Here is a 288,358-nt window from a genome sequence, read left to right as displayed (position 1 = left end):
CCTGCCTTTGCACAAAGGCCCGGGGCTTCGCATCTGGCCAGGAGCCTCCCTTAGTCTGGCTTCATCTCAGAAGGGGTGCCTTTCATCTCATTCCCACAGAGGCACCCCATTAGCTGTTGCTGGTCCCATACCCGAGATTGACACATTTGAAAATTCAGCTTCACCTGTTACCCTGTAGCAGAGGCTGAAAAACTTCAATAAAAGTCATCTTCGCCTGTTAGGTAAGGACTTACCGGTTAAGTCGGGTTGCTCCTGGCCCGGGGCTGAGACGAGAAGCTGGTCAGGAGCAGAGGCAACAGCTGGAAGTGTTCCCCGGGGTCTCTTGAGCACGGCCACCCGGCATGGAGCTCCTCTTTGCCTCTCTGCTGACCAGATTTCTCAGTCTCGAATTGGAACAGATTCCTGGCCTTCACAGGTGCTTCTCCATCCACCTACTTACCAACACCAACCAGGCTGGCTGGCTCAGGTGGTAGAGCATATAGCTCCTGATCTCAGGGTCTTGAGTTCAAACCCCACTGGGTGTAGCGATTACTTAAAAACTAAATCTTTAAAAAGAAAAACAAAACAAAAAAACCACATCATGGCTTCTACCCAGCTTACATCAACCTTGCCTTTGCTTCCTTTTAGCTCTTGCCCTTCTGTTTACCTGGAAACATTTCTTCATATTTCTTAGCTCACATTTCCTGGAAGAGATCTATTGTTTGCAGCTACCTTTTCCTAGTAGGCCATAGGTCATAGGTCATAGAGAAACCTATGGATTGTCTGCCCTTGATTTCTTTTTTTAAGATTTTATTTATTTATTTGACAGAGAGAGAGAGAGATCACAAGTAGGCAGAGAGGCAGGGAGAGAGAGAGGAGGAAGCAGGCTCCCCGCTGAGCAGAGAGCCCGATGTGGGGCTCGATCCCAGGACCCTGAGATCATGACCTGAGCCAAAGGCAGAGGCTTTAACCCACTGAGCCACCCAGGTGCCCCTGTCCTTGATTTGATACCCACCCAAACTCAAACCAGCTGTGGCCTGGAGGTTGGGTCGTATGGTGCCAATATGGCCACTTAGAACTGAGCCTGGGCAGTTTTCATTCATTTACTCATTCACTCATTCATTCATTCATTTGGTATTTACTGAGGGCTACGATGTGCCAGACACTGTTCCAGGCACTGGATGTGAAGAGGTAAGCAGATATGTTGTTGTTGTTTAAGATTTTATTTCTTATTTTTGTATTTTATTTTTATTTCTATTTTATTTTATTTTATTTTATTTATATTCTTTGATCCAGAGAACACAGCAGGGAGGAGGAGCAAAGGGAGAGGGACAAGCAGACTCCCCACTGAGCAGGGAGCCCGGCCTGGGACTCAATTCCAGGATCCTGGGATCATGACCTAAACCAAAGGCAGATGCTTAACTGACTGAGCCACCCAGGGGCACAAGGCATGTGGTTTTGCAGTTTGGGGATAATACCGAGATCAGAGACCATTCAGATAGGGTGTGGCAGTCCCGGTACAAAAGCATGTGTGGTCATCTAAGCCATTGCCATTTGCCATAATTATGCTAAAAAAAAATGACATGATGATGATTTGTTCTGGTTTCCAGAGGATGCATGAAAAGCTAATTATACGCAAACTGGGCAAGCTCTAGTTTAGATCGGTAGGTAGTTCGCTGGTAGCATTGAGACTGACGGCAAAGCTGTGGCTTGATTTTGAGCTCTAACTACTGCAGGGGCTGCGCCAGGAGAGGGATCCTATCTTGATTTTTCATTTATTCATTAAATTAGCAAACAGCCAATGGCCAAACACAGGCTGCAAAGATATTCCGAAGGAATTCACAGTCCAGTGGGAGAGGGACAAGCAAATAAACCAACAGCTGCAGTGCAATAAGGTATGAGCTAAGACTCGGGCCCTGTCCCAGGCAGGGGAGTAGAACCCCGGAGGCTTAGCTGTATGGAATGGCTCCAGGCAGGGTAATCAGGAAAGACTTCCTGGAGGAGGTAAAACCTGTGCTGTCTCCATGCAAGAGGAGGAACTGGAAGATAGAGTAGGGTGAGGTGGCAGAGGAGTGTTTGGGGAGAGGAAACAGTATAAGCCGAAGCACCGAGGCCTGAAGCAACCCAGCGTGGTCAGAGAACACTCAGCAGTTTCTTTGGCTCTCCGTTGGGTTGCTGTGGGAGAAGGGACAGAAGGGAGACTGGGGGCTGGGCCAAGGCCACAGAATGAAAACATTCCTGTGTCTGAATGTTTCCAGGGAGACACAATTTAGGTGACATTTGTTAGGCATTTGCAAGCTTGATAGAGTGTATTGTTCTGAGTGTATTCTGACTGGGACAATGAGGGACAATGATGGAAGGAGCCCAGACAACTGAGATTTGAGACACAGAATCATGGTTGTTATCTGTGTGACCTTGGTTAACTTACTTCCCTTCCTTCTGCTTGGCTTCTTAATATCTGACCTGGAGAGGATAGGTAACAGGAACACCTAGCTCATGGTATTTTTATAAGGCTGAAACATGGAAAAACTCGAACTTGAAAGAGCCACGAAAATGCTGGCACTGTTTGCATACTTCGGTTATGGAACTTACTATGGCATATTAAAATTGTGCATTGATTTGTCTCCTTCCTCATACTGTACAGTCACTGAAAAGAGAAAGTGTGTTTTATTTATTTTTGCCTCCTGGGTGCCTAATACAGGGTCAAGTATATGCTAGGTGCTTACTAGATGTTTACAGAATTAATGCATGAATTCCCCAAAAGGCCATTCTTTGGACATCAAGTATCGCTACATTGAAAATTAGGCTAAATAAATAAACAAATAAAATTGAGCAATGAGTAGAAGCTCTGATGTCCAAAGGTTTTAAAACGAAAAAACAACAAAAAAAATGAACTAACCAGAGTTTTTGAGGAACTGCTCATGAGATAATTAGCCCTTCCTTGGGGGAATAATTGTGGAAACTTCCCCTTATAACATCCACAGAAGAAATTTGTGAAAGGGAAGTTGTGAATATCAGTCCAGCAAGGCCGGTGATGATGGAATCCACGGAACAGGGATTCCGCAGCCTCGCTGGGAGGCAGCTCGGCCAGTTGGATGCAAGTGGGCAGTCAGGTGGGCAGAGAAGGAAGTGAATCCTTCTTCCAATCCTTCTTCCAATCCTGCATTATTTACGCACACTATCCTATTTCATCTTCGTAGCAACCCTATGACATAGATCCACTTTTTAGATAAGGAACCCTGCTCAGGTCGAGTAACCCAGCCAAGTCCCACCGGTAGCAGAGTAGTCCAACCAATACTCAATCTCTCCAGTCTCAAGGCTCACGCTCTTTACTCCCGCACGCTTACCTGGGTGCGTGCCCATCGCCTCTCCGAGGAAACAACTCACACATACCCCCACTGACAGGGAGGAAATGCTATCACACATACTATTACATATTATATATATAGTAATATATAATATATATAATAATATATTCATGTATATATTATATAGTAATATATATTATATAACATACTATAATATATTACATATTGCACATATAATATATACTATATAATATGTGGTATAATACATTATAATAGTATATTGTATATTATATATAGTATATATATTATTATATACACATACTATTATGAGAGATCATCGTAATAAACATGTTTCTCCCCAAAATTCATTTTTTTAAAGATTTTATTTATTTATTTAACAGAGAGAGATCACAAGTAGGCAGAGAGGCAGGCAGAGAGAGGAAGAAACAGGCTCCCCATGGAGCAGGGAGCCCAATGTGGGGCTGGATCCCAGGACCCTGAGATCATGACCTGAGCAGAAGGCAGAGGCTTAACCCACTGAGCCACCCAGGTGCCCCCTCAAAAGTTCATTTTAAGGCTGCAGCCAACTATCTGCATATTTTAAAGTCTATCCAACACTTCCAATTTCTCATGTAAATAGTAAATTTGGATTAACGGGGACAGGATTCTGGGATCCCATATTTTCCCATATTTTCAATCATCAATTATCATTACTTAAATGCATTGTTTTCAACTAAAACCACTCAGTCTTGGAGTCATGTGTATAACTCATGCCCAAGAACCATATCTTGTCTCAAAGTACAAGTGTAGTTTCAGTTAACGGTGAAGCTCAGGGATAAAAAAAAAAACAGCAACACTGAAGCAGCGTTAGTGTTTTAAAAATACCGTACTGGGTGACTCACTATCTTTGATCACACTAGCTGAAATTTGCACAGAGAAGTAGGTTGCACCAGCCTGCCTTAGAAAGGGCTCTGAGATCTAGCTCCCTTTGTGACCTGTTGGCTCAGACTTGACATTTATATGTCTTACTTGGCAGTTTCTTGATGTCTCTGTGAAGGCTTGAGAAAAAGCAGCTACTGCTTATCCTTCATAACAGGAAGAAATCTGTGACCTAAAGAAAAGTACAGTATCTGTATCCAGAGCTCATGACTATGACCAGGAAAAGAATATCATAGGTGTGATGTTTCAATTTTGGATCAGCAACTGACATAGTTTAAGTCTGTAACAATTTATGGCCATGATTTATGTTATCAGTGTTGGTCGGTAATCTTGTTTTGTCTTCATGTATGTTTTAGCCTACCTGAATGTTGCCATGACTTCTTTTGAGGTCTAATTTCTATTAAATAATGATTAAATAGCTAAACATTGATAACAAACATACATTAACCCCTATTTTCTGACCTACTGGGTATTATAAATCTCTGGTTTCTGTTCCAGATGCCTGGATGAAGGTGATAGAAACGTGTGCCGATGATGAACAATGTGATTGATAGTAAAAAAAAAAAAAAAAAAAAAAAGTTATAGAACTTATGTCTTCAAACAAATGTTATGTTTTAAAGCATCATACTAGCGGCACCTGGGTGGCTCAGTGGGTTAAAGCCTCTGCCTTCGGCTCAAGACATGATCCCAGGGTCCTGAGATTGAGCCCCGTGTTGGGCTCTCTGCTCAGCGGGGAGCCTGCTTCCCTCTCTCTCTCTCTGCCTGCCTCTCTGCCTACTGATCTCTGTCTGTCAAATAAATAAATAAAATCTTTAAAAAAAAATAAGGCATCATACTAGAAGACTATATACTTATACCAATTATAATTTTTTTTATTTGTTTGACAGAGAGATAGAGTGCACAAGCAGAGGGAGAGGAAGAAGCAGACCCTGTCCAGAAACCCTGCTGAGCAGGGAGCCAGAGAGCCCAAAGCAGGGCTCGATCCCAGGACCCTGAGTTCACCTGAGCTGACGGCAGGTGCTTAACTGAGCCACCCAGGCACCCCTGCTTATTTCAAGTATGATGTTACCGTATAAAACAGTATTTAACAGAAGTTTTAGGGGCACTAAGCTAAACAGTGTTTAATAAAAGTTTAAGTGGCTGTCTTAGGGTCAGGTCATGATCTCAGGGTCCTGGGATCAAGCCCTGTAGTGGGCTCCCTGCTCAGCGGGGAGCCTGCTCAGCGGGAAGCCTGCCTCTCTCTCTCCCACCCCCCCTGCTTGTGCTCTCTGTCTCTGTGACAAAGACATTTTAAAATCTTAAAAAAAAAAAAAAAAAGGTTTTGATCATGAAATGTTTGATCCCTCATTTTAGCCACTTGCCCGGGTAACAGCACAATTGTAGCTCTTTCTAAAACTCATGTCTTTCTTTCAGAGACATAGTTTTATGTCAGTGGGGCAGATTTGAAAAGGCATTCTGGAAGTGGCTGGGATAGTGACCCCATTGTGGGATTACATTTATTGCCTCCCAGCATGATTACTTTGGTGGGAATAGCAATCATTTCAACATCTAAGTCATTCATGTTACTTTATGGGTAATACTTCCTACCCCAAAAATATACAGCCGTGTAAAGAAATGTGTGCTCGTAGGCAGGGTAGTTTGGATCGTCAGATTAGTGACTCTGAGATTAAGAAAGGAAAGAAGCCGACTGTGACATTTGAGGGGTGGGGGGAGGTACCTAGTAGGATGGGTATGAGGATTACCAATTGATAGCAAGGATTTGAACAAACAAAGACATTTTTGTAGCAGTAATGGAGATTGCCATGTCTGAGCAGAACAGAAGAGGTTCCTATTGATTAAGTAACTAATTAACTGATTAATTAATTAATTAAAAGTAAACTCTACGCTCAACGTGGGCCCTGAGACCCTGAGACCAAGAGCCAGCCAGGTACCTCTTATTATTATTAAAAGAATTTTTTTTAATAAAAAAATTGTATAAAAAATTTTTTTTATACAAGAACAGCCCCAAACCAGGAAGTAGAGCTGCATCTCATGAAGCCCAGACTCAGGAACTGATCAATTACCTGTGGCCAAGAAGGGTACTCTCTCTATTCCTCCTGCACTTTCCCTTTCTAGGGATCTATCTATCTCCTTCCATGCATCTCTGCTTCCATTCATCCTCGCCTACCAGATTTCTCTGCTGTTATGAACATGTTTACTGCAGAGTTCCCAAATTCACACATCTTCAGTTCCAGAGAGCAGACAGACTCCTCAGTGCCCTTGGATCCCAAGTCTAGACGCCCAACCAGGGCCAGGTAGCCATTTCTGTAACAAGCTATATCCATTATGCGGGACAAGTGAGGCTGCTGGCTTGTATCGTCATAGGTGTGTGGATCGTTCTTAGATAAGAGATGAGGGGTGATGGGCGAACACTTCTAAAGTTACGCTACCTCAGTGGACCAGAGGACCAGCAAGGTGAGGAATTCCTGAGCTTAGGGGAAGCTGAAGCGTAACTGAGAAAAGTCACATTTTTGCTAAGGTGAGAGAGAAGAGATGGGATAGAATACCAAAATTACATGGGTCAGGAAACATTTGTCTCTAATAAAGTGGGCTTTCAGTAGCACAGTGGGGTGTCTTGGACTGGTGGGGATGGGAGCGAGAAGGAGGGATTTTCCTGGGGAACAGTAAAGATGGCTGGGGTGCAGGATGGGAGCATGTTGGGGAGTGGGCCCCAGGAAGCAAGCAGAATAAAGAAGATGGGGGGAAAGACTGGGTCATGAAGACAGACATTCTTCTCTCTGTAATGGGATACCCGATGTCCCACCCTCCTGCAACAACCACCACACCCACTGTAGGGTAAACTGGCTGTCTGGACCCCTTTCATTAGTTTTTAGTTTTTTATTTTTTTATTAGCTTCAGAGGTAGAATTTAGTAATTCATCCCTTGCGTATAGCACCCAATGCGAATTCCATCAAGTGCCATCACACAGTTAGCCATCCCCCCACATCCCCTCCAGCAACCCTCAGTTTGTTTTCTAGAGTTCAGCATCTCTTATGGTTTGCCTCCTTCCCAATTTTCATCTTATTTTATTTTTCTTTCCTTTCCCTATGTTGATCTGTTCTATTTCTTAAATTCCACATCTGAGTGAAACCATATGGTATTTGTCTTTCTCTGAATTACTTATTTCATTAGCATAATACCCTCTAGTTCCATCCACATTGTTGCAAGTGGCACGATTTCAATTTTTGATAGCTGTGTAATATTCCATTGTAGATATACCCCCACATCTCATCTTTTTTATCCATTCATCAGTCAATGGACATTTGGGGTGCCTGTGCCCCTTTGAATCACTATGTTTGTATACTTTGGATATATACCTAGTTGTGCAATTACTGGGTCATAGGGTAGCTCTATTTTCAACTATTTGAGGAAACTCCATACTGTTTTCCAGAGTTGGGTCCCTTTTATTTCCATTTAGCCCTCCATGGTCATATGCACTAGACCTCCCCTTCCTTTGGGAACCTTAATAGTGGGTCTTACACAGAGGTTAGGCCTGTGCCTCTTTTCAAAATGCAATCCTGTGGTAGTGAGTTTGATTCAAATCCTGGCTCTCTGGGGATTACATTCTCTCAGATGGTAATCCTGGCTTCTGGAGCCTATCTGGGACATGGGATGGCATTCCTCTGGCTGCTTTGATTAAACATTTCTCAGCTTGGGTTTAGAGTTGGCCTTAGGTCACAAGCAATTTGTCCAGACCAGACTGATAGTTTTCACAGGGATGACAAATTCCCAGAGGGCTGGGATCTGAAAGAAGTCCATGGTCTCAGGGAAGGGCAAGATGGGAACGTTTGCTCAGGAACACACTGGAGGCACCAGCAGCTGATAAGCAACTGCAGAAGGAGAAAGAGGTGTTCTGAACTTTCTGGTGCTGAAAAATCTGCCTTGTCCATCAAAACCTGTGTGCACATGTTCCTGTGTCACTTCCTCCTTTGACTGCCTGGCTGTCACTCCTGCTTTTTCTGTATACACCTACTTTAACTGTTGCTCTTTAAGCCCTCTCCCTCCGAGACTTCCCTTGATGATCATTTTTGCAGGCCCTCACCTGTGCAAAAGTATTGCCATGGACTGGGGAAGGGGTGACTCGATATGACTCAGCTGGTCCCTGTGCCCCATCAAGGAAGCCCTTAATCCTGGGCTGTGGTTTTCAGCCATTATCACCTTGCTGCTTTGTTAAAAGTCAACAGGCAACAAAGGCATACCACAGAGGATGGAAAACTGAAGTCCTAATCAGCTACCCCAGAAGGCACCAAGTCTCCCATTTGCTTCTAGATGGGCATTGGGTGATGTCTGAATGCCTCAGTGGGCGACTCACATCAAGTGTAATGGCCTGTTGATCTCATCTGAGTTCCCGTCCAATTTAGGTGATAGAGTTATGTTACTGGATGTAGCCTTTCTCAAATGTTACTATGCTTATGAATCACCTGGGGAATCTTGTTGAAATTGAACAGGTTTGGGGTAGAGGTTGAGTTTCTGCATTTTCACACAGGCTTCTTAATTTTGCTGATGCTGCTGGCCAGTGCACCACACTAAGAGGAGTGTCCTCTCTGGATAGTGTTGACTGTTTTAAGGATGAATTTCTCATAACATTGATGCACCTCAAAATTCCATCCATGGAAACTTGCATCTCGCTTGAAAGTCTACTCTTGCTTTCCTCTTTGGAAAATCTTACTATATATTATTTATAATAGTTGGAAGCACTGAAAGACTTAGAGAGAGGGAGTGTTTAGGACTTACACTTATGTAGGATATTTTGCTTCAAGAGTGCCCATTTGAACCGGCTCTTTAAGACTTTTATTCACAAACCCTTTAGAGTCTTGTGTCTATAGGGTCAGTAGATGGTAGGAATAAGAGATAGAAGTCAAAGGGTGCCTGGCTGGCTCAGTTGGAAGAGCATGCAACTCTTGATCTCAGGGTTGTGAGCTTGAACCCCACATTGGGTGTAGAGATTACATTTAAATAAATCAATAAATAAGTAAATGAATAAACAAACAAACTTAAAAAAATAGAAGTAGATTTTTGGGGGGAGAATATAATTGCTATAACATTGTATCAGTTTCAGCTATACAACATAAATGATTTGGTAAATGTATATGTACAGCAAAATGATCACCACAATAAATTTAATTAATATCCACTACCACTCATAATTATAATTTGTCTTCTTGTGATGAGAACTTTTAAGATCTACTCTCTTGGCAATTTTCAGGTATATGGTACAGTATTGTTAACTGCTGTCACCAGATTATCAGACATTACATTCTCAGGATTTATTTATCTTATAACTTATAAAGTTTGTCTACCTTCACCTGGATTTTTTTTTAAAGATTAAAACATTCAGTGGAAATTCAAAACTCAAATCTCATTTTTTTCTTTTTTCCTTTTTTTTTTTAGATTTATTGATTTTATTTTACAAAGAGCGTGGGGCAGAGGGAGAGAGAGAGGAAGAGAACCTCGAGCAGACTCCCTGCTGCATGTGGAGCCTGACACAGGGCTCGATCTCACAACCCCGAGACTATGACCTGAGCTAAAACCAGGAGTGGGACACTTAACTGACTGAGCCACCCAGGCACCCCTCAAATCTGTTTCTTAAGATAGCACTACCTACAACATGAGAAGATAAGAGTGAAAAATGAATATACACTTTTGAAAAGTTTTATGTCTGTGGAGAATTTTTAGTTCTTCATTCCTCAGTGTCAGTGATACCTTTTGTAGAGCAGAAGGGGCAGAAGCTGAAGGAAAGGGGAGTTGAAGTTACTGATGCCCAGACATGGAAATCAGAAGGGACAGCTCAGGACCCGTTGCCGTGACAGACGGGGTGTGCACCTCCGTCTGAAGGACCCCCCCAAGCATCAGAGTGTTGGTGCTGCCCCGATAATTAGGAGAATGCTGGAAAATAGGCAGATTTGAGTATGTGATAAGAAGATACGTTAGTTTTGTCAACTGTGGTTAATGGTAGACTACCTGTGGAAAATACCCTGTAGATGTGAGAAATATAAGCATGACCAAGGCTACAGCTCTAAATGGAGAAGTTTGACTTACTGTGCCAGTCACGTGACACTTTATTATTGCCTTGGATATTACAAGAATGTTCCTACATCACCACTACATTCAACAAATTATTATTAAAGCAACCACTGTGCGGTAAACTTTAATTTTTTGTATGAATATACCCAGTCTTCCCTCTCTTTGAGCACAACATTTGAGTCCTGGACTTTTATAAACTCCACAGTGCCACACCCATAGAAGTTGCTTACAGAGCATTGGTTGGAAGTGACAGATTATATTGGGACTCTCTGTAGTCACCCAGAAATGGTGAGAAGCCACAGCTGGGGGAAAAAAAAAAAATTGAGAAGAGTAAGAGCATGTGGTGAGGGAGGTTAGCAGCACTCAGAGCACCTAAGAGAATCTCAAGAATAAACACTGAAAAGACATCATTGGATTACGTCCGAAGGAAGCTAGTAGGATTCACAGCCAAAACACTTTCAGTGAGGTTCTGGGGAGGAAACCCAGAGAGACGCTGGGGAGCTGGAGTTGAAGGGACATTTCAGGACTAGGACCACGGGTGGAAATGAAGCAGAGAGGAGGAAGTCACCGTCAACAGTAAGAGTCTTCTTGTGAAGCAAGTACTTTCCACACAGCAACTTTCAGTCATCTTCCACTTGCGTAGTATGCGTGCACATCCGTGGGTGATGCTAAGGATGTAGCAGACGGTGCTCCCAGGTTGAAAAACAAACTGAAGATCAGTTTTGAAAGACTGGCGTGATCTGTCCTGTTCAGCCCCTGTCACTTGCCAGGTATTCAAGGGGAGAAGTGAGCAATGATATTTCATCCAAAAGCTTAGAGGGAGAAGAGGGAAGAGTCCAGCATGAACTGAACCCCACTTTTGCTCTGTAAGGAGGTGACTGGAAGTTTAAAGGGAGAATGACGGAGAAAGGGAGTGGGGTGAGCAGGGGTTCAGTGGAGTCAGGGACGTGAAAAATCACAAGAATTGGGAAGTGGGAGTTGGTACATGGAAAACCATCTGGGTTTGTTAACTGTTGCTCGTGGAAGTTAGATGCCTACCATCCCACGGAGGCTGAGAAACAGGGGCCCTATCTTCAGGTGTCCTTGGAACAAACAGTAAATTCTTTCTGCAGCCTTGAGTTTTCTCCGGCAGACACTTTAAAAGTTGGGAGGGTGGCAGAGGTCCTCCTAGGATGTGACCTTGAGCTATTAGAAACCGTGTTAGTGTTTGTTTGTTCAAATATTTTTAGGCCAAGGTTGAGGCCTAGTCAAGAAGGGGGCTCAAAGAGGAACTGTCAGGGAGAGAATCTGTCAGTCGAGAGAGAGACAAGAGAGAAGATAAACAAAATACATGAGGAGTGTTAGATGGTGAGAATAAAGTTGGGGAGGAAGAAGGGAGTATTGGGATAGAGGGAACATTTGAGTAAAGCCCTGAGGGAAGTGATGGTGAGAGCCTTGGGGGTAGCTGAGGGAGGAGCCCTCCAGGCAGAGAGAAGAGCAAAGGCCAAGTCTGGAGGCAGGGGTGTTTCCTTTGTGGAAGAGAGGCCGGAAGGGTGGAGTGAACTGGGGAAGAGGGTAGGATGTGCACTCACATGGGGGACAGGAGGCCGTGGGCCCCTGAAGAACATTGTGACAATGCTGACTTTTTCTCTGAGATGGGCAGTCAGTGGAGAACCTTGGGCTGTGTGTGTCATGTTTGATGAAAAGGTGGAAAGCGAAGTTGGGGAGAGGACTGTTATCAGCCACGCGGTTATCAGCAGAAGAGTAAGTGCACATATATGACAGGACAATGGTGTCTGCCTCTTCTCTCCCACGTCCTTTAGTTAATGGACAGTAATTAGCAAATTAGTGGATCCTCTCAAGTTAACACTGTGGTGTGGCTAAGCTGTTGGACAACCTTCAGAAAGTCATCTCACCTCCAGCAATTTGCCTTGACGTTGAAGACCAAAGCACAACAATTCTCCACTTTTCCAGCCTCAGCAAACTCAGTTTAGATGTTCCCCATCATTAAAATAATACCTTTCTAATATAAAAAGTTCAACCCAGGGGCACCTGGCTGGTTCAGTCTATAGAGCGTGAGACTCCTGATCTCAGAGTCCTGAGTTCAAGGGCCACGCTGGGTGTAGAGATTAGTTAAATAAATAAACAACAAGAAGGTTCAACTGATACAGATATATATATATGTATATATAGATATAGATATTGATACAGATATAGATATAATAAAAGCACAATTCTTCTCACATTGAGCTTGTGTTCTTTCAGGCTACTTCTCTGGAAACAGGAATAATTTTTTTTTCCTCCTTCACAAATTTGTGATTATGCTGTGTGTACTTTATGCAAATTACATTTTTTTTATGGTGCCAAGTTTATTTTTTAAGATTTTATTTATTTATTTATTAGAGAGAGAGAGAGAGAAAGAGTGATTATGAGTCAGGGGGAAGGAGAGAGGGAGAAGGAGAAGCAGACTTCTGGCTGAGCAGGGAGCCCGATGTGGGGCTTGATCCCAGGACTCTGGGATCATAACCAGAGCTGAAGGCAGACAGTTAACCAACTGAGCCACCCAGGCCCCCCATGGTGATGATTTTAAATACCGTTTAAGACATTGCAATTACAATACAGTGGTTATAAAGTACAACATCATTTCCTTTACCGTGCCTGTATTCCATATTCAACTCTCAAGAATACCCAGTTTATTTACTAGAGAGCTCAGCTTTAGAATTGCCATGCAATTGCAAATTACATTTTCTACACAAAATTTCTTGAACATTCGTGCATGTCAATATACATGCACGAATTTATTCATTTTAAACATATTTAAAATGAATAAAATTTAAAATAAAATTTAAAAAAATAAAAATAAAATTTAAAAATTTATTCATTTTAAAGTTTGCAGAAAATGTTAGTGTATATGTGTATTTTGTGTAAGTACTTCACTGTTGATAAACATTACATTTTTTGCAGCTTTAAAAAAGATCACCTTTAGGGACACCTGTGTGGCTCAGTGGGTTAATCCTCTACCTTCGGCTCAGGTCATGATCTCAGGGTCCTGGGATCGAGCCCTGCGTTGGGCTCTCTGCTTGGCAGGGAGCTTGCTTCCCCCTCTCTCTCACTGCCAGCCTCTCTGCCTACTTGTTATTTCTGTCTGTCAAATAAACAAAATCTTAAAAAAAAAAATAAATAAAGAGTGGTCCAACTATATGCCACACTTAGATGTTCTTCAAAATATAGTTTAAAAAAAATCACCTTTATTCAGAATCATAAGGGTTTTTTAAAAATTCTTTCCGTTATGAAAGTTTTAAAAAATATCACTTTGTATAGTTAAGTACATTTAATTATTATTCACATAGAGCAGTTTCTTGCAGTTTACATGATTGAATTTAGCATGATCCAAACTCAAATATCCACTTCTTGTATCTTTCAGTGTCTGCAACAAATATTCTATTTTTCCCCTAATTTTTTTTAAAGATTTTATTTATTTATTTGATTTGACAGACAGAGATCACAAGTAGGCAGAGAGGCAGGCAGAGAGAGATGAGGAAGCAGGCTCCCTGCTGAGCAGAGAGGGCCCCCCCCCCCCAAAAGCTGACCAAAGCTGAAGGCAGAGGCTTTAACCCACTGAGCCACCCAGGCGCCCCTCCCCTAATGTTTTGATATTACAACCAATGTTCAGGGAACTTTGGACATATATGTCTCTCTGCATATGTGGAAATATTTCCATGAGAAGATTCAAAGGTTATTAGATTCTCCCTCCACCAGTTTTATTGAGATGTAATCAACATACGGCAGGTTGCCGGTTTTTAAGATCTAATAGGTACAGCTGCATTTCCCCCCAAAAGTCTACATGAATTCTTATTCACAGCAGAGTGTGAGGGCCGGTTTCCCCATACCCAGGCCAGGACTGGAAATTAATGAGCAGTTTTTGGCTTCTGCTGGTTTAGCAGGTATACATTGTCTTTAATTTTACATTTTTCTGATCGCTAGTGAACCTGGAGAGTATTTTATATTACTGGCCATTTGCAGTTTCCCCCCGGGGCGCACATCTTCTGCCCTTTTTCTGTTGCATCGCTTTCTCAGCTCCTGGTGTGTTAAGGGTCATGAGCCTTTGTTGTACCCTTGGAAGTATCATTTTCTGCTATTGAGTCACTTTCACTTTGCTCTTCTTGCCTTCAGTTGCTCAGGAACAATGCAGGTTTGATGTGTGAAGGTACGTGTTTATACACAGGATTTACAAATAGGCCATATATGTCTCTATTTGCTTTGAAATACCCTTTCAATAAAAGCCACTGGGGCTTCTGCGATGCTTATCTGCGCTTCTCGCGTGGGAGGGAGGCTTCCTGCTTTGCTCCTGCCTGCGCCTTTTGTGCGGGGCCTGCGTAACTGGGCATCACGGGGGCGGTGATTCAGAAGAGAATGTATTTACATTCAGGTCAGATTCCCGTGAACATCTGTGAATCCGGGGATCACTTCTCGGGGACCAGTTAAAATGTGGGGCACCACCCTGCCTGGAGCAAGTTGCTATTGTCGTTGCTGTGCAGATTGGAAGGTATCCCTTGGAGCCAAAAGCCTTCCCTGCTTTCGCACCAGCGCAGCGGCTACTGCTCCCTGCTTCCAGTCCCCGTCCCTGCGTTCCTTCAGGAACAATGACTGTCTCCCTCTGTGAGAACCTGTGCGGAACAAAGGACGGCCAAGGGGCGGGGAAAGGGGGGTGTGAGGCGTGGCTTTCTTGCGCCTTCTGTCCTCTTACTGTGATGGTCACCAACAGAGATGTTCTACATGCCCTTTATGGGTTTATTTTCTGCTTTTCCTCTTGCTCCAGTTTGCGTTCCTAAATTTCTGGCCACGGAGAGGCAAATAAAACGGACAGCCACCTCAGGGAGTGTCAGAATGTACTTGATCAGGTAGTACCCTGGCCACCTGTTTGAGTAATTTTTTCCCACTAATTATGTGAGTTGCCTTGTCGTCTTTCTGAAGTGTTGACTCGACCACCTATTCCCATCCCCCCCCCATTTCCATTTGTGGATAAAATCTAATTATCACCTCTGGATGGGTTCTTGCCATGCAGTATAATCACAAATACTGAAGAATTTAAGGCACATTTACATTTGTTTGTTTTCATTTTGTGTTTTTTTTTTTCTAGGCTATTTTTTTTTAAGATTTTATTTGAGAGTGAGTGAGAGAGAGAGAACATGACCATGAGTAGGGCCTAGGGGCAGTGGGAGAGGGGCAGAAGGAGAGGGGCAGAGGGAGAAGCAGGCTCCCCGCTTAGCAGGGATTTCCCTCCCCCAACCACCGCCTCCATCCCAGGACCTTGAGATCATGACTTGAGCCAAAGGCAGATGCTTAATGGACTGAGCCACCCAGGTGCCCTCCATTATTTATTTATTTATTTATTTATTTTACAGATTTTATTTATTTATTTGAGAAAGAATGAGTGAGAGAGAGCATGAGAGAGGAAAAGGTCAGAGGGAGAAGCAGACTCCCCAAGGAGCTGGGAGCCTGATGCGGGACTCGATCCTGGAAGTCCAGGATCATGACCTGAGCCAAAGGCAGTCGCTCAATCAACTGAGCCACCCAGGTGCCCTCCATTTTATATTTAAACTGATGTTTAGGGGCACCTGGGTGGCCCAGTTGGTTGAGCATCTGCCTTGGGCTCAGGTCATGATCCCAGGGTCCTGGGATGGAGCCCCCTGTTGGACTCCCTGCTCAGCCAGGAGCCTGCTTCTCCCTCTCCTTCTGCCCCTCCCCACCACTCATGCTTGCTCTCTCACTCTTTCTCTCAAATAAATGAATAAAATCTTGAAAGAAGAGAATGAGCAAAAGGAAGAAAGGAGGGAAGGAAGAAGGAAGAAACCAAAGTTTTTTTACTTTTAGTAATTAATCTATTTATAGTGTCACATTGGAGTTAGTAGTAGAAGGGACAGTGAAAACTCAAGATCTTTAAGAAATTGTTGAAGGAACATAATTCAGGGACCTCAGGGAGGTTTCTGTCCTTTGTAGCTGATTACCAAATTCTCCAGCTTGGATTAGAATTTTTCAACACAGAATTTTATGACATGATGTTCTATATGGTCTAATCCTTGGTTATTTTGGACTTTAGTCCTTAAATTGATTTATTTCAAGACATTAAATATGGACTTTCGTTCTGGGCATCTCCAATGCTCCTGGGTGCCAAGAGTTAATGGAAATGATGTCCAAAGACACAAAGGCAGATGTGCTACTTGCCTGTCTTCCTTCCTCTTAGAAACCACATTTGTCTTTGAAATAAAAATGAGGCCAGAAAAAAGGGCCTGACCAGCCCCAGTCTCACTTAAGGGCGGCGGGGGCGGGGGGTGGGGAGGAGAGGAACTGGCTGGACATTTCTCCACAGAGTTCACCAGTAAGAGATTCATTTGGTTTGACCAACTTTTCCTTTTAAAGAATAAATGTTACCTGCGAGATAAAGACCACTTTATGGTCCTTCACACTCCTATGTGTGTTAATTACTTTCTTCATCATCATCATCACTGTGGTATCATAGAGAACTCACTATTAACATTTTTGATCTTCGTAACTGCTTGCCTCCAGTTTGCCTCTTACTTACCCCTTTTCAAGGATGAGGGAAGTTAGAGGAACTTTCTAGCCTTGGGTCCTACAGCCAGTGAACGCCAAGCAGAACTCAGATCCAGGTCTTCTGATTCCACGTTTAGGGTTGCACATCAGTTATACTCTGGAATCTGTGGGAGCAAGCGCTTGGGTTGGGGGTTGGGAGAGGAAGAAAGAGAAGGGTATGGAAGAGTCAGAGGCTGGGTGGGCTACAACAGGTGTGGCCTAATGGGGAGAGAGCTCACTGCTGTCACTGCACAGGGTCTTGACGCCCCATGAACTGACCCCGCCATGTGGCCTAGTCCCGCGTCTGGAGACTCTGGCTGTTCTGCTTCGACCAACTGCTCCTTCCAGATGGTCTCTTCTCAGGCCTGGACACACTAATTCCTGGCAGTTTCCACTCCCGCCCCACCCTTTCCTGCCCCTCCCCTCACTCCCCTCCACCCCTCCATGCTCATTAGCATGTTGTGATCTTAAAAACACAGACATGTCATTTCTGTTGCCTGGATTCTGAAAGACACATAAAGGTGACACCTCTTGAGTGGGAACATAAGTTAAGCCATGTCCTTGAACCTGGCAAATTCAGGCCTGTGGTCCATGGAATAAGCTGGAACCATCTACCAGCCTTGAGCGCCATCTGTACATTCCTGCCAGACCACCCTTCCCAGGGCTGCTTTCATTTTCCTTATTCCTTCCTCAGATGTGCACTTGAAGGATGGATGTGATCCCTCGTGTCCTGTCCTGCCTCACCTATTTCAGGAGCCCACCAGCATGAGCCCTTTCCCCCGTCCAAGGGAACTCCCTTGGGTCCGTCCGCTGTACAGACTCTGCTTCTTCTTCGTTATCTCCTGCCCTGTGTCTTCATTTGTGCCCCAGATCAGGAATGAATTGGAAATAGAAAGAATTAAGAGAAGCATTATACGATTAAAAATGTCTGAGCTTTATTTGGATTCTTATTCAAACAAACTGTACAAAAAAGCAATACTGGATATTTGATATTAAGGAACTATTTGTTTTTAGGTGTGAAGTGATAATGTGGTAATGCCTTAAAAAAAAAAATGGTCTTGGGGCACCTGGGTGGCTCAGTCGATTAATTATCTGACTTCAGCTCAGGTCATGATCTCGGGGTTGTGGGATTGAGCCCTGCATCAGGCCACCTGCTCACTGGGGAGTCAGCTTCTCCTTCTCCCTTTGCCCCTCCCCCTGCTCGTGCTTGCTCGCTCACTCTCTCTCTCTCAAATAAAGAAATAAAATGTTTTAAAATTTAAGAAAAATGGTCTCCCTCTATTTATGTTTAACAGTATTATAGGGAGAAAGAAGTTATCTACTCTTTTTTCTCCAAAATGTTCAAATCTCCCTTACCTAGCTTCTTCCCTTCACTATATAAATGATCTTCAATCTGCATTAGAAAGCTTATATTTCTAAGTACACGTGTAGTAATCATGCTAGGTTTTTAAAAAATACGTTATGAGTGTCCCATCTATCATAAAGACCAAATTAAATTTTTCCATGTTCATTCATTTTCACTTGTTAGGACACATAGTAGAGAGACCAGGAAGCACACTATTTTCCTTATTCTTACCTCTATAATTCTTCTTAATATCTCGGGCAGAAGAAGGAGAAGAGGATACGTAAGTGAATTCTGCAGTGGCAAGGTAGATTTTTTTACGATGGAAAGAGGTAGAGAGGTCCTTTCACAAAACCAGGTAATGCTGTTTGTTTATGAACGGGCATTTGAGTAGACAGGTGTGTTTGGGTTTTCAGATTTTGAAGAGAATTTCAGGCCCTTGCTGCAAACTGCGGACCAAGAGGGGTGATCAGGTAGCTTGGTAATGCAGGAAGTCCTCTCTGATGATTGAGCAGCTGGAATGCGTGGGGGTGGCTTAGGCTTCTCCCTCCCTCAGTCCCTGGGAGGAAGGGAGGTCTGTTACAAAGCCCAGGGAAAGAAAAGGGGACGATTAGCAGGAGAAACAGGTCAGAGTGGTTTTCAGCCCCTCCCAGCCCCTCTTCGGCTTCTCCCACGTATGGGGTGAGTGGAGACTTGCTGGGCCGCATGAGGAATGACCTAATCTTTAATGGTCTGTGAAGATTTCCTGGAATGAGATCAAGGCTTTCCCCCACTATAATATATAGATGATTGTTCCAATTGAGCGGGTGTCCTTGTCCTCTACTTCTTCCGGGTAGCTTTGGATCTTAGCTGAAACATTCTCATTGCAGGCATCCACTTTTTATTTGCATCTAATCAAGCGGGTCAGCTCCAATCACATTTCCAGGGCCATGAATTCACAGCTAGAGTCCCTGGATCTAAGGTGAGACCGGCCTGTTTCGAAATTGTCACGGATCCTACAGAGCAAATGTCAAGAGAAGGGAAGGAGAGGGAGAAGGGGAAGACTTATGAGTTATTTATTAGTTTGTGATACTATGTATATCAGTGGTAACTCTGTCCTGACATCTCTCCTTTCTTCCACCCTTTGGTCTTCCTGGGTCTGAAGTAGGAAGAGACAATGGAGGAAGGAACTGAATATAATTCATTCATGAGCATGAAAGACAACGCCTTCTCTTCCCTCTCTTTGCTGTATAGCAAATGTTGCCAGTTATTTTCCAATAGTAAAAAAAAAATATGTGAGGAATTATGAGGATTGTTATGAAAACATTATCAAGATGTAGAGTTCTTGTATGAGAATTGTTTTAAGAAAGTAAATAAAACATCTTTTTAGTAAAAAATTATGTAGTATTATTTATTGAAATACAATTGTCTAGGTTTTAAAAAAAATTAAAATCAATCCTGTAATTAAATGACTGCACTCATGTTGAAAGATCCTGGAAAAAAGTATGTTGCAGAATTTCTTTTCTTTTTTCTTTTTTTTTAGGGGGAAAGAACGAGAGAGTGAGCTGGTGGGGGTAGTGTGCAGAGGGAGAAGGAGAGAGAGAATCCTAAGCAGGCTCCACACAGAACCAACGTGGGGCTCGATCTCACAACCCTGAGGTCATGACCTGAGCCAAAATCAACAGTTGGGCACTTAACCGACTGAGCCACCCAGGTGCCCCACACAATTTCTGTCTATATAAAAAGAGCCCTGCAGTTCTGATTTTTCAGATCGATGGACTGATTCATTAGGCACTGGAGCGAGTGTTTGGTTCTGCATCTTAAACTGGGCTAATTCATCTATGAACCATGGGACTAGTAGCCAATTAAAAATGACCGGAAATCTGACTCAGTTTTGGGCAACTGGCTTGAGCTGTCTTACTTAGATTCTGCCATTTACTCGTCTGTTCATTTGATCAACGCTGACAGAGAATCTACTATACAGAACGTGCCACAGGAAAAAGTGAATAAGACATCATTAGCCCCTGTACTTAGGATCTTTTTTCTGCAACACAAACAGACCTCTGACTAATTTCACTTCCGTTACCTTTCCACATAGTGTATTGTGGGCTACCCTAGGAGGAAGACCTGACCTGGACTGGAGCTGTCAAGAGGGGTCACCTAGGGGAGGTGATGGATACCTGTACTGAGTCAGGAAGGATTAAGTGGGCATTCACCAGGTGAGGGAGAAGAGATAGTTTCAGGCAAGGGGAGCAGTGTGGGTACGTGAATGGGAGGAAGTATAGGGACCATGGGAAAATGGTTGCAATGTAAAATGCAAGGGGTGTGTGTGTGTGTGTGCGCGTGCACGTGTGTGTGTGTGTGTGTGTGTGTGTGTGTGTGTGTGTGTGAGAGAGAGAGAGAGGTGGGAGGAGAGTGATGTCAAGAGTTGACAGGAGTTCCAGACTTAAGACCAGTCAGTACCCTAGGGAACTTTAAGTGATGATCTGGCCAGACTCCTGAGCCTGGCCGCCAGATTGGGTTAATCAGTCTTGGACCCAGTTTGGCTTAGTGAGTAGCCAGCCTGGCATAGGCCCAGCACATCCCCAACATAGGCAAGGACTGGAGGAGATGCAGCAGGACTGACCTCCTTCTGACCTTGGCATGACACACGTGCTGCTGGTGAGCTATTCTGCCCCACTCAGGAGGCTCTGGACCCCTGAGTATGGTTTCCCTTAGGGAGGCTGTGGCTTGTCAGTAATTGCGGGTCCCATTCCAGTACTGTTCAGTTAGCGTGTTTATATAATGCTTACCTTCTGTCTGAGCTTGGCCGATGTGACAACCCTCAGGTAGAGGTCCAGCACTGGTAGAGGTTGCTTGTGCATCCAGGAGACTATGAAGGCTGTACTCCCTGCTTCTTCGAGCTGATTATTCCACAATGGGGCCTTGCCCAAAAAGACTGGGTGAACTCACATCAGACATAGACCAGGTAGGAAGGAAAGAGTTGCCCTTGAAAAAGGACTAACCTAAAGTGTTTCCTTCAATTATTTACCTCTTACTGCTTTTATTATATATGGAGATAAAAATGAATGTGGAAAATTTTTTTAATTTAATTTGAATCTGAAATATGATAAATATGTAGCATGTCTTTTAAAAAAATACTAGGTACTATTTAGAAGGAGTTTCATAACTCTGTTCTGAGTTTAATTCTGTAATTCTGAGAAAGTAACATTTATAGACCATTCATACTGATAAAATGTTGAGTTGCTGTCAGTCTTCTCATGGTTTTTTTGTTTATTTGTTTGTTTTTGTATTATAATTTTTTTCATTTTATTTTATTTTATTTCTTTTCAGTGTTCCAGCATCCATTGTTTATGCACCATACCCAGTGCTCCATGCAATACGTGCCCTCCTTAATACCCACCACCAGGCTCACCCAACCCCCTCATCCCCCCTCCCCTCCAAAACCCTCAGTTTGTTTCTTAGAGTCCACAGTCTCTCATGGTTCCTCTCCCCCTCTGGTTTCCCCCAACTTACTTCTCTCCATCTCTGAATGTCGTCCATGTTATTCTTTATATGCCACAAGTAAGTGAAGCCATATGATAATTGACTCTCTCTGCTTGACTTATTTCACTCAGCATAATCTCCTCCAGTCTTGCCTATGTTGATACAAAAGTTGGGTATTCATCCTTTTCTGATGGAGGCATAATACTCCATTGTATATATGGGCCATATCTTCTTTATCCATTCGTCTGTTGAAGGACATCTTGGTTCTTTCCACAGTTTGGCGACTGTGGACATTGCTGCTATGAATATTGGGGTACAGGTGGCCCTTCTTTTCACTACATCTGTATCTTTGGAGTAAATACCCAGTAGTGCAATTGCAGGGTCATAGAGTAGCTGTATTTTTAATTTCTTAAGGAATCTCCACGCTGTTTTCCAAAGTGGCTGTACCAACTTGCATTCCCATCAACAGTGTAAGAGGGTTCCCCTTTCTCCACATCCTCTCCAACATTTGTTTACTGTCTTGTTATTTTGGCCATTCTAACTGGTGTAAGGTGGTATCTCAATGTGGCTTTGACTTGAATCTCCTTGATGGCTAATGATGATGAACATTTTTTCATGTGTGTCTGTTGGCCATTTGTATGTCTTCTTTGGAGAAGTGTCTGTTCATGTCTTCTGCCCATTTTTTGACGTGATTATCTGTTTTGTCCTCTCACGGTTTTTGTAGAGGTTCTGGTCAAAAGACAAAATCATGCACATGAAACAAGGCCATGTGTTGTGAGTTCGGGAGGGTGGCTGGTGAGAACACAGGGTTTCTGTTACCAGAGTGTCTTGGGGAAACGCCAGGGTTCTACCTCGGCTGAGCACCAGAGATCAGCTCCAGACCCCATCTCCCCAGGCCAGTCATTCACCACACATCGGTCATCATCCTCCCCCGCCCCCCACTCCTGTGTTGTTCCCCCCCACTTCATAATTCAGTTTCTCACCCCCTCAAATGATCTCTCTGTGTGTTGTTTGCATTCCCCTCCACACATACACAGACTAGAAAATAAGATAGTCTTCACGAGAACAGTGAAGTATCATCTTCTTTTGAATTCTGTCTTTTGTTAGAGTAATAGAATATTTGATAGTTAATATTTGTTGAAGGAATAACTGAATGGGAGAGGTTGTTGGAGAAGACTTTTCAGGAAGAAATTTTATGGTGGGCACCCATCAGGTCCCATGGTTTTTGTCTTAGCCCTTTGGAGAAAGGAGCTGTAAGGCTAAACTCCTGCACCATCCTGGGGTGCAGGAAACACGGCCAGAGTCCTGGTCTGATCAGTTCCAGCATACTGGCATAGTCAGGTGTTTGGGGAGCGCAGCCTCTGAGGGCCTCTGACACAGCATGCCCACAGCTGTAGTGGTGAGAGCCTCATCAAGGGACCTTGAAGGTGGTTACCTGAGGGAGTGGAAGACTGGGAATGGAGACTCCCAGGTTCATGGGACCACTTTGCTGGGGACCCAGATCCCTGCCTCAGGAGTGGGGCTGAAGTGTGGCAGTGAGGCAGGGAGAGCTGGGTTATTACCAGTCATGGGATCTCACCATGAACCACTGGCTCACAAAGTCTGAGGAAATTCAGTTCATTTTGAATGTTTACCTCCATCAAGACTATTGTGGGGGGTTTGCCTGGGGGGTTCGGTCGGTTGAACATCTGCCTTTGGCTCAGGTTGTGATCCCAGAGTCCCGCATTGGGCTCCCTGCTTAGCAGGAGACCTGCTTCTCCGCCTCCCTCTGCTTCTCCCCCCACTTATGCGCGCGCTCTCTCTCTCTCTCTCTGTGTGTCAAATAAATTAACAAAATCTTAAAAAAAAAAAAAAAAACTGTCATGGACGTGCAGGAGACTATTTTCTGATCGTGGTCTCTCAATTGTGTCCTGTTCTCTTTTCTCTCCATGTCTTGACATGTATGATTCCCTGTGCTTTGAAAGGCTCCTTTCTCTTCTTTCTCTGGTGGAGAGCTTGGAGTCATCCTTCAAAACCCTGGTCAGATGCTATTGCTTCACTGAAAACTTAATTTTAGCTCCTCTGGCCAGACTTACTTTCTCTCTTCACTGTGGTCTCATAGCCTATCACAGTCGTTCTGGAATAATCTGTTTACTTCACTGTCTCTCCCATGGGACTGTTAGTTTTCAAGGATAATAATCTTGTGTTAAAATTTGTATATTTATCTTCACCTCACCAAATCTTGTTGTGTAACATAAAAGTGAAATTAAGAAACATGTCCAAAGCACTCAAAACAGATAACTAAAAAAAAAAAAAAAAAAAAAAAAAAATCAACCCCATTTTTTTTCTAGAAGGTAGTGAGTAGCTGGATAAACAAAATATATGCATACAGTGGAATATTATCTGTTAAAAGGAATAAAATTCTGATAAATGCTACAACAGGGATGAACCTTGAAAATATTATACTAAATGAAATAAGCCAGACACAAAAAAGGCAAACACCATATGATTCCACTTCAATGAGATTCCTAGACTAGGCACATTCATAAAGACCAAAAGGAAATTAGAGTTTGCCAGGAGCTAGGAAGAAAATGAGTTATTGAACAAGTACAGAGTTTCTGCTTGAAATCAGAAGTTCTGGAAATACTGGTGCATGTACCAAATGCTACGGTTTGCATATATAAAAATGGTTGAAATAGTAAGTTTTATGTTATGTACATTTTACCACAATCAAAACAAAGGCAATGAGTAGAGAAGAAATAAATGAAAGAATTTTCAATAAAATGTAAAACACAGTAAAAATACAAAGGCAGCATAGTTCAAAAGTATGTAGACCAGTTACACGGAACCCAAGTGACTACGGATTCTAACAAAAAGACGAAAAACTGTTTTCTTTTTCTTGACACTTTTCAGGAAAGTCAGGAAGATTCTATCATATGCATTTAATCTTCTGCAACATATATCACTGGCAGCAAGTGGTTTTTCCCAACCTTGAATTAAACATCTGTGTCTAGGGACACGTGGGTGGCTCAGTCAGTTAAGCGTCTCTCTTTGCTCAGGTCATGTTCCCAGGGTCCTGGGATTGAGTCCGGGATCAGACTCCTTGCTCAGAGGGGAGCCTGCTTCTCCTTCTGCCCCTCCCCTGCTTTGTACTCTCTCTTTAACAAATAAATAAGTAAAATCTTTAAAAAAATTTAAAAATAAACTTCTCTGTGTAAAACTTGATTGCAAGAAGCTGAGATAACTGAAATTGGAGGTGTTGAAATGTCTCAGAAAAGATTTTTTTGAAATGCTTTAGAAAATTAATTTCCTTGGTTAATTTTAATTTTTAATCTATGTTTTAACATTATAGAGATCCAAGTAATACTCAAGAGTGAAAATTAAATAAACAGTTATAACATTATTACTGGTTTTACATATTTTCATTTTCCTGGGATTGGAGCCCTCTGTTATGTCAGATAAATCTTTGGCTTGGATTTTGTACTTTTAACTCTCATGCACATTTAACTCATTAGAAAGGGAAGCCCTCCATGAAAGAGTTGGAGAACAAGAGGTAAGTTGTGTGGGACACGGGGTAGCCCATCAGAGCTGATGACGAGCCCACGGCTGTGTTTTGCATCCTATAGAGGCACGACACTGGGAAAAGATGCCTGATGAGTGCCACGGACAGCAGTTCTCAGAAGGACTGCTGATCGGGAAGCAGAGTCTTTGGCAGAACCTAAATGGCCAAGTCACAAACCGTAACAAGCCCTAAAAATAACAAATGCAACCCCAGCAAAATGAAAGCCCTGATATGTGGGAAGTATAATGGGAAATGTATCGATTGGTATATTTGACCAGAAGCATGAATAGTGATCACAAGTAGAGATGGTCACCTTTTGTCCATCGGAGGGGGGTGTAAGACATCAATCACCATCAGCAGAGTCTTCCAGCAAGATTGACAACTCAGGTCAATAGAGGTGTATGAGTTTTCTGGTTGCAAGTGGCTGGACTGGAGCTAAAACTAGCTTTCATGTATTCCTTCTTTCATTCTACTTGTATTTACTGAGCAACTACTATATGCCAGGCATTCATTATTCTAGGTACTTGGAAGACATCAGTGAGCTAAATCAAGACCAAATTCTCTGCCTGCATGAAGCTTAGGTTCTAGCAAGGAAAGACAGAAAATAAGGAATAAACATGATGTATATATGCGTTTTATCGTACATTAGAAAATGGTTAAGTGTTACAGAAAAAGAAAGAAGAGAAAGAAAAGGAAACAGAGGCATGCCAATGGATGTATGCCTGGGGGCAGGTGGCTACAGTAGGGTGGTCAAGGGTAGACTTATGGCCACAGTGATGCATGGGCAAATGCTCAGAGCAGGGAGTAAACAGATAATTGGGAGACCAGCATTCCGGGCGAGGGGGGTTTGAAGACCTCAGGGCTAGAGCATGATGGTGGTTGCAAGGTGAGTGGGGGAGAATGACAGGAGAGAGCCAACGGGCTTTCACTTTGAATGGAAAGGGGAGCCCGTGCAAGTTCTGAGCAGAGGAGTGAGCTGACTTCATTAAGACTTTAAGAGGCTTCACTCTGGGGCGCCTGGGTGGCTCGGTGGGTTAAAGCCTCTGCCTTCAGCTCAGGTCATGATCCCAGGGTCCTGGGATCGAGCCCCACATCAGGCTCTCTGCTCTGCAGGGAGCCTGCTTCCCCCTCTCTCTCTGCCTGCCTCTCTGCCTACTTGTGATTTCTGTCTGTCAAATAAATAAGTAAAATCTTTAAAAAAAAAAAAAAAAAAGAGGCTTCACTCTGCCGCAGTGTTGACAGTAGACTGGAGGGCACGAGGGTGAAGCAGGACTTGGCAGAGTTTATTTGGCAGAGTTTATTTCCATGCTCCAGGGGAGACAGAGGGGTAGCTCGGGATGGGCTGGTGGCAATACAGTTTGTGCGGTGCCACAGAGTCCTGACCAGGATACATTTTGAAAGTGAAATTCGCGTGATTTTTGAAGGAGCTGATCTGGTCCGTGCGAGGAGCCTCAGACAACTCAGAGGTGTTGGCCCAAAGCGATGGAAGGATGTAGTTGCCATGGGTTGAAGGAGGGAGGGCTGGGTGTAGCAAGTGTGGGGAGAAGATGGGGAGTTCACTCTGGATCCATCGAGGAGGTGTCTGTGAGATGCCCAGAGACAGATGCTGAGTAGACAGTGGGTGTATTCATTTCCTGTACCTGCTGTAACAAATGACTACAGACCAAGTCACCTCAAACAACACAGATTTGTTAGCTTACGATTTTGGAAGTCAGAAGTCCTAAACATCAAGGTGTTGGCAGGGCTGTGCTCCCTCTGGAGGCTCTAGGGGAATCTGTTGCATTGCCTTTTCCAGCTTTCAGAGGCCACGTGGTCCTTGAGTGCCGTCTCCCATCCTCCCCCATCTTCAGAGGGCACCACGCCCACCTCCGCCTTCTCCTCACTGTTCCTTGCTCTGACCCTCTCGCCTTCCTCTCATCCGGACCCTTGTGATTATATTGGGCCCGCCTGGCTATCTGAGGGATTCTTCCCATCTCCAGATCCTTGAGTCAGTCACATCTGCAAAATTATTTGAGTCTGGAGTTCTGGTAAGAGACGTAGACTGCAGTAAACCTCTGGCATTTAAAACCCTTGTAGTGGCTCCCTATTTAGCAGGGAGCTTCGCATGGAAGTGGACACTGGATCCAGAGACTTGAAAACGTGCCATCCTCTCCTTTTATTCTCCTTCTCTTTCTCTCCCTTTTGTCCCCCTTCCCGTCCCGCCCCAGCCCAACTTTCTTAGTTCTGAGTGTCTGGGGTGGGTTTGTTTTCTCCTACTGTGGGATCAGGTATGGTCACCAGTAAGTAACTCCATGCCTCAATCATCTCAGTGAGAAATCCCAGAGAAAAGGCAGAGCTTCTCTCTCATGGAATTTACACATAAAAGCCCAAGGGCTCTGCTAAGGCCTGATTAAATCCTCTGGTATTACCCCTGTGGATGGTGGCTCTTGGTCCCAACACAACCAGATGGAATGGGAGGAGGGGCAGTTTCCTGAGTAAAGGAGGAAGTGGTTATGTCTAGAAAGGACAAAGGGATGCTAGTGAGACAAAAAATTGTAGCTACTAAAGAGGCCGCAGACTTCTGTTTTTAAGCTTATTTTTAATTTTTTTACTTATTTATTTATTTATTTTATTATTATATATATTTAATAGGCTCCATGTCCAACATGGGGCTTGAACTCACAACCCTGAAATCAAGACCTGATATCAGATGCTCCACCGATGGAGCCGCCCAGGTGCCCCTAAGCTTATTCTTTAGAAAAATTTAAACATAATCAAAAGTAGGTAGACTTGTCCTCTTGGGCCCATCACTTGCCCTTCAACAGTTACTCTTTGTCCAACTTGTTGTTCTGTGCACCTCTTCCCTTCCCCTCCCACAACTCAAAATATTTTAAATTCCAGGCATCATATAATTTTTCCCTTAAATATTTCAGTAACACTAAGAAATGACAACTCTTTTAAAAAACAAAACCACAATACATTATCACACTAAAAAAAAAATTTAACATTAATATCATTAACTATTCAGTCCGTGTCCAAATTTCCCCAGTTGTGTCCTAAGTGATGGCTTGAGTCAGGATCTAAATAGGGTTGATCTATCTGTTTGGCCAGAATTTCCTTTCGAAATGTATCTGCAGATTATCTATCTAAAGCTATTGGCAAAGAAACACTCGGTTCTGTGTCCCTCCCAATCCCCAGGTTATGCTCATGATTCTGTCTCTACCAGATCGGCTGCCTTTGTCTTGTCACTATGACACTTTCACATATTTAATTCATGGCCTCCACGTACCCAAGTGGCTTTAGTGTAGAAAATATTCTGAAGTCATTTTGAAAGCAATAGGTGTGGCTTACATGAGTCTGGTTTTTGCAAATAAATTTGAGTTGAGGTTTAAGGTAGGCTCTGGGTTGAGGGGGGTGGAGAGAAGGAAGGGGACTCAAAAAATGAACAAAGAAGCACTAAGTGTCAAATCTGACCTTTATCAAGGTGTCACCAGGGACCCTGGGTGGTACAGTCCGTCAAGGTTCTTGCTCAGGCCTGAGCTCAGGGTCAGGAGATGGGGCCCCACGCTGGGCCCCTCAGTCAGTACGGAGTCCACCTAGGACTCTCTCTCCCTCTGCCTTTCCTTCTGCCCCTCCCCCTGTGTTCTTTTTCTCTCTCCCTCTCTCAAATAAAAAATTCTTTTTTTTAAAGAAAGGTGTCAGCCATCCTCAGTGCTGTCTCCAAGCCATCTGAAGAATTTTGCTAGAGTCTGTTGGGCATCTTTTCATGTAATTGTGATCATATAAAATTTTACTCTTTTTTCATTCACTACAGTATCATAAACACTTCTTTTCTGTTCTTACATATTTTCCTTTGCCTCCATTTCTTAAACATCCATAATATCCAAGGAATTCTTCCTGGGGAGGATGTTGAATCTACTGGGTAGTAAAAAGGAATGCTTGAGTCGAGAGAACTATGTCCTGGGCCTGGCTTTGCCACTGAACTAGAAGTTCAGTGTTTGAAGGCCTACTTTCTAATTTTTCCAGGTTTTCTCCTCCATTCATTAAACATTTCTTGCTTCACAGGGTTGTTACAGAGATGAAATGAAATAATGAAGTGATAGGGCCTTTGTAAACTCTAAATAAATGTTCAGAAATAATGTGTTACTATCTCTGTTCAGAAGCAGTGAGCGAGGTTGTAGAAACTCGTTCTCCCCATTGATCACAGGCTGGACCTTGAGAGCAGAGCCTGAAGGTTAGGGAGACAGGAGTGACCCCCTTCCGACTGTGCCCCCGTAATTAGGTCAGAGTAGGGGCTCAGCAAATGGCTGCTGAGCTGTATTTTCTGGAAGTAGTGCTCTTCTCCACATTCCCTCCTTCCCCATATATAAGCAGTGGGGAATTCGTAAAGCATGGCTGAAGTGTTAAATCCAGAATGCAGTAAATACTGGAAGGATTGTTCCTCTGATTTCTTTATAAAGGGAGCTGAGGGCACCTGGGTGGCTCAGTCGGTTAAGCGCCAGACTCTTGGTATCATTGTGAGATGGGCCTGCGTAGGGCTCTGGGCTCAGTGGGGAGTCTGCTCCAGATTTTCTCTTCCTTTCCCTCTGCTCCCCCAACCTCGAAATAAATAAGTAAGTAAGTAAATCTATCTTTAAGAAAAATAAGTGGAGTTGAGAATCTCATATGTTTCTGATACTTTCATGATGATTTGCAAATCTCCTTCACATGTCATTTTGTTTTTATATTTAATATTTTATATAGATATATTTACATATATATAATATAGATAGATTTATATTTTAGATTTTTTATGTTTAGATTATATATATAGAGAGAGATTTATATTTTAGATTTATATATTTAGATTGCATGTGCTTAGAACTTAGTGTGTTTCCTGCACATTGTAGGAATCCAGGAGATGCATGTTGACCTGAATTAAGATATAAGCAGAAGATAATTATGCATGCAAATATGGTAATTATGTACACATCTCTTCCCATTGAAGAGGTGATGACAGCATTTCTGCAATCTAATAGGTCAATATGTGCATTTTGGATTTTATTAATCAGAAATGGTCTGAAAATACTTCTTATCCATTCGGTTCTCTGTCCTTGGCTCTTTCCTCTCTTTCTGTTCACAGATAAATTTCTCCCTAGAGATTGTTTCTTCTGGACTAGTCTCTTAATCTTCCCAAACCATATTTGGTGGGGACTTCTAGTGCTCACTCACGTCCATGAGAAGCAACTGCACTTTTGTGCCGCCCCTGCAGTTGGGGAAGGCTGTGTGATTAATCCCAGCCCGTGCAAAGATGAGGGAAAGATGTGTGTCACGAATGGACCAAGGCCATGAGAAGCTTGTGTGTAATTCTTTAGACTTTCTTTCCTCACCTTATCAACAGGGAGGCCGCAAATTCATGATGATGAAGTCTCCGTTGCCCTCAACCTTGAGTTACCACGTGAGGACAACCTCCTTGGAGAGTTACCTGGCCTTATGGTGGCCTTTGTGTGATTCAGAAATAAATTTTGCTGGTGTCATGCCAATGAGATCTGGGTATTTTTTGCTATTGGCACAATCTAGTCTCTCCTCACTACTGCACACTCCATCTCTAAATGGCCTCAACCTATTCTTTGATTTTTAAGTCTTTCCTGTATGTAGAGGGTAAATCCTTAAGAATTTGATATGCCCACATTTGTTTTAGATTCTATGGAAGTATTTTCCAAACTGTAGCATGCATACCACGAGTGGCATGTGAGATGATTTTATGTGGGATATAGATAGAACTTGTTTGTATTTTAGGTATTTATTTACATTTATGGTTTGTTTCTATTTATGGCAAGTGATTCTCCTTTTCCATTCATAGTGGTTACAGAAATAGTTCTTCTAAAACAGTTTTGGTGAAAATGAAGTGATTTAAAGAGAAATATGAAAGAGTTAAAAGTATAATTGGCATGCAGATAGGGCAAAAATCAGAGGCGGTATTCAAATGACTGAGGGGTTGGGAGACACTCTATCTGCTAAATTATTTGATGGAATGTCTATTAAAGAAGATCTCCACCAGACAGGGAGACTTTTATTTTTGACTCCCAGTGCTTAGCATTAAATTTAGTAAATGATTTTGAAGGAGTAGAGAGTATATATATATATATATATATATATATCCAGGAACTTAAAAGCTAAAAGCCCCAATCCAATCCTTTGAGGTTAGTTGGAATGTTTTCTTCATCCTTCTCTGTTCTTTAAGAGGTTCTGTTTGCCTTAAGTGTATTAGGCTCACAACAGATTTGACCAAAGATTAGCATTTGTGGTATCATGACATTTAAGAATTTAAAATGTTGTGGGCAGGGGTGCCTGACTCCCTCAGTCAGTAAAGCATGCAACTCTTGATCTCAGGGTTGTGGGTGCATACCCTATGTTGGGTATAGAGATTTCTTAAAAATAAAATCTTAGGGGGTGCCTGGGTGGCTCAGTTGTTAAACGTCTGCCTTCAGCTCGGGTCATGATCCCTTCGTCCTGGGATTGAGCCCCATATTGGGCTCCCTGCTGGGTGGGGAGCCTGCTTTTCCCTCTCCAGCTCCCCTGTGCTTGTGTTTCCTCTCTCGCTCTTTCTGTCATAAATAAATAAAATCTTTAAAAAAATTAATATTGTGGGCAGAGTTGACATTTTTAAAATGAAGATTTGTTGAGACTATATTCAGAAGGGATATTGCCATTGGTCTAAAGTCACAAGTGGAGCCCCACTGGCTCTGATTTTTTGCCATCTGTTGGGCCCTAATGACCAATGGCTTTGGGTTTATGGTCATACTGTCTAGTAGGAAACTACTCTCAGTATGCTGGACATTCAACTATGAGATGAGAAGTCACGTATTTATCAGCGATATAGGCAATGAACATGGTTCTTGTTTGGAAACATCCTATATTGCCTTTCAAATGTAGCCAAGAAGATGTTCTATCAATAGCTTTCAACTGATCGACACTTTTATGCTTTTTCAGCATAGCTCCCAGAGCTGTTCCTGGGGAGGTGATGGCATCCCTGAGCCTGTGTCTCTCCCTCTCCCTGCTTTGCTCCTCCTCCTCCCTAAGCCCCACATACTATTACAGAGATTAGCCTCTTGAGCTGCAGCTTTAGAGAGAACTACAATGGGCAACAGTCCACAAAATGGTAGCCAGAGAGAGGTATGTTTGCAGTTAGCAGAGCTGTTGGTAGATCCATCCACATGCTCTGGTAAGAGGATGACTGTGCTAACGGAGTGGGTGTCCTTGTGACTACTTCCAGCAGCTGCGAGTCAGCCTTACTGCTATGCTGGTGTCTTTCTGAGGCTTCTCGACCACAAAGCCCTCCCCAGGACTCCAGCTCTTACTCTAAAACACAGGTTGAGGACAACTGCCCTGACTTTTTAAAAAATTTTCATTCATTCTTTTTTTTTTTTTAAGATTTTTTTTTTGTTTGATGCCCTGATTTTCTTAACCTAAGTGATGAACGGCTCTGAAAGTGGTGATTGATATTTACTATAATGACCCTGAGGCCTGAAGAGACCAATTATGTTCATATTATTTTCATAAAACTAAAAAAAGAACAAAACCAGAAAACCAAATTAAATAAATTAAAACAATGTTAGCCACATTGAACTGTTGCAGCACTTGTAGTAGAGTTCCCGTATACTCCTTGCCTGGCCTCCCCAAACGATAACCTCTTGTAAAACCCTAGTACAGTTACTGAAACCAGGAAATGAACACTGCTCAGACACTACTAACTGACCTACAGACCTTACTCAAATTTAGCCGGTTATTCCATGGATGACCTTCAGTAATGTTTGCCTGCGGCAATTATCATTGTGCTGCTTGCCTTTTGATGATTTTCTATTTCGGGCATTCCTCCTCTATTTCTTAATTGGAATTCCACTGTAAGGAAGAGCTGTTTCTTCTGAGTTATTTATTATTCATTCAATTATTTATTTGTATCAGTAGGGACCATGGATATTTATTTAATCTATATGCTTTAATCCATTACTATCATTGCTCATTTTGTTGCCCAGATTGGTATGTATTTGGCTATCGAGTGCTCATTCGCTTGGCTCCTGGATCCTTCTGACTTTGCCCCATCATTTTTTAATTTTTTTAAAAGATTTTATTTATTTATTTGTTTAACAGAGAAGGAGAATGAGCAGGGAGGAGGGACGGAGGGAGGGAGAGAGAAGCAGACTCCCTGTGGAGCAGGGGGCACAATCCCAGGACCTGGAGATCATGACCTGAGTCAAAGGCAGATGCTTAACTGACTGAACCACCCCAGCGCCCCAATGCCATCACTTTTTAAAATCACTTCCTTATTTTGTGGCCCCACAGGATGTTCCAGGCTCATCTTGTTCCCTGTCCCCAACCTAGAACCAGCCAATTCTCCTAGGAGTGCTCATTTCAGTATTGTTTCAATCTTCTGTTTACAACATTCTATTCATATTCTTTGAAAATTAATTTTGCCTTGTGGGAGATATTTATGTAGGAGATGTAAGATGATTTCTTACCATCTATAGCACTGGATGAATTGTGAAACATTGGTCCATCAACATGTCAGATTATGAAAAGAATATTCTATATTGTTATGTATGGTTAAAAAAAAGTAAGGGGGGGTATGTGGAGGAATGACGCACAATTAGGGTCTTCACCAAAAGATCTACTATGCTCTCTCTTGGTTCTCTATTTCTTTTTGCACCTAACCACAAAGTCAATATCTTTTAGACTTTTCCTTGCTTTTAGATTTTGTTATTGCTAAAAATTATTTTCGCCCTCATAGGTTTTCTCTGGCATTCCTCTTCTGCCATTTAGCTCCACACTTGCCTAAATTCCTCTTTCCTCTCATGTTTTATCCTGATACCTTAGCTTTTTGCTGAACTCCTGGTGTAGCATCTCTTTCTCTGACCCTTGTGCCAACTTTCCATTCAATTCAATCAATAAATCCAAATCAACTTTGAAGTGGACTAACAAGTTTCTTGGCTAAAACCAGAGGGTCTAAATGCTTCCATCAAATGCATCCCAAATATATATTTTTCTAAGTAGAGTGTGTGTGTGTGTGTGTGTGTGTGTGTGTGTGTGTGTAGCAGAGAGAGACAGATTGATTTCAGGCTCAAAAACTAATGAAACAATAGTTTATTTTCTTTTGAAATTCACCAGTTTTACTACTACAGATATTTTTAAATTGTCCTATTTTAAAAACCCAATTTATTTAATCTGTGCAAGTTTGGCCTCCATCATATCTAGTCCACAATAAGAAATGAAATGCTTTTAACTTTCTAACTTGAAAGAGTGCCATCTTTGCAAAACTGTGGTGAAATTAGTACAGGGTGTCCTCCTATATCCTTCACTTGGGTTTATGTAGAATTCCTTTATACGTTGTATTTCAGTATATATTACTTCTGTGATTTTCCTCACTCAGAATTAGTAGGGCCCTATGGTCAACATTTGTTGGTCTCCACTTTAGTACTGATTTCCTTTGACTCCTACCAATTACCTACCAATTCCTTTGGGGAGACCATCTCTACGTGGCATTATCGAGCATGTGGCTTAGAGGGCATGATCCGTTGTTTGCTCCAGGTCTGGGCTCTAACTGACTTTGGAGAGTCAGTTTTGGCTGTGGAGCTTGGTTGAAGGGTGTGTTCAATATCCAACTCAGGTCAATGAGAAGCATAGGGACTTTCACTGGGGCTTATGAAATGGATGTATGGTATTCTGTAACCCCTGTGTTCCTATTTGTCAATGTGGGGGCAGCTTGCCCAAGTTTGAAAATGACGTGCTTAGGAGGCAAGAGCCTGGAGAATTTTGGAGCCTTGAGGATGGATGCATCTAAGCATGAGGCTAGCCCTACTTCTAGACTTTGGGAATCAATGAATTCCAACCCCCATCTTTTTCTTTTCCTTTTTTTTTTTTTTTCTTTTTTCCCTAAGTAGTTTTGATTTGGGTTTTCTGTAGCTTGAAAGATTTCTATTGATATGGACCCTTTTCCAGTCCTGTTACTTATATCTATGTTTGCATTTATTTTAGCTACTTTAATTATTTTAGTTACTTTAATGTTTTGTTATCATAGTTAATTACATGTCCATTTTTCCTCAGGTAGATTATGATGTCCTTGGAACTGTGCATTAAACCCTTATCTGCCTTTCTGATCTTTGTATAGGATATATAGTACATCCATTTAGCTATGTTCTGAGGACCTACTCTATACCAGACTCAGACCTGGGTCTAGTTTCACTAACCATAGAATTGTGAATTTTATTTAACATACTACCTGCATTTGTTTTCTATTGCTGCATAGCAAATTACCACAACATTAGCAGGTAAAACAAGTCACAATTTCCATGGGTCGGAAGCCTGGGCACAACTCAACTGGCTTTTCTGCTCAGGGTCTCACCAGGCTCCAATCAAGGTGGGAGCTGGACTGTGTTCTCATCTGGAGGCTCAAGTGGGGCTGAGTGGGCTTCCAAGCTCATTGGGCTTGTTGGCAGAATTCATTTCCTGGGGCTGGATCACTGAGGCCCCCAGCTTTTTGCTGGCCATTGATTGAAGGCTGCTTCCACTAGGCATCTTCAACATGGCTGCTCACTCCTTAAGCCACGAAGGAGAATCTCTTGCTCCAGTCTGCTAAAACAGATTCTTATATGGTATACTATATCACAAAGTGACATCCATCCACTTTGCCATTTTATGTTGGCTGAAAAACCATTCACAAGTTCCATTTGCACTCAAGGGTAGGGGACCACACAAAGGCATGGATATCAGGAGGCAGCAAATTATGTAGGTCACCTTAGGATCTGTTTCCTATGCTCCCTTAAATGCTCATGTGTAAAGTGTCTTCTTTTAGGTCCACAAGTGGGTTTTATACATCTCTACTAGCATCTGTAGAATTCAGTTAGGTTTTTAAAATTACAGCTGCATTTTCTTTTTCACCTCTGGGGAGATGTTGCATTTACCTGACATTTATTTTTATGATTACCTGCATTTTGTTTAGGTTGAATCATTTTACAAACACTCATAAAATATTTAAAGGCCATGTTTAAAATTTCAAAATAATTTCTGTTCTTTTAATGATGTTTAAAAAGCAGCAGCTCCTAGAGTTGGTTTCATTGGGGATTTGATGTAAATATTTTCCAAGCAAACCAGGACCTCCTCGATAGCAGTATTGAAAAGAACCCCCTGCAAAATGATACACTCTTTGTGATAGCATTTCAGTTCTAAATCTGAAAGCTGGCCTCCTGCCATTTTTCTAAAGGTCTTATTTATTTATTCGACACAGAGAGAGAGAGAGACAGAGAGAGCACAAGCAGGAGAGGGAGAAGCAGACTCCCCACTGAGCTGGGAGCCTCACGTGGGGCTTGATCCCAGGACCTGGAGGTCCTCACCATCTGAGCCACCCAGGAGCCCCTGTTTTTTTTTAATAATAGAATGATATTGAACATTAAAGAACTTTTCCAAATGTAAAAATTAGTGCTTTTAGTGGGGATCTGTATTATTTGGCCAAGTTCTTCTTTATCTTGCTGAAGAGCTAGATGTGACTGTCACATTAGATTTCTAAATATTTACTTGGCTAGTTAATTACAACAAAATATCCTCTTGAAATAGGAGCTATAATTGGACAAATACACGAATCATCATCAACAACTCTGAAAGTATTTCCAACCAGTAGTAAATTATTCTCTTGCATATATTTTCATATTTTTATGTTTGACTTTATATCTGCCAATTATTTCCCCCCATTCTGTTTGTACAGTCTATGAATGTCATGATTCCTAGCTACTGTTCAATGCACTTTCTCTTTTACAAGATCTTTAAAAAACTTAAAAAGTCTTTAAAAAATAACATTCACGTCTTTACCTGTGTTCAAAAGATTGTTTTATATAATTTGTATGATACTTTATAGGCATATTTTCTATATATTTTATAGGTCTTAATTTCCTCAACACACTGTGAAATGTTATAATGCTGAACAGTTTACATATAAACAACCTGTTTTTTATATTCTTTGTAACAAAGTTTTCCAAACACTAGTATGTGAAATGGCATTCAGAGAGGGGATTGCAATGGGCTTGCAGGGGAAAAGAACAAAACAAAACAAATCTCTCCTTAGCTGCTGTTTTCAGTTTAGACACCAGATGGAGTAGTGGTCATACTGATCAGCGAATGTTCGACACCAGAGACGCTATTTGTACTTCATAGCTACTCTTGTAAAGACAGATGTACCTATAAATGTGTTGTTTGAATTTTTTTTTGTAAAGTACAGTAGTCCCTGAGAAGCAATATTAGATGAGTTACTTTTTGTTCTTAACTGCTTAATGTTTATTTATCTTCCAATCTATTAAAACCATTAAACTAGACCGTTTTGTTAAATAAAAATCCAGTCCCTCTTAGGATAAATTGTTTTCAGAATACAATTGATTCTTAAGTACATTAAGTCTTCCTAAGTGAACATTTGTTTTCTCTTTAGAAAAAAACAATCTGTGTCCAGCCTGTGGACAATTGTTTAAAAAAAAATAGTAAGTTTTTAAGAGTTGCTGTTTTCAGCTAATAGGGCATAATCACATTTCTGGAATGAGATATGTCAGAGAAAGTGAATGCCCTTGGCTAAATTGATCTGTTTTGAATTGATGTCCAACAGAGCTAACATAGATGTTATCATCTTTATATCCAAAGGGTTTTTGCTTATGTGGGCTGGAAATTTGGAGGCTCTCCAAATTTGGTGTCTTCACATTAAATTACTCTGTGTATGATAGGATTGGAGGTCCAAGCCTGATTCTCTTACACACCTTTAAGTCCAGCCACACCCAGGGCCTGGCTAGAAGAGAGGCTGCTGTGTGACTCTCGGCTCTTACCGCCTGGCTTTGGTAGGTCTCTCTTCTCCTGTATTTTCTGGATTACATATTTGACAAGTCACAGGTCATTTCTATTCCTGGAAAAGAAATTTCGTGGAATTTTGTTCATTCAAGAAGGAGCCGTGCTTAAAAATGCAGGAAAATAAAACATTTAACAGACTTTACATTTATTAATTTTTAGAAATAGAGTTTATTACTACCCAAATGGCTTCAAGTGGAAGGTTTATTTCTAATATTTACCTTTCCAGTTATAAAACATAAACTGAAAGAGGTGGTATTTGTTCTTTTTAAATTTAATAACCTAATATTCCTTCAAGAAGACTAGATTTTCTATGACATAGCTTATATTGTAGGTATATTCTATGTAAAACTGTACTCCCCAAAATGAAAAGTTTCTATATCAAATTATATATTTTTATGTTCTTTGATTTTGGTAAGATGTACCTTTCAGGTTTGTGATTAAACTTTATAGTTAGATGATTTTTTTTTAGAAGTTGAATGGAATATAAAAATATATATATTTTTTTTAAATTTAAAAGTCATTTTTTAATTCACCAAAAATTTTGTTATGGTGGATCTTCAGGTAAAGGGAAAATCATCAATCATTTTGTTTGTTTTTGTGTAGAACTCTGTGCTAGGCAACGTTATAGGCACACAAAGGTAGACAACTTGCTCTGGTTCCTGCCCCGAGGATCTCACAGTTAAGTCAATATTTAAAATCAAATATTACATAACCTGGGGAAATTAAATTATGACCACAAACAATATAAAAGACAAGAAAAGGGCTGTAGGCGTTAAAGTCTTAGGAAAGGCTTCCAGAGAAAGGAAAAATTTAATGTTAATGTGTTAACCATTAGTATGTTAAAGGTTGTGTAAGATTTTGATTTAAAAAAAAAAGAAGAAGAAGAAGAAGGTTATGTAAAAAACCCCACCCAGAAGAATGGGGATGGGCGGAGGCGCGGGGATGAGAATTTTCAGTTTGTCGGGAATCACAGGCTACGGCATGAAGCCAGATGGATGTGTTGAGACTGTATGGTGCCGGGCCTTGAACCACAGGCTGACTTTGAACTCCGGCTTCTACTTAGTGGGGAGCAGGTGAAAATGTTTTGGTGTCAAAGAGATACCCTGAAAGTCACGTCTGAAAGGGGTTCATCTGATAATCTTGTAATAGGTGGGGAAGGAGAAGTGAGGGGGAGAGATGGAGGAAGAGCCGTAGAGCTTAAAGTACGAATCGGAAGAGCCTCAGCAATGGTTTAGGGAACGCAGCTAGAAGCAAGGGGTATGTATGAGGTCCAGTGAGGGAACTACGCGTAATGATATACTGTGCGGGTGAGATCTAATTATTTATCGTTCTAAATTATTCAGAATCTGCTCCACGGCACACCACGCTTGTTCATTCACCAGCACTGATGAGACTTCCAGAACCCCGCCTACTTGCCAGGCCATCTTCCCCTCTTGCGGGTTGTATCAGTAGTCCTACAGGCACAACAAGGGAAGGAGCCTCATTCTCTGCCCTTTGTGGCCACCATTACACTTGCTCCCTCACTGAACAGTGCAGTCTTGTGTGGGGCTCTGTGGCTTCTGGAGATGGGCCCACCCAAACCTGCCATTTCCACTGTAGCCAGATTTACCCATTCCCCGCCCCCCCCCCCGCCCTTTTCCAATGCGTAGCATCATCCTCCATATCCCCACATCATGGATAATCTAGTTTAATTCAACCCTTGCTGGTTCTCAACTTTCCTCAGGGAGGCAAGAACTCAAGAGAGCAATACCCAGCCCTAGGCTTTCCCTGGTAGAAGGATTGAGCAGGGTAACAATGTAAGGATGTGTAGGTTGTTTGTTGCACAAGAGCACTGGCCATGAGAGAGAACGTGGCTGGAAATCCAGCCTGTAAGGGTATGCCAAGCTGGGCAAGCTGCCAAGAGGAAAAAGACTCTTTAAAAATTTTTGCATAAAAGAGCCTTATTGGCTAAAGGAGGTCCTGGTTGAAGGAAGGAAAATATTTTCATTTGGGAGAAGGGTGAGTCATTAGTAGAAAATAACAACAAAAATCCAGCAAAAACACCAATTTCAGCAAATTACTCTGTTATGTGTATAGTTTTTAACTAGATTTTCATATTTAGGGTCTAAAGGAGGTGACAAGCTTGGTATCAGGGAAATACAAATCAAAACCACAATGAGATACCACCTCACACCGGTCAGAATGGCTAAAACTAACAAGTCAGGAAATGACAGATACTGGCCAGGATGTGCAGAAAGGGGAACCCTCTTTACCCAGTTGGTGGGAACGCAAGCTGGTGCAGCCACTCTGGAAAACAGCATGGAGGTTCCTCAAAAAGTTGAAAATAGAGCTACCCTACGACCCAGCAATCGCACTACTGGGTATTTACCCCAAAGATACAAATGTAGTGATCCAAAGGGACACCTGCACCCCAATGTTTATATCAGCAATGCCCATAATAGCCAAACTATGGAAAGAGCCCAGATGTCCAGCAACAGATGAATGGATAAAGAAGATGTATTGATATACAATGGAATACTACTCAACCATCAAAAAACCGAAATCTTGCCATTTGCAACAACATAGATGGAACTAGAGGGTATCATGCTAAGCATAGTAAGTCAATCAGAGAGAGACAATTATCATATGATCTCACTCATGTGGTATTTAAGAAACAAAACAGAGGATCAGAGGGGAAGAGAGGGAAAAATAAAACGATGAAATCAGAGAGGGAGACAAACAATAAGAGATTCTTACTCACAGGAAACAAACTGCCAGAGGGGAGGGGTGTGGGTATGGGGTAACTGGGTGATGGACATTAAGGAGGACATGTGATAAAATGAGCACTGGGTATTATATAAGACTGAAGAATCACTGAACTCTGCCCCCGAAACTAATAATACACTATATGTTAATTGAATTTAAATAAATAAATAGATAGATAGATAAAAGTTTATACTGCTACTTAAAAAAAATAAATAAAAATAAAACAGGTGATATAGTAATGCAAACCAACACTGAAGAAATTTTATGGACTCTCTCCAAGAACTTTTTTTAATATCCACTCATGATATATTCATTCACTATATTGTTATGAAGGGCCTTCTGTGTTCAAAGGATGATGGTAAGAGTTAAGCATAAAACAATGAACCAGATCAGCATAGCTTCTGTCTTCACACAGCTTACACCCTTGGGGCAAACAGGGATGAGGTAGGCTGTGAGTGGACAAGTGTGATGAGACGCCCATAGTCAGGCAAGGTCGTGGAGGAGGAGCTTATTTATGGGGAGACACAAGAAGACCTAGGAAGATGAGAAGGGAAGGGACCTCTTCCACAGGTAGTGGAGTCTACTTTAAACTAGAGGAGAGTTTCCTTTTTCATTGCAGCAAGAGGAATGGCAAGAAGGATGAGTGGGTGTGTCTATTCATTATTACAATGTAACAAATTACCCCACAATGTGATTGTTTAACACAATGCATTTATCATGCATTTATTCTGTGGGTCAGGAGTTCCCCAACCATATCTTCACTGGGAATTCTGACTCAGAATCTCTCACAGATTATATGACCAAGAAATGTCCTGGGTTGTAGTTATTTCCATACTCACCTGGGGAAAGAACGGCCTCCAAGCTCACTCACCAGTAGTTGGCAGGATTCCGGTTTCTGTGAGCTGTCAGACTGACCTCAGTTTTTCACTGGCAGTTGTCCAACAGGCTACCCTCAGTTTCTTGCCACATGGACCTCTCCATTGAGGGCAGCTCACAACATGGCAGAGTGAGCTAGAGAGGAAGCAAGAGAGGGAAGCAAAATGGAAGACAAAGTCTTTGTGTAACCTAATCTCAGAAGCGATAGGCTGTCACTTTTGCTGGACTCTTCATTAGGAGGGAGTCAATCCAGCCCACCTTCAAAGAGGGAGGGGATGACCCAGGAGTGTGAATACCAGGAAGTAGGCATCCTCAGGGACCAGCTGCCTACCACAGTGTAGTTAGTTAAGTTGAAATGTGGTGGTGGGAAAGGTGACATTCTCTTCTGATGGCTTCCATGTCTTCTGTGAGGTAGGACAGTTCTTCTGTTCAGGGCTATGGAGAATCACATTTTGCTGGAGAAGGTTTGAGCTGGTTGTTGTGTATCACAGAAGAGAGAATTCACCATGGATATTTACAAGAATCACTAAGCAGTTCGTTCTGTTTATGTATTTTAAGTAGGCTTCACACCCAATCTGGGACTTGAACTCATGACCCCAAGATCAAGAGTCACATGCACTACCAACTGAGCCAGCTGGGTCCCTGGAATCATGAAACTATTTAAAGCAACCAGATATAGAACTTGACTCTAAGTGGCATAGTCTGTATGGATTGTGTGGATTTTCCCAGCAGCGTGGAGAAAGGTGTGGAAAAGGCAGCCTGCTGGATCCACAGAGTTTGGGTGTTCTCTTCAGGCAGGTACAACTGAAGGGCAACGGGGGAACGTGTGTGGGTTGAGAGCTTCCCCTAGGATGTAAACGGGATGGGAAGGAAAGGGAAGTCTGCAGGGGATAGGTAAGGAGAGAGGAGGAGTTGAGGGTCTGGAAATATCAAAGAGGTAAATGAATAAGAGAATTGGAAATATAAGGGACAGTGGTCTAAGTTAAGATGATGGAATTAAAGTTCTGAAGGGGGTGCCACTAATGTGGTAGAAGAGGTCCATTATGTCAATAGCTGAGGAAGGTCACTAAAGATAAGAAGGTCATATAATGGAGAGGGTAAGATGTTGGATGGGTCCCACACATAATTATTGAAGTCATCCAGACGGTTAAGAGGCAATGGCTGGAGGTAAAACTAGGTGCTAACACTTCTGGGGAAGTGACAGGAGGTCTAGAGATTGCAACTGGGACCTCTTCTGGCAAAATGAGCACTAGATAGCCTGAAAAATGCTCCCACTACATAATATCTACAAATTGGAGAGTCAAAAGTAGATACAGCCCTTTAAATGTCTAGCTGAAATATCGTCTTTAAAAAATGTGGGAAAACCTTCAGGCCCAAAACTAGATGCGTTTGTACACTGGAGTGATGAACAGACACAGAAGCCACTGACAACAACTTTGATCAACAGTCTAGGGCCTTGGGTGAAGTTCTCTAGTCTGCAGGTGGACAGAGGACAAGGTCATCTGGTTCCCCTCTATTAATGATGGCATAAATCCTGTGGATATCTCTAATTGACTTAGAACAGAGGGGTGGGAGGTATGAAGATGAGTATAACAGGCCATTTTTTCCTCATCTGCCTAACCGCTGAGTCCCCTCCCATGAGTGCAGTTGTCCCTGCAATCAGACATGGAGATGGGGCAAGGCAGCCTGCTGGGCATGGGCACCAGGGCCTTGGGATTTAATGCTAGGTACATCACATCAACCCTGCATAAAGGGCTGCACCGTTATAAAAGGGAAAACTAGGTGGGGAAAAACTGCCATTAAAGAGACACCGGGAAACTTACCTATTTCCTCCTAAGCTATGGATGGAAAAAAAACCTCCCATAAAAATGTATAACCATAGTCCCACCCTCATGCAGTTACTTGTTTGGGCTTGTAAATGCCAAGCCAAACAAATAAAGTAATTCTGGACCAGAGCACCATGAGCTCCTGGTATGTACAATCTGGAGTCCTTTCTAGAAATGGAACCTCAGCCCAAGCTTCATGCCATTCGCACAAATGCTCAACTGAATAGGAGCTTACAAATCAAAATTACAAAATACAGTAGGAAACAAAGCACAGGGAGAGGGAATCAGAAGAATAATAAGGTAACAAAAAATCAGATTCCAAATTATCGCACAGACAGTGGATACCAGCAGAAGTGGAGACAGGTAATTTAATTCCATTAAATTATTGGCTGTTTACTCAAAAGCCTTAAAACCATTCATGCTCTTTTATTTAGCAATGTAATTCCTACAATTCTTTATTAAAGAATGATCAGATATGGACATAGAATGCTATTCATCATAGTGTTAAAATAGTAAAAAAAATCTTCTAAGACTAGGGCAGTGAATAAGTAAATGATAGAAATTGTATAGTATTATTTACATTTATGAACAGTTTTGTTGACATGAGGATGTGCTTCCAATATAATATTAGGGGATAAGAGCAAGATCAAAACCTGCCTGTTAAAATGGCAGTGTTCAGCTCTCCAAATTATTTAGCTATGCAAAAAATAATTTCATTCTGTTCAAATAGGTACTTGATGTATTCTTGAATACATCAAGACTTGGCACATTCTTGCCAAGATTTTGTTGGAGGATTCAGCTGTATTGAAAGAGAAATGTCTACAAAGAATTTAAGTATAAAATTGTATAAATAATAGTTTGCACAGATAGACTTTAATTTCAAATTTTGATGCACTTGAAAATGCAGTCAACATTCACCTACTTGAATTAGAAACACCATACTGAATATTTCTATTTTAGGTGTAAGAAGTTCTCAGGGAATTTTGGAGTTAGTAAATTTTTGTTCCTGTCTTTGGATGTAATTATGTATCAGCTATTTATGCCATTGGAGCCAGGATATGGGCCACATTTCACAGTAGCAATGAGAACATGCCTCCACAATCCTTCCATCTCTATGAATTGAGATGATGGGGTATTTTTTACTGAACAGTGGTTTGGTTAATGAAAGCACTTACCATACCACGTGGGGTTGAATTACAGGGGTATGTGCTAACTGCTGTCTCAGGTTGTCATCTGCAGAGAACCATCTACAAAGAAAACACAATCCCTGTCTCGCTTCCAGGGTTGGTAGAACATTGGTTTATACTCTGGAGGTTTATGCCAAAGTTGCCAAGTGACACGATGATATGTTTCACTTTGCTCCGGCACAGAGGCAGGAAATCTGGCAAGTACTTAGGAAAAGAGGTCTATAGAATATGAATACCATCAAATCGAGCAATAACAGAGCCATATGGCACTTGTGTCTTAATTGGAAGGCATGTAGTAATGGTGAGACCAAGGGCTAAAGTGTTTCCTTTCTGCCTGGACAACTTCATTCTTTCATTCAACAAGTGTTTCTTGGATCTGAAACTTCCTTCATTTCAAATACTCCCAAGTGCTATGGATACAGATTTTTATAAGACATTGTTCCTGACCTCAGCATCATGGATTATGTGGATTAAACTGAAGTCCTGGTCTGGGGGAAAGCATGATATTTAATCAGCAATTATGGCACAGTTGATTGGCAGGACAGGGCACAGCATGGAACCTGGACAGCAAGGAGAACCAGTGGCAGAGTCTTAATGATCTGCAGGGACAGATAGCGGGACGCAGCGGGGTGGGAACCGCCCCTGCACCAACATGACAGGGAATGTGGGGGAGGGAGGACACTGGAGACTCAGCTCAGCAGTCACAGTTAGGAGGCAGGTCTGTCCATTGCAGCAGGATTCCAGCTGCTAGGAAGGGGTGGAAGCTGACTTTGGGTCTTGGGGTAAGATTGATTGAACCAAGGCGACTCTCCATTCAGAGTGGAAACTGAGATACCAGACAGGGCAAGGACCACACATCAGCGCTTAGGGAAGCAGGTTCCCTGTTTTTTGTTTTTTGTTTTTTTAAGAGAGATAGAGAGCACAAGTAGGCAGAGTGGCAGGCTCTCCACGGAGCAGGGAGCCAGATGCGGAGCTCGATCCCAGGACCCTGGGACTACAGCCCAAGCCGAAGGCAGATGCTCAACCGACTGAGCCACCCAGGTGCCCCCAGGTTCCCTGTTAACCTAGAGCTGAAGAAGTAAGAAATTGGATTCAGAACCAGAGTTACCAGAGCTCCTAGCAAGGGGGATACCACAGGGGAGGCTCTGTAGTTCAGGGAGCAATATAGGAGGCTGATGGTGTCATTTTGGGAACACGGGCTTTTGAAAAGACCAAGGCAATTAGAGAGTCAGCTTCTCGAAGGGAGGGAACTTCCTGGTTGTCTCTGGGCTTGATACCTGATAAGTGTTCAAACAGTGTTCGTGGGTGAATGAACTACGAGTGACTCTGTTCTCAAAATGATGTGGATAATGGGATTTTTTTTTTTTTTAAAGATTTTATTTATTTATTTGTCAGAGAGAGAGAGAGTGAGCACAGGCAGACAGAGTGGCAGAGGGAGAAGCAGGCTCCCTGCAGAGCAAGGAGCCCGATGTGGGACTCGATCCCAGGACGCTGGGATCATGACCTGAGCCGAAGGCAGCCGCTCAACCAACTGAGCCACCCAGGCGTCCCGATAATGGGATTTTGAAAGGGATTTGTTTTGCAGTTAGATCTGGCTGGCAAATTAATGTTGTGCTGAAGGTTTAATAGGAGTGAGGGAACCCAGCAGCCAGAGATTTTAAGCAGGGGCTGCTAGCGATTCAGGGGAGGGACAGATTCCTTTTTCTTTAAAACAAAACATAAACCTCAGAAACACATTATCATATGCTTGGATGAGACCTGGGCCTTCTGTATGAAGAGAAGTTTCTATCTGGGGTAATTTTAAGGGTAAATAGTGCCAACTGTCCACACAGCTCGAAGGAAGCATGGTAAGTCTAATTGTGGTTAGACTTGACATGGGTCCATCATGCTGCATTAGCTGAAATGTGTCTTTCTCCAAAGTTCTGAAAGGATGCCCATATTCAAGGGTGTTAACACCATGTGTTACAACATTAAAGATTGTCTAACTCAGCAACTGAGATTTTTGCTATTATGGAGCCCCCTATTTTTTTCTGATAGTACTTAGCTAGTAGGTAACCTCATTACTGTACCTAGCTTGTGAAACCCACATCATCTACATGAAGACAGATAATTATCTGTTTGCCATGAAGGATAGACATGGTAATTATTCTAATTTTTAAACCTTATTTATTTATTTATTTATTTAAGTAATCTCTCCACCCAACTTGGGGCTCAAAATCCTGACCCTGAGATCAAGCATCCCATGCTCTTCCAACTGAGTCAGTCAGTTGTAATTATTCTGTAATTCTGTAATTATTCTGAATTATAAATCAAATTATTTATCTACAAGTATAAAGGTTGGGGGGAGTTGTAGCTAAGACTCAATCCTGGTCTATAGCATTTGAGTTTTTAATTTATTTTTCTAAGAAACCACACTTTAACTTTTGACAATGATATATGTTAAGACATTAAAGAAATATTTCTAGACTATCTATGCCAAATTGTATAGCTAAGTTCATAAATTATTTCTGTCCATGGAATCAAAGGCCCATATCAGATGAATTAATGTTATCCAGAGTTTTATATTAAAAAATACAATCTGACATTATTGTTTCTCCAATCTGACATTATTCTTAACTCATCTCTTAGTAACGTGAAATGGTTTATGGCGATGATCTATAATGGAATAATTGTACCAAAAGCCTGTTAGCAACTCATGGAAGATGAAATTAAAAAATTAAGTCTGGCGTCTGTTGACAAAAAAGCTGGGACACTTTTTCAGGGACATATGCAACAAATTAATGAGATATTTGAAAGCAAGAAAATTGTCTGCTTTGAAATTGAGAAACACTATTCTTTCATACTTCTGTAGGAACTCTACCTGAAGGGTTATTTAGAGTAAAAAAATTAGTCCAATACTCAGCACAAATTCTAAATATTACTGGCAGTGAAGGATCTTCTTAAACCTTTTATACTTAAGATCATCGATCTTATGTAAGTAGATAGAATTACAAAATCCCAGTTTAGAAGGGTTCTGGCATTGACAGATGTGGACAAATTTCCCCAGCTATAAATTGGTACTTCGTAACTCACTACGTTGTCAATAGAAATACAAATATCTGTAAGTACTAAAAGTTATGATATGGCAGAAACAGATCCCATTAGCCTAGTCCTTCTGAGGTCTTCAAATTTTTAAAAACATTTTTAGAGAATGAAACCATTTCTCTTCCGAAACTTTATGGAAGTCTCACGTGTAAAACTGACGAAAGCAGACGTGCTTTGATTAAAACAGCTAAGCTTTATCAGTGGGAATCAGGAAATCTCTGAGACACCACCAAAGAATATCCCAGGGTCTTGCTGAGCAGAATTTGAAAACCACTAATTGACACTAGATGTTCCAAATGTCAATCCTCAGAGTAAGGTTTTCTTGGAGTCAAACTAGAGAAAGCAGAAAGAAGGAAATAATAAAGATAAATGTAAGAATTAATGAAACAGAAAATAAATATGCAAGGATTAACAAGCCAAAAGTTGGTTCTATGAAAAGCCTAATGGAAATGACATATCTGGAAATATCCACAAGAGAGAGAAGAAAAGCACAAATAAACAGTATTAGAAATGGGAAAGGAACACACCTGTAGAGATTGCAGAGAGATTAAAAGATAGTTGGAAGATGTTATAGGCAAGCTGATATCTATAACCTTGAGAACAGAGTAAATGTACATGTTCCTCAAAAATTTAACTTTCCAAAACTGGTTCAAAAGGAAATAGAAAATTGGAAAGTCCTATAATTATTAACTAATTGAATCAATGATCAAAATGTTTCACCAAACCCTAAAGATTGTACTAATGAGTTCAACTCAGCATTCAAGGAACAAGTCATTTTAATTGTATTCATTTACATATGAGGCTACCAAAACAGAGCGCCACGGATTGGATGGCTTAACCAACAGAAATAAATGTATTTTCTCACAGTTCTGGAGAAGTCCAAGATCAAGGTGTTGGCAGGTTTGGTTTCTTCTAAGGCTTCTCCTCGGCTTGCAGAAGGCTGCTGTCCTGCTTTGTCTTTATGAGGTCTTTCCCCTATGCATGAACATCTCTGGAGTCTCTCTGTGGCTCCAAATTTCCTCATCTTACCATAGCACCAGTCAAATTGGATTAGAGCTTACCCTAAGGGCCTCATTTTAACCTAACTATCTCTAAAAGTCCTATCTCTGAATACAGTCATAATCCAAGGTTCTGGGAGTTTGAATATGAATTTGGGGGATACAGTTCAGCCCACAACACTACTCTTACACAAACTACTTCATATTACAGAAAATGAAGAAATACATCTCAGCTCGTTCTTTTTTTTTTTTTTTTAAGTTTTATTTATTTATTTGCCAGAGAGAAAGACAGAGGTCACAAGCAGGGGGGAGCAGCAGAGGGAGAGGGAGAAGTAGGCTCTCCACTAAGCAGGGAGCCAGTGTGGGGCTTGATTCCAGGACCCTGGAATCATGACCTGAGCTGAAGGCAGATGATCAACCGAGTGAACCACCCAAGTGTCCCTTTCCCAACTCATTCTAAGGCCAGAAGGGAAAATGACAAACTAATCTCACTCATAAGATCAGATGGAAAATTCCTAAACAAAATACTTATAACCTAACCCAACAATGTATTGAAAAATATATAATCACAAGTTTGGGTTTATTCCAGGATATTATAGTAACTAAAACTCTATGCTCAGTGATTACAATTCATGGTAACAAGAGTTTAAAATTGATTAGTTTGGGGCGCCTGGGTGGCTCCGTGGGTTAAAGCCTCTGCCTTCGGCTCAGATCATGATCCCAGGGTCCTGGGATCGAGCCCCACATCGGGCTCTCTGCTCCGTGGAGAGCCTGCTTCCTCCTCTCTCTCCCTGCCTGTCTCTCTTGCCTACTTGTAATCTGTCTGTCAAATAAATAAATAAAATCTTTAAAAAAAATAAAATAAAATAAAATAAAATTGATTAGTTTACCTGTACTTAGTGATTGAAGATAAGTACTTATTTGAAAGTGAATTGATTTACATAAGACGTGGAATTTTGGGTGGTCTTACTTTAAGTCTATAGGTCTTTTATAAAACTGATTTTTACTGAGATATCTTCCCCATATCTAGTCTTACATTCATTAGAACTTTCCATGTGCTCCCGATGCCTTTCAGGAACACCACCATGAAGGGAAAGGATCCACATTCATGAAAACATGCTAGTTTTCACACAAGTCCTAATGAGTTTCTGGGTTGAATTGTTCAGTGGAGAATGCCAGGCTCTGATTTAAAATGTACTCTTGTAGCAAATGTCTGTCAGCGTGTGGCTGCTTACATCTGTTATTTTAAGACACTAATCAAGAGGAACATAGCATTTCACCTCCCTTGTATTATTTGTGTGCCTTAATATAAAATCAGCATTGGAAAGCTAATTACGGTATTCTGGATTTTGCAATCAATAGGCATTTGCCATCATGAGTGGGTACTATTGAAAAAGAAAAATAAAGAAAATACTGTCAAACAAAGACTATTAAGGAAACTTTATAGTTTTAAATATCACTCCAGTTCAAAGACTTCCTATTTATTTACTAACTTATGTATTTCTTTCTAACAGGAGCAAGCTGTCTTATATGTTGTATCTAAAGATCTAAACAAGAGACGCCTTGTGTCTTATTAGCTGAGGTCACTGCGTTAAAAAAAATTCAGGTCGCAACAACAGTCTGTTATGATGTCCTCATGAAGATAGACTAATTTGCCCTGTTGCATGGCCTCATCCTTCTCACCCGATTCCAGATGGCCGTCTTCCCAGGCACGTGCTAGTCACAAGCTGCATTGGCTGACACCATGGATGAAGTAGAGCAAATCCATACCACTACCAGAAAAACTCACCATTTATATCCTGCGCTCAGTTGGTCAGTATAATTGTATTTATATAGGAAGCATAGCATTTCTCACCATAATTTTATCAGGGTTTTTGAGACAATATTTTGAGGTACTGACAAATTTTTTTCCTGTAATTCTTTGTGCCTTGTGACATTTCATTTTGTCCAGGCAGCGGGGCCTTCTGCACTCACTTCTTCTTCTGCACCAAGCCATAGGCAGAGACCAGTTAAGCCAGCTCTTGACTTTGGAGTTTTAGAAGCTGAGGCCTGGCATGGGGTCAAAGGCTAGAAAGGATTGCTTATAGATACTCAAGGAGGCAGAAGGACTCAGATCCATTGAGGACACTGTTGGAGTGACCTTACATCAAGTAGGCTGACAAAGAAAAAGAAACATCTGTGTGGCAGTCTAGGCAGGTTTCCTGAGAGTGCCATCACCTTCTGTCCTCTGGTGTGGCACGTGAGCCAAGATGGAGTTTGTGGGGCCAGGAGATCCATGAGGTTGCCTTCCCCAGCCCAGAGTTATGAGAGAGCAGCAGAATGTTCCCTCCCAAGCACCCAAGAAGAGCATGAATGTGGCACGGAAGAGGTCCTAGCCTGGAGGTGGCTGGAAAGTTTGGGAAGGAGGCAGGACATAACGGTGACAGCATGGATCTCTGACCTAAGGCCAGTGAAGGCCACATGGGATTAGGGACTTCTCAGAGGATGCCAATATAAACAGGCGATGGCCCCAGTGCCGCCCCTTGACTCAGGCACAAGGTTACCTTTGCTCTGGGTTTGGCCTCTTCCAGTTCCCCTTTACTCACATGCCAGGGAATGTGCCGCCTAGAGCCTGGACCCCCTTCCCTGGGCTATGCCTCGGTACCTGGGGGCCTAGAATTCCTGGTCCAAACAGCCCTCGGTTCACTTCCAGGCTTATCTGAGTTGCTTCCTTTGACCCATCTTTGTGAGGGTGAGTGTGGAGGGTGAGAGTGTACTGCTTGTGTTCGTACCCATAGGCCAGAAGGGGGGCCATTGGCAGGCCGTGCTGACAGAAAGTGCATATGTGGGTATGAGCGGAGCTCACCTCTCTTACAGAGCAGGACAGGCCTGGGGACAGCAGAGAACGGTGGACCTCAGGCAGGAAGTCAGCTCTCAGGGTGGCCACTTTTCAGGTCATTATGAAGGTATATTTGTTAAGGTGAGGATAGAACAACTTTTAATTAACAGTTTCTCCACTTGATTTATGATCTCAATGTTTAGACACATGGAATGTGGGTTTCCCTAGTACCTTTGTGGCTGTCTCATCTCCCTGCCCCGCTGTGACTTCTCAAGAGTGTCAGCCTTTCGCTCAGCTCCATGGCTGGCCGAGGATGGTGCTCAGGGAGTGCTGACTGAAAGAATGTGGAGAATAAGTGTGTTTTTGACAGCTGTTCACCTGAAAACCCATGAAAAGTTACCTACTGACATTTAGAGTCCATGGAAATATTCTGGCGGAATTTGGAAACAATACACAGGGGTTGGCGTGGGTCGAACACCGCTAATCCTCTTCTAAATGAAGATGGGGTGTCACCACTGCTTCTGAGGAAGTGGAGTAGGACATGCCCTTGACTTGATTATGGTCCAGAAAGCAAGCCCAGGCTTCTGCCTCAGTGCCGGCCTTGGCTAGACCCAGTTGGGGGCACATGGGCTTCCTCTAGAGTTTGCCATCCGTGGGTCTGGAGCCAACAGCCTGCGCTTCTAGGCAAGCAGGCCTTGACTCCTGCCTTGGGCTCGGAAATCGTGCTGGCGTCACTACAAAGTTCGTGGCCCCACTTTGCTCTAATTAACCAGGCTATTGGTGGGGGCGAACCGGGTTCGTGGTGATGTCTGACCCGCTTCTTCCAGTCAGCCGTTTCAGCAGAGGTCCTCTTCAGACGCCTCAGCTGAGGGAAGAGGATCTGAAATGAAGACGATTACATAATGATTTTATGAATAACACATAGCTTCCTAAAACAGGTCTTTTTCTATTACATTCTCAGATCAGGTTTTAGAAGCAAGCCAATTTTAGACTCTTGTAGTAAGAACAAATCTAGGAACCTTCATCAGGTGTGACGCATTTGATGCAAAATATAGATGGTCAAGGAACCATGTTGCTTGGTAATAAGTGCAATGATAAGATGCCCACTAAAATATATATGAGCTGAGGGATGTATGTCAAGTGACACACTAAAGGATAATGAGGTAAAGAAAGGAAGTAGCTATCCTAGTTTTATTCAGCATAAAACTGAAATGGAGGGCTTCATCCCACTAGTTGCGCGGGGGGTGGAGGGAGTTGTGCCACATTTACTGAGCTCTGGGGGAGTCTTTTGATCTATTAAAGCAGAGCTGACAGAGCCCAGGACATCTCCAGGGTCATGAGCATTCTCTGATGCTGACTGGGTTTGGAGCTTAATTATTTAAATGTTTCCAGACTCAAATGACTGATGAGCTAACATTTTTAATTCAGGCTTTCACAGAGCAAGCTGTAAGATGTGCCCAAAGCAAAAGCTGTAGAATGCCTTGCTAAACAGATACAAAGTGAAAATTCCAAGCCCTGGATCTGAGTTCGGTGTTCACATTTGAAATTACAAATTTAAAATATTATCCAAATTTCAGGGGAACAGAGCTTGACATCAGTCCTTGTCCTGAGGGAAGGCTTTTGTGAAGAGAGCTAAAGTTTGTTTTGTTGTTGTTTTTAAGGAGAGAAGAGAATGCTGTTAGAATAAAGAAAAAGAATGTTGCCAGAATGTTCTACTTAATTTAGCCCTCTAAAGATAAACACACTGGTGAATCATTGCTTGCTGATGTTACTATTTTAATGTTAATTCTGTAACCTTTTCCTACTGCTTCCTGTCTACTGAGTAGGTGGGTTATAGGTAGACTCACTTAGAGGAGAGTTTGTTCCTGTCAAACTCCTTTTAAGTTTTTCAGGGGCTCAAACTATTTCTGATATATGCAATCGCTACTGGGGGGCTCTTAAAATAGCACTTCAAAGAATAAGAGCATATTGGAAATTTATTCAGTTTCTAGAGATTCTATAAAGTTAAGACAGTTTTCTAGTCATCAAACTTAAGTAAGTAATTGTTCTCAAATGAATTGTAGATATTTTACAGCCCTATGCGGATGGCAACTGAACCTTGAGAGTCAATCTTGCAAAATTGGCAGTGGAAAATGCTTGCCCTGTCCCCAGCAAGCCAGATCTACCTATCACCCTGTTCCTTGCCTCCTCTGTCTTGACACTGTGTCTTTTTAGTGGACATTCCATTTTCCAAGTTGAGGGTAACTAACTAGACTGGCCATCTTTCTCAGATCCCTCTTGGTGGTTATGCTCGTGGCAGAGGTTCTCATCTACCTGAGCTTCATCAACAAACACACCATCTTATTTATGGTGGCGTCGGAGTACCAGTAATAAATGTTGACAGGAAACACTTGTGAATGGATACTATAACGGGTTTTCAGTAAGTGAATGGTTTTTAGCTATAGAAGTACCAATTCTCTGTAAGAATCATGGCATCCAACTATGGGGCTGTTTCTAGTGCTTTGCTACCCTTGAGGCAAGTCCTGTGAACTCACTCAGGCGCCCCTCCCCCCCCCACCTTCCCCCACCCCTCCTTCGGGTCCGCCCAGCATCCTGTCCTCACTGCTGTCTCCCTCCTTCCTTTGTTTTTCTTCCCATATCCAGACCACATCATCGTGCCCTATACTCTGGATCTTTCTTTCTACTCCTGGTGTATCTTTTCTCCTCCCATGTTCTTACTCTCCATCCTGTCGAAGAACCCATTCATTTTTATCTTGGGAAAACCCACTGTAGTCATTGGGAAAACCCAGTGAGTTCCAGGAACACAGTTACTCAGCCTAGTCTCCGAGAAATGGGATAAATGCTGCTTCTGAGCTGGTTGCTCTCCACTCCTTTAAGGAGTGCTGGGAAGGAGGGGAATTGTGTAGTTTCAGCTGTGCTCCTATTAAAAGATTTTTGAATTTTTAACCCAACATTGGCCTAAGCACTTTTGGTGTTAGCCTCAGGGGCATCCTGGACCGAGTTGTTTGAATGCCATGTACAGTTAGATTCTGGGAAGTCCCCCAAATCCATGGTATTGTAACAATTCTTTATAATCCCTCTACACCTTTCCACTCCCTGCTCAGATCCCGCTGTTGCTGTGGCCTTTTCTGGAACCGTCCCACCACCTACCGCACTTTCCACCTATTAGCCCCCATTTAAGACCTCGGGTGCACCTAGAGGAGAAGCGGGGGCAGGGGGGGGCATCTGGGCTGTCCTTCAGCATGATCCCAGAGAGAGGGAACTTTTAAAATGACTTGCTTGATGACTTGTAGTTTGTTAAGATAATGGTGATGTAGCAGGTTGAATAATGTCTCCCCCTCCTGCCCCCCAGGAGGTCTGCTTCCTAGTCTCCAGAACCTGTCAATATGTTACTTTACATGACAAGGGAACTTGGCAGATGTGATTAAGTTAAGGACCCTTGAATTGGGGGAAATTATCCTGGCTTATTTAATTGAGCTCAGTGTAATCACAAGAGTCCTTATAGAAGAAAGGCAAGGAGGTCAGAGAGGAAAAAGAAATATGACAGCAGAAATAGAGACTGGAGTAATATGGCCATAAGCCAAGGCTGGCAGCTTCTAGAAGCTGGAAGAGACAAGGAATGGATTCTCCTTTGAAGCCTCCAGAAGTAATTCAGCTCCGCCAATACCTTGATTTTAATCCCATAAGACTTATTTCAGATGTCTAACCTCCAGAACTGTAAGAATTAATCTAGGTTGTTATAAGCCACTAGATTCGTGGTGATTTATTTTGGTGGCAACAGGAAACTAATTAAGATGAAAACACAAAAACACACCATAAGAGACTTTTTTTAAAAGGTTTTATTTATTTATTTGAATGAGAGCACAGAGGGAGAGTGAGAGGGAGAAGCGGACTCCCGCTGAGCAGAGAGCTGGATGCAGGGTTTGATCCCAGGACCCCGAGATCATGTCCTAAGCCAAAGGCAGACGCTTAACTGACTGAACCACCCAGGGGCCCCAAGAAACTCTTAACTATAGGAAACAAAATGAGGGCTGCTGGAGGGAAGGTGGGGGAGGGGGTAATTGGGTGATGGGCATTAAGGAGGACACATGATATAATAAGCACTGTGCGTTATATCCAACGCATGAATGGCTGAGCTCTACATCTGAAACTAGTAATGCAGTATATGTTAACTAATTGTACTTCAATAAAATAATTTTTAAAAATATTTTTAAAATTTTTTTAAATTTTAAAAAGATGAAAAGGCAATGCAGAAAACAAATTGAAAGCAGAACTGTGAATCAAGGAGAGAAAGCACCATAGGACAGCTCATAGCTTCTTTAAGAGCAACCACACTGGCTCCCCATCTTGGCCTTTGTTCCCATCTTGGCCTCTGTCCCCTCTATAACCATTTAGACAGCTGGTGTGGATGCTCATTGTTATCTGTGCCAGATTTAGTGGTGGGAATCATGAGCACAAGATGAGACCCTAGTCATTAAACTTGGGATCTTATCCCTCATTTCCTTGGAACAATGGTCTTACTGGGAAATTTCTGAGACTTCAGCTTCCAGTTAATCAGCCAGGCAAGCTCACTGATACCTTCTACGTACTCAGCACTTAGCAAGCCCTCTGTGTCCTGCGTTGATACAAGAAATTTGGGTAGTCGACTCCTTCCTTCAGTGGGTGCCTGCACAAAGAGCTAAAAGCCACATGGTGAAAAAGAATCATTTCCCCAATTAATCTGAAGCCTAGGTAAGTAATAGTACTTACCATTTTTTACTAATGGATAGCAAAATGTACTTTTGTAAGAGGAAACTAAATTTTCAATGGGCTATTTAAAGAGATCAGGCAGAAATTGATGAATGAGTGAAAAAAAAAGTGACCAGTACTTTTTAGGTCTGATGGAATTCTCCTGTTGGTGAAATGTGAAAGGGCTGAAGTGAAGAATGGGCCCTGCCGGGACCACCGTGTTTGTGTATTTCTCTGTGCGTCACTTACCTAATCAGGTACTCATTCTCAAAACAATTGCTGAGCACTTAATAATATTCTCAGAGCTGTGAAGACTGACTAGATCCCTGCTCTCAGAGGGGCTATACATCATAGCGGAGCTAATCAGTACATATTTGATCAGGAATTATCCAAGGTAAGAAACACCGTGTTACTAAAAAAATGTTCAGCTGCTTAAGTTTAAGTGCCTCAGAACCCAGGATGCCTTGTTTGATGAATCCCAGAGAAGTAACCCATGAAAGAAGTCTTCTTGGTTGGAGAGTGGTTTTGTCCTTGCCATCCTGAAGGAAAAGCTCTTAAAGATCCTGCCTGGGAGTGCCTGCCTGTGTGACTCAGTCGGTTAAGCATCTTCCTTTGGCTCAGGGTCCTGGGGTTGAGCCCCACATGGGCTCCTTGCTCAGCCGGGAGTCTGCTTCTCCCTCTCACTCTGCCTGCTGCTCCCCCTGCTTATGCGGGGGGTAAATAAATAAATAAATAAATAAAATTTAGGTAAATAAATAAATAAAATCTTAAAAAAAAAAAAAGATCCAGCCTAAACCTTTTTCCTTCTCTATACTATACAGCTAATTAAAATATCCCACTAATATCCCATTAGCTATATATACTATACAGCTAATTAAAATATCCCACAATTTCTTTATAGAACTATGAGTCGGGAAGGGGTGTGAGGTCCCCAGTCCATGCTGCTGACTTGGGCACAAACACTTTCAGGACCCAGGCAGGTCACATAGGTGTGTGCAGCTCAGTGGAAGACAATAGGGAGTAGTGGGTATTTCAGCAAACTGAGAACATATGCCTTGCCGGAAGCGCTCAAGGTCTGGCCTTACCAATGTTCATGTTAGCAGGCCAGGTTTGGTTAGACGGCCAATTGGCAGCCCTTGATTGCTCTTCTCGGAGAACAGTACGCTGATCCTTTCTGAAAGCCTATTAGAGACGGTCATCTTTGAGTGTTCAGGTGACAGGCTGCTCTCAGTCAGGCCAGCGTGCACGTGCCAGCCATCTGTCTGTTGAGGGGGAGCTTGCTATCTGGTTGGGATGAGCATTGTCATGTTTTCACTGCATGATGGCTTATAGAGAGAACCTGTTCAGGTTGTATATTCCTGGAGAAGTCTCCATGAACCTGCTTTTTCCTCTGGTTGCTGGTTTTAACAGTAGACTCGTGCACAAAGCAGCTGTAACTGTCTTTTAAGCAACAGGCCACCCTTTTGGGTGATGGATGGAGTCAGGAGCTCTCTTTTGCCAATTACTCAGTACCAAATCAGACAGATGCCTTCCTCTACATTCCGGGGACCCGGCTGTATCGCTGCCGACTCAATAATTTTTTGAGCATTGGCCATCATAAAGCGTTTGTAAAATTCCTGAAAACTATTTTTAAAAATCCTTGAAGTGATAAATAAACTGATCTGGATAATGGTAAGCATATATCATTCTGCTTTGATTTATAGATTTATAATTTAGTCTCCCTTCAGAAATAATTTTTAAAGGCAGTTATCTCCTGGAATTTAGAAAGAGGCATATATCCCTTTACAGGCAGAAATTCTACCATGTTTCTTTTCATACCAATGCTGCCAAGTACTTTTTTTAAAATTAATTAATTTATTTTAATAAACATATAATGTATTTTTATCCCCAGGGGTACAAGTCTGTGAATTGCCAGGTTTACACATTTCACAGCACTCATCATAGCACATACCCCCCCCCATGTCCATTTCCCCACCACCCTCTCCCGTCCCCCCTCCCCCTAGCAACCCTCAGTCTGTTTTTTGAGATTGAGTCTTTTATGATTTGTCTCCCTCCCAATCCCATCTTCTTTCATTTTTTCTTTTCCTACCTGCCCCCAATCCCCCCACATTGCATCTCCACTTCCTCATATCAAAGAGATCATATGATAGTTGTCTTTCGCCGATTGATTTATTTCGCTAAGCATGATACCCTCTAGTTCCATCCACGTCGTCGCAAATGGCAAGATTTCATTTCTTTTGATGGCTGCATAGTATTCCATTATGTACATATACCACATCTTCTTTATCCATTCATCTGTTGATGGACATCTAGGTTCTTTCCATAGTTTGGCTATTGTGGACATTGCTATTATAAACATTTGGGTGCACGTGCCCCTTCGGAGCACCACGTTTGTATCTTTAGGATATATACCCAGTAGTGCAATCGCTGGGTCATAGGGTAGCTCTATTTTCAGTTTTTTGAGGAACCTCCAACTGCCAAGTACTTTTGAAGACTAAGAGTTTTTTTTTTTTTTGAAGGCACAGAAGATTAGCTTTACATGTTTTATTAGTAAAATTGAGACAGAGACTTGAAGCCTTAAAAGAAACTATTCTTTGTCATTAAAATTGGGAATGCAACCAAACCAGATTTTATAAAAAGCGGTTGGGTTTCTCCAGAGAGCCTCCCCGTTCCTGGTAAATACTGTAGCATCTAGACATTAGAGATGGAGACGCTACAGTAAAAATGACCTAAGTGTAAGTCCAGAGCTCTAATTTGTGCAACCTGAATCAAGCTCGTCTTAACCTCTCCAAGTCTTAATTGTTTCATTTACAAAATGGGAATAATGGTAATAGTACTGAACTCAATCTTATTGCTGGGCTTAAGTGAGATAATGCACAGGGAAAGAATTAGGCACAGTGCCTGGCCAATAGTCAGTGCTCAAAAATGTGATCTGCTCTCAGGGTGAGTAGCCTGTAACCTAGACTCAGGTATCAGTTCTGGGTTCCATATCTGGAAGAGAAAGAAGAAGCTGGTCAGTGGTCTCCTGCAGTCAGAATCATCTGGGGAAAGGCCCTCCTAGGGTTAAGTCGCTAGGCAATGCTTGATGAGATAGTTTTCACCGTAACAGCCCAAGGCTTCCTCTGAATGTTTGTGCCAAGCCAGGCCAATGCACAGGTCTGCCTTCAATTTCGTGTTGGGCTACAACCCCGGGGGCTGAGGCACACTAGCCTTACACCCAGGAAATCCCATTTGGATGCCAGGATTTACTTCTTGGGGCAACCCAGTCTTATTGGTTGTATGAAAAAACTAAATATATCTTACACATTGGGAAATCATCTCTCTGTGACTTTGTCATGTTTCACTTGGTTTCTTTCACTGAGATGGGCTGGTGGCTACTATTGGCTTTCTAGCCACCAGCGCATTTATTTTGAGAGTCACTGTCGAGTAAGATCTTCCAGTGAGCACTCCTTGGTCCAAAGGATCTTTTATTCCCTCTCATCCTTTTGTATCGTTACGGTAAGAGAAATGCATTCCTGGACTTCCATTTTTGTGACTAATAAGGGACTTCTGTGTTCAAGTGTACCTCCCTGAGCACACAGTTGGAAGCCTGTCTTTTGTCACACTATAGGAGCAGTAACCACAACCAACATGAAGTGCCAGAAAGGTTCAAGACAAAAATTATGGCTTAAATGCCTTTTTTTTTCTTTTTACTAGATTTTCCCAGACTATAGTCAGATAAACATGAGTTCTACTGGAGTTATAAGAGTTATACCATGAGGAGGTGAAATAAGTTTGGGAAACCTTGGTAGAGCATATTAAGAGGTAAGGTTCATGAAAGAAGAGTTCACCCCTCTGATCCTTCTTCCAAGAAGCGAGACATGGGATCTGCTGAGATTCAAGGGGAGTGAGATTGTACCTGAGAATTCAGTGACCAGCAGAGAGAAGGTGGATATGCAGACCCCTCTGTGGTAATAGCAGCGGGCCCTAAAAAAAGAAAAAAGAGACATAACAAAGAGTAGAATCAGAATCAGGGGATCACACGAAATTTTGATGGCGGGAGTTGGTGCTACAGATGGCTGGCAAGCAGAACACTGCAGTAATCTAAATCAGAAAAAATTAGCATGTTCTCTCGATACATGTATATTTATTAATTTAGAAATTATATACATGGACCGCTGTAATATTATATCATGTATATTATGTAGCAGAAAAACAAAACACTTTTAAGGTCAAGATCAAGGTGAAATAAACAATATTTCAAAAATAACAGGTTTGTTTTATTTTTTATTTTTATTTTTTTAAGATTTCATTTATTTATCTGACAGAGACAGCGAGAGAGGGAATACAAGCAGGGAGAGTGGGCGAGGGAGAAGCAGGCTTCCTGCTGATCAGGGAGCCTGATGCGGGGGGCTCCATCCCAGGACTCTGAGATCATGACCTGAGCTGAAGGCAGATGCTTAACGATTGAGCCATCCAGGCACCCTAGAAGTTTGTTTTATTAAGACTAAAGTCCTATGGGCAAAAATTACTAATTTTTTTAATGAGGCAAGATACAGTATGCATTATTAATTTTCAAATCTAGATTTAAGATCTTAAATCTTAAATCTTGTAAGAAACAGCAACCCCATGGTTTGGTCCTCTAGGAGTTTATCTTGATACATGGCTTTAATGACAATCAGAGTTAGAAAGAGGTCTTTTTGAAGGAGTGTACTTTTGAGCTTGCAAAATCGTAATTCATTGCCAGCAACCTTTCATCCAAATTCTTGGTTGCAATTCAGCTAGTAAATGGCTTTCTTGCCTATTGTCATTGGTTCTTCTTGAAAACTGATCAATATGTACTGCATCTTTGGATTTTAGCAAATGAGTTAAAAACTCACACACAAAAAGGAAAAGCAACAGAAAATTCACTGAAATTCTTCATTTTGAAGCTGTTCAAACTGGATAAAGAATTCAGCTTCCTAATCTATATTGATTCCACACAGTGGAACTATTTATGTTTTCAGTCTGGCATTTAGAGACGTGAAGCTGCCATGAAACTCTGTATATTAAATATTATTATAGCTTAATAATTTCTCTCTTATATAAATGTAAGTGTTAATAAAAGTTCTAATTATTTCTTCCCTCACAACAGTGGGTCACTTTGCACCCTCCTTGGTGTAAATATTCAATCCACTGTAGAGACTATTAGTGTAAGTAACCAAACTACTTCTATTCTTTTAGTGGTTATTCTTAAATAAATAAATATCCCAATTTATTTTATTTTATTTTTAGATTTTATTTATTTATTTGTCATAGAGAGAGAAAGAGAGGCAGACAGAGTCAGAAGCAGTCTCCCTATTGAGCAAGCAGCCTAATGCGAGAGTCGATCCCAGGAACCTGGGATCAGGACTCGAGATGAAGGCAGACGCTCAACCGACTGAGCCACCTAGGCATCCCTATATCTCCCAATTTAAAATCTAAAATTAGGGCGCCTGGGTGGCTCAGTGGGTTAAAGCGTCTGCCTTCAGCTCAGGTCATGATCTCAGGGTCCTGGGATCGAGGCCCGCATCGGGCTCTCTGCTCAGCAGGGAGCCTGCTTCCTCCTCTCTCTCTCTCTCTGCCTACTTGTGATCTCTGTCTGTCAAATAAATAAATAAAAATCTTTAAAAAAAAATAATAAAATCTAAAATTACTCATTATGTCTAAATCTAAATCTAAAACTATTCAATTTCTCTTCTCAATGTTTCTCTTCTCCTTTGACACCCAGAATTCTCATCGAACATCCCCCTCATATTTTGTCATGTTTTTCAGTTTGACCTCTGTTTGTCAGTGTTTTTGTTAATTTTGAAATTATTGTTTCACAATCATTAGTTATTTAAATATACTAATACATGTTATCAGCTTCTAGCTCACTGTTTTTCATCTTGTGCCTTCTCTCTAGGTTTACTTCTCATCTTGCTAAAGTGCATCCTTTAGTAATTTTTAGTCTCTGTATCTTTGTCTATGAAAGTGCCCATGTTCTGCTCATGGAAGGGAGTATAGCCTAACGTGAAATTCAAGGTTGACAGTTACTTTCTTTCAGCATCTTGCTTGCTGGCATCAGTGATTGCTAATGAGAAGTCTGTGTTGGTCTCAATGTCATGACTCTCTCTTTCATTTCCAAGATTTCCTGCGAGTTATCTTCCATATTCTTGTATTTTTGTCTTGGTTTTTGTTTTTTCTATTTGCTTTTGATGTCATGCTTTCACTTATCTCTTTGATAAACACAGTTATTAAAAAATCTTTATGAGACTCTTCCATAACCTTGAAATCATCAAGATTGAAATCATGTTTTATTGATTATTTTACTTACTTGCTTTGGAAATATTAACAATCTTAATTTGGAATTCAGCTCGCATGTTCATTTTGAGTGGAAGTTTTTGTCTTTTTTTTTTTTTTTTGCTTTTTTTGGTTTGATTTTGACTCTCTTTTTCTCCCTCTCTTTCATAGTTCTGTGGTTTGAAGTTGCCTCCACCTTGCCCTCTGCTCTTCCAGTCTGAAGTCGGCTCTTCCAATGACATCTTGGGGTTCCTGCATGATTTTGAGGGGGATATTACTGATATAGTATGGAGGGAACTATTATGAAGCTGATTTTGTTCCTGATTTTGAGGCTTTATCCTCCCCGTGCCCATTTAGGTTTGATAAAGTTATGGCTTCTAGAAATGGGTCAATAGTCATTTTTTTTTCCAACTTCCTTTCTTGATTCAGGGGACTTGGTTGGAGCAGAGCCTGGCTCTCACCCCACCCTTCTCACATGAAGCTCATGTGAAACCCATCACCACATAGGAGCCATGCTGGGCCTCTAGCCTCGTTTGAGCCTTGAGCACAGGAGCCTCAGCAGAAGCCTTAGTATTACTTTGAGCTTTCGGCTCCTCTGATTCATGGAAGTGGTTATCTAGCTTTTTAAGCCTGGCTGTCACCTATTTAATATTTTATCTGTCATTGCTCTGTGTGTGGAGCAGAAGGTGATGTCCAAGTATGGACTCACCAAACCACCTTGACCAAACATATCAGATGACCTTGTCTGATAGTTAGAGCTTCATTAAGGTCTAAATGCCAAGCCAAGTTTCAAGTATGCTGAAAAGTGTCATGGCTTCACATTAAGGTATTATTTAAGTCTGTGTGAAAAGAAGGATTTTTGTAAGGACTGTGTACAAGGGAAGAGAAGCAAATGTTAATAAGTAATGCCGGAGGCACCCCCTCCCACTTTATACCAGAAGAGAAATCTCAAAGGACAGTGGTTAGGAATAATGGAAAACATGGGCATGTCAAATAAGTATTCTCCTAAAGTCCAGATAATAGAACAGTAGATAAATGTCTAATTTTTTTTGCCCTGATCTTCCTGGAAATACTATCTGTTGTAAAACTTACTCCTGTGAACTTTTTTTTTTTTTTTTTTTTTTTTTTTTTGGATAGTGCAGGGATTTGGTTTAGGACTTAGGAGAGTTATAAATCCAAGCACTTTGCTCATTGTCACTGTCAATATACAATTAGCTGTTCTTGTAAAAGCAGTATCTGAAATCTTTTCAGAACAGATTTCCAGTAGAATATATTCCCCAAGGAACTGGGAGCAAGCTTGACTACTTCCCAATTGGTAGTCAATATCCTAGCACTTCTTTAATTCTTTGGGTGAATGAGAAAGGGAGGAGATCAAGAAGGCGGTTAGGGTGATCTCGGTATCTGAGGGATCTGCTGGGCCAAGCAATATAACTACGTGGACAATTCGTTCTCTTAATTTTTCCATTCCAAGGAACAAAGTCTAACTTTACAGAGAAGTATCCCACTTGGTCCCCTTAAAGCCAAACCATGACATTTTTAGCCTGTAATTCTGGAGTTGCTATGCCTCTTGGAAAAATGTGTCTGCTTCTTGGTCCCCACAGTAACCATTTGGACTGCTCTCAGGCTACCTGGGCTTGGCTTACAGTCAGAGGATAGGCAGGATAAGGGAGAGCATGATTCCACTTAGCTCCCTTCTGTGTCCCAACATATGAAAGCGTCTGGTAGGAAGGTTAAGAAATAATATGAAATAAGCAGAGCTTTTCTAGGAAGCTGCAACATTTTCTTCTTTGAAATTGAGAGAGAATTGCTAATAGAGGTATTATCAAAGAAAGATATGATAATGGCCAGTTTATCAGCAGGTGCGCATTTGAAAGCTCTGGATGCCCACTGGTAGTCTTGTAGGTCAGGTCTGGAATTGCAAACATCTTGCGACCAACCTCAGGCTTACAATTCTTTAAACACCCCCTTCCCCATGCCGGCTCTGTGACAGGTTATAACCTTCTTTCTGTAGGTGGGATGGCACTGGGGGTGTTTGGGACACAGGTGCTCCAAATTCACCACTGCCTCAATCATACTAGTCTGATTCAAAGAAAGCTAAGGAATATACATTTGGGAAAGTTAATAAACACAGGAACTAAGCTTATGTTTAATACATGCTCTAGAACTTTCGACTTATTGGTACTCCTGCTGGGCCACACAGCGTCTCTGGGACGATTAGAAAGGGCCTGGTAAACATTTCTTATGCAGGCGTCCCCCAACTAGAGCACGTTGACTATGGGTCTGAATGAAATCAAGAGAGGGAGTGGATTCTCCCTGGAGCTTGAGGAAAATGTTGCACTCATTGTGATTTTTCATTGTTACAGTGCCGTCTTCTGATGGCAGGTAGGAGGAGAAGAGGGCAACGGGGGCTGGTGACAAATGCTCAGGGACACAGAGCAGATGTGTCCGCAGCAACTTATGCTGATTGTAAAGAGCCTCATCCCCAATAGCTACTCGGCATTAGTTTCAGTATAGCCAGCCATCTTTCTTTGTTGCTCATGCCTTGTTTATCTCCTACGTCTTCCAAAGCAGCTGGAAAGGTTTGAGTAGGGTCCCCATCAGGGGAGGGAGGTAGCTAGAGCGTTCCTAATAAGGAAGGAGAGCCTGTGGCAAAACTGTATAAAGGATGATTTTCCACCCTTTTAAATTGCAGAAAAGGTACTGAAGGACCGTGTTCCCTCATCTGAAGCCCTTGGGGTCAGGTGTGCTTGAGAATTCAGAATTTTTGCATTTTAGGAAGGCAACATAATACATGTACAAAATATGGCGTATCATCCCCAGCAGGGTCGGAGCAGATTCTCGTAACAGTAACATTAAAATTCTTGTTGTAAACCATGGTATTTATTCAAAGTGAGATAAGCAAAGATCTTAAATAGTCTTCCATCCCTTTGAGTCATGTTGTGGCACAAATGTATTTTGGAGCCCTACTTAAAAAAAAAAAAAAACAAAGAACCTCAAGATTTTCAGAACTGGATTTGGAATTGTGTATACAAGATTATGGTCATTATATAAATCATGTCATGAGTTAAGCAGCATTTAATGGTCTGTCCTTGGAACCTAATCAGTATTTATGAGAACAAATGTTTTTTCAAATGACCGACAAAACAAACGTTTGGCATGCAATCCATTTATAATTTGGTGACTGAATTGTATTAATGAAAATAATCGAGAGTCTCATTTTGAACCATGTACAGAGCTAATACAAATGTATTCATAGGAGTCAATGTGTACTGTCAGGACATAATACTTCTTAGCTTCTGCTTACCAAAATATCAAACTTAATAAAATTTTGTCATTCCTTTTGTCATTCATATTTCCCTGTTAACTCCTAGCTCACTTGCCCTAGATTTCCACCAGTGACTCTCCGTCTGGGTGCTTGGCGGTCCTAATCAGGGCAAGCAGACGAGGTATGGAAGCCACAGTGATTGCAGTCTTACGGGATTCGGGCATTTAAAAAAGCCGATGTGAAGAATGGTTTTTTTTTTTAATTAATAGAGTGCTATGTCTTCAGAATTGTGACACAATTGAAATAAGGGGGATAAAGTCTCAGGGCAAAAATTCAACTTTTCTTTGAAGAAAATATTTTTGTACTAGTACGGATATCATGAATGGACTCTTTCGGTTAAACAATGAGGGAACCTCAAATCTATAGGGAAACTGGAAGTAATGGTAAAAACAAATACTTGGAAGCTGTGGAAATGGAAGACAAGATTATAAATAATTTGCAAGTGGTTTGTCACCAGGAATTCCAGTGGCATACAGAAATGTGAAATAAATGAATTGCTTTTCCAATGGAACAACCCTGAGGGTCTGATATCACCACCACCGTTTTTTAAAATCTTGTCAAATAAAAAAGCTGTAGACCCTTACTGTCCTGTAGATTCATTGTATCACAGATCAAATGAGGGCACTGTAAATGTTTTTACTGTATCTGAGAACATGCAGACATCAGAGTTGTGCTGTCCCCAGAACCGAGTGTCCTAACAGCCACAGGCTAAGACACAATTTCTTCAGCGCTCCGCCCAGCCTCATGCCTTGATATCCTAAGTAGTTTTAGGTGCCTTTGTGTCTTCGCATGGCCAAATTAAAGAAAAGAAATGTACTTTCCTGTGTTTGTAAATGCATTTTTCTTGATCCTCAGCTTTCTGTTCCTTAGGTGGCTACAGAGTGTAACATATGGAAAGGTCCCCTGATATCTTTTGACAATTCTTTCTAGTGTTATTGGTGACGGTTAGTGAAATTCCTTTGAATTTCTCTGTGAGGATAGGTGGGCAGAGATTCTGACCAGGAATAGGGACACCTCGTCATGATGAAAACATAACTACAACAGGACGACAATGCTCAGCTCCTTCGCATTTAATTAGTGCAGAAATGTGAAAGAGAGCCTTTATTTGAAAATGGTTTTTCTGTTCTTCCTTGCCCACCCCCAATGACAGTGACAAAACCACAAACACAAACTTTAAAATCCTAAATTGAAAAGTTGCCCAGTCATTCGGTGATGTCAGTGATAAAGGCTGGACCACATTTAGATCAACCCCAAAGAAAGGATAATTCATTATCGTTTTAAAGATTCCTTTTTACCTTTTAATTATCTATGCCTCTTGCTGCTCATGTTTGCTCGGGCATCTTTTGGAAAAGCACCGTGTTCTACATAGCACGTGCACTTCTTTTCTGAAATGTGCAGTACATTCAACATTGCAGTGATTTTTTTTTTCTTCTCCTTTGCTTGGAACAGAGGTGAAAACCCCAGTGGATTCAAGTATCCACTTGATAGGCTCAGTCTCTCTTAATCAGCCTGTAATGGAGCTAATGGCTGTTTGTCATCCTTGGAGGTATAAATTTCCTGGCGGTGTCTCCTGCAGACAGTGCATGAAGTATGCTCTGTGTGCTGCCAGCAAGGATTCATAATCAGCAGAAGGGCAGGGTGCTTCGTTAGCCAGGAGAGGAGCTGGGGCTCCCCGGCTGCCAGGCTTACAGAACCGCCTCGCCACTCCTGAGACATGGACAATGCCGGTAGGTAAAGCCAGCGTGAATTCTTCCCAGCCTCTGGGCTCGTTTGCAGGCTGCATTCTTTGCTGCAGAAGGTTTGCTGATTTGTTGGTCTTATTCTGCACTTAAGTGTTATAAGCCCGGGAGACATGGAATGTGCTAACCCTGCTGCATTGTCCCCTAGGCGATCAGTGTTTGCTTTGAAGTTCAGCGATTGGGAATGCAGATTCTAATTCCACATTCCCCTTTTTCCAGACTGCACTGTTATTTTCTTTAGGCTGCGTGAAGTGTGCTGTGCGATCCTTTTGTGCTCAGAACAGACGGTGAAAAATGCATACAATTGATGAAAAAACTATTATGAAGGGGTAGCAAAAGGTAGATGGGCTTAATGAGCGAAAGACAATTTTTTTTTCAGCGTTAAATCTGCCCAGTGTAATAGCAGATGAGTTCTTGGGTCTTAGGCTGCGTCTTCACATTAGGATGAAATGTAGACAATGTTTCAATATCCTCTGAGGTTTTAATTTCAGAGTGTAGACATGAGTGGCCCATCATGTATGGACCTTTTTAAAATGTGTTTGTTTTTAATATCTTTACTTGCCAGCTGGACAGATACAGCTGTTGAAATACTCTAATGCCAGTTACATGATGAGCATAAAATTATCTCTCATGCAGAACTTTTTTTTCTTTGCTGTATTGAACTTTTAGAAGGTTTCTGTTCCTCATTTCAATGTTATTGACACTAACTGCAGAATTCTCCCAAATGGGTTGTGGGTTCTCTGTCTCCTGAACCTCATTACTTCAGTTTCTCATAGTGATGCCCTCCAGTGCCTCGAGAGGCGGTCAGCCCTGCTGACCGGGTGCAGCGTTCAAAACACGCCCTCCTCCTCCTCAGAAAGACCACACATGTTTAGTAAAACACGATTGTTTGTGACATGTGGCTATTTCAGACCTTGGTTGCAGGTAGTAGCCTCGGCAAGCAGAAATTTTGAAGTCAAGGCAAGAAGAAATTTTGAGTTCTTTTATGAAGTAGTTTACCAGGAATAAAACTCTGTGACTAAAATAATTTTGTATTTGACGTTGAAGGCGTTGAAATAAATCAGAACTGTGAAATATTAGGGAGGAGAATTTCAGGGTTGTGGAGGAGACAAAACAAGTGTCAGGGAAGTGTGTGTGTGTGTGTGTGTGTGTGTGTGAGGGAGAGAGAGAGAGAGAACGTGTGAGTGTGTGTGTGTGTGTGTGTGTGTGTGTGTGTATAGTAGCAATAGTAGTAGTAGGAAGGATGCTGGATTGATGTAAATGCATATATGTGTGTGTATATATTATACCCCCCATTTTGGTCATTAAAAAAATATGCCATGAGGCTTGTCATAAGAGCATGCAGGTATGATAATCCATGACAAGGCACAATTTCAAGATCCACCAAAAACTTCTCTAATTATAGAGGTAGAGTGAGTAAAAAATAAATAAACTAGAATCCCTAATTTAGCCTCATTTAAAACTTCTGCCACCCACAATTAATTATACTGATGTCCTGGCAGAATTATCACTTTAATTCAAGTAAATGCCTTTCTTAACTGACTCATATATTTATTTAAAGGCCATTTAAGAAAAGGAAAGAAACTACTGTAACAGCCTTTTTATAGGTATAAAAAATACTGAGGGTTATGATTTACTCTTAGTCTAACTATAGCTTGGGGGGATAAGTGTTTTCTCAATTTGTACTTATATTTATTTATGCTCTCAAATGGCATTAATAAAATACCTCTGCCCCTGACACACTTAAGAATATTTATGCACTTTGGGGTGCCTGGGTGGCTCAGTTGGTTAAGCAACTGCCTTCAGCTCAGGTCATGGTCCCAGGGTCCTGGGATCGAGCCCCCCATTGGTCTCCCTGCTTAGTGGGGAACCTGCTGCTCCCTCTCCCTCTGCTGCTCTGCCTGTGTGCTCTCTTGCTGTCTCTGTCAAATAAATAAACAAAATCCTTTTAAAAAAAGAATATTTATGCACCTTGTCAAGTGACTTTTAAAGCAGCAATTTCTAGATCATTTCAAATTTTTGGTGAAACTTCCAATATAGGTATATATGCCTTTGAGTGGAATAACAGGCTTTTAAATGGCATTGTTTGAATACTTCAGAAATAACATCTTATAATGGCCAAGTAACTGTCAGTGATGACTTTTCATGGTAATTTTTTGATGACGTAAACAGCTTCTCTTATAGCAGGGAAATGTAGACATCCATCACACACATGCATTTCAATAAATTGTATTGACTATGGCAAGGCATTTAAGATTGTACTGGTAAGTGGCCAAAACAAAAACAAAATAAAAAAACAACAACCAACCAAACAAAAAATCCCTGGAAATACCTTCAGCATTAGACCAAGACCCCCTGTTAACTTGGAGCACTGCAGATTCTCCCATTTGATTTAAACAATCTGCCTAAACATGTCCAGTCAGCGATGGGTTCAGGCCCCGATGGCCAAGGCTGGCAGGTAGGAGCTGGACACAGTTCTCACTATTAAATCAGCAGCTTCAAGACCTTCTTCCGACAGGGCTTTCTGTTTTGGGGTTTGGATAATTGTGAGGCAGAAACGCAACTATGAATACACACACACACGCGCCCAGCATATCTCATGTATTGACATCACACACAACATTGCATTGGAGATATGTTCCCAGTTCCTGCCGTTAACACATAGGAAGAGTGTGCTGCCTGGGCCTCTGGCTCTTTACGCCTGTCTGTGCACAGTTCAGCAAGCATGTGAGTCTGTCCACCCTTTCCTTACAGAGAGCTGTCTTTGGCATGCCTACCATCTCTGAGAAGGAGACATCCCTCCCCCATAATTGCTGGCTTAGGTATTCCTTTAAAAGCTTTTCCTGGAATAACAATAAAATATTTATCAAACAGTGCGTGTGGAATACGTCAGGACAGTTTTAGCAATATCTAACCTTTTCTTCTTCTTTTTTATGTGACTGTTTCTTCTTATAAATTCTGTAACAACTCCAACGGTGGTCCTTTACCGATAACAGGTCTGTGACTACAGCCGCAGTCTAGGTTCTTCTGCCCCTGCTTTGGTGTCCCCTCACTGCTCCTCTCCCTCCCCTTCCTCAAGTGGTTCTCTTGAAGGAGTCTTGGAAGCGATGTTGCAGCAAAGTTGATTAGTAGTGTGTGATTGATGTCTGAAAAACCATGCTTTTGAAATGTTATTCCATATTCTATAGGGACAGAGTATTATCAAAAGTTCTGCAGCCTTGGTGGGGCAAATTTTTCATTGCTTGAGATCAGGGTGATTCCACTACCGAGCGTGGTCATAAGAGGCACCCTCGTTTGGAAGGGAGCTAGTGGCTGGGAGAATCACTGTGCACCGCATTCCCACCCCAACCCACCCCCTTACATCCCAGCCTCATGACTTCCAGGCTTTTGACCCTTGAGGCACAGTAAATGAATTTTAGAAATTCACAGTCTGCTAGTTCCTTGTAAAAAAAAGTCTGGGGGCAGGGCGCCTGGGTGGCTCAGTGGGTTAAAGCCTCTGCCTTCAGCTCAGGTCATGATCCTGGGGTCCTGGGATCGAGCCCACATCCGGCTCTCTGCTCTGCAGGGAGCCTGCTTCCTCCTTCTCTCTCTCTGCCTGCCTCTCTGCCTGCTTGTGATCTCTGTCAAATAAGTAAATAAAACTTAAAAAAAAAAAAAGTCTGGGGGGTTATTTGGGAACCAGATTGAGGGAAGGTTCATAAGGGAATGATCAAGAGTATCAGATGATCTGAGATGAACACTGGCTCTGCCACCGACCAACCCAGTGACCATGAGCAAGCTAGCTAAAGCCCATTCCTTTATTTTATCAATTTTGAGTGCCAACAATAACTGTATCCATCTCATAGGATTGTTGTGAAAAGAAAATAAGATACTACACATAAAATTTGGTACAGTGGCTGTTATATGGTCCTTCTCAATGCATGTTGGCTCTTTAAAGAACCATCCAAAAATTGAAGCAGGGTTGCTTTGTGAATAAATATGTCCTCTAGCAGGATGGCTCTCACGGTGTGTGGTGTGTGACGATGGTGTGGAAAGGTAAGCATTTCGAGACAGACACTAGTCATGTGGCTGTACCAAGAGCATAATTGGAACTTGAGGTCAATGGTGAAATGAGGGTAGGATTGAAGGGTGCATTGCATTAGGAGAGCCTGATGAGTAGATGAGGAGGCAGGGGGAAGGAGACCAATCAAAGCAGACTTTTGGGGTTTCTAGTGAGAATCTAAGATCATAATAATCCTATACTATGGGATACAGGGGAGTTTTAAGGGTAAAACAATGAGTTCTGTTTTGGGCTTGTTGAGTTTGAAATACCTCAATGTTACCCACTAGCCCCAATAGCTGTTCAGTGATGACTTACACACACACACACACACACACACACACACAGGTGCGCGTGCACATGAAATTCCTTACTAACCATGGATTTGGAATAATGCAGGTTTTTTTGTTTGTTACCTCCAATTTAAAATCTTGTCTATTTTTATCTGATTTGTTTAGTTCAGCCCAGTAAACCCAACAGCAGTTACTGCTTCCTTATCCCAGGCCCCCTAGGCTGTGGGGGATCCCATAGGTGATGTAGAGAAAAGAGACTTTCAGATGATTCTTGACAATCTTGTCAAAGCAGATGGAGATAAGACCAGGTCCAGAGAAATATGCCTCTAGGCGCTGAAATAATTTTGGTGAAGGCTAGGCTGTTATATAAGAAAATGTAAGCACAAACATTTTATTTCAAACTGGTTCAAAAAACTTTCCTAGGAGACTCTACCTTAGCAGCTCGGGCTGCCATCGCCAAGTTCCTGAACAGCTACAGATGGTGATTTGGGAGAAGGGTTATCTAATGGAGCAGACTTTCCTATGTGAATTAATTTGTTTTTGAAATGAATGCTTTCTAGGACATTTGACTATGTTTGAAAACTATATTTGGTACAATTTAAATTTTTTTCCTCTCATCCCTTACTTCCATGATATCTTGGTTTTAGTAGCTATAGTTTTGTTAACCGTGACACGTTTTAGAAATATAATGTTATATACACACATACATACATATACATACATTTGCATACATATAATGCATTTTATATATGTGCTTGTGTGTGCATTTTTCAGTTTGGGGTTAAAAGCTTCAATGTAGGAGAACGTAGTGTTGCTAGTTCTTTTAACATACTTAACAAAAATCTCGAACAGATTTTCTTTTCAATTAAAAAAAGGAATTGATTCTTATTTTTCGAAATGCCTCTTACATCATAAAAATGCTTATTATTGAATATTTTATTTGCTATAAAACAAGTAATTACAGTATTTTCCTTTGTGTTTACTATGAAGTCCATTGTGCTATTATAGCATTTTATAGTTCATCAAGTAAGTATTTCTTTTTTTTAAAGATTTTATCTATTTATTTATTTCTGAGAGAGATACAATGAGAAGCAGAGGAGGGACAGAGGGAGAGGGAGAGGCAGACTCCCGGCTGAGGGAGCCTGACGTGGGGCTCCATCCCAGGACCTTGGGATTATGACCTGAGTGAAAGCCAACATTTAACCAATGAAGCCACCCAGGTGCCTCCAAATAAGTATTTCTAAGAGCACCCCAGTTTCATGTAAAGCTATTTTTCTCAGGGAGAGATTAAAATTTAATAAAGAATTCTATTGTGTTTTGGAATGTCTATTTTCAAAGTGCCATTATTATTATAGAAATCACTGTCCTTTAAAACAAAGAAGTCAAAGGAAATATAGGTTCATGTACATAAAAGTACTTGAAAAGTGTACTAAATTTTCTTGGGTTTTTCTTTTTTTCGGAGTACAGCTGGCAAATAATGATACATTCGTTTCAGGTATACAACATAGTGATTCACCAAGTTTATACATTATTCTGTATTCAGCATAGTGTAGTTACCATCTGTTTCCATACAACGCTATTATAATATCATCGATATATTTCCTATGCTGTACCTTTTATTCCCGTGACTTCTTCATTCCATTACTGGAAGCCTGTGTCTCCTACTCCTCTTCACACATTTGACCATTTCCCCATCCCCACCCCTCTAGAAACCATCAGTTTGTACTTATAGGTCTGATTCTGAGTTTGTACTCTAATTCTGGGGGGCTTTGACCTCCTGAGAATAAACCAACAGTCTTGGCTTAAGAGTGTAGGGAAGAAGGACAAAGTCATTGTTTCGAAAACAAAATTTTGCATTTGGGGTTTCTCCCCCCAATTGTTAGAATTAGTTCTGAGTGGTTTTTTCCTTTGCAACCACTCATCTTTCCAAAGGCAAAAGGAATTTTCCTATATCCATAAAATAAAATAGGAATTCTTGTCAGGTAGCTTGCTTGGGTCAAGAAGAAACAATAGAAGAGATACGGAGAGTCCGCAAGGAAGAGTTTTGGTGGCAGAGTAGGGAAATCCGTAATCCAACATTTTCTAAACGATATGTCATTGCACGTGAACGCCATAGGATAGTAGTTAAATCTCACTCCTTTTTCACACACGCTAATAGAATTAACACAGAATTCCTTGCCTATGATAATATTTGTTGTGAAGTCCCACAATCTAGAATCTAGATTGCAGCTTTTCCCGGTCATATTAACCATGGGTTCTCTGGGGGATGCCTAGTAACAGGGTGTAGATCCCTTCGTTTTCATTTTTGCTTTTCATTTTCATCCTATTCTTCCTCTCCTGAATTCTCCATTTTCTGTTTCCTCATATAGAAGCCATTTTGGGAGAACTAGCAAACTATTCACTTGGATAAATACCAGAGCTTGCTTATTCTGAAATTAAATATCTGTGTCATTTATGTCCAGGATTTCTCCTTCCTTGTTTCTAGGCTTTGGGGCATTTCATTGCTCATTAACATCACCCTCAGATGCAGGGAAGAAGGAGAGGCAGCTAGACTTAGTCGGTTTGGGAAATGAATGGAATGCAATCATATCTTTGAAATTAGGAGTGATGTGCAGGTTTTATTGATCCGAACTAACATTTCATATGCATTGTTAAAAACGGATGTTAGGACATTTTATATGTAAAAAAGTTAATTTTGAAGTTCCAGTGTATAAGTCAGGCATCGAGAGCATATATAACAAAGGCAAGTCATATTTAACTGAATATTAAATGCCTTGAAGGGAAGAATGTTTACCTTTTTTGAAGGCCTATTATGCTCCAGACATCAACTTAAGTATTTTACACCTGTTACATCATTAATACTAGCAACCATTCTCTCTCTCTCTCTCTCTTTTTTTTTAAATACTTGCAATCTTTCGGTGAGTAAAGATTATTTTCCCCAAATCAAGCATGGGGAAATTGAGGCTAAGTACTAACTCACTCAATAAATGTGTGGGTGATTTATAAACTGGAATCCAGATCTTTTGATGATAGCAAAATTCAATCCAGCGTATTTTGTATTCTCACATTTCTTTGAGTCTAGAGATTCTTCATCTTATTTATATCTTCAGTGTCATCAAGTCCAGTGCCTGGGATGTAGGAAGCATATAAGAAATGCTTCAAAATTAAATCAAATTATGTCATTTCATTAATTCAGGGTAATTTTTCCAAAAGGAAATTCATTTTTAAATTTCAGTGTCAAACATGGTATTATCACGTATCTGAATAGTTTATTAGAGATCAGTACATGTGTAAGAAAAAAATGTAGTTGTGAAGTGTCTTTCGCAGCCATTCACAAAATAGAATACCTTTTGATAGAGTCCACCTATGAGATTTATTAGTGCTATAAAAAAAATTTTTCAAAAATTTCATTTGAAGCCAAGGCCATGGGGGCGCCTGGGTGGTGCAGTCAATTAAGCATCCAACTCAGCTCAGGTCGGATCTCGGGGTCCTAGGATAGAGCCCTGTGTTGGGCTTCATGCTCAGAGTGGAGTCTTCTTGAGTTTCTTTCTCCCTCTCCCCTGTCCCTTACCTCCACCCCCAACCCACTCTCTCTCTCTAAAATAAAAATAAATCTTTAAAAATTTCATTTGAAGGCTATTATAATATTAGGATCATTAATAGAAATTATGGAAAGAGGCATAGAAGCATTTTTAAGTGATAGTTTAATATTTAGACAAATTTTTCTGGAATATGGAAGAATTTTACTCTCTCATTTTCTTTCAGAAATATCATAGTTAAAGGAAGATCACAGAATAATGGGGATTTTGCTTTCACCACATCTGTGCATAACTAGATCCTTCCCCAGTAACCCTAACATGTTACATTGTACATTATCTCTTTTCAGACTCTCCATGACTCTGAACCACTACAAGATTGGAAGACATGCTGTGAAATAATACTCTCATTTATTCAAATTTCGACAGATAAGTCAAGAGAAGTCGTGGTTTCAGAGATAGGTTAACAGGTTTTCCTACTGTTTGACAGAAAGTATGTACAGACTTTTTCCATAAGTAACTCTGAATAATTCTTTTTTTTTTCATTTTATTTTATTTTTTCAGTGTTCCAAGATTCATTGTTTATGCACCACACCCAGTGCTCCATGCAATATGTGCCTTCGTTAATACCCACCACCAGGCTCACCTAAGTTCCCATCCCCCTCCCCTCCCAAACCCTCAGTTTGCTTCTCAATGTCCACAGCCTTTCATGGTAGAAGATGGACCCCGACATCTAGCTATCTGTTCCCCCAAATTACACTTTGAATTTCCTCACATAAACCACTTTTCCCCAAATATTTGATCTTCTAATTATGTATAGTGACTAAAATTATGCTCCATTATCTTCTGGATTTTAGAGACATGATTTCCTTTCTTAGACCCGAGTCATTTGGTCCTGGTGCAGTTTTCTTACACTTTAACAGATGTGAAGTTCTGACTTTCATTAGTAACAGCTATCAGTAACTATACATGACTTGCTCATACTTATTTCAGTTATAGCCCACGTATCTTCTGCTTCCACAGGTCTGGTCTTCTGTGTGTTCTCTACACACAAACACACGTACGTGTTCCACTCCCTTCTCTTTGTTCTTGTTTCTTCCCACCTACAATGCCATCCCCTCCTCACCATTCATTCTTTCATCCATATATCCAGCTGTTTCTCTGTTACAAACTCTGTGCCAGGCCACGGTGCTGGTAGCATGGACACCAAGGAATGAGTCAGACCTTGACATCATAGACGTTCCTTTTAGCAGGAAAAGCAAAACTTAATAATGAATAGACAAAATACTTGGGTCGTGATTAGAACTGTTAAGTTCATAAACTGGCATGTGGATAGGGAACGAGGTTGGGGTGGAGGGCTACTCTAGACTGGCTGGTCAAGGACGGCCTCGCTGAGAAGGTGACATGCAGCCCAAGACCTGAGGAGTGAAAGGGAATCAGTCCCTTGAGAGCCAGGGAAAAAGTGTCCCAAGCAGAGTGACCAGCAGATACAGAAGCCCCAAGGCAGGAAAGCGATTGGGACGTTTGAGGAACAAAAGCAAGATCATCTTGCTGGGGACTGGTAATGAGAAAGACCACCAGGCCAGTCATGGAGGGTCTGAGATTTGACATAGTTCTACGAGCTCTCAGGGACCTTTGAAGGGTTTGAGGCAGAGGCATGACCTGGTAGGATTAATGATTTCAAGGCATAAACATGGGAAGAACACAGAGGAGAGAAGCAAGATGGAAGCTCCCAAGACTGAAACCCTCTTAGAAGGTGCTTGGTTGGGGTGATGGCAGTGGGGATGGGAAGAGGGAACTTAATAAAATCTCAGCCCTCTTTCAAGACCCAGCACATACCCCATCTTTCCAACTGGCCTTGGAGCCCCGTCTTTTCTCAGGGCACTAAAAGAACCCATCACACAGTTTTGTACTTCACGGTACTCTGAGATTACTTTCTATTTGCATCTTTTTTTCCCCCAACCAGATTGTAGGCATCTTGAGGCCAGTTGGCACATCGGAGCCATCTGTTGTGTCCTCCAACGAATTAGAGTGGTTGCTCTCAAATCTGGCCGCCCATTAGAATCACCTAGAGAGCTTTTAACATATACCAGCCTCTGGACCTCACCCTGAACAAATTAAATCAGAGTCCCTGGAGAGGGCTCAGGTCATTGGTATTTGTTTAAAAGTTCCCCAGAATATTCAAATGGACAACCAGGGTGAGAATGACTAAGACCGACCCTCAGAAATAACTACCTTGTAGGAGTAAGAAGCCGACTTGCCTGTCCCCTCCCCCTCTCCCTGAGTATCAGGCCTATCTAGCTGAGGATTTGTGCCGGGGACTTCCCTCATGGCAGGTGGGACCAGAGGCTCTGACAGTGAGTGAAGTCTCCAAGGATACAGCTGAAAGAAAAAAAAGCAGAGGCAAGAGCATGCTTCTGGAAGACATATCAGGATAGGAATAAAGTAAACGGAATTCAAGCTTTCTGTAACCCGTCCTTCTGGAGTATGTGGACCTGATCAAAGAAGGCAGCTCTGGAGAGACTTAATCACCTACTTCCTAATCAGGAAGCGTGTTTTCTCCTCCAGTGTCTCCCAGGCAAATTAAATACTGAGTGAAGAGTCACCATGGTGGCAAAAACTATTATCCAGTGAGATTTTACATGTGAGTTTTAACTAATAAGAGATGTTAAACATCCCTTGTCAAGTTTTATATAACAGAAGAGGTACATTATTGGACCCCAAATAGCACTGCTATGATTTAATCGTCACTAACTGTGTATCTGTGCCGACTGGCTGGGTCAGAGCCACTATTAGACACCGATGCTATATTTGTTATATCATGTGACTCACCAGAGGCGTCCTGCTTTTTAGTGATAGAGAAATAGGTCCTGTTCCATCTCATACTTCTCCCCTCCAAACACACACACACACACACACACACCCATGCACGGACACACCTCAGAATGAGTTTAAGATCATTTTGAACTGATCTTAAATATTAAAGTGAGGGATGATTTGATAGCTTGTTTTCTGAGTATTTTGGTTGATAACTGGTGCTTTTTACACTAGGGCTTAATGAATACCTTTTAAGGGGCGCCTGGGTGGCTCAGTGGGTTAAAACCTCTGCCTTTGGCTCAGGTCATGATCCCAGGGTCCTGGTCCTGCTCTGCTCAGCAGGGAGCCTGCTTCCCTTCCTCTCTCTCTGCCTGCCTCTCTGCCTACTTGTGATCTCTCTGTGTCAAATAAATAAATAAAATCTTAAAAAAAGAGAATACCTTTTAATGAGAACAACAACATTCAGTAAAAACGTTTTTTGTATTATTTTACTTAACTATTTCATGTGGTTATGAGGATCGCTTGAAAAAGTGACAGAGGGTTTTTAACTCTAAATGTTTCTACAAATGAAGCATCCCCTTCTACCCCCGCCCAGAATAACAAAGGAAACTTCCAAGGGTCCAGCCCTCATCTTGGTCTGCCTGTAGCATCAGCCCCTGCCCTACAAGGGCACCTCATATCCCCATCTTAACGGCCCTTCTCCCCATCCCCCTCACCCACTTCTCAATACACCTTAGAAACACACGTAATTTAAACATGCTGATCCTTCTCTGTGGAAACCTCTGACTTCCCTGCATCCCTTCCTGCCACCTTGAAGAGCCTTCTCCTTTAGTAAGACCCAGCTCAAGTGTCCCTTCCTCTGTGGAATCTTCTGTAATTCTTCTGGGTAGAATTAGTGTTCTCCTACCTCTCCTCCCACAGAACACTCTCCTACCCACTAGCACATTAGCAGGTAAACTGTAATGCTACTTTACGTGTCTGCCTCTTTGACGAGGCCACGTGCTCCTCAAGGACAGGGGCATGTCTCCTTTGTGAACTCCTCACTTCACACCTGACAGAAACTACGTTTTCAAAAACTGGCTGAAATAAAGTCCAAGGTGCCTCTTTTATGGTGTGCTAGTACTTACAGAGAAAGTATGAATCAATTTTTTTTTTTTTAGTATGAATCAATTTTTATTAGCAGTTGAATGACGTGGCCATATACCACTTAAGAGAAGAGCAGTGGAGAGCCCATCAAAATCACTTGTAGAATTAAAATTTGTCTATCTACCTACCTACCTGTTTATGTATATCTATCTGTTTGTCTGCCTATTTACCTTCCTACATGTCATCTGTCTTCTTTCCTATATATTTATCCACCTCTCAGTCAATCATCATCCCAGCCCCACATCACACCTACTAATTCAGAATCTCCCATGGGGAGAAGGTGGCTGATTCAAAACAACAAGGAGAAGAGGATTTCACTGCGGATGCCACTGCACACCCCGTTAAGACCCATTGTCAGTCTAAGGGAGAGATATAAAGAAGCCGTTCAGACAAAGCAGGTTTCCTCTGCTTTGTGTCTTATTGAGAGAATTGATTGTTGGGATATAAAAGTACATAATTATTGGAAGCGTAAAGATCTTGTGTGTCATTTACAAAAATGCTGTGTCTGGCCTCCTGGAGGCCTTCGTCGACCTGGAAACAAAGCATCTCTCGGTGAGACTGCTGCCTGGGAGTGGTGGTGCATTTTGTATCCACTCAACGGTGGAGAGGCCCTCAGCTAAGCTCCCCACTGTTAATAGGGACCAGCTTAAAACCTTATCCACCCACATGCCTTTAATTTACCACCTGCTGGATGCCTCTTTGCATTTCGTATTACTTGGGTGTTACTTGCTCAGTAACAGAAATTTGGCAACCATTGTTTTTGTTTTTTTTAATAAACAGCTCCATTTAGGGCATTTTTAATAAGGGGATGAAAGGAAAGATGACCAATCATGACCTTACAGAACAGTCAGCGTTGTGGAAGAGTGAAAATATCTTGGGTTTCCTGCGTGAGACTTTGGTCCTCACAGAAACCCTCCTGCTCAGTCTGTGGCACTTACCCAGGAGACGTCAGTAGGTGGAGCCAACACGTTTGCTCAAACAATAAGCATTTTACATTCATTAACCTCAGAGTCACTTCTTTAAATGAAGCAAGTTTAGAGACGTTTGTTTAAATGATTGTGTGACTATGACTCTCATTGAAAAAAGCCAGAGAGTTGGAAATTAAACCCAACCTTGTCCTTAAAATCCAGATCTTGTGGAAACCCAGCAGCTCCCCTAGCATATATTTAGCCCAAAGTACCAACGTTAACTTTTACATTTCCTGGCTTGTGTCAGTTTTTGTCACAATCTCAAGGTTCTATAAACAGAGATGTCTCTTATACTAACACACATAGGCTTTGTCCCCAGTGGTTGCAACGCAGCTTTTTATGAAGCCTCAAAACTCAAAAAAACTTCTAATGTAATTTTGGATGCCTGGGTTATTTTAACACAAGTTTCACAAAACTACGTTATGAATGCAAGACTCGAGATAAGTGATTTATTTTTTTAGAATGCTGTTCATACCTCGATCATACCCCTTTCATCTTGAAAAATACCCACCGATATAGTTCATTTCTCACCGTGTGCCAGTGAATTGTGTAAACATTTCAAATGATCGGCTCTGCTTTTACAGATAGGAAACAAACAAACAAAAGTAGATTTATTTATTTATTATCAGAGAGTAGCCCCATACTCAGTCCAACTGCACATGGAAAACATCGCATTAACATACAAAATAGGGTTGAGTGTGTGCTTGGCCATTTGCCAACTCATGAGGAGGCATGGGCCATGCCAAATCTGATTCCCATTGACTTTTACACAGAAGGAAAAGCCGAACACAATTTATCCTTTTGGGTTGCATGCAATATTGTTTTTCAAGGGAATGGTTATATTTGTTCCGGCCACAAAGGCCGTCTCTGGGGAGGACAGCCAAATGGCTTTGGTCACAGTGTCCGTGAGACACAACTGTCCCAATCCATTATCCTGAAGCTGTCTGTGCTGGGATACGCCATCAGGTGATCAGGGACTGGAAATCAGCTGGAAATTCCAGTAGAGGCTCATTAGTTAGGGGACCAAGCATACAAAGGACATATGTTGATACGGAAGGTGGAGAGCAGATGGAGAGACAGTACAAAACCCGGGGGAAGGGACAAGAGTAGGAGGATTAGGGAAGCCCTGGCATTTTCCCACAGAGATTGAGTGTGGAGGCCTAGTTCCAGAGCAGGGACTGGAGTATCAGATTGGGGATTTGGACAAATTAGGTGGACTGAGGTAGATGCTAGTTTAGGAAAGGGTTGACAGAAGATGTTGGAAGGACTGCACGTGTTTTATTCTGATTTACTCTATTTGGTGTGAGTGGGCAATGAAGGAAACTCAGGAGACTAGGAATGAGCTCCCGGGCACCACAAGCCTGCTCAGCCCCCTAAGCCCAGAAGGGCAGCCGGTGATATAGTTCCAGCCCCTCTCTCTGGAACAGCCCAGGCAGCCAGCCGCTGTGAAGAAGCTCCCCCTTCACCACCAATGTGTAACTTTATATTTTGAGTGAGAATCATTCTTAAATTGCAGCTCTTGCTTATATTTTGCCGCCGCTCCCTGCCTTCTCAAATTGAACATACTCTAACATTTGCAGTCGCGCAAGGAAACTAGACTCCAAGTCGGAAAAGGAGGAACCGTTCCTGGCTGAGCCCCTTCCACATGTTGGCGCGGGGCCTTGGGCTGACTCACGGGCCCCGCTTTCCTCATCCAAGTAGACGGTTGATTTATACCCGGCCGGTAGAATAACATCACAATAAACTGGTTTCACACTTAAACATGCATTTTAAGTTGTTACCATCGTTAACTAATGGAATCCTCAGGTGGTCACAAGCCCCCGCCGTCCCCCTGCCCTGGCTGGCTCTCCGCATCCCACTCCCCCCCCCCCCATTCCCGTCTGCATCTTCCGACCCTCAGCTGTCCCTTTCTGTTGTGGTCTGGGCCCTCGCTTCTGGCAGCTCCCACCACCCTTCCCTCTCCCGAGCTGTTTCTTTTCTTCTCCTTTCTGTAGAACTGACACCCAGCACTGGCTCAGTTTCAAGCGCACAGCACAATGACTTGACTCACATACATGGTGGAATGATCACCACCGTCAGATTAGTTCCCATCCATCCGGTCCTTTAGACATGAAGACATGGATGGGTGCTGTTTCTTATCTTTTGTGGCCTGGGAAACCAGATAATCAAGATTGGTCTCTTCTGTCCGGGATAACAATGCACAGACCCTCCCCAATGAGGGCCAGGGTCCTTCTCCTGTGATTCACATTGTAGGGGCTGGAGGTCGTGAATTTTTTGCATTTACTTGGACGAAGTGGCCACTGCTCAGTGTATTTCCTAGTCCTGGACAAAATCTTCAAAGATCCTGCCCGTGCCCTCGGGATAAAATGAAAGGTCAAGATCTCACACAAAGCACTTGTCCACATGGCCACCCGCCTGGGTCACCAACATTCCGACCTGCCTCTAGTCACACGGCTGGGTCCCCGCACCCCAAACTCTTCATCTCATCCCCAACACTGTGTGTTCTCACTTCCCTGCTTTGCTGTGTGCTCCGTCCCTTCCCCGTATTTCATGTGCGGAATTCCTGCTTGTCTTTTGGACTTGTGCCTCCTGCGTCCATCCCCACAGGAAAGTCCTTCTGCACCCCACTCCCTGAGCTCTCCCCACCAGCCAGGGCCCTGCTCGAGGGCAGCGTCGCCTTCTTCATTTCCTCACATGCTATATAAATTCCTGCCGGCTGACTCCCTGCTCGGACCGTTGTCTCCAAGCTGCATAATGTTCTACGTAGCACACTGGCATGTGTGTACTTTCTCATTATACACATTTTTAAAAGTTTAAGGAGAAAAGGAGAGTCTGAAAGGAAAGCACTTGGATGCAAAAATGCAAAACACAGCTGCCTGCTTGATGATGTTGGTAAAGTCCTGACACAACCAGGAATAGTTCTTGGGAATCTTGATTTTTTTTTTTCTGTTTGACTGCCATTACACCAAATTTAGAATTTTAAACCGTATATTTTTGTAAGGATTCCTTGGAGGGGAAGATAGAACGTGTAAGAATTACAGTCACAAGTGTATTGAATTTGGTATTGCATGAAGAAGGAAGTACCATATACCTAGAAGAAAATTGTTTTGCCCAAGGAAGATTTGATTATACCAAAGGAATGAGGGAGGGAGTAAAAAGAAGCCAGTCCTCAATCTGAAAAACGGTCAGCCTAGCAATACTTTTTATCCATTTTCCTTAAACATGTCTAATTACCTTCTCTAGAAAGAGAAATTCGTTTTCAAAATACCTAAAATATATCAGTATCCTTTTAAAAAGAGATTTATTTATTTTTATTTGAGAGAGAGAACATGGGGCTGTGGGCAGGGGGGCGTGGGCAGAGGGAGGAGGTGAGAGAGAATCCCAAGCAGACTCCCTGCTGAGTGCAGAGCCCCACATGGGGCTGAAATCATGACCTGAGCCAAAATCAAGAGTCGGACGCTTAACCAACTGAGCCACCAACACACTCTAATATATCAGCATCCTTAAATTATCCCTTGTCCTCAATATGTGGAGGTGGGGTGAAACTTAGTAATACCTAGATGAGAGGGAAATAGTTCTGAACTATTGTTGAAAATAAGCAAATGTGATGAGGGCATGTAAAGCTTGTGAAAGTTATAGAATCTGTTTGTGCATGCATGAACCATGTCTGAACAGAACATAACCCAAGCTATTAGCAGTTCTTAATCCCTGGGAAATGAAAGAGGAAGTTTTATATTTTACTTCATATTTTTCTGTTTTGTTTGAGGGTTCTTTTTGGTTTTGCTTTTACAATAATCATGTACTGCTTTTATTTCAAAGGCAATAATTCTGTTTTACTCAGTTAACTGGAAGGCAGCACATCTTCGCATGAGCGTGGGGGGACGCGTTGTATCCTGTGTGCACCCCTGATGCTACCGACATAGGTCCAAACCCCACAGTCACTTGGGATGAATGGTTGGAAGACCCAGCCTCCCCACCCGTTCCCCACCATTCCCCACCCTGCCCCAACTGGTGCTGTTACTGAACTTGTTCTTTTATTAATCAGCAAAATCTTATTAGTTCTTAGGACCAAGACTCCTGGTGATTAACTTGCATACAATATTAGTGCATTGAGAACATTTTAATTGGATTTTCTTCTGTCTTCCTATGTCGAGAGTAGATTTGAGGTTTATGGGTAAAATAAGCAATTTGGGAATACATTTCCAGTCATTTTTTTTCAAGATTTTTTTTTTTTTTTAATTGACAGAGACCTTAAGTAGGCAGAGAGTCAAGCAGAGATAGAGGAGGAAGCAGGCTCCCTGCTGAGCAGAGAGCCTGATGCAGGGCTTGATCCCAGGATCCTGAGATCATGACCTGAGCTGAAGGCAGAGGCTTAAGCCACTGAGCCACCCAGGTGCCCCCATTTCCAGTCATTTTTAATGTTGGAGGAAGCAGCTTATTTTGGGGACCTGTGGTTGTGTTCAGATGGGTAAATACCCTGTGTCTCCTGTGTGGGGGCATTTGTTCAAACTGCCCTGGAGGGGCTCCAGGCCAGAAGGAAGGACCCCAAGGGTGAACTGGGTCAGGAGATGTGCTTCCTAAGGGAAGTTGAGCAGACGGTGTGTACAGGTGCAGCCCTGAGTTTGTCATTGAATCTAAGACTTGAGAACAACGATGGAAATGAGAGGTAGTGAACACAGTCAGGAACTGGAAAAAAGATCAGTGAACCAGCAGTCAAGGATCAGAGTGGAGCAGATCTAGGACTAATGCCCCAATCTCCTGTTAGGAGTATCTGCTGAGTGCATTGTTTATCTCATGGTAAAAACATGGTCACATATATAGAATAGAATGGGATCATTTCTATGTCAGAATTGTGTTTCTTTTGAGAGATAGCAAAGCTTTATTTGGTGACTCAGAATTTAAACTACACTGCCATCGGGCAGTTCATTCAAATCAGTTTCTGCTAGTAGGATACCTTATCAAATCAGTTTCTGCTACAAGTTGATTTGCACTTCACCTTCTGCAAGGAGCTACTGTTTTGTGTCTTCCCGTGTCTTGTATCAATGTGCCTCCAATAGATTTAGTTCCTTTCGTGAGTGTGGGAGTTTTGCAATTGTTAGTAATACCTGAGTGAAGCGTGAAAAACCTCTTTCTTCCCTCCTTGAATGATCACAATTTTAAAATAAAGCTTAGATAAAAGACATAGCCAGCAAATGCACACCGAGTACCTTCTGCGTTAGGTATTCTTCTAGCTGCAGAGGACATAGCAAGTCCGCGTTACTATGGGGTTCCCGTTTTGTTGGGGTAAACAGAAGATAAACATGTAAACAAATATCTGACAAAGGCCAGGCAGTGAGAAGGGCCATGAGGAAAAGGAAAGCAGAGCATGCTGTTTTGAGTAATGTGAATTTCATCCTGCTCAGTGGCCCTCTGCACAGGACCAAGTTACAAAGCCTGGGAGATTTGTAAGCATAGCTTCTTAAACTCTTGTATTAGTTTGCTGTAGTTTTGGGTGAACACTATTTTTTCTTATTTCAGTCTGCTTGAATCCTTTAAGTTTTGTGCTGTTTCAAGTTTCAAGAAGTGGTCCAAGGTCGAAGAAAAATGCTAAGAATGTCATCTTGTTTGTGTGACAACAGAACGAAGGCACATAATTACATGACTGTCCCCACCCCTGACAAACCTGCAGTGGCCCAGATTTGTTTGAAATTTAGCACAAAACTGCATTGTTATCAGAGGATGTTCCCATGAGATAAAGGAAGGCTGGCAGAATCGTGGTGGCAGCTTGATTACAAAAATATTAAAACATTTCTTCCTTAGTGACAAAGACCCGTTGTGTACCCTTATAGAGGACAAGTTAGCACATGCTTATTCCAAAAAAACTTTGGTCTTAAGAGCATCTGCCTGACTATGCCGTGCACCCATGTCCCCCCAGGCAGAATGTATAAGGCGTGTCAGTTAAAGGAGGACGGGATGGATTTTAGCAAAGACATGAGAATTTAAACAGCTGAAGAATGTTTCTTTCAAGAATTGCATTCATTGCAGAATGTTGATATTACTCAAAACAAATTTGGAATTCTAATTTTAGAATTGTCTTTGGAGCCCGTTCACAAGCCAGAACAAAACTTTATTCATTCGGTTTTTCATGAGTTCATTCATTCTGTCGTTGGACAAACATTTGCAAAGCCTTCTCTCTGCCAACATGGGGCTTCTGGTTAAGTGCATGTCAATAAATTAGAGCCGTTGCTTTCCTACGAGCTGACACCGTTCTGGGGAAGACAGAGAAGTTATAGAACTGGAAGTGGTTAGGTAGCTATGAACTGTTTAAGGTGGAAGACGCAGGAGGTAAGCTCCACTTGGCAGGGTAGGGGAAGCTCCAAGGGGAGGGCACATTTAAGCTGCAGTGTTTGAAAACCAAGTTCGCGCTTGCCAGGTGGGGGGAAATGGGTTTCTGACAGCAGTCTTTTACTTTGTAGTTACACTGAATTCTTTTCACAACTAAGATGGCATGAGTCCATTTGATAACCCATCTTATTCAGCGGACTGGGCCTGGAAGGATCTTGACTAGTTCCAAAAAATAAATTTACTTGCGGGGCATGAATATTTTCTACCATTCAATTTCATAAATATTTATTGAGCACCTAGCCAAAGCCAGCATGCTATGTCACTGGGGTAGATGCCGTGGAGAATTCAAGACAAGCTTTTTTCATCTTTAGAAAAAAAAAAACACCTGTTTTTTAATTGAGGTGAAATTCGCATAAAATTAGCCATTTTAAAGTGTGTACAATTCAGCAGGGGCCCGAGTGGTTCAGTCAGTTCGGCAGCTGGCTCTTGATCTCAGCTCAGCTCTTGATCTCAGAGCGGTGAGTTCAGGGCCCGTGCTGGGCTTCGCACTGGGCAAGGAGCCTACATTTAAAAAAAAAAAAAAAAAAGTGTACATTTCAGTGGTATTTAGTACACGCCCAGTCTTGTACAACTACTACTTCTGTCTAGTTCCAAAATCTTTTCATAACCCCAAAGAAAACTCTGCACCCATTATGCAATCATTCCTTATCTCTACCCCCTCACCCCCACCTCCCAAAAACACTAATCTGCTTTCTCTCTCTATGGATTCAGTTATTCTGGATATTTTCTATCAGTAGAATCATACAGTATATGACCTTTTCTTTCTTTTACTTAGTGTAACATTTTTGAGGCTCATCCTCACCGTAGTGTGTCTTAGTACTCCGTTTCTTTTTACGGCGGAATAATATTCCATGGTATGGACAGACCACGTTTTGTGTAGCCGTTCACCCACTGATAGACATCTGGTTGTTTCCACCCCTTAGCTGCTGTGAGTAGTGCTACTGTGAACGCTTATGTATGTGTATTTGTTTGAGGGCCTGTTTCCATTTTTTCGGGGTGTATACCTAGAAGCCTAGAAGTAGAATTGCTGGACCTCGTCATTACTCTGTTTAACTTTCTAAGGAACTACCAAACTGTTTACCACAGGGGTTGCACCATTGTACATTCCCATCAGCAACATATGAGGTTCTGATTTGTGCACATCCTCACCAACACTTGTTACTTTCTGGTTTTGGGGGTTTTTTTGTTTGTTTGTTTGGCTTTTTTAGCAATAGCCATCCCAGTGGATGTGAAATATTATCTTATTGCAGTTTGGATTTGGATTACCCAATGACTGATGATGTTGAGCTTTCTTTCTTGTGCTTCTTGGCCATTTGTACATCTTCTTTCCTTCATCTTTGATGGCAATTCCAAGTTAGAAAAATGTTCTGAGCCATAAGTGAAGCAGCTCACAATAGGACTGATTTTAGGCAGACAATATTCATTTGGGTCTGTAAATTATGGCATGATTGTTTAAAAACCAATCTTATTGGGGTGCCTTGGTGGCTCAGTGGGTTAAGTGTCTGACCCTTGGTTTCTTGTGGGGCTCAGCCCTTTACAGGGAGTCTGTTTCCCCTTTCTCTCTCCTTTTGCCCCTCTGCTCCAATAAATAAATAAATCTTAAAAAAAAAAAACAAAAAAGAATTGTAGGATCAAGTTTTTCTGTCCCTTGTGCTGGGAACCAGATCTAGCTTCTGGGTCTGTAGCATGTCTATATTCATTTCCTATTGTTGCTGTAACAAATTGCTACAAACTTAGTGGCTCAGGGCAACATAAATTTATTATCTTCAGGTTCTGGAGGCTAGAAGTTAGCTGTGTGGGCAGAGCTGCATTCCTTTGGAAGTTCTAGGGGAGAATCCATTCCTTGCCTTTAAAACTGGCCTGTAGAGGCCACTCACTGTCCTTGGCACGTGGCTCCTTTCTCCATCTTCAAAGCCAGCAGCTTCACATGCTGTCATCTCTGACACCTGCTCCAGTCCCTGCATCTTCTCCCTCCAACTCCAACCTTCTTGCCTCCCCCTTATAAATTAGATTGGGCCCACCCAGATTACCCAGGATATTCTCACCTCATCTAGGGATTAGGACGTGGATATCTGGGAGTGCAGGGCGTTGCTCATTCAGCCTATTAGAGTGGTCTTTCTTGCTGGAGCAGTCTGACTTTAGCAGTGCTAATGTCAACCCCACCACGCGGTATTTGGGTTATCCAGGTTTTTTCTCTTCCACTTCCTGGCCTATGGGAAAGGAGGTAAAAGTTTTGCTAGACTGCAAATCCTTTTGGGCAAAACTGGCCTCATTCATCTCTTTATGCCCAGTGCTTAACAGAGGTCAAAGCCCATGCTTAATCAATATAGAAGGTGGTGGTGATAGTTACATTATAAATATGGGAGGTGTAACTGTATAGTTTTCCTAAGGAAGCCCATAGAATAATAAGATTCTGTAATTCCAAGTATGAATATTGATCTATTATATGATCATACATCCTTTCCCCAGACATCTCTCTGGGAAAAAAAAAAAAAAAAGTTAGAAGGTGGCCATCCAGTTCTGCTAAGAGGGGCAAAATTCTACCATCTCAGAAAGAGTAGAACATATTTCTGGTACCCAGTCTAAATCTTCCTCCCAGTGGTATTTTTAAAAACAAATGGAGTTTTAGCATTTGAATTTATATCAAGTCCCACTTTTGGCAAGGAATCCGTTAAATATTAAATTAGGTAATTTGGGCTTTATTCCAAAGTAACCAGTACCTCTCTGTGATGGAGAAATACAGGTTGGCCTCATCATGGTGCCTCCACAGAATGTCCTTGAGTGTTGGCATGAAAGGTGATCCAAATTAGTGAGACCTGTGGGTATGAGGAGGCTGAAGATTTTACTAGTCACTTTATGGAGCATGAGTAGGCTCCCTTGTGTAGGTGGCCTTTAGCTTGAAGTGTTGTGTCACTGCACACAGAACTGTGGTGTTGTTTACTTGTTGAGTGTGCTGCCAAGGGGAAGAAAATATTCCAAGGAGACACTTATTGAAAGGGAGCCCAAAACAGAGCAGTGTGCTCTCCAGGACAAGAATTCTCAGGCCCGAGATAATGAAATTTAAATTAAAGGAGTGTTCAGGCTGCTGCTCAGATTCATCTAGAGTGTTCTCTGCAATGTGTTAGTCATCACTAGGAACAACCTGTAAAATGTGCCATCTGTAATCTGTGGCATCAGAGGCCTTGTGAGCAAGCGGACAGCGTGATACGAGCTGACCTCTGAAAAGCAGTCAACAGAAATTCTGCGGGCATATTTCCACCTTCCTGCAGTTTGCAGGTTCTGTTAAGGTGACCTCTGTGGTGAGAGGAAGATGCAGGTCTTGGGTATACGACCAAAATAACGTCAACAACAGGATCTGAGTCTTTCTTATGATATTAAGATAAATATTTACAAATATTTTTTAAGATTAAATAATTAAAGTCTTTATTTTACTACTGTTTAAAATGTTTCTTACTTTGTATGGGTGTAAACAATGAGAAAATGAAGTATAGCTAGGAAGCCACCCTCAAGCATATTAACTCTGCCTATCTTTTAGAGGAAATTTAAGAAATAATCCACTAATATACCAAATCTTTGATTTGGTGACATATAGAAATTAAGGGTCTCTGTAAATAGTGTATATCAAGTTCTAATTTTACCCAAAGTTTGTTACTAATCTGAGACATTTATTCCCTGATTATGACTTAACGCTAAGTTAAAAATCTTGTAATAACCATTTTATAATCCATAAACAGCTATCATTAACCCATAATGGGGTCTTTACATAGGTTACATGAGTTAATATTTGTAAATCGCCAGTCCTGACACATTACTTTTAAAATCAGTGAAGATCATAAGATTGAATTCCACATATACAACACTCTTAATAAGGCAAAGTAAATTCCTTTGTTGCATCGAAAGTCAATCATACTTACTTCACCTGGGGCAACAGTGAAGGGATCTTTTCAACCCTACCTCCCTTTCACAAGTTACTCATAGGTCGTCTTCACAACCAATGCCCACTCAAATCACATTTTCAAAGGTTGCAACAAGCTATAGCAATGAATCATACCACAGATCCTTTCTTCTTTCCCTCTGACCTAACCCTCTTGTTGAAAGTCATAAGTAGGGAAGCCTGGGTGGCTCAGTTAAGTGTTTGCCTTCTGCTGGGGTCCTGATCCCAGGGTCCTGGAATTGAGCCCTGCATCTGACTCCTTGCTTAGGGAGGAGCCTGCTTCTCCCTCTCCTGCTCCCCCTGCTTGTGCTTCTCTGTCAAATAAATAAAATCTTTTTTTAAAAAGTCATAAGGAGTTAAAGTACTTCACACAAAAGTTGAACCCCTGTATCCTATAGGATTTAATAAAAGGGGGGTTATGTAATATCTAACTCTCCATGCATGGTGTCACTTCAAGGAGATTTAAGCTTCTACAAGGAAAGTGGGTCTCTTCTCCTTCCTTACTCCATCCCTATCACCTATAGAAGCTTAAATCTCTTTGAGTGACACCATGCATGGAGAGTTAGATATTACATAACCCCCACCTGTTCCGTATGTACCAAATTGAAATGAAGATTTTCTCATTGTAATAGGGAAAAGACAAGACCATGAATCTAGCTGGGTTCTTGAACTATAATGTCCAGCTTCATTTCTAAATCCCACAAACTGGGTCTCATCAACAAAGACAAGTTTGCAGCCTGGTCCTTGGAACTCTTCGTACATCTTAGAAATGTTACGTTTCTCATAAAGGGCAGGCACACTACAAAACATTTTTAAGAGACAGAGTGAGTAGAAAAGGACAAAAATAATGAAAACTCTGAGAGTCTATATTCTGTAATGCCATTTTTTTTAAAGGATTTTATTTTTAAGTAATCTCTACACCCAACCTGGGGCTCGAACTTACAACCCTGAGGTCAAGAGTTGTGTGCGCTACCAACTGAGCCAGCCAGGCACCCCTGCAGTGCCATTTTTTAAAAAATCAAATCTCTTCCATTTCTAGGGTTATGAATCCATCTTTGTTATGGTAAAATGCCATTTATTCTGGAAAGTTGAAACTAATATGAGAAAATAAGTACTGATAGAACTAAGCCAGAAACAAATTGGCACAGATCGGCCTTTGAAGTCTGAGAAAGGGACTGAGATGACTCACATGGTCGGCCTCTCCCCACCCTAAACCCACCTCACCCTGACCCTGCCTTGACCTGATGCTAAGTCAATGCTCAATGTACGTTTTTCTAGAATTGGAGAAGCAAAAGTACACTAGCCACCAAAAGAAGAAACTTAAGCTGTTTCCTTTCCCCATTTTAAGCAACTGACTAAAACTCACCTAGAAAAGGCTGCTTTTTTGAGATCTGCATAATATTGTTCTTTAGACAGCTTCTATCAGGGGGACAATAAGCATGTTTTTAGAACTTATTCTGCGTACCTATAGTTTACCTAAGTATTTATTTCATATTTTAAAAATCTATTTAGACACCTGTCCGACTAGTAAAGGGTTAGCTGGAATTTATAAATATTGGCAAATAAGGAACTTTGAATGTTTGACTTCTTAAAATTCGTAATCCACTTTTTAGAGTGGTTTTGTGTTGACAGAAAAATTGAGCAGTCAGTACAAAGAGTTCCCATATGCCCCTGCCTCCACACACAGCTGTCCCTGCTGTTGACATCCCCCACCAGAGTGGCCCATTGGTTGCAATCGATGAACCTACTTTAACACATCATTATCACCTGAAATCTATAGTTTACATGGGGATTCACTCTTGCTGATGTTTTAACAGATGTGTAATGACATGTAGTCATCATGGCAATGTCATACAGAATAGTTTCACTGCCCCCAAAATCCTCTGTGCTCTGCCTGTTCATCCCCCCTCCCTTTTAACCCCAGCAACCACTAGTCTTTATACTCTCTCCATAGTTCTGCTTTTTCTAGAATGTCATATTTTCAGACTGCCTTCTTTAAATTAGTAATGTGCATTTAAGTTCCCTCTGTGTCTTTTCATGGCTTGAAAGCCCATTCTTTTTATTTTATTATTTTTTAAGTAGACTCCATGTAGGCTTGAACTCATGACCCTGAGATCAAGACCTGAGCTGAGGGTAAGAGAAAGAGTCGGATGCTCAACCGACTGAGCCACCCAGGCACTCCAGCCCGTTTCTTCTTCACACTGAATAATATTCCACTGTCTGAATGTCCCATAGTTAATGTATCCATTCACCTATTTTTTTTTTTAAGATTTTATTTGTTTATTTGACAGACAGAGATCACAAGTAGGCAGAGAGACAGGCAGAGAGAGGGGGGAAGCAGGCTCCCTGCTAAGCAGAGAGCCCAATATGGGGCTCGATCCCAGGACCTTTGGGATCATGACCTGAGCTGAAGGCAGAGGCTTTAACCCACTGAGCCACCCAGACGCCCCTCCATTCACCTATTGAAAGGCACCTTGGTTGCTTCCAAGTCTTGGCAATTATGAATAAAGCTGCCATGAACACTCATGCACAGGCTTCTGTATGCGCGTAACTTTTCAGTTTGTTTGGGTAAATACTAAGGAGCACAATTGTTGGCTTGTATGGTAGATTTTAATTGTTTTGTAAGACATTGTCAAACTGTCTTCCAAAGTGGCTATGTTATTTTGCCCCCCACCAGCAACGAAGGAGAGCTCCTCTTGTTCCCCATCCTCAAAAGTGCAGGGGCTCTTTTTGTTTTGTGTTGTGGCCGGTCTAAGGGGTATGTAGAGCATCTCGTTGTTTTAATTTGCAGTTTCCCAGTGATGTATGATGTGAAGCATCTCTTCATAGGCTTACTTGCCATCAGTATGTCTTCTTTGGAGAGGTGTCTGTTTAGATCTTTTGCCCATTTTTTAATCAGGTTGTTCATTTTCTTATTGTTGGGTTTTAAGAGTTCTTTGTATATTTTGGGTAGACTCATCTATCTGATGTGTCCTTTGCAAATATTTTCTCCCATCCTGTGGCTTGTATTCTCATTCCCTTGACATTGTCTTTCACAGAGCACAAATTTCATAGTTTTTTAAAGTTTTATTTATTAATTTTTAAAAGTTTATTTATTTAAGTGTATTATTTGTTTTATTTCTTTATTTCATCTCTACACCCGACATGGTGCTTGAACTCATAACCCTGAGATCAAGAGTCACATGCTTCACAGACTGAGCCAGACAGCTACCAGTCAACGAGCAAAAGTTTTTAATTTTAATGAAGTCTAACGTATCAGTTGTTTCTTTTGTGGGTCATACCTTTGGTGCTGTCTAAAAAATGATCACTGTACCCGAGGTCACCCTGATTTTCTCCTATATTATCTTCCAGGAGTTTTTATAGTTTTGTGTTTTACATTTAGGTCCATGATCCATTCTGAGTTAATTTTTGCCAATGGTGTAAGATCTGTACCTAAAGTCGTTTTTCCTTTTTTCTCTCTCTCTCTCTTTCTTTCTTCAAATAGATGTCCAGTTCTTCTACATCTCTTTTTTTTTTTTTTTTTTTTAAGAGAGGAAGAGAGAGAGGAGGCGGGGGAAAGGGCAGAGGGAGAGAGAGAGGGAATCTTAAGCAGGCTTCATGCCCAGCCCAGAGCCTGACATGGGGCTCAATCTCACAACCCTGAGATCATGACTTGAGCCGAAATCAAGAGCTGGACCCTTAACCGATGGAGCCAGCCAGGCGCCCCCCCTTCCGCCACGTTGTTCTTTTTAAGCTGAAATATAGGTTTGAGATTGAAGTAGAAAGAGTCTTGGTTTAAAAACAAAGGCAGTATCATGAAATGACTATGACCGTTGTATTTCATTCTACTTTTAGAAAACATTAGTGAGCACAAATGTGTCTATAGATCCCATTGTTTACTGTACTACAACTGGCTTGTTGTACACTGGGGAAGTAAGGTAATCTCATGCAGAAAATTTTAACAAGATTTCTTTTCTCCTTGCAAATAACCCAATAATAACATTATAATTCTTGAATTATAATTCTTTTTTTTTTAAGATTTTATTTATTTATTTGACAGACAGATCACAAGTAGGCAGAGAGAGAAGGGAGGAAGCAGGCTCCCTGCTGAGCAGAGAGACCGATGCGGGGCTCGATCCCAGGACACTGGGATCATGACCTGAGCCGAAGGCAGCGGCTTTTTTTTTTTTTTTTTTTAATTATTTATTTATTTGACAGAGAGACAGATCACAAGTAGGCAGAGAGGCAGGCAGAGAGAGGAGGGGGAAGCAGGCTCCCTGCCGAGCAGAGAGCCCGATGTGGGACTCGATCCCAGGACCCTGGGATCATGACCTGAGCCGAAGGCAGAGGCTTTAACCCACTGAGCCACCCAGGCGCCCCGAAGGCAGCGGCTTTAACCCACTGAGCCACCCAGGTGCCCCTTGAATTATAATTCTTGAATTAGAACCCCTTTCAAGAAACATCTTAATACGTTCTCTTCTAGAAAGTCGTCACCTAAGAATGTACAATTCTCTTCAAAGGCTGTAATTAAACAAATATATTCTCCGCTGTCTGATCTTGCTAGAATGAGAACACTTAGTCCTGTTCATGTGATGAGAGAGCAACTTTGCTGAAAATGAAACTTGCATGTTTTCACATCGCTATATGATAGTGCATATATTTGAAATGATGGTACTTATATACTTAGAGGCTATTGAAGAAGAGCTGGGTGGGTTTTTAAATTGAGGTCTTGGGGCCACTTGTGACTCATGCTGCTGATCAGTTTGTGTTCACTGTATGAGAAGTGCTCACAACCACGGAGTCTGATGATAGCCGGGCCGAGCCGGTTCAATGATTTATCTCTTGTCTATTCTATTGGAGAATGAGCCTTGGATTCATGCCAAAGATGATAAAGGCCAACAGCATCTGTGTTGTAAGGTGTCAAGCTGATGAGTGTGCGGCTGGGCATGTGCAGATCGCTGCAGGCAAATCCTGGGTGATTTGCATGCCACAAATATTTGCTCATCGGTTGTGGTTGGTAAAGAAAACAGATATTGCAGCAGATATAAAACATGGTCTTGTCCCCAGGGGATCTTATAGTCACAAATTAACAAGTCATTATAAATCTAAGGCATCACTATTTTAGGTCTTTTTCTCATTTTTTTTTAAAGATTTTATTTATTTATTTGACAGAGATCACAAGTAGGCAGAGAGGCAGGCAGAGAGAGAGGAGGAAGCAGGCTCCCTGCGGAGCAGAGAGCCAATGTGGGGCTCAATCCCAGGACCCTGAGATCATGACCTGAGCCGAAGGCAGAGGCTTTAACCCGCTGAGCCACCCAGGCACCCCCTTTTTCTCATTTTTTTAAAGGAAGAACAAACTGATTGAGATAACCGTAGGAATTAAAGTAATTTTTATGCACAGAACACTTATTTGCTATAAAGGAAATTGAACCTTCTCTAGGTTTACTGTTATCATTAAGGTGGTAGACAATTCTTCCTTCCTTCATTCAAATATGAATATATGTCAATATTCATACATGTGGCAGTTATCCTATTTACTTTCTTGTTATTCACAGATAGCAAATGTTATCCACTTACATATAGTGTGTGTGTGTATATATATATATACATATATATATATTAGCCCAAATTAGATTATACATATTGCTATATAACAGTAATTTTTTTAAAAAGATTTTATTCGTAAGTAAACTCTACACTCAACACAGGGCTCAAACTCACAACCCCAGGATCAAGAGTTACATGCTCTCCCAACTGAGCCATCCAGGCACCCCTTATGTAACAATTTTTAACTTAAAAACATCTGTTGGCTATCTATCCCTATAGGTATTATTATTATTATTATTATTATTATTTTAAGATTTTATTTATCCATTTGACAGACAGAGATCACAAGTACGCAGAGAGGCAGGCAGAGAAAGGGGGGAAGCAGGCTCCCTGCTGAGCAGAGAGCCCGATGCGGGGCTCGATCCCAGGACCCTGGGATCATGACCCGAGCGAGAGACAGAGGCTTTAACCCACTGAGCCACCCAGGCGCCCCAAGGTATTATTCACTTAAAATATTTTTTTTTGTTATTGAAATATAGCTGCTGTACAATGTTATATTAGTTTTAGGGGTACAACGTAGTGATTCAACAATTCTATACATTACACAGTGCTCACCATAATAAATATAATCACCATCTGTGATTAAAGGTTATTACGCCATACAAAGTTATTACAATATTATTGACTATATTTCCTATGCTGTACTTTTCATCTCCACAACTGATTTATTTTGTAACTGGAAGGGTATGGATATTTTAAATATGGTTCCATTACTGGGACATTCCCAAATGTATTTAACTAGTTCATTTTGGAGAGGGGGTGTTGGCATTTAGGATGTTTGTGTTTGTATGTTTGTGTTCTATTACAAAAATACTACACAAACCACACATAGTCAGAAATCTTCATTGACTTAAATTTGTCTATAGGACAAATTCTTCAAAGTGAAATTGTGAGATCAAAAGGTACATGCTCTTTAAAGTTTGACAGATACTGCCAAGTTGTCCTTCTAAATTAATTTATACTATCACAAACAATATATGAAAGTGTCCTTTCCCCCATCCTCAGCAACAATTAATATTATCAGATTTTTAATTTGACAATCCAGAGTTGAAAAATAATTTCTAATTATTGTTTTAACTTGTTTTTGTTTACTCCTGGTCACATGCACTTCTTTTCTGTGACCAATCCCTTCATTACTCATAACATTCACCCATTTTACTCTAGGGTTTTCTTCTTGATTTATGATGGTTCTTTATATTAAGGGTGTTATGCCTTTTCATAAATGGTGCAAATGCAGAACTTTTTAATTTCTTTAATAACCTTTATAAAGCTTTTAAAGTTTTCTGGGTTTTGTATCTCATTTAAAGGGTTTTTTTGTTTTGTTTTGTTTTGTTTTTTGACAGACAGAGATCACAGGTAGGCAGAGAGGCAGGCAGAGAGAGAGGAGGGGAAGCAGATTCCCCGCGGAGCAGAGAGCCTGATGCGGGACTGGATCCCAGGACCCTGTGATCATGACCCGAGCTGAAAACAGAGGCTTTAACCCACTGAGCCACACAGGCGCCCTTGTATCTCATTTAGAAAAGTTGCCCCATTCCTAATTTATTTTTTAAAAATTGAACCATGCTTTTCTCTATTGATTTTATCATTTCTCTTTTGTTACATATGAAATCTTCGATACGTTTTGCTATATATATGAAATGTTATATATATGAAATACATTTTTATGTAAGGAGTGATGTAAGGATCCTCATTTATTTTCTTTGCCAATGTATTTCTTCACATTGTTCATTAATTTTACGATTTGTTTAAACTATCACCTTTACTATATATTACTTGCCATATGTGCTGCAACCTATTTCTGAATGCTTTATGTCAGTGTTTCTCAAAGAGCAATCAGCCTATTACTTAAGGTCATTTGTGGTCCATCAGATGGTGTGTAGGTGGTTGGTTTGCAGGAAAAGTGTGATTATACCATTTGATTCACCAATTTAAAATATAAGATTAATTATGACTTTTACAGAAATCCCACCTCTTTCTTGATAATTGTCATGTCTTTATTTATTATTATTTTTAAGTAGGCTGCACACACATTGTGAAGCTTGAACTCACAACGCTAAGATCAAGAGTCACATGCTCTACTGACTAAGCCAGCCAGGCACCACAATTGTCATATTTTGAAACATTGCCCCTGTGTTAGTTCATCTTGGCTAACATGTGTTCAACATGGTGTATAGGCATACCTCAGAGATACTGAAGGTTGGGGTCCAGAGTGCCATAATGAAGTGAATATTGCAATAAAGCAAGTTAACTGAATTTTTTGGTCCCCAGTGCATATAAAATTTATGTTTAATTTATACTGTAGTCTATTAAGTATACAATAGCATCATGTCTAAAAAAAACAGTGTGCGTACTTTGATTAAAAATGCTAACCATCACCTGAGCTCTCAACGAGTTATATCTAGAGCACCTGAGTGCCTCAGTTGGTTAAGCGTCTGTCTTTGGCTCAGGTCATGATCCCAGGGTTCTGGGATCGAGTCCTGCATTGGGCCCCCGGTTGAGCAGGAAGTCTTCTCCTCCTTCTCCCTCTGCTCCTCACCTCCCTCCCCCCGACTTTTGTGCACACACACTCTCTCTCTCAAATAAATAAAATTTAAAAAAAAACTAGTTATAATCTTTTTGCTGGGGATGTTTCTTACCTTGATATTGATGGCTGCTGACTGGTCAGGGCGTGGTTGCTGAAGGTTGGCAATTTCTTAAAAGAAGACAACAGTGAAGTTTGCCACATCGGTTGACTCTTACTTTCACAAATGATTTCTCTCTAGCATGCGGTGCTATTTAATAGAACTTTACCCACAAAACTCCTTTCAAAATTGGAATCAGTCTTCTCAAACTTTGCTACTGCTTTCTCAACTAAGTTTATATAGTATTCTAGGTCCTTAATGTCATTTCAACAGTTTTCATGGCATCATCACCAGGAGTAGACTCCATGTCAAAAAACCACTGTCTTTGCTCATCCATAAGAAGCAACTTCTCATCCATTCCAAGTTTTATCATGAAATTACAGCAATTAGGTCACATATTCAAGATCCACTTCTAATTGTAGTTCTCTTGCTTTCTCCACTCCATCTGTGGTTACTTCCTCCACTGAAGTCCTAAACTTCCATCATTGTCCTCCACGAGGGTTGGAATCAACTTCTTCCACACTCTAGCTAATGTTCCTATTTTGACCTCTTTGCATGAATCACAGATGTTCTCAGTGGCATCTAGAACGGTGAATCCTTTCCTGAAAGTTTTCAATTTACTTTGCCCAGATCCCATCAGAGGAATCACAATCTATGGTAGCAGTAGCCTTTCAAAATATATTTCTTAAGGAATAAAACTTGAAAATAAAAATTACTCTCTGATCCATGAGCTGCAGAATGGATATTGTGTTAGCAGGCATGAAAACAACAGTAATCTCATTACACATCTCCAACAGAGCCCTTGGGTGACCAGGTATATTGCCAATGAGCAATAATATTTTGAAAAGAATTTCTTTTTCTGAGCAGTAGATCTCAACAGTGAATAAAATATTCAGTAACCCATGTTGTGAATAGATATGCTGTTATCCAGGCTCTGCTATTCCGTTTATAGAGCACAGTCAGGGTAGATGTAGCATAATTCGTAAAGGCCAGTGGATTTTCAGAATGGTAAATGAGCATTGGCTTCCACTTAAAGTCACCGTCCACATTAGTCCATAACAAGAAAGTTAGCCTGTCCTCTGAGGCTTCAAAGCCAGACATTGACTTCACCTCTCTAGATATGAAAGTCCTAGAAGGCATCTTCTTCCAATGTCAGGCTATTTTATTTACATTAAAAATCTGTTGCTTAGTGTAGCCACTGTCATGAATGATCTTAGCTGGATCTTCTGCAGAATTCGCAGCAGCTTTTCCATCGGCTTCACCTTGCACTTTTATGTTATGGGGCTGACTTCTTTCCTTAAACCTCATGAACCAATCTCTGCTAGCTTAGCACTATCTTCTGTAGCCTCCTTACTTCTTCCAGCCTTCATAAAATTGAAGAGTTAGAGCTTTCCTCTGGATTAGGCTTTGGCTTAAGGGAATGTTGTGGCTGGTTTGATCTTCTACCCAGACCATTGAAACTTTCTCTCTATCAACTCTAAGGCTGTTTTTGCTCTCTTGTTATTTGTATGTTCACTAGAGTAGCGCTTTTAATCTCCTCCAAGAGCATTTCCTATGCGTTCACAACTTGGCTAACTGTTTAGTGCAAGATGCCTAGCTTTTGGCCTGTCTCAACTGTCAACACGCCTTCTTCACTAAGCTTAATCATTTCTAGCTTTTGGTTTAAAGTGAGAGCCATGCAACTCTTCCTTTGACTTAAACAATTAGAGGCCGTTGTAGGGTTATTAACTAGCCTGATTTCAATATTGTAGAGTCTCAGGGAGTAGGGAGACCCAACAGGAGCAAAAGAGATGGGGCAATGGCCAATCAGTGAAGCAGCCAGAGCTGCTTTTATTAAGTTCAGTGTCTTATATGGGCCTAGTCCATGGCTCCCCAAAACAATCACAATAGTAAAATCAAAGATCACTGATCACAAATCACCATAACAAGTGTAAAAAGAGGGAAACAGTGTGAAATGTTGCAGGAATTACCAAAATGTGACACAGAGCCATGAAATGAACAAATACTGTTAGAAAAATGGGGTTTGATAGACTTGCTCAAAGCAGGGTTGCCACAAACCTTGAATTCATGAAAAACACAATTATCTGTGAAGTGCAATAAAGCAAAGCACAATAAATGAGGTACGCTTGTGTTTTGTCATAGACAATGAATTTGCAGGTCATTTGTGAATTATTATTTTCATTATGAAATTTACTTCTTTTTTAAAAAAAATATTTTATCTATTTATTTGGCAGAGAGACAGACAGTGAGAGAGGGAACACAAGCAGGGGGAGTGGGAGAGGGAGAAGCAGGCTCCCCACCGAGCAGGGAGCCGGATGCGGGGCTCGATGCCAGGACCCCAGGATCATGACCTGAGCCAAAGGCAGATGCTTAATGACTGAGCCACCCAGGCGCACCCTGAAATTTGCTTCTTATATCTTTTGAACCATGATATGTACTCAGTTCACACACACACACACACACACACACACAAAAGATGAATGGCTCCAGAGTAATTCATTAAAGTAGGAATTCAAGTCTTTTGAGCTGTCTCATACCTTAGTGACTGTCTTATTTGGGGGGACTAAATTCTAGCTGAGTGTGGATCAGGTACCCCATCTCTGGCAGTCAGTCATTGGGCATGTGACCTAGTTATCACCATCAGATGTACTTGCTCCAGGTTTTTAACTCTGAGAGTTATCATAAGGCAAAGTTTCCTTAGAGATTTTTCATGGTGGTTGAGACAGTTGAGCATCCAGTTGTGGGTAGGGAGGGTCCAGAGGCTGCGGGGTTCGGCAGCATGAAAGACCAGTGCTGTGTCCTGCAGTGGCATTACAAGGGGCAATGTCCAAAGCAGGTGGTTCTTCTGAGGGATCTTTACTGTGCCTTGTTCCCTTGTTCTTGCCCTAACCTTGATCCATAAACTGCCCAATATCCTTCCAATTAATTACTTTTTTATTGTTGTTTGCAACCATTATAGGGAACATAACAATGATGTTTAGATTGTCTTGGGCCGGCGGTCCATCTCTTTCTAGTCTTTCATATGTTCTCAGTGATATATTTTAGCACAATGGTAGTGTATTCATTTTTTATGTTGTATAACAAATAACCACAAATATAACAGCTTATAACAACACATGTTAATTATCTCAGTTTTCATGCATCTGGAGTCCAGCCACAACTTAGCTGGGTTCTCTACAAGGTTACAATCAAGGTGTCGTTGGCCAGGGCTGGTTGGCATCTAGAGGCTTAACTGGGGAAGGATCTGCTTCAGTCTCACCCTGGTTGTTGTCAGAATTCAGATATTTGCAGCTCTGGAACCCGTGGTGGTTTGCTTCTTCGGAGCCAGCAAGGAAAGCAAGACTCTAAAGCGGATCTACTGTCAAGGCAAAAGTCCTATAGAACGTAACATAATCATGGGAGAAACACCCCATCTCCTTTGACAACTCCTGTGACATAGCATAGTCCTGGGAGTGGTACCCAGTCATCTTTGCCATGTTCTAGTCATTAGAAGCAGGTCACGGATTCCACTCATACTCAAGGGAGGGGATTACACAAAGGTTTGAATACCAGGAGGCAGCCATCATGAGGACCCCACACCCTTATTACCTATCTGCCATAAGTGGTAGAAAGCCAGCAAAAGTTTCATGTCAATCTCAAAGACAATGACATTTCTAGGAAGACAATCAAATGTTTCCAGAATGAGGTCAAAATAATATTTTTAGTATATAGTTGATGAATTATTTCAGTAAAGATGGAGAAAAATATACAAGAACAGAGGCCCTCCTTGTCACAAAGAAAACATAGTTATAATATTTCTGAAAGCTTGGTAGCCAGTCACAACTTCAGTAATCACTGTTATGGTTTGCAAAGAAGCAGGGAAAAAATTCTAGAAATAATGACTTGTGCAAGGTTGGTTAAATAAAAAGGGCCATTAAAGAAATAATGAACATTTACATGATAAAATATGAAAAACAGAAAAAAGTATTTAAAAATTCCTTTATCAAAATTGTTGAGTGACGAGTGCTTTGTTAAGGAGGTTGAAATCTCAAAATTCCTGTCTCCATCTTTGCTTTTAAGATTTCCTGCCACCGGGGTGCCTGGGTGGCTCAGTGGGTTAAGCCTCTACCTTCAGCTCAGGTCATGATGTCAGGGTCCTGAGATCGAGCCCCGCATAGGTCTCTCTGCTCGGCAGGGAGCCTGCTTCCCCCGCTCTCTCTGCCTGCCTCTCTGCCTACTTATGATCTCTGTCTGTCAAATAAATAAATAAAATCTTTAAAAAAAAAAAAGATTTCCTGCCACCTGGCAGAGGCATGAAAGACTTGCTGTAATTCCCAGTGACTTATATTTGTGAGCTTGAGTTTGCAAACCAAGTAGAACCAGACATAAAGGAAACCGCTGAATGTGTAACCTGACCAATTGCTCAACTATTTCAATCTAGTTATACTGATCAAGGTGAAAAATGGTAAAAAGATCATTGCCGTCAATAAAGACAGTGATGATAATCATGGTGATTTATTAAAGAGCGTTCCGGCTAGAGAGGATAGCAATTGAAAAGTCTCTGAGTGAAGAATGTGTTCTTTGACAAACAGCAAAGAGGCCTTTGAGACTGGAGCAGAGATCTGGGGATGGGAGTAAAAGATGGAGGAGGGTTCATGTAAGGCTTTGTAGGTGTTTGGCTTTTACTCTGAGTAGGCTGGGAAGTCAATGCTAGGTTTTGATGAGGAGCTTCTATAAGAGTTCTGATGATAAAAAGTGACAGAAATTTAAAAAGGACTCCCAGAGTGTAGTGTACCTTTATAATAGATTCTTACGTAAAACTAACAGAGTAGAATATGCACCAGAGCATCTGAGATGCATATACACATATGATACTCTTGTCTCTATCTCAAATGCTAGAAGTAAACCTATGATTAAGATAGTTATACCAATTCTGAGTTAAGTTTTCAATGATATTAAGTGGTCCTCTCAAATATGTATTAGCTTACCCAAAAATACAAAATACAAACTTAAAAAAAAAAACAACAGACAAGTTAGAAAATGAATGCTTACTTAGAAGGCTGAACTGCCACACTTTTCCTTCGAACATATTAAGAATACCCAATCCACAGACAATGTTTTTGCATATGGGAGTGCAAATATCATTGCATTGTTCTTTCTAGTCACTTGGATAAATCTCTTTCTATTTATTTATTTCTGTATTATTTATTTCTATTTATTTCTATAAATCTCTATTTTCTAGTTCTATTTCAGATTTGTCCTTAATAATCAGTAGTTTATTCTGTTTATGCTGTTCCAACTTGTAACTTAGATAGTTTGTAGCTTCCCCAACAACTATGGTTGGTATTATCTTTCTCATTATAATATTCTCATTGCCTAGGTGTAAAAAAAGTAAAATTATTCTTTTTTTTTTAAAGACTTTATTTATTTATTTGACAGAGAGAGAGAGATATCACAAGTAGGCAGAGAGGCAGGCAGAGGGGGGGGGGAAGCAGGCTCCCTGCTGAGCAGAGAGCCCGATGCGGGGCTCGATCCCAGGACCCTGGGATCATGACCTGAGCTGAAGGCAGAGGCTTTAACCCACTGAGCCACCCAGGTGCCCCAAAAAAGTAAAACTATTCTGTATATCAAAGCCTCAGCCAAGGCTTGATACACTCTGTTGAATCTACATAATAATGAATGGCTTTTTAAACAGTGCCCACTGTTTAACTGAACACTTTTTGAGTCATTGTATCTTTCTGCATTTATGAGCCATCAGTGACGTGCCTCATCATACAACTATTGCTGAAAAAGGACTCGGAAGTACTGTCTTTCTAAATCAAATTAATGGATGAGATCTGCCTATAGCAATGTTACATTGTCAAACAAACATAACAGAACATTATATAGCCAAAAGAGCTTTAATATTTAGCTTCATCACATTGGGAGTTTATACCAACAATGTTAGCATTGCTCAAAACATCTAAAAAACTACTAAGTAAAAATGTATTCAGTGTCACTTTATAAGTGTTACAAGGAAAAGAGAATTACTTTGAATTCGCCCTTTGTTTTATGCCCATGTAGATCACCTATTTTCACTTTTGATATCTCAATGGGCCCTTGATATCTAAATTAGGGCCCTTCTGAAAGGATTGATCATTCTGGGGAAAAAGTCTGTGTTTTGGGGTGATAAAACCTGAATCTTAGTGAGAGCTGTTACTACATCTCCAGCTAATGATGGTTGCAGAACACTCCTACATGAGTGAAGATAGAGATGAGTTGAGTAACATGATTGACAAGCTTCAACTAATCGATCAAATATATATATTGCATACATATTATAAATATGTATTCCTTTTAAGCACGCACGGAACATATGCAAACATTGACATTTTACTACATCACAAAAGAAGTGTCCAGAACTTTAGAGAATCACTTGGAGGCAGTTAATATTCTCTGACTACAATGCAGTTAGCTTAGATGTCAGCATGGTGATCATTATGATAATATGTTCTGCTTCCTAGACAGGATGACAACTTGTTATTAATATCCGCATTTTGCTCCACTGATTCTAATATTATCTCTGCCTGTATGGGTCTGCTAGTACATGGTGCCATGAATTCCTGTAGAAAAAGCATCTAACACAGATGTGTTGGGTCAGAACACTCCTAGAAACATGGCTCTTGAGCTGAAACCCAGAGGACGGACAGATGAGCAAGGTTAACCAGGAGACTCAGAGTCTAACAGAACAGAATAAGACCCTTAGGCTAAAGCCCAGATGAGAGACAAAGCAGAGCAACTTGCTGTTTAGCTGAAGTGTAGAAATGGAAGAGAGACGAGCCAATAGATGTGTCTGGAAGGTAAAAGTGCCCAGTTTGTGGCACTTTGTTATAGTGGCCCAAGGAAACTCATACAGTTTGTCTGGTCCCTATGAATTTGCTGGAGAATTTTTCAGGGGCACCAAGATGGTTCATGACAATAGAAAAGAAAAGACTAAATTATTCTAAATTATTTTAGAATTAACATTAGCAACATTACATGTTGCATATATAATAATGAATTGAATGCATCATCATTTTACAGACATCACTGGTGAGCAAATTATAAAAATTTCTGCTCAAAAAGGTCTTTTTTTAGGGCCACTATTTCATAAATCATTTTCCCACTGGATCCTTGATTGGCTTCAGAATTGTATTGGAATAAATATAACTTCAAACCAAATTTAACATCGCATATATATATTTGGAGAATGTTCTGGTGGTCCAATTCAGAAGTAGTTCAAAAAATCAACAGGTTGTGTCACATTGTGAATAGATTCCTTGGGAAAACTTGTTGACTGATATTCCAAAAATAATTAACATTGGGTTTAGCTCAATTTGGAATTTAGTGATGTTTCATACCATCCCATTGTGAAGTCAGGCTATCGGTTATAACAATCTTCTGTCAATTGATTATAATAAATTGTTATATTCATCTATGTCTAACTCATAGATAATGTACCTTCCATGAATTTGGAAATTTAGTCCCACAAAGGAGTGATATCACTAGAGATAAACAGAGGCAAGAGTATATAGCTCAGAATGGATGGGGCTCATAAATGTTCAGGTCTAGATAATGATATTTAATTTCCACCTTTGTTTACCATTTAAAGTCAGACCACTAGGTATCTTTAATCCAGCTCTTTAGAATGTTAAATGTTTTACTTGAAATGCACATTCAGTTTACAAGCAGCAATTTAGTGTTCTGTTTCCATGAAGTATTGCTATTAAAGCGCTGGAAAGAAGTCATCTATTCAATGTGTTTCTCCTTTGTGCAAGCCACTATTCTCACCTCATGCCATGTTGCTTGCTGAATATCAAAAGACATTAGAGGCAACATAATTTCAGATCAAAGAATAAACATCTGCCTACCCCAGGGTTTTCAAATTACAAATTTTTTTTCTCATTAAAGAACTCAACACAGTTCTAAATAAAATGCAATTTTAAGACTAATGTTCCTTAAATTAAAGAGCTGCTACTTCAAACTATTAAACATTCACACTTTTTCAACTTATTTGCTGAAGAATGCTGAAAACACACTGAAACTTTGCATAATGCTACACTTGTCAGTCTGTTCTATGATATCATGTTTTGAATCATGAATCATATCGTGACTTTGAATGACATTTATTTATATGGACTCCTGAATACTTCAGGCTTCTTTCTTCATAATAGAAAGTATGGGTTGTTTATTTTAAGTTAAATTTAATATTGTAAAGTGCTGTTTCTAATTGCATGTTACAGGTCCAGCATCCCCAAGATAAAGGAAAGGTGTGAATATAGTGAAAGCATTTGACAAGGTTGTATTATTGAGGGGTGAATTTCTAATTTCTCTTTGGAAGGGAAACACTTCTGGTGAATATATTAAGAGTCATTGTGCTGGCGTTGATAATTCATCTTTTCCATTCTTGAGAATATGGCTATATGTCATATAATATAATTTTGTTTTATGGTTATGTCCTTTACATCAAAGGAGGGCAAATAAATTATAATAAGTTATGTTTGGCACTATTAATTAACAATTTGGAAGAGACTATATATCCCCTGCCTCACACAAGATATGAAAATAAAATACAGATGAATTAAAGATTTACATCTAAAAAATAAAAATTGCCAGAAGAAAATATTGGAAAGTGTAATTTCCTTTTTTAAAAAAAGATTTATTTATTTATTTGAGAAACAGAGAGAGAGTGTGCGAGCATGCACATGAGGGGGCTGTGCAGAGGGAGAGAATCTCAAGCAGATTCCCCACTCAGCATGGTGGAACCTGATACGGGGCTTGATCTCATGACCCAGGAGATTATGACCTGAGCTGAAACCAAGAGTCGGAGGCTCCACTGACGGAGCCACCCAGGTACCCCCCAAAAAGCATAATTTCATATAATTAGAGTGTGAAAGTCATTCCTTAATACAACACTTATAACCAAACCATAAAAGAAATGACCGAAGGGTTTGTGTACCTAGAAATGTAAGCTGATTCTCTATAAGAAAATGTAAATTTTAAAAAACATGGGAAAAAATATTTATGTCGAGAAAAACATGTCATTAACAGTGGCATAAATATGTTTTTAAGCCTTTTATAATAAAATGTATAGTCTTTAGTTCTCTAACAGGTGTTTAAGTAAACATCTAATATGTCTGAAGTAATAGGCTAAGTGCAAGAGAGATGCAGATTCTACTCAGATGGCGTCCTTTGAAGAACCCCAAATCTAGAGTTTTCTTTCTATTTTGTTAGAGTGTCCGGGTCTGTAAATGGTTGTTTTTAAATTATAAAGCTATATTCTACTTTAAAACCTCCACATAGAATAAGCATTATCTAACATTAATATTATAACATAGCTCCTTAAAGTTTATTGATTTTTTTAAATAATTGAATTAGCTAGTTCCCAAATATCCATAGTATAATGAATGAGTGATAGACCTCTAAGATCTAATTAACTTTATTTTACAGACATCTAAAAACACACATAGAAGCATTTTGATATAATACAATTACTTCTTAGACATAACCTAATCTTTCCAATACAACTGAAAAGGTGTCCCATTTTGCACGATTTAGCATTTAACTACAGCTCCCTTTCCTATGTTCATGGAGCAAATAGAGAAGATAATTAGAATTCCACTTTTTTTGAAATGTCAAGAAGGGTAGAGGCACTCTGACCTCAGCTTTAAACTTAACCAAGAATATGGGAGGATTTGAAGCTGTTCAACATGCTTCTCGTGGAATTTCCCCCAAGCACTAACATCTGAACAGGGTGAAAAAAATAGGCAAGAGAAGCCTTATTTTCTCTTGACACAAAGTTATGCTCAGCAGGCTAACTATAATGCCACCACTTAGTTTCACAACAGCAAAGAAAAACATTTCCCCATTCTTTGTAATGTTTGTGCTAAAAGAACAGTCCTATGATTATTTTTCTTATACTCTGTAGCCAATGTTTCTTAAGTCCCTATAGTGGGGGTACTTAAAGTTTCTTCTACACGATTTTTAAATGTATTTTAGAAGACTGTAAAGATTGAGTTTTTACTGTGCTGGTCAGCAGTTATATTTTTTTCTAAGGGGTAAAAAGCACAAAAAATAGAATTATCCTTAGTCGCCATTAAAATGTAGAACATTCTGTGGTGACTGGTTGCTGATGACTGATATTGGTAATTGGAGATGTTATAACTTATGAACCGGTACTAAGTGATATCTGTTGTGACATGCTCGTTACATCCTTTTCTGTCACATTCGAGACATTACCTCCATTTTGGGTGTAAGAAACTGAGATTCAGAGAGGTTAAAAAACTCGCCAAGGTCACACAGCTGATAAGTAACATCAAGATTCAAACCCAGAACAATCCGACTCCAAACCCTCCTGTTAACCACTGACATTTTATCCTCTCAAATTCCTATAATAAATGGAAGCAGTCTAAGCTGGGTCCATTCGTTCACGCCTCCTTATGCTATAGCCCCTACTCTAGACTCTAGGGATATAGTGGTGAAGACAGACTAGGACCCTGCCCTTGTGGGCATGCATTCAAACGAAACAGATAAATACTTAGTATTAGTTAAGTCATAATGGGGAAAAATAAAGGGAAATAGAGAGTCATGGGAGGTACAACTTTATTTATAGGGGCAGGGAGGGCCTCTGTGAAAATTTGTTAGCTGAAGAGAGACCTTGGATGAAACGAGAAAGGAGGAAGCCACACAGATGTTTGAGGGGAAGACTATTCCATGTAGAAAGAAGGGCAAGTGCGCCGGGAATATGCCTGTGTCTGAGGAACCAAGGGAGGCCGGTGTGGCTGGAGAGGGGAGGGTGGACAACAGCAGAGCCCTTTGAGGCAGGCTTTGTAGGCCATGGTAAGGATTTCCTAATATTATTATTATTTTTTAATGTGTGCTAGGCAACCAATGAAAACTTGGCCTTATGGGAGAAAGCGGGACTCATTGGCCCTGGCTGTAGCGAGAATGAACAGCCGAGGGGCCAGAGCCGAAATCAAGAGTACAGTCGAGAGGATGCTGCCCTGTCCCCAGAGAGAAGTTGTGGCTTAGAGAGAGTGGCAGCAGTGGGGGGACTGGTGAGCGATTGCATTTGGGGTATATTCAAGAATTGGGGGCATTTATATCTGGCTGGGGAAAAGAACAAAACTCAGAAGAGTAGACTCTTCTGAGACCATAAAGACAGTGTCTGATTAGAAACTGCACTGTGAGCTGCCAACACTTCCCTGTTCCTCCTGCCTATTGTTTGGGGCAAGCAGACCTGGTGACAATGGTGGGTATTTTGAGCTTAGGGAAAAGTTGTGAGAGCCTCACTTGAGTTTCCCCTAGAGCTTGTTTTTTACTTCTTAAGATTTTATTTATTTATTTGAGAGAGAGAGAGAGGGAGCACAAGCAGGGGGAGCAAGAGAGGGAGAAGCAGTCTCCCTGCTAGGCAAGGAGCCTGATGCAGGGCTCCATCCCAGGACCCTGGGATCATGACCTGAGCCAAAGACAGATGCTTAACTGGCCACCCAGGCGCTCCTCCCCTAGTGCTTGTTTAGTCATCGGTTTGCCTTATTAACTAGTAAGAGCTTATCGTTAATTCTGCATAGGTTTCTCAAAAGAATTAAATCCTGGGGCACCTGGGTGGCTCAGTGCATTAAGCCTCTGCCTTTGGCTCAGGTCATGATCCCAGCGTCCTGGGATTGAGCCCCGGGATTGGGCTTCCTGCTCAGTGGAGAGTCTGCTTCTCCCTCTCCTTCGGTCCCTCCCCCCATCTCAAATAGGTATATAAAATCTTTTTTTTTTTTTAAAGAAATAAATCCAAAGAACAACAGCAGAGTAAATGGATCTGTGTGTAAATTGGGAAGAGTGGGAGGAGGTGGGGGGGAGGTGCAGAAAAAGCAGGCAGGGCTTACTTGGAGGGAATGCTGTGATCAGTGGAATGAGTAAGGGGAGAAGAGGTGCCGAGTGGGAAGGAAACCTGACCACACTCCCGGAGGCTGTAGCGGGGTAGGAAGGAATCAGAGGCAGTGGATTGTTGAAGTGCAGGGAAGACAAATACTTTAAGTGAGGCAGGCTAGCTAGCATCATGGAAGGCACAATCCAGCTCCTCACTTTCGTGAGGCGGGTAGTTCAGTCCTACAACTGCCTCTCTACCCCAGAATACACGCGCCTGAGCAGGTGTGTGCATGCTTGCCTCTGTGCATGGGCATCCGCTAAATAAAACCAACTAGATCTTGCCTCCCCTCCTAGCTTCCAAACCACCTGTGCTCCTCCGACCATATTCAAACTCAGTAGCTTCTCCTTCCTTTTCTCCTTTCGTTTTGTGTGTATGTTAGAAAACAGTGACATTCAAACCCAAACAGGTCAGGATGGAGGGGGGGAAGGAGGGTGTAAAATGAGTCTGAATCAAGGAAAATTTCCCAGGTGCAAGAATGAGGTTTTGCCTGGACTTTAAAATATTGGCAGATTTTGTTGATGCACATTCGTGTGTGTGTGTGTGTGTGTGTGTGTGTGTGTGTGTGTGTACGTGTTTGTACATGTGTGGTTGGGGGAGGAGGGCCTCCAGGATTTACTAGAGAACCTCAGGTGTTTGACTGAAAAAGAGTGAAAGCCACTATCTGATGTGCTCATGTCTTGAAAAGTATTTTTGTCTTTAAGATTTATTTATTGATTTTGGAGAGAAAGACAGAGCGCACACAGCGGGTCAGGCATAGGGAGAAGGAGAGAGAAAGAACCTCAAGCAGATTCTGCGCTGAGCACAGAGGTGATTGATGAAGCGCTCGATCTCACACCCCTGAAACCATGACCTGAACCGAAATCCAAGAGTCCAGTGCTTAACTGACTGAGCCACTCAGGCACCCCTTGAGATGTATTTTTTAAGCACACATGAGTTTGTTGTGGTTCTTTGTGATGAAACTTAAAATCCCCAGTTTAAAAAAAAAAAAAAAAAAAGAATTAAGTTCTTCCAAGGAAAAGAAATTTACCTAAGTGCATCAGGTAATCAGGTAGCAGCCTGGATCTAAACAAGGATACCCGAGCACCTGTTTCTTTTCCTGTAGCTGCTGGATTGTTTTAACTGAAGGACATTGGAGCCAGCGTTTCTCAGACGAAAATCTCTTCAGAGTGACTCAGGCCTTGCTTCTCCCTGTGGGATGTACGAATTCCCTGCCGAAACCACGACCACACATGTGTGCGTTGCTTTGTTTTCCTCTCAGATAGATTCCCTCTAAGCTGGGTCAGTTTTCACTTCTCATTACAAAGCTTAGAGTTTGGCAAATCCAACTGTGCTGCTAATTCCTGTTGTGGAAGGTGAGCAGCCCTCACAATTCCTGAATAACCTGGGAGGTAAACAGAGCTGAGGGTGGTTTTACCAGAAACAGCAGCAGTCACAGTCAGGGGACCCACCTGGAGCCAAACCTGGGCTGCCACACGTGGTCTGTTTGCTCTGGTAGACCGTGTGTGTGTGACGGAAGTCTTACAGCACTGTGAAATTCTTTTACTTCTCACGAGCCAGTGTAAGTAGGATGATTCCTGAACCCTGGGCAGGCCGAGTACCCGCCTCGTCTCAGGAACATCCATGTGATTTCCGGCCAGAGTTAGCCCAGAAGCTTCTGGCAAACAATAGAAAAGCACCAGGTGTTCTCAGCAGCAGTCTTCTTCTCCTGTAAAAGTTGAGACTGGCAAATTTCCCAAAGCAGGAGAAGGGCTCTTGGTTGTGCCTGGTCTTACAGTTGCCTCAGTACAGAAGTATTTGTCCTGGAAGCCTCTCGACTCAGCTGTCTCAGGGGTGTCCCGTATAATGAAACGTGGGCCCTTAGGAGACAAGGCCAGTCACAGGACACACCAGGAAGTCGACTCCCTCTTAGAAACTCAAGCTGCTTTAAGGTTTCACTCTGGATTTGGGGAAAGCTGTTCCAAAGTGAGGTGGTCTTTGCACCTTCATGTAATGAAGTCTTCTCTGACTCCTGCCTGTGAATCCACTTTCCTGCCTAGAATTGGGACAATGGGATGTTTCTGCACCGCTACTGCTAAACCCCTTACCCTAATAGACTCTGAAGGTAAAAGGTAGCATGGTGAAGGTAAAACCTCTAGGCTGTTCCTTATGGTGTTGAGGACATCGTTTACTAATGGTCTGGAATAGTTACTGCGGCTTTCTATATGCCAAGTTTATTTAGGGGCAGTAGTTTACACATGGAATAAACAGAAGAATATTGAAATCTTGGAAATGAACCCTGACACTTACAGAAAATTGAGGGCGCCTGGGTGGCTCATTGTTGAGCATCTGCCTTCAGCTTAGGTCATGGTCCCAGAGTCTTGGGATGGAGCCCCGCATCCGGCTCTCCACTCGGCGGGAGGCCTGACTCTCCCTCTCCTACTCCCCCTGCTTGTGTTCCCTGTCTCACTGTCTCTCTGTCAAATAAATAAAATAAAGTAAAATAAAATAAAATAAATAATATAAATAATAATAATAAATAATAAATAACAATATTATATAATAATATATAATATATTATGCATATTATTATATAAATAATAAAATAAAATAAATAATATAAATATAAATAAATATAAATAAAGTAAATAAATAAATAAAGTAAAATAAAATAAAAATTGGTTTATCACCAAGGATAAATTGATTGCCACAACAATTCAGTGGGGGGAAAGAACCATCTTTTCAACAAATAGTGCTAGGGCAGGTGGATACCTACACGCAAAAGAATGAAGTGGGAACCCAAACTCACACCATAGGCAAAACAACTAATTCCAAATTGGCCAAAGATCTAAAGGTAAGTGCGAAAACTATAATACTCTTATAAGAAAACATTGGTGTAAGTCTTCAGGGTCTTGGAATAGGTAATCTGACTTTATTTCGGCTCAGGTCATGATCTCTGGGTCATGGGATAGAGCCCCGTGTCCCTCCAGCTCCATGCTCAATGGGGAGTCTGCTTGAGGATTCTCCTTCCCCCGCTGCTCCTCCCCCGCTCACACAAACACACACACACACACACACACACATGCTCTTTCTCAAATTAATAAATAAATCTTTAAAAAACATTTAAAAGGAAAAAAGACAACCCAACTAAAACTTAAAGGATCTGAATAGACATTTCTCCAGAGAAGAAGTACAAATTGTCAACAAACGCCTGAAAAGATGTTCAACAGCATTAGATGTCAGAAAAATGAAAATCAGAACCACAGTAAGCTACCTTAGGTAGAATGACTATAAGCAAAGACATAGGTAGTGGCGTTGGCAAGTCTGTAGAGAAATGAGAACCCTCAGATGCTGTTGGTAGGAGTATAAAATGGTATGGGCACTTTGGAAGACAGTCTGGCAGTTCCTCAAACAATTAATCATAGAATTATGATATGACTAGCAATTCCACTTCTAGGTTTATACACAAGAGAAATAAAAACATATGTTTGCAAACATATGATTGCAATACAGTGTTTACATTCCTTGTCCGTGAATTTCTAAGCGACATTGTTCATAATAGCCCCAAAGTGCAAACAACTCCAGTGTCCATCAAACTGACAAATGGATTAATAAAATGTAGTGTATATATTTGGCAATAAAAAGAAATGAAGCACCGATACGTGCTGAAACACGGATGACCCTTGAAACCATTATACTTAGTGAAAGAAGGCTGCATATTGTATTATTCCATTTCTATAAAATGTCCAGAATAGACAAATTCTTAGAGCCAGAAAGTAAAGCAGTGGTTGCCTAGGGCTGGGGCGGAGTGGGGATTGTGGGAATATGGGGGCATGCTAATAGGTACAGAGTTTCTTGGTGACTAAAATATTCTATTAGCAATAATCGCGCCTCGGATAAACCTCATTGGCTACGATACTGCCACTGCGCAAAGCTAGTGACTAAAATATTCTAAAACTGATTGTAGTGATGGTCATACAGCTCAATGAATATACTAAAAAACCATTAAATTTCTCACTTCAAATGGGTGAATTATATACTGTGGGGATTAGATCCCAATTAAGGTGTTATAATAAAACAACCACAAAAAATAGGTGAGTAAAGAGGATGGATTAATTGTAGGCTTTCTTTGTATTTTTCATTCTCTTCCCTTGGCCTTTATCTGCTTTCCTGAGTGTTTCTTTGAAAACATCTGAAGCAAAGGTTTACAACCCATTGTTTGGAAGCCATCAAATCTGGGAGAAAAAGCTAGAGAGAAAGAGATGATTGCAATACGGTGTTTACATTCCTGATTTACCTGTTGTTCATGTCTCAGACTTTGTTCTTAACTGCACACCTGTTACCTTGTACTACCTATCATCTCTCCTTAGAGATAGAAGGTCTTTGGAATTTTTAATAAAATGTCCTCAGTTTCTTGGTCACACTAATCTACTGAGAATCAAATGTAGTTTACATTTCCCCAAGTTTGCTTCCAGTAAGTTGCCATATAAGAGGTAGAAGAAAGCAGGGAGGCAGCAGACATGATGTTTTCCCCTACTTTCTGGCAAAAATCAGATCTCTAGCAAGATCAAAGAGTCCTTTATTCTACTAACTGCACTTGGTATCATCCTAAGCTAATTGCAGGAACAACTGTTTTAAAGCAAGAAACATCAGTTTCAGAAAGAGGAAATCACAGGATAAAATCCATTCTTTAATTTCCTCTCCAAGCTGAGCTGCGAGATGTGGAAGAGAGCCGGGACACAGGGACCCTGTGGCATGTGTGTGGGGGGATGTGCCCTGGGATGTCAGACTTCTCCCACCTAGACAAGGGCAACTGACCCTGACAACTCAGTTACCTCCCAGGAGCCAAAGCTTCCTCGTCTGCAAACTGAGGGATCTGAAGTCTTTCTCAACAGGAAAGGTCTTTGATTTTATGATCACATAAGCTGATCTAGAATTCTCTAAGAGATCAATGATAAGTGAACATTCAGGTAGATGAGTCTGTAATTGAATGATATAATATCCAGTGTTTTGATTCGTGAATAAATGTCATCATGGAAGAAGCAATTTTATGGCTTTCAACAGGCCTCTGGAGCTACAACTGATTAGTGTAACATTTTAAATTAATGATTCAAAAACAGAAAGATCGTATCTGTTAATTTTGCAATCCACAAAAAGTTGAACACAACAGACATGCTAATTCCCAAACTTCGGTTCAAAAAACTAACTGCCAGACTCCAAATGAACAGAGGCTTGATTGACTATAGTGAAACTTAGAATATTTTGAATGTTGGATGACCATAGTTCAACTTGAACCAAATTTGATGTGGTTACTTTTCTTTTTTACATTTTTTGGGGGGATCAGGATATAATTTACATATAGTGAATTGCACAGATTTTAAGAGAATAATTCAATGAGTTTTGACAGATGCATACCCCATGCAACCCAGACCCCTATCAAGATACAGATTATTCCCATCCCCACAATAAGTTGCTTCGTGCCTACTTCCTTTCAGTCGACTCTCAGGAGCAAACAGGAGTCTGCTTTTTTTCACTATCCGCTAGTTTTTTTGGTCTTTGAACTCTATCAATGCAGTCATATAATATATACTCTCTTGTACCTGGTTTCTTTCACTCAGTAAAATGGTGTTGAGGGTCACCCATTTTGTTGGGTTTATCAGTAGTTTCTCACAGGTCGGATTCCCCAGAAAGAGACTAAGATTAGCATGCAGGGCACCAGTTAAGGAGGCCTCTTGGGATCTACAGCTTTGGAAGGGAGGGGAGAGAAGTAGAACTGAGCAGAGGGAGACGTGAAGCTGTGAAGCAGTCCCCACACCAACTTCAGTGGATCCCGAGGGGAGCTCCCAGCAATGGCCGCCATGGATGCATGGGTGGTTCCTGCCTGCCAAGGGGAGCTCTAGAGCTGGATGGCCTCTCAGCATGATCTCAGGTTGGGTCACATTTTGCCCAACCCCTTGTGGATTGGGAATTAGACGTAGACAGCCTCTCCAGGAAGAAGGTGGTGCTTTGGGCAAGGCTGTGTGCTTCAGTCAAGAAAATTCCACCCGCCCCCCCAAAAAGGGCTGACTGCTGAGGGCTGTCTTCCAGCAGTGCTCCCAGCAGATGGGGAATTAAGTCCTTTATTCCTGAGGGGTTTCCAGGCAGCACATCAAAATGGTTTCTTGCTGAGTAGTATTCCACTGCTGAATATACCAAATATATTTCTCCCTTCTCCTGTTGATGAACATTTGATCCAGTTTTTGGCTATCATGAATAAAGCTCCTATGAACATTCTTGAACAGTTCTTTTAATGGGTATGTTTTCACTTCTCCTGGACAAATGCCTGCAAGGAGAATTTCTGAGTCATAGAATAGGTGTATGTTTAACTTTGTAGAAACTGCCAGACCAAATTTCCAAATTCCAAATTATCATTTTATACTCCTGCCAACAATGTATGAAAGTCTAGTTGCTATATATTCTCCCCAACCGGTATAGCCAGTCTTTGTAATTTTAAGGAAGACTTGAAAATTTTCCTGACCAATTGGATGGGAATGTCAGAAGGGATTTCTGCTTGGATTAGAGTGTGGACTAGAAATATTCTGAATTTATGATATACAAAGAGCATAAGTTCATATACACTTCCATAGAAAAAGTCACATTTAAGCTGTTGATTTCAAGTCCTCTGTTATTTTGGAGGTGTATTTTTATATCCAAGTTTATTTCAAAATTACTTTAAATTCTTAAAGTTCAAGTTGAACTTAAAAACCTAACATGAAGTTGAACCTCCTTAATGGTGAGGTTCTTCTGTAGTTGAAAATAAATAGGGTGCTCAGGTTCTTTTTCCTAACAGATTCCTTCAATAAGTATATTTAAATAATGTGTTTTAATAGTAGCTAATTTTTGCTGTTCAGTTAGTATATGTAAGGCTATGTCCTAATCAATTCACCTGTATTACATTATTACAACCTTACAATTGATTCAGGTAGATACTATTATTATCACCCCCATTTACAAATGAAGAAATAATAGGGAAATATGGAGCTGCTTCTTTCATTCAACAAATATTTATTGTCACCAGTATGCAAGGGGAAAGGACTGTATAAAAAAAATCTTTTTCTTCATGGAACTTATATTCCCATAGGAGGAGAGAGAGAGAGAAAAAAAAAAGAGAGATAATGTGAGCAATTTCATTCTTGTGTATTCAGTCTATATTTTTTATTTGGGATAGTAATTAGAAAGATAGAATGATATAATGTATACAACTTACATTATTCTATATTACTATACTACTCTGTATTATGCAACACAATAGGCACCCACAGCTGAATGTCTAAGAGTTGCAGATAATGGTTCAGATACTTCTTTGAGGGTCAAGAATCGATCACAAATCACAGTCATTAGGGCTTAGACTCACACTTTGGGCTGTCACTGAATTAAGTAATTCCTAAGAATTGCTTCTACAGTTCAGATATGCTGGGTGGAAGTGGACAATTCAGCTTTGCCAGTATTTTATTTTTTTTTTTAAAGTAATCTCTGTGTCCAACATGGGGCTTGAACTCATGACCCCAAGATCAAGAATTACATCCTCCACTGGCTAAGCTGGCCAGGCACCCATCCACTTTAATATTTTTGAATGAAATATGATGTAGGCTTATAAAAGCCATATATTTTGATATAGAAACTACATTTGCCCTCAGTTATTATCTATAGTGTATTTTTCTGGCTCTGGCCTGCTCTGAACTCATCAAAGGGGAAAGTGCTAGTTAGCTTAACCATCTAGTTTCCTTCCTCAGCTGCTAAGGTCTCTTCCCGTTCCCTGCTCCTCCTCTCCCTCAATTCGAAGTAAGCATCACATATATTCTACTTCTTTCAGTCCTCCATTTTTACTAAATAGATCTTTCTTTCACATAATCTGCATTCCCACTTGTGTTAGTTATCTATTGCGGCATAACAATATTACCACAAGTTTAGCAACTTAAAACAATACATATTCTCTCAGTTTTTGTGTATCAGGAGTTATAGCACCACTGAATGAGGTCCTCTGCTTAGAGCCTCAGGACCTCACAACCTGCAATCAAGGTGTCAGCCAGGGCTGTGGTCTCATCTGAGGCCTGACTGGGGAAGCCTATGCCTCCAAGCCCAGTGAGGTTGCTGGCAGCATTCCACTCTTTGCAGAATGCCAGACTGTGGGCCTCAGTTTGTTGCTGGGCATGGGCTGGAGTTAGCCTTCTGCTTCTTGCCTCTCAGCCCTCTCCACATGGCAGCACACAGCATAACATTTGCTTTTTCAAAACCAGGCATAGAGTGTCTCCCAACAAAGCAGACATTATACTCTTACATAACACAATCCCACACATAATCCCATACATCCTTGCCATAGTCTATTGATTAGAAGCAAGTCACAGACCCCATTCATTCTCAAGAAAGGAGCTCACACAAAGGGGGCTACCTTAGCATCTGTCCACCATATCGCCAGTGTTAAGAAACATCTCTCTTTCTTTTTTTTCCCCAAGATTTATTTATTTATTTGAGAGTGTATGTGTGTATGCAAGTCTGGGGAGGGGCAGGAGGGAGGGAGAGAGACAAGCAGACTCCATGCTGAGCACAGAGCTCCATGCAAGGTTCCATCTCACGACCCTGAGAGCATAACCTGAGCTGAAACCAAGGTTCAGATGCTCAACCAACGGAGTCATCTAGGATTCCCATTAAGAAATATTTCTTGTGGGGCACCCGAGTGGCTCAGTTGGTTAAGCATCTGCCTTCAGCTCAGGTCATGATCCCAGGGTCCTGGGATCAAGTCCCACATTGGGGGGGGGCTGCTCACTGGGGGGCCTGCTTCTCCCTCTCCCTTTGTCTGCCACTCCCCCTGCTTGTACCCTCTCTCTCTGTCAAATAAGTAAATAAAATCTTTTTTTAAAAGAAATATTTCTTGCATTACCTCAGTCAAATGTTTCCTTCCTGCAAAAGCAGAGTAAATTAGAATCCTCCCTCTAGTTTGTTAACCTGTGTGCAGTGATTTGTGAGTTAATGGGCATTTTTGTTTAGCTTTAGCACTGCTGTTTCTCAACTGAATCAATTTTTAACAAATAGATATAGGACAGTAATCTCAAAGGAGAAGTGGAACAAAGTTTTAACTGGGGACACTGAAGACATAAAGGTATGTATTTAGTAGATGCGTATCAATGTGATTATGAAAATACTCAGATTCTATGTTTTCTCAATTAGTGAATCAAAAAAACATAAGGACTTACCTATAAATGGTATTCTTTTGACACTATTGCTTATCACTAGGACTGATAGTAAACCCACACTACTTTTACTGCATCCTCAATTTCCTTTTCCTGTGTCCCTGGGTATCCACAGGATTAAAAGATTCATTGGTACAAATCATCTCCCTCCCTCCTGCCCCTCTGTTCTTCCTTCCTCCCTTCTTTCCTTTGTTCCCTCATTCCTTCCTTCCTATATAAAATACATAGTTCCTAAGCACTTACCCATATCTTGACTTCAGGCTGGTGTTACAGTGGTAAATAAGACATGGCCTCCAAATGACATTCAGTTCAGTGCAAGAGACAGAGGAGAGAGCCTTGAGACAAATCCCATGGGGAAGTTGCTATAGAAATATATAAAGATCCCAGAGGATTTAGCATCTAAGTCAACATACCTCTTAGAACATAAAATATAGGCAAACTGGAGGCCAGATTTCAAGAATCAATCAACCCATGTTGACACAGAAATTAGAACCCAAAGGAGGATGAGTCCTCTAGATAGTAATAAAAGAAGGAGACACACAGAGATTTGAGAATCAAGGCTTTTGGTAAACCTAGATAGATTATGGGATGAAAATAAGCTATGAATTTTTAGAGTAACAGCAGTGTTGTGAGGCTATGAAAGAAAAGTCTCATTCTGCCAATGGTAATGCCAGTTTTCAGAGTATGGTAGCAGATATTTCTATATTGCCATAAATAAGGGAATACAGCTCAATGTTCATGGTGCTTTTGCATAAAAATGAAAAAGTCAGGGGCACCTGGGTGGCATCTCAGGGTCCTGGGATCGAGCCCCACATAGAGCTCTCTGTTCGGCGGGGGGACTGCTTCCCTTCCTCTCTCTCTGCCTGCCTCTCTGCCTGCTTGTGATCTCTGTTTGTCAAATAAATAAATAAAATCTTTAAAAAAAATGAAAAAGTCTAGTTGAAATAGGGTAATATTTAACTTGGAAACAAAGCAAGAATTATCACCCTAAACTCACAGATGAAAATGGGAAATGTATAGTAGTGTTAACTGTTTTATTAATAAATGTAGCTGAATATTATATTCATCATTGGTTCAAAGAACTGTATCACTGTATGTCTCATTGGTTCACAAAATAATACTGTATAAACACACCTATGAAGAAGAAATCGAATAATTCGAAGAAATAGTGAAATCTTGGGGGCTTCATGTGGGTTTTGGAATACTTTACAGAAAAGCAAAATTCACATTTTCTCCTGCTACATGTCTTTTAAAGTATAACAATTAAACTTTCAGGTAAAATGTGCTTCTATCTTGTATATTGGGCTCTCCTCTCCCCTGTAGAAATTTCCTGTGTGCATTCTTTTAAGTTGGGGAATGCAAATGCTTCAGTGAAAACACCTCATTGCTTGGGAGAGGGGTGTGTGAATTTAAAATGGCAATATTCCAAGCCCATTTTGTATGGCGACTTATTAATTGTGTGATTATGTGATTTCTCCCTGAATAAATCTTGTTTTGATGAAAGGTTAAAGTCTGAACACCTGCAAGGTACCTCGCCCACCCCCACCCACTTCTCAGCTTCCATCCTCATCACCTGTTTGGAGAATGTGTCGGCTTTCCTTAACTGAGAAGTAATTTCCAGTTACTAAAATCCGTTTTATATTATAAATCCTCTTCAATATGTACAACTTTTCCCTAGAGGGTTGTGTTACTTGGAGACATTTCTGAGACTTAAGATTTAAGTTCTAATAAATTTAAATATGTTTTTAGGAACCAACCTTGTAGGGTTCTTTTTTCTGCTTTAAAATACCAGAAGTGGAATGCCTGCATGGCTCAGTTGGTTAAGCGTCTGACTCTTGATTTGGGCTCAGGTCTTGATCTCAGGATCATGGGATCTAGCTTGCACGGGGAATCCCTGCTCAGCAGGGAGTCTGTTTCCCCTCTCCCTCTCTTTCTGCCCTTCCCCCTGCTCCTGCACACACTCTCTCTCTAAAATAAATAAATAAATCTTTAAAAATAATAAAATAATAAAATAAAATACTAGAAGCATGGAAGTAAAGAACAGTTGAAGTTAAGCCTGTTAAATATGAGAAGCTATTTATTTTGTTTGTGATTCCCTTAAGATGTTATTTGGAGTTTTAAAGATACCATTGTACTACAAATAAAAAATATTAGGGAGAGATATTTACTTTAAAGGAAACAAAAATATGCAGTAGATAGGAGTTCTTCATCCGTTTCTCGTTCTAGGATGCTGAGCTCTTTAATAATGGAAGTGGTTTAAATAACATTAATAATGAATCTGTATTTTTTCTCCCTGAATGCAAAACAGTAGGTTTTAAATTCACTTCCCTATGGGGCATCCGGGTGGCTCTGTTGGTTGGTTAAACATCTGACTCTTGATTTTTGCTCAGATCATGATCTCAGAGTCCTGGGATGGAGCAGCTCATCCTCCTTCCCCACCCCTCCACACATCTCCTCTTCCTCCTCCCTCTTCCCTCCCCCCTCCTCCCCCCTGCTTGGGATTCTCTCTCTCCTTCTCTCTGCCCCCACCCCCTTGCATGTCCTCCTGCACTCTCTCTCTCAAAAAAAAAAAAAAAGTAAATTCACCTCTCTACTAGGGATGTTTCAGCTCTTCCAACTTCCGGGTAGTTCCGTTTTTCATCTCGAGTTGTCTTCACCTACATCCCAATTACTTTTTCCATTCAAAAGTGTAGCGCCTTCTCTGATTGCATGAGCCCTGCTTTTCACATGGATGAAGGACGGTACTGAATGTACCAAAGCAATAAATCGCCTCTCTTGATTTTTAGTTCTTTTGTTTGTGTCTCCCTTCTTTATTCTCCTTCTTCTCTGTTCTTTCCTTCTTTCTTTTCTTCTTCACCCTCATGAGCTTAATACTTAAATCAATTTAATGTATAACTTTATCCCTAAAGCAACCTTCCTGCCTGCCTGCCTCCTTTTCTCCCTCCCTCCCTTTGTTCCTTCCTTCCTTTAAAATAAAGGCAGTTAGGGTTTTAAATATACCTCTAATTACCCCCATTAACATCAACCCACATGTTCTGTGACACTTTCATTGTTGTTTCCGTCTAAACATTTTATGAGTTACAATTCGATGTCCTTGTGTTTCTTAGGAGTACATTTTTTTTTTAATTTCCAAAAAATATATGGGAGACATTTTTGTTTGTTTTTTTTTTAAAGATTTTATTTATTTATTTATTTGAAAAAAAAAAAGATTTTATTTATTTATTTGACAGAGAGAGAGAGATCACAAGTAGGCAGAGAGGGGTGGGGAGGAAGCAGGCTCCCTGCTGAGCAGAGAGCCCTATGCGGGGCTCGATCCCAGGACCCTAAGATCATGACCGGAGCTGAAGACAGAGGCTTAACCCACTGAGCCACCCAGGCGCCCCTTTGTTTCAGTTTTTAAGTATTTTTCTTCTTGATTTGGAAATCAATACATTTAATTATGGTCAGAGATTGTGGACTGTTTAATATGAGGTCTTTAAAATTTATTTAGATTTTGCATATGATCCAGTATTAACTCAGTGTCTACTTGCCATTTCTTGAGTACAGGTCTCTACATACATCTGCTGTCAAGCTTGTCATTTGGATTGTTCAGATCCCTAACCTTAAAAGTATTTTGTCCACTTGATCTTATTACTTTTTGATGATATACTAAAATTTCTCCATTTTCGTGTGGGTTTGTCAGTTTATCCTTACAGTTCTGTTAGTTTTTGCTTTTCATGTTTCAAGGTTCTGATGGTAGAGTATACCCCTTAATAATTTGTATGTGCATCTTGTTGTTACTTTTTTTAACCTTTGTAATAGATCCCTCTATTCTATTTATTTATTTATTTATTTATTTATTTTAGATTTTATTTATTTAATCGACAGACAGAGATCACAAGTAGACAGAGAGGCAGGCAGAGAGAGAGGAAGGGAAGCAGGCTCTCTGCCAAGCAGAAAGCCCGATGGGGGGCTTGATCCCAGGACCCTAGGATCATGACCTGAGCTGAAAGCAGAGGCTTTAACCCACTGAGCCACCCAGGTGTCCCATTCTATTTATTATTTTGACTTCAATTTTAGTTCATCTATTTTTTAAAAGATTTATTTATTTATTTTGAGAGAGACAGAGTGAGTGTAGTGGGGGTGGGGGGGTTGGACAAAAGGAGAGGTAGAGCGAATCCTCAAGCAGGCTCCCCACTGAGTGCAGAGCCCAACGTAGGGCTCAATCCCAGGACCCTGAGATCATGAACTGAGCTGAAATCAAGAGTTAGATGCTGAACTGACTGAGCCAACTAGGCATCCCAATTATTAGTATTGATATATCAATTTTCCTTTGGTAAGCATTTGCTTGGTTTGTATTTTTCATGCTTTTATTTTCATCTTTTTTTGGCAGAGAGAGAAAGATATATAATATTTCTGCTTCCTCCAATCTTTTAGTGTCCATCATTAGCTAAGGATATTCCTTTCACATTTATTGCAATTACTGATTTGGACTTGCCTTGACCATCTTAATTTGCATCATCTTTTTTTAGCATGCTCTTTTTCAATTTTTTTTTCTTTCATTTTACTATCTCATTATTTGGGTTAGTAAAAGTTCTATTTTCCCTTTCTTTTATTTGCTAACTTGAAAGCTCATTATTGTATTTTTCTTATTACTTGAAACAATAAATTTTTCTAACAAAATCAAAAACTATTCAATTTGTCTGTCTTCTTTCTGGTCAAAATCAAGACATTAACATATATTAAAATTTTACTGACTACCTCTCCATTTTGCATACCCAATCTTTTATTAAGTCCACCATAATTTTATCAATTTCTGTACCCACCATTGTTTTTTGCATCTCACCCTTAATTTGGGCTCATTTTCTCTCTTGTTGAGGAATACTCTGTAGAAGTACCTTAACCACTTTTAGTGAGTGATTATTTGACTTAGTGAATGTTTATCTGGGTATGGAATTCTAAGTTGACAGTTATTTCTCTGTAACATCAAGAAAATATAATTCTGTTGTCTTCTTCGATTTATTGGGATTCCTTGATATGGCCTTCCTTGTCTACTCACTATTTTTTTTTATTTTCTCTGTATCCTTAGTACTCAATTTTACCAGGATGTGTCTAGATTTTTTTTCCTTGGTGACACCTAGCATTGTTTTCATTCTCCCCTTGGATGTCTACTGAACATCTCAAAATTGGACCTATAATTTTCCACTTTCAACCCACTCTACTCACAGTTGTCCCATTTTGATTCATGGCAGCTTGGACCTTCCAGTTGCTCATATAAAATTTTGAAGTCATCCTTGCTTCATCTCTTTTCTCTCATGCCACACATTCAACCCATGAAGAAGTCTGGCTCTACCTTAAAATGGATCCGGAATCCAGGTACATCTCACCATTCTCACTGCTGCCAAACTGGTCTAAGTCACCATCATTTCCTGCCTGGATTATTTCTGTAGTATCTCTCTTGTTCTCTCTGCTTCCAACGTTGGCTCCCCTGTCCTCTACTCAGAAGCCATAGTGATCCTAAAATATGTCAGATCATGGTGTTTTTGGTCAAAACTGTCCTTGCATCTCCATCCCATTTGTAGTAAAAGCCAAAGTCCATGGTCAACTACAAGGTCTTACAAGGCTTATAATCACTTTCTCATCTGCCCTTCCTTTAATACTCGAATCTCACTGCTTGAACATACAGCATATTCTTATCTTTGTATTAATTGGCCTTTCTGCTAGGAATGCTTTTCCTTCAGATAGCCACATGGCTAACTCCATCACCTGGTTTGGGTCTATACTCAAATAGCCCCCTTTCAGTGAGAACTACCACGACTGTCCTATGCTAATCCAATCTCCTACTCTTCTCTGTTTTATTGCACTTCTCATCTAAATTGTTATAAAATTTGCTGAGTTATTGTGTCCATTGCTTATTTTCTGTCCTTTCACTAAAATATAAGTTCTATGAGTGCAGGTATTTTTACTTCATGTTTAATTCTATATACCAAATGCTTAGAACAGAGCATAATAAAAGAAGCAGCATAATAAATATTTGCTGGGTGAATAATGAGCCAATAAGTAATTCTTATTTATACGGAACTATCATATATATATAATATAATATAATATAATATAATATAATATAATATGATTTGTATTTTCACAGCACAGGAATACAATGAGATAAAGTTAAAACCCAAAAGTCAAGTAATTGGTAAATAGTTCAACAAACTTTGCTATAACCATACCATGGAACACTACTCAACAAAAAGGAACAAAATACTGATATGTACATGGATGAATATCAAAAACATTATGTGAGGGGCACCTGGGTGGCTCAGTGGGTTAAAGCCTCTGCCTTCGGCTCAGGTCATGATCCCAGAGTCCTGGGATCAAGCCCCGCATCGCATCGGGCTCTCTGCTCAGCAGGGAGCCTGCTTCCCTTCCTCTCTCTCTGCCTCTCTCTGCCTACTTGTGATCTCTGTCTGTCAAATAAATAAATAAAATCTTTTAAAAAATATTAAGTGAAAGAAGCCAGACAGTAAAAACCTGCATATGGTGTTATCTCACTTATGTGAAGTTTTAGAGAGTCAAAACAACAGGGATGGGAAGCAGGTCAGGAGTCCTCCAGTGCCATTGGGTGGGACGGGGATTAACTGCAGGACATGAAAGAAGTTTTGAGGGCTCTCAAAGTTTTTGGAAACTTTACTGTGGTGGTGGTTATACTATTTTTTACCAAAACTCGTTGAACTATTTACATAAAATAAATAGATTTTAGAGTTTGTAAATTATTCCTCAAAAAGCTGTAAGCAATAAACAAACAAATGCAGTTTAGATGATCCACATGTGATCAAAATTTAATCCGTCTTTGATTTAGGAAGCATGTCACCGTCTGGAGGCATCTTCAGAATCAACTGCTGCCTCTGTGCTGGAAAGATGCAGATTTGGCAATTGACAAAGTTCAGAGCCTCCTTTGTAGCAGCCTCTTGCTCATCCTTTTATTTTTATTTTTATTTTTTTTTAGATTTTATTTATTTTATTTGACAGAGAGAGAGATCACAAGTAGGCAGAGAAGCAGGCAGAGAGAAGGGGGAAGCAGGCTCCCCACTGAGCAGAGAGCCTGATGCGGGGCTCGATCCCAGGACCCCGAGATCATGACCTGAGCCGAAGGCAGAGGCCCAACCCACTGAGCCACCCAGGCGCCCCTTCTTGCTCATCCTTAATCCCTGGTGGAACAAATCTCTATCATAGTACTCACTGTCATAATCCTTTAGGTGTAAGCCATAATGCCCACCCTCCACAGCATATATATATATATATAAATCCGCACTTTGAACTCCCACCAGGATAGGGTCTGCGCCTCACTTATGTCCCATGCACGATGCGTACTGGGCTGATGGGAGGTGCTCAGTCCATGTAACTGAACGACTAGACGATTATTTGTAGCATGGCATATAAAAGCAAATTTACAGTCATTGACAGACTTGATAATATTTTCCAATGGAGTCTGTATACTATTCTCAAAATCATACATAGAGTTCTAGATGATTTTTTATACTTCAAGTTGCTGTAATTATGGAGGTAATGTAAATGCTTATTCTTTTATTCATCCCTTATGTATTGAATGCCCTCTATGTGCCAGGCATTTGGTAGGTCCTATGGATGGATGTGATGGTTAATAGAACGAGCATTTGGGAGTGCTTGAGTGGCTCAGTCGGTTAAGCATCTGCCCTTGGCTCAGGTTGTGATCTCAAGGTCCTGGGATCAAGCCCTGCATGAGGCTCCCTGCTCAGTGGGGACTCCGCTTCTCTCTCTCCCTCTGCCCCTCCCCCTGCTTGTGCTCCCACCTGCTCTTTCTCTTTGTCTCTTAGATAAATAAATAAAATCTTAAACAAAACAACCGTGATTTGGGCCTTACCTTAAGCAATTATTTTCTGTAAATTGGGCAGTAATTATTAAAGATGTCTTTAAGGGTTGGTCTCTATAGATTTTGATCAGTAATTAAAGATTATTAATTTTACAGCAGTTGTCAGGGTCTTAGACACTGTGGATGAGTAATTTGTCTTTCCTGTGGAATGAAGTGCAGCAAATTACACACTCTTTCTCCTGGGGTGGAGAAAATTGGGGGGAAAGGAAACTGCAGCACCACCCATAAGGTCTTTATTTTCCAGGATAAATCTTCCCAACTGTCCAACTCAGTCACTAAGTAAGCACACGTGAGATCCACCACACCCTCTGTGGAGACTCACTAGGGGCAAGGCAGGGGCAAGGTATTTTGATAATCCTAGCTTGAGCAAGCAGTAGAAGGAAAACTCAGGAAATAAATCCTATAAAAATATGAGAACAATAGGAAAGAAAAGCCTGTTTTACAGGTTTGTTTCCTGTTCTAATACTTGTGGAATGTGTTTTTCTCTTCTGTTGATGCATAATATGACTAGAAAATTCTTTTCTTAATCAGAATTCTCCTTTGTGTGTTTATATCATCATGTTAAAACTAAAATCTCTCAGCATTGTCCAGATAAAAGGCATAGGAAGCATTTGGTCGCAATGCTATAGAATAACATTTTAAAAAGTAAACACTAGTTACAAATACAGAATTTCAACTGAAATTATAAGATCCAGTAAAATTTTAACTTGCATTTTAGTAATTATATTTTTCTAAGTAAGCTTCCTTTCACAAAATGTAGCCAAGTTTTGGAGTAATACAAAGTTTTAAAAACCCAGCAGACATTTTAAAAAAAAGTGCCTTAATACTTAAAAATGTTTGCATATTGTTTTTTTGTTTCTGGGTTATGTATTCTTTTACTTGATTATTAGAACCCCTTGCATTAAAATAGCCTTCCAACTTTAAAAATTGCCCTCTAGCGTGCTTGCTTCGGCAGCACATATACTAAAAAAATAAAAACTACCCTCTAGCACCTCCATCAGCGGAAAAAAGAAAAGACAGTTTTCTGCTTTTTAGTAAATCTGATTATGGTAAATAGAAAGAAAATAATTGGCTAACATAGTAGTCTTAGATGACCTGTGGATTTCTGTTGTTTCTTCTGACCGTTGTTATCTAGAAAACAAACTAGTACATTGGGGGAAAAAATTCCTATTTGGGAAATTACTCAGTTTTAATCACTTTCATTTCCTTCCCAGTAAGAGAGGGTTTTTCTTTGACTGTAATTCCCCTGACTCAGGGACATGTCTGTAATTCACCAAATTTTCATGGCCAAGTCCAGGAATAAGAGCGCCAGTTAAAAGAATCTTTGTCTTCTCGTACATGTACATGGCCACCACCAGCCACCTTGCTTCCTGGACCACCACTGTTCTGACCAACCATCTCATCTGTTGGGAGCCTGCTGAATCCTTCTCTCCCACCCAGCTGTTGGTATCTCAAAATGGGTCTTGTGGCATCCGGGCAAAGCGGACCCTCAGGATGTGTATTCATGGCATTTGTGTTCTGAGGGAGAAAGATCTCACTCTTTCTCCCACTCCAAGCTTAGATTTGGCCACCTGGAAAAGACTGGCAGTCACCTAAAGCATAGGATTTGGTAGTGATGACTGTTCTAATTATATAGCATCTTCTCTAGCCACCAAATTATGTGTCTACAATTTGGACTTGGATCTAGTAGGTATGGACCTTTCCACAAACAGATAGCTAAAGTTTGGGTTTATTTGTGCTTTTCACTTTTATCTAGTAGATCTAGTCATTTCCATCCAGCAGGGGTGCCAGTGTAACTTTGGGTACCTCAGCTAGGGGAGCTTCATAACTCCAAATCAGACCAGTGAAATCTGTGTGAGGAGGTAAACTGCTTGAAAACCTCAATGTGTGCATACAACACATTGTCAAAAGGCAAACCAGATACAGGAAGGGGAAATTCTATCTAACTAATCCACTCACTTTAACTTCTTTCTGGAAGTAAATGAATAAATATTTCAGGGCTTGAAAGATACTTAGACTGTAGGGTGAAAAAATCAGTAGATGCCATCATTTTATATTTTTAGGAGAGCTTAACATAGACTATTCCTCAATTTCAGTCATGGTATGACCTGATGACAGGATATTATAAAGGATGAAAGTAGTGGTATGCTGAAGGCAGCTCATAGAAGCAAGTTTGTTAAATTTCCAGGAATTTTGCAAACGAATTGACATAAATTTTGCAAGCCAGTTGACTGCTTGTTGAATTGGCCATTGTAGGAATATTTACATTAAAGAAATCGGCAAATACTACGTACAAGTCACAAATCAATCTTGTCCCCCACCCACAGACAAACCCAAGTATTGAGTATTTATCAGGATATCGCTGGATAAGAGTTTGGTTTAGAAATACTGACCAAAGAGCAGGACCAAAGGGATAAATGCTGAAGAATTAAAAATAGATGGCTTCCTCAGAATTAGATGTTGGTACTAATCTTTTTGGTTTTCCTTTTTAATATTTTATTTATTTATTTGACAGAGAGAGAGAGAGAGAAAGAGGGAACACAGGCAGGGGGAGTGGGAGAGGGAGAAGCAGGCTTCCGGAGGAGCAGGGAGCCCAATACAGGACTGGATCCCAGGACCCCGGGATCATGATCTGAGCTGAAGGCAGATGCTTAACTACTGAGCCACCCAGGCGCTCCGGCACTAATCTTATTTAACATTTTTATAAACTCCCTGGAAAGAGGTAATACACAGAGAAACGTCCATATTTTTCCGATGACATTAAATGTTCCCATAGTTTAGCCATAAACTGTAGGATTAACACCCAGAGATCTTAGTAAGACTGTGTATTGGCTGAATAATTATCTTAATAAGGCAAGAAAAAGACAATTTTGGAAATTTTCTTAAAATAATCTTGTTAGATGATAAATTCTAAGTGATGACCTATAAACAGAATTTAGGGATTTCTGTAGACTTTTTCTATGTTCGTTAGTATAATTTGTTAGCCTTGATAAAAAGGCAACAAAATAGAATAACTGTCCCACCCTTATAAAGAAACCTTGATGCACACTTATTGCAGTTTTTGGCTGACATGTTTCAACGATAATGTAATGGAACTGGAAAAGTTTCAGAGAAAAGGGTGTAACCTGATCGGGGGATTATAAGAATCTCACATGAGGCTAAGATTATATTAACTAGCAAATCCTGAAAGGTTTTGAGTAAGGTAAATATAGATGGATTTAGCAAATCCTGAAAGAGGAGAACTACAGAGTACCCCTTTGATGTTTGAAATAAGAATTTGTAGAAGAAATAAAAAAGAAACACATTATTTCTTAAGGAAGAGAAGTAATGATAGCAAAAATAGCCTCATTTAGCCTTTGTCCATTTAAAAAATCATTACATTTACATAATTTTTAAGGTTTTATTTATTTATTTGAGAGAGAGTGAGAGCATGAGCGGGTGAGGCAGAGGGAGAGAGAATTTGAAGCAGAGGGAGGAGCCCAACCAGGGCTCAGTCTCCACTACCCTGAGATCATGACCTAAGCAGAAACTAAGAGGTGGATGCTTAAAGGCCTGAGCCTCCCTGGTGCCCCTCCATTTACATACTTTTAATGTGCAAAATTTGCCATATCTTTCTACAGAAGGATTTTTTTTTAAAGATTTTATTTATTTACTTGACAGAGAGAAAGATCACAAGTAGGCAGAGAGTCAGGCAGAGAGAGAGGGGGAAGCAGGCTCTCTGTTCAGCAGGGATGCTGAGGCAGATGCAGGGCTCGATCCCAGGACCCTGAGATCATGACCTGAGCCGAAGGCAGCAGCTTAATCCACTGAGCCACCCAGGCGCCCCTGCCATAACTTTCTTATGATCAGTAACCTCCCTTATTAATTGGGCTCAATCAATGGAAGGAAGAGTGTGAAGTTCCCTCCTCTCAATTTCAGTTGAGAAAACACTTGAATTTTTTTTTTGTTATTGTTTTAAAGCAAACTTATTAAAGCAAAGAAATGGAAGGGCCATTATAATTGTTTCCTCTCACTGATGAATCCCCCAGGTGGGATGTGTTCCCAAAATACAACAGTTTTGCATTTTTAAAAAAAGATTTTATTTATTTATTTGACAGAGAGAGACACAGCGAAAGAGGGAATACAGCAGAGGGAGTGGGAGAGGGAGAAGCAGGCTCCCTGAGGAGCAGGGAGCCAGATGTGGGACTTGATCCCAGGTCTCTGGGATCATGACCTGAGCCGAAGGCAGATGCTTTATGACCGAGCCACCCAGGCGCCCCACAGTTTTGCATTTTATAAAGAAATTTAGTTGATTTCATTTCATTGCCCTAGTTAGAACTCACATCTTGGTTAATCTTCAATTTCATTTTAAAAAAAATCAAGTGTCTTAAGAATGAATTAGGCAAAGGGAAATAGATAATTGATCACAGTATTATAGGGGAAAAAATTCTCCACAACAGAGGGTGGACTATTTGGGTGCCAACAAAATTGGGCAACATGCATAATTATGATGAAACAGACAAGTAAATGCTTTTCAAAAAATAAAGTAAGGCTGTGTGTGATCTTAATAATACAAACTTCAGGAAAAAAAAAAGATTTTCATGCTTAAGGTGTTAAATAAGTTAGATTGTTGTTTCATAATATATATATATATATAAAATAGCTTTTAATATTTAGAGTGGGATGTCTAGGATAATCTAAAAAGTGAACGCTGTGGCAAATGCACTAAATATATTGCAGTTAATTTTTCACTGTTTAATGAAATATACCCATTCAGAAAAATGCACAAATCATAGTATACAGTGAAATTTCATCAAGTGAACACATTTATGTGACCACTACTGTCTAATGTACAATCTATTGATACATATATATACAGACACAAACACACATACATATACATATATACACTTGATGAGTGATCTATGGAGTGTATATTATGTATATGTATAATATATGTATAATACATATAATATTTACTATATACACTCCATAGATTACTCATCAATTGTATATACCAAGAGTATCTATATTCATATTTTTAAGAAGTTTGGGGTTGAGATTTACTTATGGGAGGATTTAATTCAACTTTTAGGGAATGTTAGCTCCTAAAACAAATTACCTTTTTGTGGGTTATTTTCCCATTTTGTATATTTTAAACACCTTACCACAAGGTTTCAGAGATTCCACAGTGATTTAGAGGAGAGGTGAGCTTCCTGGAATTTAGGTGGTAGAGAGCAAAGTCTGTCCTTTGCTGGTCTCACACATAGAACCGTCTATCAGATTAATTGTTCAGCGTAACTGAGGCCACTAATTTTTTTTGTTCGTTGAAAGGAAGCTAACTTAAGGAGGAAAGCCCCACACAGCAGACATCTACCAGTCCTGCAGCAGTGCCAACAGAACGTGAGGAAGAAATCAACTTTAAAGAACAAATTTTGTTAAATTAAGTACCGTGACTAAGTACTTTAATTCCTTTTCTTATAGCCCTAAGGGATCATTTGACATTGAACCTTTTAAGTGAAGCGGGAGTCGCCTGAACTCTCTACTACCCTGGGGGGGGTGCCGGCCTCACAGCCCCCGCGGGCGCCCCTGGACCCGCGGGGCCTCTCCCCTCCCCACTACTCAGCCCCCTACACTCATTCACCCCCTCCCCTCCCCCGCACCCTCTCCCCTCCCTCTTCCCCCGTGACCCCTGACCCCAGCTAATCTGCATAGAGGAATGACAGGCATCCGCTGGGCAGGATCCGCCTCGCCGGCTGCGGCCGGCCGGGCTGGGAGACCCGCGCGGGGGAGAAGGTGAGGGATTCCGGAGGGCCGCTCCGCACAGCCCGGGAAATGAGCGCTTGGAAACCTGCCTGCGAGCGGACCCATGACCGAAGGACCAAAGGAGCCGCGTGATCGCCAGACCTGGCCCCGCGACCCCAGACATGGGCCAGACCTCGGTCTCCACGCTGTCCCCGCAGCCCAGCAGCGGTGAGTCCGGGGCGCACGGGGCGCCCCGCCGCGCGGGCGCTGGGCTTGCTCAGGGCAGCTGGGACCGCGGAGGGCTCCGCGGCAGGTCGGGCTCTGCCCATAGCCGCCAAGTCCCTCGGAGAAACCCGAGAGGTAGCGCTCCCCCAAACTCTTTGTCGCGGAGAAGTGGAATGCGTTTTGGGATCCAGCCGATTTCACCTTAAAGGCACAGGCTCCATTTTCCGTAGGAGATGCCTCGCCTGGGTGTTTATCTGAGTTTCTCCCGAGCCTGAAAGTTGCGAGAAAGGCCATTTGCGTATTGCGGTGTTTTTAAAACGCGAAACTTAGAGAGCAAGACAGACGTGCCAACAGGTTTTTCTGTGTTTACGCTTGGCTTCCGAACAGACTAGGACTGAATTCTTTCAAGCTTGTCAACTGATTTATGGTTTGTTTTCGGAGTAGAAGTGCTGATGGCTTTCTCTTATCCTGGCAGAACTCTGAATACTTAGAAACTAACTTTAAAAAGGCTTAATCGTTTCTAAAGACTATTGTTTTGTTTTTGTTAGCCACATAAGCTGTAACATTGGGGAAAACGTACCTCACAGACTCAGTTATCGAGGGCTGAAGTTCGTTTCAGGGAATCGTGGGTAACGTTTCTAAGATACAATGATCTGTTGAAAAAGTTTGTTTTTTTCCATTTTCTTTCAAAAAGGGAAGGAAGGTAAGCTTGGCATTTCTCCAGCAGGGTAGGGATAAACAACTTTTTGGTGGCGTTACTTGTGATTGGATAATGAAATAAATGTAAACGGCCCTATTTTGATATTTTTCCACCAACATTAAAAAAAAAAAACCCTCAAAGGGGCCTTTTACGTTATTCCTTGAGATATCTGATACACTTTTAAAATTGTGTAAACATTAACAGGATCTTGTTGAAAGGAAGTGACAGGGCAGAGATGAAGGTTTTTTTAATCAGCTCCAGGATGTCTCCCAGATAGATAGCATTCTATCATTCCAACTTACCCCCACATGGGTTTGTTTATACTGCGGAGCTTCACACCCTGAGAAATCATAAGCTTTGCTGGGGCTTATTTTAATGTCCACAGAGGAACCCTCTACAAAGGAGAGAAATCAAAATCCCCCCCCCAAAAAGATCACACCTTCCCTTCCTGTTAAGGACAAGGTTGTACAAAGCTCTAGAACATCAGAGACTTCATATTGATGGCTTTTGGGGATAGGATGGGCAGGGGAGGGTGTTGATTAGGATCTTAACTTGAGTAAACTATCTTGTGCAAATGAGGCTTCCTTTCCTTTGTCTTACTCTAAAGCAGGGTGACTTCTTTCATTTTAAGGAAGAGTTAATATTTTAAATTTCTGCACTGGTAAAACAGAATTAAATCAGCATTCGAATACAACAAGTAGAAAGTACTGCCCTGCATTTAGTTCTTTTGCTGCAAAATATTGTTAGGGTTAATATTAGAAAAGTGAATTTTGCCTTTACGAAAAGCGAGGAATATTACATAACTGATCACTAAGAAGCAGAATAGAATCTTAGAATATGACTGTCCTAGCTCTTACCCAGTATAGCAAAAAATACCCAGATTGCTATAAATCCCAATAAAATGACTAACCATGTTGAGAAATTGTGCAGCTGGTTTATACAAAAATTAATTTAAACAAAAAGTTATGCTTGACCATAAAAGATATTTGATTTGGGCTTTTATAAAATAATCATTATAGACTACAAGTCAGCTTGCTTTTCACTCTCTTGATTTTAGTCTCTTGAACTTTCAGTTTAGGGCTGCATCTGTTTCTCTAGGTTTTAGGAAGACCATTAATCATTATTTCTGAAAAATGCAGTTAGAACCATTATTTCTATTTTTTAAAAACAACTTGATTGACATATAATTAATATACCGTGAAATTCACCCACTAAAAATGTACAGTTTGTTATTTGTTAGTGCATTCAGTGTTGCACAACCATCGATCTCTTTTCCCAGCCTACTCAACCGCCAGCCCCAATCCTAATGAACCACTAATCTACTTTCTAGCTTTGTAGATTTGCTGTTTCTGAACATTTCATATGAATGGAAACATACATCACACACCCTTTTGTGGCTAACTTCTTTCACTATCAGGGGTCATCTGTTTTGTAGCATGGATCACTACTTCATTTCTTTTCATTGCCAAATAACATTCCCCTGTATGGACATACCACATTTTAGCTATCCATCAGTTGGTGAACATTTGGGTTATTTCTGTTTTGCTTCTATGAATAGTGCTGCTATGAACTTCACGTGCAAGTTATTGGTGAACATATGTTTTCATTTCTCTTTGGTATATTCCTAAGAGTGGAATTGCTGGGTCACATGGTAACTTTATGTTTGTGTTATGTTTTAAGGAACTGCCAAGCAGTTTTCCAAAGCAGCTGTACCATTTTACATTCCCTCCAGCAGTGTATGAAGGTTTCCATTTCTCCACATCTTTGCCAGTACTTGTTATTTATCTTTTTGATTGTGGCCATCCTAGTAAATGTGAAGTTGTATCTCATCGTGGTTTTGATTTGCATTTTCCTAATTACTAATGACATTGAGCATCTTTTCATGTACATATTGGCCATCTGTATGTCTTCTTTGGAAAAATGTCTATTCAGATCCTTTGCCCAATTTTAATTGGATAATTTGACTTTCTGTTATTGAGATAAAAGACTTCTTTATGCACTGGAGATAAGTCATTACCAGATAGGTGATTTACAGATACTTTCTCCCATTCTCTGGATTGTCTTTTCACTTTCTTGATATGGTGTGCCTTTCAGAATTTTGAAAAATTTTTAAAAAGATTTTATTTATTTATTTGAGAGAAAGAGATAGAGAGAGAGAGAGAGCATTAGAGGGGAGGTCAGAGAGAGAAGCAGACTCCCCATGGAGCTGGGAGCCTGATGTGGGACTCAATCCCAGGACTCCAGGATCATGACCTGAGCCAAAAGCACTCGCTTAACCAACTAAGCCACCCAGGTACCCAGAATTTTGAAATTTTTATTATTTTGTGTTTATCTTCTTTTTCTTTGTATTTTTAGTTATATCTAAGAAACCATTGTGTAACCAATGTCAAGAAGATATACACCTGAGTTTTCTTCTGAGAGTTTCATAATTTTAGCTCCTACATTTAGGTCTGTGATACATTTTAAGTTAATATTTATGTGTGGTGCTTTGTAGGGTTCCAGTTTTGTTCTGTGGATATCTAGCTGTCAACACTATTTATTGAAAAGATGATTCTTTCCCTTTTGAATTGTCTTGGCACCATGTCAAAAAAATCAGCTGACAGTATATGTAAGGGTTTTTTCTGAATACTTCACTTCTGTCCCATTAGTCAGTGTGTCTATTAATATGCCACACTGTGTAGATTACCATAGCTTTGTATTAAGTTTTAAAACAAAAGAGTGTGTCATCTAACTTTGTTCTTTTTTTTTTAAATTTTTGTTTTTTAAAGATTTTATTTTTAAGTAATCTGTACACCCAGTAATGGGCTCGAACTCAAAACCCTGAGATCAAGAGCTGTGTGCTCTACCAACTGAGCCAGCCAGGTGCCCGAACTTTGTGCTTCTTTTGCAAGATTCTTTTTGCTATTCTAGTCCTCTTGCATTTTTGTATGAATCAGTTGGCATGTCAGTTTCTGTAAAAAAGCCAGCTGGGACTTTGATAGGGATTGTGTTGAATAACACTATTCTCCTAATAATATGAAGTATTAAAAATAAAAACAACATCAAGTTTTTCAGTCTGTGAACACAAATGTCTCTCTCTTTATTTAGATCGTCTTTGATTTCTTTCCATGATGTTTTGTTGTTTTCAATGTATAAGTATTGCTTTTTCTTTTTTAAATTTATCCCTGTGTATTATTTTTGATGCTATTATAAATGAAATTATATTCTTAATTCATTTTCAGAATGTTGCTGCCTAGCATGTAGATATACAAAAATAAATTTTTATATATTGATCTTATACCCTGCAAACTTGTGTAACTTATTTTTAGTCCCAATAGTTTTTCAATGCATTCCTTAGGATTTCTATATACAAGATCTATATACAAAATCAGGTACAGATAGAGATAATTTCCCTTCTTGTTTTCCAGTCTGAATGCCTTTTATCTTTTTTCCTTGTCTAATTGCCCTTACTTTTTATATACTATCATGTTGAATGGAAGTGGCAAGAGTGAACTTTTTAAAAAAATGTTAGCAGAATGTTTAATTACATCAGTTTCCCATCAACACACTAGTCATTTAATCATGATTATATTGATCATTTCTATTGATTTGCAGGAGGTTCTTCCACTAGGGGCTCCCATGATTTCCACTGCATTATTTTTCTTGCCAGACTTAGTTCATTTCCAGCCTAAAGAATCATCTCTTCTAATTGGCCACCCTGAAGCTGGACTTCTAATTTCTTAACATCTGGTTCTGCTTTAAGCATACTCAGCTTTTCATTTGTAATCTGTTCTGTATACTTTCTATATGCTGCATTTTTAGGAATTTGCCCAAGAACATCACGAATCTTTGTGTATGATAGTCTTAACCTCTTGTGTGTCTCACATACAGCCAGTCCCTCAAGGCTGGCGGTCTTCTTCAGCAAAGCCGCCATGACAGAGCCCAAGAGTGAATGTTCTTGTCTTCTTCCTGATCTAATGGGGGAACAAGCAGTTTTTACTTTTTAGTGTCAAGTTGTCTGTGTTTTTCACAGATGCCTTTTTATCAAAAAGTTCCCTCCTGTTCCTAGTTTGTGAGCATCTTTGTCATGAGGAGTCAAAGGCTTTTTTTTTTTTTCCCTTTGTTGAGATATTCATACGGTTTTTTGTTCTTCATTCTACTAATATGGTATAGTACATTAATTGATTTTCAGATGTTAAACCAAGTTTGCATTCCTGGAATAAGGCTTACATGGGTATGTTGCATAATCCCTTTTAAGTATTGCTGAATTTGGTTTACTAGTATTTTAGTGAGCATTAGATCCATTATTTCTAAGCATAGGCTAAACAGATATGTCTCCAAGGAGGGTGGTTTCAATAGCCTCGGGCCTTGTGCCCCCAAAGCATTGAGACTTCAATATTCTGCTGACCAAGTACAAGGCATGGTAGATTGGACACAATAAATGTTTGTTGAATATATGAATCAATCAACAAATATTCTCAATGAACAGCCTGATCACTTTAAGCCAATGGTCATATGAATGAAGGTTATATTTGTTTGTTTTTTACTTTAAGAATTGTCTGTTGTTCTGGCTCTCTTGTCTGAAGGGTGGTGTCTAAATCTAGTAACCATTCCTCCCATCTTCTTCAGCACCACCCCACCCCCACTGTGTCACATGGACCAACTCTTGGCTTCTTGGCCTCAGTAAAAGGGTAGAGAAAGCCACTCTTTAATTTTTAGGAGACAGGGAACAAGTAAATAAAGTATTCAGCATCACACCTAGGCCATGATAGAACCTCTGTCTATCCGTGTTTCTGGGTTTTCATAGTTTGGTCAGGCCCAGGTCCTGCCCAGAATACTCACCCATTTCTGTGTAAACCTGGTGTAGGAAGAGATCACGAAGGCAAAAATGGATAGAGTTTATTTTCCTTAATGAAAATAACATGCACATGATCAGAAGTAAAAATTTATAAAACAATTCAGGCTAAAAGTGAGTTTTTCTCCCTCCCAGACCCACAGTCTCTTCCCAATTACACCCTGCAATGAGCAACTTTTGTTTTGTTTTGTTTTCAGAAAGTTTTCATTCAAGTATATGTATCTTTATCAAAACACAAGCAAGACCTATTGTATACTACTGCTCTAGAGTTTGAGTTTTTCATGTAATGTAACTTCAAAATATTTCCGTATTGATATTTTTAATCCTATAAACAAGCAATTTTATAATATGTACACATATCATAATTTTTTAAAAGCTCTATTATGTTTTTATATTTTATGTTTGTATTTTTACGTTGTTCTGGGGTTCTTTTGTGTGTGTGCTATTATGAAAAATGCTGAAATGAACATCCTTATCTAAACATCTTGAACTACATGGAACAGTAAAATCCTACCAGTGGAATTGTCAAGTCAAAAGATTTGTATATTTTATTTTGATAGTCTTTGCCAAGTTACTCTCAAGAGGCTGTATATCAGTATATCTGCTCAGTATATGAAAATTCCTTTTTCTGAACTCTCACCAATACCGCATGCATATCAGGATCTCTCTTAGACGGTACAGAGCTTTGTGAGAAACTGAAGTCACTCCCTCTGGGTGAGGAAGCCCTGTAGGCACAGGATTTAACAAGTGGAACATGAGCAGGAATTCAGTCCCAACTCGTTCCCTGGCCTAGATGCCCTTGTGCAGTGAACACTGTGCACAACTAAACATGACCACAATGTTATGCATAATTAATTTGAAAAAAATCCATGTCAGTCTATAAGCAAAAAGGGATAGCTCACTTCGATTATGAGTGAAGTAGAACTTTTGTATTTCTTTTTCTCTGAATTGCTTATAACAAATCTTAGAGATTTTTGTGTTAAGGAGATTAGCCTTGTGCTTATCATGTATTATAAACATTTTTTTTCTTAAATCTGTTTGTTTTTCGTAAAAACTGTTTTCATGTAGTCGAATCAATTAATTCTTTTCTTTCTTACAAACCAGAGTTAAGAATCATGTTCTCCTTTGCTGTTTATCTCATCTCTGTAACTTGTTCTGATTTAAAGTGAATGATTTAATGATACTGTTTTTAAGCTTCTGTATAGCAAAAAAACCCATCATCAGCAAATTGAAAAAGGAAATCATAAAGTCAACAAAATATTTGCATTGTATATGGAAAATAATGATAAATATCTTAACATACTAAGACCCTTAAAAATCAGTAAGAAAAAAATAAAGGCTCAAATAGAAAAACAAGAAAAGAACATGAATAGGCATTTTTCAAAATATCTGATGGCTATAATTGTGAACTCACTGTAGGTGAGGAACTATTCTAAGTACCTTGCTTGAATTAACTTTTTTTAAAGATTTTATTTACTTATTTGACAGAGAGAGAGAGAGAGCACAAGTAGGCAGAGTAGCATGGCAGAGGGAGAGGCAGGCTCTCCGCTGAGCTAGGAGCCGGTTGTGGGGATCCCAGCACCCTGGGATTATGACCTGAGCAGTAGGCAGCCACTTAACCAACTGAGCCACCCAAGTGTCCTTTGAATTTACTTTTTAATCCTCACAGCATCCCTAACGGGTAACTACTATTAATATCCCCATTTTACAGATGGTGAAAACTAAAACACAACAGTTAATTTGCCCAGTTGCTCAATCAAAGAGACATAATTTACCAATTGGTATATGAAATAGTTTCAACAGTTCAATGAAAAAAAAGATGCCGTTGATCACCTATGAATTGAGAAAGGATTTAAAAGAATGATTCTCAGACAATCGTGGTAGTTTAAATTGGCACAAACTATCAGAAGAGCAGCTTGGTAATATGTATTAGACCCCTTAAAATATGCATACACTCAGACCCAGCAGTTCTACTTTTGGGAGCGTATTGAAAGGGAAATAATTACTCACCCACTGGGACAGTGTTTATTAAAAGCCCAAAATTGGAAGTAGCAGTAGAACACCAAGAAATTTTTTTCAATTAATTGGGATACAGTTATATAATGAAATAAGCCATTTAAAAATGGTGTAAAATATGGGGTGCCTGGGTGGCTCAGTCGGTAAAGCGGCCAACTCTCATCTTTTTTTAAAGATTTGTTTATTTGAGAGGGAGAGAGAGAGCATGTACATGCAGGTGCACACGCGTGGGCGGGCGGGGAGGCAGAGAGAAAGAGAGTCTCAAGCAGAGTCCTCCTTGAACAGGAACCCATCGCAGAAGTCTTAGGACCCTGAGATCACAACCTTGGCTGAAACCATGAGTCTGACATTCAACCAGCTGTGCCACACAGGCACCCCTTAAGTAGCCAACTCTTGATTTTGGCTCAGGTCATGATCTCAGGGTCCTGGGAACGAGCCCCGCGTGGGCTGTGCGCTCAACAGGGAGCCTGCTGAAGGATTCTTCTCTCCCTCTGCTTCTCCCCGCTGCTCGCGGGCACTCTCTTTCTCTCAAATAAATAAATAAATAAATAAATCTTTTAAGAAAATGGCGTAAAACATAATTTTGAAAAGTTATTTTTATAATAAATAAAAATATTAAAAGGCAGGTTTAAAATAAAAATTCTTTTTTAAAAATATGTGCATGAAGAGAAATCTAGATGGGGGTGGGGAGAAAGAGAGAGAGGGGAATTTCATTGCTGAGGAGGTAGTGTGACAGTCCTGACTTTCCTCTGCTTTGAACCCGAACATAACCAGGACTTCCACATCCTGTGTCCAACTGGACCTCCACTGGAATTAAAGCCACGAGCTGACCTACAAGTATGTTAGCTTTTCTCTGGCTGTCCTCGGACTCTGTTTTAAGTTCGTTGGCTGTTTTTCAGCTGCTTTTTTTCTTGTGAATTCCATGATGAAAACAAAAATATCAGTCCTCCCACAGCCATCTTCTTTTTGGGTTGAATTTTTTTCTTAGCCTGTTTGATCGTAACGCAAATGCAATCACTCACTTGGAGAGAAAGAAAATGAGCAAACTTTTGAACTTCATTTACTTCTCTTTGGTCCATAGCTCATCAGGTATGATCACGAGTAATATCCCCGATATTTTTAGCTTCAGTGTATTTTATCTTCAGAAGCTGGAGAGGGTAACAATCAGTGGGGGAGTCAGACTTCACCTTTTGCCTACTTAATGCAGTAGAGAGGAAGATGAGGGTTCTGGGTTGTTGGTTCTCTAAGTCTCTTTAACTTGAATAAAGGAAAATTACAATGCGTTTTCTTGTCTTGAGGGACTTTAACTGCCTGTTCTTGGGTCTCTGTTCTTGGGAGTAGAGATACATATTTAGTGAGGACTCAATTTATGTAAAAGTGTTCTTGAGGTAGAAATAGTCTTAAGAAAATAAACACTTCTGGTCCACTCTCTATTCCACTGACATCTGAAGCAGGGGAACCCAAACCAAAAACAACAGTTTCTGTTCCCCAGAAAGGAATGGGCAAATAACATTACTTTTAGAAGTTTGGTCTGTTATCATTTATATTTGCTTACTACTCCTCCATTTATTTTGGTTTCAAGGGGCTGGGTGTTTTTGTTCATATAAACCTGGCAAGGATGATGTTCCAGCCGTTAACACTAAGGGAATTTGGGTTGACAAAGGCACTGAACTGGTGTTTTGCTTAAATAACCTAGAAGGCTGTGCTGGGACGTGCTGAGTGAATATATTCCTGCAAATCGGGCTCACTCTGTGAAGCGGTATTCAAAGGAAAACGGGTGGCACCTTCGTCCAACTAAAGTAATTACGTGGAAGGTTCTGTGCTGGGCTGTGGGGGAAGATTCAAAAAGGAATCATATGCAAACCTTGCCCACCGGGGTCTGTGCCTAGAAGGCTCATCCACTCGGTGGAGTCAGGCAGAAGGGAAGGTGAAAGGAAAGGGACCCCTGGAGAACTGTCAGGGAGGCCGAAAAGTACAGAAGAGGGAATAAGAATTCTGGCCCACACAGGTGGTGGGAACCACTGAAGGTTTTTTATCAAATGAGAAACGATCAGAGTTTTGCCCCAGGGGGACGAATCTGCCTATCATATGCAGTATTGATTTCCTGGGGGAGACCCAAGGCACAACCAAGAGGTCTGGCTCCAGTAATCCAGCAAGGTGAAGTGAACACCTGATCCCAGGGATGGGGTGGGGGTGGGGAGGTTGTTATCTGCAACTCCGCCCTTGCCTTGTGCTTCCAGGCTCTGATCTGCTACTGTCTATTGGGCAGGTCTGCTTGGGTCTCTCATGGGCATCTCATAGGTAAAAGATGTCAACAGAGGGGCGCCTGGATGGCTCAGTGGGTTAAAGCCTCTGCCTTCGGCTCAGGTCATGATCCCAGGGTCCTGGGATCGAGCCCCACATTGGGCTCTCTCCTCTCTCTGCCTGCCTCCTCTGCCTACTTGTGATCTCTGTCTGTCAAATAAATAAATAAAATCTTAAAAAAAAAAAAAAAAGATGTCAACAGAAGGCTGGAGTTTACCCTCCAAAACTTCCCTTAACTTTCTGCATGTCCCCAAATGATACTTCCAGCTACTCACTCATTCTAGCCGAAAGTCGAGGAGTCCTCCTTGAGTTTTTCCTTCCCCTTCACAGCAAACCAACACATCTTGTACCTTTTCCTTTCAGAATGTATCTCCAGGCCTTTCACTTCTGCCTTTACAGCCACTGTCCAAACCTGACTGCTCATTGTATGGACAGCTGTAGTGGACTCAAGCTGATCTCCTGCTTCTGTTCTCAGCCTTTTGCAATTCTTGTTCCACACAACTCCTAAAGTAATGTTTTAAAACATAAATCACGTCACTTCCTTACTCACAACCTTCCTGTGTCTTCCTAGTGCACTTGGAATGAATTCTAGATTTCATACTCTGGCCCTCCAGGCCATTCCTGATCCTCTACGATCCTTGGTTCCTGCCCCTCCCCCATTGCCCAGCCCCTGCCCCCACCCCCACCCCTGTACTACAGCTTTACTCCCTGTTTCAGTCATCAGACAGACCTGGCTCATTTTTACCTTTGACCTTCACAGTTGCTGCTCTCTCTATCCAGGACGTAAGGGACACTCTTCCACTAGCTCTTTTCAAAGTTGACTCCTTGTCTTCCAGCATGACCTGCTTTGGAGACCGTCCTTGTCCAGCCCTCTTCAGAGGAGCCTGTGCACCCGCCCCAAGCCACAGTTCTCTGCTTTTTCATTGTACCCATCTGTCTCTCAGGTTATCCTGTATGTCATTGTCTCCCTTCACTAGAACCTCAGCTCCAGGAGCTAAGAGACCTTATCTTGTTCCCCAGTCTGCTTTCTAATTGTGACAACTGTGCTTGACACAGCTGTTTGTTGAATAAATGAATGGTGCAGGCTGGCCAGGTCAGATCTTATTAGAGTGATAGGAACTGAATGGAAAGTTAAATAGTGTCCAAGAAGTTTACAGTTGTTTAAACTGATTCTTTAGTATTTACCTCCAGTTTCTAAATAGCATGCTTACATTGCTAATTGTCGATTGTACAGCATGACCCATTGTTACTGACCTCACAGTGTGGAAATTGAAGACATAGCTTTGCTTTTCATGCCTTCTCTGAATCCTGTCTCCCCGCCCATCACGAATTTCCCATCCTTCCATGTTCTCATCTTCCCAGCATTCTTGATTGTACTTTTGATTAGAACAGTATTGTGTATAACTATGTAAAAATTGATGATAGCTAAGCCTTGTGGTAAACCATGATTACTTTTTCTTTCCTGCATGACTTTTGCTTTCCTTGCTGGTGTTTGTGTTTGCTTGCAAAGGGGCCTGCATACTCATCCCCAAATCTTTCCCCAGTTTTGTAAATCTCTTCTCAGTATGTTCAAACACTTTTTGTTATCCTGTCAAGTTTATCTGTAAGAAGTAAATCCAAATTGGACTGGATTTCCTCTAAGTTTGCTGCCGCTGTTGCCCTGCATCTCTCTTCAGATCATCCTGGGGAGTCCTTCCACGTCCCTCTTGGAATGGATCTCCCAGTTGCTAGATCAGAATCTTATCTTTTCTGGGTCTATTTCCAAATTTGGACAGAGCACACAGAGCTTCTTGAGAAAAGCTCATGGGGCTTGGTTTTTTTGAGACCTACTCCTAGAAGGCATCTTTATTCTGGCTTTCTACTTGGTTGATAGCTTGACTGGTCATGAGGTAGCAAAGCAAACTTGCTATAATATGTAAAAATACCCAACTATCACTTATAATTAACCACAATTAATATTGACGTAGAAGAATAATTTTTTCTCTTTAACACATAGCTTTTAATTAATTTCAAAAGATTTTCTCGAATGATTGTCACATGAGAACTCAACTTTGATCTATCTACTCTTGCTGTTATAGTCTAAAAAATATTTTATGGACATTTAATGTTTTATAGCTGAATGAACTAATTTAAAATTATGTTTACTGTGGTAATAATGGTATTCTACCAATTTGCCTGATGGTGAGAATCACCTAGCATGCCTGGGGGAAAATACTCACTTCTGGGCAACAGCAAAATCCGTCTTTTGGAGAGGGGTCTTAGAATCTGAATTTTCAACAAGGATTCCAGAAGGTTCTTAACATGAGAAATATCCTCTGGAGATTAGCCGTGTTTTAAAAGAGGCTTCAAATGAAAATTTCTTTTCATTAACAATGTGTCTTCTCTTGACATGATGTAGAAGTTACAAAATGTCCAGTTCAAAAACACAGATGTTCTGTACCTGTGTCTTGATAAATTTGGTCATTAATATGTCCTGTTCCTGAGCAAGTATTCCCATTGTCAAGTATAATTTTGGCAAAATCTCTTTGCCAGAATTTTTTTTTTGCTCTCATGTACATTTTGCTACTATTATAAACTGCAAAATAATTCATTTCCCACACTCGTCAGGTTTGAGGTAAATGTAGTTATATTTGAAGGGAAAAAAAAGTTATCTGTAGAATGACAATTACTGTTTGAGGAAAGGATACAGAATTTCGACTCTGTTGCCTTTTTAGGAACCCTCCTTGAACTTCATCTGAGGTGGCTGCATGCTAATTACTTGAGGAGGAACCAAAGTGACAGAGCAGGGGGCTGGATGAAAACAGGTGTTTAATAATGCGTGGGAGGGGACTATAGGAAAGATTTTAGTAAGATCCATTTTATAAAAAGGAGGCCGAACCCTTTTCTCTTTTAGAAATGTGGGCAGCAAATTCTGAAAACTTCAAGAGGAAGCAATCATTTATTTAAAAATTCTTTTCATGTGTTCCTTTTGGAAACATTTGGCTTTTTATTTTTGCCTCTGTTTGTACTTCAGGGGTCTTTCCTTTCAATGAAGTGCCTGTTTTGCAGTACATTGCCTGGTGTGAAGTAAATTCCAGTCTTAATTGGGGTCTCTTAAAAGCTTTTTCTAAAGGGTTTCTCAGCCTCCCTGAGGAAAGGCCACTGTTGTTTGTCTAAGGTGCCCTGACGAGGGCCTGCTGCGCATTGCCTTGGACCTTCCTTCCAGAATAAAAATGTTTCTGACCACAGCTGGGTAGCCCACAGGACTGAGCAGGGCAACCTGACAGGGTGATTCAGGATCGCAGTTGCCAAATTCATCTATTTAAAGGGACTCTGTGTTTTTCAGAATATTTCTACATCTGTAAATTTAACTCGCGCTGACCTGCCAGGCTGTCTGTGGAGGACCCGGCTGAGGATGGAAACTTGGAATAAGCCAGAACGAGTTAACTGAGCTCATGTTGAATGTTCCTGTGTGCCTAACAGAGCAGTGTTTCATTTTCCTAAAGTCTACTAAAATGGAATTATATACATATGTGCGTAACTAGTGTTCTCTCACTTGGAAAGTACTCGGCTGCCAATTTTGTAAAGAAAACACGAAAAGAGTAAAATCAAACTGGAGATTTTAAGAAGGATCTAGAACTGTACGCTTTTAAAAAGACCTAATCCCCTTTAGTCATCAGACCCTGCATGGACTGTCAGAACACACGGATACCTCTTTTTTCAAATGACAAAAGGTGTTTTAATTTATAAAGCCCTTCTAAGTGATCGTACCAGAAGCCTTTAAGGAACTTTTCTTTTCCCCGCTGTTAGGTGGAGTGGGGTAGAGATGAGTTTGGAAGCTGTGTGACATTTTCATTCTGTCTTGAGCGTGTGAATAAACAGCTTTACGGGCAGTAGTAAAAGTCTGTATTCATTTGTTAGAGCTGCTGTAACAAATACCTATGATAGAACTTCATTTTCTCACAGTTCTGGAGTCTGAGAACTTAGTACTTAGGACTTAGAAGTCCAAGATCAAGATTGGGTTTCTTCTGAGGCTCTCTCCTGGCCACTTTCTGCCATATCCTCATATGGTCTATGAACGTACAAGTCTATCCAGTCTCTATTGTCTTACCAAGACACGAGTCATTGGATTAGGGCCCACCCATTATGACCTCACTTTACCTTAAATACCTCTTTAAAGGCCTTATATACAAATACAGTCACATTCTGAGGTACTTGAGGTGACGACTTCAGATGAATTTGGGGGGACAAAATTCAGCCATAACAGTGTCCTTAAAACAAGCTTACAAACTGAGATCCATTCACAATAGCCCATAAATACCCAAGATCCATTGTCTTTTTTCTGGTTTCTTTAGTTCCACTTCCTAACAGATTATAGCTGCTTTCCTTCTCACCTTCGACAGTGCCACATATTGAGTAGAAATAACCTGAGGAAGAGGATGCATTGAAGGTGTGTTTCAGGAATGGGAACCAACCTAGGTCACCAGGCAGTGCCACTTAAGAGATGAGCGTGGAATGTAAAGATTATATGTGGCAGGATTAAAAATAGTCTATGTGAACACTGTTTCTGCCATATTTGTGTTAGAAATAATGACCTCTTGAGTAGAACGCCACATTGATGGTGTAACGCTAAGAAAAACAGTGCTTATGAAGAGGGCCATCCCAGTGTGGTCAGCAACTATATACGTACCTCCTGACTAGTTTTATATCTCTGAGTTTCCTAAATGTGAGGCACACTTTTTTTTTTTTAAAAGATTTATTTATTTATTTGACAGACAGGGATCACAAGTAGGCAGAGAGGCAGGTGGTGGGGAGCGCGGGGGCGGGGGGAAGCAGGCTCCCTGCCGAGCAGAGAGCCCGATGCGGGGCTCGGTCCCAGGACCCTGGGATCATGACCTGAGCCGAAGGCAGAGGCTTTAACCCACTGAGCCACCCAGGCACCCCAGGCACACTTTTTAGAGAGATGCCTTATTCCTAAACGTCACTACATAGATACTCGTCTTTTCTGTGTTTGATTTTTTCTTACTGTGTATGCTTTTATTATCTTAGATGTGTTTGATATCCAGCAGAGTGACATGTTTCTTCACAAAAAGCTGCTAAAATAAGAAATAGAATGAATAGGGATGCTAAAGAAAGATAATGTTAAAGCACCTGTCAGAGTAAAGCCAGAAAAAAATGTTCTCACCAGGAAATGCAGCAACCCCATTGAGTCAGGTTGGCAATTCAAAGACGATTCATGTGTGACTAAACACATTTGTATTATATCCCATACACATTGCAAAACATCTAGCAGGCTTCTGGTAATGGCTTCCTGTGTCTCCTTAAACTCTTCACTGGGGTGGACAGATTGGGTGGACTTGTTCACCTTGTCACAAGGCATGAAAATAGTGCTTCCAAAAGATACCCACCTCGGTGAGGTTCACGGTTCTTTAATATCAAGGGAACTGGTACCTCAAGCCATGTAAGCACACAAGTAAAATGGGTGCCTCAGAATCTAGCAATCCTAGATCATCCCTCAAAAGGGGTTGAAAACTCTTCAGACACCTAAGAGATGACTTAATTTTTTGGCATCTTTTGGGCCAGGAGTTTCCTAGAAGTAAGATCTTGAGATGGCTGAGATACAAGGCATTCCTAAAAAGCTCCATGCAAGACCCAATTGTTTTGGATCTGTTTGGATTCTGATCTGAATCCAAAGGGTGGTGGAGTGGGGGTTGGGGGTGTGCAGGAATTCTCAGCCAAGCTCCACACCCTGTAGTTGGGAGCCTGTCACTTTAGTGTTTTAAGGCATCGAGTAGATTAGAATCGGCCACTCAATGTAAGGATGGTAAAAAAGTCACAGAACACTGGTGTTCTTCCAAGTGAACACACTTTTTGTGGATTTGACCCTGATATTTCAGATTTAGAATTCAATATCCTAAGACCTAAAGATGAAGTCTTATTATATACAGTGGAAATAACTGATAAGGATTTCATTCAGTTCTTATGGTTTTTGCTGTGTCAGTCTGTTATTTTCATTGCCTGGTATCTAGTCCTGGGGGCAAAAAAGAAAGAGCACAAGGTTCCTGTTAGATCTCAAAAAGGAAGTGGTACAGAATAAACACGGGTCCCTTTGATAATGATTTCTTAGCCAGTCCAATAGATGATGATTCTCAGTAAATGTGAGTCCTTTAGGACTTAGGCATCGATGTTGAGTTTAAAGGTGGCCTTAACTGTAAGGAATATGAAGTTAATAGAAACATGAAATGGAGCTTTTTCTCCTCAGATTTTGACACTAGACATATTTGGAAACAGGAGTAAAATGCAACTTCCTGTGTTTGGCTGCTATAGTGACTAACACAGGCTTTTAAAAGCAACAACTTGTAGCTCAACGAGATGTAGACAGTTTGATAACTGAATTTTCAACATGGTTCAGTAAGAATTAACCAAGTGTGCAATAGGTCTTTTGAGTAAAATAGATTTGTGTGTTTTTTTACTTTACTTTTTTATTTTTTGCAGGTACAAGTATAAAAATAAACTGTGTGCCTTCCCCTCTGGTGGGAAATAGAGACAAATCCAGTTCTAGCTGTTCTCTCCTGTTCTTATAGGTGATGTCAGCCTTTTTGCTTTGTGACTTTCCTCAGGGTGTTTCTGCTGCAGGGTGATGGTAATTTCCCTTGAGTGCTAGTTGGTCTCTGCTGCTCTCAGCAATTGGCCCAAGACCAGTGGAGAACACAGGTGACTCTGTGCAGGAGTCTGTTTTGAACAGGGTATTTTTGTTTTTCTAGAGCCCTCTAGAAGACTGGGGAAATAGCTTTCAAACAAATTTCACCGTCCCAGTTGCTCCAGATCATAAATGACCCACTTTCTAGAGTTTATTCCCCTTGAAACCTTTTAACAGTCCCTTCTCCACCTGTTTGTGTAGGAGTAGGAGAGGAAGTAGTAGAAGGCATTGGCCTTTCTTGCGTACTGGTGATGCAGTATGACCCTTTACATATGTTATTTCTGTTAACCCTTGCAACAACCCAAATGCTAAATTGTATTATCCCATCCTATGGATCAGGAGGAGGTTCTGAAAGCTTGAATGGCTTGCCGAAGATTACCAGCTAGGAAGTAGAAGAACAGATGATTAAATTCAAGTCTTTCTGCCCCAAGGCCCATGTTTTCTCTCAGTGGAAATTAATAGGTCTGTGTTTTTACTTAAAATGACTCTCTGGGGCCACCTGAGTGGCTTAGTTGTTAAGTGTCTGCCTTCTGCTCAGGTCATGATCCCAAGCCCTGGGATCGAGCCCCGCATCAGTCTCCCTGCTCAGTGGGAAGCCTGCTTCTCCCTCTCTCACTCCCCCTACTTGTGTTCCCTCTCTTGCTGTGTCTCTCTCTGTCAAATAAATATATAAAATCTTTTTAAAAAAAAAGACTCTTTCTCCCTTTCTTCCTCTCTCCCATTCTCCCTCTGTCTCCTTTCCTTCCTTCCTTCCTCTCTCTCTCTCTCTCAGCATATACTAGGTGTCACCAGGGTGCCAAGTAAGCTAAAGGATAAAATAAAACATTTTCTTACTTTTCTGGAAGCTTTAATACAGAGCACAGGAAGAGTTGTTCATTTCTCCATTTGTGTTTGCTCCTGTAAGATACTGGTATAACAGGAGATGTTTGATTCTCAGTTGAAAGGTGAGATAAGAGAAGTGGTATTTTCTGTTCTGAGTGGGAAGAAACTTGCTGCTGGTTGCCAGTCTTAAAGAATGATTCCACCGGGCATGTTGCATTGTCTCGTCAGGTATCTGCCACGGTAGCACTACTGGGCTACCATGCCGAGGACCTTGTAGTTCTACCAGTTTCCTGATGTATTTAGTGAATCAAAAGTCTAAAGTATCGATACAGAGCTAAAGATCCGTAATGTCATAATGTGACAGAATTTATCTCAGGTGAAAAATACGGTTTTATAGTTTTCTATGTGGGTGCCTATTTTCTGAGAGATTTAAATTCTCACATGTAATGCCTGAAAACAATGGAAAACCAAAGGCAATTTGGACTTGGTTTCAGTTCAGTCAGATAATTTGCCTTTCCGGTTTCTTGATCATGAAACTAAATTGCCGTCTGAGTCCCCAGTTAGGAGAAAGAAGATGAAAACTGCAGAAAAGTCTGAGTTGCCTAACATGTTTTGAGAAGGAAGAAGGAAATGTCCGTGTGGGGTGTTAATTTTTTGTCACTCATTGCTATATAAAAATACAAAATTCTTTAAAGATCATTTCACATATAAATTATTCCAACTGTTTTTTCTCAGTTGTTTGTTTTTGGTGGATTGTCTTTTTAAAAGGACACAGTAAGCCGCAAAGTCAGTCTTTGTTCACCTGAAAAATTTGTCAACAATGTCTACCATTCTTATGAGTGTTAATCATCCTTCCTGCTGGCTTTGATATTTTCTCAATTTCAAACTTTAGTGTTTGTTATGTTATCATTCAAAATATTTGGAGTTCTGCAGGAGGGCACCATTGGAAACAATTTCCTCTGCATGAAAAATCTAAAGACCTGCTAAAATAAATCATAGCCTACGTAGGCCAGGCCTTGTACATTCATTATTGCCAGACATTTGTCCATGATTTAGTCGTTCATTTTGTAAATATTTATTAAGTACCTTCTGTGGCCTGGGTACAGAGTGGAGGCACCACCTAGAATAAAACACTTTTGATGCCTGTCCTCATGGGACTCTCAATCTAGTAGGGAGCACTGTGACTTTCTCTTCATATACTTGCTCCTCGAAGAGGCCATTTTTTCCCCCCGACTTGTTTAATAACAACAACAATTAAAAGTTATTTTTATGGCTTCTGGAAAAGTTGATGAATTGCAGCTAGCTGCTTTTGAATTCAGTTATGGACTTTCCCCCCACATCATTCTAGTACACATTCAACATTCCTTTAGGCCAGTATTGAAAATCTCAATAAAAATTATATCAGAAAAGAATTTTGGAATAAGATGGTTGGCTTGATGGTGCCCTGATTGGATTCAGAACCTTTCATTGTGGTGTTCTACCCAAGTCCTGCTGGTACACCTTGTTCTCTGGAATGATTGCTCGACACACATGTTGTTTGAAGAGAAAGAAACCAAAATAGAACATCTTGTAAGTGGGAATCACCTTAGTGACTGTGTTGGTGAAAAAAAGATTAAACTCAACCCTAAGGCCATCATTACTATAAAGTTATTTTTTTTTAAAAGACAACTAATGGAATTCTCTCCCTTCCCTGCCTCCATCCCCCTCACCCCCACAATTAGATGTTACAAACTAAGGAATGTTAATCCTTTGCTTTTCAGTGACTTCTAAATAGTTTCCTGCCTAATTTGGATGGAGTCTTTCTACCTTTTAAGCACTGTTATGAAACTAGACTAAATCTCCATAACCCTCAAACAGCTTAGCCCTGAATTTTTAACACAGAACTTAGAGAGTGTGTCAGGCCATCGCTGTCACAAGAACGAGTGCTCAACCACCACACCGCCACCCCTGAGCCCCTCCAGCCACTTACATCCCCTGTTCTCTCACGTGCCAGGTTTCTGTATTGGAATGATGGTTACTTGAATAATGTCAGCCCCTCTCATAGACGGTAAGCTTCCTGAGGGCAGAGGTCCAATCTGTTTTTGCTCACTATTACGGCTTTGGTGCATTACCTTGTCTATGATAGTTGCTCAGTACATTAATTATGAATGCATGACTCCATCCCACAGTACACAGATTTTTCTACAACTTCATATTTTTATGGAACTCTCCTTCCTCCTTGTCTTCTTTTGTCTGGAACCCACCTCTCCTTGTTAGTGCTTCCTTGGTAACTCCATAATGGAGGTTCTGCTATCCTTCACCATGGACATGTGAGCCACTCCTGGCTACCACTCCTGCCTGCTTTGCTTCCAGTATTGTGCGCATCTCCCTCGAAGTGCATACCCTCCTGCTGTGTTCCTCTTCACAGCTCTGGTGCCATCATCCCCTGACGTCCTGCTCACTTCCTCACATTCATCAAGTGAGGTTCAGGCTCTCCTCCTCCGCCCAGAGTCTCACTGTTATCCCGAGAGAAGCCCATCCCCATGTGGTTAGTCAGTTCTCTTGCTCTTCTGGCTCTTCCCCTCGGTCCATAAACATGCCCTAGAATCCCCCACACTTGTGACTTTATAACAAATAAACTAACCTCTGTCTTATACCTGATGATTCTCAGTATAGGAGAAGTCCAAGGTTCTTTATTATGTACAGCCTACTGCCTTCTAAATGTAATCATTTTCTAAGCGTTTCCCCCTGGCCCTCAACTGCCGCTTTTGTTTGGAAGACTCCCCCAAGTAACTTCAACATTGACTTCCTGCTAGCGTGCCAATAATGTATTTCTGTCTGCTGGACATCTTCCCCTGAATGTCCTGCCAATACCTGAGGTTCATGCGGCCTGAACATAAGCCATAGGTCTTTCTCCAAGTCCTCTCTTGGCATTCCACCACACCTCCAAGAGCTTCAGGCCATAGAATTCTCTGTGATTTCTCTAGACAGTTCCCCCTGTTCCTCACTTCTTCCTCAATGTCCCTTGGATCCATTCATCATTTCTAATTCATTTTCACTGCTCTCCAAGTTCAGATGCCTGGTTGTTGCAGTCATCTCTTAACTGAACTACAAGAATATAAATCTGGGGCCCTGGGGATTCTTCATGACATAAATTCTCCTCTCAGCATCCTGCCCAACACTGTATAAGCCTGTAGGTTTCACTTCTGCCTTGGGTGGATAGTCTGGAATTATGCACGTGGCCACCATTCTCTTCACAGGTACCAGACTTGGTGACTTGGCGTGACTGCCAGGGCACTGATGGACTATAAACAGTATTATCACATTATAGGTAGATTCTCAGGGCCCTTATTTATCCACCAGCTTTTTGACCTAAAGATATTAGTCCAGATTTAATATGTTATTTTATTAATACTTCTGTTATATTCATCCACAATGGGAAAGTTTTCATAATTGTATCTCTGGCAAAATTTAGCCACTTACTTAAAAATTATGAAATTTCATTATGAATAAGATCTGCCAGTTTCTCCCCTGAAGTTTCATCCCTATGCCTGTGTTCAGCAAACTGAGTGGCTGTTGTCCTAACATACAGGAGTAAAATTTGCTCCGTTGATGTCTTGCCCAGTGGATATGTGTTGACCTTTTCTCCTTTTTTACAAACACAGCACAACCTCCACACACCATGACCTGCTCCCCACCCCGGACTCAGGGCGTTGTAGGATATGGTTAGTAAGGGAAAGAAGGTAGACAGTTGCTTCCTTTCTTATTTTTCACTTCACTAGCAAAGTTCTTGATATTTCCACGTAGAGCCATCAAAACTTTTCACAGAACCCTTTGCTGATTGTGATCACAGTGGTATTCAAAACTTAAAATGCTTTTATTTAACAATAAAATTCATTTTCCATTTGCAAAGAGATCCTGTTGTCTACTCGATCAGTTTCTTTAAACCCCAAATTCAAGTGATATTATTTAATCTGTTAAATATCCTGCAGCAAGTCTAGGGGCTGTTGGGCATGTCCGAGCATCAGGATGTCCTCCAGCTGCACAAACATGCTCTTTCTGCAGGCCTATCGGCCGTGAGTTTAAACTCTGAAATTCTTTGTCGGTGCTTGCAGACAGATGGAAGTCTTTAGTAGCTTTTCCCTTTGGGGGTTTAAAAATAATGGCCGCCTCCATTAGAAAAACAAGTTAAAAAACTGGAGATATCAAATTCCTAAAATTAATACTATGGTAAATAAGGATTATGTGCAAACAAAGGACTGTAGTTAATATAAGCAAAGGACACACTTTGCCTTCAACTAGCATGAACCAAACTGTGAAGACACTGGGGCCATTGGTTTACAGAGCCAAACAGTACCTGCTGTAATTCTTTGGGTTAGTCCACGGAGGAGGTTGGAGGTAGAACTGAGTTATTATTCATTAGGGTTTATGTCTTGCCTTCTCTTAAAATAGAGCTCTATTCCCACCCATATCCCTCTGACCCATTTTGTACAGAGGAGACCCTGGCGGCCAACTACTGACTTTAAATCCCACCTACCGGCTTTGTGACCTTGGGCCAATTACTTGGCTCTCTCTGGACTTCACCCTCCTCATTACAAAGTGGGAATGCTAACAAGCCCCTACCTTACAGGGCCGTTTGACAGTTAAGAAGACACCATTCATAAAGCACTTAGAACAGGTCTTCATGTGGCCTGTAAGATCTATGTATTCAGCACAGATCAGTATGAGATCAGTATGAGAATCATAGAATTTTTTAAAATTGGAAAGAAGCCTAGAGATCACATAACCTAGTCTCCTCATCTCAGCAATGAAATATTGAGGTCTTTGCCGAGGGTCATAGGGCTATTAAGAAGCAGAGTCGGGTGTGGGACTCAGCTCTCTTCTTGGCTTACAGTCAGCCATTCCAATTGGATGGTTAAAACCCAGAACAGTAACTGAGATTTATTGCCTGTCTTGATTGTGCAACATCTTCTTTGCTTTTTGCCCTACGAAGAATCATAATGCCCTTCTAGAGCTACCAAGAGGTGCTACTAATTCGTCAATTTAGCTGTTGTATTCCCAGGAGGACAGACTCAGAGAGCTGTTGTATTCCAAGGAGGACAGACTCAGGAATCACATGACCTAGATGATGTCTTTGCCATTAGCTAATGACTTGGGAAGCCACATAGTCTCCTTGGGTCTCAGTTTCTCCACAGGTAGTTTTTTTTTGTTTTTTTTTTTTAAGATTTTATTTATTTATTTGACAGATAGAGATCACAAGTAGGCAGAGAGGCAGGCAGAGAGAGAAGAGGAAGCAGGCTCCCTTCTGAGCGGAGAGCCCGATGTGGAACTCGATCCCAGGACCCCGGGATCATGACCCGAGCTGAAGGCAGAGGCTTTAATCCACTGAGCCCCCCAGGTGCCCCATCCACAGGTAGTTTTTTAATATATATAGGATAATGTAGAACCCCTGTATTAAACACAGTTGCAGTTCCCATAATGGATAACTTAGTACTCAGTGTTTCTACAAATTGCACGTCTTGGAACTGCTGTGTGATTTCATATGCAGAGTGCAAATAAACGTAAAGCTGCCATTATTTATGGACAGTAAACTGCTTCTTAACCTTTCATCTTGCATAGGTGAGCTTCCAGTACAGGGAGCTTCAGGGCAGTCTCAAAAGATCATAGATGGATTAGCTTTCCCAGAAATCTGGCAAGGGAAGGGAGATGTTATTTGCATTTTTCAGATAAAGAAATTAATAATGATATCCTTTATAAGTAGAAGAGCTTGCATAAAGGTTATCATTTTTGAGTGCTCTCTCATCTGAGGTCTTGCTAGGACTGCAGATTTCCGTTTTGTAGCTAGGTAACTTTGCTTTGGAATGCTCATGTGTTTAGATGATTCTCAGACATAAAGTTCAGTGAAAAAGGACAGACCTTTATAAAGGAGTGTGCTGTAGAAGTCCACTAAGCTGAAGTTCAAGAATAGGTGACATAAATCAGTGGGAATAGGGGTTAAAACAATGGTTATTTGGGGGAATGGGTGGGAGAGGATGGTTATGACTGGAAAGAAGCACAAGGAAGCTTTCTGGGTCTGGAAATAATTCTAGACTTTGATCTAGATGGTGATTACATACACAAAATCATTTACCGTCTGTAAATATACCTTAAGATTATTTTGAAAAAGCTCTATAGTTTAATTTGAATGGCAGATCTTACCCAGGTCCCTTTAGATAACTTTATAGCTTCTTTCAGTCATAGAGGACTGGAAATTGGCAAATATGGAGTCGAGTTATGAGGGCAGTCTTCCTCCGAGGGGACTAATATAACTTCATTTGACTCTTAAGATATCAGTGTTTTTCATATTCTATTCTTTTTCTTCAAATTTGGTTTCTTGTTTACATTCTATTCTTTTTACTCTTACTGGATTTTAAAAGATGATGGCTACATAATTAAAATATTTTTAGCCTTGATTATCACCTTAATGTTGATGATTCTTTAAGCAGTCAGCTAATGAAAAGCAATGTTTTTCCCTGTACCAACCAAGATTTTTTCTAACTCTAAAATTGTATTCTCAGATTTTTAAGTAATGCTATATACATTGATATGTAGAAAGTTCACTCATTCTCTAGTTTCTTTTTACATTTTTCACATTTAACCATTTCACATGTTCAAAGACTTGACCTTATAAATTTGCTTTCATTTATTTTCCCATAAGTATGCAACATGTGTCTATTTTGAGCAGAGGAGCATGGCAATGAGAATGTGGGTTTTTTTGTTTTTTGTTTTTTGTTTTTTTGTTTTTTTGGCTTTACTTTAAAAGGTCAGCCATCCTTGATTGGATCACTTTCAGGCCATTCCTTCCTTGATTTCCACCGAAAAGTCTACTCATCTTTTCAGTTCCTAGTCAAGTCTCTCACTCCCTGTGAAACATTCCCCAGTCACCTCAGTCAGTGTTGACTGAGCCCCTCCCTGGGCTTCCACCTTTGGGCTTTTCTCCCACCTTTGTTCCAGTGCCTCCCCACCTGGCCGGCATCACAGAGCACTGATCACATCTGCTCCCCCAACCATCCTGCGAGCTCTGAAAGGGTGAGAATCCTGTCCTACTGTCTGGGATCTCCCATGACCTTATATGGTGGGTTCATGGCACTGAGTTAAAGCAGGCCTTGCTGGTCAGTGGTAAAGAAGGCCATCTCTGACTTGGAATCCAAGCTCTGCCACCCACACAGTGTGTCACTTGAGGAAGATATTTATTTATTCATTTTAAGTCATATAATTTAGTCAATAAATGTTTATTTAATCTTTCTCTATATGAAAGCACCTCCACGTACATTGCCGAATACCGAGCTAGACATTCAGTCTCTGTGAGTCTTTTTTCATCTCCAAAATGGGACTGATAATAGAACCTATGTCAGAGCTGTCATGAGAATTAGCATGAGCCAAGGCAGGTAAGGTACTTAGCACAGAGCCTGACGCACATACGCACTCAAAAAATATCAGTGATTATCAATTCTGCTGTTAATAAAGTGCTCACTGTATCCATTTTCAGGAGAATCAAACGCAAGGTGGGTCAGTGGCTAGTTCATTGCTGGGTACTATGCATCAGACCTTTCACACTGGCATCAGATATGGGATTTCTATTTCTGAATTGTGCCATTCACTCTTCCAGTCTTATGAGTGCAGGGAATGAGATAGGAAATGAGTCCTCAATTGTCATGAAGTAAGTTTCAGTCCTTTAAAATTTACTTTGATTCCCAAATAAAATTCTATTACCAAAAACAGTTCAGCTTCAATGATTTAAAAATAAAGAACAAGGAACCTTTTTTATTCCCAGATTTGTCATTCTACGTCATCAGTATACGATACTAATCTTGGTATGGTGAGAGAGAGAGAGAGAATTGGGGGTATGTTTGGATAAGGCTCACAGTAACTGAGTGGATACTTGCTGACACCATTTTTCAAGGCTCATTATCTACCCTTTTGAAGGATGTTGGATGTCAGTTACCTTATTTGGGTCTATCATGTGCTGAAAAGTGATGAAATAGCAATTTGATGACCTATAAATATCTCTCAGTGATAAAACACTAGAAATTGAAAATATTGATGAAAAGAGATTTTTATGAAACAAGATGGGATCGGGAGGGAGACAAACCATAAGAGACTCTTAATCTCACAAAACAAACTGAGGGTTGCTGGGGATGGGAGGATAGGGATGGGGTGGTTGGGTTATGGACATTGGGGAGGGCATGTGCTATGGTGAGTGCTGTGAAATGTGTAAGCCTGATGATTCACAGACCTGTACCCCTGGGGCAAATAATACATTATCTGGTAATAAAAATACATTTTTTTTTAAAAAAGAGAGATTTTAGAGAGAAAGATGGACAATTCTAAAGCATATTAACTTCCCAAAACCTCTTTGAGCAGAAATGTTTACTCTTGGTAAAAGCAGGACTCCCTGAGGTCTCCCTACAGCTGATATCCTCACCCCTATGAACCTCTTAAATTCTCATCCTCATGCACCTCTATGCTAGCTAATGCCACATTTATACAAACGACTTCTTTAAGATACTTATAGATTTGCAGAAAAGTTACAAAGATAGTACGGAGTTCTCATATACCCCCCCTACTTAGTTTCTCCTGTTATTCATCTCATGTATGAGTATGATACATTTGTTACAACCAAGGAACAGAGCACTGGTGCATTACTGTTAACTAAATTCCATAATTCATTGGGATTTCCCTCATTTTCCCCAAATGCCCTTTTTTTGTTGTTTCAGGACTCCATCCAGGATACCACATTGCATTTATTTATATGTCTCCTTAGCTCCTCTGGTCTCTGATCGTTTCTTAGACTTTCTTTATTTTTAATGATGTTGACAGTTTTGAGGTGTATTGGTCAGGTAATTTATAAATGTCCCTCATTTTAGTTTTGTCTGATGTTTTTCTCATGGTTACAGTGGGGTTATAGGTTTTGAAGTATGATTTTCATCCATCATATCAAGGGTACATGTTATCAACATGACATGCTACGGATGCAATTAATCAAGATTACTTAGCTGAGGTAGTGTTTGTCAATTTTCTGCTCTGTGAAGTCACTCCTCCCCCTCCATTTTATGTTGCAGTCCTTGGAAGGAAATCCCAGTGTGTAGCCCACATTTAAGGAGTGGGGAGTTCAGCTCCACTCCCTTGAGATGGAGTGTTTATATAAATTATTTGTAATCTTCTGTACAAATTTGCTTTCCCACATTTAATTATTCAATATTTATATTAGTATGATTTATTTAATCATTCAATGTTTATATCAGTGTGATATTGTCTATATCAGTGTGATATTGTCTATATCAGTATTCAATATTTATCTCTATCAATATTATATATATTTATTTTATACTTTGGATTATTATCTAATACTACATCATTTATTTTGTTGCCCAAATTGTTCCAGCTTTGGCCTTTGGGACTCTTTCAGTTGACTCCTATGTGAATTTGACATACTCCCATCAGTATGTTTTTTGAGCACTTGCTTACTTTCTAGCACTGTAACATGCTCCAGGCTAATCTAGTGTTTCTTTTCTTTGAAGAGCACTGTTAGAAACCAAGATCTGAGTACCAGTGTGCACACTTGGGGTATTGTTGCTTCTAGGCATTCTGAATGAACAGAACTTTCTGAACGGAACAGAATAGAACTATCATCATGATATTTCCACCTCTCATACAGTGCCATAGAGATCATTCTAACGACCCCATCCCCCCACTTACCAAAAAGCTTGCTTTCCAGCAGTGGCTCCCGACATAAATTATCTGTATACTTATTTATTCTGTCCCAGTGTACTTGGATAGCAGCTTCAGAATTGTTAACTCATTCTCTCATGTAATGCCACACACCTTGGTCTTTCTGTTCCTTTTCTCTTACTGTCTGTCAGTGATCATTCGTCTTACCCCCCAAAAGGAAGATTTTGGTACAACCCAAAGTAAACTCTGATCAGCGAGAGAGTAAGGATCTCCGTTAGTGAACTCAAGACAAGGATAGCCACTTGGCTTCTTTGGAAACCATTATCAAGTCTCATCTGCGGTGGCTCAGAGCATGAGTTTATCCTAATTTTGTTGTCTACTTGGTTCTGGGTCCAGAAATTATGTATGCCCCTGTATATGATAGCACATGTATGAAGGCATTTGGTTGAGAGAGGCCTCATGTAAGTACAGGAAATAAAGTCAAATCTTCCCTGATTGCTGCTGTAAAGTTCTATGGCCTTTAAAGGGGAAAGTGGCAGACTTACACTGGAAAACATAAAAACTGTAAAATAAATAAATATTTTAAATATTTTAAAACAATCTCAAGTGTGGAAAAGAAACTTCTGATGAAGGGCAGGTTACTTTTCAAAACATGAAAATCAATCAAAATTAGCCTTTAAAACAGGAAATTTAGACTTTCATCTGGGATTTACCTAGCAATTTGTTCTCATCTGGATGCAAATACAAGATTCAGGAGACTTGTTGTGAAAAAAATTTTTAGTAAGTTTCAAACAGATTTTAATGGTAAGTTGATTCAAAAGAAAATTATAGGGGCACCTGGGTGGCTCAGTGGGTGAAGCCTCTGCCTTCGGCTCAGGTCCTGATCCCAGGGTCCTGGGGTCGAGCCCCGCATCGGGCTCTCTGCTCAGCGGGGAGCCTGCTTGCTTCTTCCTCTCTCTCTGCCTGCCTCTCTGCTACTTGCAATCTCTGTCTGTCAAATAAATAAATAAATAAATCTAAAAAAAATTTTTTTTAGAAGTATCAATGGAACTGACAGTATCCTAGGTGTTTGGAGAAGAGAATTTATATTCTGTTCATACTACTCAAAAGCAGGTGAAAATCCCCTATGCATTCATGATTCAAGAGACGTACAATGGCAGTATGGCCAACTGTGCCAACATATGGTTCCTAATTGCAAGTCTGATTTGCTCTACTAACCCAACAATTACAAAATTACAAATGAATTAAATTTTCTATCAGAAAAAAGGTATGTATGGTGTGCACTGCTCTGGTCATTGGCACTAGCCCAGACCCTTTCCAGAGCAGAGATAAAGACTAGAACTGTAGATGAATAGTAAAGATAATGGAGTTAATTTCTTATGCAGCTATGAATTTAACACTAAGGTTTTAATTCTTCACTCACTCAGTCTCCCCATTTGTCACCTAGAGAATTACTTACTTTTTGCTTTGTTTATTTTTGTTTTGAGGAGAAAAAGTAGATTATTCTTCAGTGGTTTGGGTCAAAAGCAGAATTTTTATGGAGTGTCAAGGAACTGGATAAGTGGCTTGAGAGGAAAGGAAAAGTAGATGTATGTCTGTAGCCACAGAGATGAATTTGAGATAGAAACCCTCATTCCCGTGTGTGTAATAGTCAGCCCTTATGTCTTTCACAACATTGAAATTGTTCAAAATTAAGCCCTTCAGCATAAAATCTCAAAAAAGAAGAAACACCAGACACTCAGTTCCTCCCTAGGTTTGCCTCTTGTTTGAGGAAGACAGTGGGCAAGAGTAGAAGTGAAGTAAATAAGGATTTTACATTTTTACTCTGGCTTAGCTTCAAAATCAGTCTGTCCTATATTTCTCTCTGCCCATTGTACTTTGGTCCATATGGGCAGGGTAAAGTAGGGTCAGGAACCATGTATGGAAGAAACAGTCACTGCAGGATTTGCATTTCTGTCTGAAACTAGAATGGACATTGCTAGAGGGAAAAACAGAATTTATCCTTCTTGTTTGGAAGCAGCTCATAAGGATTTAGGTATTAGTATAGATGGATTGTCTTTTTTCATTCAGTTTAAGATTTCTTTAGTTCTGGTATGCCAAGTGATTTTTTATTCAGATGTAGACATTTTTATATTATGCTATGGGACTCAAAATCTTATTGAATACTTTTTTTTTTTTTTTTAACTCGCTTTGTCTACCACATCTCCAGCATTGGAAGGAGGGATACTGCCTGGTTACTGCCAGGTAGAGGTAAAAATCCAGGTTCTCCAGTTACCCTCTTTTGATACCTTATGGTGGAAATGGGGGCAGGGGATGCTCCTCATTCCTCTTGGGGATGGTGGTATTTCTAGATCCCTGCATAGTCTGAACTGATACCACAGTGGATAGGAGTGGTCTTGTTCCCACTGGACATTGGTTTGATACCACCCCAATATTTATGGGGATGGAGGAGGAGAGACACCTCATTACTGCTGCGTAGGGGTGGAAGGCCAGGCTCCCATGTGCTCTCTACTGACACTGTAGATGATGATTCATTACCAGATGGTAGGCATGAAGGTCCCAACTCCCTGCTTGGTCTTTCATGACATCTCTGACAGGGGAGTTCGTTACAACTTCATGAGGGTAGACATCTAATCTCCCCACTCATCCTTTGTTGGCATTCACGGTGATCATTTCTTTAGTGGTATTTGGCTGGAATGGAGCAGTTATTGACTAAAGGGTTTCCTTCTTCCTAGCTGTCCCTTTCTTGCTGTTTTGGCTGGAGAGCAGCTTTTGTGGTGGCTTTTTTGGTCTATGCCTCATAGTGTCTCCAGGTTGCTGAGTCCTTTCAGCTACAAGTCTGGTGTAAGTGAGACCAAAAAAAAAACCCGGGATCTCACCTTCATGTTGTTTCTTGGGTCCTGAAGTCTCAGGGTGGTCTACTTTCTTTTCACTTTGCAGAGTCTTCTTATGCTTTGTTTATATATAACATCTGGGGTTTTTAAGTTCGATTTAAGAGGAGGAATAGGAAAATGTAAGTCTACTCCATTTTCCTGCAAGCAAAAGTCCTTGCCATTCAGTTCTGCCTTTGTTTTGTTTTTTTCTTTTTTTTCCCAGTATTTTCTTATGGAAGTTTTCAAGATGAAAGAATTATATAGTTAATCATCATGTATCTTGCTTCTCCCCAAATTCAGCACTTAATGTTTTGCTATATTTTTTTAGTATGGTTTTTATTTACTTTATTGTATTTATCCATCTGCCCATTCCATCCGTCTGTCCATTAATTGTTTTTGATGGACATCAGTACACTTTACCCCTAAACACATCAGCATGTATATCATTAATTAGAATTCACTATTTATTGTTTTTTTTTTAAAGATTTTTTTATTTATTTGACAGAGAGAAATCAGAGCTAGGCAGAGAGGCAGACAGAGAGAGGGGGAAGCAGGCTCCTGCTGAGCAGAGAGCCTGATGCGGGGCTCGATCCCAGGACCCTGAGATCATGACCTGAGCTGAAGGCAGAGGCTTAAACCACTGAGCCACCCAGGTGCCCCTATTTATTGTTTTTTAAAGGTGAATTTTATATAAAGTAAAATGCATGATATCAAAAATATCATTTGGTGACTTTTGTATGATCTGTCCCTTATTGGGATAATTTCAGTCACCCCACTAAGTTCCCTTGAAGCCCCTTCTCAATTAACTTTAACTTCCATCACATTTCAAGAAAAACTACTGTTCTGATTTTCTTTCTTTTTTTGTTATTATCATAAATTCATTTTGACTCCTTTAGAACTTCGTATAAATAGAACCACATGGTATATATTTGTATTTTGTTGTGCTTTACTTTTTTTTCAGCACAGTGTTTTTGAGAGTCATTCATGTTGTTGTATGTATCGGGGGGTTGTTATCGTTAATATTGCTGAGTTATTTCGTTACATGAACAGTACCACAGTTTATCCATTCTGGGCTGCTTCCAGTTTTTTGCCATTACCATTTAACAGTAGGAATAACATAAGTCATCATTGTCTACCTTCTGTTTTGAACATAGTGCAAGGCAACTTAAGGTTTTGGGCCTTTCTCTGATTAATAAGATGATTAAGGCCCTAAAGATATGTTCTATTACATACACCCACATTTTCCACGCATTTCTTATTGTTAGTGAAAATTATCGGTTTATTGGAAGCTGAAACTTTCTTTTGCAATAGAAGCAAAAGATAGTTTTAGCATTGTAGAAGTTAGAATTAGCTTCTTGGCATGAAATTTAATTTTGCAGAGGAGAAAGCATGGTTTTAACTACACTGTAACTGTAATATTCATTACTGAGAATGCCATACTAGCCTCTGGAGGAACATCCTATTTCAGGAATACTTAGAATGCTCTAGTCCTTCACAAAATAGTGTTGTAGTTGCTGCGATGGATTCAGCTGGGTTTCACAGACCCCTATTTGTCTGGCCCTACCTATTATGTATGTCTCTTGCTTCTTTTCTATTTTCCCAAAATGGTTATCTAAGGAGACTGTAATTTCTGATTGATTGATTTACTGTTTAATATTAGGGGGTTCTACCAGCTGGGAAGTGGAACAAAATAAACTTTATGTGAGATTCCAAATAAAGTGGTCATGCTTGCTATTAAAGTGCAGGAAGAAACATGACGTTGTTTCAAACTTTTTATTACAGCTTTTCTCTGACTTTATTTTTCTTTATACAGTTGATGGACTGGACAAAGCTTCTCTAGCAAATTCAGATGGCCCAACAGCAGGCTCACAAACACCTCCCTTCAAGAGAAAGGGGAAACTCTCCACCATCGGTAAAATCTTTAAACCTTGGAAATGGAGGAAAAAGAAGACCAGTGACAAATTTAGAGAAACCTCAGCAGGTATGAATATCATAACTTTACTAGAAGATAAGTTGTTACATTTTTTAAAAGATAAAAAATTGTGTCTTGTAGGGCTTTTTCTCCCCAGAAAAAAGGCCATATTTGAAATGAAATTAGATTTAACTTAGAGTTCTGATTTGCCTGCTTTCCCACTCACTGACTTTCTAATATACCCTTGTTTTTAAATATCTACTTCACACAGAAAACTAGTATGGAGGGAGGGGAAGTGAAAGAAGGTGTAATAGAAAATTAGAAGGGGAAATGTTATTTGTCAACATTGTAGCTGAAATATCCATTCACACACACACACGCACACACACTATTATCTATCTACTTAGTTCCAGTAACACAATCCTATTTGTTAATTTAAGAAAAATTTTTGAATGTCTTTTTTTAATGTGTTTGTTTTGGGAAAAATAAATGTAAATGGCTGTTTGAAAGAAAAGTGTTTCTGTATTTTATTGTTAAATTTAGAATTTCCATCATATCTTTAAGACAAATAAATGGTTTCTGTCCTAAGGGAGTCAGAACACTATTGGTGTGAAAAATTTTTTATTATTTTGTGGATTTGTTAAGCTTTAAGAATTACATTACTTAGTACCTTTCACGTGAACTCATGGAAGAAATTTGCTTTATATCTCGGGCCAGAATTAAGCCCAAGTTAAACAAGTATCAGTGGTATTACCTTTAAGGTAGAAAAGCATTTATCTCTTAATATAAGTTCAACATTCTCCATGCTTATATTGTCTAATACAGTCACTTTATCAGAATTCCTCATTGCACCAAGGTTAATATTGTTGGTGTATGTAGAGGGTCACAGAACATATTTTACTGGTCTGTGCTAACATAGGAGTTGGCCTTTAGTTCTAGAACTGTGAAATAAAATAGAAAATACCTCAAATAGCACATAGGTATGGAATAGGGACACCACAGCTTCCTAACGAAATTGCCTGTGATGCATTTGCTGCTGTATAACTTCTTTGAGCATGTAATATTTAAAAAAGAAATAATGATACCATATCTGGGATTTGTTTCAAAATCTTGGAGGTGGGGTGAGTGTAGATGAAAGAAGATTGGCCACAAGTTGGTGATTGCTTAAGCTTGGTCATGGGTACAGGGGGGTTATTATTCTCTCCTCTCTATGTGGACATATTGGAAAATTTCTGTAATGAAAGATAGGGAAAATAAAAGAGACCTGGCTTAGGGGGAAATAAAAATAGATTGGTTATTACATTTTCTATAGTTTCTAATTGGTTTCTTGGATTGGAAGGCAATGGCAAGTGGACAGAGTGCTGTGCTGTGCTGAGTGAGTAAGGACATCTGGGTTCTGGTAGTGTCTTTGCCATCGAGGTACCAAGTGACCTTGAGCAAGTCAGATCAGAGTCGAATGAGTTTATTCTAAGGTGCTTTCATTTCCAGATTCTGTTGTCAGTCCTTGAATCCTAATCCCTGGCTGGACATCTTGTTCTCCCTTATTCTTCAGTTGTGAATGGAACCACAACTGGTCTTCTTAGGGTCCTCCTCTCACATTTCCCTAAGTGTTGAGAGAATCTGGCCCTTTGGGTTACCATGGCTACCCAGGATGGGAGTAGGGCTCCAGACAGTGCCAATAAGTAGATACTGAGAAGGGAGGACGGAAGTCTCCTCTTTTGTTTAGCTTGCCCTTTACTTGAATCTTGGATGCTAACTTCTCTCTCCCTAATGAAGAAAAGATAGCCACAAAGAAATTCTCCTTCACTTTTCCTTGTCATCTCTTTTTAATTATTTTGACAGTAGGGAGGCTGTAACCCTGAATATTTAAGAAAAGTCATTTTAAACAGCCTTAAGTGTTATTTTATGTTAGCCCATATTTATTGAGGAAAGCCTAGCCATCTTTCTATTCTGTTTTCTTTTCAGATTCACACAGGATTTTATATAAGGTTGGCTCCAAAGAGTTATTTGTGGGTTCTGTAGCCCTAGTTCCTAAAGACTACCAAACTACATTAATAACCTGAAAAGTTATTAGATGTCTGTTTTCTTTGCATCCAAATTGTGACATCACAGAATAAAGACAAGCCAAGTAGACATGTTAACAATTCTTTGTGAATTTATCTGCTGCATTTGTGTCATTTCTTTCTAAACCCATATTAATGTTGTACTTGAATTTCGTAAGATGTTATCAAGTGTCTCATTATAAAATATTTTGTTGTTACTTTATATATATGCTTATTTTAAGGCTTAAATTTCTGCTGAGCTTTATGAAGTGTATTAGCGAAGCCTGAAATAAAGGGAGGCTCAAAACATGTAACAAATGTTTTATTTACATTGAGGAAAGCTGTCATGTCTAGAGGAAAAGTGATGCATTTGGAAATAACCAAGAGAAAGGTGTTCTTTTTTCTTTTTTTAAAGACTTTATTTATTTATTTGACAGAGAGTGAGATCACAACTAGGCAGAGAGGCAGGCAGAGAGAGAGGAGGAAGCAGGCTCCCTACTAAGCAGAGAGCCCGATGCGGGGCTCGATCCCAGAACCCTGAGATCATGACCTGAGCCAAAGGCAGAGGCTTTAACCCACTGAGCCACCCAGGTGCCCCGAGAAAGGTGTTCTTTAATAAATTGCCTCGAACAGCGAACTCTGATTGTTTGGATATGACCAAGGTCATGTGCTGTCTGGCATACTATAAAGTCTACCTTAGGCACGTCCCACAGTGTGTTGAGATCTGAAAGAAGGTGCATTTCTTCCAAGGCAAGTCCATCTTGTTTTTCCTTCTCCTAAATTCCTGGTGTTGTAGCCACATGGCTATGAATCTTCCTGCATTCCGCCACATAGTGATTAATACTGCTTTTCCTAGTCTGGGTTTCTGTTAGGAAATTTTTTTTCTTTTGATTGGTAGCAGAGAGGATGCAGCCCTGATTGATTAATGCCATTGTAGTCATAGGTTTCCCATGGCTGTGGCAGTTTAGAAGGGTCATGATCAGTGGAGCACGTGGCTCTTGATCTCTGGGTGTGAATTCGAGCTCCACATTCGGTGTAGAGGTTACTTAAAGATAAAAATCTTAAAAAAAAAAAAAAAGAGAGAGAGAGAGAGAGAGAGAGAAAGAGAGAGAGAAGTGTCCTGTCCTTGAGCCAACTATATTTTGGAAGTCTATCTTGTCCTATAAGAGAGACAGGGCCTAGACCCTTCAGTTTCTCTGGACTTTTTAAAATTTTTTTTATTTTTTATTTATTTATTTTTTTAATATCTTATTTATTTATTTGACAGACAGAGATCACAAGTAGGCAGAGAGGCAGGCAGAGAGAGAGGAAGAAGCAGGCTCCCTGCTGAGCAGAGAGCCCGATGCGGGGCTCTATCCCAGGACCCTGAGATCATGACCCAAGCCAAGGCAGAGACTTAATCCACTGAGCCACCCAGGCGCCCCTCTGGCCTTTTTTTAAACCAAAAAGTTGTCTGTCTCTTCAGCTCTGTGCAGGCTGGTCTACAGGCTGTTGGGTTCTAGGGCGGGAGAGCAGTCTTCTTCCCATTTACTTTCCCCCAGGGCATCTTTTCTTAACTCTTCCTCTCCTGAGCCAGAGGGCATTTCTCTGGTCCCATCTTTGCTCTCAGTTACATCCCTAATGTGCATTTAGAACTCAAAATGTCATTTACACTTCTTTTCTTACATAATTATTCCTCCTGGGGTTTTTTTTTTTTTTTTTCCCTCTCTTTTTTTGTGGGGAGGGGTGCTGTGTGTGTTGTGGCTGAAGATCCTCCCTCTGGATCTTTAAATTTGCTTCCATCTCCCAAAAGCTAAGAATACAAACAAATACCCTGTCTGAACACAGTGGTTCTTCCAACTTCTGCAGAGTCTATTGGCGTCAAGACCAAACGTTTTGAAAATCCAGCCTGTGTCACTTTGTCCACATCCTCTTCACATGGTCATTCCTTTCCCTCTGCCACCTGCACCTGTGTCCAGCACTCCACTGATGACACTCCAAGCCTCCCAGTCAGGAAATTCAGTGTCACTCTCTCATTTTCATCCATCCCGACCTCTGCAGCATTTGCCATCACTGGTTAGTCTTTCCTTGATTGACAAAAGGTGTCATCATCGGGGCGCCTGGGTGGCTCAGTCGGTTAAGTGGCTGCCTTCAGCTCAGGTCATGATCCCAGGGTCCTGGGATTGAGTTCCACATGGGGCTCCCTGCTCAGCAGGGAGCCTGCTTCTCCCTCTCCCTCTGCCTGCCACTCTGCCTACTTGTGCTCTCTATCTCTCTGTCAAATAAAGAAATAAATAAATCTTTAAAAGATGTCATTATCTTGGTTGTCTTTGACTTTTCTTTCTGCCTTTTGCTTCCTCTCGCCCCCTTCTCCTCTTCCCTAAACCTTCAAGGGAGTTTGCTCTGTGTCTTAGCCCTTCCCTTTCTTGACTGTGCTCTTCCTCATCATGCCATCCCTTCTTAGTACCCACATTTCTCAGGCCAAGTCTCTACCTAAAACCTAGGCCCATCTACCAGAGCATTGATGGGTAGCAATGCCTAAGGAGTGCCTATTAACTCAAAAATCCATTCCTAAGGTCTATCTATATCTGCACTGAAAACCATTGATTTATTAGCTCTTGCTCTGTTGTTATATGATTCGCTTGTATTTTTACAAAGAAATGAGACTGATCAATAATTGGGAATTTCGAACCTCGTTTCTTCCCCTGTAGAAGCAAATAACTCATTGAGATTACTATATACCCAAATATAGGTCGTGAATCAGTAACAGACCATAGCACTCCATTCATATTAGTTTTTTCCAATTTCTGTTTTTCCATTTGTTCAATTCTGAACTCAGTAGAAAATGGAATCAGAGACTTTCCTAAGTGAATATAAGTATCCCTGAAAGTGTTGTTCTGGAGTCTGGTATTCTGGAGGGAGTGAGTGAGCAAGGTTCCTGCGCTCTTGGAGCTTTCATTCTAGAGAGGCAGATGCGACGAATGAGCACAGAGTGAGGGAGGGGGGAGTGGAAAAGTACTATGTACAAAATCGATTCCAAAGCAAAACAGATCCCTTGCCAATCCCAGGTACCCATGCTGTTGTAGACATGGCTTTTTTTGGCATCTAGACTTTGAACCAAGGAGTTCTTTGATTCTTCCTTGCCTCTTACCGTCTTCTATATTCCATTAGTTACTAAAACCTTTCATGTGTTTTCACCTGGTGCAGGGCCTCCAGCATTAGCCTTTCCTCTCAGTCCCTATTATCTGGTCCTTACCAGTCTATTATTGCAGGTAGCCTCTTGGTTATATTTAGGTATGAGCCGTACCAGCTATAGAAGGCTATAGAACACTGGAGAAGGTGGGGAGAGGTGAGGATCTGGCAGTAAATCTGCCCACAGGGGAACCTAATATAGCTGGTGAGGCTGACAGCGAGGGTTCAGGATGCCAGAGGCCTTCAGGAACCCCATAGTAACTAAGATGACAACTTTCTAAGTCTCAGGCCAGGCAGGTAGAACAATGGATATTTCACACGAGAATGGCTTGTGTTCTACCCCATAGGTTAGAATAGGAGAGCATCCGGGTAAGTGAGAGTGGGAAATCCAGATAGGCCTTTAGGAGCCAGGGTGTTCTAAATTACTTAGGTGGTAGTACTCATGGGCAGATGGTGCCTGGTGTAGGAATCAGAAAGACTCAAACAGAGCCCCCATACTTTTTTTTTTTTTTTTTTTTTAATGGAACCAGGGAATAGAGCTGGTAACTAGGACAGGAAGTTACCGAGGGATTCAGGACAGAAACTTGCTGTGTAAAGTGGAACACAGGGATGGTTTTGAGGGAGTGGTCTCCTCAGACTCCAAACCTCAAGTGCTAGAGCTCCTGTAGCTAGAATGGCACAGCCCAAGAGCTGGGTGACCAGAAAGAAAAAGAGCTGTTGTGGATTTGGAGAAATAGGTAGGCAAACTACCCTTCTCTACCCTCTCCTCTAGCACGTCTTGGATACCACCATGAGGGAATCTCTTAAGTGGCATTTTGGTCCTGTCGGTTCTTACTTAAAGTGTGGCTGACCCCACATTGTTTCCTAAGTGAATTGCAGACTCTTAAGCTCTCCTCAGTGTAACCCAAACTTACCTTTCTTTTCATTTTTTTCAGTCACTTACATTGGATTTTAGTCACACAGCATCAGTACTTACTGAGCGTGCCCCTAAGCCTTCTTATCCCCAAGCCTTTCTTCCTTTCTTCTTTCTTCTTGCTCTGAGTACCTTCTTCTCACAGCTACACCTGGGGAGATACCCAGTGTATGACATGACCCATGAGAGGGTCATGACATATCTCTTCTTTCCCAAAGATATTCTTTTTTTTAAAGTAGACTCCATGCCCAGTATGGAGCCCAACATGGGTCTTGAACTCATGACCTTGAGATCAAGACTTGAGCTGAGATCAAGAATTGGATGCCCAACTGACTGAGCCACAGACACTCCTTTCATGAAGATACTCTTTTTTTTTTTTTTTGAGATTTTATTTATTTATTTGAAAGAAAGAGAGAGCACGAGCAGGGGTGGGAGGAGGCAGAGTAAGAGGGAGAAGCAGACTCTCCGCTGAGCAGGACACCTGATGCAGGCTCAATCTCAGGACCCTGAGATCATGACCTGAGGCAAAAGCAAATGCTTGACTGACTAAGCCCTTCCTGAGATATTCTTACCCTTGGTTCTGTATCAACTGAGTAGGAATTTCCCTTCCTTTGCTTGTAATTCTCTTAAGATATATATGCTTTGACTTTTTTTATTTATGTGTCTGCTTAAGTTTGCTGTGTAAAATATTGAAGGTCAGAGATTATCTCATTCACTTTTGCCCAACTTTAGGTGCTTCATATAATAATTTATACCTGGTATGTACTTCTTTTTTTAGAGACAGAGAGAGAGAGAGAGAGCGAGCGTGTGCAAGCATGAGCTTGGGGGAGGGGGCGGAGAGGCAGAGGGAGAGAGTGGGAATCTTTAAGCAGGCTCCACGCCCAGCACAGATTCTGAAGATGGGCTCGATCTCAGGATGCTGAGATCATGACCTGAGCCAAAATCAAGAGTTGGACCTTTAACTGACAGCCACCCAGGCACCCCCCACCCCAGATGTGTACTCTTAAATGTGCCTTGAATTGCTTATTTATTGGATATCACTATAACTAAATAACATCACTAGGTGCTTTAGGACTTTGTAAAAGAAATTAAAGATTGAAAACTCATAATGGGAAAGAGAAAGATAGTAAATTAAAATACTAATCAAAAATATATGCTCACAGTTGCAACCATGTACAACTATCAAGTAGCCAATAAATAATTAGGGAAAATTTCTCTTTCCTATCTTTTGCCCTTATTTTAAAAGTAAGTTACACTCCTAAATGAAGACATTTATCTTCATTATAATCATGACTTTTTTATTTGTGTTGTTAGTAATGCAGAAGGAATGCCTGCCTAGATTTTTAGATAACATTGTTGTAAGTTATCAGCATTCTAAGAATCAGAGTGATCTGTAGAGAGTCCTCTGGTAAAAACTTTAATTTACTGGTACTCTGCATTCCCTAATCATCATAATGTCTAATTTTTATTGAATGCTATTATGATACCAAGTTCTGCTCCAAGAACTTTATTCACATTACCTCATTTAATCATCAAAGTTTATGAAGTTTCAGTGCTACTGTTATCCCAGTTTTACTGATGAGGACACTAAGGTTGGAAAATTCAAATGACTTGCCCAGGGAGGCATACCTGGTAGGAGGCAAAGATGGTATCTGAACCCAAGCAGTGTGGTGCCAAGCCACTACTTTTGACCATTACACTATGTTGTATCTCTAGAAGATAAATCCATACCCGGATCAGTAAGGATTGATCAGTGCAAGGTGATTCTACTATGTGGGTTTGCTTCATATACTAGAGTTTTTGTTGTGAGAAGGATTTGGTCTGAAGAATAATTTTGGTTCTACTTACTTTCCTAATTTCAGCAGTGTGTGCATAGAAAAATGGTTGACAAGGGTCAACCCTTGTTTGGTCCTATTAAACCCTTATGTTTGGTCCTATTAAAGATTGTCTTCTCTGTAACCATAAAGGCCTAATGTTACTGCTTGGGATTATTTTCTGTATCTAGAAAGTAGGGCAAAGTTAGAAGATTTGTGTAGGGGGATATTTGTTAAGGACTGGTCTGATGGCATAATAAACAATAGCATTTTGATTTCATCTATCTTGTTCCACTAAGAAAATGTAAGTACTTTCGTGTATCATTCACCCTAGCACCATCTTGGAGGAAGGGAAAAGGATCTTTCCCTTTCCCAACTCACTGTAGCAGAAGGAAGTTACATAATCAGCCAAAGACCACATAGCACAACCAGATCTGCATAGGGCTCCTTGCTTATACATTAGATAACACTCATTTTTCTTCTCAACAGATGTTTAGTGAGCATCCACATTTACTGTGTGTCAGGCACTGTTATAGACTCTAGTGATACAGCAGAGAACAAAAGAGACAATACTGCCTTCCCCTATGGGGCTTATATTCTAGTAGGGATAGGAGGCAGAAAGTAAATCCCCAGAGTTAGAAAATGGGAAGAAAAACATAAAGCAAGGACTAGGGAATGTGGGTAAGTTACAGTTTAAGATGCAGTGGTCAGAGAAACTTTACTAGAAAAACAGCATTTGAACAAAGACAGGTGGGAGGGAAAGAAAAGCACTCAGGGAAATCCCATTAGGTAATCATATGTGTTAGAGCATGGATTTCCTTCTATCTAACAATGGTGTCAATATACTGAATGCAGTTCATTATAAACTTGTATCCAATCTTTTAACGATTAAAATATCTTCCATTCATGAACCTCCTGGTTGTTAACCTTGATATCTGTTGCTGGCACATGGCTCCTAAGAGATCATGTCATTTCACTCTACAATTGCAGGAGAGAAGCAGGAATCCAAGAAAGGAATTTAACTCTATAATAGAAATATTTTGTTACAGCTTCCTTTCTTAAGTTAGAATTTAGGAGCCAGATTATATATTGTATAATATATATAATATATAATAATATAATAAATAAAATATATATTTTTTAAAAAGTGTATTTTATATATATTATATATTAAATATTATATATATATATATAATATTTAGAATTGCATCCACAATAGGACTATATCTTGTTATTAAAATGATAAGAATTTCTCAGTAGGAATAAAATATCACCCAGCCAAATCCTCCAAGCTGGGTGATCCATTTTACCCCTTCTAACAATGTGCTGTATGTCCTTTCTGTGTACCCACTTCTACATTTTCTCCAACGTATGTCACCCTCAGTCATGTGTGTGTTTCCCTGACAGGGTCCAGCTGGGTGAGCTCCCTTCTGACATTAGACCTCCCCCTTGGACCAGATCGCTCTCTTTCAAGTTATCAGGAATCCTGTCCCAACACATCTCAAAGAGTTATTTTCTTGGTTGAGACCTCAGATCTCCTTTGTGGAGGAGACTGGCCACTGCACTCCTTCATATTGTGCCCACATTTCTGGGATGCTGTTTTCTCTAAAAGCACCAGAAATCTCTGCTGCTGTGTCTTCTGTCCTAGAGATCATCTTCCATGGGACCTGATTTTAGACCATTATCTGAGTGTTTTCTTCCCTCTCTAATTCAGCCTTAAGGTCCTCTTCACTAGGCCAATCCAGTCTCCACCTGGCATATCACTCCTTTTTCCATGGAATGGGTGTTACTGTACAGATGTTCTGGTCTAGGAAACCAGACCTTGATTTGACACCATCAGTTCCAACAGCTACTCACTTGGGTTGTCCAGTCTTTATATGTCATGATTTCAGCCAGATTAAAAAACCACCCCGGCCATCCACACCTTTCTGTTTCCTCCTTAGAACTTCTGACTGGATGGGCTGTGTCCGATTGTTTCTGGAGAAGACAGTTATTCCTGTTGTTAAAAGTCAGTAGAGTAGGGGTTTGAGGAGTCTAGGCATGGCCTCCTTCGCATCCTGAGAAACACACTATGAGAGGATAGCGCTCCTTCTGAGGAGTCACCCCGGTCTGTGTAAGGTGTCCTCTTACTTGCACATCAGTCAAAGCTCCTGGGTGACCACCATGTGACTCTTCCTGCAGGCTCTGCTGAGCCTGCCTTGTTCATTCATTCACACAGCACATACTCACTGGCCTCCTCCCGTGAGCCTACACACTCTCCTGTGCTCCAAGGATATAGTAGTTAACAAAGGGGGAAGTTTCGAGGCTTGTGAACCTTCGGTGTCTCTGGTGTACCATTCTTCTCAGCTGTCTCTTTCCTGCTACCCAGCTCCAGATCCATACTGCACATCAGCCTTTCCATCTCTGGGTTCCCCATTTTTCTCCTGTCAACCTCTTAACTAGTTTTGATTCCTCTTTTCTTTCTCCAAAACATCTCTCTTTGTGCCTTCCTTAACTACCATTTTTTCCATCCCTTCTAGTTATCTAGTACCTTTTCCAGATCAGAGCAAAGAGAGATGTTCCCTGACTCCTTTTACCTTCACGTTGAGGGGAAAAGCTGGTTTCTATTTATAGCTCACCTATCGGTGGCTCCTCTCTGAGGAAGAAAAGCAGAGGTCACAGCTGAGAGATCACTGGAATGGTTTTTGCACGGTCCAGACCTCATAGCCTCCAGGTTACCTGTGGCTGTTTTGGTAGCCTCTTGGAAACATTTCCTGTAAACTTCCCCCAGCAAAGTGGGGACCTACGAATGAAGCTTTTCAGTGAACACTGGTCTGTGCTTGCTGTATCAAACCTTAGCCCTTTCAGAAAACACAAATAGGTTTTTGATTTTTCCAAAACTTTTCTCTGCCTTCCCTCTCTTTTTGACCATGGGCCAATGAGCCTGTATAGTCCATGGAAAAATATGGCTGCCTTTCCTGACAACCCTGATGCTGGACGCCTGAGATTTTCTTAGAAGTAGGAGTTGTGTTTGGCTAAGGTTGGAGGCAGATATACAAAGGAACTACTAACTAGTTCGCTATTACTACCTTTGTGATCATGACTTTCCCAAAAGAGGTCATTTCTTGGTCATTCACCACTCTGGTATTTTTTACTTTGAGGAGAGAGAAAGAGAGAGAGTGTGTGTGTGTCTGTGTGTGTGTCTGTGTGTGTGTAGTTCTGTGAATTTTAATACATGTATGTTTTATGTAACTACCACCATTATCTGGATATGTCCCAGATCCATCGGTGCCCAGTCCTCCCACCCCATCCTTTTACAGTCATACCCTCCCTCCCCTCCACCACCTCCCCAGCTCCTAACTTCTGGCAACCACTGCTGTGTTCTTCACTATCATTTTGTTGTTTCAAGGACATCATAAAAATTGAAATCACTCAGTATAAAATGTTTTGAGACTGGCTTTCTTCACTCACCATTTCACCTTTGAGAGTCATCTGGGATATTGCATGTACGAGTCTCTTGTTTCTGTTGTTGGGTAGTATTCTGTGCTGTGCATGTAACCTGTTCATTTATCCATTCACCTGTTGAAGGACGTAGATTGTTTCCAGTTCGGGGTGATTATGAATAGAGCTGCTATAAATATTCACATAAAGGCCTTTGTGTGAACAAAAGTTTTCATTTCTCTAGGGAAAATATGTAGGAGTGAGATTTTTGAGTCATACACTAAATGCATGTTTAACTTTATAAATAACTGCCACAGACTATTTTCCAGAGTTTTGTATTCCTTACCAGCAATGTAGGGAGGTTCCAATTGGTTCATATCCTTGCCAGCTCTTGGTATTGTCATTATTATTTTTTATTGTGGTCAAAAGACCTATCATAAAATGTACTGTCTAAACCATTTTTAAATGTCAAGTTCAGAAATGTAAAGTTTATTTACGGTGTAATAGAACAGATTCCAGAACTTTTTCATCTTATAGAACCGAGACTCTGTACCTCTGTACCTATTGAACCTATTGTACCTATTGAACAACTCCCCACTACCCGCTCCCCATCTCCTGGTTATCACCATTCTACTTCCTATGTGTATGAAGGTGACTGCTTTAGTATATGTCATATAAATGGGATCATACAGTAGTTATCCTATTAGGACTGGTTTATTTCACTCAGCATAAAATATCCTCAAGCTTCATTCATGTTGAAGCATGTGTCAGCATTTCCTTTTTTATGATTGTATAGTATTTTATTGTATGTATATGCCACATTTTGTTTACCCATTCATCTGTCAATGGACATTTGAGTTCCTTCCACCTCTTGATTGTTGTGAATAATGCTGCTGTGAGCACAGTTGTGCTATCTTTATTATTTTAGCCATTCTAGTAGGTATGTAGAAGTATTTTATCCGAGTTTTAACTTGCATTTCCCTAATGGCTCATGACGTTCAGCTATTTTTCATGTACATTTCTGTCATCTGTATATCCTCTCTGGTGAATGTTCTGTTCAGGTCTTTTGCCTGTTTTGTAATTGAGTTATTTGTTTTCTTACTATTAAATTTTGAGAGTTCTTTATATATTCTGGATATAAGTTCTTTGTTGGATATGTGATTGCAAATATTTTCTCACCATCTGTAGTTTGTCTTTTTATTGTCATAATCTCTTTTGTAAAATAAAAATTCATAATTTTGATAAAGGTCAGCTTATCAGTTATTCTTTATGGGTCATATTTTTTGTGTTGTGTCTGTTCACCTAACTTCAGATCACAAAGAATTTCTTCTGTGTTTTATGCTGAAAGTTTTATAGTTTTATATTTTACCTTTAGATCTACATTCATTTATGGGTTAATTTTTATGTAAGGTATAAGGTTTAGGTCCAGGTTTGTTTTTACATATAAATGCCCAGTTATTTTAATATCATTTGTTGCAAAGACTGTCCTTTCCCCATTTAATCATCTTTGTATCATTTTGAAAATGAATAACCATATTTTTCTTCCATATACTTCTCTTTAATAAATATTTGTTCAAGTCTTCTGGCCAATTTTTATTGAGCTATTTCTCTTCTTAATGTTGAGTTTTGAGAGATCAGATATGTTACTAAAGATATTTTCTACCACACCATAGCTTTTTTCATTCTTTAACAGTGTCTGTTACAGAGCAAAAGTCTTAATTTTGATGAAATACAGTTTATTACTTCTTTCCTTCAGGATCATGTTTTTTATATCATTTGTAAGAATTTTCAAGAGCATTTGTTGAAAAGACTATCCTTTCTCCATTGAATTGCCTTTGTGTCTTTGCCAAAAGTTAATTGGCCACATGGTCTTTGTCAAAAATTAAGACTCACATTTGTGTAGGTTTATTTCTGGACTCACTGTTCTGTTCTCCTAATCTGTGTGTCTATTCTTTCACCAATATCATGCTGTCTTTATTATTATAAGTCTGAAAATTAGATACTGTAATATTTCCAACTTCATTCTTCTTTTTAAAAATTATTTTAACTAGGGACGCCTGGGTGGCTCAGTTGGTTAAGCAGCTGCCTTCGGCTCAGGTCATGATCCCAGCATCCTGGGATCGAGTCCCACATCGCGATCCTTGCTCGGCAGGGAGCCTGCTTCTCTCTCTGTCTCTGCCTGCCACTCTGTCTGCCTGTGCTCGCTCTCGCACTCTCTCTCTCTCTCTGACAAATAAATAAAAATAAAATAAAATCTTAAAAAAAATTATTTTAACTAGTTTCTTTGCCTTTTCACACAAATTTTGGCATCAGTTTGCCTGTATTCTCAAAAATTTCCTGCTGGGATTTTCACTGGAATTACATTAAATCTATATTCAATTTGTGTAGAATTGGTAACTTCACTATGTTGACTTTCCCAGTATGTGAACGGGTATGTCTCTCCATTTAATTAGCTCTTTTATTTCTTGCATTAGCATTTTGAAGTGTTTGGAAAACAGTATTAGGTTTATACCTAAGTATTTCTTTCCTTTTCTGTGTTTTTAAAAATTATTACAAATATACATGTTTTTTAAAATTCCATTTCCAATTATTCAGTACTGGTTTACAGAAATACAATACCTTGCTAAACCTACTTATTAGCTCTAGTGAAGATTACTTAGGATTTTCTGTGTAGATGATTCTATCATCTGTGATTAGGCATGGTTTCATTTCTGCCTTTCAATATGTATGTCTTCTATATCTTTTCTTGCCTGGCTAGGACTTTGAGTATAATAGTAAGTAGGGGAGGTGAATGGGACATCCTTGTCTTTTTCCCATTCTTAGGGGGAAGATTTCATCAAATATGGTGTTAGCTGAAGGTTTTTTTGCTGATGTACTTTATCAGGTTGAGCAGGTTCCCTTTTATTCCTGATTCTCTGGGAATATTTATTATGAACAAATGTTAAAAATCTCAGATGCTCTTTCTGCATCAGTTGATATGACCATATGGTCTTTCTTCTTTGCGACCACTTTATATGATAGATTACATTGATAGATTTTTGAATATTGAATCAGTTTTGCATCCCTGGGGTAAATCCCATTGAGTTGTGGTATATTATTCTTTCCTATGTTGCTGGATTTTACTTGATAATATTTTGTGGAGGATTTGTGATATTCATCTGTAGTTTACTTTTCTTGTACTATTTTCGGTTTTTGGTATCAGGATGTTGTGCTGACCTCATAAAATGAGTGTTCATTCTATTCTTTGAAAAGATTGTGTAGGGTGCCTGGGTGGCTCAGTGGGTTAAAGCCTCTGCCTTCGGCTCAGGTCGTGATCCCAGGGTCCTGGGATCGAGCCCCGCATCGGGATCTCTGCTCGGCAGGGATCCTGCTTCCTCCCCTCTCTCTCTGCCTGCTTCTCTGCCTACTTGTGATCTCTGTCAAATAAATAAATAAAATCTTAAAAAAAAAAAGAAAGAAAAGATTGTGTAGAATTGGTGTTATTTCTTTAGATGTTTGATAGAATTTGCCAGTGAAACAATCTGAGTCTAAAGAATTTTTTTTAAAAAAGATCTTAAACAGCAAATTCAGTTTAAGAGGTACAGGATCATCAAGGCTATCTCCTATCTTGGATGAGTTTTGTTAGGACCTCCGGTGCTTGGAAAGAGGGCTCTTCCTCCAGGTTTCTTTATGGTTAACCAGCAACTTCATCTCCTTCAAGGAAGTCCGTGTTTAAATGCTAGCTTCTCAATGAGCTCTGCCTTCTATCTCTATGCTGAATCTCTCCTCTGCCCCGGAATTCATTCTTTAACAGCTTTTTTGGAGATATAATTCATATGCCATACAATTCACCCATTTTACATGTACAATTCAGTGGTTTTTAGTAATACTTACAAACTATGCCACTAGCACCGTAATTAATTTTAAATATTTTCATCACCCTAAAAAGAAACCCCCTTAGGCCGTCAGTACCCCCTTCCCCTGACCTCTGTTTTCTGTCTTGATAGGTGGGCCTCTTCTTCATGTTTCCTGTAAATGGAGTCATACAAGAAATATGTGGCCATTTGTGACTGGCTTCTTTCACTTAGTGTGATGTTTTTAAGGTTCATCCATATTGTAACATGCATCAATATTTAATTTCTTTTCATGGTCAAATAATGTCCCAATTTATGAATATGTCGCATTTTATTTATCCATCCATCATCCATTGATGGACATGTATTTGGGTTGGTTGTGGTTTGGCTATTGTGAATAATGCTGCTATGAACATTTGTGTACAAGTCTTTGTGTAGACATATTTTGATTTCTCTTGGTTATACATCTAGAACTGGAATTACTGAGTCATATGGTAATTCAGTGTTTAACACTTTGAGGAACTGCCAAGACTGTTTTCCAAAGCAGCTGCACCATTTTACATTCCCACCAGCAGTGTACGAGGGTTCTAATTTCTCCACAGGCTGGACAGTATTTGTTATTATCTGTCTGTTTTATTGTTGCCTTCCTAGTGGGTGTAGTAAAGTGGGTCCCCCGGCGCTCTTGGTTCTCTTTTTCTGCCCTGTCTCGTTCCTTCTACAGCACATCTTTCCTTCTTTTTTCTTTTCTTTTCTTTTTTTTTTTTTTTAAGATTTATTTATTTATTTGAGAGAGAGTGGTGGGGAGGAGCAGAGGGAGAGAGAGAAACTTTAGCAGACTCTGAGCTCAGCGTAGAGCCTGAGGCAGGGCTCCATCTCAAGACCCTGAGATCATGAGCTGAGCTGAAACCAAGAGTTGGATGCTTAACTGACTGTGCCACCCAGGCACTCCCACGTCATATCTTATAACATTTATAAGTTATATGTGTTGTTTATTAGCTGGTCCCCCTTCCCACTAGATTATAAATTTCATGAGCATTGGGATTTCTGTTTTCTTTTAAGATAAAATCCAAGAGCAACCAGAATAGTGTCTGGCTTGTGCTAAAGCATTTAGTAAATGTTTATTGAATTAATGAGGAGTTCTTGATATGCCTTACTCTAGTCCATATACATGGTGTTTTTAAGTGAATGTGATTTGGAAAGTGGTGGAATGGGGGGGGGGGTGCAATTATACCAGTTTTCAATTCTTTCTTTGTGTTCATATCATTGAGAGCTACTTAAGGGCCTTAAAGAATTAAGAAGCCAATGGGCACCTGAGTGACTCAGTTGGTTAAGCGACTGCCTTCGGCTCTGGTCATGATCCTGGAGTCCCGGAATCGAGTCCCACATTGGGCTCCCTGCTCCTCAGGGAGTCTGCTTCTCCCTCTAACCCTCCCCCTTCTCATGCTCTGTCTCTCATTTTCTCTCTCTCTCTCAAATAAATAAATAAAATCTTAAAAAAAAAAAAGAATTGAGAAGCCAAAATAGACAAAATTAATATTTCACCAAATTTAATGGACAGGCTGGGGACCCAGTCCCTCATGAATGGATAATGAACTTAAGTAACTGTTACTGTCTGTTCTGTATGGCAATAGCCTTTAAAAGGTCGATGTGAGGTCATCATTGACATGAAAAGGAGAGTGGGTTGTGTTTTAGTTCAGTCATTTTTGTACCCGTGTTTTATAAGTGAACCTAACTGGACCAAATAAGTGCTAAAAATTCTGTGGATAAGAGAGGGAACATACAGTAATTTTATACATACTTTTTCTGAAATTCTTTTATTCTGTTTTCCCAAAGACATGTAATGGCATTAAAACAAATTTCCTCTCTATGCATAAAAAATGAAGGAGACTAAATATTCCTCTTTTTTTTCTCCCATTAGAATGAATTTTTTTGTTTCACTCTTCCCGCATATAGATGGAAAGAATCATTAAGGCCCCACCTTTTTATTTATGGAGCATTTATTATTCATTTTAGATCTATTCTAGGGATCACACCCACTTATGGGAAAGAGTAATGTAAGTGCTAACTTTTTGTATATTTTTCATAATAGAAATTAGTGGTTTCATAAATAGGAAAACCTTCCATCATGGGTTTAAATTAGCCAGCTGCACAATGAATGGGCAAACCATTAGGACCCACCTTCTTTAGATACATAGAAACCAGAAAAGTCTTATTTCTAAATGGAGTGGAGGATATTCCCTTGCCTCCTGTCCATTCTAGAAAATGCAATATTGTTTGTTTAATCCAAGCTGAGCTTTGGGGTCAAATTTGTTGAGCCATAAAGCAGACTAAGATCTCAGGCCTGCAGCCTCTCCCAGGGGGAGGTAGGCTTTGCTAGGGCAAGTGAGCTCAGATAAGTAAGACATTTTCACTGAGCATTCTGTGCAAACCTTCTCAAGTGAGACATGGACTTCACTGATTTCTGATTGTAAATGACATTATTTTAAGGAATCGCACCCACTAGAATGGAATATAGAATTGTTAGCTTGCATTTCTTTTTTTTCTCTTTGCTACATTTAATTCCTGGGGAAGATGTGGAGGAGAGAAACGATGTTCCCACTGACCTCTTGATAAAAAAGTCTTCTGCTGCCAAGAGACATCGCTTGTATTGCTTTAAGAGATGATCTGATTGTTTATAAACTTTATTTGGGTGGATAATTTCCTAATTTCATTTTCCTCTGGAGTAGTGCCACTTGTGAAATACTTTTTAAAGGTGCTACAGAACTCTTTCTGGCCTGGGTCAGAGAACCGAGTCAGGAAAGTCCATTATTTTATTTCCTTTGCATATTATTTCCCTTTGTGGTTTTGTTTTGATTTTTTTCATCCTGTGATACGAATCCGGTCTTTATCACTAAGGGCTTAGTCCTGGAGAGTGGCTGTTTTTTGGCTTCTGTATTTTCCTGATTTGTTTCCCACTTGGACTATAAATTGCAGTCTTAATTCTTACTTCTTTATGTCAAGTGAAAAGAGTTTGCTCATTGAGGCTTATAACATTTTTGTGCTAAGTTTTCTTCACCTACTTTTCCAAACCCAGACTCTCCAGGTTTTGAAACAGATGCTCTTGAGGTTTTCTTTAGTCCAAAGTCTAAGTGTTTACTTAGTACCTATTAAAAGGCAGGCAAGAGAGGCTATGGGAGAAATGTAAGAGAATAAAAAGCATGCCTGGAGAGAAGATGAGATCCTGGAGACCACTTAGTAAACACAGTAAACATCACTGTGGTTAAAATTCTTTGAAAATACCTTCTCATCGGGGCGCCTGGGTGGCTCAGTGGGTTGAAGCCTCTGCCTTCGGCTCAGGTCATGATCCCAGGGTCCTGGGATCGAGCCCCGCATCGGGCTCTCTGCTCGGCAGGAAGCCTGCTTCCTCCTCTCTCTCTCTCTGCCTGCCTCTCTGCCTACTTGTGGTCTCTGTCTGTCAAATAAATAAATAAAATCTTTAAAAAAAAAAAAACCTTCTCATCTATTTTTTATCTTCAATAAATGGCTCTTAGCATTAATGTAGTCTAAACATGTCTTACAATTTAATTTATTTTAAAAATTGTGGTGGAGGGGCTCCTGGATGGCTCAGTCAGTTAAGCTTCTGCCTTCGGCTCAGGTCATGATCCCAGAGTCCTGGGATCGAGCCCTACATCGGGCTCCCTGCTCAGCACAGAGCCTGCTTCTCCTGCTCCCTCTGCTATTTCCCCACTTGTGTTCTCTGGCTCTCTCTTTCACTCTCTGTCAAATAAATAAAATCTTTTTAGAAAACTTAAAAAAATAAATAAGTTGCAATGTCTGGATTTGAGCTCAAGATGTATTTTTAAAAGGGCCAGAATATATATACATCCCAGTCCATTTTCTGTTTTCTAGCTTTTTCAAGAAGAATGAGGAGACCCTCTTTCCACCTTAATAATCAGAAATTTGGAAACAGAGAGTAGATAGGGAGACTCCTGAAAGGTAGCATTACATCCCAGTGGAAACTTAGCATTGATGTGAAATTTTAAATGTCCTACTTTTAATTACAATAAAAAGGTACATTTCGCTAAGCCCTCGTTATTTTTTGGTGTTTTGTCTTAGAAAATAAAAACGTTAGTAAAATCACCCTTGGTCCTCTCACTGCAGGGTCAAACAGTAACCAGGTATCATTTATACCTCCTGGTTTAGTCTGGGTCTGGACCAGTTTTGCCGAAGAATAGTGTTCTTTACAAATACCATACATTCTATTAGATAGGCAAGATGGTGGGTAGAGGAAGAAGAATGTTTAAAATGCATAAGAAAGGGGCACCTGGGTGGCTCAGTGGGTTAGGGCCTCTGCCTTCGGCTCAGGTCATGATCCCAGGGTTCTGGGATCGAGCCCCATGTCAGGCTCTCTGCTCAGCAGGGAGCCTGCTTCTCCCTCTCTCTCTCTGCCTGCCTCTCTTCCTACTTGTGATCTCTGCCTGTCAAAATAATTAAATAAAAATCTTAAAAAAAATGCATAAGAAAACCTTTTAAAATTAACCCAAGAAAGTTACTATCAGCTTTCCAAGAATTTTTTTTCTTCTTGTGTTTTTTTTTTAATTGAAGTATAATTGCCATGCAATGTTACATTAGTGGCAGGTGTACAACAAAGTGATTTGACAAATCTGTATGTTATACTATGCACACCACAGCTACTATCTGTCATGGTACAGTGCTGTTACAATACCATGAATGGTGACTTATTCATTCCATAACTGGAAGCTTGTATCTTCCACTTCCTTTCACCACTTAGCCCATCCTCCTACCCTTATCTGTCTGGTAACCACCAACTTGTTCTCTGTGCTTCTGGGTCTGTTTCTGCTTTGTTTGTTTGTTCTTTTGTTTGTTTTGTTTTTTAGATTCCACATATAAGTGAAATCATATGGTATTTGTTTTTCTCTGCTTGACTTATTTCACTTAGCATCATACCCCCCAGGTCTGTCCATGTTGTTATAAATGGCAAGGTTGAATCCTTTTTTATGGTTGAGTAATATTCCATTTGTGTGTATGTGCCTATACATACACCACCTTAATCTATTCATCTATCATTGGACACATAGGTTGTTTAAGAATACTAATCGGGGCGCCTACGTGGCTTAGTGGGTTAAAGCCTCTGCCTTCAGCTCGGGTCATGATCTCAGGGTCCTGGGATCAAGCCCCACATTGGGCTCTCTGCTCAGCAGGGAGCCTGCTTTCTCCTCTCTCTCTCTCTGCCTGCCTCTCTGCCTACTTGTGATCTCTGTCAAATAAATAAATAAAATCTTAAAAAAAAAAAAAGAAGAAAGCTAATCTTTGGGGGTCCCTGGGTGGCACAGTTGGTTGAGCATCTTACTCTTGATGTTGTCTCGGCTCACAGTCTTGGGTTGTGAGATCGAGCCCTGAGTTGGGCTCCGCACTTTTACTTAGCACAAGGTCGGCGTAGGATTCTCTCTCTTCCTCTTCCTCTGTCCCTCCCCTCACTCATTCTCTCTCTCTCAAATAAATAAATCTTAAAGAAAAAAATTTTTAAATTACTTTAAAAAATCCAGTCTGGGGATGCCTGGGTGGCTCAGTCAATTATGTGGCTGCCTTTGGCTCAGGTCATGATCCCAGGGTCCTGGGATCAAGCCCCGAATTGGGCTCCCTGCTCAGTGGTGCCCTTTCCCCTCTGCCTGCCACTCTGCCTACTTGTTCTCTCTATCTCTCTGTCAAATAAGTAAATAAAATCTTTAAAAAAAAAAAAACCCTACTGTGATGAGGTATGTATATGAAAGAAGTAAACATGAATTTGCAGAGATGCTTACTCAATCTCCTTACTAACTGTGGTGGGTTACTCACACCTATTGGTTTGAGTTGTGATGTTTTATGACATATTTCTAGATTCACTAAATAAAAATAGGCTTTTAAAGATTACATGTTAATGACTTCAAAAAATTTTGGCCTAAAGTATGAATAATTTCAGATGCCTTTAATCCTGCACGGTAGAATTTGATGTTTAGATAAGTGAGAATGTCTTAATTTAGCGTAATTTTGTATCACCAAGGTCTCTTTCCCAGCAACTCTTGCCTGCCATTTGGCTGTCTGATCAGTGATAAAATGAGATAGGATCTCATCTCAGTCCATGTTGCTGAGTCCCTGAAATGTGTAAGACTGTCTTGAAGCAGATCAAGGAGAAGGGCCTCAGAATTAGGAGTTCAGGCTCTCTAAGAACTTCTCTAATGGGTATTGTTAATAACCTCCTAGTTTGCAAAACCTCTTCATCATGTAGAGCAGAGATTCATTTTTATATCAAGTCTCTAGCTTGATCTTACTGTGAGGTTAGAATTAATTGTTCTAAGGATGGTTCTCATTTTCTTTATTTCAAACTTCTGTCCCTTTTGTGGTCTCACCCTGTTTGGGGTTTACTATCTTTTAACATGAAGAAACAAGAAATGGAAACACACAGGGTGCATGCAAAAGCACCTGTCTCAAACATTTGTGTTTGTCATGTGTTTTTGAGAGTCACACTGGAAGAAAAGACAAGCAGTGTTTCACGTAGCTCGCAGATCCTGGCCTCTGATTACTCTCCTGAGATTACTTGTACTTCCTGGCCCATGTGGGATCAGGGACTTACTCATTGTTCTAGTCCTAAACCTTATCCCTTGGGAACAAAATCCCCGAGTCCCTTGAGTTGACTTGCCATGGCTGTTCCCAGCTTGCCCTCTCTGGAAACAGCAGTGACTTTAGCTGCTGCTGTTTGTACAAGGCAAAGATCATCCCCTCTTCTCTCCCTGGCCTGGCCTTCGTCTGTCACCCCCTTACCGGAAATTTTAAACATACTACATATAGTGTTCAATGAAAAAGCATTGTGCTGAACAATTTGTTTTGTTTGTTTTAAAGTTTTTGTTTATTTATTTGAGATAGAGCAAGAGTGAGCGAGAGAGAGAACCAGAGAGCTCGAGCGGGCAGTTGGGGGAGAGAGGGAGAAGCAGGCTCTCCACTGAGCAGGGAGCCCAACGGGGGCCCAATCCCAGGACCCTGGAATCGTGACCTTAGCAGAAGGCACACACCTAACCTCAGCCACCTAGGCACTCTTGCTGAACAATGTGTAAAACAGCGTACCTTGGGTATAAAAAAGAGAATAATTAAAATGAATATTTGGATTTGCCTAAGAAAGTTTGGACGGGTACAGGAGACACTAATAAAAGTGGTTATTTGCGTATGGAGTGCAAGTGGGGTTCAATTTGAATAGGTGGGAGATGGGATGGAAGTGAGAGTTTTTACTGTATCCTTTTATAATTTGAACAATGAGAATGTACCACCATCTAAAAATTGCTCATTTAAAATCAACTTCAGAAAGTTTTTCCAGGGGCTCCTGGGTAGCTCAGTCGTTAAGCGTCTGCCTTCAGCTCAGGTCATGATCCCAGGATCCTGGGATCGCACCCCACATCTGGCTCCCTGCTTGGCGGGAAGCCTGGTTCTCCCTCTCCCACTCCCCCTGCTTATGTTTCCTCTCTTTTTGTTACTCTCTCTGTCACATAAATAAATGAAATCTTTCAAAAAAAAAGAAAGTTTTTCTACCTCATGTCTTGAAGGGAAATTGGAAAGCATTATACTTGTGGGAAAGTTGAAATCTTTGTAATTATCAACTGAGTCTGGAGAATGCAAGCAGTAGGCTTTGTCAGGGCACATTTGGGTTCAACCGGATTCTGCATATGGAATTGGAAAATGTGTTTCACCTCTGAGAGTCTCGATATCCTTATCTGTTCTAGGGAACTAAAAAGAATTGCTTAGCCTGTCTTTCAGGAATACTGGGAAGCGTGATAAGAAAATAAATATAAAAATGCGACCTAAGCATCAAATAAATGGATGATTACTATCAGGTTTCTGAAGGAAGTTGTGACACTGATTTCCCAAGAAGGGGAGGGGATGTAGATCTCACCATCTTCCTCTTTTTAAAAGTCTGGTCAAGTTTCAAACTCTTGGGGGATAAAGAAGTCCCGTGTAGTTCTTTCATATTTCTGCCTTGAAAATCTAGAGAACCTTTGGCCTCTTCTGGAAGAAAATTCACTTTAAAGAAACATCTGTGTAACAGCTTTTTTGACTCTTCAAAAGTAAAAGCTTTTTATTGCTGATGAATAGTAATAGACTAAAGTAAATGGGGAATTTATTGGTTCATGTAAGTGAAAAGCCCAGGGCCAAACAGCTTTTAGGTTTGGCGGGATCTAGGTGCTTCAAAGCTAAGATTAAGAATCTGTCTTCTTCTTTGAGCCTATGTTCCTCAGTATTGGCTTTTTTTTTTTCTTTTCTTTTAAGTTAGACTTTCCTTTTATGGAGGCAAAATGACTCCTTGCAGCTCTAGGCTCATATGCAGCTAGTTTTAACAGATACAGAAGAAAGAGAAAGCCTTCTTTTACTGTTGTTCCAGAAATTCTTGGGCTGGTTGTCATTGGTGCAGCTTGGGCACAGCCCGTCTCTGAACCAGTCACCAAGGCCGGGAAGACGTCTCTGAACCAGTCACCAAGGCCGGGAAGATATCAGGCTCTGACTGGAAAAGCCTGGGGGCCCTCGGGCCTGAGGGTGAGGTTAGCTTCACGCTTGTGGCATGGACTGTGAGTGAGGAGGAAGGTGGTGCCTCAAAGGCTAACTATCAGGAGGGCTGTTTCTAGAAAAAGTAGAGAAGATTAGAAAAGAGTGCTAGACATGCCTTCCCTCCCTCCCCTCAAAAAAGAAAACCAAATACTTAATGTAATATATTATTTCGGGCAACATGGGGATAAAATGACAAGACATCTCTCATAGGGCTTCGAGTCATGTGAATATTCAATTATGTACACATGTAGCAATGAAAAAGAATGGCTGTAACTAGAAATAATAGTAATAGCTAACATTTATTCAGTGCTTTCTAGATTTTAGCTATACTGGTCTAAGCACTTTGGCTTTGTAACACATTTGATCTCCAAAAGAACCAGAAAAGGTAGCAGTCAGTCATTCTCCCATTTTAAAGATGTTATTTATTTGTCAGAAAGAGAGAGCACAAACAGGGGGAGTGGCAGGCAGAGGCAGAGGGAGAAGCAGGCTCCCCACTGAGCAAGGAGCCCAATGTGAAACTCGATCCCAGGACCCTGGGATCATGACCTGAGCTGAAGGCAGATGCTTAACTGACTGAGCCACTCAGGTATCAGTTCTCCCATTTTGTAGATAAAAAAGCTGAAGCACAGAAAAGTTACTCTAAAGTGCCTTAGGAACACTGCTATCATTGACTCTAGCCAGCCCGAATGGTGACATCGTCCTGCAGGGGGCGCTGTCTGAAGCGGTCTTTGGATTAGAGGAGGCTTTCACCAGAGAGGGGGAGATGGCAAAGGTATGATTCTAGGAGAAAGGGAGAAAGAAACACCGCAGGAACAGAGCTGAGGAGGTACAGGAAGTGTTTAGGAAATGGTGAGAAGTAAGAGTAAGGTTGGGCTTCAACACTGAGCTTGTGGAAAAGGATGAACAAGGGGCGGGGGGTGGGGGAATGGTCCACTGGGACCAGTTGTGAAGCCTGGCCATGGCTCCGAGGGGTTGGGCTTTTTACGTAGTGTGTCGGATTTTTAAGGAGGGGAGAGACATGGACCAAAACGAAAATGGCCAGACCCCTGAGTATTTTTAGTGGGGGACTTTGGCTTTATTTCGCTGCCTTATGTTCTCGAGCTGTTTGGGAAGTTTCTCCAAGTGTCCCCTTGGGTGTCATTTTGGCGATGGTTTCTTTAAAGGACTTCGCTACGCTTCCGAGAAGGGTCTTTTAAAAAGGAGCCCCTTTTTTGGCCCTGCTGTTTTCTGTAACTGCTATTGAGGAGAGGTAAAGCAAAGCCAGGCTCTTATAGAACACTTGCAACACAAGACAAACAGTTATCTGTTCCTGTCACGGTTGTACAGTAAGGCCATTCAGTCCTCAGAACCAAGAAGATAACACGGTGTGCTTATTTCATAGTCTAATTGCTCTTCTGTTTTGTTCCATCATTAAACAGTGTTAGAATTGAGAATTAGGACTTTCTTTCCCCGCCAAAAGAAAACACAAGTGGCTTGTTGACTGCAAGATTTACTCTTACCGATACTTCCAGAGTACTATAAAATCCTGGCGGGGCATCCAGGGCAAGGAGCTGTGGCATATGCCCCAGCCTCCTCTCCTGAATGCAGGCTCCACGCCCAGAAGGACATCATAAATCATTGAAAATTTATGATGAGCCAAGTCGTGTGCTACACCCAGTTAGTTGGCTGCTGTCGGTCCTCTATACACTATAGCCTTCCTTCTTCAGAGCACAGAGACTTTTTCAAATGAGCCATAGGATGGAGAGCTCAGGATTTTCCCTTTGGCAGGCCCGGCCAAGTGGAGGAGGCAGAAAACAGAAGACTCCTGTTCATTGAGTTTTGCCACAGGCCTCGCTTGCCTTCTCCTAGGCCGGAGGTGAAGAAGGGGCAGAAGACAAGACTGTTAGCATCATCAGCCCATTTTCTTTTATCCATTTATGTAGTCAACACACATATATTTTCTAACAACCTGCAAGGCACTGTTGGGAAAACAGCAGTAAATAAAACAAGAATTTCGGTTCTCTTCGACACCATACTTAAGAACCAGGTCCCGTTTCAGGAGAGGACGATGTATTTTGCAGGATAAGATGGGTAAAGACTGAAAAGAGGAACACGCCATTTTACGTGGGTGTGTGAGGGAGGGATTTCTAATAAGGTGATCTTTGAGCAGAGAGTTGATGGAAGTGGTGGACTGAGCCATGTGGGGGATCTGGGGAGAGCCCATCCCGGTAAGGACAGAGGCCACCACCTGGGGGCTTGCTCCTTGTGTCAGGTGACAGCAGCAGAGCTGGCAGGGCTGGAGCAGAGAGAGCCAGGAGGGAGATGTTAGGGAAGGATCCACAGGGGGAAGGGGCATCGTGTGGGGGCAGCCTCTGGGGGGCATTGCGGAGACCATGCCAAGGAGTAGAAGTAGTATTGAGAGCGAGATGGACAGCCATTGGATGCTTTTGAAAGATCGGTCCTTTTCAGATATTTGAAAAGCCAGAGGATAAGCATGAAGGCAGGAAAATGGGGGCACAGGGCATCCTTCACTTCTCAGAAAAATGTATGCTGTTATAATCGCAAGTGAACTGTCGGAACTTTAACTCCCCCAGTCCAGGGAGCAAAACAGAAATCATGGGTTTGCTTGATCTTCGTGTAAAAACCATACATGCTTTTTTTGCTTGGGATGAAAGTGAGCCACCATGAGCTATTTACTCACCTGGGAACAGTACTGCCCATGGCGAGACCTGGCTACTGCGTGCAGTGATCTGTGCCCCCACTAAGTCTCTTCCCCAGCAGTAATTGTGAGGGGGAGCCCCCCGACATTATTGCTATTGTTGCACTGATTAGTGTGAACTTCAGGGTCAAAGAGCAGCTGGTTGGATACTCGACATCAGATTCTAGGAGGCTTTAATGACCCTCTTTGCTCTCAGTGAGCACAGAGCTAACTCACCCTGTTTCCCCATCACAAAGGACTTATTTTACTCTAGAGCTATAGGGGCCGTGGGCTTGATTAACTGCCGAAGTCACAGGGAGTGTGGTTCTGACTCCTTAGGAGGAATACATTCCAAGGAATAGGGGTGACAGATATCTAGAGGAGGCCATCCTGCCTCTGAATGTTTTCAAGCAAGTGAGCCCATCTTGGGAATGTTCCTGAAATGACTCCTGTTTGTGCAGCCCTGTTGGACGAAAATGACCTCTCCGATTCATTCCAGCACAGAATGCTTCCAAGCCTATGAAAAAGTGTCCAGTGAATGTGCTCTGCAAATATACAGACACTATGTAAACATAAGGCAAATATTTTAAAAGATGAAGAGTGTGATACTTGTTCTTCTGGGAGAACGGTGGTTGGAACTTGGTGCCCCGGCAACATATTTTCCATTCTCAGTCGCCTGTAGTTTGTTCTCATTGGCCCGGGACACAGTTATCTGCACTATGTGTTAAAGACCTGCTCAGCCAAAGACCAAACAAATCACCAGTGCATTTTCCTATCAGAACCCGTTTATAAGAGGTAGAGCAAAGAACAGAACTGTGGGTTTTGATTCCTGGCAGGAAGCCAAGCTGCTGCTTCAGAGCTCCAGAATTTACAAGGAAGAAAGAGGAGGGTTTTTTTAACTGGGATTAAGTTAGACTTAAAGCAACAGAAAGCTTAAAGCTAAAACCGAAGCATCCCCTCCCTAGGATCTGTATTGGAAAGGCAGAAACGAAAACGAGGTTTGTTCTAGGCTCTCAGACAGTTTTTTGGGTGCAAGAGTGAAAGCTTTTAAAGACGCCCAAAGCAGAGGTCACAGAATGGCCTGATTAATTAGCGAAGATCGCACACTATTGGAGCTGGATGAGGTGTCCCTCAGCGACCACTGAATGCAGTGGTCAGTGTCTTTCTGAGCTTCCGGCACAGCGTTCGCAGCCCCCCATGGTGTCATTGGGGGTGTTGTTTGGCTCCCTGTGCTGACAGGAGTTCTCTTCTCTTGGACAAAAGCTTGGACAAATAGAAGCTGTCTTTAAGTAACAGCTCTCTTTTTACCTAAAAGAACAGCTCCGGCTGGCCCCCCGCACCCAGTTAACTTTGTCCATTGAAACCAGTGTTTAAGTGAGCTGTGTCTGCTTGCTTCTGGAAGGAGGGCAGAGTGGGGGGTGGGTGGCAATTAAAGGAAGAGGGGAAGTTTCCGTGTATGTGTCCGTTTGAACCAAGAAGGTGTTAATTATCATTCTTTTGACCGCTTGTTCATCCACTCATTCATTTATTCATTTTCTTGTTTGTTTCCATTCTATTCTTTTGTTTGTTTGTTTGTTTAAAGTTTTTATTTATTTGACAGACGGATCACAAGTAAGCAGAGGCAGGCAGAGAGAGGGGGAAGCAGGCTCCCCGGTGAGCAGAGAGCCCGATGCGGGGCTTGATCCTAGGACCCTGGGATCATGACCTGGGCCAAAGGCAGAGGCTTTAACCCACTGAACGACCCAGGCGCCCCTCCATTCTATTCTATCCACAAAATGTGTTGGGCAAAACCGAGAACAAAGAGCACGTATGCTAGAAATTAAATACAAGTGAAGTCAGGTCTCTAAAAAGGAGGAAACAGATATCCATGAATTGCCATATGAAATCTATGTTAATATCAAATGTTACTCTGAACTTTCTGGCAACCAAGATAAAAGGGGGAATATACAATTACTAGTTGTCAGAAAAGGAAAAAAAATATTTCAATTTCTTCAAGAGAGACTAAGCTTTGGAACTCTGGGGTTCATGCCTTTACTGAAGACTTTCAGGTGCTTCATACAAAGCTCTTGACCCAAGGAACACCCTTTTTTAACCCTCTCTGTCTTCAAAGTGTCCTTGCTTCAGACCGCCTGGAGCACCCCCAAAAACAGGTTCTTAGTGTTATTACAAGCACTGTCTGTATGTGCCGGGGCAGGGCCTGGGATAATGGGGTTTAGTTTAGATCTTGAAATGATTGTACATGTGGCTATAGAATTTGCAAATTCTGAGGCCAGAAATGGGAATTGTGGGGAGAATCAGAATCCAGTCCTGCTATGTCTACCCAGTCTCCACCAATGTGCCTTTCCTTCTCCCTAAAGAGACCTGGGCCCTTTTTGTGGCCCCTTTCTGCTGTGTCAAGTTGCTTTTTCCAACAGGTCATCTAGAGGGAAGAGAAGTTTCCAGAACACCCTTCGGACAGTGTTGGCTCAGAGGATTAGTAGATGATATTAATTTTACACACCACCTTGGCCCCTCAAAGTGGGGGGTAGAGTTAGACATGCAGGACTCGGGAAACTAATATGACATATATGCATATATATATATATATATATATATATATATATATATATATATATATATATGGTGAATGCTATCAAAGTCCCACCCTAAGCTCCTAAGCACCATTCTGAACTTGTAGCAGGAATTTAAATTCTGACAGAAGAATGAAGAGGCATTGTTGAGATTCCCATCTCTCGACATGCCCGTGAAAGCATGAATTCACTCTGTCCTCCTGCCTTAGGATCTGTTGGGGGATATACCAGAACATGCTAGACCTTTTTTTGAGTATGGCAAGGAAAAGAGTTACAGAGAGCTAATGTGTTGGACTTCTGTGATGGATGGTGTGAGAGAAAAAAAATGGAAAATAGTCCCTTTTCTCTGGGATTCAGATGAGTTACCTGAATATCTACTGAACATTTGTCTGTCTGTTTGGTTTTAATGTAAGCATATGTATCCTTTGTATACATTGCATATTCATTGAGGCCTGTGTTTTAGAATGCCTAAAAAAAGGAATATTTTGAAGTGAGAAGTAACCTTTGTGCTCTATAGTTGATATGAAATAATGTGTCTGGTTTCTTGGCCAAACATTGGAAGGCCAAATCATTGGAAGGATCAGGCGCAGAGGCTGGGTTTCAGAGCACTGGCTGCGGTCCTTTGCTCTTGTCTGAGTTCTGTTGACTCCAACCATGAGTTTTGCTAGACAACTCAAAAAACTGGGGATTGAGCCCTCGGGTGAACAGAATAAATGTGCTCAGTTCTACTTGAAATGTTTTTCATAATTATTTTAAGCAATGACTTGATTCTTACTTATGCTTATTCTTTTTAAAAGTATTAGAAAGGAAGATATCCACAAGACAAAGTAGAGAGGAGCTGATAAGAAGGGGCGTTCTTAAGGAGTTGCCTGATCAAGGTGAGGAAATTAATCATACATTTAAAGTAACTTGATCCTTTATTCTTTGGTCTTTCTTTCATTTTCTTTTGGAATTTAAGATGATCATGGTCTTTGGGAGATAAAGCAGCGAGTACAGCACTCTGAAAATCTTGCTTTAATTCAGAATGCCTTTGTGGGCTACAGAGAATCTAAGATTTTCTAGAAAAGGAATTCAGTGACCTTTTTGGCAAGTCCTTCACTATCTGCCACTAACCCTAAAGCTCTAAAAAGGTATGGGCTGAAGATACAGATAAGATACAAATGCTTATATGACTTCTCTTCTGTTCTGAAGCTTCCTTCTTTCTATACAAGTTAACTCAGTTGTTTGAGTAAATGCGATGTTGTTACTTGCCTCTTGCGTTTTGGTTTCATAAGCCTACCAGGAAAAGAAAAAGGAGAAAAAAGTAGTAAACTTATCTTTTGTTCTTGATATTCAATAATACAATCAAATGTACAATCAATAAGGCACAAATGGACAAATTAATCTGCTTTATGTGTTCTCTCAAGTAATTTTCCTAGTATTGTTCTCTTTTCATTTCTTTGAATCTAAATGCCTTTCACCTTTTCACTAACAATTATTATTTCTAAGCCTTTTGTTTTCCCTACCCCTAATCTTCTTCCCCCTTTTTCCCTATCCTCCCAAGAGGGAATCTTGCTCAAAAAGACAAGGCTTACATAGAAATCAAGATAGACCCTCAGAAGAAGACACCAAGATTGGTTATTTCTCCAAATAAGTAATACCAAATAATTTTCATTGCTCCCCCTACTTTTAAAACTAAAGGAAATTTTTGTTGCAAAATTGTTGATTTACCTCATGCCTTCCCTTGCCCCACCCCCTGGACATTTACTTGGATAAAGTAATATTACTGTACTTTTAAGGGAACAAATAAGGTGCTGTTAATTCGGAATTAAAATCACAGAATTCTTTTCCTGGTCAATGTTCTTTGCAAAGAACACCTTTTGGAATTCACTATTTATAAATCCAAATGACACACTTTTTCCAACATCTCAATAATTGTAGAGTGAGGGTTGGAAATGCTTTACTATTTTACTGCTGTTTCTAAGAATATAGGGAAATCTAGAGTGAATAATGCCATTTTTCTTGAGCCCTCACAATTTAGGCATTTTATTTCAATCTCTGACCTATTATATTTTTCTCATTCTGTATTATGAATGAACTTTATGTCTTCTTTAATTTTCTATTACCGTGAAGCTATTTATTTCCTGTCTGGGACTTTTAAAGATAAAAAAAAAAAAATGCCACCCCTAACTTTTTGTTCATGGAGGATGGGTTTGCAGCATCAAAATTAGTCTCCCCCCTAATCTCTCTGGAGGCAGGAGAGAAATTACAGATCCACTGAGCAATCACCTTTCCAAGCAGTCACTTCCTGGGTGGGCCAGTGCAATTGTTTGGTATCATTTATTTGGAAATTGTTTAAAGAAAGGAAAAATGTGAAAATTTACTGTTGAAATTGTTAATGAGTATGAAAGATAGAGATTTAAAGACCCCTTTTTTACATGATTAAAAATTATAGCCAGAAAAGAGCTTATTTTTTCTAAAAACAAGTGACAGTGGGCAACTTAAAGAAATGCTTAGTATTGATTGGTTCTTATTCTGCCTAATCTATTCAACTATTTACTTGATGGGTTACAGTTTCTGATTCTTACTTCCCAGAATTCTGACTCTAGTTGACCTTTTGGTAACTTCTGCAGACTGAACATTAAAAGTTTTAAAACATAAAAACAAAACAATTTTTCACCTAAACATAGTGTAACAGATTTAATGTTTAGGGAAGTCCTAAATTACTGAATTTTACTTTCTGTCTTTCTCATGGTCCCCGTATGGAACTACAGAAATGACCTAATCCTTGAAAATTCCTGGTGGTGCCTATTGTAAATAGAGTCTTTCCCCTTTCCAGCCAGGGGCTGGAGAAAAGTTTTCTGTCATTTCTCCAAAAACAATTATCTTGAGAATTTCGGTCTGTTTTCAGCTCTGACCAGAGACTGGAAGCTGCTGTGTTTGGTGACAACATCCTGTCTTCTGCCAGCAAAGGTGCCTTCTTTGCCTTGATCTTCCTGACCTTGCCTTCGCTCTTGACAGTTATTGTCAATTATATCCTTTATTCGAGAGCCAGATAGACTTTTTCCATCCCTCCAGCTACCCTGGGTTTGACCTCATCCCATCCCGCCCCGTATCCTCACTCCCAGCTTTTATTAATATTCCTTTTAGATGATCTTTGTTACACTAACTTCTAACTTCCATCGAAATGGTCAACAATTGGTCTTCTCTCTTGAGAATTCCCAGGTCTAGTCCGAGTTCATTCCTTATTTTCTGATTCTTTCCTTCTATCTTTTCCCTTAGCTTTAACAGGAGGGCGTGGAGATGTTCCTGCCTGCCGTGTAGCCTCCTTTCTCTCTCTCCCACGGTGCATGTTTTAACCTTCTGATGAGTCACTCACTGTGTGGTCACACACGACTTTCTCCTCATCTCTTTTTTTTTTGTTGTTAACTATATCCCAGCTGCACGCATTTGACCAGAAAGAGGGGAGGCCTCCAAACACTTCCCTGCTCCTTGTTTCACCACTGATGTCTGTGTGTGCTTTATCTCTTGTTCACTTGAAGCCTACCACCTTGCCTGAGCTGTCTTTTTCCTTTGCAAGCGAGGGCTCCTGTTCCTTAGAACCTCAGCATCTCCCCCTGTTCTCCTTTGCTGGCAGGTGTGTGTGCATTTTACTTACATACATAAACTGTATCAAGGACTCAGCTTGTTTTGACTCAACCATTATGCACAAAATGAGAAAACTTTTTCAGTGCACACTCCAATTAATTATTAATACCTTCAGTTCTCTGTTTTATTCTTCAATTTATATTTATCACGTATTGGTCTCCTTTTTCTACCATTATTTTCATAGGGGCTAGCTTTATTTGAGACCTCAAAGTAAGTAAGTATCTTTCTACATTGTTGACTCCGTTATGTGCAAATCCAGTTTCTTACTGTACCATGACTACTTTAATTTTCTCTCTAGCTTTTTGTTCTAGATTTTAAAATAAGTTATTTAACCTACTGAAGAATTTTAGCATAATAAGGGTTAAAATATAATTAATATAATGTAATAAGTCATGTTAACATGACTTCAGCATGTTTTTGTTATCAACTAAAGACCGGGTAATCAGAGATAAATTTATATTTGGGTTGCCTAAAAATTGAGGTTTTTTTCTTTTTTAATATATATATAAAGAAGTGGTTTTCTATTTTGTTTGGAATTTTCCATTCTTCCATTAGCTTTCAGTTTTCCTGTGTCTAATATCTGGACATTGCATTGTGTCTCCCCTCCCTTGTTTTTAATAGCTAATTCCTTGGGACCTAATAATAAGAATTAAGAATCTTTTGGTTTCCCTTTGGTTTGGCCTATACTCATTAAAAAGTATTACCTTAGTTTTATTGAAATAGTTAAGATTTATAATGGCATTGCCCTCAATTATCATCTATTTTATTTTTATAAGGGAATCAGATTATAGGTACTTGGAAGTTGTACGGCTCAGCAATACATTTTTCATTTTGAGCATGACAAAATTCCATGATACATATTTTTCTTATTAAAATGTCATGCCTGTTTTTATGGACAAGGCCAATGGATTTCATGTTGAGCCAAAGCAGTTCAATCATATTTAATGGAAATTTGAGAGATGACCTCTTTTTTATTTATAATGAATGCCAAAATAAGATTAATCAAAGACTGCATAAAAATAGTCTGATCATGCATTTCTTGAATTTTGCAAAGTCAAAACTTCAACTTGTTATTATTATTTTTTACAGAGGTAGCAAAGCCTCTTAAAATGTTCCAGATACGATCTAGGGTTGCTCTTTTCAAACATCACTGAATTAAGAGTTTATTTAAAATCTCATTCACTTTAGAAACTTCTAAAAATTATGAAAGTTCAGGGATTAAATTTAGTTATTTCTGATTTAGGTAACATACTAGAAATTTTATTTTCACTTGTGATTTTTTTAAAAGTTCCTCTGTAATTACTTTTTTCCCACATTTTTTCCCCTAGTGTTTCCAGATTATGATTAGGCCACATTAAAGGCTTTTGGTCTGTTATATGTAACAATTACCTGAGTACATTTTAATATGTCCATCAACAAGAAAATGAAAATAAAATTATTCTTGCTACCATCTTTTCCTGAATACAGAGTGGCAGTTATATTCCTGTGTAGTTACCATATGACAGATGCAATCATGTGAGACAGAGATGGTTGTAAATTTTCATATCCTCCTTCTAAGCATTTGTATGTCAAATTACATTTCATGTTATTTGTGTGTTTATATTCACCCTGTGTTTCCACTACTTGTTAAAATGTTTATTCCATTTTTCAGATTTCTGCTTTTACCATTCAGTTTGTGAATGACAGAGAGACTCCTAAGTACTGACTTCAACAAAGCCTAAGTACAAGAAGAGAAAAGGGTTCCGTTGCCCAGGGATATTGTATAATTAGGATAATAATCCCTACTGTCCCAAAAGGGCATTGGGATATCCCCTCCATTGCTGCTTTTCCCCAAGACTAAGAATTGTCTAGCTCTTTTGTTGGAATGAATTATTAAGTAAAATATGGTGAAATGGTGTAGGATGTATTTGGTTCCCAGGGTCTGAAACATGAACCCAAACCCTACAGTCCTAGTAGCTGGAAAACTGAGTTTTAAGAAAGCCATCAAGTTAGACATCTAGGTGTTTCTTTCCCCATTTTAGATGGAGATGTAACAGTTAACTTTGAAAATTCAAACGGGCACATGATACCCATCGGAGAGGAATCTACCCGAGAGGAAAATGTAGTAAAATCTGAAGAAGGTAATGGCTCTGTAGCTGAAAAGGCGCCACCTCTGGAGGAAAAGGCAGAAGATAAGAAAGGTAAAATCAAGAGAAACTCCATATTCTTTTACGTCAATACAGCTCAACATTGAGAATCAGGTCTTAGGCTCCAAATAGTGACTCTTAAGACCAGTTAGGGAAGAGGTTTGCAAATACAAAGAAGAGAGAAATTACAACGAGTGAAGAGAAACAGAGTGGTTTTCTCAAGTAGATGCATCCATTTTGTGAGTATATCCTTTAATTTTTTACCTGGAAGTATTAATTAACAGTAATCAGCAGATAACCTCTTCAGTCATTAGAGATAGCTGGGAATACTTTCCTTTCCTCAGGAGCTTTCCCTCAGTATTTTCTCTTATTTTTAGAAAAAAATGCCACCAGTCTGAAAATCTTCTACTCATTAGAAGTGACCTTAATGAGCATGTCAGTGTGGATGGATGGAGGAATATCAAAACTAAGATGGCTCTTTCAGCCCAGCCTCTTCTCTCCAATAGTGGGAGCTTGGCCGATGGCATCCATACCCCTGATATCGTAGGTTCTAATCCAGGTTCTAGACGTTTCTGAGAGATGGACAGTTGCCAGAGATGCGGGAGACTTTGGTTGCTGTATTGACTACAGCCTCAGCTTCATGATTTGTCTGTGCAGTTGGAAGTTTCAAAATATGCCAGGGGCAATTATGCCATTCCCCGAAGGCCTCTTTTAAGACCTTGGTTTCTAGAATGAATATGCTATGGTCAATTAAGTTACCTGCAAAATCTGTGTCTGTCAAGGACCTCTCAAAACATTTTACAAGTTCCTGATCACTGATTGATTGATTGATTACATCTCCCTAAGACTTCTGTCATGTGCAGGAACCTCCAAGCCTTTTACTTAATGCAAATCAGAATTGAAACCCATACAAAGTAAGGATTTGTTGGAAAATTCTAGATGATTCCATGCAGTGTAGAAATGACTCCTCAGGAAACAGACTATTTCCTGTTCTGTAATGTCTGCCTCTGAGTTGGATGGCAAAAATTTTCAGACCCAGCTTACATTCTGCAGGCATTGTGAGAATTCTTAGAAAGTGCTGAAAGCAAACTTCTCTTCCTCTGTTCTTGACCCAAGTCCTCTAAAGACAAAGAAAACAAAAGAGCACTTGACAGACACTGTAGCTTAAAATCGTCTTCTCTGGAAGTCTATAACCCCCTAGTTGCATATATATTCACCTGTAAAAATTTTAGAAGCCTTTGTGAACAATCTGTTAGAAATTTATTATTTTGCTTTATTTATTCAATATTAAGTATAGTATTCATGGGGCTTTACTTAGTCTTGTTCTATTGAAGGACTCTGGTTAAACTTACAAATACTGATTACAAGAAATTAGCTAACATTTTTAACATCATATTCCTGGAACATAAAAAGAAAAGAGACCTAAATAGATTTCGGTGGGATTAATTTGAAAGTGTTCATGCAATTAGTGGTTTTGTTGTTTTTGTTTTAAGTCCAACTGTCCTGTCTCACCCAGACTGTTAAATTTCAGACCCATCTGTGGTTTGTCCCTGGTACGGCCTTTTCACATTCAAGAATCACACCCTTCATTACACAATAGTGCCATCATTAATGCTTGCCTGGTCCATGTGGGATGTCATTCAGTGGACTGGCCAAGCTTCAAAGGAAGTTTTTCCCTTATCAACTTAATAAAAAGTTGCTGACAGTTTTATGTTAATGAAACCAGCAGCCTTGATGTTCTAAAAAGATGGGAGACCTCATAGTCATAGGTCCATGGATATTTGAGAGGTGTTTTGTTTTCTTATTCTTTACTTGGAATTAGTACATTTGGTTCTTTTTGGTCAAACGAAACGTAAGATAGCATCTTGCTTGGCTGGTGGGTGTGTCAAGAGATGGAATGCTGGACATGCTGTCACACCACCAGTATGGCAGCAGAGCCTCCCTCTGACTGCAGGGATGGTGCACCTGGCGCAGCCACACTCAGAGTGAGAGCAAGCATTTGGTGGGGAAGCCACTTCCTGAGCGTCAGCAGAGTCTTTCAGACCTCAAACAGTTTGCAGTATAATGGGAAATAGAAAATACCTCATAAACAAAGACAAGCACTTATTTCTCTGGGAAGACACTTAAATTCCAAAAACAGCCCAAGATTCACTTTTACTTCTGCCCCTTTCATGGTCTTGCCAGCAAGCAAATCCACAATCCCATGTTCTTAATTAACCCTTTGGGTGTTCTTAATTCCCTTTCAGGGGTGAAATCCTCCCTTCCTTTCACAATTAAGCCAATTTATCCAAGAGCGTTATTTCATCTGTTAATTGCTTATGTTTGCCAAACCATATCTCAAACCCTTAAACTCCCAAATGCCTGTACCTCTTTGTAAGGTAATATGTCAGTACTTTAATAACAGAACCATCGGCGTCAAAGAAAACAGAACAAATGGCAGATGCACATACACTGCACCGTGTGCAGTTTCCACCTAGGACCCTTGTGGGTTCCTGGGACTCCGGAAGACACTGGCCTCCAGAGTTGGGGCAGTGGTCTGGGACCTCCACTGCCTACCACTGGAGACTTTTCCCTTAAAACCTTCAGGGCTTCCAGTCTCCCATTATTCCTTCTCAGGAAGTGCCTTTAAATATATAAGAAAAGCTGATCTGCAATCTGTGATACATGCATTGGTATTAAATCTAAGAAATCTGAAAATTATTTGATATTCTATCAATTGAGGTGTTACAGCGAGCTTTCCATGAAGTAACAAGTGACTTATATGCATTTGTTCCACAAATAATAATGAAGTCCTTCCATGGGTAGGATTTGCTGGGGCCAGGAGAAGAGTGGTGAGTCAGAAATGGTCTTTGACTTCAAACAGATCGTGGCCTGTGGGACCCAGCATGCAAACAGGCAATCGCCAAGCAAGATTCAAAGTATGGAAGGCCTGAGCACATGGAGCCACGAAAGCTTGCTGTGGGGACCAAATTTCGTTCTTAGAAGCAGATATTTCCAAACTGAGATCTGAAGGAGACAGGGAGGTGGTCAGGTGAAGGAGAGGAATTGGGGCAGAGGTGCTCTCCTGGCAAAGCGAGAGCCACACACTGCTATCCGTTTAGTTCTAAGTGTTGACCTGATGGAAGGAGCCATCGTATAGGAAACAGTTGTCCTCCAGACGTTCTGTTTTAAAGCATAGTATCTGTGTCAGCCCAGCATGATTAGACAGCCCTTCCTTAACCTTCTTTTGAGAAGATAATACTCATAGACGCCATCAGTTTATGTCATATCTTCAGGTCATATGGTACTGAAAAATATAAAGACTTCATTCATTACCTCTCAGATACAAGTAGAGAGTTTGTTTTCTACCAGTGTGGTGATGGTAACCATCAGCCAGTCGCATTCATTGAATAGACTCGTGTTTAAAGCCGTGTGTTTAATGGGATGTGACATTTTCGACAAGAGGAATTTATAATTTAGTCAGAAGAGCATACTGTTGGCACACAGGGACACACACACCCACCTAGGGTTCTCCACAGAGTAGACGTAAGTATCAGCTCTTTGGCAAACACACACAGCATTGGTAGAGGTCGCAGAGGATGTGGCTGCAGGTGGTCCTTGTCCATAAACGCCAGGAGCTTGCACACAGCATGTTCACTTTTCCCCTAGTGGGGATTGTCACTCCCAACTGTCACAGAGTGAACACGTCCTCCCTCCCAAGCCCAGAAACTGCATTCTTTGGGGGCAGCTTTAGAATTTGAAACCTTAGACAGAAAGAAGAAAGAGCTCAGTGGTAGGTCTGTGAGGACAGGCTAAGACCTGTGAGGGTTTGTAGCATGAAAGAAAATTGGGGTTCCCGGTGGTGCAGGTGAGTCTGATGGGTTCTCACCTTGGACAGTATCATCGGGCTTGATCTCTGTGCGTATGCAGCTGTCTGATCTTACAGAGACTCACAGAGAGATGTATTTGCCCCACATCATAAAGACTGACAGATCAACATAGGTTTATATGCTTTATGTTAAAATGAAATGATTTATCTTTGGCATCAACTTCTATTGTTCTCTAACCTAATTGACATTTGTGACTCAGTGGCCTTCCAGTTCAGACCAGGGAGGTTAGGAGACTCACCACTTAGTTAAAAAGATACAGTGTGTAACCAGAAAGGCACAGATAGAAAGTAGCCTCCAGTAAGTACTGAACAAGCAACTCAGATCATAAATACCAGTAAGTTTAGGGGCAGGAGGGGACTGTGGTGGACTTCACGGCTGGGGGGAAAATAAAAGAAAAGCTTTATTGATTACATACTATAACTTGGATCATTCTTATGTTAGTTATCTATGTGAGTTAAGGGGATACAGTCAGAAAAATGGCGGTTCTCACTTGCACTCACTATAATGAGAACTGAAACAAAAGAAATACTAATAAAATGTAATGCATTCTGATATTCACACCCTTTCGGGTCATTCAATAATGGGAGATTAGATCCAGTAGAGGCTTATTAGTCTTGTCTTAACACTGTCTGATGTTTGTTTTATTTTAATTGTGCTCCATTTTTAAAGAGATGCTGCTTAGCTCTTTGGACCAGAACTGTATTTTAATTTATTTTAATTTCGATCAGCCACCATTAGAAACAATACGGATGTGAGTACATGAATGAACATTCAGCGTCTCTGCTTCCCATAACGAGAGACAGACTGTTTCTCCTCCAGTTAGGAAAAATCTTGTGAAAGGCTTCTGTTCTTTGGTATGAATTTTTTTTAATGAGTTTCAGCCCTTGTCTTTTCAAAATTGTTACTTGTGTTTACATTGCAAAACCAGTGTGGTATTTTGGGGGACTCTGCACCCTTTGTACCTGGAGTTGTGATACTGTTTGAAAAGGTCAGAGGAAGTTACTGGAAAACAGGAAGCTGCCCTTGTGCACTGTGAGAGCCTAAGAAAATTTTAATGGTAGAAAACAGTTTAATCATCAGTGCACTGTGCTTCCTGGAGAGGAGTCTACGGAGTCTTCCTTAGCATGGAATATGATTGATTTTTGACCATAATTTGAGACAGCACTCAAATCCCTTTCCTGTTGGTGGGGCGTGAGTTCTCCTGAGAGAAAGTCCCTGCACCAAGGGTATAAAGGTAATGGAGTCCAGTCACTGCCTCGCTGTCAGTCCTCCTGGCGTTATGCACAGTGCGCTGACCTGCTGTACTCTCAATGTCCTTCAGTATTGTTAAATTTAAATTTAGCACTCCTGCCCAGGCCCATATCCAGCAGCCATTGATTCATGGCTGGTGTTGGCCCCTGATATTGACACTCATCCTCAAATAACTTCATCAGAGTAACTTGTGCGACCCTGTTTGATCGCAGGAATGATTTGTGTACCCTGATAATGCACCCAGTTTGGCTTTCAGCCTGTGCGCATTTGATCCTCTGTGCCCCTGACTGTGCTGTCCCTGCTATGGCATACCACGCTGGTTCCGAAGGGCCAAGCAGCCATGTGTTTGTATCACTGTCGCCATATGTCTTGCTCCTTCTATTTATATGGTGTGTGTCTGTATCAGTCTGCTTCTGTTCACTTTCTCATTTGTAGAGAACACTGAAAACCACTCTGAAACTCCAGCAGCTCCTGTTCCATCTCCTCCAGCTCTTCCTAAGCCTAAACCCAAACCTAAGCCCAAAAAAACACCTGTGCCTCCAAAAGGGGCTGCCGCCGGGGTCAGCCCCAAGGGTGACGAAGTGCCTCCTATTAAAAAAATTACCAAGGCGCCCGGTAAGCAGGCCCCCATCCCTCCACCCAAGCCAACAAGCCGAAACACGACCCGAGAGGCTGGTGAGTATGCCCCCCGGGGGCTGGAGTCTAGGGTGTTTGCCTCTGGGGTGGGGTTCATTGCTTTTTCTACTAATGGTGGCCTTTTTGGTGTCTTAGAATGTAACACCAGTGGATTTCACTTGAGAATACCCAGGAGATTCCTTTGTTGTTGCCTCTACCGAAGGAAAGTCAACCAGTTGATAGTTGGCCTCATTATATTTGGGGTGAATAGACCTCTTTTATTCCAAGTATCCACTGTCTGTCTAAGAACCAGTAGAAGGATTCAGGGTGTAGTGTGCCTGATGAATGAGATATGTGATCTGATACTACATTATTTACAATTGCCTGGCTTTCTGCCTATTTGAGTTTATGGGTGGCTCTTTGGCTTGGATTTTCCTCTAAAATATCTTAAGTTGCATATCAGAATATAACACATCATTGACATTTTTGCTGGATCTTAGTATCTTAAATCCTTCCACATACATAGTCATTTCTCTACTGACAGATGTCAAAGAGTTCATATCACTCAGTCCAGCTCTACCCCTCCACTTTCTACTGGAATCACAGCTTTTTCATCCAAGTTGAAAGTCACATACTTAGTGTTCACTGTCCACCTCATCCCCAGACTCCCGTGTGTTATAAGGAATAACATCCTACAGTGTAGTTAACAAGTCATTATTGTATGTTCTGGGGGGTGTTTGAGTGACCTACAAACAACATGTAATATCTGTCCAGCTTTCCTTTCAAATCAGATATGCTTAATGCAGAGTGGAGTTCCCAATTTTCTAGTCATGTGGCATAAAGAAGCCTACCATGTCGTCCAACTGTAAAAAGACAATAATCAAAGTATACATGCTGAATGACTTTTTCCACTCACATTCCCCCATGTTATAGCAAACTATATTTTCCTCAAAATCAGTATCAAAATCAGTAACTTTCTTGCACTTGGCTACCAGGATATGCCTTCATGTTGATCTTTTTCCCTCCATCATTTATACCCATATGCTCAGAAAATGGCTTACTTGATGGTATAGCAGACTGCCAAATACAAATGGATGTTTCTTTGCCTGTGCTCCTCTCTTTGGCCTTTGACCTCGAGTGTCTGGTATCTTCTAATAAGCTCTGAAATGAAATGTCTCAGAACACTGTGCTTATAGTGCCCATGGGCCATCTCCTCAGGTACCAATGGCCCTGTGTCCATTTTTGTTGGCATCACTGTGTTTCCCAGAATGCCTAGCAGACCTGAGGAGCAGTGCTTGAAGTGAGACAGGCAGTGATCCACTTCTTAAAGAAGAGCCCCAAACAATCACCCCATCCTTGGGCATTACACAGACTTGCTCACTTTGTCCTGCCCCATAGGGCAGTGGCTCACTATTGACTTGCCTTGGGCTCTCTCACTTCTCTCAGAAAAAAGCTGGTGATTAATGCTAGGGCAGGGGACAGCTTTCATGAGAGATTTTGAGTTATAGCCAGATGTTTTACTTGAGGGTTTATTTATGGGCCCACGATGTTCCTAGAAGAATTATACAGTCACATTATTAACTGTTGTATTAAATAAGGCCCCACTGGCTGACGGTGTGAATAACAGTGTTGTTCTTCTCAGGCTGTCCCAGATAAACAGGGGTTTCATTGAGCTATACCAACAAGCCTGATGTGCAAGAATCCTTTTATCAAATATTGATAGTACTCCTTCAGAATCCAACTGATAATTCCATTTGTAACCATTTAGAACTTTCTACGCTTTATTTGAATAATGTCCTTTGAGAAAAGTTACTTCAAAATGCAACTCGTGATTTTTAATCAGACGTTTCAGTTCTTATAAAGGCTATCAGTTAGGATTCTTCTTCAGTTCCTCAGTTAGTATAGACCCCCAGATAACCAGATGCTGGCTTAGCACATTCAGCTGCTTTGTGAGTGAAGTAAAGTCAAATCTCCTGTATTTTTTTTTCTTTCTCATTGTTACACACTGTGTTAACAACGGAAGTATTTAACTGAGGAGAGGTGGCTTTACTTTTTTAATGCTGGCATTAATTCAAGGTAGCTTAAGCAACATGGTTGATTTCAGCCAAGTCTTGTCATTTTAGAAGAAACTTAAAGAAATATCTAGAGAAGTGTGACTTGAAGCTCCACCCCAACCATTTAAAAAATTTGTCTTTTTTTCCTCAAGTCGAGCCGAAGTTAACTTTGCTGTTAGAAAAGAAAGAATTGTCTTAAAAAATATATATATATATATATAAAATCCACATTAATATACATATGGGTGTGTGAAAGGGATTCTGTTCAATTTATGTATAAAAGTATTGAATGTGTTTAGCCATCAAGTCCTTAGATCTTTGTTGTGAAAAATAAATTTAGAATGGACTTAGATTGTAGAAGTATGCTAAATACCCTTGTCTTTTTAGCAGGTGAAGATTGTTAGCTTGAAAGAAGTAATATGAGCAGGCCCAGACTTGGGATAGTATGAATTCTAGTTGTGTGTATCTAAAATTATAAAGCCCCCAAGCCATAAAGGTATCCTTTAAGTCTGGATTTTGTCACCAAATGAGACTCACTCTTTTTTAGTGTATCAGAGTTGATGAAGTCCTCTATCTCATTGTCTATTCCTTTATTCATTCTTCACCTCTTGACCCTCCCCCAACTGACTTCAGTAAAGGTAAGTTATCATAACGTGTGTTGTGGATTGGCTCCACCGTAATAACAAGGTATTTTGTAAGAGTTCTGTGGAGGATGGTTTAACCCCTCGTGAAGAAGAAGGAACGTACAACATTACAACAGAAAAAGTAATTAGGAGAAATTTATAAATCATACAGGTCATAAAACAGAAGACATTCTCACAGGAGTTTAAAGGTGTTTGCCAAAATGATATAAAGAAGAGTTGAGCTTTTTTTTTTTTCCCCCCTGAAAATGGTTTGGTTGAAGGCAGTCCTACCCAAAAGCAGGCAAATACCTCCTAGTGGCCACAACCATTCTCTGATGAAGACCCTCTAGGAACAGAAGTGCTTAGGAAGATTGGCTTTGTGAGGGTGTTTGTCACAAGATCTGAGAATGACTCTTTCCCTTCAGATTATTCCAGTGCTACCCATGTAGACATTTTCTGTAAAAAAATAATAATTTTTTCTGCCTTTTGATATTTTGTGGGTTTGGGTTTTTTAAATTTAAATTCAATTTAATGAACCTGTAGTGTATTATCTGTTTCGGAGGTAGTTTAGTGATTCATCAGTCACATATCACACCCGGTTCTCATTACTTGAAGTGCCTTCCTTAATGCCCATCATCCAGTTGCCTTTTAATATTTTGAAGGGGACTTGTCTTTCTGATGTGGCCATGTGTTTTCTCTCTGCCCCATCGCCACTGCAGGTGGAGGTATGGGCCAGCATGCCAAGCTTCTTTCTCTAGAGCCATGGGGATAACTGGTTTAGAATTGAGTACCTTTGCCTTTGGTCCAGAAAGGAGCCACAGGGATATACCCTGGCCATTCTGAATATGGGCCACTCCATTCCCAAAAAGCATCATTGAACTTGTAGAATTTGTGATGAGCCCAACCTGGCACTCTAACCAGACAGCTGCTGTCTATCCTTTATACACTATGATGTCCCATCTTTGGGGTACGCAGGGACTCATTCAGATGACCTTTAAGACAAGCAGTTGAGGACTTCCCCTCGGCTGGTGCAGCCAGAAAAACTAGAGGGACTCCTCAGTCTCCATAGGAGAAGACTCTTGTCCCTTACAGTTTTGCCTTCATCATCATTGGCTCCCTCCTAGATTCCGGGTAGGGAGGAGGCAGAAAATAAAACCATTATCCTTATTAGCCTATTTCCTTTTATTTGACAAATGTTAACATTTTAAAGGGAGCATCATAATTGACAGTTGCAACTCATTTGTTTAAAAGACTTCTTTGACTTTTAACACAAAATCTCTCTGTTTTAGCTGGTTCCTCTCATTCAAAAAAAACAACTGGGTCCAAAGCATCAGCTTCACCATCTACTTCCTCCACCTCATCTCGTCCCAAAGCTTCAAAGGAGACACTTTCTAGCAAAACAGGGACCGTGGGAATCACAAAGGGCAAGAAAAAAACTGGCAAGCAGCCAACCTCTCGACTGTCCTCGGATGCAACCACGTCTGGCATGTCCGACCTTAAAGGAGAACCTTCTGAGATGAGGGTGGAGAGTCTCAAACCTGAGCAGACTGTCCCTGGGACCGAGGAGCAGACCACAGGCAAATCTAAGTCTGCAGTCCCCCCACCTCCTGTGGCTCCACCACCTTCTCCCCCGACCCCTCCTCTTCCTCATGAGGAGCAGTGCACTGTTGCCTCAGACACTCCTGTTGTCCTGGTCAGTGATGGAGCTGACCTGCCCGTCCCTGCCTTAGACCCAAGTCAGCTTCTCTGGACCGAAGAGCCCACCAACAGAACCACTGTCTTCTCAGGCCCTGGCTTAAGTGTTAGCAGAGAAAATGCAAAATGGTGAGTCGGGGGCATAAACCCCATATTCCGTCTGTATCTGCTGTACAGCTGGGTGCTAAAGATCACTAAACCACTCTATTGGAAATGAACCTACTTGGTTTTGTTTTACAATTTAACCTAGTGATTGTTAGGTAAGCACCCATATCATCCAGCAATTGGTTTTTTGTAGCCTGCCCCAGGAATGTCATAGGCTACCGGAGAAGATGACATCAGTCCTACTGGCAGGTACCACTTCAGATCTGTGGCTTTCGAGTAGATCAGAGCCTGTTTCATCAATGTTCAGCAATCTCTTTTTTCCCTGGACAGTTCCCTTTTCTTTCCTTACAGTGGTTATTTTAAGTCTTTACTACTTGTGTCCAGATGGGTCACCCGTTCCTGCGTGCCTTCATTACAACAAATCATTTAGCCTTTTCTTTCTCTAAGAAAATAAAGACCATTAGGAAAGAACTCTCTTGGATTCCATCCCTTTCCCCCCAGCTTCCGAGGGGCCCCCTTTCTTGCTTCCTCAATTCCCTACCCAACTCCAGTGTTACCTCCTCTCCGACGCATTTCAGCATTCATGCAGACGGAATTGGTTGTTGCATCTACTCTACGCTGGCAACCCTTTTTTTCCTCTCCATGGGACAGAGCTAAGCAGCATATCTGTTTGCCTCTGCATCCCCAGCAACCAGTACCGAATCTGGTATGCCATAAACATGACATCATGCAGTTTTCCCAAACCAGAAACCTGGGATTCATCCTCAGGGTTCTCATTCTTCTTCATTCCCTGCAGCTAATCCCTCACAAAGGCCTGTCCATAAAGGCAGAAAAGACATACTAGCTCTTCTATCCCACAGATACGAAGGGAGGGCTGTCAGAGTATAGTAGACTTCTGGAGAAGTCTTATCTTAAATCCAACCCTAAACCCAACCTCTCCTCTCCTGTTTCTAAGAGTAAAACCAAAATTCACTTGTGATCATTTAATATTTTCTCTTTAAAAAGAAAATTTGTCATGTTAGACTTAAAAAATAGTGCATTAATTAAGTTGACTTGGATCAAGAGACAATCATCGTTAATTATTCAGTTGCTGATAATAATCACCTTCATTTATTGAATAGTTATTTAATGTCAGGAACTGTCAGTTATCATTAATTCACATAAGTCTTACGTGAAATTTCTCTGTTTAATAGATGAGAAAACTGACACTGAGAGAGGGAAAATAGTTTGCCCTAGATTACCCAATTAGTAAGTAGCAAAGTCAGAATTCACACTCAGAGCTGCATGGCAAATTCCATGCTCTTAAGAAATTGTATGCATTTCCAAAGCACTTGCTTCTACTTCTGCAATTTCTTTCGTGTTTGTTTCTTGTTTTTTTGTTTTTGTTTTTATCATTTTGAGTACCATGGTTTGAAGGAAAGCGAAGGAAAGATAAATGTTAAATTATACATTATTTTACTTGACACATTAGTAAACAATATGGGAGAAGACGTTGAAAGGAATGGGTATGATGTCCTTAACACCTCCAGCACATAGCAAATGACTTCATTTAATTGCACTGTGGTTTTCCAGCACTGCATTGAACTCCAGCCTTCAGAACTCAAAAATCATTCTTTCAGGAAATATTTCCTGCTTGCCGTCTATGTGCTGGGCACTGTACTCAGCACCAAAGATAGAAAAGTAAGCAAGATGGGACGCCTGGGTGGCTCAGTCAGTTGAGCATCTGCCTTTGGCTCAGATCATGATCCTAGGGTCCTGGGATTGAGTCCTGCATAAGGCTCCTTGCTCAGCAGGGAACCATTTTTCTCCCTCTCCTTCTGCCTCCTGCTCCCCCTGCTTGTGCGTGCTTTCTCTCTATCAAATAAATTTAAAAAAAAAATTTTTAAAGTAAGCAAGACCAAGATATTATAGTTAAATTAGTTTTTACCAAAATAATATCCAACCTGTTAGGAAGTACAAATGTTTAAGACAGGTCTGAATAGATTGAATATATAGGTTTATTATTTAGTATACTAAAGAACAAGATACAACAAGGTGATTCCGTAGATAGTCTTAAGCAGTGAGAGAGCGCATATCCCAGGGTGACTTGACTCTGTCCAGCCTGCTTCCTTAGACCTATAGAGAAGGCACTCTACTGTGCAAAGGACTGTGCTACACAAGGAGGGGGGCTTAATGTCAGTCTCCAGCCCAAGTACACACAGGATTGTCAGACAAAAGAGGCGAGCGTCTGTTCCCTATTTCCATGGGAACTATGATCAGAGAGCAAGCTTAGGACATCATTAGACATCGAGGTATTTATATATAGATTTTCCTGTCATTCCGGATAAACATAATCCTTTCTTAGAAGAGGGCATTGAGATTTCTTCTCTGTATGTTCTTCAAAGTTAAAATTTAAATTACAATTCATTCCACGGGAGTGGTTTGTTTGCTCTTGAGTTAATGAGCCTGGAATAAGTAGTCTCTCAAATTTTTTTTTCCAAATTCTTTCTTCCGTTTTTAAGTAGATATTTCAGTTAGAATTTCTAGCTCTTAGTCACTTGCTTTACTTAGAACTTTCCCTCAGTTATGTTTAGTGAACGAATGTGTGAAAATCCTGTCATCTTATGAAGAGGCTTCTGTTTGGAATACAAATATCAAAACTTTAAAGAAGATAAGTGGCTATGTGTAAAAATATCTTCTTCTATTCACACATTGCAGGGTAGTAACCATGTGGTAGATTTCTATTTATTGGTGGCTTCATTAGTATCATACAGGTCTGGGATAATTTAAGGCAGTCACTAAGCAGCCCATCTGGAGCCCATATCCAAAGGGAACTTGACTGCATTTAGTCCATTTCCACGAACACTTGAGTTCGCTGTTTCGTCCAGTGTGCCCAACACATTTAGGGGGCAAATGAGAGACAAGTCATGAGTGGATAGACACAAATTTGGAGTATAATAATTTAATGTTAATTAGCTATATAATATGATATGAATATAACTTACAATGTCAAGTATAAAATACAATATAACATTTAATAGGTAGAATAAGAGTCTTAAGTTTGGGTTCTAGACTGGACTTGATACCTTGTTTTGGGCAACACACCCATGGTCTTCTCGAGTTCCGTGAACTGTAACTTACCCATCCCCTTATACTGTAGAACAGATTAAGTCTGTAAATGTAGGCAGAAGTCTTTGAAAACTACAAAACATTATAAAATACAGGTGATGCCATTAAAATAATGATAGATATCATAATAAATTAGTGAGCGGTGACAGAAACAAATACCAAGGCTCAGCCCTAAAGTATCTCTTGTTCTGCTCTTCAGAATGTGTTATTAATTGCTATATCTAGTAAATGTGCTGTGGTCACCCACAATACCAGGCTGGCTAAACAAGGGTGGGTTCCAATCAACTAGAAATCCGGACCATGGAAAAATCATGGTTCTCACACTGTGGAAACAGTATGGTGGTTCCTCAAAAGATTAAACCTAGAATTACCATGGGACCCAGCAATTCTCCTCCTGTGTATATAGCTGAAAAAATTAAAAGTAGGTCCTTGAATAGATATGTGTACACCAGTGTCCTTAGCAGCAGTATTACAACAACCAAAAGGTAGAAGGAGCCCAAATGTTCATCAGCTGATGAGTAGATAAACAAAATGCGGCATATGACACAATGGGATGTTATTCAGCCTTAAAAGAAATTCTGACGACGTCTGCTAAAGCAGGATGAACCTTCCAAGATGAACCTGGAAGACATGCTGGTAAAGTAAGTCAGACACAAAAGGACAGATGTTGCATAATTTCACTTCTGTAAAACACCTAAAATAGCAAAATTCATAGAGACAGAAAGTAAAATGGTAGTTTACAGGGGCTAGGGGATGCGAACAGGGAGTTGTTATTTAATGGGTCAGTCTCAGTTTGGGAAGATGAGAAGGTTCTAGAGATGAGAAGTTTCTAGAGATGGACGGTGGTGATGGTTGTACAATCAACTAGAAAATCAACTGTGTAAATGTTCTGCCACTCGATTGTATGATTTAAAATGGTCAAAATGGCAAATTTTATGCTGTGCGTATTTTACTTAGTAAAAATAAATATAATATGCTATGCATAGTTTCCCCTTTGAAAAAAAGAATTTTGGCTGTTGGGTTTTTCTAATAAGTGCAAATTTTTTAGAGTGCTTGGACCAATAACCACAAAGTACAGTTTTTCAGTACTTCAGGTTCTGACGTTTACCTGTTTTTACTACTCAAAGAACTGTTTTTTGGTTTTTCAAGTTCATGGCAACAGCAAGCACATGGTTTGCACAAAACGGTCTTTCATAAGTGTGATGTCCAAATTTGGATGCTTCTATTTATATCAGAAGACAATTTGGGGATTTTCTGAATCTTAAAATGAATATTACATTGTTTTTGATATGCTAGGTTTTCGATATGTTTTCAGTGACATTTTTTCTTATTCTAGTCTGTGAAAACTGGCGGGCTTTGTCTATTTATAGAAACTTTAAGCCAGAGATTCTTACCAAGCTAACTGATAGAAAATTATTGCATCCATTCACATCACCTATCTTGTAAAGAGTGCGTTTAACTTCGCCCTTTTCCATGTCACGTTACTAATATATTCCCGTGAGAGACAGTTTTACAAATGGAGAAACTAAAACACAGAGATGATACATGATTTTTTGACTTGACACACTGGCTGTGATGAAAATAGGATTAATTCATATATCAGCTAAAGAAGGTGTGTCTTTCTGTCACTCCTCTTCTAGGTGTTGGGCCGCAAATCACTATGAATCCCACATGTCAAGGAGCTTTGAGGGCTGAGATGGCAGACAAGTGAATGGTGGTCGAGGTGCAGTGTACTAAGCGCTCATCGGGTTGTCTCCAGGTCACCTTAAAGGCCGGGAGGTGGGGCAAGGATCTAGATGGAAGGCCGGTGAAAGATTCCTGAAGAAGCTATGACTTTAGCTGAGGCTTGAAGGATAAGTAGGAGTTACAGGTACAGAATAAGGATAGAGCAAGTCAAATATTGAGAAACTTCTAGTCCACTGTTCTTTCCACTGAGGCCCCATGGCTATGGAAGAATCAATTTGCAAAATATAGTTTTACGATATTCATGTACTAAATCATGTATCAATATCGGACATCATCTAGTCATTCCTTTTGATTTTGTAGATGAAGAATCTGAAACCTTGAGAATGAAGTCCTGCAGTAGTCCTCTTCCATTTCACTGTCCCTAGCTGCCTATGTTTGCTTTCTCCTTTCTCCAGCTTGAAAGATGCTCATGAAACTAGAGCTCCCTCTCATGGTGTTGATGTTGTCCCGGAGGGTTGCTCTGAGCTTCATGCCACCTCCCCACCCCCCTGTGTTGTTGTGCCTTTAACAGTTTTACAACCAAAGATGAGCCGGGAAAGGTAGCCCCTCAGCTGCTGACTCCTGGGCTGTTGGGAGAATCTTCAGAATCCTTCAGTGCCCCTGAGGACGAAGGCCAAAGGGAGTACCAGACCAATGACTCGGACTCTGATGGGCCTGTCTTGTACACTGATGATGACGACGATGATGAAGAGGATGAGGACGAGGACGGCAGCGGAGAAAGTAAGACTTTTTTCCAGAGGTGGGGAGGAAAGTGGATGATGGACAGAAACAGGTGCGTTTTGTAATGACAGAAGCCATCGGTGATCAGATAGCTGATGTTTTCTTTCCCCTCATCATATTCTTTTCTCGAATTAGAAATGTGTGTTCTAAAGTTTAGCTTTTGATGACAGACCTTTACAGAGGATGGTTCCACAGGGGCCAAGGGGTCAGGCCTTTGTCTGAGGAGTCAGAGCTTTCAAATGACAGAGATGTTTTCAGAATGATCAGAGATGGCCCTTCCACTCAGATCTTTCTTTCTTCCTTTTTTTTTTAAGATTTTATTTATTTGTTCATGAGAGGCAGAGGGAGAAGCAGGCTCCCCGAGGAGCAGGGAGCCCAATGCAGGACTCGATCCCAGGACCCCGGGATTGTGACCTGAGCCAAGGGCAGACACTTAACTGACTGAGCCATCCAGGTGCCCCTGAGATCTTTCTTGAATAAAGAGCATAAACTCGGATTCACTGGATTACTTGTTGGAGGTGTTTGAGACTTCCACTCACTTTTACACTAGCGTTTAGAGGGGGGGTGGGTAGAATGAGTCGAGAATGGCAAATACCTTTGAAGAATTAAAAAAAAAGATTATTCCACAATAGGTGAGATAGGATGCCTTTTAGGAAGGAATGATAGAGTAGTTAAGCCAGTTATTTATATATAACTTAGGGAATTGGAAAGTGCTTATCTTAAAAAAATGTCTAAGCATCTTGACTTAAGAGTGATTCACTATGGAACTGAATGTATACGTTGTGAAAAGTTGTTAATGATGAACCATCAGTTTGTCAAATTCCTTTTAGTTTGTACTGAACAGCAACAACAAAATTATTATCATCCACTCGGTGTTGACAATCCTCTGTTGAGGATTCTTGCTAATTAAGGATTAAAACATTGCTACTGCAGGTAAACTTTTTCCAGTGTGATTTCTCACTGAAGGAAAGGGGAAGACAAGAATTAACTGTACAGTATAAATTTAAAAAGCTATGTTTTTAAGACTTAGAAAAGAAAGTGTTACGCAATCAGTAATTTCCGTGACACGCCGTCTCAGCAAAATAAACTTCAAATATCACTTTCCAAATGATGAGGTGATATTTGCAAGTTTTTTCATGGTGCCCCAGCATTTTTCAGAACATTTTAAAAATAGTTCTTCAGTCTTTCTAAGTGAACTACATCCAACTCAAAACTTTTTCTTTTTCTTTTTTTCCCTGAGGTTAATTAAAATTCCACTCTTGCAGGTGGATAAAGAATTTCGTCTGGACTCTGTTTAAAGTCCATGCCATGTGTAACCTGAGTGCTGCTTGCTTAAAGCCCTTTTTTTCTGCATTTCTGCCTCTTCCAATCCTCAGGTGCTTTAGCAAGTAAAATACGACGGAGGGATACTCTTGCTATCAAACTTGGCAACAGACCTTCAAAGAAGGAACTAGAGGACAAAAACATCTTGCAGCGTACATCTGAAGAGGAGCGGCAGGAGATCCGACAGCAGATTGGAACCAAGCTCGTCAGGTAATGGCTCCAGTTTTCACACAGTACTCACGAAGTCATACTTCTCTCCCACCTGTGGTGTCCTGCCCAGCTGAGATCATTGTGAATTCCTTGGGTAAGGGCACACGTGGCCTGTGTGGTTTTCTGAAGTTGGTCCTGGATGGTGAACCACTCAACTTTCCCTTTGGTCCAGCCAGTCAGTGGCTTTGGTGTCACCAAAGTCTGAGCCAAGTGTCAACAACAACTTTTTCTATGAAGGACCAATTCGGAGGTGGTATTGCAGCTACACCACTGTGCTAGTAACAGCATGAAAGGAGCCATGAACAACACATAGACAAATGGGTATGGTCGTGTTCCGATAAAACTTTATTCACGAAAATAGGCAGCAGGCCAGATTTGGCCTGTAAGTCATAGTTTGCCCAACTCCTGGCCTAATCCATGGGCTCTCTGGCATTCCTGTGATCGCCATGAGGTTCTGCCCTGTGGGCTTAGAGTCTCTAGAAATATCAGTTAGCTTCAGTGACCAGCTCCATCCAAGTCAGGTAACTGTAGCCCCCCTATCACAGCCTCCCCCTTTTAACTTCAAACAAGTGGTTATCTGATTTCACATTCTGCCTCCAGCCATTGGAGGGTTTCTGCTTTGGCCACCAGTGACTTTGGAGGTCCATCGGACTGGCACGTTTAGTAGAAGTGAGTGCCAATGTTTGATGATCAGTTTAAGCATATTTAATAGTAGTATCCATTTAGCTGACTTCTCTCACTCTGTGTAAATAACAGAGTGCATCAGTTGGGAGAAGGGAGCAATCTGGGATCCCAGGGCGGGATCTGGAAGTGGAAGAAATTCTTCTCCTTGCTTGGAAGTGGAAGACTTCTGTGACTGTGTTGGACCTGTGGGATTGGTGTGGGGCCGGGGTTCCAGAGGCTCTTCTCTGCTTGACAGATGGGGCCAACCAGTGGCTTGTGGCGAGAAATGAGATGCTACACTGAAAGCCCTTGAGTGCCTGGGTCGTAGCAGGCACGTAATAGAATTAAATATTTTTATTAGTAATTTAAATCATTATATATCCCTTAAACAAGTAAAACATTTTAAAAAATCAAACCCAGTATTGGCACCTTTGTTCAGTATTTCTGAAGAGCAACTTAACAATATGAAAAAAAGAAATCGTAGAGCAGCCTCTTCCTTGACATGGTCATTCCATTTGAGAAACGATACTAGAAGAAAATAATCCAAAAGGGAAACAAAACCCATACGCTTTACGAAGATGTTTATTTCAAGGCTATTTAGAACAGTGATGAATTAAAACAAACCAAGTGCTTGAAAACAGGGGACTGATGAAGGACATTGGGAGAAGCTGACATGGTGAACTAAGCATAGGGCAGTTGTTTTCTGACTGTCTCATCAAGGATTTCTTGGAGGTGATACTCGGGCTTCTGTGGGGTAACCCGGGCAGTGTGGGTGTGTTTGCGGTGGGATGGGAAGGACTCCTTCGCCCCACTCTTAACCATCCACCCAGAACAGCCTCTTCTGTCTGTTTTATATAGGGATTCTACCTCCAAGCCCCCCAAATTTGAGGGCATCTGTAAGTATACACATAAACTATAGCCATTAAAATTTTTGAGTAGAGTTTTTAGTGTCAGAAATATGTACATTTTGTAGAATTGTTTTTCTACAGAGACTGTACAGCTGATCACTGTCATTCAAAGATAAATCACCCATAGTCCCTACCTTGGGGTACTCTGTGCGTAGTGAAAGAGACAGAAAGAGATATTGCTTGGGGAGGTCAACTGAAAAGCACAAACATGTAGGTCAGGAGAACTAGGTATGAGGCTGTGCTCCAGCATTCACGAGCCCTTTTGATCTCAAGCAAGTGAATTAATCCCTCATTTCCTCATTTGCAGAATGGAAATGGGTTACTCCCTTGCTGAATTGTTTTGAGGATCCACAGTAATGTAAATGAAGCACCTGGTACAGTGCCTGGGACTTTAAAAGTATGAGCTAATGAGAGCTATGATTATTGCCTTATCTTTATTATTACTTGTGTGATAAGTGCTCTGATAGGTGTGTGACCTGTGTGTGAGCGCTGCATAGGGCAGAGAACCAGGAGGTCAAAAGTCACTCGCAGGACAGGTCAGACGCCCACCTGCAGGTTACTGTTTTAGTCATTTGTAAGATTTCAGTAGGCAGATAAAGAGAGAAGGGTATTCCTGAAGGAGGAAACTCCATCAAAAAAAAAGGAGGACAATGTCTTTGGTAGAGGATACGGTGTAGATACAGGATACATGGGTGGCCCCTCACCTGGCTGGGCTCCCTCCTAGCTGCCTGGGTTCTTCTGTGGGCTCAGTTACGTAAGTTACTTTCAAGGTAGTTCTGGTGAAGATTAAACTTTAACAAACATTTTAATGAGGTATTTAAAATATCATTGATTTCAGTTCTTCACACCATTTCTGCCACAGGCATAATGTTAGAATTGATAGTATCTTTTATTAAAATTACCTTCATACATATGTTTACATGGCACAAACTCATCCTACATCCAGAAGAAATTTTACAACAGGTCTGTGATTTATGATAAACAAGATCAAGAAGAAAGTTATAAAGGGGTAGTAGGTCATTCAGCTTTTGTGTACAAAGAGTTAGCTAATAATCACAGATGAGCCTGGCTTTTCTTGAAGGCAGATGGAAAGGGCCCATATATCTCAAGATAACTCTATGTGTATTATAAATCCATTTGAGGGGCGCCTGGGTGGCTCAGTTGGTTGAGCAACTGCCTTCAGCTCTGGTCATGATCCTGGAGTCCTGGGATTGAGTCTGGCATTGGGCTCCCTGCTCGGTGGGGAGTTTGCTTCTCGCTCTGACCCTCCCCCTCTCATGCTCTCTCTCTCATTCTCTCTCTCTCTCAAATAAATAAAATCTTGAAAATACACACACACACACACACACACGCACACACACATACACAAATCCATTTGAGGTCACAAAAGCAGTATTTCACTTGAAACTCTGTGCCATGTAGATCAGGCATCTTTTGAGTTAGCATGAACTCTCAAGCAGAAAACTTTCCTAGATTCTAATGATCTGTGTATTACTTAGGGGATGGGCTAAACTGTTCTAACAGAGACCAAAAAGTGCAGTGGTCCAAATAAGACACTTTCGTGTGTTTATTTCCTTTCGCAGAACAGTCCAGAGGTAAGTGGGCTGTACAGGGTGTGTAGGGAGCACTATTCCTTGCAGTCAGCCAGGCACCCATATTCTGTCCTTTTGCTCCGTGGATATTCTCATCTGCATGGTCTAAGCTGGCTCACATGATCGTGTTTAAGTTCTAGCCTGTGGAGGAAGGAATAAAAAGGGAAGACACACTCAGTCATTTTAAGGGTAAAAGGCAAACGTTACAAATACCATTCTGCTCCCATCCCACGGCAGGGACTCGGTCACATGGCCGCACCTTGCTGCCAGGGAGGCAGAAGTCTGTATTGGGAGCCACAGCTGTATCTCAGGAGGTTCTAGATCTAAAAGGAAGAAGGAGGAATGGATAATGGGGAGTAGGCAGCAGCCTCAGCCACAATCTTTAGTCTCCAAACTAACAGAAAGGATGGTAACCTTAAAATAGATTTGTGTTTCTCAAAACAGGAAAAAAATAAAGTTTTGTGTCTTTGTTATTTTATTTTGCATCTCCTGCCAAGGGGACCTTGTTTGTAACCTGCAGTATATCCTTTTTTCGTCACAGGAGGCTTAGCCAGAGGCCCACGACTGAAGAGTTAGAGCAAAGAAATATCCTAAAACGTGAGTATCTTATATTTTACAATGATTCCTCATGTAACCATTAACAAGCTCCCTTTAGAGACAATCCATTTATCAGTAGGAAACCTTAATATATTTACTATCCACAAGTAATGGAAATGGCCCATTTAGATCACATTTTTATATAATTTAAAAAACAATTTCTTGAAGTTCGTATTTTGTCTTATAGCTTGAAGCCTGGTATCCCCCAGACAAGAGTCATGGTTGTGGCAGTTGTTTTTAAGAGAGATGAGATACATTTCATGTGTTCTTTTACCCAAATATTAAATAGAAGAAAACGCTCCAGTCTGCTTGCAAATAAATGTCAAAGAAAAGGCCAAAGAATCCACAAGGAAATAAATCAAACATTCCTATATTATTATTAATAATACAGTTTGTTGCCACATTTAACAAATGACTCAATTTAAAACAGAATTATGGTAAAAGAAATTTTTGAGTCCTTTTCATTTTCCTTTGTTATGATAACTCTGTTTCCCTCTTGAGTTATTTATAATTTCTCGGCACTTAAGAAGTTCTCCATTCATTTTCCTACTTTATTTTCCCATTCTGCTTTCCCCTCTGTTTTCTTTGACTTTCCTTCTTACTGGCTAGTCCAGTAGAACTTCACTGGAGTTTGTATGTTAAAGCTATAAAACCAGCAGAAGCAGTCTGAGCTTATGTAGTGTATCAATGTGGTTACCAACCACAGTGAGTTAAGTAATGGATATTTTTAAATGGAGCCTAGCTGCAGTTTTATATATATATATTTTAGTGTTTTTTGTTTTTTGTTTTATATATTATTAGCCCAGTTTCTAAAGAGCTTTTTATTGTACAAAATGTCAAAGAACAGAGATAGGCAAAACCCCAGATACGATAGCAAGGAGCCATGGGCATGTGGGAAATCTTTCTCAGTCAGGCTCCTAGAGTCAGGCTGGCTTGTCTGGATGACCCCCACTCTTCAATCTGAGTTGTTTTCTTTCTCAAAGGAACAGAAGATTTTAATGGCTTATTTATACTATAGTCGCTCTTCCTAAGACAACCCAGCCATGAGGACTGAACAGTGAGGGGCATTGCCAGTCTATGGGATTCTTTCCTTGGAATATTTTGGTCTGGCTCTTTGTGACCAAAAACTGGAGTAGAACCCAAGGAAGGACTGAGGTGGCCATCAGTGTGTAGAGGAGCCAGTATGGAGATGGGAAAAGGTCACGGTGAGAAAGAAAAGAAAGTTGTGTTTTAGAGTTCTGAGGAAGAATGAAAGCAACGTCGAATTTTGACAACAACACGCAACCAAGAAAGTTCAAGGCTTTTGATAATAGGCTCCTGGAAAATATTTGTTGAATTAAACTTTAGGTAAGCTCAGGGGCAGACCATAAGCTCCCAGCACACAAAGATCGTGTCTTATTGGATGCCTGATGCAATACCTAGGAAAAAAGGGAAGAGCAGATGCTGGGTAATTCTTTCCTGCTTCTGTGAGACAAATAGTGCCAAACCACAGTGGTGTTTGGTTATTTGAGGAACTGTTTCATAGATGTAGAAATTTATCCCACGTTGATCTTAAGTGCTATCTTGGCTTCTATACCCTATTTTCCTGGAGGTTCAGGGAAGAGGGAAACGCCAAAGTCAGCCTCAGATTTGACTCCAGCCCTTTTCTTACTTCCTTCGTAGTTTATCTAACCATGCTTATTCTGGAAACAAAAGACACATTTCCAGTCTGGGGAGGCTGATAACTGGCTTATGATCTCCTGACATAGTATTGTGTGGCCAAGGGAAGCAGAAAGGAGAACCGGTGGAGGTCATCCAGGGCATTCCACTGAGCCACCCCAGGGAACTCAGCGGCATAGTTTACAATACTTTATTCAGTCCCTTTGCCTCTGGCTTCTTCCACACAGATTGCTCTTTTTTGTCCATGTATTTCATCTCCAGCTTTTGTTCAAAAGCGGTATGATGACTCTTTAAAGAAAAGTCTGTGTGTGACATGGTGTGGGTTTTTTTTTTTTTTAAGGACACTTATTTTAACTAGGTCACCTTGTCTTGACAGACCAGGGAACTCATTCACAGCACAAACTCATTCAGCAGTTGTCAACTCCAGGCCCGCCATTAGTTTTATAAACATGAGTCAAGGGGCAGTCAGCGCTGATCGCTTTCACTGAGACCACAGGACACATTTTTGTCTCTTAGTGTTTCATTCCCAGCATCTACCTTACTCCCTCGCTTTCCTATTTTACAGCATCGAGGCTTTTTAAAAGAACATATAAAGTTATATTTAGTTGTACATTTTAGAACCGATCCCTTAATATTGTTAAAAGGAGGAAATAAGTTTTGGTGCTGGGAAGGTCAACATTTGCCTTTGAGGAAAAGAAATGTTCATGGAATACCTTTTATAGGGCTGCAATAGAAGTTATAGATCTATTTAGTTGTGACTATAATTCCAGCTGTATATTCTGTAGAAAAAAAAAAAAAGTGTCATGGTATTGAGTGCTGCTTGTATTTTTTTTCCCAACATTTATTATTAAATTTTTTGAATATAGAGAAAAGTTGAAAGAATTTTATTGCATGGAACACTAGGTGTGGAACATAAACAATGAATTCTGGTACACTTAAAAGAAATTTTAAAAAATAATAAATAAATAAATAAATAAATAAATGAAAGAAAAAAAAGAATTTTACAGTAAACACCCATATATGTACTATTTATATTCTGCCATTAACATCTTATCGCATCTTTTTTTTTTTTTTACATTTTATCCTATCTTGGCTTATCACATATCTGGCCTTCCCTTGATCCATGTTATTTTTTGATGCATTTCAAAGTAGGTTTATAAGTGCATTTTCTTTTGTTAAAAACATCCTTATCGAAAAATATGTAAATCAGCAAAAAGAGAAACCCACAAAAAAATAGTTAGCTTTTTTTTTAACCTAGTGTATCCAAATTGATGACTCAAGACTCTAATATTTCGGGTGCCAATGTTTTGGTGCTTTTCTGTCTTCTTTTAGCTAATTCATAAAATGCTGTGGGCAACACTTGTTAGCTGGGTAGGTTTCCTGCAGTGCCCATGGCTGTTAAGCCACATGTATTGTTTGTGTGTGTGTGATAGCAAACACTTCCTGTGGCTGTTCTAAAAACTCCTCCCCGCCCCCAGCCCTGCTCTGAGGCCTTACTGAAGGCAATATTTGTCAATGAGCTAGGTCACTTCCTTCGTGAATATCCCTCCAGTCTGTTTAAAGGGACCAGAAAGGTTTACATCCTGCTTTGTAATTGGCTGTCTAATAGGCAAACAAAGGAGACCTTTAAAAAACTCAGTGAAGTTTTTTAAACTAAGTTAAAGATTTGATTCTTTGTAAGAGATTTTACAAGTTATTTAGAAAAATGTGGAACAGCAGTCATGTTGACTTCCTTCCACCTCTCACTTTCTTTAACTTCTTCAAAAGTACAATTTCAAATATGGAAATACATAAAGAAGTCAGCTCCTGATGTTAAAACAAATTCCAGGTGGTAAAATCCTGTTTATTTAATTCCTGCAACTGCAGTGGCCCATCTCTTTTTGCATAGGTAATGTGCTGTCACCCAGATGGACACTGTGCTTCTTAATAAGATGAAATTATTGAATATTCCCTCATTTGTTGGCTTTGAGTCATAGTTGATATCCACTTTTCTGTCTTTGGAAAGTACCTTTAAAAATAGAGCACGGTCACCATATAAGAGGAATTGACTAAAATGCTTTGAGGATTATATTTTCCCTTTTAGTAGTAATAGCGTCATAGGCTGGCTGACCTTGAAGAGCCTTAGTTTGAGTCACATGACCACAAGTTTGGCTCGTGTCTGTTACATATAATTTATAACCTATATGCCTTATCCAACTCATGTAAAGTAAATATTTGACCCTAAGCATGTATTTTAAGGATACCAAAGGACATACATTTTGTGAAGCAGTTAGAAAAACCTACAGTGTTTGCATAGGAAGAAATCTGAATTATAACAAAATTTGGCACACAGGCACTTCACTGAAAGCGTACTAACCGAGTGTTCCTTGTCTTTGCAGCGTGTTTTCAGTTTATGTTTACTCGTTGTCTGAATAACCAGCCAGATCATCCTCTTTCTTATGAATTAAAATTAGTATTTTGGAAGAACACTGAAACTTTTCCCTGTCCAAATAAGGAAAATTAATAGATAACTTAGTATGTTCAGTTAACAAATACAGTTGGTACAAATACTGAATATTGATACTTTATTCGTGATAAAAAACAATCTTAGTGGTAAGAAGTCTATTTGAACTTTAAAAATAGATTTACCTTTTCATAGAGGAAACTTTTCTTTTTCAACCTTTTGGTTGAGCCTTTAGATCGTGTGATGTTCCTTCAGTAGAATTCATAACAGCATCTTCTAAAAGATAGTCTTTTGTAAGCAATGGCATCCAAATAGTGAAAATCTGTGCTCAGTTATTGAACAAACGATGAGTTGCTAGAAGCACCAGAGAGAAGTTCATCAAATAAGCAACCATGAAAATCTGAAGGGGGTGTTTATTTCTTTAAAATTTCTGGTCGTTTTTCTCTTCATCCCATCCATTGGACAGCGTTCATTAAATTGGCCATTAAATTGTACCATTTGGTGAAGCACTAGAGAAACAGATGACTTTGGAAAGTCAAAGTCACAAGAAAATAAATCATCTCCATCAACAGTACACCATAATAACCCCATTCAGAACATTCTGGTTTGAAGGCAGAGTCCAAAGAAATGACTGCATTTTGCTTCTGTGGAAACCAAAGCAGACAAATCAAGTATTTTGGTTGGATTTGAATGGAAATCAACTCAGACATGCATCAGATGGTTCTAATTTGCTCTTTTGATATGTCTCAGATTTTCATGTAAGGGCCAGATCCAGGAGTAAATGTTTATCTGTATTCTGATAAATGGTGCTTATAAGCCCCAGAGATGTTCAGCAATGAAAGGTTTTCACCAGAGTGTGGGCACTCCTATAATGTTTTTCAGAATAGAATATGAAGTCAGGAAGCTAAAAGGTTTATAGTTAGTAAGGAAACCAATCCCGTAAGGAGAAAAAGTTTATATATACACATATAAACTTTTTATATATACTTGTATATAAAAAACTTATATAAACTTGTAATATGTATATTACATATATTGTATATTATATATATTATATATTGTGTATACACACACACACACATACACACACACACAAATTAATGAACAATTTTTCTGCAAAATCTTTTGACAACTTTTTAAAGATGGTGGAGTGTTTGGTCACTAAGTCAAATAATTGTGGCCTGATCTATTTTTCTGATTATAAAATCATTCATAGTAACTAAGTCTTCATGCCTTTCCTCTCCCACCCTCATTAATAAACAGAAAAGAATGAAGAAGAAGAACAAGAAGCAAAAATGGAACTTAAGCGCAGACTCAGCAGAAAGGTAATGAAACTATGATTGTTAATAAGCATGTGTGTTTTGGGATCTACTTCATTATTTAATTGCAAATCAGCTCTTCACCTTTAAATCTAACATTGAGGAATAATTATTCCTATTAGCCAATAACCAATCATAGATATTAAAATCAATATAATGCATATGATATGAATTATATTTATAATTGCATGCTATGCTAATTTTAAAAAGCTAGCAATAAGATTTTTCAAATTATATTTACTGATTATGAAAATAACATATAAGCTATGTGATTTTTTTAAGTGCAGAAAGGAACAAAAACAAAAAGAAAATCAAACAAATGTCTTTTATTCAGAGATAACCATTATTAACATCTCAATATAGTTTTTAAAATGTTCATGTTTTCTATGCAATTTTGGAAATATTAAATAAATATGAAATTGGAGATCTGCCACTATTCCATGTGAGCTGGGTCAGTAATTAAGTGAACTTGATCACCCAACCTGCATTCTGCAGTGCTACCCACATTGACAAGTAGCTCTCGTCCAAGACTCAGTTGTTTCCACCCATTCATGAAAATATAAATCTGAGGGCATCTAGGTGGCTCAGTCGGTTAAGCAGCTGCCTTCATCTCAGATCATGATCCTGGGGTCCCAGGATTGAGTCTTGCATCAGGCTCTGTGATTAGCAGGGAGCCTGCTTCTCCCTCTGCCTCTGCCTCTTTCTCTCTCACTCTCTTTGTCTCATGAATAAATAAATAAAATCTTTAAAAATATATATATAAATCTGATACCTGGGCCTTTACTCTTTTCTGTAAGTGTTAAAATAATAATAGTCTTCGGAAAAATTAAGACCTATCAGAGTTGATATTTCATTATGAATCTGTATTCAGTAATTCTTCAGATATACCTTTCACACCTTGTTGAGGCAGGATGAGTAGAATATGACATCTGCAGGGAGGCGTGTGACCTGACCCACATTTATCTGGGCTGGCTGGGGAGTCCACAACAAAGGCATTCTAAGGCAGGGAGAAGAAACCCGGTTCCCATGGAAAAGTTGAAGATTGTATTTTGAGAGTTTTTGGTTTTGATTTAAAGGGGAAAAGATCCTTAATTCGTTTTTTCGTTTTTCTTTTCCAAAGACTCTAAATGACAAGTAATGATCAAGCTGAGAAAATTTCTGTAAACTGAATTGCTAGAGGTGGCTCTTCTAATATTCCGTGGCTGCCAAGTTACCGGCTACGGATAAGCAATAGCCTCTCCTCATTGTTCCAGGCTCACCCCTGCCATACGTAATAATCTTTGCTGCATCCAGTTGAGCCCCGCCAGGAGGCAACGGAACCCACCCTGACCCCTGACCCCTAGCCCCTGAGTCCCTCTGGCCTCCACTCTACAGAGCTCTCTGCCATAGATCCAGGACATTCCTAGCACTAATAGCATGGTCCTAAAGGGCAAGACTGGAGGAAGAACTTCTGTGGTCTCTGGTCACATGTCTTTGGGCACTTCCCAGAGGCAGTCATTTCTCTACTTCCTTAGCCCTGCCTGCCCCAGAGAAGCAGTAAGAAGCTAACAGTAGAGATTAGACAAGTGAGAGTAGAAGAGAGCCACTTAGATCATTCTTCCCTCTGTCCCTTGCCTACCAGGGCTTTATGAAGTTAGAAGGAGCTGCCATTGCCATAACCCAGCTCAAGTGAACTCAGAGTATAGAGACAGGCCTTCTAAAAGTCCTTGAGGGACTTGAATGTTAGAGTATTGACCTAGGTTACCCTCTCATTTTACCCAAGAGGAAACTGAGGCTCAGAAAAGGGTTTGTTTTGTTTTGTTCTGTTTTGTTACCACAAAAACATCATTTTTGTGTATCATAGTACTTTACTTTTTTTTTAAAAAGTGAATCTTTGCAAATGAGGTACCCCTCCAAAGAGGACCACTTAGATAGTGGATGGGCCGGCTATATGCACGTACAGATACGGATAGAAAAGGTACTGGGAATGGACCCCATGGGTACAGCAGAGGCCTGGGTCTGTGACATCTTCAGACCGAGAGAGGCCGCAGAAGCATGAACCTCAGGAGAAGAGAGTAGATAATGCCTGTCAGCAGGGCCAGGACTCTTTCGTCTCTCAGAACCATCTCTCCTATTCTTGGGCTTGGGAAAGGAGAGCAAATACACAGGGCTGAGTGAATTAAATAGAACTATGAATTTGAATTTGACAAAGACCACAGGAGGGATCCAAGTCATTGGATCTTAATCATCCCAGCCTGTTTTAAGCAGTTCTGGCCCAATGAAGTACCTTAATCATCCCAGCCTGTTTTAAGCAGTTCTGGCCCAATGAATGTCCTCCTCCGTGCCCCTGCTGATTTCTGCACAGCAGCTTCTGCAGCAAGCAAGGGTAAGGTCAAATCTGGGCATGGGTCCCTAGTCTCACCCAGAAGACTGCTGTAAGCACAGGCTTCACCAGACCATTTCTTTGTCATAACTTTGTGCGTTTCTGAATATAGGAGTTTAATATAATAGGAGCAGAGATCTCATTTCTAGAAGTTTTAAGAGTACTTTTGTCTGGATGATTCAGTCTCCAAACCAGCTAGCCTCTATCTGGATTGCTATTGTGTCTGTGTTGCTTCGTGCTCCTTGTGTCAGAGATGACAGGTGTCTTTATGCCAGGCAAGGTGCGGAAAATAGCATAACACAGATGGCTGCCAAAGCCTGTGACCTATCTAACAATGATGATTTTTATAGTCTCAGAATTAGGGCACACTGCTTTTGGGTTCTCATTAGAAACTCCCAAGATGCTGCTGCCTTTTTTTTTTTCTTTTGGATATCTGAAAGTGACCTTATTTAACCATAATTTTGAAGTTCTCTATAGAAAACTTGCCACCATGAGGCTGTAAATGGTTTCCTAAACTTGTCCTTTCTTTTCCCTATCCCCCTGCAGCTCAGCCTGAGACCCACAGTGGCAGAGCTACAAGCTCGAAGGATCCTGCGGTTTAATGAGTATGTAGAAGTCACCGATTCTCCCGACTACGATCGCCGGGCAGACAAGCCCTGGGCCAGGTTAACACCTGCAGACAAGGCAAGAGCCCTTGTGGTTTTAGCCATGATTTTATTTGTTCATGATTTTATTGCTTTTCTCAAAGCTTCAGTATCCACTTACCCCTCCTCCCCCCATATACACACACACAGTCATCCCACAAGACTAGATAGTACCAGATAGGTCCACAATTTTCTGCCTTGGTTATTTAAGCCACTTAAGTGGTATATTTAGTAATATCAGTGAGGTTCTTTCAGGTAAGTCTCGGAAAAATTCATTCTCAGTTACCACGTAACCTGTCTGCATTCATGCCTGGATTGAGGGTGGGGTGGTCCCACAGCCATGATTTATCCTTACCTTTAGAAAATATAATTTATGCAAGTTATCATTTTAAAGGGGTATATTAAGGGGTGTCTGACTGGTTCAGTTGGTAGAGCATTTGACTCTTGATCTCAGGGTCATGAGTTCAAGCCCCATGTTGGGCATGGAGCCTACTTAAAATAAAAATTTAAAAAATAGTAATGAATAATATAAAGGGATATGTTTACAGTGAAAAAGGTATTGATCTATATCAAGGCCAGCACACTTTTTCTATAAATGGCCAGAATAAATATTTTAGGCTTTGTAATCCATACTGTCTTTGTTGCAACAGCTCAGCTCTGCCATTAGAGTATGAAAACAGCCATAGGCAGTATGTAAATGAATGGATGGATATGTGTTCCAGTAAAACTTCATTTACAAAAACAGATGGTGGGCCAGATTTGCCCTGCGGGCCATGGCTTACCAACCCCTAATCTATATCATAGCTCACAGTCCAGAAAAACTGAAGTGTATAATGGTTTGCATCATGGAGAAAGACTATTTTATGAATAATATGATTCCAAAGCCAAAGAATTTTGCCAGCCTTTTGTTTCCACAGTCTTCACTTTAGGATTTTCCCAATATTCCAAATAATGATTTCTGTTTTCTTTCTTTTTTTCCCAAGTAATTTCTAAATTTTGTCTTTATGCAAAATTGGTTATCGAATATGGGACGCCTGGGTGGCTCAGTCAGTTAAGCGGCTGCCTTCGGCTCAGGTCATGATCCCAGCGTCCTGGGATCGAGTCCCACATCGCGCTCCTTGCTCGGCAGGGAGCCTGCTTTACCCTCTTCCCCTGCTTGCCACTCTGTCTGCCTGTGCGCTTGCTCTCTCTCTCTCTCTCTTTCTCTCTCTGACTAATAAATAAATAAAAAATCTTTAAAAAAAATATTGGGTATCGAATAAACTCGTGCCACATCCAGTGTTAATGCGAGAGCTAGGTATTTAATTACATGCTGTACATTTTAGTAGGAGGCTTCACGCTACTCCATGTCAAGCATATGTTGGAGATAGAGATCAGAACTCATTTGCTCACGGGTTCTTGGGTGGCTCAGTGCTTAAGCATCCAACTCTTGATATCAGCTCAGGTCATGATCTTGGGGACGTGAGATCGAGCCCTGGGTCTGGCTCTGTGCTCAGCAGGGAATCTGCTTGAGGTTCTCTCTCCCTCTCTCTCAAACAAACAAGCAAACAAACAAATAAATGTTTAACAAAAATCATTTGCTCATAGGAAGAAATGAAATCTGGGGAGGAAGAAATGAAAAGTGGGGAGGAAAACTATCATAAAGGATGGATGTGTGGAATGAGAATAGAGGGAAGGAGGCTGGGAATACCACAAATCTGGGGAGGAAGAAATGAAAAATGGGGAGGAAAACGATCATAAAGGATGGATGTGTGGAATGAGAATAGAGGGAAGGAGGCTGGGAATACCACCCAAGGGACCCAACTCTGACAAAATGGTGGTAGAACACAGAGAAGAAATGTCTGTGAGGTGGGGAAAGAGGAGACCAAGGAGATGTAGCCCAACAGCCTAGGAAGGAGAAGGACAGATCACAAGTGGTTAGGAACGTGGTAAGAGGGGGCATTTTGGTAGTCTGGTGGGTGGAAGTTTGACTAGTGGAGACAAAGAGAATAAAATACAACCTCAAGAGTCTTGGCTGTGATGGAGAAGTGATAGGAGGAGGAAGTCAGCTGAGGGGCGATGACGGTGGAGGCTGCAACCTTCTATAAATGCAAGAAACACCTGAGCACGAAGAAGGAGCCAAAAGAAAGGGAGAGGTTGAATATATATTAGAAAAGGTCGGTAACGGATACAGTAGGGCATAATCAATGGAGCACCAAGAGAATGTGTGTATGTAGAAAAGGCAAGGAAGAGACCCTTGAGGCTGGGATGGAGGGCACATGCTGAGGAATGTGCCCTGATGGAGGAGGCTTTTGCAAGGCAAGTAAAATCACTCAGGTTGAGAACAGCCTCCAGGGGATGAAGAAGACGGATACTCAGGTCATGTGTCAAGCTCACTACCAATCAGTGCCTCATTTCCTGAAGGAAATGTCAAGTTTCTAGGGTACCTAGAATTGCTTGTAAAATACTTAATGTGGTTTCTTACCCTCACACCTGTAACTCCCTAGGTAACCTCCAGCCCCATGCTGTTCCCTGGGTGTCCAAGAGAAGAGCACTTGGCCTTGAGAGCCTTGTGTTCTGGTAAGAGGGTATACTCATGAACACAAGTGCAGTGAGTGACAGACAGTGAGTGTGTGGAGCATGTGGGAGCGCCAGGGAGTGTGAGGGAGCGTGAGGGGGAAGGTGGGAGGATTTGGGGCAAGCCCTCCCAGCCTTGAGCTGAGCCTTAAAGGTGTCTCCTGAAGCACGTTGTGGACAGTGGGAGCCTGCCGTTTGCCTGCTGCTCACCGCTCACATCCAGGTGTCCAGCAAGTTGTCATGGGGTGTGAAAAACATGTCTCCCTCTGGGAGCCCCTCTCAAGCTGATGTGAATCACTGCTAAGACCACTGAGTGTGTTTTATCCTGATCACAGCCCTCTGCTCTTCCCTTTTCTGCCTCCCACTTAATTCTGAGTGGTTTCCACTGCTTTATCTGCCTTCCATGCTTTATCCTCACCTTTCAGCAGCAGTAGACTTCACTTGTGACCTCATGTGGTATCTGACGCCCACAAAGAAACACGAGGCTTTAGGTCAGATGTAGTCTTCAGAGTGAGTGTTAACAACGGATAACATTTCTTTCTCAACCCTAACTCTATCTCAGGTCTTATCTTACACATTCTTCTAGCCTTTAATTTTTTAGTTATGAATTACATCACATGATAGAGAATATATGAAACAAATGTACCATTTTAATAATAAAAAGAAGACACCTGTTTTATTAATCCCTGAGTATTACTAATACCTGAGCAGGGCCCCGTGGACTCCTCCCCAACTGCTTTTCCCTTCCTTCTGGGAGGAATAACCACTACGACTTTTGTGTTAATCATTCCCTTTCTTTCTTTTCCTTTTAGGAGTTTAACCACCTCATATAAACCCATAAACAACACATATGTATTTCTTGATTTTGCCAGTTTGGGAGTCTTAGTGATTGGAATCCTACAACATACTTCTGGGTGTTGCATCATTCAACTAACAAAAGAATTTGGGTTGATGGACTAGGTGATAGTTATTCTTTTTCACTGGAATATAATATTTCATTATATGTATAAGTCACAAAGTAATTATCCATTCAGTTGCTAATTATTTAGTTGGTTTCCAGATTTTAGGTGTACAAGCTATTTTCTATGAAGATTCCTATATCATCTTCAAGTTCACTGATCCAAGGTTTTTTCTAACATATATTCCTGGTGATGGAATTGCTGGGCCCTACAATATAGGGGTACTCAGCAAAATTAGGCAGTGTCAACCGCTTTCCAAAATGATCGCTCTGGTTTACCCCTCCACAGCAAAGGTTACCCGTCATCCAATATTCTTGCCAACATGTGATAGTCATTTTTTTGTTTTGTTTTTATTGTTTTTTTTTTACATGACAACCCAGTGGTTATGAAATAACATCATTATAATTATACTTTGCCTCTCATTAATTATTAATGAGGTTGAGCATATTTTCATACCTATTGGGCATTCAGGTTCCACTTCTGTACCTTTTGTCTATTTGGGGGGGAGTTGTCAATTTCTTGTTGCTTCACAGGAGTTCTTCATATATTCCAGTTTATATATTGCAAATATGTATGTATCTTCCAATTTATGACATTTCATTCTCTTTATGGTTATCTTTTGACACAAAGAGATTTCTTAAATTTAATGCAATGAATTTATCCACCTTTTCTTTGTGGCTTGTGATTTTGTTTCTTTGAAAAAATTCTTCTCATACCAAAGTTGTAAATGTATTCTGCTAGACTGTTTTCTAAAACATTTATAGTTTTGCTTTTCACATTTAAATTGTTAATTTACCTACAACTGATGTTTTTAGAAGATATAGGATACGCCTTGAGCTCTGTGGATCATCTTTAATATGTTTCCTGGGTTGCTATTTGCTCTTTGATCTTTCTCCTAATTTTCTTGGCTTTATTTGTTCATTCTTTTCTAACTTAAGGTGAACTCTTTAAATCATTAACCTTCTGAGGTACCTGGGTGGGAGCATCTGACTTCAGCTCAGGTCCTATCTTGGTATCCTGGGATTGAGCCCATATCCCAGGCTCAGCTGGGAGTCAGATTCTCCCTCTCTCTCTGCCCTTCCCGCAAATCCCTCCCCGCATACCACCACCCCTGTTCTCTCTCAAATGAATAAATAAAAGCTTTAAAAAAATAAGTCATTAACATTCTTCCTTTCTTATTTTCTGATACAACCACTGAAGGCTATAAATGATGCTATATGTCAGTGGTTCCCAACCTTAGCTGCACATTGCTCTCAAGGGCTGGGGTGGGGAGCTTTAAAAATAGTGATGCCTGGATCTGGGTCCCACCCCCAAAGATCCTGATTTAAATGGACTGTAGTGTGACTTTAAATATTGGAATTTTGAAGGTATGTGATCAGTAATTATAAATGTCCTATATATCCTTAAAAACAGTGTACCTTCTACAGTTCTGGGGTATGGAGTTTTAAATACGTCTGAAACTTAAGTTTGTGAGTCTCATTCAGATTTCTGTATCCTTCCTTTTTTTTTTTTTTTTCTTTTTTGTCTGCTTGGTCCCAGACCAAGAGAAGGATGTGTTACCTCTGCTACTGCATATATGGATCTTTCCTTCTCTTTATAATTCTGTTTTGCTTCCTATATTCTCAGATTGTGTCAATAGATGTATATAAGTTTAGGATAATTACATTTTCCTAATGAAGTCTTTATTATGAGACTCTATCCAAGAAATGCTTTCTGTTGTAAAGACTGTTTTATCTAATACTATTTTAATATAAAGTTGAGTTATTTTGGACCACCTTAGTGCTAGGAATTCAGGCTGTGAACCCATGTGAGGGCTACTTACTGGTTCATATTCTCAGAGTAGATTTCATTCTGCCTCACCTGCTAAGCACCAGCATGACATTATCTATGTTATCCTCTGGGGATCAGACAGTCTAGCGTACCCTTCACTGAGGCTATGCCATGAGACCCGTCTCTATGGTGGGAGGGTCATTCATTTGGCTTTCCGCCTTTGGCAGGTTTCATCCCTGGTCTTCAGTATCTCACCACACTATTGAAAATGACTGCCCTCAGTCACCACGTTTAACGTAGCAAATGCCCTCAAGGTCAAAGGCAATGTCATTGCTCAGCTTACTTCATTTCTCTGAGCTTCATCTTCACTTATTCTTTCTGTCAAAGTATAGTTTACTTTCTTATTGGCTGATCAGTACATTTGAAATAATTTTTAAATGTGATGCTCAGGATTTTTGTTGCTTTTCAAGAGAAGGACTAGTCAAGGCACGTAGAATGTTGTTTTGTAAAATCAAAAAATTTTTAAAAATAGTGTAGGGGGAAAAGTGTAGGGGCGCCTGGCTGGCTCATTTGGAAGACCATGCAATTTTTGATCTCAGAGTCGTGAATTCAAGTCCTGTGCTGGATGCAGAGATTACTGAGAAAAAAAAAAAAACTTAAAAAATTTTAAAAAAAGAAGAAAGAAATAGTGTACACTGTTTACAAGTTTTCTTCCATTCTCCTCCCCTAGTTTTGGGCTTTTGGTCATTCACCTCTCATTTATTGGCCGCTAGATGACCCTGTTCAGTCAACATTTCTGTGTAGTGAACTTCCCAAAATTTAGTGGCTGAAAATGACAACCATTTTATTCTATCTTACAGATTTTTCTGGGTTGGGGATTTAGTCAGAGCTCAGCTGGGCAATTCTTCTGCTTTTTGTGAGGTTGACTGTGGTCACTCAGTGTCCCTCAGGTGACAGAGAGGTTGCTCTGGAGGGTCCCAAATGACTTCTTTACATGTCTGGTGATTTTGAGAGGATGGCTCAGAAGCTAGGCTCGGTTGGGGCTGTCCACCAGAGCACCTACACATGGCCTCTTCAGCAGAGTGGCCTCGGAGTGCTCAGACTGCTTACACGGTAGCTGGCTTTCCCGGGAGCAAGTGCCCCAAGAAATTAAGGTGAAAGCTGTATGGCCTTATCTGACCCCACTTCAGAAGACATCTAGCCTTACTCCACCACATTCTTTTGGTTACAAGTGGGTCATACGAATGGCCCAGCTTCAGCGCAAGGGGCGTTAGCTCTGCCTCCCAGTGGGGGATCGGCGAGGTCATACTGCAGAAGAACTTGAGGGCTGGAGGTGTGATTGCTGCCATCTTTTACAAATATGATTGCCACATCCACCATTCCCAGCTGGCTTGATATTCAAATGCTGAGCTTTTGAGAAGCAGGTAGGGGGTGTCCAGGGAAATGAGTAAAGATTACATCAGGTGCAAAGTATGCAAGCCACGAGAGTCTCAATGATTAAATTTTCCATACCCTAGAAATAGTTTCTAACTCATGTCTGTTGTTGAAAGGTTAAACTCCTCCATCTTTAGTTATAATGGAAAGGATTTTTCTTTTTAACTTTGTGTTGAAACAAAAATAGATTTTTCTGCTGGACTTCTAAACTGCAGGGGAGATCTACTTGGTCAATTTTTCTTCTGTAGGCCCAGTGTCTGTTCAAGAGTACTTTTAAGGCACACGACTGGCATCTCCCCTGCAGAGCAAACTTTGAGCCCCAGAGCAAGGCCAGAACCCCTCCCTCCTCATATCTGAGGCTCATTTTATACCTTGTGACATTGTCTATCCCAGTTCTCCTGACACTTGTGAAAGTCTAAAGGGCAGCATTTTTAGAACTGGATTTATGTGGTAAATTTTTTTTTCCTCGAAGAAAAATAGGAATAATTTCTTTTAGATTAAAAGAATGTTGTATACTTTTTAAAGATAGAAAAAAAGCAACCATTTAAAATGCCATTAATGTAAGCACATTATGTATTCATGAGCGACTCATGTTTGTTGGCAAAAATCAGAATATTCAAAAATACAAAAAGAAATACCAATTATAATGCACAGCAATGCATATTATTTTCTGCCTAAAAATGAAATTATTTGTTATAATAAATAGTTATTAGTTTTCTCTAGAAGTTAAAAGAGGAGTATAATGAAATAAAGTTACTTGTTTTCTCTAGAAAAAATAAAGTTATTTGTTCTCTCTAGAAGTTAAAAGAGGAGTATAATGAAATGTTACTTATTGCCTAGAGATACTAAAACTATCAGTCGTTATTTTAGAGTGAAAATAATACATGCTAATCATCCTTATTACAAGTATATCTGGATTTTTGTTGCTTTTTAAAAGATCTTCATAATGCTTCATAAAAATACTTCATAATGCCTGATGAACAGGTTAAAGAGAATGTATCTTATTGAGTGAGTATATATTTTATTCTATCTGTAAGTAATATATTTTATACCAATTAAGTATAAAAATCTGTGATTTAACTTTCATGTTAAAAAAAAGTTTTACTTTTTATAACTTTTGAACTGTATATCCCATTTAAAGAAAAAAAAATTATTGGAACAAAGTATTTCCACCTCTGCTCTCAAAATAAACATTGAACTTCCTGCCTCCTAAAGGCATCATCCCTTCTCTCTCTTTTCCTAGTGCTCTGTCTTAACCCCACTAAGATACTACTTTGCATTTAAAAAAATCTTTGCAATTCAAGTATAAAGAGAAGAAATCAGGAGGCAGTCAATAACCAGTCAATGCCCATTCTATGAAAACACTGTAGGGAATCGCATAAATCTGGTAGTCTTATTAAATTGCTCAAATTAGGAGAGAGAAGTGGTGGGAGAAATGCCTTATTAATTGTGAGGGGTTTTTGTCTACCCCCCCCATTAATTGTGAATTTGATTGAGCTTAATTCACCTTTGAGACACCATTTTTTTTTTTTTTAAAGATTTTATTTACTTGACAGACAGAGATCATGAGTAGGCAGAGAGGCAGGCAGGGGGTGGGGAGAAGCAGGCTCCCTGCGGAGCAGAGAACCCAATGTGGGGCTCGATCCCAGGACCCTGGGACCATGACCTGAGCCGAAGGCAGAGGCGCCCCTGAGACACCATTTTTAATCTTAGAATATATGTATTTGAGTAGAGCACTAGAAACAGATGCTCATACAGTAAGATATAACATCTGTCTGTATCTGTGCTGAAGTAGAAAAATGAGCCCCAAGATGACAGGACAGACAGAACCAGAGGAGGCCATCAGCTTGGCCTGAAGACTGAAGCTCGCCAGCAATTGTCATCCCCCTGGGTAGGCTATGGACGCTCTGTCCATGGTGGAAAGGGGAGGGCAGGCTTTGGAGCTGGGCACGTAAAGGTATGATTCCTGACTTGGCCACTTGGAAGATGCAACTTTGGCCGAATCATTTAACTCTGGTTTCCTCACTAGTAGAGCCGATTATATCCATCTTGGGAATTAGGTAGTGTATCCATAAAGTCCCAGTTCATCAATAGATGGTAGCGCTCACCAGTGTTACATCCATGGGCAAGCTTGATAATCTAAGCTTTCTTCCCCACTGGTGAGATTTTCACTATGCCGTGAAGCCTCAGTTTATAGTCTAGTCTAAAATTATTTAGTGAAAGAATTGAAAATTCCTATAATACATGGATTTGTCTGAGAAGTTACTCAAGAAGTAATTCTTTATTAATATATTAAGAACTGTCTTATACCAGGGATGTAAATATGAACATACTACCCTTTCAGGAATGTACTGTCTAAACAGGTCCAGGTCGCAGGAAAGACAGATGATTTTAATTCTATACAGACATATTCTTGGCCTGTTCCTGGTTTTCCTGCAGCAAAGAACAGTACACTTACCTATGCATGGTATTGAGCTTGATGAGTAATCAAGAATTTCACTCCAAGGGCACCTGGGTAGCTCGGTCAGTTAAGCATCTGCCTTAGGCTCAGGTCGTGATCTCTGGGTCCTGGGATCAAGCCCCGAGAGGCCGGCTTCCTGCTCAGTGGGGAGTCTCCCTCTCTCTCTGCCTTTCCCCCACCCCTCGCTGCTGGCACTCTCTCTCTCGCTCAAATAAATAAATAAAATCTTTAAAAAAAAATTCCCTCCTTGTTCCATATCAGATTTTTATCAAAGAAATAAGCAAAAAAAAAAAAGATCAAATGAGGGAACTCCAGTTAATCTTGGCCTCACAGCTCACATTGTTTGAGAAGGCAGCAGAGTCCATATTTTCAACAAATCACCAGCTCCTTGTGGCAAGGGTGATCCCTGAGCCGACGAGAGGAGATTAAGCAGACCTTCTCACACCAGTTATCACTAGTCAGTTTTAAACTTCGTTTCAGTTATTCTTCTTTCCTCTCTCTTCTCTGTAATTCTCACAGTACCAAAAAATGCTGTGTATTCAGTCTCAGGGCATCTGTTTTGTTTCAGTCCTAGAAATACTTGGTTTCTGGAGCACGTGGGTGACTCAGTCGCTTAAGCATCCAACTCTTGGTTTTGGCTCGGGTCTTGATCTTAGGGTCGTGAGGTGGAGCCCTGCGTCGGTCTCCACACTCAGTGGGGAGTCTGCTCCAGATTCTCCCTCTTGCTCTGCCCCTCCTCCCACTCATGCATGCGTGTGCATACTTGCTGTCTCTCAAATAAATAAGAAAGAAAGAAAGAAAGAAAGACCTGGTTTCGGCTCAGTGGCTAACTAATGTTGGTCCAGCTCAGCACCATTTGGGCTCCAATCTCACCACAGCAGCCTAGCTCTTTCTGTCCCATATCTTTCTACAGAATCAGTCCCATTTACACTTACGGGAAGAGTCCTTAGGCCTAAACTCTGGTCTCATTTGCAGAGAAGGGAGTTAAGATTATTGTACCTGTATTTTCTGAACATGAAGCATCTTTAAGTACCCTTTTCCTCTCATAACCCTTTCAGGAAACCTCTTTATTTATTTTTTAAAGGTTTTTTATTTATTTATTAGAGAGAGAGCAAAGCCTTCAAGAGAGAACATGAGTGGAAGGGGAGGGGAGGAGGGAGCGGGAGAAATCAGACTCGCCACTGAGCAGGGAGCCCAATGCGGGGCTCAATCCCAGGACCCTGGGATCATGACCTGAGCCGAAGGCAGTGGCTTAACCCACTGAGCCTCCCAGGTGCCCCAAGAGACCTTCTCTTTAAATAGTAAGAGGAAGCAACTCTTGTAATAAAATTGTGGTAGTCCTGCAGTGAACTTTTAAAAGGAGTATTGCTTTTCTTTAATTGCCTGTCGTTACATCTTGCTGATATATATTTTCAAACAACCAGTCCCTATAATTTCACATCGCGTTCATTGCCTATAACTGACTCATTATTCCTAATTACAAACCAGCACACACAACATGGAGATCTGAGGCAATTATCTGGATGACTTAGGCCCTGAAGCTCATTTCAGTGGAAAGACTGTGGGTCTTGAAGTAAGAAGGCCTACGTATGAGTCCCATCTTTGTCCCTAACGGCCATTTGATGTCTAGCAAGTGACATGATCTCTCAAGGCCTCTGTCTTATCTTTTGTAAGATGACACAGTGTTCAGGTTATCAACTCCTAGTGACTTAACCGTCTTTCTTTGCTTGCCCCTTCCAAGATGGCTCCTTCACCAGCCCATCTGTGCCTTGTTGCTCCTTGGCCTCTCTCTCCATCCCCATGGCTTCTCATCCTCCTAGGCCTCTTCCTGCACCTTGGCTTTCTCACAGTGTGGTTTCCTGAGGGTAGTCACATTTTTTTTTTACATGGCAGCTGACTTCCAAGAAGAAGGAAACAAAAGGTGCCAGGCCACTTAAGAGCTAGATCCCAGACTGGCACAACTTCACCCCTGGTGTGCTGTATTGTTTAAAGCAGTGGCAAGACTTGTCCAGATTCAAGGCTGGAGAAACAGACTCCACCTTTTGATGAAGGAATGCCAAAGTCATTGCAGATGAACATGTGGGATAGGCCCCAAAATCTTGAACTTTCTCAGAAAAAATGCATATGTATGTCATCATAAATGAATTATAATGTTACTAATGTAAGGGAAGTTTAGCACATAGTTCACCATTGGAAATAAACTACGCTGTACTCTTTTTTTTTTTTTTTGCAGATTCTGTATCAACTGGTTCTAAAGATTTTATTTATTTATTTGAGAGAGAGAGAGTGTGTGAGAGAGAGAGGTCAGCGGGAGAAGCTGACTCCCTGCTGAGCAGGGAGCCTGATGCGGGACTCAATCCTGGGACTCCAGGATCATGACCTGAGCCGAAGGCAGTTGCTTAACCAACTGAGCCACCCAGGCGCCCCTCAACTGGTTCTAAAAGAATGCTTTCATTAACTTTTGCCAGACTCTTAGATTGATAGCCAACCTACTATTGAGAATAAGGACTTTGCTTTATTTGTTTGAGTCTCCTTCAGTGACGTTATCTTCTTACACAAAGTAGACTCTATAACAGTGAAAGAATTGTTAGTCTCAGTCATGAACTAAAATCTATTTCTTCTTTAGGAAGTTTCACAGTAAGTGTACAAAAGCACTTTCACGTATGCTCTTAATGGAGCTTTAAAATATTGTGAGGAATCCTCATCCCCATTTTCCAGAGGGGAAAACAGGTTTTGGAGCAAAATAATTCACTGAGGGTCCTACTGCTGTTGAAAGCATAGGTGAGACGACAACCCATGACTTCGAACACCTAAATGTATCTAGTGACATCTTACATTCAAAGAAGAAATTTAAAATGAACATGGAGACAAGATTCTCTGGCACTACCCATATTAAAAAACTTCCTTTCAAGGAAGTCTTTCTAATAGATGCTAACTGGAGATTGGTATTATAGGGTGTATTCACTGTTTTCGGTTCCGGGGTTAGGTATCAATATATACAGTGAGTACGACAGAGTATCCTCACTGTGCTCTTCCTTGTGAGACAAGGTGGATGGTCTTACCACAGCAGACTTGGGCCCACAAGTGTCTCTCTGCTTGCTTCATCTCTTTCAGAACCTAGTGGCAAGAATTATTGCCACAGTTTCCAACCGCAGGTTCCCCATAGAAAGTACAGAGGCTGAGGAATATGAGTAGGGAGATGTGAGCAATGTATGACTGCAGGATTTAAATATAACCCAGACAAGCCTGTTGGGGGAAAGCTTGTATATCGCAGAGTGACAGTCAGTGATGGGAGGAGGCCGGAGAGAGGCCTCAAGACTTCCTTCTGTCTTTTCCCTTTTTCTAAAATTCATCATTTTCCAACCACAAACTAGATTTTCTTATCTCTCAGCGAAGTCATTCTCTGTGGTTTGCACTATTCTAAGTTTGGACTGAAGAGTCCATCTCTCATAGAGATTAGGTTGTGGGGATGATTTTATTAATAATTTTACTTCACGTGAGGGAACGTTCTTAGTAGAGAAATTAGGAAATAAAGATAAGCACAAAGTTGAAACCAGAAACCATTCGTGATCCAGTCACCATTGTTAATAGATAACTGATGTTAACGTTTTGATGATTATCTCAGTTTTTCAACCTAACGGACATAAGCATGTCTTCAAACCACAACATCTATGTGACATGGGTTATGTGTTTATTATGTGGTAATAGTAATCACATCCGATTAGTACATTTTCTTTGAGTGGCTTTAAATGCTGTGCTGAAATTTTTCATTCTGATTGTCTGAATTTTCAATATTAAAGAATAAATAAGCAACTGCCTTCTCAGTAGTACTATGGCAGTTGGTCAAAGCCATGTTGCTGTGGGTGGTATGAAATGCAGAACTTTCATAGGAAAATGATACTGTTTCTCAGAAAATCTTGGTGTGCCTGGGTGGCTCAGATGGTTAAGTGTCTGCCTTCAGCTCAGGTCATGATCCCAGTGTCCTGGAATCAAGCCCTGCATGGAGCCCCACATCAGGCTCCCTGCGAGCAGGGAACCTGCTTCTCCCTCTCCTTCTACTGCTCCCCCTGCTTGTGCTCTCGCTCTCTCTGTCAAATAAATAAATAAAATCTTAAAAAAAATAAAGATGCTTTCCCGTAGCACAGACATACTCGTCGTGGTGTCAGATGAGGAAGGGAAGAAAGAAGGAAGAAAGGAAGGAAGGAAGGAAGGGAGGGAAGAAGGGAGGAAGGAAGGAAGAAAATCTTATGACCTGGACTTGTGGTCCTCAAGGGTGGGGGATGTATGTGACTTAGACCAGGCCCCAGGATGAGTTTAGCGAAGGCCTTCTTCCTCTCCTCCTTGTCAATGACACTTCAGGGAAATCTGCCCTGGTTTTAGTATGACATTACATTTATCTTACCTTTACCTAATAGAAATTAGGACTCTCTTTTTACAAGACATTTCTTAAAAGAATGTCTGCTTTGTTGATGGTGTATAGGCTGAGGAATTATGTGACCTAAGCAACAATTCTGTTTATCTTTTTTTTTCCTATTTAGGCAGCAATAAGGAAAGAACTAAATGAATTTAAAAGCACAGAAATGGAAGTTCATGAAGAGAGTCGACAGTTTACAAGGTAGGTGGGCATAATGAGGTTTGGCATATTTTATGTTATGTGTATTTTACTACAATCAAAAGAATTTTTTTTAAAGACAGATGAGCATAACACTATCTAATGAACATTTTTAAAATTAAATCTTTTTTTTCTTTCTTTCACAGAAGTCTGAATCATTCCAAAGGGCTATGTTCTGGTTTCTTTCTTAGTCTTATTTTCTGGGCCAGGAGACAAGCATTAGAATCATTCATTCTGCTCTTGAAGAGGCTCAGTTGAAGTTTTATGCTCAGAACAGATGCTGGTGAGAGCCACTATGGGCACCTGTGTGTCTGCTTTGGGCTCACAGTAGACATAACTTAGAGAAGATAGAAACTCAATTTTCAGAAGACCTAACTTAGACTAGGAATCTAATTTTTACTGCCCCTGCAGAAGGTTACAGCAATCCTACCCTTTTTCCTCCTAGTACCCTTGGGTTTCAGTTTATTCTCATGCTAAAACCGGAAGGGACCTGCGTGATCATGTAGTCTGACCACCCCCCTCTTCACAGGTGTTCTCTTTCTTTCTCTCTAATGGGTTTATCTGCTTTGCTTTTTTATAACATGTATGTTCCTAAAAATTTGCATGCCAATTAAATCTTGAAAAATTAAATTGCTAACAAACATACCAGGACAGATGAATACATAAAGAAGAGCACAGTAGGTCTTTCAGGAAAGCAAATACTGATTCCTTAGGCTTGAAACAGTCTCTGTGAGACAGGCATACACCTTAGTGCTACTCTCTCTGTGCTGGTTCCTGTTGGTGGTGGTGTTCCATGCTCAGAGCATGTCCTATGATAAAGGAAGTAATGGTATAACTTCATAATTTAATAGCAAGTCCCTTCGCTGAAGTTGGTAGAGACCTCCTTGCTCCTATGATAATGTTTGGCATGCAGAAGAAACTCCCCTTTCTTCTGGGGGAGTTGTATTTGTCTTGCTTCCTCCTATATCATGTTTATTTGTAAATGCATTCAGGGCTCTTAGTCATCTGGATGTACAGGATTTTTCTCTATTTGAGGTCTGCTTCTAATCCTAATTGACTCTTGGACCAGTCACATGGACAGATCAAGCCAGACCTACTCTTTGCTCCTTTTCTCCTTCCACTTGCGGGGTCAGGAAAAGTTCATGTTGATATTTGACACCTGTGGTCCCACATCTCCAGTAAAGTTGATCATAATAAGGTGGCTGAATATTTATGGTGACATTGAGTTGGCCGAGACCTCCAGGTAACTGAACAGATAGCATGCACGTGTTCGTGCCTTTGAGTCCTGACCCCTGAGATAGAGTGACTGCACTCAACCTACTCTTTGTAATTCAGGATCATTTGACTTCTGCATAGTTTTCCTAGAATTCATAGTATCTGATTACCTAATTATCATTTGATAACATTGGAAGAATAAATGAAAATAGAAAAAAATCAAATTTTTTAAAAATACATTTCTATGGAAGTTCCAGTTTATGAAAAATAAACATTTATACTGAAAGAGGTTCTTTCTCTTCTGTCATATATTATGAACAAGTGAAAAAGAAAAGGTTGCAAGGAGAGTAAAGGTCATTTATATTTTGCATCTATATTTGTTATGGGCACAAAGGATATATTGTAATTAAGCATTCAGACAGTGCAAAAAGCCATCAAATAAAAATGAAAACTCCCTTCACTCCCTCCTTTCTCAACTTCATTTCTGTTCTCACAGGTAATCACTGGTTAAAGTTCAGTGTAGATCTTAGTAGACATTTTCCTGTGTATTTACAAACATGTAGGTATATATATATGATCTACATGTATGTACACATATGCCTTTATGTACACTCTGAGTCATACACAAAACAGCATCTAGAAAATCTTTCCATATTAGTGTCTATCTTTCATTTGGATGACTTTGTGGCATTCTATAGATAATGTACCATAAGTTATTGATCAATTATTCTATTGATAGATGTTAGGGAATTTTCAGTGTTTCATTAGTAAAACAGTGACTTGACTTTCTTTATAAATATGTCTTTGTAGGGGCACCGGGGTGGCTCAGTCAATTAAGTGTCTACTTTCGGCTAGGGTCATGATCCCAGAACCCTGGGATAGAGCCCCGCCTTGGGCTCCCTGCTCAGCTGGGGAGACTGCTTCTCTCTCTCCCTCTGCCTTCCACTCACTCTGCTTATGTACACTCTCTCTCTCTGTGTGTGTCAAATAAATAAATAAACATTTATTATATATAAATATATGCATATAAATAAATTTTAAAAAATATCATTAAAATATATAGGTATCTTTGTGCACACATGCCAGTGTTTCTGTACTAATAGCATGAGTGGATTCGCCAGGTCACTGGGTTTATGTTTTTTACATTTTAAAAGATGCTATTCTGTGACTTGCGGTTTATGAGCATGCCTCATGTATCACCTCATCAGCACTGGCGGGACAGGATGGTGGTGGTGGTGATGGTGAGGGGTTTATAGTCTAAAAACTGAACATTGATTTCTATAAGGTTGAGCATCTTTGCATATCTTTATTGACCATTTATTTTTAATTTTTGATTTACTTTGACCAGTTTTCTTTTGGGTTGTCTTTTTCACATGAATTAGTAAAAACTCCTTAGATGTTGTGGATATTGGCTCTTTATTACATATGTCTCCATACTTTTCCTCAATTTGTTCTTAACATTTTAACTTTTTTGTATGGTCTTTTGTTTAAATTTTTGCACATTCAAATGTGTCTATATTGTTACTTTTACTTCATTGTTTTGTGTCTTTTGGAGGAAGACCGAGGTTATAAATCTATTCTCTTCAATTTTTATATATGCCTTTTTTTTTTTAAGCGCTCAGATCTTTCATCCATTGGGCATTTTATTTGTGTGGGTGATTTAAGAGAGTAAACTAACTTTACTTTGTTCTAAATCAATAGTTAGGATGAATGGATAAATGAGATGTGGCATATGTCTACAATGGAATATTATTCAGCCATCAAAAAGAATGAAGTCTTGCCATTTGCAATCACATGGGTGGAGCTAGAGTGTATTATGCTAAGTGAAACATGGTTGGAGCTAGAGCATAGTATTATGCTAAGCAAAACAAGTCAGTTAGAGAAAGACAAATACCATGTGATTTCACTCATATGTAGAATTTAAGAAACAAAACACATGAACATAGGGGAAGGGAGAAAAAGAAAGAGGGAGGCTTTTAAGAGACTCAGCTATAGAGAACAGACTGAGAGTTGATGGAAAGAGGTGGGTGGGGGATGGGCTAGATGGGTGATGGGCATCAAGAAAAGATTATGCTGAGTGAAATAAGTCAAGCAGAGAGAGTCAAGTATCATATGGTTTCACTTATTTGTGGAGCATAACAAATAATATGGAGGACAAGGGGAGTTGGAGAGGAGAAATTGAGGAATTGAGGGAAATTGGAAGGGGAGGTGAACCATGAGAGACTATGGACTCTGAAAAACAACCTGAGGGTTTTGAAGGGGCGGGGAGTGGGAGGTTGGGGGAACCAGGTGGTGGGTATTGGGGAGGACACGGATTGCATGGAGCACTGGGTGTGGTGCAAAAACAATGAATACTGTTACGCTGAAAATAAATTAAAAAAAAGAAGGGCCTATGTTATGATGAGCAAGTGATAACTCATTAAATTCTGCTCCTGAAACCAATATTACACTATATGTTGACTAACTAGAATTTTAATAAAAACTTAAAACAAAAATAAATAAAGAAAGGAATCAGTAGTCAGTTGCCCCATTTATTTCCCCCTTGATGTGAAATTCTTCTCATATACACATGAATCAGTTCCTGGATTCTTTATTATGCTCTAGTGATCTGTTTTCTGTCATTGCACTGTGTCACACTGTTCAATTAGAATAAATTTGTAGTGTGTTTTTATATCTGGTAGGGCATTTTTTTTCACCTTCAAAATTCCATTGGCTATTTTTCTGTATTTACTCATCTACAGAAATTTAGGGTATACTTGTTGTATACTATAAAAGTCTATTGATATCTTTATTGTTTAAGTAAATATTAATAGATATAAATAGGGATGAACTGCATTTTAAGATAAAATCATATGCTTTTTTTTTTTGTAACAAGGGTAAGCTTTAAAAGTTTTCCAAAAAATATATTGATTACCACTCTTTAAAATGTCTATCCAGATAAGGAAAAATTAAATATTCATATAACTAAGATAAATATGCCTGGCTTAAGTACTCTTTAAAACCTGGCAGCAAAGCCAATGTCTGCTGCTATTTGTCCATTAATTTGTATTACATCATTAGAGTTGCATTCCAGTAGAGAGATCTTTTGGCTCTAAGACTTGTAAAAATCGTGCTTATGATTTTCAGATTGTTTTCAGGATTTCTTTTAAGAAGATAAAGTTTTGGTAAACACTGTTGAGTCTAATCAAAATAATACCAAAATATGGTAATGTTTTACATTTAGAAAATTGTTTATGGAGAAGATATTGTTGCTCCTAGCACCAGCCACCCTTGAAGGGAATATACAGGTTGTGGATCATTACCTAGCCCTTTAAATGCAATCTAGATAGAGAGCAGCTCACTTATTAGCTCTTCTTATTAGTGCCAGACATTATCTTCTTATATCAAGTAAGCCTGCCATTCAGAACCTAAATCTGTTAACTCCCTGCGGGATTTAGGTGGCTCATAGAAAGGTTGAGGCAATCCTGCGCCTTCTGCCCAGACATCTCTTTATCCAGAGGTAATCTTCCACACAGCGTTGTATCAGTCGACACTGGAAAGATCCATTTCCATACAGATCTTCCCTTGTGTCTGTATCTCTGGAGAGATCCACAAAAAAGCTGGTAACATTGGCTGCCTCTGGGGAGGAGAATTGGTGGGTAGGGGCAGGCATGAAAAGGAGGCTTTCCACTCCATGAATTTTTGAGATACAAGAATTTATTATCAGAAACAAATATTTAAAAGAAAAATAAAGGTTCCATTCCCTAAGTTCTCTTTCTGTAAATGAGGATCCCATCATGCTAGCTTTTCTTAAATAATGTGCCAGCACTAAAATTAATTGTGACATTCTCGTTATTGGTGTATCCAGAAGACACATCTGAAACCTCCGGCATGGGATATACGCTGTGACATGTTCGATCTGGCGCAGTAAAGAATTATAGCAATCCACCCTTTTCATCTGATTCCCCTGGTTCCTCCCAGAATCTTTTAGCTAGCTCTCTGGCATTGCAATGCATTCTGGGGCCACGTAACAGGGGTGAGGACTAGTGGTGCCCATGAGACTTCATCCTGAGAGGTTCCAAGCTCTAACCCCAGCTTCTTAGAACACTCAGTGCCTGTCTGGCCACATCCTGTGTTTTCTGCCACCAACAGCTGCCCACCCAGCCCACCGTTCAAAACCCAGAAGACCATTTGAAGGGCAGTGTATTACTTAATAGGATTATTGCATTCTGGGAGGAGACCACCATGGCAAAATAAAGCCACTTCCCTTTCCATAGTAAATGGCATTTCTACAACTTAAGATGATTCTCTAAATTAGAAAGACAAATTGTATGAAAGGTCAAACTTTACTTAAAAACTACATTTGAAATGGTTATAGCTGAGCGGTAAGATGAAGGGTCATTGTAATCTTCAGGATAGTCTCTGTTTTCCAGAATTTTTTTAAGTGTCCACATGGGTTAGATTTATAATCAAGAGAGAAGATTACTTTTATAAAAATAAACTTTGAATTTTCAAGTAAGAATAGAGTGTGCAGTGTAGTACTTTCATGTTTATAATTTTATTAGCTTATTAATTATTTACTTGTTATATTAAGCAAAGAATCATTGAATTGATGCTCTTAGAATCAAAGTGGGTCTCAGGAGATCGCTGGCATATTGTTAAGTGGAAAAATCAGGATACTGATAAAGCTATAAATAGCAATGGTATGTTTTATTTAAAAATTCAGATGCATAGGGGAAAAAATGGAAAATAACATCCAAAAGCTCTTAACAGTTTCTTACAGAATGGGGTTATAGTTTTTTGGGTTTTTTTCTCTACTCCAGCTTCTTTAATGTGGTTGAGGTATGTGGGTGGGTGTGGGTATGTGTATTTAAAAGTTATTAGCTTGTTCTATACCATCTTCGGTGATTACTGTCCCATGTAGATTTACAGCTAAACTGCTTTTCAGCTTCTAGATATGCTTATCAGAATGTGACTTGAGGGGCGCCTGGGTGGCTCGGTTGATGAAGCCTCTGCCTTTGGCTCTGGTCGGGATCCCAGGCGCTCTGCTCAGCAGGGAGCCGGCTTCTCCCTTTCCCTTTACCTCTCCCCAACCCCAGGCTCCTGCTTGCTCTCCTCTTTCCCTCTCTCTCTCTCTCTCTCTGCTAAGTGAATAAAATCTTTAAAAAAAAAATTGTGACATGACGAGAATTACGTATGGGACCTCAATGAAAAATACAGGGTGTTCCTCAGAGGAATAAGAAGGCTGCTTCTGCAAGGCTGCTCCCTTCTATGGGTGCCTCATGAACCTGGATAGAAACTTGAAAAAGCTGCAAAATGCTGCTTTAACCAGCATTGAAGGCATATGGCTCAGTATTTGGAATCATAAAAGCCCGTCCAGCGTGTAATCTGGCTTTTCAGGTAGAACTAGGAGCTGTGGTTAGGAGAAACTGCTCATTTGTTTAATGTGTGTATGCCTTGACGATGAAACCCTTTCAAATAAAGGAGAAATGAATGATTCAGGATTTCTGTATGTATACGAAAGTAACATTTTACTTTTGTGGGTAATTTGTTATGTTCTGTTATCTGAATGATTTTACAGGAAGGGGGAGTAAGTTTTTATATGGTAATTTGTGGAGGAATCGCCTTTAGGGAAAAGAATGATCTTTACCTGAATTCCGGGGACGTTAAAATAGCTCCGCCCCCATTCACTTCCTCTCAACAGTATGAAATTAAGATGTATTCCAGTTTTGTTTTGTTTTTTTTAAAGATTTTATTTATTTAACAGACAGAGATCACAAGTAGGCAGAGAGGCAGGCAGAGAGAGAGGAGGAAGCAGGCTCCCTGCTGAGCAGGGAGCCCGATGCGGGGCTCGATCCCAGGATGCTGGGATCATGACCTGAGCTGAAGGCAGAGGCTTTAACCCACTGAGCCACCCAGGCGCCCCTATTCCACTTTTAATAATAAGAAAATGGAGGTAACTTCAAATTTGAGTCTCAGGAGAGTTCTGAAAAAAGAGTGGTCGAAAAATTTCAGCATCCTTGGGGCACAATGTATCTATCTATTGCTCGGTCAACTGAAAGCCTAAAGCCCAACTCATTCTGTCAGGTGAGCTTTTAAGGAGGAAAAGCTGAACTTCTCGTATTTCAGAATGAATGCAAACGGTTGGGAAGTAACAAATGTAAGAACAATTTACAATTTCAGTACCTCTGAGCTGAACTTGAAGAAAAGATGCCTAATTTAAACAGGATATAAATGTCTTTTTCTGATTGGATAGTGCAAGAAAATATATGAGGTGGCTTTTTTATTTGGGGGGTTTTTGTTTTTTGTTTTTCGAACCAGGTCTTCTGGTGGTCCATATGAAGAGAGGGTACATTTCTGACCCCTGGCTTTGTCAGCATGTTGTGGCAGTCACACTACTGGTTGGTCACCTTCTTCTCTTAGCCAGCCATTGGAGCTATGCCGATGGCCTGTGACCTTCCACACACCCACATGTGGAATTCATTCTCTGATGGGATCCGCGGGCAAATAGTGCCTGTGGGAAAAATAGAAAACTTTATAGTGTCCAGCTAATTTGAGGAAATTAAAAGCAGAACACTTCCCAAGAAAATGCTGAGCTTTAGAAAGTTTTAAATCTCCTCCCGTCCACTGACTACTCACTGTTGCTCAACTCCCTTATTCGTTTATTGACCTTCTGCATCTCAGACATTATCGGTGTGAAGATCAAACCTGCCATGTCTTGTTTCCCCATGCTTGTCCTTGAATCCAGAGCCAAGTGAAGATTAGGGCACTGTGGAATGTTTGCTGTACAAAGCCCAGCAAATTAGGAGAGGGCTAAAATAATTGCTAAATAAGAATTTGTATTTAATTCCTAGAAAAGCTGAATCTACTTTGATAGCTCAGGGTGGGAAGCCCCTGAAGGTGCAGTATATTTGTCTGTATTGTCGGGCTCCTGCTCCCTTTGTGTCGTATGGACAGTGCTTGTGTGTCCTGCATGGAGAGAAGTGATACTGCTCATTTCAACCGCAAGGACGTCACTGGACTTGCTTTTCTAGTAATTGCAAAAAGTTTGTGCTGAGCCCATGCTCACCTAGTTCCCTTTGTGACAAAAGGCAGATGTTTTTGAGGAAACTGTAGCTATCAAAGTACAGCCTAGGGGGGCTCAGTCAGATAAGCATCTGACTCTCGATTTCAGCTCAGGTCATGAACTCCCCACATTGGGCCTGATGGAGCCCCACGTCAGGCTCCGTGCTCAGCGCCAAGTATGCTTGGCATTCTCTCCCTCCCTCTCCACCTGCCCCTCTCCCTGCTCTCCCTGCTCACTCGCTCTCTTTAAAATAAATAAAATCTTAACAACAACAAAAAAGTAGCCTAAGATGTGGAACAGGACTTTTCTCTGGTCAAAATTAATCAAACTAACTGACAGATTTAGAAATCTAACTGGTTACCTTTTCCTTTGCATTCTACCCAGAGGGCACCAAGAAAGCTCTGAATGAAAGTATGAGTGAAGGCATGTCCTGGTTCTCATAGTCTGGTCTAGGTTAGGAATAGAGTCTGGAGCCTGGCATCTCCCCTTACCAGCTCTGTGCCTTGGGCACGTGACTTAGCATTCCTGTGTCTGTTTCCACATCTGTACAGAGGGGAGGGGATACCTCATAGGATTGTTTTGAGGACTGAACTAGGTAATACATGTATAGTGCTTGGAGTTGTGCTGGGCATATGATAAACAGTAGTAATTTCATTTCTCATGATTATCTGCCTCTTTTTAATATTTTATATAAAAAGTTTGATTTAAGAGATTTTTCAATTACTATTTTGAAGTATTTTTATAGAATTTCTATTTTTCTTCAGTAATTGTTGACTCTTCCTAGAAAGCATGATGGAATGTCCTATCATATGCAATATCATGGATTAATATAAATTTAATTGTAGTTAATTTGGAGGGTCTCATGATTAGATTCATCAGTTACAAGAATTACTTACTTTCTAAGTGCCCAGTATATATGCATTCAGTTGTTTATGCATTCAGCAAGTATTGATTGAGCACACAGAGTGAGTCAGACTCTTTTCTGGACCCTGGGAATTGAGAACATGTCAGATAAAGTCTTCACTCTCCCATGATTACGTTCTAGTGAGGGAGACAAACCGTTAGCAAGTATACAAATAGATCAATTGATAATTTCAAATTGTGTAAGAACTATCAAGAAAATGTAACAGGATGCTATGGAAGGGACAAGGGAAATACATCTCTTAGGGAAATACAACCTATCCTGTGATTTAAATGACCAGAGGAGGCTATCAGCACTGTCTGGGGAAAGAAGAACATTCTACCCCCAAAGTGGGGCCAGCCCATTTAGAGGGGAAAGCCAGTGCAAAGGGCCTGAGTTGAATAAGGATTTTTGCAAGATCTGAGGGCAAAAACAACGCCCAGGTGACTGAAACAGGAGTACTGTCTTCATTTAACAAATATAGAGCGTGGAAGCTCACGTAGTTCCCGAGGTTATATGCCAGGGCTAGCTTTAGGAATTTAATTCAAAGTGGCTGTGAAACCAGCTAGCTAGCTAGCAAGCTGTTCAAATAGGACTAGCAAAAGATGGGAGAGCTTTGATGGATCAAAGACAGGCAAACGAGACAAGAGTTAGTGTCTAGTGGGATATGGAGGGTGAAGGAGAGAAATGAGTTGCAAATCTGAGGGTCCTAGAGTAGAAATCTTTTAAAAGGTAGATTGTTTAACAAGATAGAAAGTGCAGTGGTGCATGAGTGGCTCGTCTGTTAAGCATCTGCCTTTGGCTCAAGTCATAATCCCGGAGTCCTGGGATTGAGCCCTGCTCAGCAGGAGAGTCTGCTTCTCCCTCTCTCTCTGCCCCTCCCTCTGCTCATGCTCCCATGAGCTCTCTGTCTCTCTCTCAAATAAATAAATAAATAAAATCTTTGTTTAAAAGTGCAAAGACAGATTTACAAGAAAAGATAATTTGTATATCTGTGGCCATGCTTAGTGGAACATTTGGATGGGAACGCTGGCAGGCATTTGGAAACTCAGGCAAAGAAGGTAGCTAAACCAATAGGGACTATTTGTTGATGGTTTCCTTTTATAACTACAAACCAGGTGTAACCAAGTCCTTTATGAAACATCCCACTCTGCTCAGTACAAGTCAGAACATGACCCTCAAGCTTAGTGATGTTTTGTGTATTGATTTCTCTGTATCCTAGACCGTATAACCAGAATATTTTGTGTTGGGGCTGTCTCTGCTTTCCAACCTCACGTTTGTTAACAGTATTCTGTTACGACAGTGATTTATAACAATAATTCAGTTGGGGGATGTCTAGACTGCCTTTAATTTATAAACATTACTGTACCTTATTCAGTTTACTAATTGCAGACTGTGTTTCTCTACCACAGACTCACAGAGTTTCTGTTTCTCGTGTCAGGTTTCACCGTCCATAACGAAGTGGGAGACTCTTTGGAAACATGGACTGATCATCTTTGGGGGAAGCCTCTCTTCCTGCAAACCTGATATTGCACTGGGATTTGAATGTGTGTGTTTCCGTTTAACTGGTGAAGGAAGTGTATGGGAAGTGCTCCCCGCCTGCATGGCCCGGGTGGGGCCAGCAAGCAATGGGAGGGGTGCAGTGACTCTGCTGTCCAGCATGTGTATTGATGGTAAGCAACACCATGGTCACACCAGTTATTCTCCATCAGGAGTTTTAATCAAAGAAGATGAGCAGAAGACAATCGCTGGCTCCCTGTTACCAGAAAGCCAAATTGTAGAGTACGGGTTAAAGAGAAATCGGGGCCTGGAGCTGCTGGGCACGGGAAAGGGGTGGGGGTGGAAAATCAGAAAAAAAGAGAAATATTTCATTATGTTAATGAAGAAAAGAGAAAATCGAAGCGTAAATATTTTTGAAGTAGGCTTTTGGTAGCTGAGAACTTATTAAGATATGGGAATCTAATCACCTAATGTGGATTCCTTAAAGACCTGATCGTAGAAGAATATTCTCATTTCACCGTTATGTTGGTGCAGTATAGTACCATTATTTTATGTTGTGCCAGTGAATCCAATTGCCAGAAATAAGTCTCAGTGTTTTCATGCATCTTTTTCTTAAATGCAAGAGACTTTTATTGACTCTTAACAAGCATGCCTGTCCAAATTTTGTTGCATGTTTTAAGTAGCATAGCTATACACACTTTTTTTTATACTCCTTATCTAATGTACCAAACTTCTACAAGGATAACAGGACTGGGAATAAAGTCAGATGAATGTGATCGTATAAATCTGTAGGAAGCTTTAGAAATAAATCTTTTGGTCTTTCCCTAGCTTGATTATCTTCAAAGTTGAAGCAACCATACTTGATCTAAGGAAGATAATATTGACAATCACAGCACGTTTTTAAAAAATCTGAGTCCAAAGTTAAAACTTAAGCAAATGCAAGTGTTCTGCCAGCAGTTAGTTCTGAGTGGGCATGGAAAGGACTACTTATTTTCAGGGCTGCATTAAGTTGGATTGCTGCTATTTAAAAAATTAAGTATGTGGATCAAAAAAGTACCCGAAGGCTTAAAAGAACACAGAAAATTCCTGCTAAGTTGCAAGTGAGGAGAACCTCATTTTGTATTTTAAGAGTCTGCAGATTGCATCCATAAATACAGCATTGACTTGCAATGCAAAAGAATGAGTGAGATTAAAGTTGTGGAAGGTTTCTCTGTGAGCCTACAGTCAGTATTGTTTACATTAAGAAACCCTCAATTGCCATGTTGCTATTTTCCCTGGAGTTGCAGGCACAGCCTGGCTTCTGCTCCCAAATACATATGATCAGATGTAAATACTACCTTGCATTCATTTGTTCTTTCATGATTGTTTTGTGCTCCTTTTATTAAAAACACATGAGACATATAATAACAAGACAAGAGTAGTAGACTTTATTTTCTTCTCAGAGCTTGGGCTGGAATTTTCTGAAGTGCTTCTGGTTCATGATATGGAAGACTGTAAATTGCGATTTCAACCAAAAAAGCAAACATTTACTCTGGTGGATAAGTATGGATCCTGTCATTCATTTATATTTTATAGAACCACTAAAATTGGGTGATTTTGCTTAAAAATGAAAGGCTTTAGAAAAAGCCAGGACCATTTTATATTTAAGAAAAGAAGCAGCGTTGTTGCACCTTTTGCTGTACTCAGCTCTGTGCATAATAAACTCAGATTTTGTGCTGTTGCCATTTCATTACTAGTATAAGATGAAAAAAATGTTCTGTATGCCCAAGTGTCTTTCTCTGGCTCAAAGGTTTTGTACGTTTCATAGTATTTAAATCCAACCATGGACATTAACTTTGTTCTAATTTTTTGGCCGAAGCCATCCTTTCCTTAATATTATATTATCATTGTTGTATCTTGGGAAAAATCTCAAGGAATGTAATGTTACTTTAATTTTCTATACTTCAAGTCCTTAAATGTCCTAATTTTTAATCACGAGGCCTCTATAAAATGGTAAATATAAGACATTGTCACTGTTTTAGTACTGAAGATACAGGTCATAGAAAGTCTCTACGTGATTGGTAAAAGAAGCAGTTTTTTCCCACTCCTGGTGCATGTGATGCAGTTTTTAATTCCCTACAATGAGATGCACCCCAGTACAAAGATGAGACTCCGGTCCCTCCATATGCTCTTTTGCTTATATGATATGTCAGATTTATGAACTACCCACACTTAATACCAATTGACACATTTAGAGAAAAGTTTAAAAGTTAGAGCGAAATTTAAAAGTCACAAATACTACCACTGCTAGTCTAATATTTAGGAATTGGAACCACCAGTTACATCAGTAGAATGATTCGAATAGAAGGATTGTGAGCTAACCTGTATTTTTCAGAATAAGTCTCTGCATTTATAGCTAATTTTAAAGGGTTTTTATTTATTTGACAGAGATCGCAAGTAGGCAGAGGGGCAGGCAGGGGGGGTGGGGGCAGCAGGCTCCCCACTGAGCAGAGAGCCCGATGCAGCGCTCTATCCCAGGACCCTGGGATCATGGCCTGAGTGAAGGCAGAGGCCTTAACCCACTGAGCCACCCAGGTGCCCCTTCATAGCTAATTTTAAAAGGTAGAAACACTGCATATTCACCCAGCAACCTGTCCAAAGGTCTCTTACCTGGCGTCCCTAAAGATGTGGACCACACTCCATATAATTAGGCCTCTGCCCAGTGCCAGCATTTCCAGTATCCAACCAATAAGCTGCAGTTCTATGAAAATATGTGTGAATTGGGCTGTTGTAACACAACACCAGCCTTTTCCCTATTTAAAATGAGACGTTAGGCTGACATAGAGGAAGTGAGTGAGTTTTCCTGAATCCCCAAGATATGATTAGGGAAGAAAACAAACCCATATCCAGGAAGATCTCAGGCAGGAAGGAACCAGACAGACTGTAAAACACAAAGTAGCCATTGCTCTCTTTTTTAAAATGGAGCAAAAGAACATTAACATTAAGCTGGTAAGAAGACGCCCTGGGCTTTACAGCATCTTTGTGGGCTGATGAAATTAGTCCTCTGCATTAATTTAAGGCAACCCTGCCTGATAATTCCCTGTATATGTGAAATGTCTTGCATTTTTTTATGTTTGATATAATTTACCTTTATGTTAATTCCTTAAGTTATTTAAACTAAATTTATAATATTCAGAGAACCATTTGGGGTATTTGAGTAGCTGTTTTAAATGGAGGAAAAAGCAAACTCATCTATCTTTCTGATTTTCCCAGAAAAACAGACTTTCTGATTTCATTCTCATGTCCTTTATCAGCATAATGATTGTAGTCATGTATCTTTCTCTAATGTTAGTAAATATGTTCTCTTAGAAAGTTTTGAAATGTAAATGAAAATCTATTTTGGCCAGTAAAAGAATCAAAAACACCCTTCAAAAATCATCAGATACTGAAAATGAGAGATAATCTCTTAAAACCCATCATTTGGGTTCCACATCCTACAACAATTTCATGCTACCTTGGGACTTCGAAAAATCCAATAGCTTACAATTAAGAGAGAAAAAACTCTGCATTAACACTGCATATCCTGATTTAGGTACCACATTTTGAGATGTAACAGGCATTGTATTTATATTCAATAGTCAGACAGACACAACTTTCAAAAATGATACTGTGTTCACAATAGAAAAAGACAGTCTCACCTACCACATAGTAGCATGTACACATTTAAAGCGTGAAAGCTGTCTTTTCTCCTTTTTGCTCAAAAATTTCGTCAGTTTATTATTTTTAAGTGGTCCCAGCAGCACATTAAAGACAGTGAGAAGTTTTCCTCAAAATAGGTGAGATGGAAGATACGTACATTTATGTCATTTCCTCAGTACAGTAGCTGCAGCATTCCTAAATTCCAGTCCTATTATTATCCCTAACCTTACTAGTAAAAGTACATCATTTGAGACAAGAACTAATTTCTTCACATCATCAGAGTATGATGTGAGCAGTAAGGAACCACTAAGATGTAATTTATTTACAGAGTTGTCCTTTGGCTTCTGGAAATAGGTTATGTGCCACTATTGAGTATTTGCTGTCCTCTTACTGGCAGGCTATATCACATTATTTTGCTTGGCAAAGCAGAATGAACTTCTGGAACTGAAATATGTCCGAGAGGGGAATGCAATGGCAAAAGTCACCGTCAAATGAATAGAACCATGGTTCTGAGAGAAAGCTCATCTTTAGGTAGCTCAAATCCAAGTTTCAAAGAGCAGCATGAGGAACTACTATAATTTGGCAGAGACCAAATGTGGTGGAGACAAAGGTAGAATATTCCCAAACCAGTTGTCATTTTCACTTTCCCCTTATTTTTGGTAATAACTAAACTTAAGCTCTGTATGAAAATGGGAATCACCATTAGCGTACCTGGAAAACAATGGAAGCAGAGTTCACAAGGTCATATTCCAAATTAAGAAATCCCACTACGTATTCTGTAAGATTTTTGGCAAAAATAAAATAAATAAGAATCCTATGGCAAATTCTCACCAAAGGCCAGCCTTATAGGCAGGGGTCATTTTTAGCCATGCTAGGATTTACCGTGCAAAAAAATGTCGTTTAGCCTGTTGCGTTGCTGCCACAAACTTCACCTATGAGCATGGCACTGTTGATTAGTGTTTCTCAGTGGGGTGCTGTTGGCCTTTAGAGCTGGGCAATTCTTTGTTTACAGAAGTGTTCCCTACACTGCAAGATGTTTTATATCCTAAGCCTCTGCTGACTAAATGCCAGGAGCATGCCCAGTCCCTGTAAAAACCGAAAGTCAGAAACGCTCCCCCGTGTTCAGAGGCCCTCTAAGGCAGTACCACCTCCCTTCAGTACCACTGTCTACTGCAATTTGAGGACACGCAGGGAAAAGTACCTATTTCAAAACCTCGTCTGGGCTGCCTTGCATTACTTTGGGCCTAATAGTTTCTTCTCCTTTATTTTTCAAGCCTTCTGCTCCAGTGAAGCTTTAACTTGCCAGCTCTTCAGGGAGGAGGTTGCTGGGTGGCCTTGGCAGTTTCAATGGGCAGAGTCACTTGGCTAGTCCCTGCATGTAGTTACGGGAGAAATTTCAAATGCAGCAAACTTTTTTTTTTCTGTTTTGGCCTCACAAAACGACTACATTGTTGGTCACTGTCTTTGTCAGTGTCTTGAGGATTATTAACATAGCTTAATCCCAAATACAGCTACCAATCCACATGAACAAAACTGGTGGTCCGTGAAAATCCCCATTAAATTTCACCGGTAAGATGCATCCCTTGAGTTACAAAGCAATCCCGTTTACCCTGTTAAATAAGCATTTAATCCACATGCACGTGCTTGAATTCTCCCCTGTATAACGATAGTCATGCAGTTCAACTTTTCTAAAATGTGTCAGTACTGAATTATGAAGGAAGCGTGGATTAACTGGATTGCACGCATACCGTTCATACTTCCGTGATGGTCATGCACAATTCAAGATGACTTCACCTCATTGAAACATTACTGAGCTACGCTAACGATACATAAGCATATTCTCTGTTGCTTCTTCTCACCAAAACTGAATGGTTAAATATGTCTTGAAATGATTTGGATCCATTGTGGCTAACCGAATGGAAGAATTTAGCCACTATAAATTTTCTAAGTATTAAAATTTCCAACTATCTTTTTCGAGACAGAACAACTCAAGAGTTGATAAAGGAGATTATATTGTGAATTTTTAGATGGTGCTTAAGAATTCTTATCTTGTTAAATACCAGTATTTTTTTTTTCTTTTTAAGAATAAATTAAAGGGAGTAAATGAGGCAGAATGCCACTCTACCCTCAGGTCAATTTCATGGTATGTTAAAATGCCAATAATATTTGTGCCACTTGCCAATTTGGGGGGCTCCTCCCTTACTGGATGCTTTTGCTATAGTTTGTATCATTACACTGCTTAGAGAGCGTTCACTAAAAGACGTCACCTTTGCAGTGCTAACTAGCATTTGAAAACAATCTGAATAAATCTAGGGTCAAACCACTTTCGTTACTTAAAATATAGGCACTAATTTTTATTTTTATTTTTTTTAAATATTTCTTCTGTGGTTTAGACATGTGCCAATGTGTTCAAAACATTCTGCACCAATTTCCCCAGATGTAGTACCTAGCAAAAACTCAAACTTGTCATTTTTTTCTATGTAATAGTGATTTTTAAATAAAGAACTGTATGCATTCGTTTGTTATTTTAATCTTTGGTTAAAGTGATTAAGAATGGTAAGCTGTGATTGTTATCAGACTGACTGAATGATTCCTGATTTCCAGTAAGTGATCTAATTCTACATATTACACAGGTACAATATCTGTGAGTGTAAGTAACTGGAACTGTACACTGATTAACATGACAGTTTCTCTTTTTTTGTTGTTGTTCTTGATCTGTACTGTATTATAGGATGTGGGTATAAACACCTACACGTATACACAGATATGTATATGTATTCCACTATTGTAACCTGAAAGACAGACTGTGTATTATCTTTTTTATTCCTTACTGGTGTTTGTGTTATTTAAAAAGCAAAATTATGCTCTATTTAGTTGTATAATATTATAGGATACTTTGCTGTGCACAATTCCAAGTGCCTTAGAACATTGTTTAGCTTTCTTAAGTATATATAAATGCATATATGTATAAAATTGGGAAAAGTTACCTCAATAAAATCATTGGGAAATCCCCAACTTTAGTTTCTTCCAATTCTATTGTACTGAGACAGTACTTGGTATTTTTAAATTAAAAGCTCACTGAGTCCTTCCCTGTAAGCAAGAGTAAGACAGATCTTCTAATTGTCTATCATTTCAACTGCACCTAATTTAAAATTTTTTGTATGTAAGGCTTTGTGATTTATAATTTTTATTTAAAATATCTGTCTATGACTTACTGCTTTAAACAGCAACTTACAATACATTTTTAAAACTTGCTTTCTTTTTATATCTGAGGATATTTGATGTTGATGTTTCCGTTGACATTTTACTGTGTAAAAATAAAAGCTAGTCCCTTTAGAGTTTATAATACAGAAAATAAACAAACGTCCTCATTATGCTTACTATTTAATGTATTGTAAGCAAAGAGAGAGGTGGGGAGCATATTTTGGCCAGAAAAAGGATTTGGAATATATTTTTCATTTTTTCAACAGCGGTTACAAATTGTAACTTAGCCTCCCTCAATCCTGGGACAAAGATAAAATCATGAGAGGGAGGTATGAAAAGCAGTTTGTGTACCATTATCCTTGATAGAAGACATATAAGAGAGAAGACTGGGACCAAAAATTTTAAAAGTAGGTTTGAAAAATTGGCCCCAAGGATGCTATTAAAAATTAGCTGTACATCCCCAAGGTAAGTATAATAGTTCAACAACTACTTTCCATTTTTGCTCACACTAAACTAGGTTCTGCATTAAAACATTAATTTCTAAAACCCAGTGGAGGTAAGAAATGAAAAAAAAATGTTTTCCATTTTACATAACACTTTGTTGGCGTCCATTTACATAAGACTATTGTAATTGAACTCATTGCTGGACCTCAACTCAGACATCTGTATGGAGTGCTTGCTGTTATTTATGCTGCTGTCTACACACAAGTCAAGTCCTTGCTCAGTTTATGAGTTTTGAACTCTTTGCCCTTTACTCTTCCTCTGCCCCTCTCCCAACTTGTTCTTTCTCTCTCTCAAATGAATAAATAAAAATCTTTAAGTTAAAAATAATAATAATAATAAAGGGGCGCCTGTATGACTCGGTTGGTTAAGCGTCTGCCTTCGGCTCAGGTCATAATCCCAGAGTCCTGGGATCAAGCCCCGCATCAGGCACCTTGCTCAGCAGGGAGTCTGCTTCTCCCTCTTCCTCTGCCCCTCTCCCAGCTTGTTCTCTTCCTCTGTCTTTCTCTCTCTCAAATGAATGAATAAAAATCTTTAAATGAACTCTTTGCCCTTTAACAGGTGGTCACTAATAGTAGAAAACATAAAACTCTAGAGAAAGCTAAGAACCTAAAGTTTGTGTGAAGGTTTTTGGTCTTTTGCCAAACACAGGAAGCATTTCTAGGTTTTTCGAGAGAAAAGCGATAGATACTAACTTCATAGTTAGATAAAGCTAAGGTGGAGAGAACTAACATTTCAATGCTTGTTGACCCAAGGATTTGTTTCTGGACGGATTTTGACCTTGGATAGCCCAGGTCAAACACTGTGGAATAGGAAGCACTCAACTTTGGGAAGAATTTGTCCCTAGTTATCATGTAGCCACACTCAGCAGCTTGACCTTAAGTTTTAAGTCATCTTTTCCACAGTCAATTTAAGTCTGTTACCTCTTTACATTCAGCCCCTTGATTCCCTCTGAAATCTTAGTCATTGCCTCCCTGAGTCTTCCCTTACCAACCATTCTTAATCCTCCAACCACATTATTCTTCCTAAAGGATAACCCTCATATTATTCAGCGTGAAAACCGTTGCCATTGCCATAATCTGATTGGTAGATGAGGTGACCTCAACCAAGGTATCTAACTATGGAAATGAAAGATAAGAAATTTAAGGGACAGCAGAAGGGCAAAGTGATTGTGGCATATGAGGGATATGGAAAAGTAAATAATAAACCTATGTTTTTCACTTGGACAACTTGGTGGGTGGTAGTGATGCCACGTTGCTGAAATAGAAAGTAAGGAAAGTAAGGTTGTAACTCCCGGGGGTGGGGGAGGCAGGGAGCCCAGGAAGGAGAGAATAGGAGGTATGGAGAGGCATTTAATTTTGCACATGAAATTCAATTTGAATTGCCTGCCTGTTGAGACATCCACATGTGGAAAGATGTACAGTATTCAGTTGGATATATGAGTCTAAAGGTCGGGTAAAAGTCTGGCCTACATAGAGGAAGTTGAGAATCATTAGCACATGTAACAAACCATAAAAATGAATAAACCTCCCAACAAATAATGTAGCTTATGACTAAATAAATTACTACAATGAAAATTTAATAAACTATTTTTTCTTCACCTGACTTTGTCTCCAAGACCATAAAATCATTTCATTTGCACAACATCTGAGTGCTTTGGAGGATAGATAGATAGATAGATTTTTAAAATTTAACTGGGTGTTACTGGTTACCTTAATTTTTTTTTAATTAAATTTTTTATTTTCAGCGTAACAGTATTCATTGTTTTTTCACCACACCCAGTGCTCCATGCAATCTGTGCCCTCCCTAATACCCACCACCTGGTTCCCCCACCCTCCCACCCCGCCCCTTCAAAACCCTCAGGTTGTTTTTCAGAGTCCATAGTCTCTCATGGTTCACCTCCCCTTCCACTTTCCCTCAACTCCCTTCTCCTCTCCCTCTACCCTTGTCCTCTATATTATTTGTTATGCTCCACCAATAAGTGAAACCATATGATACTTGACTTTCACTGTTTGACTTATTTCACTCAGCATAATCTCTTCCAGTCCTGTCCATGTTGCTACAAAAGTTGGGTATTCGTCCTTTCTGATGGAGGCATAATACTCCATAGTGTATATGGACCACATCTTCCTTATCCATTCATCCGTTGAAGGGCATCTTGGTTCTTTCCACAGTTTGGCGACTGTGGCCATTGCTGCTATAAACATTGGGGTACAGATGGCCCTTCTTTTCACTAAAATGGAGTAGTGCTTTTTGTAGAGGGTTAAGTTGTAAAGCAAAAATTGTATTTGAAAATATATTATCTCGAATACAATGAAAATACCTACTATCTCAATTAAGTCCACATAGCCTGTTTTTACTTCAACAGTGAAATATGTGGCTGGTTCTTTAATTCAGCCACAAATGAGGAAGTTAGTTTACATCTAAGTGCTATGTGATGTTAAAATAGAGAAAAAACAAACAAGACTTACCTTTAAGCATAAGAATTATACTCAGCACAATGAGATGCTCATACCATTAGCATAGGGAACATAGTAATGGAGGAAATAGAGGTCAATGTCTCACCCACATTCCCAGTATGAGCTCATGGATGAAATGAGCAGGGAGAATTGCTCAATAGTAACAGTAGTAATTTGGGGCGCTTGATTGGCTCAGTTGGTTAAGCATCCAATTCTTGATTTCAGCTCAGGCCATTATCTGTGGGTCATGAGATCGAGGTCCGCAGTGGGCTCTGTGCCCTTCAGCTGTCCCTTCAAACCTTCAAACCTTCAAACCTTCAAATTATTTCTAATTTGGGGGGGAGGTCTTGATTGAGATTCTTCCTCTACTCCTTTCCACCCTGTGTGCTCATGCTCTGTCTTTCTCACTCTTAAATAAATATTTTTAAAAAATAGTAATGGTGCGGGCGCTTGGGTGGTTCAGTGGGTTAAGCCTCTGCCTTCGGCTCAGGTCATGATCTCAGGATCCTGGGATTGAGCCCCGCATTGGGCTCTCTGCTCAGAAGGGAGCCTGCTTCCCCTCTCTCTCTCTGCCTAGCTCTCTGCCTACTTGCAATCTCTCTCTGTCAAATAAATAAATAAAATCTTTAAAAAAAATAGTAATGGTGGCCATCTTATTTCTCTCATTTGCTGAAAGCATAGAGTTAAATTAATAAGTTAAAGGCATGCATGATCTAATTACCAAAGTTGTCACTGGTTTTAATAGTGTCATTGTCACTCAAAAGGAGACTAATAATGATTTGTGAGCTTTTAATAGCCCAAAGCTAGAATGAGCATAACTGACACATACCAAAGAAAGCTCAGAATTCGTGTTATAACTAGAAAGGCACGGTAAAAAAAATAACTTGGATTAATATTTCCAAAGTGTATTCACCTGAAATGTATGTACTTTTGACTCAAAAAACAGGAGTCGGTGAACAAAAAGCCAAGCAATACGAAGAGTTTGTGCTGTTAAAAAGAATTTTAAAGAACATACAATTACCAAGGGCTAGAAGCTAGTAAAATCATCTAAGTATGTAGTATGAAAGACCTGAAAGGTACCAAGATTTGAAGGAAAGCAAAAGGATTAAGATCGAGGAACTGGACAAGTTGGATCAAAATGCAAGTTAACAGATTCCATGATGTGACTCTGATTTGAAGCAAAGCATGTGTTCCCTGACAAATCCCCAGAGGCTTGGGGGCCCTGGTTTCAGGAGATGGTCACCCTGAGGCAACAATGAAGTTAAGTGAATCCTTACACTTACCTAGAAGGTGGACAATTGCCAACCTTCACAGAGCACTGAGCACAGGCCAGGCACAGGTCCCGCCATTTATAACGTATTTTCTCATTTAGTCCAACAATTCCTCTAAGGTAAGCATTAATAATACCATTCCCATTTTACATTCAGCTAAGAAAACGGAAGCCCACGTGCCTCAGGTTACACAACCCAAGTGAAACAAACAAACTAATTTTGGCTCCAAGCCTCTTACTGCTGTCATTTAATATAGGAGAAGATTTGGGTTTATTGGAAAATAATGAATTTTCAGATGAGTACACCCTTCCAGTTCTGGGTTTAGGAGGACTATGCACCTTACCCTGCTTTAAGCTATTTTACAACTTTGTAAGTTGTAGAAAGCTGACAGGAACGTGGAATAATTCTTGTCTCCAGACACGTACAAAATTTCTGTCCAGTGAAGGTTCCTTTGCCTTCCCTAGGTCACTGGGAAAGAAGCCAGTTTTTTTCTCCATTTGCACATTCTTCTCAATATTCCTGCTCTATAAATGTTTCTCTTCTTTAGATTGTCCTCTGAACTAATTGTAACATCCTACGTTCCCCTCGTTAACAATGTGCTAGATAAAATCTTTACATGTGTTCACTTTATGCAAATGTATGAGAGTCATGGGTTTATCTTTTAAAAGTTAGCCTTGAACAATATTTTTTTAAAAAAAGATTTTATTTATTTATTTGACAGACAGAGATCACAAGTAGGCAGAGAGAGAGGGAGAAGCAGGCTCCCTGCTGAGCAGAGAGCCCGATGCGGGGCTCGATCCCAGGACCCCGGATCATGACCTGAGCTGAAGGCAGAGGCTTCAAACCACTGAGCCACCCAGGTGCCCCAGCCTTGAACAATATTTTTTGAACCTAATCGTATTAGTATCTAACCTGTCCCATCTTTTTGTTTTTTGGTTTTTGTTTTAAAGATTTTATTTTAAAATAATCTCTACACCCAACATTGGGGGTCAAACTCAAAATCCAAAGATCTAGAGTCACATGCTCTACGGACTAAGCCAGCTAGGTGCCCCTACTTTGCTTTTCAAGTATCTTTACTTTTTCTAGACACCAAATGCAACACTTCAAATCCTCACTATAAATACATAAACAATAAAATATATAAAACAATGTATATAATTGTAAACAATGAAAAAATATATACAGTAGACATCTAAAGTTCTTACAATGCCAGCTCCTTGTGGAAAATTGCTAAGGGGAAGTTTGGTGCATCATTGACCAGGTATTTTTCAGTGCACTATGATGTGTCTGTGTAAAATGTTTTTCTATTTGTAATTATTAACAATAACAACAAATGCCATTTTCACGGTGTTCTACGACCTGATTTTTTTTCTGAGTGTCCATGTTGATCTGCAGCTCCTTAGAACACCTTCATGATAGACCCTAGTATTAATTTTTTTCAATGAATCCTTTACTAGTAGAAGTTTAATTGCTTTATTATTCTCCGTTAAAAACAGTGCTACCGTGAACATCCTGCTCCATCCATCCTGATGCTCTCTCCCTTTTTAGAAATTAACTACCTCCATTAGCTCCATTAATTTAGTCAAGCGTGTAATTTATAATTCCTCGAGTTACTGCTTCCATGTCTAGTTAGTTTGGCTATATTTAAGCAAGTTTTCTCCACTTTTGTGTACATTGGTTTCCTAGGATCCTTGGGCAATGCTGACAGAGAACCAGTGCTGAATGTGATATAAATAGTGCTAAGACAGTAAACATTTTTTAATAGGCATGTTCATTTCACATGGAAAACATGAAATTTTCAAAGCCTAGACTAAACCAGGAATTAAAATGAATTTATTAAAATTCTGTTTAATCATTTCGAAGTGGATGCCATTTATTAGAGCATACTAATAAGATTCTAGGAGAAGTATGGTTTGGATTTATTATCATTACTCTAGTATTTCAGTTATGGGTGTTTTTATGATAGGAAACGTTCTTCTGTGTTAAGATGAGACAGGGTTTTGTATATATACCATATGAATGAATGCATTGTTCTAGATATTGTATTCAACAAATATTAAATAAGCTCATAGAGAGATAGATATCATCCAGAACAGGCTTGAACACATGTCAACTCACCGTATGCGTTGGCTTTTTGAGATGGGGTATATTGTAATGGTTAAGGGTGTGACTCTCAAGCTACACCCGAGTTCACATTTTGACTGCATCCCTTAATGGCTTTGTGCTCTTGGGCAAAAGTCCACATAACTTTCTGTTTCTCAATCTCTAATTTATATATAACAAAAGGATAATGATAGTAAACCTCCTAAGTCCTTCTTTAAGAATTTAAAGAGTAAATATATGTAAAGTGCTTTGAACAAGACAATTCTTATTGAGTCCTTGCTATGCTATGCCCTGGGGAAGTAAATTAGGCAAGACAAAAATGCTTGTCCTCAACTTGGTTACTGCTGTTGGAGTCTAAAGACAGATGAAAATGGTATGGATTTACAATTTGATGTAACTGAGTAGACTAATCACAGGGTACAACAAGAACATGTGGGGTGGGCCCAAGTTTGGAAGAGTCTAAGTTTCCTAGAGGCAGAAATGGCTAAACTAACACTTGAAGAACAGGGAGGTGAGAGGAAGAGATTTTAGATGGGCATAGCAAAGTCAATCTCTTTAAGGTACATTGGGGAACTGCAAACAGTTTGATAGGGCTAAGTTATAGTGTGGTATGTGGGGGATAAGGAGACAAGATGCTAAATAGATGGGTAGAAGCCAGATGAGAGAAACTGTTGGCTGCCATGCAAACGAATTTAGACTTTATCCTGAGGCCAAAGGGTAGACATCGAAAGTTTTTATATAGGAAAATGACATGATTGAATAAGAGTACTAAAAACGACAAATTTGATAAAAGGAGTAATGTGGTGATACTTTGGATATTTAAAAGGTAGAATGGACAGAATTTGCTGGCTGCCTGCCTTATGGAGGCAGTGTAGCACATGATGAAGGGTGTGATCTCCCTGACGAGACTGATAGCCTGCACATCTATACTTTTCCATTTATTGTGTGACTTTAGGCAAGTCACTTCAGTGCTCTGAACTCCAGGCTCTCTAAGATTGGCTAATTGTCATCCAACCACAGGTTTATCAAAGGAATTAAATGACATCATGAGTACAGTGAATACAATGTGTTAGTGTTAGTATTAGATCAATAAATATATACAGTAACCGAATATTACTCAAAATTTAAAAAAAACAAGCATTATACAAGTGGTTAGGCTCTAGTAAGTCTTGTCTAAATCCCTACTCTGCCATTTACTAGCTGTGTGACCTTGAGAAAGTTACTTAACTTTTCTGAGCCTCAGTTTTAGTATTTGTAAGATACTGGAAATAGTGCCTCTCTGGTAAGGCAGGCACGATTCTCCTTGAATCATGAATCATGAAGACATGAATCAGGTAAAGTGCCAACACTTTAATTCATTTAAACAAATATTGAGTATATGTACCAGGCACTATTCTAGGCCCTGAGGATAGATAGGCACAATAGTAAATAAAGCCAATCAAAACAAAACCAAACCTGCCCTCACAGAGCTTAACCATATTCAATGTCCTGCACAAAGGAGTGTTAGGTATAATATCTGTTAGAAAGCATCATCCAAGACAATTTGTTTTCCTAATCTAAATTGTTTCCATAAGTTTTATTGTAATAAAAGAGTAATATCCCACAAATATCTATAGAGGTAATTAATAGGACGACATAAAGACACAGTCCAAAATAACTCAGACATTGGGAAGAGGCCAGAGACTGGGAAGGGGAAACATCAATTTGAAGAAAGATCTGCTGATTAAACTATGAATGCATTACCACCCTCTTTTGTCCAGGAAGTTATGAGAATGTGCCAACACCTGACTAAAACCTTCCTAAGAAGGGTTGATTATAGCCCATTTGCTTAAACCACGTTAAACGTTGGACTTGGAAGAAAATAAACATTAGTATCCTCCTTATAAGATAAGGTATGCAAACACCAAAGAGATTCCAAATATATTTTATTCGTTGAAATGCCTCTACTGTCAACAGAATCTCAGGGGTTTTGTTCACCCAAGCTTTGAACAAACACCTGATTAAGTATGGTGCAGCCTAGAAGAGCGAGGCCTTGATCTTCCGTTGCTAAGGCAACCAATTCCCCGCCAGCCGCTAAGAGACGGTACCTCAGTGACCCCGGAGGGTGGACACCTTCCGTGTGTGTGTGTTTTACGGATGGGAATAGGCAGGGCATACAATTGTCATTGGGGATGCTAGATATGTCGCCTCTGTTCTCGGTAGAGGGCGCTACAAAAGCAAGTTCCCCCCAGAAACAGCAACCCCGCTTCGCTCCTCACCGCCACAAAAACGCCCACGACTCCGTTTCCCAACTTACTTAATTTTGGCCGGAAAAGCCCCGCCCGAAAACAGCCCCACCTCCCAATAGCTTCTCGCGAGCGTTGGACGATGCGAGCTGTGGGTAACTTCCGTCCGCGACCGCTTCAGCTCTTCGGCGATTGGCCCATTTCCACGGTCTGCGCTTAACTTCCTGTCCGGATCCCGGCGTTGCACGTGTGGCGCGGCCTAAGGACGCCGCCGGGAGCCGGGCCCCGCTGCGTTCGTGTGGTAGCGAGGAGGGTGCTGTCGTCGCCCTTGTTTGGGGTGAGCGTCGCACGGCTGCAACATGGTAAGCACGTCTTGTTGTCTCGGGGACGGGGCGCTCTGGTTTTGCTGACGGCCAGGATGGTTCCTCTGGTGCGAGTGGCTGCTGAGGGCGGGGACTGGGAGGGCTGGTCCGCAGGTGCGGGGAGGGGGCTTGCTGCCCAGTGCCTGGGTATGATCACCCACACAACCCTGGGCATACTTTGCGTTTACAGTGCGTCTCCCACAGCCAAGCCTCCTTGGGGGCGTGGACAGAGGAGAATGGCTTCCTGTCTATTCCGAGGGGCCTAAAAAATCTGTGAACGCAGGACACAAATGCACCACCTTGTGCTTCCTGCATCGGGAGGAGGGAGAGTTGGGAGTTGGGTGGTTTCTCCAGACGTTGGAGTGGCAGTTGTCTGCTCATCTGTGTTTGTTCTAAGGTTGGGCCCAAAGCAAAAAAAAAAAAAAAAAAAAGCTTTGCTTAACTGGGATGATGCTTTCTCACTTTAGCGGGTCAAGTTGGGAAGGGTAGCGAGAGTGGTGAAAGAGATGTTGAATCTTACCTAAATGTAGCTGTGTTGTCCTGGTTTCATTTAATAGTCGGTGCAACAGGTGTGTAACTGCCTGAAATGGTCTTCCCCAGATTAAACTGTGGCAGGTTATTTGTCCTTCTGATTCAGCCTGTCAGGGATCTTCTCTGAGCTGGCAGTATAAAGTAATCTTCAGTCATTTGCAGATCGCTGTTTTCTTTACTTAAAATCATTTCTTTGGTGATTTGCTTGATAAGTATAGGAACTCTGACCTCATTGCTGTATCCCCAACACCCAAACAAACAGGGTTTTGGAGGGGGGTGGGGGGGGTAGGGTGAGCCTGGTGGTGGGTATTATGGAGAGCACGTATTGTGTGGAGCACTGGGTCTGGTGCATAAACAATGAATTTTGGAACACTGAAAAAAAATAAAATTAAATTTAGAAAAAAGTTTAGCACAATAAGTGCCATCAAATGTACATTGGAGGAAGGTAACTACAGATTTTGTTGGACATTGTTAATGTTGCCTATCATAAAAATGTAAGTTTTAGGAATCTGTTGATCCTTCACATAACTTACTGGAGGTTTGTATATCGATTATGGGTTTTGTGTGTGTGTGTGTATGTGTGTGTGTTTTTGTTTGTTTCCTTTGATGGCTTGTTCTGATTCTGTTCCTTTGAAGCCTCACAGGAAGAAAAAGCCTTTTATAGAAAAGAAGAAAGCTGTATCTTTTCACCTGGTCCACCGGAGTCAACGGGATCCTTTAGCAGCAGATGAAACTGCACCTCAGAGGGTTCTGTTACCCACACAGAAAGTAGGTCCTGTTTGTTAGCCGATAAGTTTGCAGGTGGACTGTCAGTAGTTCCTAAATAAATTGTTAGCTGCTATTCTCCAGCACCTGTGATCTTTTGGGTAACAAAATCTATAATTTAAATTTTTAGTAAATGTACTGATTTTTTGTCTTGCACGTTGGATGGAGAGAGTAAAGCATCTTTATTTGAGATATTTAAATGAGCAAATCTTGTACAATAATACTAAATATTTACTAAACCAGTTACAATTCTGTATGATATTATGTAGGGCATATCTCTGGTTTCTTTCCTTAAGATCCTGTCATTTCAAAAAATCACAGACTACTGTTTGTCTCCTCATCACTCATGTCATGAAATGTAAAACATTAGAACTCATGAATTAGCTTTAGAAAATGCCACGAAGGGGCACCTGGGTGGCTCATTCATTAAGGGTCTGCCTTTGACTCCAGTCATGATCCCAGGGTTCTGGGATCGAGCCCCGCCTTAGGCTCTCTGCTCGGTGGGAAGCCTGCTTCTCCTTCCACTATCTGCTTGTGTTCCCTCTCTCACTGTATCTCTCTCTATCAAATAAATTTAAAAAAAGAAAGAAAGAAAAATGAAAGGAAATGCCAGGAAGCCTTTAAAATGTTGATGTGATAATTGTCAGAGTATAAGTGTGGGCAAATTTGAAAGAAAGTCTTGGAGAACGTTGGCTATATTTAGCTTTTTAGTAAAGCCTGTTTGTGTTGTATGTTGAGAAATTTCTTTGCATATAAATACAAGAAATTGTACCTGATTTTCAAGACCCTTTAGTCTGTTAACCCTCCCAAGCACATGATAAAACCATGTGTATTTCTTGCCTTGAATTTTTTTTTTAAATTGAAGTATAGTTAGACATAGAATGTTACATTAGTTTCAGGTGTACAGCATAGTGATTTGACACGTCTGTACATTACACTGTGCTCACAAGTGTAGTTATTGTCTGTCACTATACAGTACTATTATAGTACCATTGGCTCTATTCCCTCTGCTGTATCTTTTATTTCCATGACTTATTCGTTACATAACTGGAAGCCTGTATCTCCTACTCCCCTCCACCTCTTTTGCCCATCCCCTCCCCCTTATTTGGCAGCCATCAGTCTTTTTTTCTATATTTATGGATCTGTTTCTTTCTTTCTTTCTTTTTTAAAGATTTTATTTATTTATTTGGGGGAGAGTGTACACAAGAGCAAGCCAGGGGGAGAGGGAGAGGGAGAAACAGACTCCTTGCTTGAGCAGGGTGCCCAACGCAGGGCTTGATCTCAGGACCCTGCGATCATGACCTGAGCCAAAGGCAGATGCTAGCTGATTGAGCCACCCAGGTGCCCCTGTGGATCTGTTTCTGCTTGGTTTTTTTGGTTTGTTTTTTTAAGATGCCACATATAAGTGAAATCATACGGTGTTTGTCTTTCTCTGACTTAGTTCACTGATTATAATACCCTCTAGTTCCACCATGTCACAGATGGCAAGATCTCACTCTTTATACGGCTGAGTAATATTTGTGTATGCGTTTACACACTACATCTTCTTTATCCATTCATCTGTCAGTGGACACCTGGGTTGCTTTCATTTCTTAGCTGTTGTAAATAATGCTGCAGTAAACATAGGAGTCTATATATTTTTCCAATCAGTGTTTTCATTTTCTTTGGGTGAATACTGGTGAAATTATTGGATTGTGTGCTATTCTTATTTTTAATTTTGGGGAGAACCTCCATTCTGTTTTCCATAGTGACTTGATGAATTTATATTCCCAGCAACAGTGCACAAGTGTTCCTTTTTTTCCCACATCCTCACAAACACTTACTTTTTTTTTCTGTCTTGTCTTGAATTGTTGCACAGAAGTGTCTAGTAGAAGTAGGAATTGTTTTCATTACGTTTAAATTTTATATAGCACTTGGGTTCAGAAACTCTTTTTTTTTTTTTTTGGAATAGTTTGTCAAGAATTCTTTGTTTCATTTCTCTCAGCCAAAATGTTGTTGCACATCTGCGTCCTGTTCTGAAAGCTGTGTTCACTGGAAGGTTCCTCTGGCTTATGCTTGGAAGAGGTACTAATTCCATTTTGTTTATTATCCTAGATAAATGATGAAGAAAGGCGAGCAGAACAGAGGAAGTATGGCGTGTTCTTTGATGATGATTATGACTATCTGCAGCACCTGAAGGAACCATCTGGCCCCTCAGAGCTTATTCCCATAAGTACTTTCAGTGCACCCGAAAGAAGAGATGAAAAAGAGGAAACTTTAGTAATTTCAGTAAGACTTCTTACCAGTATATTTGGGAGTGAGTGAGAAAACCACTTAAAAATCAAGATAACCAAGGCAAGAAATGGTATCAATCTTAAGAACACAAAAATAAGCTATGCCCTACTTAAAATTATATATGTGTGTGCATGTATGTACCATCAGGAGAGAGTAGGCTGCCTGTTCTCTGGTGGCAGCTGTCAAAAGTAGGCACCTTTGGGTGACTGGGTGGTGCAGTCAGTTAAGTGTCTGACTCTTGGTTTTGGCTCAGGTTGTGATCTCAGTGTTGTGCTATCGAGCCTCAAGTCAGGCTCTGTGGTGAGTGCAGAACCCGCTTAGGACTCTCTCCCCCACCGCCTCCTTGCTCACATGCACTTGGGCTCTCTCTCTCTCTCAAATCTTTTTTAAAAAGTAGCAACCTTTGACAGGGTTAGAATTTTGATTAATAATTATGGTTATGTTAGAACCTTTCAGTAGAAGAAAAGCAGCTGACATTGTGTATGTTAACAACTATTCAGTGTCATAAAGTGTCATAAGGTAGAACTTAATTTTTGTGGAATATTCGTATCTTTAACAGTTGTAAAAAGCTGCAGGCTAACCCGGAGAATAGAAGCAGTAGATTGTAATGAAGTTCCTGTGACTCTTCTCAACCAAAATGCAGTCAATTTTAATTTTTTCTTTTAAGTATAAATGAGAGTGCATATTTAATATGAAATTAATACTATTTATTTAAGCTCTGTTTTTTCCCGTGTTAATGTTAAAGATGCCCATGTCTTATGCCTTTATCTTTTTGTTTAGTATTAGTATACAGTAAATTTTCCTGTGAAGCTTTATACTACCTGGGACTTTAAAAAAAGTAGAAGATACTCATTTATTGGGTTTATTAACAAAAAAGAGCTAAAAAGGGCACCAATTTCTCCCACTTGCCATCCTCCACTCCTCATGATCTAGGCATTCTTTTCTTCAGGGAAGTATAATCATAGCTTCTCCAGTCTATAGTTCGTTGCTTATGGGGAGTCAGAAGGGCTAGGTTTCAGGGTATTATCCCAAAGGAAGGTAATGAGTGCCACTGTTCCCTCACTTCTTAGGTTGTAGCTCTTTTGTAAGGCTGCGTATCCCATTCCTACATCTCTGTCATAACAACCAGCTTCTGTACTCTTCTTTCCCTAGGTGACACTAACAGGAGTAGGATGTGTATCTTAGTGGCTCACCTCCTTCCAAGACTCAGGGAGGGGAGAGTGTCCAATAGTTGTTCAGCTTTATCTTAGGGAGAAAAGTCTTAATGAAGTTCTAAGATTCTTCTGGCTGAATTGTATTGGCTTTTGAAAGATTAGCTTTTAATCATTAATTCATTTTGGGTAAAGATAATCACTATTTAATTGGTTTTTTAATACAATAAGGCTCTTAAATGGACACTTCCGTGATGTTTATAAGGGTGAGAGAATGATGTTTAAAAAGAAAAATGCCATCAGTTTTCTGTAGCATGATTGAAAAATATGGATGAGTCCCATGTGCTTTTTTTGACTTTAAAGTAATTTGAAACAAACCACCAAAATTGAGTAAACCAGAAATATTGAATAAACCCTAGAAACAAAATAAAGCAGTACAGAAGTAAGCAGTCCAACTGTCACATGAAAGAAAGCAGGTACCACTATGGTAGAAAGCAGTTGGGCAAACTCAACAGAGTTCAGAACTACTGCAAGTAAAAAGCATTTCTTTTTTAAAAAATAGTCACTGTCTAAACTAAATTATGTATGTGATTCTTTTGACTGTTTTTCAAGATTTGAAAAAGATCGCCAAAGGTAAATTTACTAAACACAAGCTGATCCTCCCTTTTTTAAATAACCATACATTCCAAGGATAGATAATCACAGAATATCTTTAAAACAAGGCAAAGCAGTGGGATGCCTGGGTGGCTCAGTCATGATTTCGACTCAGGTCATGATTCTCAGGGTTGTGAGATGGAGCCCACATTGGGCTCTGAGCTGAGTATGGAGCCTGCTTGGGATTCTTTCCCCCTGCTTCTCCTCTCCCTCCTAGTGCATGCGCATTCTCTCTTTCTCCTTCTTTCTCCTCTCAAAAACAAAAAACAGCAAAACAAAATCGCATATTTTGTAATTTTTTATAATATACCAAAAATTAAATTGTGCACTTTAAGTGGCTGAATTGTATGGTTACATTAATTCCATCTCAGTAAAACTCTTAAAAAAAAAAATATAGTGGAAAACCAGATCTTTTGCTATGCTAATGCCCCCAAGAAACACATTTTGGAAGCTAAGTTTGCTGGGTGTGCACTCTTCTACATAGCTTTTCAGTCATGTTCTCAGAGGCTTCCAATTCCACATGCTGCATGAGCCAGTAAGAACATACATCTCAGCTTTGTGTTTGCTTCTAGACTGAGGATGAGGTGGGTGGTGAGGTGCAAGAGACAGGTAACATGTGGTAACTCTTACATTGGTAACTGGTTGATAAGATCACACTAAAGCATAAGGACCAGTCAGAATATATGTGCCAGCACATACTGAGGTGTATTGTGTATGGTGTGAAGAATGAAGGGATTTACCCGAAGGAAAGTTCTAGAAGAGTGGTCAAGAAGTGCTTCATGGAGGAGGGAGGAACTGATCTGGGCACTAAAGGGTGGGTTGTATTGAAGCAGGAAGGAAACATTCCAGTCAGAAGGGACATAGGTAGTAGTGTGGATCATAGTGTCTGGCATATGTGTGCTCCACAAATTACTTTGAATTAGTCCATGATGTGAGGAACTGGATGTGATTTACATGGAGGCTATATTATTAAGTAATAGTAATAAATTTGGATATATAGAATAGTAACTAGGCCTTGATTGTATAGACCTTGAAAATCAGGAGTGAGAAATCAAAACCTGTTATAAGTTCAAGAAGGTCACATAATAAAGGAGTTTTAATCTGGACATGATAAGGTTGGATTAGGTACAGACTGTCTGAACAGTGGTGGTAATAATCTGTGTCTTGGTTAGCCATGAGTACGATGGTGCCCAAAAGACTTACGTGCACTCACAGTACACAAGAGAGTTCAAAGGGCTATAGAGATGGAGAGAAATGATTTATGACCACCCCAGGATTTAAGATGGCCAATTCAGAGAAATGCTGTGCCTTTACCAGAGATTGGCATGTTATCTCATTGTAAGAGGGATAAGGTTAAATTTTGAAAGTTGAGGAGAGTGGCATTACAAAACCTGGATTTGAATCCCAGAACCTCACTTAATGACCAGTTTCAGGCAGGCATGGCATTTGACCTTTCTTAGCTTTTGTTGACTACCACATGCAGATACCCCACAAGGATTAAATGGAGTAATGTGCTGGAGGAGGCTTTGTGAAGTATTCCAGGGAATCTGTTTGTGAAAGGATGATAAGATACACAAGTTTCAAATATTTTTACTGGAGTACAAGTGAGTGAGAAGGCAGAACTTAGTTGTATTCGTTTTCCTAGAACTGCTAAAACAAATTACCACACCTTACCACTGGGTGGCTTAAAACAACAGAAATTTATTCTCACAGCTCTGGAAGCCAGAAGTCTGAAAGTAAGCTTTCCGCAGTGTTGCTTCCATTGTGGGGGCTCAGGCAAGAACAGTGTCCTTCGCCTATCTCCTCACTTTCAGTGGCTGCCAGCAATCCCTTGTGTTCCTTGGCTTGTAGATCCATCACTCCAGTCTGCTCTCGTCTTCATGTGACATTCTCCCCGTGTGTCTTTGTGTCATCACATGGCCTTGTTACAGGGACACACCAGTCTTAATGAATTAGGGCCCACCATTATCCACTGTCATCTCATTTTAACTAATTACATCTGCAAGAATCCTGTTCCCAAATAAGGTCACATTCTGAGCTTGCTGGGTGGACATGAATTTTGGGGAGGACCCTTCAATCCAGTATAATAGGTCAGAAGTATTTCTCAGTCTAACCATTGTGTAATTTCTCTTTCAAGACCACGGGAATTAAATTGCCTTCATCAGTATTTGCATCAGAGTTTGAGGAAGATGTTGGATTGTTGAATAAAGCAGCTCCTGTTTCAGGTGTGCTTAATTTCTTAAGCTTTTCAAGTGACTTGGTATGTTTTACAAATAGGAAAGTTTAGCAATGAGAGTTTTTCTCTCTCTAATAAAATGTTAAAACAATTGAGATGTCTGAATTTAGATTAGAGGTTATTCAGAAGGGATGAGTGATCGGGATTCCTTTTTTATTGCCATCAAATTTTTAGTCTTTGGAGTTTCTGTTTGGAGAGTGAAGTGGGAAAATTGGTTTTGAAGGTCTAGTAAGGGAATTTTAACCTTGACCTAACCTCTTGAAGAGGAAACGACAATATTCGCTTAGCCTTAACATACGTATAGACTTAATCTGCTTTCAGAATTTCTCTGTTGAGTGTAATATTTTATAGAAGTCCATTTTACCATCTGTTCCAGATAAACTGAAAAATTGTTTGGGGTGTTTTGGTTTGTTTGTTTTTTGTTTTTTTTGTAGTATTAACATTGTATTTTAGAACAAACACAGAAGTGATGTTTGGTATTTTTTCCTCAGTTGCCTTAATTATTAAGCAATATTTGCCACATAGCATTCATTCTTTTATTCATTCTGTAGATTTTTGAGTTAGCACTCCATGATGGGGTCTCGGGTTAAATCAGAATAAAGCATAATCCCTGACCTCAAGGAATATATCATCAATTGGGAAGGTTAGACAATAAATAGGAAATTACAATTACAGTACAAATGAATAAATAATGGTTAATAGTGGGAAAGGTGTCCTGGAGAAAATGGTGTCTAAATTAATTTCTTAGGTAGAAAGTAGGTGGATAAAGGAGGGTAGGGTGGGAAGGAGAGAATATTCCAAAAAGGAAACTGTATGTGCAGAATTGAGAGAACATGAGTAGGAAACCACATTTTAGCATGCCTAGAGTGGTAAGAATTAATATGAAATGAGGCTGGAGAGTCGAGCAGTGGCCATGTTATGAAAGATGTTGGAAGCATGTCAGTTTACAAAGTTGAACTTGAAGTATTCTGTGGACTCTATTTTTACACACAAAAGACCGTGGCTAAAGAAACAGTTTTGGGATTTATTAAAATCTCCTAGGCTGGAAAAACAGTTCACCAAGGCTACACATGCTTAATTTGGGTTACTTCTAATAGGTGAATTTAAAGCCCAGATTCTTTCTGCAGGTGGAAACCTTGAATTTTACTAAGTAGACACAGTATAATTTTGCAGATCTATAATGCAAGAGTTTTTACAATTGGGTACTAAAACCAAAGGTGTTTTTACCCCCTATTTTATTTTCTTATAGTCATCCCTCTCTGTTCCTCGCTAGACCAAACTTGAAGTTTTTAATCATTTTTTAATTCTATATACCTAAGTAGAATGTGGCGTATAATAGGTACTCAGTTAATAGTAATCAGTTTAGGTAATAGGTACTCAGTTATGGTAAGTAAAGGAATCATGTTTTCTTGGGAATTACTGCTCACTTTTTGTTTTCCTTCTAGGACCTCGGCTGGATTTTGATCCTGACATTGTTGCAGCCCTTGATGATGATTTTGACTTTGATAATCCAGATAATCTGCTTGAAGATGATTTTATTCTTCAGGCCAATAAGCCAACAGAAGAAAACGGAACAGATACACAGTATGCATGGTTTCTTTTGAATCAGGGATGACCTGACTATTGCTTCTTCAGTAGAATGGTATCTAACTGGAACCAATTTTTTAGAGCATTTAGTGTTCGATTTTTGTATTTTAGAGCAGAAAATGTGAAACTTGAGGTCTTTACAAACCAACAATAGGTGGGGCTAAAGTCCAACTTGCCTGATTGCTGGTTCATTACTTTTCCAGCCATACCAGACAGGTCAAGCAGCACAGCTGTTCCTGCCTAAACAGGAATCCTCCCTGAAATACCCTCAAATTTTAGTTATGTAAAGTCATTTGGTTCTGTTGTTTCTCAAGTTGTTTTGACAGTTAATTTATGACTCTGGCTTAGGAAATCTGAGGCCGAAGATGACAGTGAGTGGGAAGACATGGATGATGAGAAAGAAAGAGGTGGTGATGACGATAACTATGGCTCTGCGGGCTCATCAGATGAGACCATGTCTATCCCTGGAAAACCTCCTGGGACTGTAGAAAATCACTTATTCTGGGAAGAGGAAACAAAAAGCCGCTTTACTGAGTATTCTATAACATCCTCAGTCATGAGGAGAAATGAACAGCTGACTCTTCATGATGAGAGATTTGAGAAGGTAAGGTCCCCAGATAAGAGGCCTTTTAATACAAGTTCCTGGTAAATTTCATATGACCTTAGAACTCAAAGCCAGAACTTTCAGCATTAGAAAGAGCTTATGTCTTATTAAAACAGACCATAAAACCATCCTAGTTTTAATTCTGTAAAGAATGCATATAGGTCAGAGATGACTAATGCAATCTCTGGACTTTCTTCAGAGAGATTTGACATTTTGATTCTGAACCTCTGACTCCAATCCCCGAGATTATGCTGTTTTCCTCAAGCATTGGTCTGAGCATAAACAAAATTCCATTGCCTTCAGTTTTTTGTGTGTTTGCTCACTGACATATCCCAAGGTCTAACATGGTATCTGGCATACAATAAGAATTCAAAGCATTCAGTAAATGATGAATGAATGAATGAATGGTATCCTTCAAGGTGAATCTAAAGGATTCTAATTTTGCTACCTTTTGACTAAGTACTAGTAGACAGACTATTACAGATAACTTCACTCTTCAGGAGTACCATCACCCCCTATTTACCCTTAACAGCATTCTAGAAATACAGTATACATCTAAACAAGAATGAAATTTTATTTATTTTTTATTTTATTTTTTTTAAGTAGGCTCGAAGCCCAATGTGGGGCTTAAATTCAACCACCCTGAGATCAAGAGTTGCATGTCCTACCTACTGAGCCGGGCAGGCATCCCTGAAATAATGTACATTTAAAGGAAACTGCTTAGTTATACGGTCTTTTACTTAGAATAATCAGTGAATTTGAAAGCATCTGTAAAATATTCCGAGGTAAAGATTTCTAGGTAGCTTTGTTCTCTAAGCTGAACAGAATGATTGCCTTTCACTTTCCTATTAATTTGGGGGCACCTGGGTGGCTCAGTCACTTAAGCGTCCGACTCTTGATTTCAGCTCAGGTCACGGTCCCAAGTTGAGCTGGGCTCCGCGCTCAGTAGGGAGTCTGCTTGAGATTCTCTCTCTCTGTCTCTCTCCCTCACCCTGCTTGTGCTCTTTCTCCCTCTAAAATAAATAAATCTTTCCCCCAAAAATGGCAGCCTATTTTTAGGATAAATGTAAGTCTTAAAGTACTGGGTAGAATGTCTTCCACATTCTGTTATGGTGCTAATCCCTGCTAATATTGTAACGGTAGCTATGATATCAAAGGTAGTGCTTAAGTACTGTGTAGCAGTAAAATTAATGTAAAAATCAGGGTTCCTGGCTGGCTCAGTGACTTGATCTTGTGGTTGGGAATTTGAGCCCCACTTTGGGTGTAGGTATCACTTAAAAAAAAAAATCTTAAAAAAAGATGAATATAAAAATAACATTTTAAATGTTATAGTCTTAATATATTAATTTTCGTGGCATCTTTTCTCTCTGCATTCAAGTTTTATGAGCAATATGATGATGATGAAATTGGAGCTCTGGATAATGCTGAATTGGAAGGTTGCATTCAAGTAGACAGCAATCGCTTAGAGGAAGTCTTGAATGACTACTACAAAGAGAAGGCAGAGAAGTACGATGACTTTTCTTGTTTACTTGCTTTTTTGCATTTTTAAATAAAGTCTATATTTGGACATCTGAATCTAGAAAATCACCCAGTCAGAATCTATATTAAGAAAATGGTATGTTTCGGGACTCCTAGGTGGCCCAGTGTGTTAGGCAGCTGTCTTCGGCTCAGATCCTGGAATCGAGTCCCGCATCAGGCTCCTTGCTCAGCAGGGAGCCTGTTTTGCCCTGTGCCTGCCATTCCCCCTCCTTGTGCTCTCTCACTTTCTGACAAATGAATAAATAATCTTGAAAAAGAAGAAAATTGTATGTTTTCCATCAATTTTGACTCACATTTTGATATTAAGGTTCTGAAGCTGACTGTAACATTGAATGGGAACCTCCTGAGAACCACTTCCTCTATGGCTCTCACCTAAGAGTCAGAGTGGAAGAGCTAGGGTTAGAATTGGGGGTGTAAGGTCACATTCCACTTGGAGAATGAGGTGGTGCTTTTAGCCTCTTTGGCTGAAAAGTTAGTCTGACCTCTAATTATATACACTCTCTTCATCTTCTTAAAATGCCAGGTATTCTGAGTTGGTATTTATGGCACATAGAAAGATAAGAGTTTGTTTCTCCAGCCATATTTGCATAATTTTACAGCCAAATACTTGACAAATCAGCTCAGCATCCATATCGAGGTGATTTTTCTGTAAGAAACTAATGAGGTGTTTACATTTGCTGGAAGGGTCTGATATTCCATGATTACCGTTGTTTGCAGATTCTGCAGTAGGACAAGGGTTATGTATTTTGAGTAGATATGTGACTACTTTGAAGAGATAGATCGGGTAATACTTTTTTTTTTTTTTTAAGATTTTATTTATTAGAGAGTGTGTGAGAGAGAGAGCATGAGAGGGGAGAAGGTCAGAGGGAGAAGCAGACTCCCCATGGAGCTGGGAGCCCAATGCGGGACTCAATCCCAGGACTCTGGGATCATGACCTGAGCTGAAGGCAGTCGCTTAAGCAACTGAGCCACTCAGGTGCCCCGGGGAATACTTTTTGAGGCTTTAAAAACAAAAAAAAAAAAAAAAAAGGCAATTTTTAGGAAAGTTGCCATCTTGTTCATGTGTTAGAACCCTGCAAAGATCCCTTTTCTGTTAGTGGAATGAATGTGCTAGAGGGTCAGGTTGGGGCTGGGGAGAGTTAGGATTTTTTTAAATGCTATTGTTTCCATCGCTTTCAAGTACACTTTTAGTAACAGTATAATAATGGGTGGTGTTTTTTTTCCCCTTTTCTGTCTCCATTTTTGAAAACTCAACCGCAAGTTGTGTAAAACTGAATACTCTTGAACCCTTCGAGGATCAGGACTTGCTAATGAATGAACTTGATGGGTCTGAGGAGGAAGAGGTTATTACTGTAGTTCTTGAAGAAGCCAAAGAGAAGTGGGATTGTGAATCTATTTGTAGTAAGTATCGTAGTGTCCATTTTACTGCAAAAGATAGAGTTTTTTTAAGTATTAAGCATATTAATTATTTGAAAAAAGTATATGCTTTGTGAAAATGATTTGGAAGACGTAATACTCCCATCACTAAGTTGCAAACAATTTAAAAACATTTAGAAGAGACACTCCATTATTTTGAACTATAAAAATACCAAAGTTGGGGACATAGTAGGAACTCAGTAATGCTTTGCTGAATTGAAAGTGTACTCATGGTACATGTTTGTTTGTTTTTTTAAAGGTACATACTCAAATTTATATAACCATCCACAACTTATCAAGTATCAACCAAAGGTAAGTCCTAGGGTCCTGAGCTATTTGAAGTATACAATGCAGGTAATGGCATGCACAAATTATTTTCTCACAGTGGCTGTATCCCTTTGTGGCTGGCAGCACTATTAGAAAAAGCAACAACAGTGTGTCATTAGTGAACTGTTTTTTGATAGGAATGGGAAATGACCTTAGTATGATTTTATCTTTATTTCAGCCCAAACAAATCCAAATATCTTCTAAAACAGGAATACCTCTCAATGTCTTACCTAAGAAAGGACTCACAGCAAAACAAGTTGAACGAATGCAGATGATTAATGGCAGTGATCTGCCAAAGGTGTCAACCCAACCTCGATCTAAAAATGAAAGCAAAGAAGATAAAAAAGCAAGGAAGCAAGCTATAAAAGAAGAGCGCAAGGTAATGGGAGATGTACAAAGAGCTTGTGGTGGGGGGATGGTCATGGAAATTTTATTCTGTAAAGTTAATCTTCATCAGTTTAAAGATTTGAGTAACACTAATGTGTTCTTACACAGGAACGGAGAGTGGAGAAGAAAGCTAACAAATTAGCCTTCAAACTGGAAAAAAGAAGGCAGGAAAAGGAGCTCTTAAACTTGAAGAAGAATGTTGAGGGGCTAAAACTATGATGGTAGAACATTTGGGATAAGGTGCCTTCCCCCCTGGGGCTCCTCGTTATGTTCAGTATTGAACAAGGATCTTCAAAGAGACAAAATTATTTAATCTGCCATTTTTACTGGCAGGTATTTATACCACCAGGTTTTCTCTGCCATCTGTCTTGTAAATATTGTAACACTTTAAAACTTAATATTATAAGCTTAGAATTTGCTCTGAAATAAATGATTTCACAAATGTGAAATGTTTGGATGAGTTTAAGGAAAACATCTTCATAACATAAATGGAATTGGTGTATTCTTCATTTATTTGTATGATTGTCCCAGCTGTCTTTTGCAGATGTTCTCAAATAGTTCTTTGAAACCGTTCCACTTCTTTTCAGGAGTTAAGTGGTTTAATTTGCTGTATGTAGAAAAGTGACCCCATTAAACTCCATTTTGAAATTCTGAGTGGTTTAACAGTTTCCTGAGGAGATTCCACTGGTAGGAACTAAGTTTCTCCCTGCTGTATGCAAAGGGCTTTTTCAAAAGGATGGTAAAAATGAGTATTAGGATTGTTGGGATTCAGTTACTGGATGACTTACTTTTGGATTTTAGGAAGAGGGAAGACAGGAAGCAGAAGCAGAAATCAAGAAAATGTCCTTGGCTTCAGTGAGTACCTGGCTCAAAATCAGAAATATTTACTTCAGTTTAAACTAGAGAGTTTGTCTTTTCAACATTATTTAATGCTTGGAACCATTCATATTTGATTAAAAGATGTAATTGAAATTTTTCTTGTTTTTTGGTGAGGTTTGTTTGGTGTGTTTTGGGGTTTTTTTTCTCCCCTGTAAACTTTTTCAAGGTTCAAGCAATGACACCATCACAATTGTTAATTATTTGGTAAACTGTGACTCCCTTGCAACAGACGAGTTGTTAGTGACCCTTGTTCATGTGTCCATGACTAATGTGTTGCTATCTGGACTGTTCTGGGGAAAAACAAAAAACAAAAACTGTGGACACTGTTGGTCTGAGTTGGGAACAGAATGGCTGAGGCAGAGCCATTTTTAGCTGGTGAGCTGTATTTGATAACTAAATTATTAGAAAGTGTCTTCTATAATTGATTCAAATATGACTTTTCCAAAGTTGGTGGGTGTTACCTTGTTCTCTTTGTTTTAAATTATAAATCTAAGTATTCTAGGATTTTTAAGAGTGTGAAAAACAGTAGCATTAGTTATTCAACTGGCATTGCTACAAGAAACTCAGCTGAAGAGCTTGTCATTATAGAAGTAGAATCTAACTGGGGAGTATATATTTAAATACTGATCTGCAGAAGCAAAGGGTCAAATGATGGTTTATGTTAATATTGTGAATGTATTAAATCCCAAGAAGTTTGACCATTTATTTTGGTAGCTCTCTCAGCTGAAGGTTCTTAAAACCAGCAAGAGTCTTAAAGACTTGGAATATTATTTTGGCTAGATGCTATTCAAATTCCTTCTTAGGAGCTTCTAATATCACTTCACCTATCCAAAAGGTTTAAATCAGCACATTATATATTTTGCAGCCAAGGAAAGGTAATTATGAGCCATGTGTCTTACCGAAGCATTATTGTGATTTAGACAGGTTATCCTCCAGATTTAAAGATCTTAATTTTATTCTGGAGAACAAACTTTACATACTCTGAATTATTTTGTAGAATTTTGGAATATTTACAGTTTGAGTTGTCTCTAACAATGGTTAGGAACTTAACATAAGGTCCTGGCAGATGTTGGAAGTCCAGAGCATTAAGAAGGTTTTGCCTTCAAGGACTGCATCTTCTAAGGAGGCAGGGTGTTTACAGCAAAATCTAACTGGCAACACCAAGTCACTCAGAAGTACCACTGGAAATGGGGGTCTAGGTATTTGCTTTCCCCCTGAACTGCTCTTACTGCAAATTATGTGTCCTCAAGGTTGGTGCTCAGTTGTCACCTCCACTATAAACTTTCACCTGACCACGTGAAGATAGCAACATCCCTCCCTTGCATTTTTTAAGCTTCTTTCCTGCTTTATGGTCTCCATGGCAATCTTGCCATCTGAGCTATGTCTTGTTATTCGGTCTTCTCTCAGAACAAACTGAGGGCAGGGAATTTTTATTTACTGCTTTATCCCCATGCCAACAGTTCCTGGCATTTGGTAAATGATTACTGGGTAGTATGTAAATGAATGGATAGGGAAGAGATTTCACCAAAGAATTGCTTAAACTTGGAACAATGGGACTTAGACTCTATGTTAGCTAAGAGAAAGAAGGCCTAAGGCACCCCAGGTAGGGACAAAGTCATGAAGAATTTGCCTGCTGTGCCTTAAGTACCTCTTCTGTATGAGAACTTAATGCTTGTTGTAAAATCACTTTTTTAGATATTTTAGAGGTTTTTTTGGTGTGTGTTTAAGTCTGAGTATCAAAAGCTATCATTATTTGTGTATATTAACTGTGGTCCATTGTATCTACACCTCATTGTGACATCATCAGATGATCTCAAGTGAAGGATGGCCCCAGCCATCTTGTAGCTTTACAGTTGCATTATCACTACATTTATATTGTTTTTTCCTGTGTGTTGCTTGTTAAAGTGAAGGGTCAAGAGAAGGTAAAAATTCTAATGGCATTACATTTTAATTGTTGAACTTTTACAAGAATGTATAATAAAACAAGAACATTGCATTATTCAAGTTAAGAAATAGAACATAGAAGCCTCCGGTGGTTCCATCCTCAGTTTCATTCCACTCTTTTACTTCAGTAACTCTTAAGTACTACCTAGATTATATTAATCATCAGCTGTATGGTATTCCTTTTTTTAAATTGATATATTATGTATTATTTGTTTCAAGGGTACAGTCCTGTGGTTCATCAGTCTTACACAACACTCAGTGCTCACCATAAGACACACCCTCTCCAGTGTCCATCACCCAGCCATCCCATCCCTTCACCCTCCTCCCTTCCAGCAACCCTCTTGTATGGTGTTCCTGAGCACAGTATCTTGTTTAGTTGTGAAACACAAATCTGGCTTCATAAGGGCAATATTTACTACCAGATGATGAAGGCATCCTTCTAGATTTTAAAAGAGCCCCAGGAGGAGACGTTGAGCCAGGTGATGGAGTTCTAGGGAACACAAGTAGTCACAGCTGGAATGTCCTGGATCTCCTGTAGAACTATGCTTTGTGGTTGTATGCTCATTTTACAATTTCTGCTAAGGTCACCATGATCTCAGGATCAATGCAGATCCTTCTTGTGGATTCAAATGAGTGTCTTCCACTCATCTAGATGTCAGAATATGAAGGGAAGATCAAGCACTCCAATAGGACAGGGTCAAACAAGCCAAGTATAGAACAGCCGGAGCCAGATACACTAGGACATACTAACCTCCGATTACAAAGGCAGTCAATATTGTGCTTATGACAGCCTTCAACATGTCTGTTTTTCATTATACGTCTTCAGTATGGACTAGTTACTCTCCAGTTCTGGTGCCCAGCTCTTATCCTGGGAATTACTTTCTCTCCCTCATGTGTTGATTTGCCTGTTTGCTGTATGTTTTACTCATGTTGTGAATCCCATCCTCTAGTAATTCTTGAACCACAGAGTACATGGGATGTACTGAAACCCTGAATTTGAAACCCTGCATTTGGGGAAATGTACTCAACCTCCATATTTGGTCAGTAGTTTGGCTGAGTATGAAACCTGCAGGTTGTAGACTATTCTCCCCCAGAAGTTGAAAGGATTTTTCCTCATTCATTTCCAAGTTTCATGTATGGGAATCTGAGGTCATTCTGATTACTGATATTTTTGTCTGTTACTGTTTTTTTTTTTTTTTTTCATCTCAGTTGGTAGAATCTTTGTCTCCAGAGTTCTGAAATTTTACAATGATGTTATAGATACATTTTCATCCATTGTGTTGTGTCTTTTCAATGGAAGCTTGTGTCCTTTCACTTCTGGAAATTGTGGAAATTTTTTTTTATTTTCTTCCTTGTGTTTTCTCCTTTTCTCTCTTGAACTATTATTTGGCGTAGGACCTTCTAGACCAGAGATACTTGGATTGATTGTTTTTCTCCCATCTCGCCATTTTACTCTACTTTCTGAGAAATTTCCCTAATTTTATATTCCAATCTTCCCTTGAATTTTTCATTTCTCCTATAAGACTTTTAATTTCTGAGAGTTTAATTTTTCTTTAAATTGCTTTTTTATTTGTTTTGGGCTTATGTGCTAGAGTTTTTCCACAGATCTTTGGAAATTCTTGTCTGTTGGCTCATTAAGACTGGAGGAAGGAGACATTGGAAATTCTGAATGGGTAAGAAGCATTTCATGATTTTGAGCTTCATTTTAGAGTGGTCTGGGTGAGCTGTTTGGGAATCTTCCCAGCACTGGTATCTATATATGTATATATATATTGTCATGGGAT

General features: G+C 40.3%; 2 protein-coding genes and 1 pseudogene across 6 annotated transcripts; 2 read left to right on the top strand and 1 right to left on the bottom strand.

Moving 5' to 3' along the window:
- Positions 1-133,668: 133,668 nt before the first annotated feature.
- Positions 133,669-255,303, top strand: PHACTR2 (phosphatase and actin regulator 2; the record flags this gene model as incomplete). 4 transcript variants are annotated; one of them, XM_080807241.1, is made up of 13 exons in its annotated part: positions 133,716-133,930; positions 165,659-165,826; positions 195,563-195,643; positions 200,414-200,572; positions 206,074-206,313; positions 210,220-210,754; positions 216,096-216,304; positions 217,681-217,837; positions 221,542-221,597; positions 226,963-227,024; positions 229,927-230,064; positions 243,743-243,819; positions 254,419-255,303. In XM_080807241.1, the coding sequence occupies exons 1-13, from the start codon at positions 133,885-133,887 to the stop codon at positions 254,432-254,434; spliced, it is 1,944 nt and encodes a 647-aa protein (XP_080663367.1). In that variant the 5' UTR covers positions 133,716-133,884. The 4 variants fall into 4 exon arrangements, with proteins under 4 accessions (XP_080663369.1, XP_080663370.1, XP_080663367.1 ...); XM_080807243.1 differs by lacking the exon at positions 206,074-206,313 and having other exon boundaries at positions 133,669-133,930; XM_080807242.1 differs by lacking the exon at positions 254,419-255,303 and having other exon boundaries at positions 243,743-243,823.
- Positions 138,208-138,540, bottom strand: LOC308345251 (NADH dehydrogenase [ubiquinone] 1 alpha subcomplex subunit 5-like; annotated as a pseudogene). The gene has a single exon. The product of its transcript is annotated as an NADH dehydrogenase [ubiquinone] 1 alpha subcomplex subunit 5-like (transcript).
- A 14,797-nt stretch (positions 255,304-270,100) lies between the features above and the next one.
- LTV1 (LTV1 ribosome biogenesis factor) lies at positions 270,101-284,726 on the top strand. The gene is made up of 11 exons (XM_080805716.1): positions 270,101-270,280; positions 271,448-271,579; positions 273,671-273,844; positions 277,793-277,880; positions 279,337-279,475; positions 279,827-280,082; positions 281,461-281,588; positions 282,883-283,022; positions 283,297-283,349; positions 283,543-283,743; positions 283,860-284,726. Exons 1-11 carry the CDS (start codon positions 270,278-270,280, stop codon positions 283,968-283,970), a joined length of 1,425 nt encoding a protein of 474 aa, XP_080661842.1. The 5' UTR covers positions 270,101-270,277; the 3' UTR covers positions 283,971-284,726.
- Positions 284,727-288,358: the final 3,632 nt, after the last annotated feature.

The sequence above is a fragment of the Martes martes genome, assembly GCF_963455335.1.
Source record: "Martes martes genome assembly, chromosome: 6".
NCBI lineage: Eukaryota > Metazoa > Chordata > Mammalia > Carnivora > Mustelidae > Martes > Martes martes.
This window is presented reverse-complemented; position numbering and strand designations above follow the sequence as displayed.

Coding starts and splice junctions, on each gene's coding strand:
- LTV1 (XM_080805716.1), top strand. Junction 279,476..279,826: donor GAAAACGGAACAGATACACA/GTATGCATGGTT, acceptor ACTCTGGCTTAG/GAAATCTGAGGCCGAAGATG. Junction 280,083..281,460: donor ATGATGAGAGATTTGAGAAG/GTAAGGTCCCCA, acceptor TCTGCATTCAAG/TTTTATGAGCAATATGATGA.